The sequence below is a fragment of the Chiloscyllium plagiosum genome, unplaced genomic scaffold, assembly GCF_037043375.1.
Source record: "Chiloscyllium plagiosum isolate Xiang-an unplaced genomic scaffold, Cpla_swu_hap1 HiC_scaffold_17, whole genome shotgun sequence".
Classification (NCBI taxonomy): domain Eukaryota; kingdom Metazoa; phylum Chordata; class Chondrichthyes; order Orectolobiformes; family Hemiscylliidae; genus Chiloscyllium; species Chiloscyllium plagiosum.
The window spans coordinates 63123366-63351474 of record NW_028270155.1 but is presented as its reverse complement, the minus strand read 5'-3'; the positions used below and the strand labels follow the sequence as shown (position 1 = coordinate 63351474).

The following is a 228109-nucleotide window of genomic DNA, read 5'->3' as shown; positions in this document are numbered from 1 at the left end:
GCCACTTAAAGGTCGCCAATGATTCTGACTCTGCCACTCCCACAGGCAGTGCATTCCATGCCCTCACCGCTCTCTGGGTAAAGAACCTACCCCTGATATCCCCCCTATACCTTCCACCCTTCACCTTAAATTTATGTCCCCTTGTAACACTCTGTTGTACCCGGGGAAAAAGTCTCTGACTGTCTACTCTAGCTATTCCGCTGATCATCTTATAAACCTCTATCAAGTCACCCCTCATCCTTCGCCGTTCCAATGAGAAAAGGCCTAGCACTCTCAACCCATCCTCGTACGACCTATTCTCCATGCCAGGCAACATCCTGGTAAATCTTCTCTGCACCCTCTCCAAAGCTTCCACATCTTTCCTAAAGTGAGGCGACCAGAACTGCGCACAGTACTCCAAATGTGGCCTAACCAAGGTCCTGTACAGCTGCAATATCACTTCACGACTCTTGAATTCAATCCCTCTGCTAATGAACGCTAATACACCATAGGCCTTCTTATAAGCTCTATCCACCTGAGTGGCAACTTTCAAAGATCTATGAACATAGACCCCAAGATCCCTCTGCTCCTCCACCTTACTAAGAACCCTACTGTTAACCCTGTATTCCGCATTCTTATTTGTCCTTCCAAAGTGGACAACCTCACGCTTGACAGAGTTGAACTCCATCTGCCACTCCTCAGCCCAGCTCTGCATCATATCTAAGCCTCTTTGCAGCCGACAACAGCCCTCCTCACTATCCACAACTCCACCAATCTTTCGTATCATCTGCAAATTTACTGACCCACCCTTCGACTCCCTCTTCCAAGTCATTAATAAAAATTACAAGCAGCAGAGGACCCAGAACTGATCCCTGCAGAACTCCACTTGTAACTGGGCTCCAGGCTGAATATTTACCATCTACCACCACTCTCTGACTTCGACCGGTTAGCCAGTTTTCTATCCAACTGGCCAAATTTCCCTCTATCCCATGCCTCCTGACTTTCCGCATAAGCCTACCCGGGGAAAAAGTCTCTGACTGTCTACTCTAGCTATTCCGCTGATCATCTTATAAACCTCTATCAAGTCACCCCTCATCCTTCGCCGTTCCATTGAGAAAAGGCCTAGCATCAAATGCCTTACTAAAGTCCACGTACACTACATCCACTGCTCTACCCTCATCCACATGCTTGGTCACCTCCTCAAAGAATTCAATCAGACTTGTAAGTCAAGACCTACCCTTCACAAATCCGTGCTGGCTGTCCCTAATCAAGCAGTGGCTTTCCAGATACTCATAAATCCTATCCCTCAGTACCCTTTCCATTACTTTGCCTACTTTGCTAACTTTGCCAGTAAGATTAACTGGCCTGTAATTCCCGGGATTATCCCTATTCCCTTTATTGAACAGGGGCAGAACATTCGCCACTCTCCAGTCCCCTAGTACCACCCCCGTTGACAGTGAAGACGAAAAGATCATTGCCAATGGCTCTGCAATTTCCTCTCTTGCTTCCCACATAATTCCAGGATATATCCCGTCAGGCCCGGGGGACTTGTCTATCCTGATTTTGATGGAGAGAAAACCTCAGATGGAGTTGTCAGGCTACTGGGACTCAGCTGTGAGTGACCAAGTAAAACAGGGACTGATAGAGGCTGAGGGCAGCTCATCTGTCCTTGTTAGTTCATGGTCTGAGGAGACCAGAGACCCCAATCTTCATTCTCCTCATGTTTTTAATCATTCAGGACCATACATTATGAAAAAGAGTGAATCAAATTACACCACTGCAGAATATTTAGGGCAGGAATCAGACCAGCCGCAATTACTGGGCAAATAGATGAGTAGCGCTGAAAATGTGTTGCTGGAAAAGCCCAGCAGGTCAGGCAGCATCCAAGGAACAGGAGAATCGATGTTTTGGGCATGAGCCCTTCTTCAGGAAAGGCTCCTGAAGAAGGGCTCATGCCTGAAACTTTGATTCTCCTGTTCCTTGGATGCTGCCTGACCTGCTGTGCTTTTCCAGCAACACATTTTCAGCTCTGATCTCCAGCATCTGCAGTCCACACTTTCTCCTCCAAATAGATGAATAATCAATTGAAAACACACATGATTATTCAGACCATAACCGATAGACCTGCTACTGGCAACTTATGGTTTATAGATTTGGGGGAAGATTTGAAGTGGTTCAAGTGATAAATTGGGGATAGGGTCAGAGGTTATTTGTTCAGATTAGGTGTTCAAGTTGGCAATCAGGATGACTGATGTAAATTGGGTTTTGGGCTGGGGTTTGGGGGTGGGGGTTCATGCTGAGGGTTTTTAGTTAAGGAGTGGGGATGGTATATTGGTGAAAGTTTAACCCAGCAAGACCAGCTGCCTCATTGTGACACCAGTTACTGTTAATGCCACTAATGTCAATGCTGTCGACATCACAAGCATTCTGTAAAGGAATGAACAATAGATAAAAAGGTGTGTAATGGAAGAACTGAACTGGGATGGAGCATTTAGTAAGGGGTTTCAGAATGATACTGAACAAACCAATTTCAATGGTATGAACAATATGAAAATAATTACTCAATACAGCACAGAATGGTCAGACATAAGAATGTAACTGTTTAAAAGTTTAAAGTGAGGGTTTTATAATACACTGGTCTCATCTTTCTTGGATTTCTGAGTTTGCATCTTGTCACCAAAAACATATACATTCATTCATTAAACAATATTCAAAAGGAGTATATTAATAATATGAAGACTGATCCCTGTTTCAAACATGGTAAGGCTAGAGAAACCCAAACTGCTCAATCGGAAATGGTATTTCCAGGGAGATATTGTTAATGTCCCTCAGGTACGAATCTGTCAGGATGAACACAGAGTACGGCTTCAACTTAATAACTGACTGTGGATGAAAACTTCCAGTGAGGAAACTTCCATTTTAGAAAACAGGAATTACAATTTATGATGAGTCTACATTTGTTCTCATTGAGACAGGCAGCATGCAAACTACACACTGTCTCCTCACTTCAATAATGTCAGTGTGCAGCCCAGCACTGAATCAGACTGCACAATCAACAGGGGACCGGTAAAGTGTTTGGATCACCCATCGCTCAGCGAGACCTTCACATTTAAAGGTTACTACAGGGCATCCACAAACTTTGCAACAACAAAACTCAGTCAAAGCACCTGAGTGCTGAGTGGCCATTGGATGGCTGTCTGTTTAAATGACCTTGTTGGGTGTTGGCTCATTGTCCACCAGCTCGGAGTGATTAGGAGAGGGCATTGACTGGACCCATGGTCTCCACGTTGGCAGGATATGCACCAAATCAGCCAAAGAGGCTGTTTTCACGTCAGAATCTGCTGTATATTTCCAGCTCACCCATAACATGTCCACACATCTGCCCTGACAGGAATGGGCTGGAGTGGAATTCTACAGCCCCTGTCTCGACCACACCTCAATTAAAATACTCATCAAATAGGCTAAGATAGGTCATGGAAATAACTTGTTGATTCAACAAATGATAAACATCAGGAATAATCTGCATAAGCAGCAAAATGAAAACAAAATCTACAGCCGCTGCCAGCCAGGAGCTAATTGTCCAAAATGGAGGGTGGGCTTTACACACACATTCAATGTTAAAATTGCACTGACCACCTCACAGATGACACCAGAATTACTGACATGTTCCCCTTACACCAATATCTTCTTGGGGATACTGGGGTTAAAGTACAGTGTGTAAAACCAGCAGCTCCATGAGCAGCACTGCATGGTCAAGAGAAAAATGGCCTGACTGATGTTTGTCTGAATTTGGGCAGTGGGCCAGATAGATCCCTCTGACAACATAGTATTCAATGGAGAGGTCAAAATGTAATGGTGAATCCATGTGAGACCTCAGCAACACGGACAGTTAGACTGCATTCACTTCATGTTCACACCACAGCCTCTAGATCTGTGGAAGAAGCATCCACTGCCCTCTGCCCTAAATCACTCACATTGGGGTGTACTCAGGACCCTCATCATTGTGAGACACAAATATCAGTCTAGTCAGCCGTCCACTGAACAAAACTGTGACCCTGCAATTCTAATTCCAATGATACTGCTTTCTCACTGTCTTGGAAAGTTCACACAGTGACTCAGAACTTATGATGGACAGGGGATAGGAATTTCTGTTCTTCAGAACGTCATCCTGATCTGGAACCAAGACCCAGCCTTTGTGCAGACTGGATGACTGTGTGAGTGAGTCATATCGACATCCACAGAGAGTAGAAGGAGTATTACTGTGTTCATACAGTCCTCATTCCAAATCTTACACAGGGCAGTGTAGGAGCTTCTGAAAACACAGGGACGGCAGGTTCCAGAGTTACACCCAAAGTTGTGCACCAATCCCACCCTCACCAATGTGATACCCTCCTGTAGGTCCCACTAACCCTGGCAGGGTCGGTATTGGAAGGAACCGTGAGGGACAGTAACAGACCAGGAAATTCAGGAACAGTTTGTGCAACTATCCATGAAACAGTGCACAGACAGAGGGTCACAAAATACTTCACACAGAATGTTCTCCGCCTTCCATTATAAAACCTCGATTGTATCAATACATTTATGTTCAGAAATTTGCAAAAAACAGAAAAATTTACAATTGCCCTGAGCATTCCTCACACAACATGGATTATCATTCAGGAAGACTCGGGTAATGACAATATATTAAAACAAGCAGGTTTACATTTCACATTCGACTTTGTCAACCTGGACTTAAATAGTAAACATATTCCGATTAAAAGCATAAATAAAGTAATACCAGCTCCTTACCTGTGGCCTGCGGGTCCTGGACATTGAGAAACTGACACACAATGTGGGAATTCTATATGTGCTAGAAATTTGCCTGTGCAGGTACTTTTGCATTGATAACCAGCGTTATTGATTTCCTGGAACAATCGGAGCTGAGCTCTGTGTGCACCAGTCTCGTAAACTTGGAAATATGGATAAATGTGGCATTAACGTACATAGAATCCCTTCTGTGTGGAAACAGGCCCTTCAGCCCAACAGGTCCATACTGGCCTCCAAACAGTATCCCACTCAAATCCATTCCCCTACATTTACCCCAAACTAACACATCCCTGAACGCTATGGGGAATTTAGCATGGCCAACTCACCTAACCTGAACTCCTTTGGATTGTATGAGGAAACCCACACAGGTACGGGGAGAATGGGCAAATACCACACCGAGAGGCACCTGAGGCTGGAATCAAACCTGGGTCCCTGGTGGTATGAGGGAGCAGTGCTAACCACTGAGCCACTGTGCCATCCCTAACATTGAGCTGGACACAGGCCTGCAGGAAATGTTATCCATTGATGGTTCAATAAAAAATAAGGGAATGTTGAGCCAAGTAAGAGGTGAATCCAAATATGTCAAAGGCAGCAGCATCTTCTGATGTTATCGATCACTGAGGGAACTCATGCAGTCAGTTACACTTGGGCCAAGCTTCAATGTTGGGGCAGTCTCAGAGGAGATTCCAGTCAGTGAATGTCCTGTGTGGAGGAGGAGAGCATTGGACACAGAAATAATGAGCAGTTTACCCAAAAACAATGTGGATATAAATCTTCATGAAAAGAATATTTCAACAAACAGCCACCTGATTATCTTTAATTCCCAGGGCACAAAGTATGACTCAGACTGAGAGAGTGGTCACCCTGAGCTACAATCAATGAGACAAGTTTTTTCCATCTGTTTGCTCCATATTGCGAACTGTCCAAGGCAGAGATCGGATGCTTTGCTGCTGCTGACAACAGGAACAGCAACAAGAGAATGTACAACCTGGTACAGTGCATGGGCAACAGCATGGGGAACTGGCAACACTACAACAACAACATGTATTTAGATAGCACCTTTAGCAATGAAACATCCCAAAGAATACTTTGAGGGAGGAGGGAAGGCAGTAATTTGGAGTGAGTGGAGAAATCGATTGTTGGGGAGAAGAGGACACAGATGAGGAAATACAGCTGTGTAAAGTCACTCCAATTCACTGAGCAGCGTCAGGGATGGACTGGAAATAATCCTGAAGATGAGGAAGGAGGAGGCCAAGGATCGAGGGAAATAATGTAATGACCAACATCCATTACTTACATTGGATGGGGTGAGATACCTGTGCCCATCCTCCACCTCCATCAGAAACACAAAGTCTGACTGTTCTGAGTTGTTTGTGTCCCATCCATGAGAAGATTAAACACTGTGAGGTGGGCAGTGGGAAAGTGACTCAGCTGCTCCTCCCTTGACTGGGACTCAGACTCAAATGTGTCAGATTCAGATTGCAACCTGCCCTTGTGTTGGACTAATGGATCCAAAGTCAATAATGGAGAAGGAGCTGGAAATTAACACTGAGCTCGAACATTTCAAAGGCAGGGAGCCCTGTGGATGTTTGTACCTATTAGAAACTAGGGAGGTATTTGTCATGGTTCTCCTCCAACTAAAATTAGCAAGGAGATTGGGAGAGGATGTGAATATTCAATGAGTTCAAGGTAATGTCACCACAGGCTGAGTGGTCCGTTGGAGAGAGTGAGTCAACTGGTCCTAGTTTAACCTGAGGGTCACCCTGCACAGGAGAAGGGAGAGGTTGAGAAGAAGAGCCCTTTATGGGAACCTCAATTCATGCAGGAATTGAACCCACACTGTTGGCATCACTCTGCACTGTAAACCAGCTCTCCAGCCAACTGAACCCCACTGTCAACGTTCAAGGATGTTTCTGGGAACTTTGAAGAGCACAGGTTCAGGTTCGGCGTTCAGTGGAAAGTCTCAGCTGTGTCCTTTCCCCATTTCTCTTCCACTGCTGCCCTCGGGACCAGAGAGTGATACTCCAGTCCAGGGAATACCTGCTGGAAATCTGGCTTCTGGATAAATGTTAGATCCTTCTGGTACACTCTTATTGAATCTCAAGTAGGATAAGCCTGTCATACTACAACAGAAACCATCTGTCACTCTATAAGGAGCTGTTTCTCCAAAGGGTGCTGGATCAGCCCTGAAACAAGAAGGAAAGCCAATAACATTTGAATCCCGGGCTCTACCCTCAGCTGAAACCCGATATACCACATAGAAAAAGCACTTTTGCCAGTCGTGTATGGATATGAGAAGTTCATACATATTTCTCTGGGAGAAAGTTCATCCTGGACATTGATCACCATCCACAGGAGCAGACCGACAAGAATCATCTTCGTAAAATGTCAACAAGACAGAGGTTATTCTTGAGGTTTCAGAGTTATGACTTCACTCAGAAATACAAGCCAGCAAGAGAAATGGTGCTGACAGACTTCCCATCTTGATTGCTGTCACAGGAGAAAGATGAGATACAAGTTCTGGCTGTAAGGATCCATCACCTCCTGAATAGAACACCCTCACAACTGAGTCAGATGAGAGATTTGACAGCAAGGACAAGGAGCTACTGTTGCTGTGTCAGTGACGGCCTGATGGGATACAGTGAACACAGCCAGTAAAACGGCAGGACCCGTCTATCAGACATGATAACGTTCTGGAAGCTGGTCTTACTAGTCAGACCCAGAATCAACATCCCCAACCCAAAGCAGGCAGAGCATCTGCAGAAGGTACGGGAAGGTCACACGAGAATGGAAAGCCATAACCTGAGAACCACCTCAGCTGTCTATTAGAAAGATGTACACAGGCATTATAAATATAGTGTTCAAATCCAGACAGCCAGCCTATGAGAATGAATAGCAGCCAATGGGGACAATTCATGGCTAACAATTGGCTGTGTGTAATAGCAGACCATGTAATAACAAGGCCTAGTGTGTGGGTGTTGGGTTGGGGTTGGGTTTCCTAAGCTGACCATTAATTCACCTTTGTCTGTCTGACTGTCCATCTCTCACTTTAAGCTGTTTCTTCACCTGTCACTTACTCCTCAACCCATCCCCAACCCCATCTCCTCTATAAAAGCCAACTTTCTCCCAGCTACCATCAGTTCTGAAGAACGGCCACTGGACCCGAAACATCAATTCTGATTTCTCTCCACAGATGCTCCCAGACCTGTTGATGTTTTCCAGCATTTTCTGTTTTTGTTTCTGATTTCCAGCATCAGGATTTCTTTTGTTTTTCTTATTGGATCATAATTTTATTTGTTTTAAAATAGTTTAGAAAAGGACAGACCTGATCCAAAAATTAAAGTTCAATATTGGAGTGAGGCCAATTTTGATGGTGTGAGGGAGGAACTTTCAAAGGTTGATTGGGCAAAGGTTCTTCACAGGGAAAGGGATGGTTGGAGATGGGGAGGCCTTCAAACATGAGGGAACAGATGTTCAGAGACAGGATGTTCCTGTTAGTGCATTGTGTAAGGCTGGTGGGTACAGGAAGTACTGGATGAATATAAAAATTGAGGCACTGCTCAGGAAAAAGGAGGAATAAGTCAGGTCTAGACCGGGGGATTTCGTGAATCCCTCGGGAAGCCATAAGGGCAGTGGGAGGATACTTAGAGTGAAATCAGGAAGGGAATGCAGAGAAATTCTACAAATTTATATCCCCAAGTTCCCAAGCTTCCATGTCCTTCTCCGTCGTGTCTGCAAGGCCAAAGAAACAAGCCACCCATCGTAATCCCACTTTACAGCATTTGGTCCATTGCCCTGCAGGTTAAGGATGAGATGCATATCGAAATGGATTAGAAATTAGTTAGGGATCATTGCTTCTGCTCTCCTTTCAGACAATGACTTCCAGACTCCTACCCACTGGATTAAAACACTTTTCCTCATCTCCCCACAGATCATTGTCCCAATCATTTTCAGTCTCTGCCCTCTTGTCACTGATTTCTGCTAAATAGGCCCTTTCTATCAACTGTACCCAAGCTCCTCCATTTTGAACATCTTCGTTGAGACAATATTCCTGAAGAACTTTGCCAATATCTTTCACCCTTATGTCTGGGTTTCTTTTATGGGTCATCCTCTTTCTTCCATTATCCTTTTAATGTATTGATAACCCATCTCCCCATTCACCTTGATTGTGCTTGCCAAGGTCCTTTCTTGCCCTCAGTTTGCTTTCCCTTGTATTCTCTTTGATTTCTCTTTTCACTCTCCTACCCCTCTTAAATTTCTCCAGTGTGAGTTCTCAGCATCAGACATAATTATTTACTTCAGTCAGACACTGGTTAGACGTGATGTGACACACCTTTGGGGAAGGTGGGATTTGCACCCAGATCATTCTGGCCCTGAGGAAGGATACTGCAGCTCTCCCACAACACCCCTCGGTATTGGATAGAAGCTTTCCTTTCTGCCTTATGTTATCCCCATAAGCTCCTTGATATCTTGGGGAGAGTGGGTCTCAAGATTTGGCCATTGCCCCCTGTTTTCTTTATGGGAACATATTTACTCTGAAACCCTCAAATCTCCCACTTGAGTATCTTGCAGCGCACTGACACTGATTTACCTTCGAGAACCTGTTTCCATCACACTTTCGCAAAATCATTGCACAGCTGACCTTCCACCTCCAATTGAGAATTCTTCTAACTCCTGTTCTATCGCTGTCCTTTTCAGTAATTATGTAGTTACTACTCACTGGTGACCCTGCATCACTGCTATTGGCACTTCCATCTCCTGCACATGCTCTGTTCCTCTTTTTGTCTCATTGCAGGACAAATTGGCCAATAACCTGATTGAGAGGCCTGAGCCAGGAAGGGAATGATGGATATCAGGCTCCTCACTCCCTCCAGGGAAAAAATTCTGGAATTATCTGGAGAAGAATTTAATTGCTCATGTGGGAAAAGGGAAGCCTGTATGTCTCACACACTGACCCAGCTTCATTGGGCTGTGCTTCCCTCACATTAACACCAGGGCTAATTGATTCTGAACCACTCCACCCACCCCAGAAGAGGAATATCTGCTCCACCCACTTTTCATCTGGTCTCAGCCATTTTTGCTGCTGTTGTGTAATTGATATTTGAGCTTTTGTGATAAAGTTCCAATTAGATTCCGTTCGGCCTAACCAGTCCACACCAACCCACCGAAAAGTAACCCACCCAGACCCATTTCCCTCTGACTAATGTACCTAACACTATGGGCAATTTAGCATCTTTGACTGTGGGAGGAAATGAGAGCAAACCCACGCAGACACAGGGAGAATGTGCCAACTCCACACAGACCGTCACCCGAGGCTGGAATCGAACCTGGGACCCTGGTGCTTTGAGGCAGCAGTGCTAACCACTGAACCACTGTGTTGCCCCTGTGTTGCTGTCCCTGTGTCCCCTATTACCTTACAGTGTCCCCCTGATTTCTTTGAGCACCTTCAGGTTCCAATTAATGTGCTCAGTTTAGTCCCATGGGCAATGAGTTTTTAAATTCCAATGTCCTTGATGGCTTTGTATGATCATTGCCTGAGAGAGCCAGCCCCCCTCTGATTTCATCCTTCTTCTCTAGAACGTCCCCCTGTCCCATCAGCATTCCCCTAGTGACTCTATGCAATGAAATCCACCCCTAGGCATGAGTAGCTTGCTTTCCCCACGTTACCATGAGCTGTCCCCATATACCCCTGACTGACATTAAGCAAAACACAGGAAGTCATTCAAACCATCCAGATGGTGTGCTGAATGTTGCAAAAATAAAGATTCTACATCTAGGTACACATTCTAGTCACAATTTCTAGCAACGACCTTGCTCATTTTTTGAAAAGAAACATCTGCTCCAGCCACAGCTGGTGTGATCTCTTCTTGTGTTGGAATGGGGGAGTGATCCCTCTTTATGGATCGATTAGATCTTTGGATCCAGGCAAATTCTCTGCCATCATTGGTCTTCTCCCTGCCCACAATGGAGTGAACCCAGTCTGTGTGGTCTGATACTCTGGCAATCATTTTCCTTTCATCCAACCCTTCACCAAGCTCTCCTTTAAATTCTCCTGGTGCTTTTTGTGGGGAATGAATCATTGATTTCATCAGTGGATAAATGTTGATATGATATTCATGTCGAAACAGAATTTAATTAGCAGGTATTTGTGAGGCCAAAAGAAATCAACAATACTCAAAAAATCACTTGAGCTGACAATAATCAGCCTTTATGAGAAATACTGCCACAGATTGGCTGAGACTTGGCAAGAGGAGGGATCTAGATTGTTTCCTGATTCCCTTACAAATTAGTCCAAAAACACATTCATCATTTGCGTCATTCCATAACTGTGTTTCTGTTATACAGAGCTTTTGTTTGGGCTACAATCTGCAGCTCGATACAAGGTGAAGAATGCAGCTTGTGTCGTGTTCACTGTTTCCGATCTGTTCTCACGGTCCTTTGAAATTACTGAATTATAACTTAAGAATTGACTAATCTTTTCCCAGCATGCAATGTTAAATGTTCCCCACAATACCACACTCAAACCCTTCAAAGTATCTAACAGACTCGTTCAAACACTCTGGGTACATTTGCACCAGGTACTGGGTACTTGATGGCTCAGTGGTTAGCACTACAGCCTAACAATGCCAGGGATTCGGGTTTGATTCCACCCTCCGCCAACTGGAGACAGAGGGAGAATGTTTCTCCCTCTGGCTCCATGGGTTTCCTCTCACAGACCAAAGATGTGCAGCTGAGGTGGACTGGCCATGTTAAATTGGCTCAAGGTTGCAGGGATGTGCAGGCTAATTGGAGTAACCATGGGAAATGCAGAGTTGCAGGATTGGATTGTGGGTTTGGGTCTGGGTGGGATGCTCGTCAGCGGGTCAGTGCAGAGCCGATAGGCCAAATGGCCAGATTCCACACTGCAGAGATCCTGTGAGATCTCCTTTGAATTAAATTGGATGGTGCTTTTGTTCAAACTCTGTACTGGTCCTTCATCTCATGGTCCTCAGAGATATTCTGCATCTCTTCAAAGCTGTTCAGCAGCAAGATAGCAAGAGCATCTGTTTAAGTCATGTACACCGTCCAGTTAACATCTGTTCCTTTTAGTGCCACTCTGACTTGGTTTGTTCTCAGCTGTTTAATCTCAGTCCTCTCCGTGTGCTGTTAACATGGTATCTCCATGGTATCAGGACCCTCCACATACACTGTCGCGTACTGCACTCCACTACATATACTCAGTTTGAAAAATTAAATGCCATTTGTGGGTTGATTGCAAACACCACTGAGATCCTTCTAGAAACTTCACTGAGGGCCGGGCCTGGCAGGTGGCATCATCTTTTACTTTGGTTACCAAGAAAACTTCACATTCCAAGACCCTGAAATCATAGAGAAAACCTACATTTCAAAAACCAGCCAAGTATCTGGCAGCCATTTTAATGCACAAATGTTTCTTGTTCAGTAATACTGATAAGTTCCAATTTGATTGATATTGCACTGTATTCCTTTCAAGATACAAAAATGTGAATTGTTCTCAAATGATGGATCTTGTAAAACCAATGAGGACATTGGTGAATTATTCACAAACCCCATCATTCAGGATCTAGCAAAACACTCCGTGGGCCTCCCAAAATTGTTCTACTTGAGATTCAATAATGGTGTCCAAAGAAGGATCTAACATTTTTCCGGAAGCCAGATTTCCAGCGGGTATTCCCTGGACTGGGGAATCACTCTCTGGTCCCGAGGACAGCAGTGGAAGAGAAATGGGGAAAGGACACAGCTGAGACTTTCCACTGAACACCGAACCTGAACCTGTGCTCTTCAAAGTTCCCAGAAACATCCTTGAACGTTGACAGTGGGGCTCAGTTGGCTGGAGAGCTGGTTTACAGTGCAGAGTGATGCCAACAGTGTGGGTTCAATTCCTGCATGAATTGAGGTTCCCATAAAGGGCTCTTCTTCTCAACCTCTCCCTTCCCCTGTGCAGGGTGACCCTCAGGTTAAACCAGGACCAGTTGACTCTCTCCACCAATGGAGAGAGCCTGTGGTGACTTTACATTGAACTCATTGAATATTCTCGTCCTCTCTCACTTTCTCCAAATCCTTGCTAATTTTAGTTGGAGGAGAACCATGACAAATACCTCCCTAGTTTCTAATAGGTACAAACATCCACAGGGCTCCCTGCCTTTGAAATGTTCGAGCTCAGTGTTAATTTCCAGCTCCTTCTCCATTATTTACTTTGGATCCATTAGTCCAACACAAGGGCAGGTTGCAATCTGAATCTGACACATTCGAGTCTGAGTCCCAGTCAAGGGAGGAGCAGCTGAGTCACTTTCCCACTGCCCACTTCACAGTGTTTAATCTTCTCATGGATGGGACACAAACAACTCAGAACAGTCAGACTTTGTGTTTCTGATGGAGGTGGAGGATGGGCACAGGTATCTCACCCCATCCAATGTAAGTAATGGATGTTGGTCATTACATTATTTCCCTCGATCCTTGGCCTCCTCCTTCCTCATCTTCAGGATTATTTCCAGTCCATCCCTCACCCTGCTCAGTGAATTGGAGTGACTTCACACAGCTGTATTTCCTCATCTGTGTCCTCTTCTCCCCAACAATCGATTTCTCCACTCACTCCAAATTACTGCCTTCCCTCCTCCCTCAAAATATCCTGTGATACACTTTGGGATGTTTCATTAGTAAAGGTGCTATCTAAATACATGTTGTTGTTGTAGTGTTGCCAGCTCCCCATGCTGTTGCCCATGCACTGTACCAGGTTGTACATTCTCTTGTTGCTGTTCCTGTTGTCAGCAGCAGCAAAGCATCCGATCTCTGCCTTGGACAGACCAAACAGATGGGAAAAATATTGTCTCATTGATTGTAGCTCAGGGTGACCACTCTCTCAGTCAGAGTCATACTTTGTACCCTCGGAATTAAAGATAATCAGGTGGCTGTTTGTTGAAATATTCTTTTCATGAAGATTTATATCCACATTGTATTTGGGTAAACTGCTCATTATTTCTGTGTCCAATGCTTTCCTCCTCCACACAGGACATTCACTGACTGGAATCTCCTCTGAGACTGCCCCAACATTGAAGCTTGGCCCAAGTGTAACTGACTGCATGAGTTCCCTCAGTGATCGATAACATCAGAAGATGGTGCTGCCTTTGACATATTTGGATTCACCTCTTACTTGGCTCAACATTTCCTCCTTCTTGTTTTGAACCATCAAAGGGTAACATTTCCTAAAGGTCTATCTCCAGACCAATATTTGAATATTAATGCCACATTTTTCCATATTTCCAAGTTTACGAGACGGTGCACACAGAGCTCAGCTCCGATTGTTCCAGGAAATCAATAACGCTGGTTATCAATGCAAAAGTACCTGCACAGGCAAATTTCTAGCACATATAGAATTCCCACATTGTGTGTCAGTTTCTCAATGTCCAGGACCCGCAGGCCACAGGTAAGGAGCTGGTATTACTTTATTTATGCTTTTAATCGGAATATGTTTACTATTTAAGTCCAGGTTCACAAAGTCGAATGTGAAATGTAAACCTGCTTGTTTTAATATATTGTCATTACCCAAGTCTTCCTGAATGATAATACATGTTGTGTTAGGAATGCTCAGGGTAATTGTATATTTTTCTGTTTTTGATAAATTTCTGAACATAAATGTATTGATACAATCGAGGTTTTATAATGGAAGGCGGAGAACATTCTGTGTGAAGTATTTTGTGACCCTCTGTCTGTGCACTGTTTCATGGATAGTTGCACAAACTGTTCCTGAATTTCCTGGTCTGTTACTGTCCCTCACGGTTCCTTCCAATACCGACCCTGCCAGGGTTAGTGGGACCTATAGGAGGGTATCACATTGGTGAGGGTGGGATTGGTGCACAACTTTGGGTGTAACTCTGGAACCTGCCGTCCCTGTGTTTTCAGAAGCTCCTACACTGCCCTGTGTAAGATTTGGAATGAGGACTGTATGAACACAGTAATACTCCTTCTACTCTCTGTGGATGTCGGTATGACTCACTCACACAGTCATCCAGTCTGTACAAAGGCTGGGTCTTGGTTCCAGATCAGGATGACTTTCTGAAGAACAGAAATTTCTATCCCCTGTCCATCAAAAGTTCTGAGTCACTGTGTGAACTTTCCAAGACAGTGAGAAAGCAGTATCATTGGAATTAGAATTGCAGGGTCACAGTTTTGTTCAGTGGACGGCTGACTAGACTGATATTTGTGTCTCACAATGATGAGGGTCCTGAGTACACCCCAATGTGAGTGATTTAGGGCAGAGGGCAGTGGATGCTTCTTCCACAGATCTAGAGGCTGTGGTGTGAACATGAAGTGAATGCAGTCTAACTGTCCGTGTTGCTGAGGTCTCACATGGATTCACCATTACATTTTGACCTCTCCATTGAATACTATGTTGTCAGGGGGATCTATCTGGCCCACTGCCCAAATTCAGACAAACATCAGTCAGGCCATTTTTCTCTTGACCATGCAGTGCTGCTCATGGAGCTGCTGGTTTTACACACTGTACTTTAACCCCAGTATCCCCAAGAAGATGTTGGTGTAAGGGGAACATGTCGATAATTCTGGTGTCATCTGTGAGGTGGTCAGTGCAATTTTAACATTGAATGTGTGTGTAAAGCCCACCCTCCATATTGGACAATTAGCTCCTGGCTGGCAACGGCTGTAGATTTTGTTTTCATTTTGCTGCTTATGCAGGTTATTCCTGATGTTTATCATTTGATGAATCAACAAGTTATTTCCATGACCAATCTTAGCCTATTTGATGAGTATTTTAATTGAGGTGTGGTAGAGACAGGGGCTGTAGAATTCCACTCCAGCCCATTCCTATCAGGGCAGATGTGTGGACATGTTATGGGTGAGCTGGAAATATACAGCAGATTCTGACATGAAAACAGCCTCATTGGCTGATTTGATGCATGTCCTACCAACGTGGAGACCAGTCAATGCCCTCCCCTAATCACTCCGAGCTGGTGGACAATGAGCCAACACCCAACAAGGTCATTTAAACAGACAGCCATCCAATGGCCACTCAGCACTCAGGTGCTTTGACTGAGTTTTGTTGTTGCAAAGTTTGTGGATGCCCTGTAGTAACCTTTAAATGTGAAGGTCTAGCTGAGCGATGGGTGATCCAAACACTTTACGGCCTCCTGTTGATTGTGCAGTCTGATTCAGTGCTGGGCTGCACACTGACATTAGTGAAGTGAGGAGACAGTCTGTAGTTTGCATGCTGCCTGTCTCAATGAGAACAAATGTAGACTCATCATAAATTGTAATTCCTGTTTTCTACAATGGAAGTTTCCTCACTGGAAGTTTTCATCCACAGTCAGTTATTTAGTTGAAGCCGTACTCTGTGTTCTTTCTGACAGATTCGTACCTGAGGGACATTAACAATATCTCCCTGGAAATATCATTTCCAATTGAGCAGTTTGGGTTTCTCTAGCCTTACCATGTTTCAAATATTATTAATATATTCCTTTTGAACATTGTTTAACGAATGAATGTGTTGGCTTTTGGTGACAAGATGCAACTCAGAAATCCAAGGAAGATTTGACTAGTGTAGTATAAAACCCTCGCTTTAAAATTTTAAACAGTTACATTCTTATGTCTGACCATACACCCCTGTGCTGTATTGAGTAGTTATTTTCATATTGTTCAGACCATTGAAATTGGTTTGTTCAGTATCATTCTGAAACCCCTTACTAAATGCTCCATCCCAGTTCAGTTCTTCCATTACACACCTTTTTATCTATTGTTCATTCCTTTACAGAATGCTTGTGATGTCGACAGCATTGACATTAGTGGAATTAACAGTAACTGGTGTCACAATGAGGCAGCTGGTCTTGCTGGGTTAAACTTTCACCAATATACCATCCCCACTCCTTAACTAAAAACCCTCAGCATTAACCCCAACTCCCAAATCCCAGCCCAAAACCCAATTTACATCAGTCATCCTGATTTCCAACCTAAACTCCTAATCTGAACTAATAACCTCTGACCCTATTCCCAATTTCACAATTGACCCACTTACTCCAAATTTTCCCCCAAACCTATATGTTGCCAGTAGCAGGTATGTCGGTCATGGTCTGGATAATCATGTGTGTTTTAAATTGATTATTCATCTATTTGCCCAGTAATTGTGGCTGGTCTGATTCCTGCCCTAAATATTCTGCAGTGGTGTACTTTGATTCTCTCTTTTCCATAACGTTTGGTCCTGAAAGATTAAAAACATGAGGAGAATGAAGATTAGGGTTGTACGATGGCTGCAACATTATTGTGACTCCTTCCCTGCTCATCCAGAACCACCTGGGGAGGGGAAGGAGAGTATTTAAAACAGAGAATGATGGGTGGTATTGGGCAGGGGGATTAGCTTCACATCACCCAAACAAAGAGATGGTGGGCGGAGGGAGAGTGTCATTTGGGTGAATGCTGGATCAAATGTCACATTAACTCCCTGGGTCACAAGCTTTTCCACAGTAATACCCAAGCCAGCTCTGGGATTATGTGAAAACCTGAGGGAATTACAACCCAAATCTATATCTGAAGAATTGATGGAACATGACAATCAATTCAAATTGATTAATTCCAAACATTTCTGTTCACTTTTGAGCTCAAACTACCTGTATTTTTATTTCTGGTCTCTGATCTCCTCAGACCATGAACTAACAAGGACAGATGAGCTGCCCTCAGCCTCTATCAGTCCCTGTTTCACTTGGTCACTCACAGCTGAGTCCCAGCAGCCTGACAACTCCATCTGAGGATTTCTCTCCATCAAAATCTCAATAATTTCCCCCAAAATTCACCGATCACAGTGATTTCAAATGGGAGCTCCATCCTGTCAATTGGTGTCACTGGGTGTTGGGACAATGACAGGTCATCATTTAACTCCATGTAATTTTGCATGTTTTGGATGTAACCATCATTTGTGTGATCCTCACCCTGTGCTCTCATATTCACAATGTTGATTTTCCAGAGGAGGAACCCAGTGGAAGATGCCTCTCAAAACCAGCTCCTTTCACAGACTGATCAACTGTCACTGCCTTCTGTTATGTTTCTTCAGCTTTCACATTGGGAAAGGTAATTCATTTCTCAGCACTTCCTTTGTTTCACTTCTTTTAAATTCCCCAGTTTATTTTCAATGCTGTATGAGGCTGGTGACCCAATGCAATGGATTGTGCATGTACCTCAGTATGAACATTGGTCAGAGCTTTACTGTACAAACACCGTTAATAGAAGGTAAAGTAATAAATTAAGACAATTGCAGTGATAAAGGAATTAGCTGAATGTGGCAGTACGTAATGGTAATGACAAAGATGGGCAATCAACCTTTCACCTCTAACATCAGTTTGTTATACCTGAGACCTTTCAGAGAGTAACACGGTTGACAAAAAGGAAAAACATGAATCTAAAATGGCTGCAGGGGCCACCTGCCCAAAGGTTGGCAAGATTCATGAAACCCATTCGTATGAAACAATCAATCTGTTGTGAAATTACCATTTTATTTGAAGAAATGTAACGAGCAACCATTCAGAGATTTTTACTCCCCATTTAGTACAGTTGTGAGTGTTGCTTTAATATTTTGGGAGATGCAAGAGTTACCAATCAATCAGACTGGTTGAAAAAAACAAAGGATCGTGACTCTAGAATACACACTGAACTGTATTTCAACAGCTGCTTTTCAGCATCAGGACTGAGAGAATGAAAAGTGAATTTGTGTAGCAAGAGCTGGAATTCTCTCTCCCCCTTTCTGTTTCTAACATTATCTCAGAAACAGCACCCAGTGAAAAAGTAAATTCGAGAAACAACTGTTCACCAAGAATTCAAAGATCTACAGACTCTGAATTGTTGAGGATAAAAGTCACTAAACTCTGATTTCAGGTTAAAAGTTAACATCACAAGGAGTCTAAAGGCTCCTTAACTGCATGAACATTATTCCTGTCTATTTTGAACTTTCTACCTCTGTGTATGTGTGTGTTAATTTTAATGATTGGTTCGAGAATTAAGTGAGTCATAAAAGTCCTCTTTTCATTCAAGAAAATTTTGATAATGGACTCCTTCATTTTGTAGTGATTGTTAATTTTGTTTTGATTGAAAGACCATGACTGTTTGCTGAACAAAATAGATAAATGTTTTGGCAGCTGAGTAATAGGAGTGAAAAAACAGGGAGTTGATTCCCTTCACACACCTGGTTATAACAACTTCAAAAGCTGAATAAAAAATTGGAAAAATACATTTATCCTCCTGAATCCTGAAACTTCCTCCAGTCAAAGTCCAATAAGCTCTCCAGCAGCGAAGTCATTCAGTTTGGTGAAAGGCCTCCTCAGTGAGCAGGATGTGACATGAGATTCTGTTCCTGACCTTCTTCCTTGCTGACAGGCTCAGGCTGAGGAAGGGAACAGACACGTCAGGAGGAGGGAATATTGTGAACTCTCTGAACATGCGATCCCCTTTCAGTGCAAAATCTCAGGCAAGCTCATTTCATCAAAGTTACAGATTAAACTCACAGTTTCACTTTGCTGTTCGGTAATATCTATTGCCTTTACATTTCCTGATCCCTTTTCCAAGGTTCTGTTTTGGAAGAGCTATAACTTTCTCCATCTCAGTGTTGGCAAGATCAAAACCTTTGACTGTGGCTTCATTTATCACACAACTTGATAAGTTGGTGGAGGATTGAGGAAACAGGTCAAACGGTTATATATTTTCATGCGTATACAAGGACAGCGAGTCAGATCATGAAATGTAAAATCAACTTTCCTGGGTTACAGCCAACTCCCAGCTTTATACAACATATTACAACATTATTTATGACACAGACACTGTGTGTTCTTCACCCAAGGATGGATGAATGTTGCTGATAATATGGCTCCTGTGTTTCAAGCTGCCTGTGTACATCCGTGATTCCTGTTTGCTTGGGATGATTAAAATTTAATCCCTAACTAACTGAAATTTATTCAACCCCTTCACCTGATCACACATATTTATTAACCTGCTCCTCAATTCACCCTGTCTCCGTGACAACAGGAGGGAAAAGAAATTGTTCCCCAACTCAGTGTCCCATTTACCTCTGATTTGAGGTTCTGAACCCACATCCTCCCTATCACAAAGACTCCCTGTGTACACATCTGTAATGTCCTCATTTCTGCTCTGACCTCATATCATTTGTAGCTGATCCTCTTTCTCAACTCTTTGACAGCTCCATCCTCCTGAATCTCCTCGTCTGCCTCCCCCCTGAGACCTTGTGTTAACCTGCGTTCACCCTGTTGGTGTCTGTTTGAATTTTATATGTCTGGAGGAGACCCCTGTTATGATCGCAGCTGATGTTGTTACTGGATAAGTCAGAGCTCAAACTCAAATCCAGCTTGATAGATCACATCACGTGAAGGGGATCGAATTGGCTGAAGATTGGCATCTGTAATGGTGGGCACACCTGGAGGAGGCCAAGATGGATCATCCACTTGGCAGTTCTGGCTGAAGGTTGCTGTGAATGCTTCAGACGTATGTTTTGAGCTGATGTGCTGGCCTCTTCCATCATTGAGGTTGGGGAGGTTTGTGGAGGCTCCTCTTCCTCCAGTGAGTTAATGGTCCACCATTATTCATGACTGGGTGTGGCTGGACTGCAGAGCTTCAATCAGTTCCATTGGCTGTGGGATTGCTCGGCTCTGTCTATCAGTTGCTGCTTATGTTGTTTGGTATGTAAGTAGTCCTGTATTGTAGCTTCACCAGGTTGACACCTCACCTTCAAGTATGCCAGGTGCTGCTCTTGGCATGACCTCCTGCACTCTCCATTGAACCCAGGTTGATTCCCTGGCTTGATGGTACTGGTTGATTAGATTAGATTAGATTAGATTACTTACAGTGTGGAAACAGGCCCTTCGGCCCAACAAGTCCACACCGACCCGCCAAAGCGTAATTCACCCATACCGCTACATTTACCCCTTTACCTAACACTACGGGCAATTTAGCATGGCCAATTCACCTGACTTGCACATCTTTGGACTGTGGGAGGAAACCGGAGCCCCCGGAGGAAACCCACGCAGACACGGGGAGAACGTGCAAACTCCACACAGTCAGTCGCCTGAGTCGGGAATTGAACCCGGGTCTCTGGCGCTGCGAGGCAGCAGTGCTAACCACTGTGCCACCGTGCCGCCCACTAAGTGGGGGATATGCCAGGCCATCACTTTGCGGATTGTGCTGCAGTGCAATTCTGCTGCTCTTGATGACCCTCAGTGCCTCAAGGATGCTCAGTCTTGAGTTGCTAGATCGGTTCGAACTCTGTCCCATTTAGCACAGTGATAGTGCCACACAGACACGGGAGGTAATTCTCAATGTGAAGGCAGGACTTTGTCTCCACAGGGACTGTGTGCTGCTCACTCTTGTGATACTGTCATGGGCAGATGCATCTGTAGCTCCCAATATTGTGCCCTTGCCCCCCTCAGTGCTTCCTCCAAGTGCTGTCCCAATTCATCAGCCGATGGGTGGATGGTCCATGGTTATTGGCAGGAGGTTTCTTTGCCCAAGTTTAACCTGATGCCATGAGACATCACTGGGAGTTCATAACATTTTAGCCTTTTTATCTGCTCCCCTTTTCGCTATTTGCTGAGCCCCATTCAAAAGTGGTTTGTTCACTCACAAGCATTGGTTAGATTCAAAACATGGAGACGTGGATTGGTGGCATCGGTTGTGAGCTTTTGATGATAAACTTCTCTGTAATTAGTTTCAGTGGTCTGGCAAAACATGACTCCATCTTTATATAATCCTGACCAATAAAAATGTTTTAATATTTTAACCTGCGTTTTATGAATACCAATGAGACCTTACAACGGCATCAAAGTTTTGTTTGCGAACCCTCCAGTGAAGGGCCTTGGAACATTTTATTCCTCTAAAGGTGCTATGAAAATAGAAGTTGTTGTTGTTACTGATGATCAATTCCTGATTATGCAATTGGTGTGGAATTTCCCTCAATTTTCCAGCAAATTCACAGTATTGATTTAATAAGCTTCTGAGAAAATTTCTCAGGTGTTGATTAATGCTTACCTTGTGATTGTATTTGCAGCAATAGTTGGTGCTGAGTTTACAGTTTGTGGATACCTGAACAGTCACATTAATAAATCTCATCACTACATTGGCCCAGACCCGTGTTCATTGAAAGTGTCTGTAAAGAAAACAGGCTTAGAAATAGAAGCTCATCTCATTGGGAATGGTTCATCTTCCTGGACACAAGATCCTGCAGCACCTACACCTGCAGCTTCATCAGAAATCTGCATCACCTGGAAAGGATCCGTTGGCCAACTCTACATAACCCGTGGTGATATTGGAAAGTCGTATCTAACTGCCATGTCCACTGGAGGGAAATGTTGTCAACATTTCACTCTCACCAATAGCAGTTCACACAAGAGTTCACCGTTGCTGAGAGACATTATTTACATAAATCAGTCAGACTTCAGTCCAGTTCACATGGAAAATGCTTCTTATTTGGAATTTACTGGGTCTGAAGGAGCATGTGGTGAGTAGAATAATAACTGACACATTGTGAATCACAGATATGTGACTCTATGACTCTATTTATCACAGATAAAGAATAAAATAGAAACATAGGCCCAGGCTTTCTCTGTTTCTCCCACAACCACAGGACGAGGAAAGTGTGAGTGGGGGGTGTGTGCTGCTCCCTGTCTTCAGAGATATCCCCAGTCAATGGGGAGGGGGAGATGGGAGGCCCGGGCTATATTATGGAGCACCAGATGAACACTAAAAATAAAACTTTTGATTCTATAAATAATGATAATTGTACATCGCAACACAATTAATTTCATGACCTGCTTAATGAAAAGGATCGATGGCTTTAAACCCAGGTTGTGGAATATGCATTTCTTTAAGCTTTAGAGTATATTTCTCACAGGTAAACTACTCCCAGTATTACAGGAATATTAGTTCCTGTCCAGCTAGATTTGGCAATGTCTGTTCTAACCAGATTCAATTGTAATCTGATAAAACTGAAAGGTTTTTGGTGAAGTTTTTAATTAGATGATTAATAATAATCACAGCAGATGTGAAGATTTCAGCAATTTATCAGGACCCACATAAAAAGTTTAATGTTCCCGATGCTCTATCAGGACCACAAGTGATTTACTTTCCCAATCCCAAGCTTCCTTTCTCCTTTCCTTGTATTGTTCCTGTTTCTGATGCAGTACCTTTCACTCGGGAGAAAGATCTGGCTGGACATCATTGAGTTGCCACGTACATGCAGTTTCCCTCTCCCCAGATACTGCAGGCCTGCTGGGTAGTTCCAGCATTTCCTGTTAGTGTTTCACAATTTTAATTGTACTGTTCAGGTTAGAATTCGACACAAAGATGGATATGTGTGTACAGAAAGCCTTTTTAACATCAAGCTGCAATTTGCAAACATATACATAATATCTCAAAGTTTGAAATATTTTCCTGATATTGAGATGATGAGTTTCCCTCTTCTTTCTCACTGTCCCTTTCCTATTAGAATCACCATTGGCTGATTTCATAAATCAGAAAAACAAATTGACTGACCTCACAAGGAAAGGACAATTGAAACTAAATGATGCTCGCTATGCAATGTTACTGGCCAACAGGATCCTGGGGCAATGTGATGGGAACATTTCAGTCGGGTAAGTGCTGACAACTTGAAGTTGAAAACAATGTTTAAAAGTTGATGTGGTGAGGGGACACATTTTAGACGTATTTTATCCAAGGATTAAACAGATCCACTGCCAGGTTTTGGTTCCTTCCTGCTTCAGTAACGTGTCTGCGAGGAGTGTTCGTCTAGTTTGAAGGTTTGTGATAAGTGAATAAAATTTGTTGTGTAAAATGCACTGCTGCTTTTTTCAACTTCAATCTTTTGTCTTACCAGTAAAATTCCTGAAATGCTAAAGTGCATTTTGATGTGTGCTTAGTTCAAACATTTTAATTAAAAATGAGCCTGAACAGTGTATTCTGCCATTTCATACAAACTGACACATTTTGTACTGACTGGATACTGCCAGACTCTCTGGCCTGTGGTGCTTTTTAGCAGCAGAGGGAGAGGCAGGAAGGGACGCCCGCCCCATAGTTAGCATCACACTGAAGCAGTTTGGGAAGGGTGTCCCACAGTCAGCCTCGCACTGAAGCAGTCTGGGCCGCTTCTCGGCCTTTTGGCTCGGAATATGTGTAGTCCCTGAGGACCAGAGGAAGAGATTCTGCTCAAGTGCTGCAGGTTCGGCGCGGCAGACGTGTACTGGCGGGGGAGATACCATGGAGGTCGTGTTGCGAGTCATCAGAGCTAATGGAGATCATCGCTGGACCGTGATAGGATGTTGGAGGTTTATTTGGTTATGCTGACCTGCTCTTGGTGGATCTTCATGCTGGCTTCGGCCTAATGCCAATTCAGGTACTGGCAGCCCAGGCCAGGGCATTCGCAACACAGTCAGGGTGTCTGTGAAGAAGGTGGAGGAGTGCACACTGGTCGATCGGACGGTGTTTATTAAGAAGATTTTGCTGGAGTGCTGTGGGTTCGATGCAGCGGATGTGTACTGCCTGCAGGATTTCCCTGGGGCAAGCTATTTTGACGTGACCTTCAGGAGCATGAAGAATTGCGAGCAGCTCCTGAAGGTCTTCAAGGAGAAGGAAGGGGAACCTCTGTTCTCCATCTTGTCGGTGGTCCCGTTGTGTGTACTTCCTGCGCAGAGGAGTCGGGTTGTTACAATCCATATGTACAACCCCCACGTCCCAGCAGCAGATGTCCTGACCTTCCTGAGAAGAGGGAGAAAGCACCGATGTGGTCGATCCTTTCGGAATCTGGACCAGCAAGCGGCAGATCAGGGTAACCCTGAGGGTCGATGCCAGTGGGAACATCCTCCACCCACCCACGAGCTTTGCCATCGGTGGAAGCAGAGGTTACCTGACATACGCAGGGCAGCCAAAAGTGTGCCGAACCTGCGGGAGGTCAGGCCACATGGCGACGGATTGTAAGGTGACCGTCTGCCGATACTGCAAGCAGGAAGGCCACTCGACCAAGGAATGTAAGGAGGCCAAGAACTGTAATCTGTGCGGAGAGGCGGGCCACATGTACAAGGCCTGCCCAAGACGAGGGGCCGCCACCTACGCACAGATGGCCGGAGGTGGCAACACGAGCCGTGGACCGCATCAGACCAGCAAGGTACCACAAACCAGCACGGGAACGGTGTCTGGAGGCACCCAGAGGAAGGGCAGGCTGTAGCGGAGCAGACGGCAGACAGCGGGGAGGTGCAGCAGCCGATCCAAGCTCCTTCAGGACAGACGGAGGAAATGGAAGAGAAGGGAACAAAGGAGGCAGAGGATTGGATTACTGTGAAAAGCAGGAAGAGGAAACCTCGCCAGGCCCCCAAAGCCACCCAGCAAAGGGGGAAGCGACACCTACACGACGAGGATACAGGCAACTTTTCCGACGGTGAGGATGGGCGCAAGGAGTGTCGTCACCAGAGGAAGAGACAGAGCGCCGCGAGGAAAAAGGAGGGCAGCACCGCCCAAGCAGGAAAAGACCATCCCTCTGAGGGGATGGGTAAAGGCCTCCCCCCACCCGGTGAGAACCATGAGGTACCCACCGGCCCACAGCTCCAGGTAACGTCCTGTGACAGCCCCGCAGTCAGACAGAGAACTGGACGGTGCGGACCCTGGGCCCGACCCGAAGACACCAGAGCGGGGAAATGGCCCCAGCGTGGAGCCGGACAGCTACCTCAGCCCTGGGAAGGTCCAGCAATTTGCCGTCACCACAGGGATGCACACAGCTACCCCAGAGGGGCAAGACCAGCAGCAAATGGACACTGGTAACCTCACAAACTGTTAAAATGGGAATAAAAATTGCCAGTATCAATGTGCATAGCATCAAATCGGCTACGCGATGTGTTTCTACGATGGCCTTCCTGGCCAACGTTAAAGCCGACGTCCTGTTTCTGCAGGAGTGTGGGATACCGCACCTCAGCAGCTATAGGAGATGGTCGAGCTTGTGGGCCCATGGGCTGTCAGTTTGGTCGGGGGGCAACAATAGACGCGCCTCCGGCCTGGGTATCCTGTTGCGGGGAGGCAACTTCACCATCTCCGAGGTTAAGGAGATGGGCGGGCGCCTCCTCGTCACCGACGTCATGTACAGGAATGCTCCCCTGAGACTGATTAATGTGTACGCCCCAGTGGGTAAGAGTGAACGGTTGGCCGTCCTGCAGCAGCTTCCACTGTTACTGGCTACGTCCAGGCCGGTCATTCTGGCCGGAGACTTCAACTGGATCATTGATGCAGATGGACAATCCGGCGGGGGGGGGACAGTAAACTGGACACCACGTCCAGAGCCCTGATGGACACGGTAAAAGATGCCAAGCTGCACGACGTCTTCAGCGCCCCTGTAGATGGAGCGCAGCGTAGATACACCTGGTCACGGGCAGACGGGTCTATCCGCTCAAGAATAGATTACCTGTTTGTGTCTCGAACGCTCTCGGTCAGATCCACTGATGTCAAGCCGGTGTTCTTCTCCGACCACTGCCTCCTGCTGGCCGACTGTCACCTATAGGAAGAGCAGCGGGCTGGTAAGGGAACATGGAAGCTGAATACCAAGCTGTTGACCCCGGGAAACATTGAGGAGCTCAAGAGGGACTATGCAGGTTGGAGAACCGTGAAGCCCCTCTTTGAGTCCCCAGCGGACTGGTGGGAAACAGTAAAAGGGAACATCAAGAGGTTCTTCATCCTCAAAGGTGTTCAGGAGGCGAGAGAGAGGCGGGGAAAACTGTCCCAGCTCCAGGAAAGTATGCAGAACCTGCTCCTGCTGCAGACAATGGGGGTGGATGTCACGGAGGGCCTCGAGGAGGTGAAGGGCCAGCAAGCCTCGCTCTTTACCTCGGAGGCCTCCAAGATAATCGTCCAGTCCAGGGTCCGCTCGGTGGAGCAGGACGAGATGTGCTCATGTTTCTTCTTCCAGAAGGTGCACAAAGAGAGCTCTGTGCTCAGCAGCCTGAAGGAAGAAGATGGCTCGGTAACGTCATCTCAGGCTTGTCATGAGGATTAGTAAATCCTTCTATGCCAGTCTGTATGACGCGAAGCCGACCGACAGCGCGGCCTCCCAGTCGTTCCTGTCCTCTATCACGGAGGTCTTAGACGACAGAACACGGCAGAGGCTGGACCAGCCACTATCTCTGGACGAGCTGACCAAGGCCCTCGAGTCCTTCGAAAAGAATAAAACTCTCGGAAGCAACGACTTACCGGTCGAGCTCTATTCCGCTCTGTGGGACTTGATTGGCCAGGACCTGCTGGAGGTGTATGTCAGTATGCTTCGGGCAGGTACCATGAGTGAATCCATGAGGAAAGGCATCATCACCCTCATCTACAAGGGGAGAGGGAAGAAATCAGAAATTGGAGACCAATCTCACTATTGAATGCAGATTACAAAATTTTGTCAAAGGTTATCGCCAACTGGGTCAGGTCTGTTCTGGGGTCGGTGATTCACCCTGACCAAACCTGTGCTGTACCGGGCAGGAAGATCGCTGAGAGTCTCGTGCTCCTCAGGGATACAATCGCCTACGTGCAGGACAGAGGGTTGGACACCTGCCTGATCAGTCTGGACCAGGAGAAAGCCTTTGACAGGATATCACACACGTATATGAGGGATGTTCTCTCCAAAATGGGCTTTGGGGAGGGAATCTGCAATTGGATCAGACTGCTCTACACCAACATTGTCAGTGGAGTCTCAATCAATTGGTGGGAATCAGATAGCTTCCCAGTCAGATCTGGAGTCAGGCAGGGCTGCCCTCTCTATCCTGCCTTGTTTGTGTGCTGCATAGAGCCATTTGCTGAGTCCATCAGGAAGGATGCGAGCCTGAGAGGGGTGACTATTCCTGGCAGCGGGGGCCTGCAGGTTAAGGCCTCCCTGTACACGGATGACATCGCCGTTTTCTGCTCCACTGTCCTTGCGCAGACTCATGTGCATATGTGACCAGTTCGAACGGGCCTCAGGGGCCAAGGTAAACTGAGGCAAGAGCGAGGCCATGCTCTTTGGGAAGCTGGATTCTGGGTTATCCAAGATGGAGGATGGGAAAAATTTCTGGCTGTAAGAGCTGCTCCTTTTTTTTGAGGTATTTAGGTGTTGGAGGTGATTTCCTCGAATTCCAGGAGCAGCAATTACTGTTTTATACGCTGTTGCATTGTTTTGGAACTTTTGAAAAAAAAGTCAAAACAACAGCAGATTAAAAGGGAGAAGAGCAGACAAAGGAAGCACATGGTGAGGACAGTGCAGGAGAGAGAGAGAGAGAGACTGAGAGAGAGAACCTGCACAGTTACTGCCTTTGCTGTTTGAATTCGTGTGTGGCTGGACATCGGAGTGCATCTGGGAAAATTAACAAACAGTGAAATTCACAACTAATCTTGGAGGAACTATTGGGAAAAGTTCACAACACAGAAGCAGATAAGTTAATTGTTGTTTTAAGTCTGTCCAAGAGAAAGGCTGCAGTAGTGAGTATAGTGGATTCAATCTTGATTATATGTTTTTGGAGATAAGTCTCTTGATTAAACTTATTTTTTTAAGTCATAGCTATTAATTTAACCTTGCGCAGTGTTTGTAGAGGAATAAGATGGTGTTATTTTCTGGGTCTGTAGATTGTGAAGGAGCCTTTGCAGTGATATGTACTTCTTGTCAGATGTGGGAGTTTAAAGCGAGTATAAGGGTTACTGCGGATTATATCTGCCATAAAGGCTGTTGGATGCGAATCTTATCAGATCGAGTGGATCGGATGGAGAGACAGATAGAAGCGATGAGGAATTTGCAACAGCAACAATATGTGATGGACGGCAGTTATAGGAAGGGGGGAAAGTCTCAGATACAGTCACATAGATGGGTTAACTCCAGGAAGGGTGAGAGAGGTCAGCACCTAGGGCAGGAGTCTTTTGTGGATATACCCATTTCAAACAGGTATGCTGTTTTGGAAAATGTAGGGGGTGATGGATTCTCAGGGGAACGTAGCATGAACAGCCAGGTTTCTGGTACTGAGACTGATTCTAATGCAACGAGGGGTACGTTGGCTTCCAAGAGCTCAATTGTGTTAGGGGATTCTGTAGTCAGATGTAGAGACAGACGTTTCTGTGTCCAGCAGAGAAAAAGCAGAATGGTGTGTTGTTTCCCTGGTGCCAGGATCAAGGATGTCTCAGAGAGAGTGCAGACGGGGAGAGGGGCCAGCAGGAGGTCATTGTCCACATTGGAATCAATGACATTGGAAGGGAAAAGGTTGAGACTCTGAAGGGAGATTACAGAGAGTTAGTCAGAAATGTAAAAAGGAGGTCCTCAAGGGTAGTAATATCTGGATTACTCCTGGTGCTACGAGCTAGTGAGGGCAGGAATAGGAGGATAGAGCAGATGAATGCATGGCTGAGGAGCTGGTGTATGGGACAAGGATTCACATTTTTGGATCATTGGAATCTCTTTTGGGGTAGAAGTAACCTGTACAAGAAGGACAGATTGCACCTAAATTGGAAGGGGACTAATATACTGACAGGGAAATTTGCTAGAACTGCTTGGGAGGCTTTAAACTAGTAAGGTGGGGGGGTGGGACCCAGGGAGATAGTGAGGAAAGAGATCGATCTGAGACCGGTACAGCTGAGAACAGAAGTGAGTCAAACAGTCAGGGCAGGCAGGGATAAGGTAGGACTAATAAATTAAACTGCATTTATTTCAATGGGAAGGCAGATGAACTCAGGGCATGGTTAGGAACATGGGACTGGGATATCATAGTAATTACGGAAACATGGCTCAGGGATGGGCAGGACTGGCAGCTTAATATTCCAGGATACAAATGCTACAGGAAGGATAGAAAGGGAGGCAAGAGAGGAGGGGGAGTGGCATTTTTGATAAGGGATAGCATTACAGCTGTGCTGAGGGAGGATATTCCTGGAAATACATCCAGGGAAGTTATTTGGGTGGAGCTGAGAAATTAGAAAGTGATGATCACCTTATTGGGATTGTATTATAGACCCCCCAATAGTCAGAGTGAAACTGAGAAATAAACTTGTAAGGAGATCTCAGCTCTCTGTAAGAATAATAGGGTAGTTATGGTCAGGGATTTTAACTTTCCAAACATCGACTGGGACTGCCATAGTGTTAAAGGTTTAGATGTAGAGGAATTTCTTAAGTGTGTACAAGACAATTTTCTGATTCAGTATGTGGATGTACCTACTAGAGAAGGTGCAAAACTTACCTACTCTTGGTAAATAAGGCAGGGCAAGTGACTGAGGTGTCAGTCGGGGGAGCACTTTGGGGCCAGCGACCATAATTCTGTTTGGTTTAAAATAGTGATGGAAAAGGATAGACCAGATCTAAAAGTTGAAGTCCTAAATTGGAGAAAGGCCAATTTTGCCGGTATTAGGCAAAAACTTTCAAAACTGAGTGGAGGCAGATGTTCGCAGGTAAAGGGACGGCTGGAAAATGGGAAGCCTTCAGAAATGAGATAACAAGAATCCAGAGAAAGTATATTCCTGTCAGGGTGAAAGGGAAGGCTGGTAGGTAGAGGGAATGCTGGATGACTAAAGAAATTGAGGGTTTGGTTAAGAAAAAGAAGGAAGCATAAGTCAGGTATAGACAGGATGGATCGAGTGAATCCTTAGAAGAGTATAAAGGAAGTAGGAGTATACTTAAGAGGGAAATCAGGAGGGCAAAACGGGGACATGAGATAGCTTTGGCAAATAGAATTAGGGAGAATCCAAAAGGTTTTTACAAATATATTAAGGACAAAAGGGTAACTAGGGAGAGAATAGGGCCCCTCAAAGATCAGCAAGGCGGCCTTTGTGTGGAGCCACAGAAAATGGGGGAGATATTAAATAATATTTTGCATCAGTATTTACTGTGGAAAAGGATATAGAAGATAAAGACTTTAGGGAAATAGATGGTGACATCTTGCAAAATGTCCAGATTATAGCTGAGGAAGTGCTGGATGTCTTGAATCGGTTAAAACTGGATAAATCCCCAGGACCTGATCAGATGTACCCGAGAACTCTGTGGGAAGCTAGAGAGGTGATTGCTGGGCCTCTTGCTGAGATATTTGTATCATCGATAGTCACAGGTGCCGGAAGACTGGAGGTTGGCAAACGTGGTGCCACTGTTTAAGAAGTTGTGGTTCTGTTCGCCGAGCTGGGAATTTGTGTTGCAGACGTTTCATCCCCTGTCTAGGTGACATCCTCAATGCTTGGGAGCCTCCTGTGAAGCGCCTCTGTGGTGTTTCCTCCGGCATCTATTGTGGTTTGTACCTGCCGCTTCCGGTTGTCAGTTCCAGCTGTCCGCTGTAGTGGTCGGTATATTGGGTCCAGGTCGATGTGCTTATTGATTGAATCTGTGGATGAGTGCCATGCCTCTAGGAATTCACTGGCTGTTCTCTGTTTGGCTTGTCCTATAATAGTAGTGTTGTCCCAGTTCAACTCATGTTGCTTGTCATCTGAGTGTGTGGCTACTAAGGATAGCTGGTCATGTCATTTCGTGGCTAGTTGGTGTTCATGGATATGGATTGTTAGCTGTCTTCCTGTTTGTCCTATGTAGTGTTTTGTGCAGTCCTTGCATGGGATTTTGTATACTACGTTGGTTTTGCTCATGCTGGGTATCGGGTCCTTTGTCCTGGTGAGTTGTTGTCTGAGAGTGGCTGTTGGTTTGTGTGCTGTTATGAGTCCTAGTGGTCGCAGTAGTCTGGCTGTCAGTTCAGAAGTGTTCTTGATGTATGGTAGTGTGGCTAGTCCTTTGGGTTGCGGCATGTCCTCGTTCTGTTGTCTTTCCCTTAGGCATCTGTTGATGAAATTGCGGGGGTACCCGTTTTTGGCGAATACATTGTAGAGGTGTTCCTCTTCCTCTTTTTGCAGTTCTGGTGTACTGCAATGTGTTGTGGCCCTTTTGAACAGTGTCTTGATGCAACTTCTTTTGTGTGTGTTGGGGTGGTTGCTTTCGTAGTTTAGGACTTGGTTTGTGTGTGTGGCTTTCCTGTGTACCTTAGTGGTGAATTCTCCGTTCGGTGTTCTCTGTACCATCACGTCTAGGAATGGGAGTTGGTTGTCCTTTTCTTCCTCTCTAGTGAATCGGATTCCTGTGAGTGTGGCGTTGATGATCCGGTGTGTGTTCTCTATTTCTGTGTTTTTAATGATTACAAAGGTGTCAACCACATATCTGACCCAGAGTTTGGGTTGAATTTGCGGCAAGACTGTTTGTTCTAACCTTTGCATTACCGCTTTTGCTATGAGCCCAAAGATGGGTGAGGAGGAAGTGAGGTCTGCAGATGCTGGAGATCAGAGCTGGAAATGTGTTGCTGGAAAAGCGCAGCAGGTCAGGCAGCATCCAGGGAATAGGAGAATCGACGTTTCGGGCATAAGCCCTTCTTCAGGAATGGAAAGCCCATGGGTGTGCCGTTGGTTTGTTCATATATTTGGTTGTTGAATGTGAAGTGTGTTGTGAGGCACAGGTCCAGTAGTTTGAGTATGCCGTCTTTGTTGATAGGTTCCCCGTCTTGTTGTCTGTTCTGTATGTCCAGCAGATTGGCTATTGTTTCTCTGGCTAGGGTTTTGTCGATAGAGGTGAACAGTGCCGTTACATCGAATGAGACCATGGTTTCTTCCTTGTCTATGTGTATATTTCTGATGATGTCCAAGAATTCCTGTGGGGATTGTATAAAGTGTCTGGATCCGCTGATCAGGTGTTTCAGTTTTTGCTGTAGTTCTTTAGCCAGTTTGTGTGATGGTGTCCCTGGTAGTGATACTATGGGTTGAGTGGGATGTTTAGTTTGTGCACTTTAGGTTGGCATACAATCTGGGAGTGTTGTTGCTTTCAGGTTTCATTCTCTGTAGGTCAACCCTGGTTACCTGTCCGTTTTTTTGTAGGTTCCTCAGTGTGTTGTTTATCTTATTGGTGATAACAACGAGCACCCGAGCTACAAATCTTCTCCCAAACTTTGAACTGTTTAAGAAGGGCGGTAAAGACAAGCCAGAGAACTATAGACCGGTGAGCCTGACCGTGGTGGCGGGCACGTTGTTGGAGGGAATCCTGAGGGACAGGATGTACATGTATTTGGAAAGGCAAGGACTGATTCGGGATAGTCAACATGGCATTGTGTGTGGGAAATCATGTCTCACAAACTTGATTGAGCTTTTTGAAGAAGTAACAAAGAAGATTGACGAGGGCAGAGTGGTGATCTATGTGGACTTCAATAAGGTGCTCGACAAGGTTCCCCATGGGAGACTGATTAGCAAAGTTAGATCTCATGGAATACAGAGAGAACTCACCATTTGGTACAGAGCTGGTTCAAAGGTCGAAGACAGACAGAGGGTGGTGGGGGAAGGTTGTTTTTCAGATTGCAGGCCTGTGGCCAGGGGAGTGCTACAAGGATCGGTGCTGGGTCCTCTACTTTTTGTCATTTATGTAAATGATTTGGATGTGAGCATAAGAGGTACAGTTAGTAAGTTTGCAGATGACACCAAAATTGGAGGTGTAGTGGACAGCGAAGAGGGTTACCTCCGATTACAACAGGATCTGGACCAGATGGGCCAATGGGCTGAGAAGTGGCAGATGGAGTTTATTTCAGATAAATGAGAGGTGCTGCATTTTGGGAAAGCAAATCTTAGCAAGACCTATACGCTTAATGGTAAGGTCCTAGGGAGTGTTGCTGAACAAAGAGACCTTGGAGTGCAGGTTCATTGCTCCTTAAAAGTGGAATCGCAGGTAGATAGGATAGTGAAGAAGGTGTTTGGTATGCTTTCCTTTATTGGTCAGAGTATTGAGTACAGGAGTTGGGAGGTCATGTTGCGGCTGTACAGGACATTGGTTAGGCCACTGTTGGAATATTGCATGCAATTCTGGTCTCCTTCCTATCAGAAAGATGTTGTGAAACTTTGAAAGGGTTCAGAAAAGATATACAAGGATGTTGCTTGCCAGTGTTGGAGGATTTGAGCTATAGGGAGAGGCTGAACAGGCTGGGGCTGTTTTTCCCTGGAGTGTCGGAGGCTGAGGGGTGACCTTATAGAGGTTTACAAAATTGAGGGGCATGGATAGGATAAATAGACAAAGTCTTTTCCCTGGGATGGGGGAGTCCAGAACTAGAGGGCATAGGTTTAGGGTGAGAGGGGAAAAAGGTATAAAAGAGACCTAAGGGGCAAATTTTCATGCAGAGGGTGGTACGTGTATGGAATGAGCTGCCAGAGGAAGTGGTGGAGGCTGGTACAATTGCAACATTTAAGAGGCATTTGAATGGGTATATGAATAGGAAGGGTTTGGAGGGATATGGGCCGGGTGCTGGCTGGTGGGACTAGATTGGGTTGGGATGTCTGGTCGGCGTGGACGGGTTGGACCGAAGGGTCTGTTTCCATGCTGTACATCTCTATCCTGAAGGTACTGGATATTTGATTGGGGGGTGCTGGGGCGTTCGCCAAGTCTTGGGAGCGTATCAGCAAAGCGAGGCAGAAACTGGACAGATGGAAGCTATGGTCGCTCTCCATCGCAGGAAAAAACTTGGTCATTAGGTATGAGGCACTGTCATTGCTGTTATGCATGGCATAGGTCTGGCCTATTCCCAGAACCTATGCCGCTGCAGTCACCCAGGCCATCTTCCAATTTATATGGAGATCAAAGATGGACCGGGTCCGAAGGGACTTGCTGTATAAAGATCTGGGCAACGGGGAAAAAAATACACCCAATGCCAGCCTAACCCTAATGACCACCTTTGTGTGTGGCTGCATCAAGCTGTGCGTGGATCCCCGGTACACAAACACCAAGTGTCACTACGTGCTGAGGAATTTAGCAGATTATTAAAAACCCAGTCAATCACACTATCCAATGCTTTGGAGGTATAGGACCAGGAAAAATTGAACAGTTGAGGAAGAACTGCCAAAAGACCAAGAGGTGTAGGCTGCCAGTCAGAACTAAGGACCTGTCTAGAGAAGGAGTTTGCACAGAGAAAAACCTCAAACAGACCTGGAGAGCAAATCTACCGAGGAAGATATAAAGAGAAGATTCGACTGCTGGCTGGTTTGAAATTTGAATATTTCAGTAAATCTTAATCAGGGGTTTTATCAGACTTGTATTATAGAAGGGAAAGTGAAAGATGGTTAGAGGAAGGAGTTGTAAATAGTTGTTAATTATTCTGTTATACTTTGAGAAATAAGTTGTTAGTTTGTACTTTAACTAGTTCTTGACCTCTCAAATTTTCACAGATTACTGCACGGATAAATCTTTTCTGTGTTGCTGGTTTAAATTGAGCAGGAGGGTTTGCCCCATGTCGTAACACAAGGGAATAATGCTGTGGTCCAGAGAATAAGAACCTGAAACAATCAATGTTATTGGTTTTACAGACAATCTAAGGGTCTAATTAAAAGCAGAAAGTCATGGGAGTAGATCTCAATGCTGTGGTGTGCCCCTCCTGCTCTGTGGGGAAAGTGGGACCAGAACATGTGCAGGAAGTGGCTCCAGCTGCAGCTACTGGAAGGGAGCCTGGGTTTCAGAGCTGGAGCAGAGACTGGGGACACTGTGGAGCATCTGGGAGGCTGAGGATATTGTGGAGGGAGATGATCACACCGCAGGCTCAGATGTGAGAAAGTGAATGGATGACCACTGAGCAGAGTCACAGAACGATGCAGCAAGTGCAGGAATCCCCTGTGGCTATCCCCCTGTAAAACACATAGACCCACAATGGATCCTGCTGGGGGTAATGGCCTCTCAGAGGAATGTAATGACCCTAAAATCTGTTGCACCATGGTTGGCTCTGCAGGACTGGAGAGGAAGGATGAACAGCCAATGGTTGTAGAGTACATTGATGTCAACAACATAGGTTACAAAAAGAAATGAGGACATAAAAGCAGAATGTAGGGAGTTAGGCAGCAAGTTACAAAGGAAACTCACAAATGTAGTGATCTCAGGATTGATCCCAATACCATTTGCAAGTCAGAGTAGAAATAGCAGGACACATCAGATCAATATGTGGCTGGAGAGATGGTATGAGGGGGAGGGTGTCAGATTACTGGGGCATTGGGGGGAGTTCTGGGGGAAGATGGGACTAGGACAGTCTGGATGGTATACACTTGTGTGGGACTGGTACTGATGTCGTGCTGGGAGTATTTCCCAGTCTGGTTAGGGAGGATTCAAACTGAAATAGCAGGGGGATGGGAACCTATCCAGGGAGACAGAGTGGGAAGCCAGGACAAAAACAAAAGATACAACAGACAAAAGGGAAAAGGAGGTCGGGGAACATTGCTGGTTAAAGAGCAATTTACGCAATAGTTAGGAAGGATATTGACTCCAATGAAATGGAATCTCTTTGAATGGAGCTTAGAAACACCAATGGGACATAAACCAACACTGGAAGTTGTATATAGACCAACAAACTATCGTGGTAATGTAGGCATGAAACAGGAAATCATAGAAACAGATACATGGTAATTCAGGGTAATTTTAATCTGCAGATAGATCGAGCAAATCAAACCAGTACCAATGCTGTAGCGAGAGGAATTCCAGTGCGTTTACGAGATGATTTTCTGGATCAATGTGTTGATGAATGAAATAGCGGATAGGGCATCCTAGACTGAGTATTGTGTAGTGAGAAAGGAATGATTGCAAATGTTGATGTCAAAGGCCCCTTGGGAAAGACTGGCCATAGTATGATACAGTTCCTTATTCAGTTGGAGAGAAACAGTGATTGAAGACAAATGTATATCCGTTACAATCTGAAAAAGGGAAGGTATAATGGGGCACAAAGAGATGGCAGAACATTTACATACATAGTTTAGTCTGATTTTCATAAATAACATTTGAAAAATGTTGAGGGAATCAGAATCTAGTGAGAGGGAGGAACTGAAGGAAAACAATTGGAGAAATTGATGGGATTAAAGACCAATAACTGCCCAGGGCCTGACAATCTCCATCCTGGAGTACTTAAGGAAGTGGCCTGAGAAACAGGTGGTCATCTTTCAGAATTCTCTCGACTCTGGAACAGTCCCAATAGTTTGGAGGGTCATTAATTTAACTCACTATTTTAGAAAAAGAGCAAACAGGGATTTATAGAGTAGCTAGCCTGTCAACAGTAGTTAGGAAAACGCTCAAGTCTTTTTTGAAAGATTTAATAGCAGTGCACTTAGAAAGCAGTGAGATGATTGGACAGTCATTTCATGCTTGGCAAATTCATGGTAAAGTAGACTAATTAAGGAATATCTAGTGGATGTGATTTATTTAGATTCTCAGAAGGCTTTCGATAAGGTCTCACAGAAAAGATTAATGTGAATTAAAGTGTGTGGGTTTGGTGGTAGTGCACTGTCATCGATAGAGAGCTGGTTGGCAGACAGGAAACAAAGAGCAGGAATCAATCCGTCTTTTTCTTAGTGACAGGCAATAAGTAGTGGTGCTTGGGTCCCAGTTATTCACAATATATATTCATGATGTAGATGAGGGGACAAACAGCCAGGATCATACTGAATGGTAGATCAGACTCGAAGGGCCGATTGGCCTACTCCTGCTCCTATTCTGTGAAACCTTGCCATTTTCAATTCAAACTACATTGAACAATAAAACACAAAGACTGTCACCAAATGGTTTTCACTTTGGGGATGAACACTTTGATTGTGTTGCCCTCCCAGGGGCAATTGTGTTCATCATGAATCAGTGTATTCAGTAATGGCACCCATCTGGAATCCAATTACAATTCACTGGCACCTCGATCCTCTTGCAAGAATAAACTTGAAATATTAGAACATAGAACAGTACAGCACAGGAACGGACCCTTCGGCCCACAATGTTGTGCTTAACCCAACGCCAAATTATACTGATCCCTTCTGCCTGCCCATGGTCCATATCCCTCCATTCCTTATATATTCATGTGCTTATCGAAAAGTCCCTTAAACACCACTATCTGCCTCCAACCCCCCCCCCACCCCAGCCCGGCAGCATGTTCCAGACTCCTACCACTCTCTGTGTAAAATACTTACCCCTCACACCTCTTTTGAACTTGCCCCTGCTCACGTTAAATGCATGTCCTCTAGGATTAGACATTTCAACTCTGGGAAAAAGTATTCTGACTGTCAATCCAATCTGTGCATCTCACCATTTTATAGACTTCCATCGAGTCTCCCCTCAGCCTCTGCTGCTCCAGAGAAAACAACCTGAGTATGTCTACTCTCTCCCTCTCGCTCAGACCCTCTAACCCAGACAGCATCCTGGTAAGCCTCTTCTGCACCCTGTCCAAAGCCTCCACATCAGCCACCCTGTAATGTGCTGACCAGAACTGAATGCAGTACTCGAAATGTGGCCAAATCAAATTATTATAAAGGCGCAACTTGACATCCTGAATAAATAAAGGCAAGTATTCCAGATGCCTTCTTTACCACCGTATCTACTTGGGTGGCCACTTTCAGGAAGCTATGGACTTGAACCTGAGACCCTTCAATATATCAATGCTGTTCAGGATCCTGCCATTAACTGTATACTTTTCCTTACCATCTGGTCACCCAAAGTACATCACCTCACTCTTACCCCGATTAAACTCCATTGAACATTTCTCCACTCTTTTATTTAAAAAAAAACTGTGTGATCATTCCCTGTTTATTTATTTTTTATTAACCCCCACACTACCGCCTAACTGCAGTAATGCTTATTTTTTTCCCCAGCACCCATGGTGTGTGTGTGCGCAGGTGTAAGACAGTGAGAGACACAAAGTGTACGAATCTTTATTCAATTTCCACCACCAGGAAGATAGGAAAACACCCGGGTGGCCAGTGACAAGCACTGCCCTTCACATCAAGGGACAGTGCTGTGTGATCAAAACAGTGAAGGGGAGGGTAGGGACTAAATCAAAATAGAGCTGGAGGGAGAAATGATGCACTCCACTCCCTGCGGCACCCACCTCTCCCTGAACAACTCCAGGGTATTGGTGGACACCATGTGCTCCTTCTCCAAGGACACCCGGGCCCTAACGTAACCGCGGAAGAGGGGCAGGCAGTACGCTCGAACGACCCCCTCCACGGCTCACTGCCTGGACCTGTTGATGGCCAGTTTGGCCAGGCCCAGGAGCAGACCCACGAGGAGGTCTTCAGACCTGCCCTCCCTCCTCCGTACCGGGTGCCCGAAGATCAGGAGGGTGGGACTGAAGTGCAGCCAAAAGCAGAGGAGGAGGTTTTTGAGAAAATCAAAAAGGGAGTGCAAACGCCCACACCCAATATACACGTGGTCCACGGACTCCACAGCGCCACAGAACAAGCAGTTGGGCTGGGAGTCCGTGAACCACCGCAATCTGCGGTTGCAGGGGACTGCTGCGTGCAGCACCCTCCACCCCAGATCCCCGAGAGAGAGGGGGAGGACTCCCGCGTAGAGAGCCCTCCACTGGGGATCCCCACCGCCCGGTGGCAAATGGGCACGCCAAGGCGTGTCCGGACGGTGGATGAGGGAGAAGAGGTGGACGGTGTGCAGCAGCAATCTTTACAGGGCCCTCCTTTTTACCCCCTGAAAGGGAACAAAATTAAAATTCCGGAGGCGGCTCAGGTTGTGTGGCACAGGCTCCCGCGGGAAGTACGGGACCTTGGGGCCAATGTGAAATTCCGTCCGGGCTGGGGTGAGCGCGGACGGGATCCCACCGCACACCTGAGCGTCCTCCAACTGGTGCACTACGTCGGGTCCGAGCACCGCTGTTTTAAGATGTCGGATGGCAGTGGCCATGTACTGGACGTCTACCGCTGCCCTGCCTGCTATGTCCTGTGGCAGCGTCCAGCCCAGGCATCCGGCACCCAGCACGTCCCCGACCCTGGTCACCCTCGCCGCCGCGGCCCTCCCCTCCGACAGCCACTCAAACCCGCGAGTACGGAGGTGCGGATTCCTGAGCAACGGCTCCCTGACGACAGCCGCTACTCCAGCCAGAGGGTAGGCGCGACGCGATTCGACCATGTTCCAGACAGTGTTCAGGTCCTGGTAAAAGACAGGCAGCGTCTTGAGGGCGACCTCCAAACCGTCACGGTCGACGAACAGGAGCTGCGTGTCGTAGTTGAGGTTACGCACCTGGTGGAAAAAATACGTCGCCAGGGCACACCACCTAGGAGGAGGCTCGACGTAAAGGTATCGCCGCAAGGTCTGAAGGCGGAACATCGCGACCTGGGTGCGGACGCACACCAGCGACTGACCGCCCTCCTCAATAGGGAGACTCAGAACCTGTGCAGCGACCCAGTGCATCTTTTTGTCCCAGAAAAAGTCGACAAACGTTCTCTGGATGTCAGCGACAAAGCCAGGAGGAGGGACCAAAGTGACCAGCCGGTACCACAGCATGGCGGCCACCAGCTGGTTTATGACCAGCACTCGACTCCTGTAAGATAGCACTCGGATCAGTCCTGTCCAGCGGCCTAGGCGAGCCGAGACTTTGGCCTCCAGCTCCTGCCAGTTGGCCGGCCAGGATTCCTCAGCCAGGCTGAGGTAGACCCCCAGGTAGAGGAGATGGGTGGTACTCCAGCTGAACCCCCGTAACTCCTCCGGCAGAGAGTCCACCCGCCACGAACCGACCAGTAGTCAGGAACATTTGGCCCAGTTGATCCTGGCGGAAGACGCCGCCGAGTACACGGCCTGGCACTTGCGCATCCTCCCCAGGTCAGCCGGGTCAGTGAAAGTGAGGAGCACGTCGTCGGCATAGGCCGAGAGGACCACCCCCGTGCCCGCGCCGCGCAGAACCAGCCCCGACAACCTCCTCCGCAAGAGGCGCAGGAAAGGCTCCACGCACAGGGAATACAGCTGGCCGGACAGGGGGCAGCCTTGACGCACTCCTCTCCCGAAGCGAAGGGGCGCCGTCAGGGACCCGTTAACTTTAACCAGACACTCTGCGGCGGCGTACAAAAGTCAGATCCGGGCGATGAACTGCGTCCCGAACCCGAATGCCCGCAGAGTCCCGAGCAGGTACTCGTGATCGACCCTGTCGAACGCCTTCTCCTGGTCGAGAGACAGGAAGGCGCTCGGCAGACCAGCCCATCGACAGAAATGGATCAGGTCCCGGACCAGGTGGACGTTATCGTGTATCCTCCGGCCCGGGACCGTGTAGGACTGGTCCGGGTGAATCATGTGGGCCAGCAGGGTGCTCCCCAGGGGCCGGAGGAGTCGAGGCAGCAGGAGGCCCTGCTGTAGCCCCTGGGGGTTTGGGTGAGTCGGGCCGCGGTGCGGGACAGTCGAGGGGCACCGTTGGCTCGTCCCCCGGAGAGGGGCAGCGCCGCCAGCGCGCTGCAGGAGAGTCCCTCCCCTCCAAGGGCCAGTGCCTCTTCCCCAGAGAGACCGGGGGGGATTTATGGGCCTTCCCCTCCCCGCCCGCCTCGGTGGTCACGGGGCCCGGGTTCCCACCCCCCAGCCTTTCCAGGAATACAAATGGCTGGGGGAAGACAGGGGGCATGGCCAAGGTGGGGAGGGCCAGCTGTGTCACTTCCTGCCCTGCCCTGGGTTTATCAGGTGAGGGAGGGCGGAGCAGGGGTCTGGTTCCCTCTCCGGGGCCCAGAGACATGGTCGCTGCAGGAGGTGGGCCAGCGGTGGTTCCCCCCAGGTTAGTGCCAGGGCGTGGCTGGGTTGGGCAGGGCTCGGGCTCAGGGGCCCCCGGGCCAGGTGTTAAAGCCCGACGGGTTTCTCCATCGGGGTGGGGAGTGGGTGTGGTGTCAGTGGGGTCAGGGTCAGGTACAGGTTCGGGGGTTTGAGGGTCAGGGTTCCTGCGCCGGGGCGACGCTGGCACGGCCGCAGGGGCATTGTCGTGCCGGGGCAGGGCAGGTCATGGGCTAGGTGTCTGGGAAGGGGATAGGGTGGTCTCCCCGTGGGCAGGCTTAACGCGCCGCGTCTTCTTCTGCGCCTTCTGGCCGGCCGGACGCTCACCCCCCTCCCTGCCAGAGGCTGAAGTGTTGGAAGCCTCCGGCTTCGGTGCCGGAGCTGATGGTGTTGGCTTCGAGGGAGGGGGAGTGGGTGCGGCGGCACCACCATCAGCCGTTGGTGTGGGCTGGGCATCCTTCTGGGTGGGGCAGTTTTTTCTTATGTGCCCCACCTTGTGGCACAGGTGGCACTGCACACTGTCCGCCGTCCAGAAGGCGCGATAGGCCGCGCCCTCATGGAGGACAGTGAATGAGCCCTCGGTGACCTCCTCCCGGGCCAGGCAAATGAACACCTGGCGCCGGAAGGAGTAAATGTGTCGGAGGGCAGGGTCCTTCAGACCGAGCAGGAGCGGCTGGACACCCGACCGGATTTCCCCCAGGGTGTTGAGGTGGGGGAGAAGGAGCTCGCTGGCAATGAAGGGCGGGACATTGGAGATCACGACCCTCTGGGCCGTAACCTCCAGAGGGTCGACGGGCCGATGTGTCCCGCCCACAGCGAGCCCCCTCACCACGGCCAGGTGGACCGCCTGTTCGGTCTTTAGGAAAAATATGGCCTTCCCGTACATGCGGGCCGCAGCGACGATGGCCAGTGGGCCGACCACACTAGCCATGGCCTTGCTGCAGGCCTCGATGGTCATGTTGGGGTGGGGATAGGCCTTGACCCCCAGGCGTTTGGTCAGGTGCCTGAAGGGGGTCGACGTCGCAGCCGGGGTTGGGACAGCCGAGCCCAAGGCAGCGGCTACCCCGGCGTAGGTGCGGCTGGGCTCAGCAACCTTCGGGCTCGCCATACTCTGCTGCCGAATGTTACGCCCCAGGCAGCAGCAACGACTGTGGAGACCGGCCTCGGACAACAGCAGCGGTGGAGGCAGGCCTCAGGCGAGTCTGCGGTAGGCCTTCGGTCGCAGTGTGGGGGCAGACCTGTTGGGGAGAGTCCCCAAGGCAAGTCCCAGGCAGCCCCAAAATTGAGTCCCAGGCAGTAGTGGTGGAGGAGCCCAAGGAGAGTCTCAGGCAGCAGCAGCAGTGGAGGCGAGCCTCAGGCAAGTCCCAGGTAGGCCCTTGGTCGCAGCAGTAGTGAGGCAGACCTGTTTGGAGAGGGTCCCCAAGGCAAGTCCCAGGCAGCCCCAAAATTGAGTCCCAGGCAGCAGCAGCGGAGGTCCTGGGGAGGGGTCCAAGGCGAGTCCCAGGCTGCAGTGGTGGAGGCGGGCCTCAGACAACAGCAGCAGTGGAGATAGGCCTCTGGCAAGTCCTGGGCAGGCCCTTGGTCGCAGTAGTGGGGGCAGACCTGTTGGGGAGAGTCCCCGAGGCAAGTCCCAGGCAGCCCCAAAATTGAGTCCCAGGCAGCAGCAGTGGAGGTGGGCCTCTAGTAACAGCAGCAGTGAGGTCCTGGGAAGGTCCTAAGGCAAGTCCCAGGCAGCAGCAGTGAGGTAGGCCCCAAGCAGCAACAGCTGAGGCAAGTCTGGGCGGGGTCCCAGAGACCAGCAGTGGGAGTGCTGGTCTCCTCCTTCTCCTTCTCCTTCTCTCTTCCTCTCTCTGTAGGGCAGCTGGTCTAGGGATAGTTGCCTTCAAGGAGAGTCCTTGCACATACACTCAAATTAGGCAAACACCCGGGTGGCCAGTGACAAACACTGCCCTTCACATCAAAGGGCAGTGCTGTGTGATCAAACAGTGAAGGGGAGGGCAGGGATTAAATTAAAATAAAGTTGGAGGGGGAAATAATGCACTCCAACAGTCCTGTCTATATTTTTTTTTCTTTTTTAGCACCTTTCGACCACCTATGGGGCAGCCCGCCCCGGTGCCTGCCCGGGGTGACAGCGCCGAGGACGGCAACCCGCCTTCTGGCTCTCGGTCTGCCCCTAGGTAACACGACTGTTTATTTATTTATTTATTTTTTTCCTTTAACCCCCACACTACCACCTAACTGTGGTAGTGCTTATTATTATTTTTTTCCCCCAGCACCCATGGTGTGTGTGTGCAGGTGTGAGACACAGTGGAAGACACAAAGTGCACCAATCTTTATTCAATTTCCACCACCAGGAAGATAGGAAAACACCCGGGTGGCCAGTGACAAACACTGCCCTTCACATCAAAGGGCAGTGCTGTGTGATCAAACAGTGAAGGGGAGGGCAGGGATTAAATTAAAATAAAGTTGGAGGGGGAAATAATGCACTCCAACACTCCTGTCTATATTATTTTATTAAACAAATTACAAACCAGTTTACAAAAAACATTGACAGCTGTACACAAAAGACAGCAATTTTACAAGGGAGAGGAGCAGCAAAGCTAGGCCCCGAACCCTACTGTTCAACCATTTCACAGGGAGAGGAGGACAAACCTCAAATCCCAGTTCCACATATGACAAGACAGTGACAATGACATTTATACATTAGACAATACCGTTACATACAAAAGTGCAGACAATACAGACCCAGCAAGCCCCCGCCCCTCCCACCTTCCGCACTCCTGTCTATATTTTTTTTTTATTTTATTAAACAAGTTACAAAACAGTTTACAAAAAACATTGACAGCTGTACACAAAAGACAGCAGTTTTACAAGGGAGGGGAGCAGCAAAGCTAGGCCCCGAACCCTACCGTTCAACCATTTTACAGGGAGAGGAGGACAAACCTCAAATCCCAGTTCCACGTGTGACAAGACAGTGACAATGACATTTGTACATTAGACAATACCGTTACATACAAAAGTGCAGACAATACAAGCCCAGCAAGCCCCCGCCCCTCCCACCTTCCGCACTCCTGTCTATATTTTTTTGTTTTTTAATTTCTTCCCCCACACTACCACCTAAGTGTGGTAGTGCTTATTTTATCCCCAGCACCCATGGTGTGTGTGTGCAGCTGTGAGACACAGTGAGAGACACAAAGTGCACGAATCTTTATTCAATTCCCACCACCAGGAAGATAGGAAAACACCCGGGTGGCCAGTGACAAGCACTGCCCTTCACATCAAAGGACAGTGCTGTGTGATCAAACAGTGAGGGGGAGGGTAGGGACTAAATCAAAATAGAGTTGGAGGGAGAAATGATGCACTCCACTCCCTGCGGTGCCCACCTCTCCCTGAACAACTCCAGGGTGTTGGTCGACACCGCGTGCGAGACTCTTTTTTTTTAAGAGCCAGCTCTCAGAGTGAACAGCATCTCTGAAGAGACTCTTTTTTTAATTTTGTTCTTTCAGCATCTCTGAAGAGACTCTTTTTTTTTTTCTTTTTTTTTTTCTTTTCCTTTTTCTTATCCCTGTTTATCCTTTTTTTTTCCTTTTTCTTTCCTTTTTCTTTTTTTTTTTTTTCTTCTTTTTGTATTTAACCCCCACACTACCACCTAAGTGCGGTAGTGCTTATTTTTTTTCCCCAGCACCCATGGTGTGTGTGTGCAGGTGTGAGACACAGTGAAAGACACAAAGTGCACCAATCTTTTATTCAATTTCCACCACCAGGAAGATAGGAAAACACCCGGGTGGCCAGTGACAAACACTGCCCTTCACAGCAAGGGACAGTGCTGTGTGATCAAAAACAGTGAAGGGGAGGGTAGGGACTAAATCAAAATAGAGTTGGAGGGAGAAATGATGCACTCCAACACTCCTGTCTATATATGTTCAGCCAGTGTTCTCTAATTGGACCAGGTTAACAGCCCCAATCAGGGAACTCATTTTGAGATCCCCCTGACTGCCCTTGTATCAGTCACTACAGTGTTCAGGAACTGCACCTCACGCTGGGTAAGCCATTGAGCCACTGCCTTCAGGAAGTCTGACAATACTCTTGTCTCCCAGTTTAATCTTACCTCATGGTTCTTCAGATTCATCTGAGAAGGAACTGAGAAGAGACTGATGCCCCCATTGAAGCTGCTATGTTTGATCTGGTGGTGATGTGGTTTCTTTGGGGATTAACAGAAAGGTGGATCAGGCACCTTAGCACCTTAGTTTATTATCATACTGAGCATGGCAGTAAGGGATCAGAGCAGCACACATAGTGATGACATCATGATAAAGGCTGATGGGTTCTGATGCAGAGTCACTGGACTCGGAACATTCATTCTGCTTTCTCCCCACAGATACCAGACCTGCTGAGTTTCACCAGCAATTACTGTTTTTGTTCATGACATAGATTGAACTATAATAAATAAGTTAATATCTGCCCTTATGTGTGAATTCCTGTTTCTTATCCAGTCCAGAGCTAACTGTCTGTGCATTTTCCAGCCTGGAGTCTGATCTACATAAGGTCCTGATGGATATGGATTTTCCAATGGACAGTGAAACCTTTGTACTTCCAAATGTTAAGGCTGCTGTGATCAAAGAGGATACGAAAGGTGCTTTAGCATTTACAGTTACTGCCACTTTCTCATGGGTAAGTGTTTTCACAATGCAGTAATTAATAAGGGTGCAGTAAGGAAATGTGATATTGTCTGACTTGATAATATTTGAGTATTAAATACCCCCCGGAGTAAGGATCTCACAAATATTTAACTGCAACAGTTCAATAGAATCAGATCGTTTCTAACTGGATAATCTGAACAATGACCAAGGGGGAAAGTCTCAGCTTTGTAGTGTTGCTTGTGATGAGACTACATGAGCCCTGTGCCCCCCTGGAGATGGGTGCTGTGGTGCCAGCTGTTTCCAGTATACCCCACATGGTACAGCCTCTTGAGAAGGTGCCCCCTGAGCCCTGTGTGTGTCTGGAACCAGGTGATGAGCTGCTATCCTGGTTTTACACAGCAGCCTCCCTGCCTGATGTAATACTGGATTCCCCAACTTGGACCACCCAGGGCCAAGCAACAAACATGTGCATCACAGAATCTTTATTCAGGAACATAGCCAGTGACATGGACAAATGGGAACTGACCATCCTTGTGCAGTGCCCGAGAGCTTGTCCTGGTGTTCCTGTGCAGCTTTACCCCATTGGTTACTGCATGGTTAATGGAAGGCAGCTGACTTCCAATGGGGGAGACTGCAGGTGACTTTTGCAGGATGTCCTGGGGAAACCCTGGGCCTGGCTTCAGACTGCACCATCTCACAACAGACAGCAGCTGTCTGGACTGACAGGGTAAGGGACAACAGCAAGGGGACTGGTGGAGTGGCCACAGTGAGAGCACAAATGCTGTTACCCTGAGAGAGGGCAACAGGTTGATGCCCCATGGTACCTCTGCCAGTCCCCCAGGCAGCATCCCCAGGTCCCTAGTGATCTGTTGGAGGACGAGCTGCTGGCCTGCTCCAAGACCCTGCAAACCCCTTTGCCCACTGGGATCCACAGTCATGTTCACAGCGGGTCTGAGCCTGCATGGGACCAAGCACGACCTCAGTCTGAACTCACACTGCAGCATTGAGGGGTTTCTTGGCTTCTGTCTGTGCTTCAGCAGAGGCTGAGACAGTGAGCACAGATACTGGATCACTGCCCTGTCAGCTGCTGCAGTCAAGGAGCTGGCTCCCACTGCCACAGGGGAAATGATGGGATCCAAGCTCTGTGCAGTGCCCTCTGTCACATTGGGACTGAGCTTCTCCATGCCCTTTGATAGGCTGTCTGACATGGCCTGCTAATGTACCAAGCATCTCAGTGTGCATTCCCATCAACCTCCTTCTGTAGGCCTCCCATTAATGTCCCCATCTGTGTTCCCTGCAGCAGAACCTGCCCTCCATGGAGTTGGCACACTAGGTACCCATTTCCCCTGGCAGCTCACCTGTGAGATCACGTTACAATGCCCCCTCACCAGTGACCTGGGTTTGAACTTCCGTCTCCTCATGGCTGTGAGGAGGCCCCCAGCCGGCACTTCCTGGGAATCTGAAAGCAGCCAATCAGAACGGGAGGGTTGGGATGTTGGAGGGAGAGGCAGAGGAAAGCACCAGATCCATGGTCCCACAGTCTGCAGCTTTCATTTGATTCCCCATCTCAGGGTGAGAGTGAGGAGGGCATTGAGAGCAGCAGGGGCAGTTACTCACCGTCATCCTTAATATCCCCCATGAAGCCATGGGCTCTGTTCCAGCTGTCCCCATGATTCTCAGCATATTCCCAGAGGTCCCTCTGTGAATGAAATGGTCCTGTCCCCACTGATTCTGTCGGCCCTGTAGCTATTATGGAGAACCTTCTCCTGTAAAATGTGATTGAGTCTGTTGCAGTGTGTCAGGGTGATGACCCACAGCTGAATAGGAGTAGTCGCAGCAAGTGTGTGTGTCTGTCTGTGTGTGTGTCTGTCTGTGTGTGTGTCTGTCTGTGTGTGTGTCTGTCTGTGTGTGTGTCTGTCTGTGTGTGTGTCTGTCTGTGTGTGTGTGTCTGTCTGTGTGTGTGTGTCTGTCTGTCTGTGTGTGTCTGTCTGTCTGTGTGTGTGTGTCTGTCTGTGTGTGTGTGTCTGTGTGTGTGTGTGTCTGTGTGTGTGTGTGTCTATGTCTGTCATGAGCACTGAGTGTCGATGAGTGCTGCCAGTGAGAGAGAAGGGTTTAGAGTATTGAGTGGTTAAGAATATGTTGTACACTTGGTGGGATGTCCCAATGGATGGTGCATGCACTCACCTTTCCCACACACGTGAGACCATACACTATTTAGTGGCAGGGCCAGGCATTGAGGTGCCATCTCCCTTGCAATCTGTCCTGACTCCATTTGGAAGCTCTTACATGAGGGCCTTCAGTCTGCCCACAGCTACAAGGTGCCTCCTCCCTAAATCCATTAAAAAATGGAGCTCTCTCCTTTGCCTGATGTCTCAGTTTCCCTGACCTTCCTATTCCAACATGGAATTTTTGCTCCCAACATGGGCAATATACTTCCAAAACTCAAAATAACTGCTGTAATCTATCTGCCCAGGCACAGCTCCCTCTGCAATACAATTGTTACTCTGTATGTAACTTCACTGGCCTTCAAAGATTTGATAATTTCATTGATTAAATTTTGGGAATGAAATAGATCTGTCAGTCTTAGAGAATCACCTAAAGCACAATGTATCTTTCCCCATTCGGTCCTGCATCACTTGCAGTAAGATAAATCAGCCCATTCTTCTGTTGTCAGAGTGAACTGAAGGCTGTTGCTGACAAGGTGGCAATCTGCTTCCTCTTTACTCCTGGGTTTTTTTGCCACACAGTGAGGTTTGGGTTTGAGACAGACTGGTTGTGGAGAAGACAAGTGAAAGCCTATCGTAGCCTATTCTTCACATTAACACTGGTCATGAGGCTGTATACAAAATATTCAGATACATGGTGACCTTACACCAATATCTGACTTATAGTTACAACAGGAAATGATTAATCTGTTTCCTTCCAGTGTTGATGCCCATGTCTTCCAGAGAGTCACACCTTCCAGTGTTTTTCCCAGTGTATTTATTCCCAGTGATGTGCAGCTCTGTGACACCTCAGCAAGCTTGCTCCAGGGTCCTATTACCCTTACACAACACTGGGTTATGCAGAAAGCACAATGATTGGAGATTTGCTGCAAAGGTCATTTGGACCCCCTCATTTCAGATACTTCTGCCCATTTTCAGGGATGATGTGGAGGTGCCAGTGTTGGACTGGGATGCACAAAGTTAAAAATCACACAACACCAGGGTATAGTCCAACAGGTTTATTTGGAAGGACAAGCTTTCAGAGTCCTACCCCTGACGAAGGATCAGCGCTCCGAAAGCCTGTACTTTCAAATAAACCTGTTGCACTATAACCTGTCAGTTTCAGGGAAGTCTCCCAATTAGTAGCTGTGCCATTGCTCCTAAACAGTCATTCCAAAATCACCTTTTGTCAGATTTTAGCTCAATCGTGTCACTTCCCTTTCAGAGCAACAGCCAACCTTTGAACCCTGGATCATGTGATGTTCTCCTATTGGTTGAACCAGGTGAATAGCCCCAATCAGGGAGTGCATATTCTCTGAGAGCCAGCTGCCTGACCTTGTTCCAATCCCTGCACGTTCCTCAATGGGGATTGGGGGATGATTTGACAGAGAGGCAGAAGATAGTGAGAAGATTGGAGAATGTGGACAGTGTGAAGCTACTGCCATTTCCTGATTGTACAAGTGTCAGGGAACAGGGATTTAAGGGTTTTATAAACGTTGCAGTGGGAGTGTGAGGAAGAATGTTTTTATACTGTGAGTGTTTGTGACGTGGGATTCATTACCTTCGAGATTATTGGGGGTGGAAAGGATCGGTAATTTCAAAAGGAAATTTGATGGGCACATGAGAGCAATAAATTTGTATCCCACAGAATAAATCAAGGGAAATGGGAGTGAGCCGACAAGACTAGACTCTCACAGCTCCCTTTGCACTCCTCAGTTTTCACAACTCTCCCCCCTGTCCCTCCAATGCTGTCACAGTTCCCTCTTCCCACCCACACTCTCACAGCTCTGGGAACACAGTGATTTTTGTCTAAAGTTTGGGAGTCACTGATCCACACACTTTCCCTGTTCCCGATGCTCCAGCTGTTCTCTCCTCCTGGGCACCTTCCGGAAAGGATCCTCAGGGACAAGGGGTGGCCATTGCAGACACAGACACGTGGCCAACCCTCCCATTATAGCAGGGGAAAGGTACACGGCCTGTCACAGTGTGACCCAGCAATGCATGAGCAGGCCCTTGGCCTCTTAAACATGTGATCCCATTGGCTGGTCTGCACTATGTCCCAGAAAGGGCCTCCCATACTGTCCCTGTGCTCTGTGCAACCTCACACTGCAGAGGGGGGAGGCTTTTCATCAGGACCACATCATCAATTGTCACTCCTCATCTGACCAGGAGGATGTAGAGGGGGTAAGGGGGTCTAGGGCCCAGACTCTCCCCACACAGTGACCCAGCTGAGGTAATGACCAAACACTGCCTTCCCTGATGTCCTTGGGAGCTGTCCATTCACCGCCTGAGGCCTGAAGGACCCTGACATGCTGTGGGACTGCCTCACAGCTACTGGAGCTCAGTGTGTCCCCATGGCTACTGGAGGTGCTGGGGTCACTGGCAGAGGGGCTGAGGAGGCTCTGTGTGTACTCAGAGCACACTGAGAGAAGGCCCCGAGACAGAAGGAGCCTCTTCTCCTCCACTGCAAGGGACACCTGCCCCATTGTGTGATGGGGAGATGGAAGAGCCCCTGGGAGAGACTCTCCAGCTATGTTGTTCCTCTCTCACCTGGACACCCTGTGGGTGTGTATCCATCAAGGGACCTGCTGGATGTGGCTCTCCATGAGGGGCACGCACCCATCATACAGGAAGCAAGACACACCCACGGCTGGGACAGGATAGCACCGATGGCCTGAATGGACTCCTCCATTGTCCACCCATGGGGGTGTCAGCCTCTAGCAGCTCCCTCACCTCTTGCTGTGACTGCAGCAGGTTCCATGTTACTGATTGCAGAGGCCCCTCATCAGCCTGGGGCTCAGCATGGGCCTGGCCTCTACCAGACCTCTGTCTGTCAGTGGCTTCAGTCATCACAGCCTCCATCAGCTGCTCAGGAGAAGCAGTGATGTACTCACCAGCTTGTGACATTGTATCAGATAGTGAGCAGATAGCCACTGCCCAGAGAGGGTCTGTGTTGGTGGGTGGGGGGGGGGGGGGGGGGGGGTGTTGGGGAATGATGTGATGCTGCATCCTCTGAAGGACCCTCCTTCTCCGACTGGAATCCAGCTCCCTGGTCTCAGCAGCTGACTGTCCTTCTGGAGCACGGAGTCCTGTCTGAGAAAACACAAACAGTCAGGGGGTAAGGGCTTCAGATCCCCTCCTCCCAGCCCTGCCCTGCCTGTTGTGAATCTGTGTGCCCAGTGGTGACACAGGAGCTCAATGCCCCCTCACTCTCTTTGCTGTTCCACCTCACGGGGGGAATGGACTGGAAATCAAACCCTGCTATTCCCAGAGTCATGACAAAAGTTAATGATTTTTACATCATATTCAAAACTCCCTCATTTACTTGTCTTTTTAGACCCAGATTAACAGAAAACATGGACCAGGTTTTCATACTGCTGTCCAACTCAGACTTTATCGCGATTGACACAACTGAGTGGCTTGCTCGGCCATTTCAGAGGGCAGTTGGAAATCAACCAAGTGATCCTGATGAACAAGATCGCTCTGCTCACAGGATGAAAAGTTCTTTTGAGATGGTGCCAGGCCCTGTCTTTCAGTGAGGGGACACTGAGATTGGCACCTCATTACCCACTCCCACTTACCCATTCAGCATGTCCCTCACCCCCGGGTCCTATCACCATTGGGCCTTTTCCTTGTGTGGGAACAGCACCCGCTCCTAGTGCCAACACCAAGGTGGGCCCCATCATTAAAACCAGAGGGTTCAGGGAGGCTCCAAGTCCATAAACTGCATTTTCTGTCTGATTCCCATTCAAACTTCCTGAAAGATTGATGAACTGTGGAGTGCTGGGATAGTCCAACAGGTTTATTTGGAAGCTCTAACGTTCAGAGGCGCTGCTCCTTCATCAGGTGGTTGTGGAGTATAAGATTGTAAGACACAAGATTAAGAGCAACATTTTGTGATCTGTCTTATGATCCTACAGCACAACCACCTGATGAAGGAGCAGCGCTCTGAAAGTTAGTGCTTCCAAATAAACCTGTTGGACTGTAACTAGGTGTTGTGGGATTTTTAACTTTGTCCACCACAGTCCAACACCAGCTCCTCCAAATCATATCCCTCATTCAGAGTGAAGGTCGAAGTGACAGATCGTCAACTCCCTTAAAACCCACTCTCTGCCTCGTTCAACCTGTCACCATGGAATTATTAAACAACAAGGTTACATTGTCACTGGCTTGTTCAGTAAAAGACACTGGAAACTATTACAAACAATCTTATTATCATTGTGCAGGTGGGCCCTGATGGTCGGATGGAGGTCACTGCTGTTCAGATTTCTTTGTCATTTGCGTCACCTCTATTCGGGAACCCGAGGGCCGTTGTCACTCAGTTGAAGAACGAACCCTCCGTCCAGGTAATGGAAGGAACCCACTCCCTCTGAATCTGTATTGATATGGATTCCAGACTGTCAGTGTTTCTGTTTGTTATTCCCTTTGTGGATGAATCTGGGGATTATTCTCTCTTTATCTGGAACCTGCTGTGTCTCCAGTATTTCTGACATGGCTCCTCCTCACTTCAGCTAAAGGCAGGCTTTAATTCCTGGGCTTCAGGTGAACAAGGTCTTACATTTACAATCATCAGGATATCATCTGAGTATATCTGCATTTTCCCACCCCATCTCCTTCTGTATACCGCGAGAATAAATCTGTTTATTCACCAATCATCGAACTACAGGAGATTAAGGTGACACAGTAACTCAGTGACTAGCTGCCTCACAGCGCCAGGGACCCGGGTTCGATTCCAACTTCAGGCGACTGTCTGTGTGGAGTTTGCACATTCTCCCCGTGTCTGTGTGGGTTTCCTCCGGGTGCTCCAGTTTCCTCCCACAGCTCAAAGATGTGCAGGTTCGGTGAACTGGCCAAGCTAAATTCCCCACAGTGTTCACGTGTATCTAGGTGAGGTGCAGTAGTCGGGGAAAATGTAGAGTAATAGAGTAGGGGATTGGGTCTGGGTGGGATCCTCTTCGGAGGGTCGGTGTGGACTGGTTAGTAAATAGTCTGTTTCCACACTGGAGGGATTCTATGATATTATTGATCCAGACCTGTGGACAGCAGTATGTCCACAATCAGGATGTTATTCAGTGTAAATGGCTGGGACAGGGGCCTCGATATAAATGGGGAGGGTGCAGAGAGCCCAGCAGGGGGTGAAGGACCTGACCAAGTAGACAAACAGGAGGCTTGAAGAGCACAGCAAGCCCGGCAGCATCAGGAGGTGGAGAAGTCAATGCTTCGGGTCTAACCCTTCATCAGGACTGGATGTGGGGATGGGGGCCGGGTGGGGAGCTGCAGATAAAGAGAGGGGAGGGGAGAGATGTGGAGGATTGGAGAACACTGGTAGTGGGTACGACCTGGTTGGTCAATGGGAGGGATGGATCTGGTTGGGAGCTGGAAGGAAGGGTCAGTGGGTGGAATGGAAGGGAGGGGGTGGGGCTGGAAAGGGAGCAGGGGGATCGGTCGGAAGGTTATTGGAGATTCAGGAACTCAATGTTAAGTCCTTTGGGTTGTAGGATGGTTGCCCAGGTCGACCTGACAAGACTGGGGAGGTGGAGCTCCTCATGATCTTCCCTGGAGGGAGACATTTCCATCATTCTGTCCAGCCTCCCGAGTGACAGTCGGCCAGACTGACTGCCTGGTTTACGGCAAGAGCAGAAATGTTGGGGAGATCTCATGAAACCTGTATGAGCAGGAAATGGAATGAAATGAGAAAGTGCTGGAGAAACTCAGCAGGTCTGGCAGCATCTGTGGAGAGAGAAACAGAGTTAATGTTATCCGTCCAATCTGGCTTTTCTGATGAGCTGAGGAGATGTGCTGGGAGTGTGGCTGAATTAGGCCGGGTGTGAATTGTTGTATTTCCCAATGACAGGTTGTGGTGTCGAGATAAAGCCGTGTGTTTACAGTTTGTCAGGTATTACACCAGACTGTGGGGCTTCCTACTTGGTTTACATTTGGATCCCATGAATATTCATGAACATAAAAACCCAGTCCCTCCTTGAAGCCCCAGTCAGCAGTGTGTGAGAATCTGGTGAGCCCGGTTCACGTTTGTTTTCCGGTGATGTACAGAGGCAGGTTTCTGCAATTTGGTCTGAGGGCAGCACTTTCTCTTGGTTACGGCACAAAGGAGAGGGACAGAAAGCTGGCAGCTGGCATGGAGCATTGGGAATGGCCAGGTTGTGGCAGTGAGGGGAGCTGGGGGAATGGGGTCAAGGGGGTGGAGGGATACACAAGGAATTCAGGGGAGGGCAGAGGTGGGATGGCGAGTGGCGATAGACTGGGAACAGTCAGACAGGGTAAGGAAATGAGGGGCCTTGAAGGGGGTGTCAGTCCTGTCCACATTTGGCTCCACCTCAGGCTGTTAGCTGATAAAGTCATTCCCGGACGATGAGTTTATCTGTTCCCACCGAGGCACATCCCACAAGGAGCTGATGATGGTCTGTTCCTCACCTGAACCACGGTGAGAGCAACATGCAGAGGCAGTGAGACTCTGGGTGGACAGGGTGGATCTGACAGGGAGTACCCTCTCTCCTCCAGCTGGGATCAGAACAAGATCAACTCCAGTGAAACCAAATGGGAACCTTCTGGATATACAGAACGCCCAAGGCCCAGGTAACTTTAATTGTGTCCCAATCCCAGCTGATGGTGATACTGGACACATCAGATCTCAGAGTGAAACCTGACCTGATAAACCACAGTAATATGGAACAAAGAACGGTGGGTGCTGGAAATCAGAAACACAACACAAAGTGCTGGAGAAACTCAGCAATTCTGAAGAAGGATCACTGGACTGGAAACATTAACTCTGTTTTTCTCTCTGTCCATGTTGCCAGATCTACTGAGTTTCTCCAGCACTTGCCTGTTTTCTTTCAGATTCCCAGTATCCACAGATCTGTGTTTTATATTGGGCTGAGGCGGGTGTTGGGTACATTCCCTACTGCTGTGTCCCCACAGACATGGCCCGTGGTTGAACTCCAGACAAAGTGGAAGATGTTTTGAGTGACCTCCACTGTCCAGCAGTGGAGTATGGGCCAAAGTGACAGCACATTGAGAAATGAAGAAGCATCTCCCAGCTGGTGACCAGCTCCTTAACTCCAATGGAGAGGGAATGTCACTTCCCCATCCCAGTTTCAGTCACATCACAGTTACCCACACCTTCCAGGTTCTAGCACACGCCTCGGCTCCTCTGAATCACATTCCCAGCACCTTCAGGTAGTCTGCTCGGACAGGGCAAAGGGCAAAGGATTGATTGGCCCAGTTCTGAAAAGGAACAGGAGCCCATTCTTGCTGCAGTTGATCTTGTGTCCTGAAGCCAGTTTGAACTGGTCAGATTCTCATCAATCTGATCACTGACGGTGGATCTGTGCAGAAAGCAGTGATGTTTTCCATGTGCAGGGATGATTTGAACTCAGTGCCTGCGGTACCTGGCATTTTCCCTTTTCCTACACCTGCCTCCTTCCTATTGCACTCAGTAAATGGTTCAATACAGCACACAAACAGGACGGGAGAGAGGACAATCCTGCCTGGCTCCATCTCTGATCGGAAAGCTTTCCAATTCCCACCCATTATTTAAACTGTCCCACTGATTGTGTAGAACAGATGGATCCAATTGTGGAGTCCCTGCATTAACCCCATTTGAAGAGCAAGTTGATTAAGTAGGTGTTGGATATTCTTCCAAAGGCCTTCTCCTGGTCCAAGCTGACAAGACACGTCTCCGAACCCCTCTGGCCTCACTGAGGTGTTTGTCCAGACTCTCCCTCATACTGCTGTCTGAGACCTCCGTGAGAGAGAACAGCAAAGACTGTGAGGTCTTTCTGCGTGTGGGCTTCCCATATTAAACTCCGATGCAGTCAGACTTGCCATCCAGCCACAGCAACAATGAAGGTGAAGCCACTGCCTAGAATGACCAGCCAGGAATTCACCAGCAGCAGTGGGAGCTGCTGGACACCAGCAGGTCACTGGCTGGTTTGAGTTGGATGACATGTTGCTTCACCACAGTCAAGAATTTTTTTACAAGATTACATCTCTTCTATGAAGGTGACTGCCCACAACCTCCATAACTTTATGGGAAGGATAAACTGTTTCCCTAGAGTGGAACACCAAGGCCAGAGAATTGGACATTATTTCCTTCTGACCAGATCGATGGCCCATGGAACCATTGCTGTGACCACTGCCTGTACGCACTGAGCTGCAGTATTCCACATTCCTGTCAATACAGCAAACAGCACTGACCTTGGCGAAGGACATAATGTCAAATCACTTTGCTCAGTGAACATCTGCTGGACACAAAATGGAGGCAATCTTGATACATCATAAAACTCAGTTGGTTCCCAGTGTGATGAAGGTTCAGGAAATGTTATTAATATCATTTGGGAACCTGTGTTCTCAGGCAGGAGATGCATGGATAGCTTTCAGGTTGATTTGTATTTCTAACGTGTGTGTTAAGAATGGAGGAACACAGTTTTAGTTTCACTTTTGATTTTTGTTATTGGTATTGGAATGTTGGACAGTTTGTTCATCATCACTTTACTGTGGGTTTACAGACTGGAATAGATCTTGAGGTGAACAGTTGAGTGCATTAGAAATAAAATTATTGAAAGAGAAACAGCTGTCGTCTACTGAAAGGCCTAAAGTAACACAGAAAGGCAGAATTGTACAGAAAATCAAAGGATACTTGTAGGTTCAGTCACATCAAAGAAGTACTGTCTGTTGAGCTGTCTCCAAAATCTCCTGGAGGTCAGTAAGGTGAAAACAGCACAGACCAATTATACCTGTGTGAGCTGAATGGGGAACTTTAATGTGGAAACACGGTGATCCTCCTGTTAATGTACCTGTCCAAATATCTATTAAAAGTTATAACGGTACCTGCATCTGCCACTTCCTCTAACAGTTCATGCCACATATGAACCAGCCTCTGTGTGAGAACATTTCCCCTCAGCTTCCTTTTAAATCTTTCTCCACTCAGTTTAAAATTATGCGCTCTAGTTTTGAACTCCCTAACTCTTTGGGAAAAGAGTTTGTTACTTACCTTATCCATGCCCCTCATGATTTTATAAACATCCATAATTAATTGGGGGAGGGGAAATTATATCGCTATTAGACAGGAGCTGTGGAGTATAAATTGGGAACATTGTTCTGCGGGAACTGTACAACAGAAATGTGAAGGCTGTTTAAGGAACACTGGTTGTGAGTGTTGGATAACTTTGTCCCACTGAGACAGGCAAAGGAATGGTCAGGTTAAGGAGCCTTGGATGGCAAGAGAAGAGGAGCTTCTTGTCAAGAGGAAGAAGGAAGCTTACTGAAGGTTTTGGAAGCAAGGACCTGGCACAGCTTTAGAGGATTACAGTATAGCTAGGAAAGAACTCAAAAAAAGGACTGAAGAGAGCTAGGAGGGGGCATGAAAAAGCCTTGGGGTAAAGGGTTAGGGAAAACCCAGAGGCGGTCTACACTTACGTGAGAAATAAGAGAATGATCAGCGAGAGGGTAGGCCGATCAGGGATAGTGGAGGGAACTTGTTCAAGAGAGGGGGACCTCGTTGATAATGAGAACATTGTGGACCAGGTTAATAAGCTTGAACAGATTGACATTAAGGAAATGGATGTGCTGGAAATTCTGGAAACATCAAGTTAGATAAGTCCCCAGGGCCAGACCAGAAATATCCGAGGTTACTATAGGAAGTGAGGAATGAGATTACTACACCTCTGGTGATGATCTTTGCATCCTCACTCTCCATGGGAGTAGGACAGGCTGATTGGAGGGAGGAGAATGCTGTTCCTCTGTTCAAGAAAGGGAATAGGGAAATCCCTGGGAATTACAGACCAGTCAGTCTTTTGTCTGTGGTAAGCAAGGTGCTGGAAAGGATTCTGAGAGATAGGATTTATGACCATTTGGAAAGACATTATTTGATTAAACACAGTCAGCATGGCTTTGTGAGGGGCAGGTCATGCCTCACTGGCCTTATTGAGATCTCTGAGGATGTGATGAGACAAGTTGATGAAGGTTGAGCAGTGGATGTGCTGTAAATGGATTTCAGTAAGGCATTTGATAAGGTTCCCCATGGTAGGCTCATTCAGAATGTTAGGAGGTATGGGATATCGGGAATTTTGGCTGTCTGGATACAGAATTGGCTGGCCGAAAGAAGACAGTGAGTGGTCGTGGATGGAAAGTATTCCTCCTGGAGCTCGGTGACCAGTGGTGTCCCACAAGGATCTGCTCTTGGGCGTCTGCCCTTTGTAGTTTTTATAAGTGACTTGGATGAAGAAGTGGAAGGATGGGTTAGTAAGTTTGCCAGTGACACAAAGGTCGGTGATGTCGTGGATGGTGGCGAGGGCTGTTACAGACTACAACGAGACACTGACAGGATGCAGAGCTGGGCTGAGGTGGCAGATGGAGTTAAACCTGGTTAAATAAGAAGTGATTCATTTAGGAAGGTCAAATTTGGATGTTGAATACAGGGTTAAAGCCAAAACAAATGCTATACTGGATGCTGGAATCCAAGGTAGACAGGAGGAGGCTGGAAGTAGAAGACAGCAAGGCAGGCAGCATCAGGAGGTGGAGAAGCTGATGTTTTGGGTGTAACCCTTCTTCAGGACTGGGGCTGGGTGTGGGGGGGGGGAGCTGCAGATAAAACGGGTGGTGGGTGTAAGGTTGTAAAGTAGGGTTCGGTGAAGACAGGTAGAGGGGACGACCTGGTTGGTCAATGGGTGGAATGAATCCAATTGGTGGCAGGGAACACTGGGAGGGAGGGGAAGGGGCTGGGAAGGGAGTTGGGGGATGGAAAGGGAGGTTATTTGAAATTGGAGAACCCAATATTGAGCCATCTGGGCTGTAGGCTGCCCAGGTGGAAGATGGGGTGTTGTTCCTCCAATTTGCAGTGTGTTTCATTGCGGCAATGGAGGATGCCAAGGATGGTCATGTCAGAAAGGGAGTGGGAAGGGGAATTAAATTGGGGGATGAGTGGGAGGTCCGGTCGGCCCTTGCGGACCCAGCTGCGATGTTCGGTGAACCATTCCCTAAGACAACATGGGGAGCACCTGATGCAGTAAACGAGGTTGGAAGAGAGGCAGGTGAACCTCAGTCTCACCTGGAAGGACTGTTTGGGGCCCTGGATGGAGGTGACCGGCTGGTGTACCTGCAGGCTCTGCATCTTTTCCGGTGACCGGGGAAGGTACTTGGTGGCTCGAGGGGGTTGGTGGGGAGAGTGGCACAAACCAAGGATTGTCAAAGGGAATGGTCCTTGCGGAAGGCAGAGAGGGATGGGGACTGGAAGATGGTCTTGGTGGTAGGGTCTAATTGAAGTTGGCGGAAGCATTTAAGGATGGTGCGTTAGATGCGGAGACTATTGCGGTGGTAGGTGAGTACAAGGGGGACCCAGCCTTTATTGCGTTGGGAAGGGCGGGGGTCTGCAGCAGTGGAATGGGGAATGAAGGTGGTGTGGTGGAGAGCTGTCTGGATGACAGAGGGAGGAAAATCATGCTGCTCGAAATAGGTGGACATCTGGGATACTCACGAGTGGAATATTTCCTCGTCTGAGTAGATGCGGCAGAGGTGGAGGAATTGGGAGAATGGGATGGAGTTCTTGCAGGATACTGTGTGGGAGGAGGTGTGGCCCAGGGAGTTATGGGAATCTGTGGGTTTGTCGTAAACATCCGTCTGGTGACTCGCCTGAGATGGAAACGGTGAGGTCAAGAAATGGGAGGGAGGTGTCCGAGATGGACCAAGTGAATTTGAGAGCAGGATGGAAGTTGTGGGCGAAGTCGATGAACTGCTCCAGTTCAGTCTAGGGGCAGGAAGCTGCACTGATGCAGTCTTTAATATAACAGCAGAAGAGTTGGGGTACATTGCCTGTGTAGGTGCTGAAGAGGGATTGTTTGATTTTGCCAACAAAGAGGCAGGCATAGCTGGGGCCCATGTGGGTACCCATGGCCATCCCCTGGATTTGGAGGAAATGGGAGGAGTTAAAGGAAAAGTTATTGAGGGTGAGGACCAGTTTGGCGAGTTGGAGGGGGGTATATGTGGAGGGGGACTGGATGGGTCTGTTGGAGAGGAAGAAGCAAAGGGCCTGGAGGCCATCCTTGTGAGATATTAACATGTATAAGGACTGCACATCGATAGTGAAGAGATAGCACTGGGGGCCAGGGAACTGGAAGTTGCTGAAGAGATGGAGAGCGTGGTTGGTGTCGCGGATGGAGGTGGGAAGTACCCTGAACTGAGGGGCAGAGGATGGAGTCGAGGTAAGACGAGATGAGTTCATTGGGGCAGGAGCATGCCGAGACGATGGGTCGGTCGGGGTAGTTGGGCTTGTGGGCCTTGGAGAGTAGGTCGAACAGGGCAGTGTGGGGCTGGGGGACTATGAGTTTGGAGGCAGTGGAGGGGAGATCACCGGATGCAATGAGGACACAGACAGTGCGAGTCATATTGGCTTTTGGCTTAAAGCCAGGATTGTGGGCAGAGTGGAGGAACGGTGGGATGTTGGGGCCCACAGACATAGATCCCTCAAAGTTGCTGCCAACTTGATCGGGGTGTTAAGAAGGTGGATGGTGTTTTGGTTTTCATTAACAGGGGGATTGTGTTTAAGAGCCAGGAGGTTTTGCTGCAGCTCTATAGGACCCTGGTTCGACCACACTTGGAATGTTGTGTTCGGTTCTGGTCACCTCATTCGAGGAAGGATGTAGATGCTTTAGAGAGGGTGCAGAGGAGATTTACGAGGATGCTGCCTGGATTGGAGGACTTGTATTATGAAGAGAGGTTGAGTGAGCTTGGACTTTTCACACTGGAGAGAGGAAGAGAGAGAGGTAACTTGATAGAGGTGTACAAGGGAATGGGAGACATAGAGTAGTTAGCCAGAGACTTTTCCCCAGGGCAGTAATGTCTGTCACAAGGGATCATAATTTTAAGGTGATAGGAGGTAGGTATCGGGGTGATGTCAGAGGCAGGTTCTTTACTCAGAGAGTGGTGGGTGCGTGGAATGCACTGCCAGTGATGGTAGTAGAGTCAGAGACATTAGGGATGTTTAAGCGACTGCTGGACAAGCACATGGATGGCAGTAAACTGAGGGGTGTGTAGGTTAGATTGATCTTAGATTAAAGTAAATGCTCAGCACAACATCGTGAGCTGAAGGGCCTGTACTATACTGTACTGTTCTGTGTTCTGTGTTCGAAGGTCACTCTTTAACCTCCTATGCTCCAGTGAAAAAGCCTTGTAGCTTATCCAGCCACTCCTTATAACTCAAACCCTCCATTCCTTATACCATCTTTGTGAACCTTTTCTACATCCTCTCCAATTCAACCATATCCTTCCTGTACCATGGCAACCAGAACTGTACACAGTACAGGTACACAATCCTTTATCCAAAATTCAAAACTCCAAAAGCTCCAAAATCCGAAATTGTTTTTCTGGAGTGTGGAGCGCCATTTTGGCGTGTGTACAGGTGACCCACTCGATTCGCGTCACTCAGATGTGACATGGTGGTGTGGCCCAGCACTGGCAGGCATCAATTGTGTCTCAGTGCTTGTACTGTTCACACGTGCATCTGCTGTTAGGTAATACTTTTCTCATTTCACTGTGAAAATGTCATTTATTCCGAATCCGAAAAATTCCTAATTCAGAAAAACAACCGGCCCCAAGGATTTCGGAAAAAGGATTGTGTAACTGTACTCCAAAATTGGCCTCACCAATGTCCTGTACAATCACACCATGACATCCCAACTGTTTTACTCAATGGTCTCAGCAATAAAGGTGCCAAACACCTTCTTTCCCACCCTGTCTACCTGTGACTCCACTTTCAATGAACTATGTACCTGAACCCCAAGGTTTCTCTGTTCTACAACATTCCCTCAGGCCCGACCATTAACTGTGTAGGTCCTGCCCCTGTTTGTTTTACCAAAATGCAATACCTGACATTTATTCAAATTAAACTCCATCTGCCACACCTCAGCCCATTGACCTAATTGATCAAGATCCATTTGTAATCTCAGATAATCGTCATCTCTGTCTCTAACACCACCAATTTTGGTGTCATCTGCAAATTTACTGGCCCTGCCTCTTATATTCTCATCTAAATCATTTACATCAATGACAAATAACAGTGGGCCCAGTGCTGATCCCTGTGGAACACTGCTGGTTACAGACCTCCAGTCTGACATACAACCCTCCACCCACCACTCTCTGTCTCCTACCATGAAGCCAATTTTGTATCCAATTGACAAGTTCACCTTGAATCCCATGAGATCTAATTTTGAGGTGGGGTTGGGACCTAGAGAGATAGTGAGGAAAGACTGCAATCTGAGATTGATACAGTTGAGAACAAAAGAGAGTCAATTAGAGAGGACAGGCAGGAACAAAGCAGAGAACAAGGGAGGACTGATTAATTAAACTACATTTATTTCAATGCAAGAGGCCTAACAGGGAAGGCAGATGAATTCAGGGCATGATTAGGAACATGGGACTGGAATATCATGGCAATTACAGAAATGTGGCTCGGGGATGGACAGGACTGGCAGCCTAATGTTCCAGGATACAAATGCTACAGGAAGACCAGAAAGGGAGGCAAGAGAGGAGGGGGAGTGGTGTTTTTGATAAGGGATAGCATTACAGCTGTACTGAGGGAGGATAATCCCAGAAATACATCCAGGGAAATTATTTAGGCGGAACTGAGAAATAAGAAAGGGATGATCACTTTATTAGGATTGTATTATCGAGCCCCTAACAGTCAGAGGGAAATTGAGAAACAAATCTTTAAGGAGATATCAGTTATCTGTAAGAATAATAGGCTGGTTATGGTAGGGGGTTTTAACTTTCCAAATGTAGACTGGGACTACCATAATGTTAAGGGTTTAGATGGAGAGGAATTTGTTAAGTGTGTAAAAGAAAATTTTCTGATTCAGTATGTAGATGCACCTACTAGAGAAAGTACAAAACTTGACCGATTCTTGAGAAATAAGGCAGGGCAGGTGACTGAGGTGTCAGTGGGGGAGCACTTTGGGGCCAGCGACCATAATTATATTCGTTTTAAAGTTCTAAATTGGAGGAAGGCCAATTTTGACAGTATTGGGCAAGAACTTTCAAAAGCTGCTTGTGTGCGCAGATGTTCTCAGGTAAAGGGACGGCTGGAAAATGGGAAGCCTTCAGAAATGAGATAATGAGAGTCCAGAGAAAGTATATTCCTGTTAGGGTAAAAGAAAAGGCTGGTAAGTATAGGGAATGGTGGATAACTAAAGAAATTTGAGGGTTTGGTTAGGGAAAAGAAGGAAGTTTAAGTAAGGTATAGACAGGATAGATCAAGTGAATCCTTAGAAAAGTATAAAGGCAATAGGAGTAAACTTAAGAGAGAAATCAGGAGCGCAAAAAGGGAACATGAGATAGCTTTGGCAAAGAGTTAAGGAGAATCCAAAGGGTTTTTACAGATACATTAAGCACAAAAGGGTAACGAGTGAGAGAATAGGGCCACTCAAAGATCATCAAGGCGGCCATTGTGTGGAGCCGCAGGAGATGGGGGAGATACTAAACGTGTATTTTGCATCAGTATTTACTGTGGAAAAGGACATGAAAGATATAGAATGTAAGGAAATATATGGAGACATCTTGACAAATGTCCATTTTACAGAGGAGGAAGTGCTGGATGTCTTGAAATGTAGAAAGGTGGACAAATGCCCAAGGCCTGATCAGGTGTACCCTGGAACTCTGTGGGAAGCTAGGGAAGTGATAACTGGGCCGCTTACTGAGATATTTGTGCCATCAATAGCCACAGGTGAGGTGCCAGAAAATTGGAAGTTGGCTAACGTGGTGCCACTGTTTAAGAAGGGTGGTAAGGACAAGCCAGGGAACTATAGATCAGTGAGCCTGACGTCGGTGGTGGACAGGTTGTTGGAGGGGATCCTGAGGAACAGGATGTACATGTATTTGGAAACACAAGGACTGATTAGGGATAGTCAACAAAGCTTTATGTGAGGGAAAACATGTCTCTCAAACTTGACTGAGTTTTTTGAGGAAATAACAAAGAGGATTGATAAGGGCAGAGCAGTAGATGTGATCTGTATGGACTTCAGTAAGGCGTTTGACAAGGTTCCACATGGGAGATTGGTTAGCAAGGTGAGATCTCAGGGAATACAGGGAGAACTCACCATTTGGATACAGAACTGGCTCAAAAGTAGAAGAGAGGGTGGTGGTGGAGGGTTGTTTTTCAGATTGGAGGCTTGTGACCATTGGAGTGCCATAAGGGTCAGTATTGGGTCCACTACTCCTCATCATTTATATAAATGATTTGGATGTGAGCGTAAGAGGTACAGTTAGTAAGTTTGTAGATGACACCAAATTGGACGTTTAGTGGACAGCGAAGAAGGTTACCTCAGATTGCAATGGGATCTTGATCAGATGGGCCAATGGGCTGAGAAGTGGCAGATGGAGTTTAATTTAGATAAATGTGAGGTGCTGCATTTTGGGAAAGCAAATCTTAGCAGGACTTATACACTTTATGGTAAAGTCCCAGGGAGTATTGCTGAACAAATAGACCTTGGAGAGCAGGTTCATAGCTCCTTGAAAGTGGAGTCGCAGGTACATAGGATAGTGAAGAAGGCTTTTGGTATGTTTTCCTTTATTGGTCAGAGGATTGAGTACAGGAGTTGGGAGGTCATGTTGTGGCTGTACAGGACATTGGTTAGGCCACTGTTGGAATGTTACATGCAATTCTGATCTCCTTCCTATCGGAAAGATGTTGTGAAACTTGAAATGGTTCAGAAAATATTTACAAGGATGTTGCCAGAGTTGGAGGATTTGAGCTGTAGGGAGAGGTTGAATAGGCTAGGGCTATTTTCCCTGGAGCGTCATAGGCTGAGGGGTGACCTTATAGAGGTTTATAAAATTACGAGGGGCATGGATAGGAGAAAAGGACAAAGTGTTTTCCCTAAGTTGGGGGAGTCCAGAACTAGAGGGCATAGGTTTAGGGTGAGAGGGGAAAGATATAAAAGAGACCTAAGAGGCAACTTTTTCACTCAGAGTGGTACGTGTATGGAATGAACTGCCAGAGGAAGTGTTGGAGGCTAATACAATTGCAACATTTAAAAGGCATCTGGATGGGTATATGATTAGGAAGGTTTTGGAGGGTTATGGGCCAGCTGCTGGCATGTGAGATTAGATCGGTTTGGGATTTCTGGTCAGCATGGACGGGTTGGACTGAAGGATGGGTTTCCGTGCTGTATATCTCTATGACTCTATGACTCTATGACTCTACTAATTGGTCTGCCATGTGGAACCTGGTCAAAGGCCTCACTAAAAATCCATGGAGTCAATGTCTACCCCTCTGCCATGTTAAATAAGTCACGCAACACCAGGTTATAGCCCAACAGGTTTATTTGGAAGCACTAGCTTTTGGAGTGCTGCTCCTTCATCAGGTGGTTGTGGAGCATAAGATTGTAAGACACAGAATTTATTGCAAAAGTTTACAGTGTGATGTCACGGACATTATATATTGAAAAAGATCTGGATTGTTAAGTCTCTCATTTTAGAATGACTTGTTGGTTTCAGTTTTTCAGATGTAAATTCCAGAACTTTTATATTCTCAAATGAACTTTAACAAAAGTGCCATGCTTGCCCAGATAATGCATTGAAGGTGTGAGGTGCCCTGTGTGAGGCTGTCTGTGCCCAATGTTTTATTTCTTAAAAAGGGATTTACAGAATCGTACAGGGATTCATGCAGTTTTTGAGCAAAATAAAATGTAACTGTGCACATTCCCACTCTCCCACCCTCCTGCACACCCTCTCACAGACTTATATCCCTTTACAGTCACACTCCCACACATACACACACTCTCTCTCACAGCCACTCATACCGCCTCGCGCACACACACTCACACACACATATATGTAAGTTTGTGAGGTAATTTGTACTTGCAGAACAACATTTTAATAAATTACAAAGTAAAATGAAATTCTGCACATTCCCACACTCCCACCTTCACACGCACCCTCTCACAGACTTATACCCTTTTACAGTCACACTCACACACATACAAACACACATACATTTGTGGTGTAATTTGTACCAGCAGAATTACATTTTACTTTGCTCAAATGCTGCATGAATCCATGAAACATTCTGAAAATCCCTTATACTCCACAGCCACCTGATAAGGAGCAGCACTCCAAAAGCTAGTGCTTCCAAATAAACCTGTTGGGCTATAACCTGGTGTTGCATGATTTTATAACTTGGCAGAGGAGTAGACATTATCTACACAGATTAAGCTCCGTCATCACACACCTTTCATCACAAACTGAACAATCCGGCCTGTTCCACTTTAGTACACAGGGGGGTGCCCACTGGACATCCCACTGCACTCAGTAATTTGGATTGGGATATGCTCCACCATTTGCAATTTCCAGTGTTTCAGAAACTCGGGGTATTTTCCTCCAGTTCCTTAAAGTTTTGCCGTTACTTTTTCTGGTGTCACCATTCTTCCATTCTCCAGCCAAAAAGGAGCAGCTCATTCTCATCTGTTTCCGTGTGGAGCCGCCCCTTGGCACTGGGTTGGTGATGGCTCATCTCTTATTTGACTCGTGTTTTGTGGTTAAACTAAGACCATAAGATGGAGGAGCAAAGGGAAGCCATTCAGCCCATCAAGTCTGTTCCACTATTCAATGTGATCATGGCTGGTCTGATAATCCTCAACTCCACTTTCCTGCCTTTTCCCTGATACCCTTGATTCCTGACTGATTAATAATCTGTCTGTCCCAGCCTGTTTGTCTACTCCTTTGCAAATCCCGGCTGATAGCGACATTAACACCTTGACCATCACTTTCACAGATGATTGAGAGCAGACTGATCGAGTGGCAATTAGTTGGGATGGATCTACCCAGCATTTTCTGTCCTTTGTCAGGGCATATCTGTCATTGTCCAAATTGTGGGAAACTTCCTGTATCGTGTGTGATGGACTGCTCTTCCTGGTTCACCATTTCCCCTTCCTGTGCACAGTCATTACAATGGAGGGGCTGTTTGGTTCACCTTACTGGGCCATTTCACATGAGCTAATGTGGAGTCACATATCAGCCAGACTGGGGAATGATGGGAGATTTCCTTCCCTGAACAGCATTAGTGACAACCTGATAATTCCATGGTCACCATTACTGGGATGTGCTTTTGATTCCAAATGTATTTGTTAATTAATTGGATTTAATTTTCACGTCTGCACTGGGATTTAAACCCACATCCTGCATTGACTGAGACCTCTGGATCACTAGTCTAGTATCCTTTCCCTGACACCATCATTCCCACAATCCTCACCACTGTTATCCAAGCAGTAGCTGAAACCACTCAGAAATATATTCCCCAACAATGAAGAAGGGAGAAAGAGAGAAAACAGAAAACTACAAACCTGTTAGCGTTATACCAGGAGGAGCGAAAATACGAGAATCGATTTGCAAGTTTGTGATAACTGAATACTTCGAAAATAACATTAGTTTGGACAGGGTCCACACGGATGTGTGAAAGGGAAATCATGTTTGACAAATCTGTTGGAGATTTTTGAAGCTATTACTTGTAACGTAGATAATGGAGAACAGGAGGATGGGATGTACTTGGATTTTCATAAGGCCCCAAGCAGGAGGTTGGGAAACACACTTCGAGCACCCGGGACTGGGAGAAAGGTCCTGCTGTGGGGATTGGGAATTGGTTACCAGCCAGAAAACAGAGTTGGAATAAATGGGTCACTCTGAAGATGGCAGCCTGTGTCCAGTGAGGTCCCACAAGGATCAGTGTTTGCATCACTGCTGTTCACAATCGAAACCAATGATGTGGATATGAGGACCAAATGTAATGGGCAGCATCGTATCGGGGTCTGAGCAGCGAGTGTTATGGTGAGTTGGGTGACATGTGCAGTGAGGCCCATCTCAACATCAGGAGCAACTCACACCATCTTTTCACAAGCGGCATGGCAAGTTTCTCACTAGGCAGCGGGGAGTTACCAACTGATGCTCAGTATTGATGGTTAAACACCAGGTTCATAACCCAGACCAGCTCATTAACAGTCAGACTGCCATCTCACCAAACTCACCAACAAGCTCGATGGCAGGGAAACTTGATTGGGGACCCAGAGTGAGCACAACGTGAGTATGACGTATTTGAGAGAAGATGGGGGGACTTATACTGGCAGACTGGAGAAGGTCATTGTTTTCTTCCTCTAGTGCTGGGCATTCCACCAAACAGTTCAGACTGCTTTACCCCAGTGACAACCTTAGAGCAGGATGGCATGGGGTGTCAGTGCCAGCCCCTGTGTGGGAGGAGCATGGGGATTGTAGTCAGCACTGGACCCTCTGGGGAAAGGGGGACAAGGAGTGGAGTCAGCACTGTGCCCTGTGGGGGAGGGGCACATGGAGTGGAGTTCGCACTGGGCCCTTTGGGGGAGGGGGACAAGGACTGGAGTCAGCACTGGATCCTGTTGAGGAGGAGGATGTTGTGGAGAGTCAGCACTGGACCCTGTGGGGGAGGGGCACAGGGAGTGGAGCCAACACTGTGGGGGAGGGGCATGGGGAGTGGAGCCAACACTGGGCTCTGTGGGAGAGGAGCACAGGGGGTGGAGCCAACATTGGGCCCTGTGGGGGAGGAGCACAGGGGGTGGAGCCAACATTGGGCCCTGAGGGGGAGGAGCACAGGGGGCGGAGCCAACATTGGGCCCTGTGGGGGAGGGGCACGGGGAGTGGAGCCAACACTGGGCCCTGTGAGGTAGGGGCATGGGGAGTGGAGCCAACACTGGGCCCTGTGGGGGAGAGGCACGGGGAGTGGAGCCAACACTGGGCCCTGTGGGGGAGGGGCACGGGGAGTGGAGCCAACACTGGTCCCTGTACCTTTATCCCAGTGGCCAACATTTGTACTCACTGCTCCGTGCCCCTCCCCCACAGGGTCCAGTGCTGACTCCACTCCCAGTGTCTGTCCCTCACACAGTTCAGAGTGGCACAGTGGCTCAGTGGTTAGCACTGCTGCCTCACAGTTCCAGGGCCCTGGGTTCAATTCCAGCCTCAGGCGACTCTCTGTGTGGAGTTTGCACATTCGTCCTGTGTCTATGTGGGTCCCCTTCGGGTGCTCTGGTTTCCTCCACAGTCCAAAGATATGCAGGTTTGGGGAATTGGCCATGCTAAAGTGTTCAGGGATGTGTTAGTTAGGTGCATTAGTGAGGAGTAAATGGAGACCAGTAGGGTAGGGGAATGGTCTGGCTGGGTTACTCTTCGGAGGGTCAGTGTGGACTTGTTGGGCAAAATGGCCTGTTTCCACACTGTCGAGTTTCTATGATTTGAGGATTTGGAGGCCTACCCCCTGGAGGAAAATGAGCAGGGTTGTTGTCAGAGGTGATTCAGTAATAAGGGGAACAGATAGATGGTCCTGGGGCTGTAAACCAGACTCCAGGATGGTATGTTGCCTCCCGGCTGCTCGGGTGAAGGATGTCTCAGTGTGGCTGCAGGACATTCTGAAGTGAGAGGGTGAACGGCCAGTGGCCGTGGTACGCATTGGTGCTGATGACATGGGTAAGACAAGGGATGATGTCCTAAAAACAGAATACAGGGATTTAGGAAGGAAGTCATAAAGTAGGACCTCAAAAACAGTGATCTCAGGATTACTGCCAATGCTCTGTGCATATCCGAGTAGAAATAGCAGGTTATATCAGACTGGAAAGATGGTACATGGGAGAGGGTTTCAGTTTGCTGGAGCATTGGGCCCTTTTCTGGGGGAGGTATCATAATGACAACCTGGATGTGTAGTACATGGACAGGACTGGAACTCGGGACTATATTGGTGAGTGCAGTCAGGAAGGTTTAAATTAAAAAGCCAAGAGAATGAAACTATAAACGGGCAGATGGATGACACTGAAATACGGATTAAATCAGAAAAGAGAATGGGAGGTTAGAATGATGCTGGGCTCAGATTACAAGGGCTAGAATTGAGCAGGGCCACAGTGAACAGAACTATGGAAGCCTTAAGGCCTTGTGCCTTAATGTACAATCATTCTCAATAAAACAGATAAATTTGTCACACAAATAGATCAGAGTGGATATGATATAGCGGGTATTACAGAGATGTGGCTGCAGGGTGACCAGGAATAGGACCTGAATTACCACAAGTTTTCAGATTTTATAAACGACAGACAAAAAGAAAAGGGACAGTAACACGGCTGATTAAAAGGGAAATTGTGATTGTGAAGAAAGATATTACAATAGGCCTGTGACAGTGCAGATAGAGGCCATTCAACCCATCAAGTCTGCACCAACCTTGTGAAAAGCATCCCACCCTATCCCAGTCAGTTCACATTTGCCACAGCTAACCCACCTAGTCTGCCCATCCCTGGGCACTGTAAGGCAATGTTTTTAGCGTGACCAATCCACCTAACCTGCACATCCTTGGATAGCGCCTGGCATAAACCCACATAGACACTGGGAGAACATTCAAACTCCACACAGACAGTCACCCAAAGGCTAGAATTGAAACTGGGTCCCTGACACTTTGAGGCAGCAGTGCTCCCCACTGTGTCACCGTGCTGCCCGAGAATAGCTCTTGTGAAGTAGAATCTGCATGGGTTTAGAAACACCAGGGGGGCAGGGAATGGTAGTGGGAGTTGGAATATCAACCCCCAAACTGTGGTAGTAATATTGGGCAAGGCATTAAAAAGGAAATTAGAGACACAACTAATACAGGTAATGCTGTAATTATGGGAACAGGAGATTCGACGTTTCGGGCACAGGCCCTTCTTCAAGGGCCTGTGCCCGAAACGTCGAATCTCCTGTTCCCTGGATGCTGCCTGACCTGCTGTGCTGTTCCAGCAATAAAGTTTCAACTTTGATCTCCAGCATCTGCAGACCTCACTTTCTCCTCAATGCTGTAATTATGGGCTATTTCAATTTGCATATAGATTGGGCAAATCAAATCATTAGAAACAGCAGAGAGGAGGAATTCTTGGTGGTGTACGGGTTAGTTTTATGAATCAATACTTTGAGGTAGCAACGAGAGAAAAGGCCATCCCTGACTGGGTTTGTGTAATCGGGAAGGAATAATTGAAAATTTAGTGATTCTGGGTAATCCAAGGTGGAGGACAGGAAAAATATCTGGCTGTAACAGCTGCTCCTTTTTTGAGGTGTTTTGGGTATTAGATGCGATTTCCTCAAATTCCAGGAGCAGCAATTTCTGTTTGAAATGCTGTTGCATTGTTTTGGAACTTTGGAGAAAAGTCAAAACAACAGCACTTTAAAAAGGGAGAAAACCAGAGAAAGGAAGCACATGGTGAGGTCAGTACAGGAGAGAGAGAGAGCGAGAAAGAGAGAGAGAGAGAGAGAGAGAGAAAGAAACCCACATTGCTAACTGACAGAGTTAGCAGTTACTGCCTTTGCTGATGAATCTGTGTATCGTGGACAGTGAGGTGCCTCTGGGAAAATATAAAAAACAGTGAAATTCACAACTGATTTTGGAGGAACCTGTTGGGAGAGGTGACAGTACAGAAACAGAGAAGGGGATGTTTTAAGAGTGGCCTTAAAAGAAGTCTGCAGTAATGTGTAGAGTGGATTCTTTCTTGATTATATGTTTTATTGAGCTATGTCTCTTGATGAAACTTAACATATAAGCCATAAGTATTAACTTAACCTGGAGCAGTGTTTTGTAGAGGAATAAGACAGTGCTATTTTCTGAGTCTGCAGCTTGAAAGAAACAAAAATGGCCCTTAGTGGAGTGATATGCTCCTCTTGTTGGATGTGGGAGTTGAGGGAGAGGTTATGGGTTACTGAGGATCATAGCTGCAATAAAAGCCATTGGTTGTGAATCTTATCAGATCGAATGGATCGGTTGGAGAGGCAGTTAGAGACAATGAGGAACTTACAAGAACGAGAGGATGTGATGAATGGCAGTTATAGGAAGGGGAAAAATCTCAGATACAGTCACAAAGATGGGTTCAGGAAAGGTAACAGGGGTAGGCAGGTAGTGCAGGAGTCTTCTGTGGCTATCCCCATTTCAAACAAGTACGCTGTTTCGGAAAATGTGAGTGTGATGGATTCTCAGGGGAACGTAGCACGAACAGCCAAGTTTCTGGTATTGAGATTGGCTCTAATGTAATGGGAGGTATGTCAGGTTCCAAGCCATCGATTGTCTTAGGGGACTCGCTAGTCCGAGGTACAGACAGACGTTTCTGTGGCCAGCAGCAAATAATCAGAACGGTGCTTTGCTTCCCTGGTTCCAGGATCAAGGATGCCTCAGAGAAGGTGCTGAATGTTCTGCAGGGGGAGAGGGGCCAGCAGGAGGTCATTGTATACATTGGAACCAACGACATAGGAAGGGAAAAGGTTGAGATTCTGAAGGGAGATTACAGAGTTAGGCAGGAATTTAAAAAGAAGGTCCTCGAGAGTAATAATATCTGGATTACTCCCAGTGCTCCATGCGAGTGAGGGCAGGAATAGGAGGTTAGAGCAGATGAATGCATGGCTGAGGGGCTAGTGTATGGGAGAAGGATTCACATTTTTGGATCATTGGAAGCGCTTTTGGGGTAGAGGTGACCTGTACAAGAAGGGCGGATTGCACCTAAATTGGAAGGGGACAAATACACTGGCAGAAAGATTTGCTAGAGCTGCTCGGGAGGATTTAAACTAGTATGTTGAAGGGGTGGGACCCAGGGAGATAGTGAGGAAAGATTTCAATCTGAGACTGGTACAGTTGAGATCAAAGGTGAGTCAAACAGTCAGGGCAGGCAGGAACAAGCAGAGAACAAGGTAGGACTGATAAATTGAACTGCATTTATTTCAATGCAAGAGGCCTAACAGGGAAAGCAGATGAACTCAGGACATGGTTAGGAACATGGGACTGGGATATCACAGCAATTACAGAAACATGGCTCAGGGATGGACAGGACTGGCAGCTTAATTTTCCAGGATACAAATGTAACAGGAAGGATAAAAAGGGAGGCAAGAGAGGAGGGGAAAAGTGGCCTTTTTGATAAGAGATAGCATTACAGCTGTGCTGAGGGAGGATATTCCCAGAAATACATTCAGGGAAGTTATTTGGGTGGAACTGAGAAATAAGAAAGGGATGATCACCTTATTGAGATTGTATTATAAACCCCTTAATAATCAGAGGGAAATTGAGAAACAAATTTGTAAGGAGATCTCAATTATCTGTAAGAATAATAGGGTGGTTATGGGAGGGGATTTTAACTTTCCAAACAGAGATTGGGACTGCCATCGGGTTAAGGGATTAGATGGAGAGGAATTTGTTAATTGTGTACAAGAAAACTTTCTGATTCAGTATGTGGTTGTACCTACTGGAGAAGGTGCAAAACTTGACCTACTCTTGGGAAATAAGACAGGACAGGTGACTGAGGTGTCAGTGGGGGAGCACTTTGGGGCCAGCGAACATAATTCCATTAGTTTTAAGAGTGATGGAAAGAGATAGACCAGATCTAAAAGCTGAAGTTCCAAGTTGGAGGAAGGTGAATTTTGATGGTATTAGGCAAGAACTTTCGAACACTGATTGGGCACAGATGTTCGCAGGTAAAGCGATGGCTGGAAAATGGGAAGCCTTCAGAAATGAGGTAATGAGAGCCCAGAAAATGTATATTCCTGTTAGTGTAAAAGGAAAGGCTGGTAAGCATAGGGAATGCTGGATGACTAAAGAAATTGAGGGTTTGGTTAAGAAAAAGAAGGAAGCATATGTCAGGTACAGACAGGATAGATCGATTGAATCCTTAGAAGAATATAAAGGCAGTAGGAGTAAACTGAAGAGTGAAATCAGGAGCACAAAAAGGGAACATGAGATAGCTTTGGCAAATAAAATTAAGGAGGATCCAAAAGGTTTTTACAGATACATTAAGGACAAAAGGGTAATGAGGGACAGAATAGGGACCCTCAAACATCAGCAAGGCAGCCTTTATGTGGAGCAGCAGGAGATGGGGTGATACCCAATAAGTATTTTGCATCAGTGTTTACTGTGGAAAAGGACGTGGAAGTTATAGAATGTAGGGAAATAGGTGGTGACATTTTGTAAAATGTCCATATTACCGAGGAGGAAGTGCTGAATGTCTTAAAACGCATAAAAGTGGCTAAATCCCAGAACCTGAACAGTTGTACCCTAGAACTCTGTAGGAAGCTAGGGAAGAAATTGCTGGGCCTCTTGCTGAGATATTTGTATCATCAATAGTCACAGGTGAGGTGCTGGAAGACTGGAGGTTGATTAATGCGGTGCCACTGTTTAAGAGAAGTGATAAGGACAAGCCTGGGAACTACAGACCAGTGAGCCTGATGTCGATGGTGGGCAAGTTGTTGGAGGAAATCCTGTGGGGCAGGATGTACATGTATTTGGCAAGGCAAAGACTGATTAGGGGTAGTCAACATGGCTTTGTGCGTGGGAAATCATGGACAGTGAAGAAGGTTACCTCAGATTACAATGCGCTGAAAATGTGTTGCTGGAAAAGCGCAGCAAGTCCGGCAGCATCCAAGGAGCAGGAGAATCGACGGTTTGGGCATGAGCCCTTCTTCAGGAATTCTTCAGATTACAACGGGATCTTGATCAGATGGGCCAATGGGCTGAGAAGTGGCAGATGGAGTTTAATTTAGATAAATGTGAGGTGCTGCATTTTGGGAAAGCAAATCTTAGCAGGACCTATACACTTAATGGTAAGGTCCTAGGGAGTGTTGCTGAACAAAGAGACCTTGGAGTGCAGGTTCATAGCTCCTTGCAAGTGGAGTTGCAGGTAGATAGGATAGTGAAGAAGGTGTTTGGTATGCTTTCCTTTATTGGTCAGAGTATTGAGTACAGGAGTTGGGAGGTCATGTTGCAGCTGTACAGGACATTGGTTTAGCCACTGTTGGAATATTGCATGCAATTCTGATCTCCTTCCTATCGGAAAGATATTGTGAAACTTGAAATGGTTCCGAAAAGATTTACGAGGATGTACAAGGTTGAATAGGTTGGGGCTGTTTTCCCTGGAGTGTCAGAGGCTGAGGGGTGACCTTATAGAGGTTTACAAACTCATGAGGGGCATGGATAGGATAAATGGACAAAGTATTTTCCCTGGGGTTGGGGAGTCCAGGACTAGAGGGCATCGGTTTAGGGTGAGAGGAGAAAGATATAAAACAGACCTAAGGGGCAATTTATTCACACAGAGGGTGATACGTGTATGGAATGAGCTACCAGAGGAAGTGGTGGAGGCTGGTACAATTGCAACATTTAAAAGGCATTTGGATGGGTATATGAATAGGAAGGGTTTGGAGGGATATGGGCCAAGTGCTAGCAGGTGGGATTAGATTGGGTTGGGATATCTGGTTGGCATGGACGAGTTGGACTGAAGGGTCTGTTTCCATGCTCTACATCTCTATGACTCTGTGACTCTAGTTTTATGTAGGCCGTTCAGAAAGAGTGACGACAAGAGGGTAAAATTCTTCATTAAGATGGAGAGGGATATCGTTGTTTCTGAGACTGTGGCCCTGAATTTACATAATAGAGACTATGATGGTCTGAGATACAAGTTGACCATGATAATTTGGGGATTGTTATTTAAAGGGATGATAGTGGTTGGGCAATGACAACATTTACACAAACAACAAAATGTATTAATTCCTGGAATGAAATTAAAACAGGAACCGTGTAATGCCCTGGTTAACAAGGGAAATTAGGGAGAGTATTAAACCTGAGGAAGGCACATCCAAATTGGCCAGAAAAGCAAAGACCAGAGGATTGGAAAGACCTTTGGCCCTTGCAACGGGAGAAATAGAGACCGATTCAGAGGGTCAAAACAGAGTATGGGAGTAATCTTAAAGGAAACATACAAGCTCATAGTAGAAGCTTCAATGAGTATGTTAAGAGAAAAAGGATTAATTAACATGAACATAGGTCCCCTGCAGTCAGGAACAAGAGAACCTATAATAGGAAACAAAGAGGTGGCAGACCAATTAATGACATACTTTAGTTCCGTCTTCACAAAGAAAGAAAACATACAACTTCCCAAAAGATGGGGGACACAAGGACAAATGGAAAGGAGGAATTGAAAGAAAGAAGTCTTCTTAGGGAAATGGTATTGGGGAAGCAGATCGGAGAAAAGGCAGATCAATCCCAGGGCCTGATAACCTTCATCATAGAGAGGTTTAGAATGTGGCCCTGGAAATAACAGATGTGCTCGAGGTTATCTCCCATAATTCTCTCAACTCTGGAACAGTTCCTATGGATTGGAGAGTAGTTAATGTAACTGAGAATCATCAGTTGTTGTCTTTTCCTGAGATGAATTAATGTTCAGAGGTTTTACACAATCTGTGGTCTTCTCCACCTCTGGTATTGTCACCATCAGATATTCAAGTTACTGCTGTGTCCTCAGGTATATCCAGGTCTTTATTTGGCAAAATTGTTTGTGGATCTTCAAACAATGTTGTCTCTGACACATTTGTTCAGGTTGCCAAGTGTTGATCTGCATATGACATCATCTGTCGTCTGTACAGTGCAGAAAACTGGTCCAATCTGTATTATAATGATGGCCGGTATCTACCTCACACCAGTGGCCTTCATGTAGTTGATTTAACACACATTTCCCTAACTGTGTTGGAATGGTGACCCACACTCCCCAGAGAAGATATGCTGCTTGTATGGATAGTTGTAGCTTCTGTGAGACATATGGCTTCAGTTCTGGTGTTGTTCCTGTGACTTTACCACAAAGCACCACATCCGTCACTTTTGATAACAGTGGATCATTTCTGGTGCACTTCTTAACTTCTCTGGCCATTTCCGGAATGTTCTCTGTTTGTACAATGTAGAAGATGTCTGCATAAGGACTATTTGTATTCAACTCATTTGACAAAGGTAATTGAAAGAGCCCATGGACATTCCCTTGTAAGTTGGATTGCTGATACTTAATTGTATGAGTGTGAGCTGACAGCAACAACACCCACCTCTGCATATGGCTCACTGCTCGAGAAGGTATCTCTGTATAAGGCCCAAATATTGTGGTCAGTGGACTGTGGTCTGTGAGTCGGGTAAGTTTCAGGCCACACAGGGATTGATATATTGCCAGAAATGATTCCAAGAGCTTCTCTATCTGTGCAGAGCTCATTTCTGCTTTGTTCAATGATCTTGGTGTAAAATCTATTGGCTCTCTTTCCCGCTGGGTACCACGTGAGAAATGACTGCTCCCACTCCATTCAGTGGGACATCACATGCTAGCTGCAGTGATAACTTTCAGTCAAACTGGGTCAGGCCTCCTGAATTCATAAAGAATCCTTGGCTTGTGTAAAAGCTTTCACATTGATCTTCCCATTTCCAGTTCTTGTTTTGGCAGAATAATTGTGTAACGGCTGGAGGATGGCTGCAAGACTTGGACAAACCTGCCATTGCAGGGGTTGGACCGGATTGGGGGAGTGAGTTGGATCGGGTTGGGTGGGTGGGGTTGGACCGAATTGGGGGAGGGCGAGGTTGGATCGGATTGGGGGCAGCGGGGTTGGACCGGATTGGGGATGTGGAGATGGACCAGATTGGGGGGGGCGGGGTTGGACTGGATTGGGGATGTGGGGATGGACCGTATTTGGGGGGGACGGGCCTGGACCGGATTGGGGAGCGGTGTTGGGGGGCGGGTTGCATGGGGCGGGGGGCAGTGATGGTGTCGGGTCTCGCGTGCCGTGTGCTGCTGCAGTCTCCTGAATCGGGAGCAGACTTTAAAACTCTGAGCCCCAGAGCAAAGGCATTTAATCGATTTTCCGAATAATCGATTTTCCGAACGAAATAGTGCCCACCCATCTCGTTCGGATAATAGAGTTTCCATTATAATTTAGCCAACCCATAAACCACAGTGGTTGGTATATTTTAGGCAGTGACAATAGACAATAGACAATAGGTGCAGGAGTAGGCCATTCAGCCCTTCGAGCCTGCACCGCCATTCAATATAATCATGGCTGATCATTCCTAATCAGTATCCTGTTCCTGCCTTATCTCCATAACCCTTGATTCCACTATCTTTGAGAGCTCTATCCAACTCTTTCTTAAATGAATCCAGAGAGTGGGCCTCCACTGCCCTCTGGGGCAGAGCATTCCACACAGCCACCACTCTCTGGGTGAAGAAGTTTCTCCTGAGCTCTGTCCTAAATGGTCTACCCCGTATTTTTAAGCTGTGTCCTCTGGTTCGGCACTCACCCATCAGTGGAAATATGTTTCCTACTGCCAGAGTGTCCAATCCTTTCATAATCTTATACGTCTCAATCAGATCCCCTCTCAGTCTTCTAAACTCAAGGATATACAAGCCCAGTTGCTCCAGTCTTTCAGTGTAAGGTAATCCTGCCATTCCAGGAATTGACCTTGTGAATCTACGCTGCACTCCCTCAATAGCCAGAATGTCTTTTCTCAAATTTGGAGACCAGAACTGCGCACAGTACTCCAGGTGGGGTCTCACCAGGGCCCTGTACAGCTGCAGAAGAACCTCTTTGCTTCTATACTCAATCCCTCTTGTTATGAAGGCCAACATGCTATTCGCCTTCTTCACTACCTGCTGTACCTGCATGCTTGCCTTCATTGACTGGTGTACAAGAACACCCAGATCTCTCTGTACTGCCCCTTTTGGTGCCTCAATTATGGGACATTTACTTGTGAAGGTGACTTGTGTAGTCCCTGAGCATCAATGACATGCCTTAAATATTCAATGGGAGATTTAAAATATTTACATTTGTCTTGTCTCAGTCTGAGGCCATAATCTTCAAGTCTCTGCAAAGCAGCATCTAAATTATTGAGATGTTCTCTTTCATTTCTCCCCCTGTCTAAAATATTGTCTGGGTAACTCTGATTCCTTCCAATCACTGACAATCTGATCCATGGCACGTTGGAGTAACACAGGTGCAGATGTGATTCCAAATACAGGGCTCTTGTATTGGAATATTCCTTTATGTGTTAGAATTGACAAGTATTTCTGTGACTCAGAGTCTACACTTATCTGGAGATAGGCTCGACTCAGATCAATTTCAGTGAAATGCTGACCCCCAGCTAATCCAGCAAAGAGATCAATGCCATTGCAGAAGGTGTAACACCTGCCCGTTTACTTCCTCCCTCCTCACTATCCAAGGTCCCAGAGACACCTTCCAGGTGAAGCAGCGATTTACCTGCACTTCACTCAATCTGATTTACTGTCTGCGCTGCTCACAATGTGGTCTCCTCTACACTGGGGGTATGAAACACAGACTGGGTTCTCGCTTTGTGGAACATCGATGTGCTGTCGGCAAAAGTGACCCTGAGCTTCCAGTTGCCTGCCACTTCAACACACCACTGCATTCCCATCCTAACATTTCTGTCTCAGGCCTGTTACAGTGAGGCTCAACACAAACTGCAGGAACAGCATCTCATCGTCTGCTTGGGGACCTTACAGCCTTCAGGACTCAGTCTCCAGTTTAATAATTTTACAGCATGAACACCTCCTTCCCTTTCTGTTACTGAGTCCCACACACCCCAGATCCTGTCATGGAATGGGTTGCTTTCAGCACACGAGGAAGAGGAAAACAGCAAACCCACTCTCACCGACTTAAAGTCCCCACTGTCATCTACCTAGCTTCTCTTATTCTTGGCTTACTGTAACCAATCCTGTTGTTGACTCTCTCTCTCTCTCTCTCTCTCTCTCTCTCTCTCTCTCTCTCTCTCTCTCGGCCCTGTCTCCACCCATCCACTAACTCCAAGCGTTCCTCCCCACCCCACCCCTCCACTACCCCTGTCCCCAGCATAAATACCACACTTTCCCACCTGCTGTCAGTTCTGGAGAAGGGTCACAGGACTCGAAAGGCTATCTCTGTTTTTGGTCCACAGATGCTGCTGAGTTTCTCCAGCAACTTTGGTTTTGTTTGTTCCAGCAAATAGATCATTGATTAAATGGAAAGTATACTGCACAGCACACAGTTCTGGGTTAATAATGATCGTAAATTCATCGCAGGTGGGCACCAAATATCTTTCTTTCACACTGGCACAATGGGCATGGCCCAATCACTCACATTTACGGGTCCAAGGGCTCCCATCTTGACCAGCCTCTCCCATTCTGCCCCGACCTTTGCTCTGATTGTATGAGGATAATCCAGCAATGTAACATTCTGCTTGACCCTCATCCCATTCAACAAGAGACCTTTTCCATGCTTCCCAGATCCCCATTGAAAACCTTTTGTGGAGATCAGTCTCAGAATCTAACAAGTAATTCACTTCCGACCAGTTGATTTTGACTTTTTCCAACTACACTCTTCACAATAAAGCTAGAAAATTTCCTTTGACAATGTGTAAGGGCAAATCTTCAGCCTGACCGTACAAGGGAACATTCACATCATTACACTCAACTACACCCATGAGATGAGTCCTTTTCTGCTGCTGGTTCAGCATACAGCTTCTATATCCCAGTGATGTGCTGCTCTCTGACCTGTTTTACAACATCAATGGCAAACGTGGGAGAAGGTATTAGACAAGGAAGGAGATATTCATGGTTTAAAATTATTAAACTTGGGACTGAGTCCTAAAGGCAGTAACGTCTTGAGTCTGCATTAGTGATTGTTTCTCAGCCACCATTTTGCAAACTTTCTCAGCCGCCATTTTACAAGCTCTGATGTTCCACCTTGAAGGGGCAATGGCCCAATGGTATTATCACTGGGCTGTTAACCCAGAGACACCAGGAATATTCTGGGGCCTGAGTTCAAATTTTGTCACAGCAGATGGTGGAATTTAAATTTGATTGAAAATCTATTATTAAGAGTCTAATGATGACCATGCATCATTGTCAACTTTTGGGAAAAAAACCCATCTGGTTTAGGGAAGTAAACTGCCATCCTTACCTGGTCCAGCCAACATCTGACTCCAGACCCAGCAAACAGATGGGTAATAAATGCTGGTCTCGCCAGTCACATACTCATCGTATGAGTGAATATTTAAAAAACAAGCTGAGCTGTTGAGTTTTAAATTTCTTATCGGCTGATTCCACAGGGACTGCTATTCCCAGTGCTTTCTTTAAATCTCAGTTCCTTTCTGTCAGTAATGACTTCTGGATTGTATCAAATCTTAAACTACACACCACTCTGTCTCTGATTGCATCATTTACGTTGTCTCCAAATTCACAACATTCTGCTAATGGCTTTGAAGTTGCTACAAACTGGGAGACAGATTCACCAACTTGCTGGTTATCTTTATGCAATCTGAACCTTTCAGCAATCCCCAATGATTTTGGTGAAAAATGGTTCTGGAGGATTCCTATTATTTCTTTATAAGTTTTGGAACCCGGCTTCTCTGGCTGGCCCAGACTCCTCAGGAAGTTAAAAGCCTCTTCCCATCCCATAATGCTCAAGAACACAAGGATGACTATATCTGCTTCAATTTTGTCAGCTTGAACAAAATATGAAAATCTCTCTGAGTGCGAGTACCAGCTCTCAGTATTTTCACCTCATGGTCCCCTGGAGCTAAATGTTTAACGCTGGTTCACTTGTTCCTGTTTAAAATAAGGTATTCCTGAGGCTGCCTGTTTCTTTTCCAACACTACACCCTGAGCTGTAACCATTTCCCTCAGTGTAGGGTAGTTGTTACTCACAGTGTCCTTTCAGGGTGGGGCCCATGGTGAGCTTCTTCTGCACTGTTCCCCTCTTCCCTCGGGTGAATTTGTTTTATTTCCTGACCGTACCTGCTTCAGTGCAGCGAGAGTGTCTTTTGATGATTTTCCTTCATTTTATCAAAATGCCTCTGAGATCTACAGTGAGGTCCATGATTCTGCTTTTTTTTCCTGATGAGGCAGTTTATCGATCCGGTCGATCCGAAAGCTGTTTTATCCTCGTCGCCAGTTTCCATCTTGTGTGACATTCCCAAGAGGGACCAGGGAGGCCGAAGTGTTAAACTGACCGAATCCACAACAGGTGGGACAAAATGGGTCTTTTTCTTTGTGGGAGGCAGTGTTGGGTACTGCAGGGATTAGTGTTTGGGCCCCAGCGATTCACAATGGACATGAATGATTCCGATGAGGAAACTACGTGCCATATCTCCAAGTTTACAGATGATACAAAGCTGTGTGGGAGGGTGAGCTGTGAGGAGGATGCAGAGAAGCTGCAGTATGTTTTGGACAAGTACATAGCAGACACAGTATAAAGTGGATAAATGTGAGATTGTTCACTTTGGGAGCAAAAACAGACAGGCCGATCATTATCTGAATGGTGATAAATTGGGGGAGGGGGTGGTGCAATGAGACCTGGGTGTCCTTGTACACCAGTCACTGAAAGGAAGCCTGGAGGAGCATCAGGTGGGGAAGAAGGTAAATGGTACACCGGCCTTCGCAGCAAGAGGATTCGAGTACAGGAGCAGGAGGGTCTGAGGTCAGAAGGTCAAAGTCATGGAGTCAGGGAAGGGTCAAATGGACTGAGAAAAGAGCAGCAGAGAGACTGTGGAAGGGAAGACCAAGGGGAGACTTGATAAAGGTATTTAAAACAGTGAAGGGTTTTGATCGAGCAAAGAAATAGAATCTGTTTCCAATAGCTGAAGGATGGTTCACCAGGGAGCACAGATTTAGAAAAAGAGGCAGAGGTGATATGAGGAGAAACAGTTTAATATAATCTGCAGCTCGCCTGTGAAATGTAATGGCTGATAGTGCAGTGGGTGCACATTCAGGATTAAATTTTAAAATGGAATGGAATAAATAATTGAAGGAGAAGGATTGCCAGAAGATGAGTCCGTGCTGTCTGATTCTATAAGGACAGAGCAAAGGAGGGGACCCTCAGTGGATTGCTCTTTGAAACACCAGGTACAGATTCGATGGACCAAATCACCACCTTCTGTGCTTTCAGTCGGGATTCGGGATTTTCAGCCTGAGGTTCCTTCTCCCCAGTTGCAGGGCTCTGTTTCTGGTTGGTGGGGTTCGAGCCTGGGAAAGGGGAAATCGGGTTCACAGCCTGCAGCCCTTCGAAAGCTGGCATAGGGTAAAGCTGTTCTGTAACAGTGTGGAGTAGAGCGAGAGGAACATCTTCCTGGAGAAACTCAGCAGGTCTGGCAGCATCTACGGAGAGAAAGCAGAGTTGAGTCCATTGACCCATTTTCAGAACAGTCCTGAACAAGGGTTACTGGACAAATAGAAATATAGAAACAATAACTCTACTTTCTCTCCACAGGTTTTGCCAGACCTGCTGAGTTTCTCCAGCACTCTCTGTTTTCATTTCAGATCCTCAGCATCCACAGTTCTTTGTTGTCTCCGATGAACATCTTCCTTATCTTGAGGGTCCCTTGTCTCTGAGTTGTACAGGAGCTGGTGCAGATGGAGACCACGTCCTTGAGGGAATCAGAGATACCAGTTGTCTGGTGTTTCACTATATATCCCCCCAAACGAGTCACACTGAATCAGTCACAACTGAAAGCTCTGGATTTTGGGAGAATCGTTATGTTGAACAAGGTGAACAGTGGGAGTGGAGGAACCATTAGTGAGTCTCAATAAGCACCCAAGAATCAAAACCAGGGGGTGACTGGGCTTCACCCTCAGGAACAGGGTTTGTAGCCCACACCCCTTCACTCCCCAACACTGAGTCTCTCTGTATTTCTGTTTCTGTCCCTGTGTAAGGGGTCGCTCTGTCTCTCTGAACTCCCACTGGGGTGGACATCACTGATGTACTTTAATGTGTTAATGACCCATCCCCACAGTCTAGGGCAGGGCGGGCAGAAAGCTTCATGGAGGGTCTGGAGTTATCATTCACACATTTCTGACAGCAAAGGGAGCTTCTGGGATTGCAGCCCCTAAGGTAACATTTGTGACAATGAGGAAGCCTCCTCTGCTCACCCTCACCACAGAAATGAAGATCATTGAAATGTTTCTGTGTGTTCTGTAAATCCTCAGTGAGTAGATGTTTAACCATCCATTCTGTGTGTTGTTACAGGGCCAGGAGAGGGACCCTGTCTCACCCGATGTTACAGTCCAAGTGGGCGATTCAATGATTGATGATCTCACCAGCCCTCTGACAGTTACATTTCAGGACATGCCTTTCCAGGTGAGATAAACCTCCACAATATCATCGAGCTGAGCCTGTGAGCAGCCAGGTCTGACTGGATTGTGCAGCACAGTCTGGACCATCTCCAGTGTTGATGAACAAGTTAAACTGTATGTCCCCGAAATTCTATAGTCCTCCGGCTGTGAATGGAGCCCTGTCTGGGTAGGTTTGGAGGATTCGGAGCTGATCTCCTTGTCTCTTTAATGTCCATCAGAAGCTATGATCATGATGAGGGTGTAGAATGTTATGATGCTGTACAAATGAGGATCGCTGTGCCTTGTGAGATATTTCCCATCGCTTTGTGTCCTGAAATTCCTCTGGAGGGTTTGGAAAGGAGGGTCTGGGACAGGACAGAATGATTGTCCGCCCCATGGATATGGCCCTGGCTCCATCCAAAATCCCATGGTCTGAGGGATTTCTCTGTTACAGGTGGACCCCACACAACATTCCTGGTAAAATATGTTGTTCCCCTCGGGTCAGGTGACCCTGTTTATTCAGGTTTCTGGAGATTATGGAAAAAATCATTAAAAATGGCCACAGTCTGGTTTGGTCACTTACAGTCATAGAAACATAGCAATGTACAGCACAGAAACAGACCTTTCGTCCAACCTATCCATGCTGAACAGATATCCCAACACAATCTAGTCCCACCTGCCAGCACTGTCCCATATCCCTCCAAACCCTTCCTATTCATATACCCATCCAGATGCCTCTTAAATGTTGCAATTGTACCAGCCTCCACCACATCCTCTGGCAGCTCATTCCATACACATCTGCGTGAAAAAGTTGCCCCTTAGGTCTCTATCTTTCCTCTCTTACCTTAAACCTATGTCCTCTTGTTCTGGGCTCCACCACCCCAGTGAAGAGACTTTGTCTATTTATCCTATCCATGACCCGCATGATTTTATAAACCTCTATAAGGTCACCCCTCAGCCTCCGACGCTCCAGGGAAAACAGCCCCATCCTATTCAACCTCTCCCTATCGCGGAAATCCTCCAACCCTGGCAACATCCTTGTAAATCTTTTCTGAATCCTTTCAAGTTTCACAATGTCTTTCTGATAGGATAAAGACCAGAATTGCATGCAATATTCCAAAAGTGGCCTAACCAATGCCCTGTACAGCTGCAACATGACCTCCCAACTCCTGGACTCAACACTCTGACCAATAAAGGAAAGCATACCAAGCACCTTCTTCACTATCCTGTCTCCCCGCGACTCCACTTTCAAGGAGCTAAACTACTCTCCAAGGTCTGTTTGTTCAGCAACACTCTCTAGGACATTACCATTAAGTGTATAACTCCTGCTAAGAATTGCTTTCTCAACATGTAGCATCTCACATTTATCTAAATTATCCATCTGCCAATCCTCAGCCCTTTGGCCCATCTGATCAAGAACCCGTTGTGATCTGACGTAACTTTCTTCGCTGTCCACTACACCTCCAATTTTGGTGTCATCAGCAAATTTACGAACTGTACCTGTTACGCTCACATCGGAATCATTTATATAAATGACGAAAAGTAGTGGACCAGCACCAATCCTTGTGGCACTCCACTGGTCAGAGGCCTCCAGTCTGAAAAACAACCACCACCACCACCCTCTGTCTTCTACCTTTGAGCTAGTTCTGTATCCAAATGGCTAATTGTCCCTGTATTCCATGGGATCTAACCTTGCTAACTAGTCTCCCATGGGGAACCTTGTTGAATGCCTTACTGAAATCCATATAGATCACATCTACTATACTCTGCCCTCATCAATCCTCTTTGTTATTTCCTCAAAAAACTCAATCAAGTTTGTGAGACATGATTTCCCTCGCATAAAGCCTTGTTGACTATCCCTAATCAGTCCTTGTATTTCCAAATACATGTACATCCTGTCCCTCAGGATCCCCTCCAACAACCTGTCCACCACCGACGTCAGGCTCACTGATCTATAGTTCCCTGGCTTGTCCTTACCACCCTTCTTAAACAGTGGCACCACGTTAGCCAACTTCCAGTTTTCTGGCACCTCACCTGTGGCTATTGATGGCACAAATATCTCAGTAAGAGGCCCAGTTATCACTTCCCTAGCTTCCCACAGAGTTCTCGGGTACACCTGATCAGGTCCTGGACATTTATCCACTTTTATATGTTTCAACACATCCAGCACTTCCTCCTCTGTAATATGGACATTTTGCAAGATGTCAGCATCTATGTCCCTACATTCTATATCTTCCATGTCCTTTTCCACAGTAAATACTGATACAAAATAGTATCTGCCCCATTTCCTGTGGCTCCACACAAAGGCCGCCTTGCTGACCTTTGAGGGGCCCTATTCTCTTCCTAGTTTGTCCTTTACGTATCTGTAAAAACCCTTTGGATTCTCCTTAACTCTGTTTGCCAAAGCTATCTCATGTTCCTTATTTGCGCTCCTGATTTCCCTCTTCAGTATACTCCTACTTCCTTTATACTCTTCTTAGGATTCACTCGATCCATCCTGTCTGTACCTGACATATGCTTCCTTCTTGTTCTTAACCAAACCCTCAATTTCTTTAGTCATCCAGCATTCCCTGTACCTACAGCCTTCCCTTTCACCCTGACAGGAATATACTTTCTCTGGATTCTCATTACCTCATTTCTGACAACTTCCCATTTTCCAGCCTTCCTTTACCTGCGAACATCTGCATCCCCCCACCCCATCAGCTTTTGAAAGTTCTTGCTAAATACCATCAAAATTGGCCTTTCTCCAATTTAGAACTTCAATTTTTAGATCTAGTATATCTTTTTCCATCATAATTTTAGAACAAATGGAATTATGCTCACTGGCCCCAAAGTGCTCCCCCACTGACACCTCAGTCACCTGCCCTGCCTTATTTCCCAAGAGTAGGTCATGTTTTGCACCTTTTCTGGTAGGTAAATCCACATACTGAATCAGAAAATTTTCTTTACACACTTAATAAACTCCTCTCCATCTAAACCCTTAACACTGTGGCAGTCCCAGTCTATGTTTGGAAAGTTAAAATCTCCAACCATAACCACCCTATTATTCCTACAGATAACTGAGATCTCCTTATGTATTTGTTTCTCAATTTCCCTCTGACTATTAGGGGGTCTATAATGCAATCCCAAGAAGATGATCATCCCTTTCTTATTTCTCAGTTCCACCCAAATAACTTCCCTGGATGTATTTCCAGGAATATCATCCCTCAGTACAGCTGTAAGCTATCCCTTATCAAAAATGCCACTTGTCCTCCTCTCTTGCCTCCCTTTCTATCCTTCCTCTTGCATTTGTATCCTGGAACATTAAGCTGCCAGTCCTGCCCATCCCTGAGCTATGTTTCTGTAATTCCCTGCCCTGACCTGTTTGACTCGCTTCTGTTCTCAACTGTACCAGTCTCAGATTGATCTCTTTCCTCACTATCACCCCCTCCCCCCACCACCAACCCCCTTTGCCCCCCACACCCTCCCCCCACCACCACATCCCCTCCCACCCAGCCCGCACGCTTATCCCACCATCACCCCCCCCACACCCCTCGTCCCAACCACCACCCCCTCCAACTCCCCCATACACGCCCCCACACCCTGCCCCCACCACCTCCCTCCCTCCCACACACACCCTCCCACACCCTGCCCCCATCACCACCCCCCCACACCACTACCCACCCCCCCCCCCCCCCCCCCCCCCCCCCACCCAACCTTACTAGATTAAATCCCCCGGAGCAGCTCTAGCAAATCTCCCTGCCAGTATATTAGTCCCCTTCCAAATTATGTGCAATCCGTCCTTCTTGTACAGGCCACTTCTACCCCAGAAGAGATTCCCAAGATCCAAAAATGTGAATCCATCTCCCATACAGTGCGGGGTTCCTCCACAATGAGGTTGGAAGCGGTGGGTGGTAGATCCCCTGAGGTGATGAGATTGTGTATGGTCTGGGAGTTGATGGTTTGGTGATGGGGAGGGTGAAGTCATGGTCGAGGGTGCGGTAGGAGGATGTGTCTTCGAGCCTGGCCTCAGCGGTGTAGAGGTCAGTGCCCAAACCACCACTGCACCCTCTTTGTCCACTGATTTGATGGTGAGGTTGGGGTTGGAGCGGAGGGAGTGGAGAGCTGTTCATTGTGAGGGTGGGAGGTTGGAGTGGGTGAGGGGGGGTGAACAGGTTGAGCTAGTTGATGGCCCGGCAGCAGTTTGAAATGAAGAGATCAAGGGTGGGTAACAGGCCAGCATGGGGTGTCGAGGTGGACAGGGTGTGTTGGAGGCGGGAGAAGGGATCCTCGGTGGGTGGGCGGGAGTCTTGGTTGTAAAAGTAGGCCCAGAGGAGGTGGTGGTGGAAGAAACGTTCAAGGTCGCAGCGTGTGTCGAACTCATTAATCTGGGAGTGTAGAGGGATAAAGGTGAGGCCAATATTGAGGACAAAACATTCGTCCTCAGTGAGGGGGAGGTCTGGGGGAATGGTGAAGACACGGTGCGGATGGCAGCTAGGACCTGGAGTGGGGCTGGAATTCAAGGAGGAGGTGGAGACAGTAACTTGAGTGGGCGTGGTTATGGGGACAGTGGCTTGAGTGGGTATTCCTTACTGCGAATCCTCTTGCAAGGATGCCTGCCTTGAAGACGTTTTCCTCCTCTCTCTACAAGAATCTCAGGGAGTCTCCTCTAGCTTATCTCTCCACGCTTCAGGCTCTCTGCCTTTATTCCTGATGAAGGGCTTTTGCCCGAAACGTCGATTTTGCCTGTCCTCGGATGCTGCCTGAATTGCTGTGCTCTTCCAGCACCACTGATCCAGAATGGGTATTCCTTAACCCTGTCCAGGGGTGAGTTTCTCATGATAAGGGACTGGAGTGATCACAGGACTCAGCAGCAACCTCCACAGAGATGGCCAGGCAGTGAGGTCAAATATGGCCCCAGTCAGGGACCATGATCCTCCAGTGCTGCAATGCTGCTGGTGTTACACAGGCCCCTGCTCTGTCAGGAGTTGAGTAACACGGTGGAAGGGCTCTCTCATTGGGAGGGCAGTGGACCATGGGTAATTGATATAACTGACAGCATCAGGGAGCTGCAATGCTCACAGTGGTCCTGGAGTAGTGCAGACACTCTTTCAGAGGGATCACTGTCCAACCTGAGGCTCCTCACAGGATTTTGTATTGTTCTCACCACTGAAGAGAGAGACATTTGTGAGTGCCCCTATTATAAAGTGTCTGCTCGGTCTCTCCCTTGTCCAGCAGCGTTCTCCTCTCCCAATGAGGCTGCTGCCTGGGCACTGCTTCAGACCCTCCCACTGGGCCCTGTACTTCCTGGTAAAGTTAAACATGGTGAATGGGGAGGTGACCAATTAGGAATCTGCTTTGTGTAAAGTCGCTTTGGTGGGAACACTGAGGTCATACCCAGGATCCGGAAAATTTAACCCAACAATTTCCCAGTTGGCATCACATTTCCTCCTCCTTCCCTGCCTTACCCTGTTAGACAGGCGAGAGAGAAATGTCTCAATGTGTTTGTATCGACACAGCTGCTTCAACTGTTTTATTGTTGGTGAAGCTAATGTTCTGGTTTATCATTTCCATTTTAGTCCGATTCTCCACCATGCAGCGCCCGGGACTCTGGTGGGAATGGTAAGTGAAGATTGTTTTAAAATGCTGACATCACTCAATACTGGAATGTGTAAATGGGGGAATGATTCTCATGATTAATAATTCTCCAATACAGGCACCTTCCATCAAAATGCATGTAACACCCTCATGAGCGGACCGGAGAACAGAGTGGATACGATCACTTGCAGATGTGACCGTCTGGGTTTCTTCTTTGTACTAACACTGGAATCGAAGGTATGAATCATGCTCATCTCCCCACTGTAAATAAACTCCAATATAAGGTTCAATTGGCCTGGAAAGTGAGACTGTTGTCACATTCTTACTGCAGTTCAATACAGCTCTGCCCAAGTCTTGAACATGCCTCTGCAAAATATTCTGTAGCTCTCCCACCCCAGTCTCTGTTTATTTTTAATCTGTTTAATAACCTGCAATGTAACAATATTTCAGCCTCTCAATTCAGATGAACCTCCTGCTTGAAATCCCGTTCTGCCTTTGATATCAAGCCCATACATGGATTTTCAATGGGCCTCCCAACTCTGCTGCAGTGTCTGAGCTCCCGCTAGTGCAGACAAACCAGGGAAATCAGTCATTTGTTTTCATTCTCTCCCAGGATGCAGGTGTTGCTGGATGGGCCAACAATAGTTCCCTGTCCCTCATTGCTCTGGAGAAGCTGGTTGTGTGCTGCCTACTTGAACCTCCATAATGCTTATCCCCACAATGCTGACAGGAGGGGAGTTCTGGGAGTTTTACTCAGTGGCTGTGAACTAATGGTGATTTATTACCAGATCAGATGGTGTGTGGCTTGAAGGGTAACTTGTAGCTGGTCCTGTTTTCATTAATCTTCTGGTGCCATCCTTCAAGATGCTGAATGCAGCAGGTTTGAAAGGTGCTTTTCAAGGAGTTTTGGTGAGTTAATCTAATGAATGGTACTTACTGCTCCCACTGTGACCCTGAGCTGCACGTAGGGAGTGTTGAAGGTGGTGGATGTGATGCCAACCAAGTGGTTTCCTTTATCCTGCGACTGCCAAGCTTCTAGAATGTTGTTCCTCATTCAGAATTCTCCCGAGATTAACTTACGGGCAAATGTTTTATTGACATTAATTTTAAGATGGCTAGAATATAATAACATAAATGTGTTGCTGAGTCTGAGTTTTGGGCCCCATTATGAAGGAAGGGTGTTGGAGGAGGTCTCGAGGAGGCTTAAAAGAATGATCCCGAGGATAAAGGGTTTGTCACATGAAGAGTACATGGGAACTCTGGGAACATACTCAATGGCATGTAGACGGATGAGGGGGGATCTGAGTGAAACTTGATACTAAGGGGCATGAATTGAGTGGATATGGAGAAAATGTTTCCACCAATAGGAGATTAGGAACTGGGGGGACAGCCTCAGGGTGAGGGGGCGACCATTTAGATGTGGAGGAATTTCTGCTGCCAGAGGGTGCTGAAGCTGTGGATCTCATTGCCCAAGTGTCTTTAAGATAGAGATGTACAGGTTCTTGATCAGTAAGGGAGTAAGGGTTATGGGGAGCAGGCAGGAGAATGTGGTTGAAGAACAGGCCAGCCATGATTGAATGCTAGAGCTGATTCAATGGGCTGAATGGCCTCATTCTACCCCTGTCTTGTGGCCTCAGCAGGACATTTCTGCTCTCATAATCTTGCCCTCTCTAAGTGAATGCTAACATTGCATTTGCTTTCCTCACTGCCAGATTTGATACGTAATCTCCACTTGTAAGTAAATAGAAGTATGAGCTATGCAATCTATCAAGGCCGATTCCATTTTAAGATCTGAACTGTCCAGTCCCGTCATCAGCTGGAACCATAGCAAGGACAAGTGGAGAGTATCCCATTAGAATGCTGAGGTGTGCCTTGTAGACAGGCTTATGAGTGCAGAGGTGAGTCACTCACAGCAGAATACCGAGCCGCTGACCTGCTCTCACAGCCACAGGACTGATATAGCTGATCAGTCCAGTTTCTGGTCAGGGGTAAGCCCATGTGCTGGCTCAGTCATTATCCTGTATCATATCTACCCCTTCAAAAACTGGGAATAATTTCCACAATTTAACTTTCTTTCCCAATCACTTTGCAATTTAACCTTGTACAAGGGAATAGCTTCATAACACTTTTTACTTGTCAAACCGTCTGGAACACAAACTGTCTCATCAGCCACCATCAATGACTGAAGTGTCCCAGTGTCTCTCAAAAGATGAATTTGTTCCTTTGTTTTGTTGGAGAGGAAAGGGAATACTTCTCACTGAGAGATAAAACCTCTGTAACCTCCTGTAATCTGGCTAAGTTCAATGGAGTTCAAGGAAATATTTCCTCATCTATCCTCAGGTACATTCACTATTCTAGAAGGTTCTAGGAGAACATGCTGCTCTTCTATTGCCCCTGGTTTATGGGTCCATTCCCAGCAATCAGTGCAATGTTGTTCCTGTGTTACATCTTGTTTCAAAGGAAACATAGGCTTTTGGGCTTCACTCCCACTCTCAGCATCTCTCAGTTTGACTTGAGGAGAGTGTCCTTTTGGGTGGAAATTCCTGCTCCCTTGAGTGGCTTGGGAAATGGTAAGAAAATTGGGAAAATACAGAGAGAATGGAAAAATCAGGTCCTCAATGTTGGGAATAACATTTCCAGTTTTCCCAACAGTTCACACAGCAAATTCTGAATCTTGCACATGAGCGGTCACCATTTAATTTCCATGAAGTTGCATCTCATTATCAGCCCCACTCCCGTCACTGTATGCAGCTTCCAGTTCTCCTCCCCGTCCCTGAGAAACTAGATGACATCAATTCAAACTAAACTACATGGATGTCACAGCGGTTACCTGGCAACTGCAGCTTATTGCCTCCTTCTCCATGCCTTTGGACAACTCCATCTTTCCATCATTTCACCACATGCTCCATGGACACTGTCCTCTTCCACCCTTGATCGATGCAAGTGGGCATCACCAAACACCCAGCCTCAGCACATCATCACGGCTGCTTTTAGACAAATCACACACCTCGTCACCCCCTTCAGACTTCACCTTCGAGCTCAGGGATGCTAATGAGCTGCTTGCTTCTGCCAGTTACTTTGCAGACAGGGACACATATGAATCTCATACATCTACAAATGATGTATGTGCTGGCTCAGTCAAGCAGCCTGAACATTGGGATTCTCCCCCAGAGCTGGTTTCTCCCAGGGACAGGGTGCTATAGAGTGCATCCATCTTGCTCTGATCATTTCCTATCACCAGCCGGTAAACATGGGCAACCGAAAAGGTTCCCACTTCATCAACTCCATCAAAAACTGATGACACCTTTACAAAAGCCTCAGACTGAGGCAGAACAGAGACACAACACTGTCCATGTTTCCACCAGGGCCATAATGGAACTGATCGTAGACCTGTTGCCGTTGGTAATACTGTCCAATGAAAGAAGATTGAAAAAAAATTGGTCTTTATTCTCTAGAGTTTCAAAGAATAAGAAATGATTTCACTGAAAAATGCAAAATAGTGAAAGGGATAGACTGGGTTGATGCGGGTGAAACGTTACCCCGAGTGGGGGGGGGGGTCTAGAATCAGGAACAATTGAAAAATAAGGGGGATGCCACTTCGGTGTGACTGAGGAGAATTGTTTTTATTCGGAGGGTTGTGAACCTTTGGAATTCTCAGTCTTCCAAAGAATTCTCCGCAGAAGGCTGTGGAGAATCCAGATTTGAGTATGTTTAGGGGAGAGATTGATACGTTTCTGGTGGTCACTAAAATGGGAATAGGATTAGCAAAGGACTTTTGAAATGTTCAATCAGCTATGATCATACTGAAGGGCAGGGCAGTTTCAGTGGGCTGAATGGCCATCTTTGGGTCCTACATTCCTGTGAGGCTTTGCTGCCTGGACGACTGCTGGCGGGACTTAGAGTCTAACCATAAAGGGTGTGCTACTTCATTGAGGAAGTTTCTGAGGAGGAAGATGAGGATCAGGACATTGACATGGAGAGGTGCCCAAGGAAGCATGATAGAGCTATGCTTCATCAAGCACGAGGAAATAACGGAAACCTGCTTCCAGGATGAATGTGCTGGGTTTTCAACTTCCTTTCATTCTGTAACTCTCGGTGAGGTGTATGGCAAGACACCCCTGGTCAGTATGTGTGGAGCAGACAATTTCTGAACTCCTTGAACTTGTCTGTTAATGAAGAAATGGTTTGTTCTTTATATGATTATCTGCTTGCTCTCTTCAGGTTTTTCCATCTTTCAGTATCTGCACTTTGCAGGTTTTCCTGCTATTTTGGAAAAAGCAGCTGTCAGTGAGATAGGACAGTCCCATCTCATGAGGTTATGGAGTTTTAGACCTACAACAACAGCATGAGATCTGAGTGCTGTGTGATGCAGTCCCTCACGATTTGCAGCAGGTTGGGAGCAATTCGGAGGTACCTCCATTACAGCCTTCCATCATTGGTTAGACTTCAATGTGTCAAACTGCTAAATTGCCCTGAAAGACTTGGGCATCCTGTTGGACAGCACCTAACCAGAGAGAAGCAATGTTTTGTGCAGATTCTCTCAGCAGATCACTGTGCTATGAGGGAGAGGGAAGATGTGAACTCCCCATTGTTTACCTCCCAGCTTTTAATGACAATGCGCTCCCTCCAAAAGCTGAGAGATTGAATAAAACGTTGCCTGCAGAGATATGTGATATCATCACTGAATCTACCCTCTCACTGTCAAGGTTTGTGTAAATGTGGATGATTTGTGCAGGCCAGGCCCTATCAGAATCCCTGAACATTGTTTTTATCCTGAGTGTTGTTAACATTAACCTGCCTTAGCTGTAGTCATCGAGGTCACAGTTCAGGATTCATAATTCTGATGCTATCTGCAGTCGAGGAGTTGGGTGCTTCTGAGAGAATGAGTCAGGCTTGGCCATTACAGCTTCTTTCTCCCTTGGGATATCTGAAAAGGCTGCTCACCTCTCACTAGCTCCAACAGCTGCACAGACTGAAGCTGACATTTTGAGAATGCGAAGGAGCATATTTTTAGAGAAATGCACTGATGTGTCCTCCCTGTCACCCACACACCCTCAGGGCGGTTTTTAATTTCCTTTCCATCTCAGTCTGGTGTCTCAGTGCAGTCCAGCCTTCTGCTGGTGGGATAGGGGGAATGTTCTCTGTAGCTGGTCTAGTTGGCCTGGAAGACTTGGTTGGTCATCCCCAGGGATATTTTATTCTAGAGGGCCCAGGTTGGCTGAGATTGTCTTGCCGGGGTTACAGGCTCATCCCTCTTGGCTTGGAATTCAGTAGGTATTAGCATCAGAGGCAGGGGGGAGATGAAGGGGCCAGACACCACTAGACTGTCCTAAGAAGCTGCAGGAGGTGTCATGTGGGACTCTTCCTCCTGTGGGTGTCTGCTGGCACCATCCTGTCTCCCTGAGGAGAAGAAGGATCTGGAATGAGGTTGAGGTCCCTCATCCCCATTTGGCTTTGCCATTGATGCTGAGAGCCGATAGCTACACTGATGGAGTTCAGGCCTGTGTGTATAAGCAGCAGACACTTGGTGTGCAGGACCTGGGTTTCCAGCGCAGTCACCAGCCTGTCCATGGCGCCAGAGCTAGCGTTGGTGCACTCATCCATCCTTGGATTCACTTTCCTGACTGCTGCAGACAAGCTTGTATACTGTTGCTGGGTGTTTCTCTGCATGTTGCTGATGTCCTTTAATTGCTGAGAACAGCAGGTCATATTCTGCCTGGTGTTGTGCTGGTCTCCAGTTCTCACTTGACCAGTGACCTGGGACATTTCTTCCTCGGCCAACTGTGGGACAGCACAATGATGTGCTCACCAGACTGTGCTCCTGTCTCTAATCTAGAAAGTGTACCCAGTGAGATGAAAGTCTGAGCTGGTACAGGGTGCAGTGAAAGCCTTGCTGGTACATCCTCTGAGCACTCAGTCACATCCTCTTCAGAGGTGGGGTTAGAACTGAGGCACCCCAGTGTGTGTCTCTTCTTTGTGGTGGTTTGCTGGGTCTCACAAGAGCCTGCATAAGAGAAGAAAGGGAACTAATTGTGTGAAAGTACTAAAGGTTGGTGCGTGTTGAGAACGTGTTTGCACTGGCAATAACGAGAAAGCAGCACAGCACGGCCCAATCAAACTGGAGGGGAAGTGGTGGGAAAGTGGAAATGTCACTGGATGAGTAATGCTGAACCCCAGGCTGGTCTTCGGGGGACATGGTTATCAATCACACCATGGCTGTTTGTCAGGTTTGCCAGGGAGATTGGAGGAGCTGAATGTTATTTAATGAAGAAAGCCTGGAGAAAACTACAAAAGAGGGTTTTGGTAGTTCTCTTCCAGGAATCTCAAAATGTTAGTGTGTAAGTTCAGAAGGTAATCGGAAAGGCCAATGGAATGTTGCTCCTTATTTCAAAGGGAATGAAGAGTAAAAATAAGGAAGACTTGTTAAAATGAAACTGGGCACCTGCTGGAGCACACCAAGAAGTCAGTGAACAGTTTGGTCCCCTACTCTAAGGAAAGATGTACTGGCATTGGAGGCAGTCCCGAAATGTTCACTGTGTGGGTCCCAAGGAAAAGGGGGTGCAGGAGCAGAGGGTCTTGGGTGTTTAGGCGCACAGATCATTGAAGGTGGTGGGACAAGTGGAGAAAGCAGTTGAAGGCCACAGTATTCTCACCTGTATTAGTAGGGGCATGGCGTACAAGAACAGGGAGGTGATGTTGAACTGTATAATACATTGGTTAGACCGCAAGTAGAGTATTGTTAGGAGATGTGGGCATATTATTGTAGAAAAGGATGTGAGTGCATTGGAGAGAGTGCGGAAGTAATTTACAAGAATGGGTCCAGGAATGAGGAATGACAGTGATAAGGATAGATTAAAGAAGTTGACACTGTTCTCATTCGAGAGACGATGGCTGAGAGGGGATTTGATAGAGGCTTTTGAAACCGAGTGGGCTGGATGGAGCCCACAGGGAGAAAGTGCTCCTGCTTGTGAAAGGAACAAGGATAAGAGGACAGGGGTTTAAAGAGATGGGCAAACCAAACAGGGGTGATGTGAGAACAAACAAACACAGTTCCACTGAGTGAAGAGTTAGAGTATGGAATGTACTGCCTGGAAATATGGTGCAGGCAGGTTCAATTGGTGTCTTCAACAGGGCATTGGCTGGTTATTTGGATAAAAATCATATGCAAGGTTATGGGGAGGAGGCAGGAGATTGGGATGAGGTAATGATGCTCGTTTGAAGAGGTGTGCAAGCACAATGGGCCAAATGGACTCCTTCTGCATTGTAAGAATTCCGTGATTCTGTACGGAGGGATATCGCTATGACAAGAAGTTGGGGAGGTTTTGTCTGTACTTGAGGTCTCACAGATTGAGAGATGACCTTGTTGAAACATTTTAGGTTATGGGGGTTTGACAGGCGAGATGCTGAGGGTTATTTCTCTTCGTGAGAGAGTTCAGGGGCAGAGGGAATAATCTCAGAGTAAGGTGTGTCCGTTTCAGACAGAGATGATGAGGAATGTCTTTTCTCCGAGGCACTGGTCGTATGAAACTATTTACTGCAGAGGCCTGGAGAGGCTGGGTCATAAAGTGTATTAAAGACTGAGTTAGACAGATTTTTATTCAGTGAAAGAGTTAAGAATTATTGGAGAAAGGTCGGGAAGTGGAAGTGAGGATGATCCCATCACCCTTGAACTTATTGAATCACAGAGCAGATACGATGGGCCAAATGGCCTCCTTCTGCTCCAATGTATTATGATCTTATTAAATTGTGGAACAGGCCCAAAGGCCTGATGGCCTGCTCCTGCTCCATGTCCATCTGTTTATATGTGTCCTTGCCTGCTAGGCCTCAATGTTTAGCAGGTACATCTGGAACCTCCACCAGACTGGGAAGGCTGAATAGGGCCCCAGTGAGAGCTGTATTAAAGCTTCAATTTTAAATGTTTGGATTTCCTTCAGCAGTCCAATACTTGATCTCAGCCTGAGCCCCTGGTTAGCCCCAATTCTACTCCTGTTAATGTGGGATTCCCCTCTAATCAGGGATAGATACAGCAGTTACACAATAGCATCCACTGAAGGGCTTAGACTTGGGAATTCTCACATTTGGAGTCTGCGGACTGACACTTTGTGATAATAATGATTGTGTTTTCGTCACCACTGAAGTATTTAAACATTTAAATGATACTTGGGTACTGATCAAGTACAGGGACATTCTGGAATGTTCCCTGATCTCCTTTGACTTGCTCAAAACCAATTACACTTCTCATTTTTCTGAGTTCTGATGACAGGTAGAGACATGAAAATGTTTAACATTTCCATGTCGGAGATGAATCAATCTGTGAAATACTTATGATGTGGAACTTTAATGTAGGATAATCTGTTGCAATGTTTTTATCATATTTCTTTACAGGACATTTTTGCCTTTTTTCCAAGTGGTGACCCATTTAAAATTACAACACAGAGTAACCTTTCCAATCATGTCAGTGTCACTACCCCAGTGACAGGCAGACCCTGTGAAACACCCCCGGTAAGACAGAATTACCCTTCAGTATCTCAATTCCATTATTTATAAACATCGATTTGATAGAAAAATATCTCACGTATGAATTTCCACTTTAGGAATCATCCACCAGCCTGTCCTCTTCAGCAGGTAAATGAACTTTATAATAAAACCTACTATTCAGTTTTGGGAATTGTGCTACAGTGATGGTTGTATTACTGCAGAACTTGCTGGATGGAAGCACAGTGGGAGAAAGACCACTGTAACAGCAGATTGTGGAAATATCTTGTTTGAATTTTCTTATAAAACACAGCTCCCATTTATCTCTCCACCCTGGAGGCTCTCTGCTTCTATTCCCGATGAAGAACTTTTGCCTGAAATGTCACTTTTCCTGTTCCCTGGATGCTGCCTGACCTGCTGTTCTTTTCCAGCACCACTCTAATCTAAACCACAGTTCCAATGATTTCAGCTTTATGGTGTATCCATTGTTTTACTGCAAATGTAGAGCAACCTGCTGTTAGTTTCAAAAGTCTTCAGAATATCATTAAATATGAGATAATGATGGCAATGGTATTTTATATTCAGGATACTTCCCCTCAGGTGTCCACCAGTCTCAGTAACTTGGTGTACCCTTCCCCCTAACCTGTCTCTCCCAGCGCACACCAGATCCTGTGGATTTTCACTCATGCACTGCTCTGCATCAACCATCATTCCCCTCAGCTTTCACAGCAACCTTCAGCCAGAAGTGCTGAGTGGATGATCCATCTTGGCCTCCTCCAGTGGCCCCAGCATTACAGATACCAATCTTCAGCCAATTCAGTTCACTCCACATAATATCAAGGAATGGCTGGAAATGCTGGATTCTACAAAGGCTCTGGGCCCTGACAACATTCTGGCAATAGTACTGAAGACTTGTGTTCCAGAACTTGCTACATCCCGAGCTAAGCTGTTCCAGTCCAGTTACAAAACTGGGATCTACACAATAATGTGGAAATTTGCCCAGGCATGTCCTGCACATAAAAGGCAGGACAAATCCAATCACCGCCCATCAGTCTATTCTCGATCATCAGGAAAGTGATGGAAGGTGTCCATCAACAGTGCTACCCAGCAGCACCTGCTCAGTAATAACCTGCTCAGTGACGCCCAGTTTAGGTTCCACCAGGCCACTCAGCTCCTGACCTCATTACAGCATTGGCTCAAAAATGGACAAAAGAACTGAATTCCAATGGTGAGGTGAGAGTGACAGTCCTTGACATCAAGGCTGCATTCAACCAAGTGTGGCATCAAGGAGTCCTAGCAAAACTGGAATTAGTGGGCATCAGGGGGCAAAATCTTTAGTATTTAGAGTCATCCCTTAACACATAGGAAGATGCTCATGGTTGTTGGAGGTCAGTCATCTTAGCTCCAGGACATCTCTGCACACGTTCCTCAGAGTAGTGTCCTAGGCCCAAACATCTTCAGCTGCTCCATCAATGATCTTCCCTCCATCACCAAGTCAGAAGTGGGGGTGTTTGCCAATGATTGCTCAATGTTCAGCACCACTCATGACTCCTCAGACACTGAAGCAGCCCAAGTTCAAATGCAACAAGGTCTGGACAATATCCAGGCTTGGACTGACAAGTTGCAAGTCACGCAAATGCGAGGATGTGACCATCACCAAGAAGACACAATCTAACCCCCACCCCTTGACATTCACTCCTTGATGTTCCCATCACTGAATCCTCTGCAAAGCCTGTCCACCACCTGCAAGGCACAAATCAGGAGTGTGATCGAATATTCCCCACTTACCTGGATGGGTGCGGCCCCAAAGATGCTCAACAAGCTTGACACCATCCAGGATAAAGCAGCCCGCTTAATCCCCACTAAATCTAGGAGCATCCACTCCCTCCATCACTGATGCTCAGTAGCAGCAGTGTGAACTATCTACAAGATGCACTGCAGAAATTCACCAAAGATCCTCAGTCAGCACCTTCCAAACCCACAACCAATCCCATCTAGAAGGACAAGGGCAGCACAGACATGGGAACACCACCACCTGCATATTTCCCACCAAGCCACTCACCATCGTGACTTGGAAATATATCACCATTTCTTCACCATCGCTGGGTCAAAATCCTGGAATTCCCTCCCTAATGGCATTGGGGGTCAACCCACAGCAGGTGGACTGGTTCAAGAAGGCAGCTCACCCCCATCTTCTCAAGGGCAGCTGGGGATGGGCAATAAATGCTGGCCAGCCAGCGACGCCCACATCCCACAAATGAATAAATAAATAAAGAGCCCTTTCTTACATTACCCACGGGCTTATGACTAAACACCCTCTCCTCCTTTCAAAGAAACATCTGAACAAAGGTTTCCAATTCCCCAATTCTAGTTGCGAGTTTTGGGGAGTTTCTTATTATTTCCTGTATTACTCCGGATAAAGTTCAAACCATTTTACTTGCTTATATTTTGTCTCCTTCATATTCCGTCATCGTGCAGGTAACAATCCCACTCCCCAGAATTTGGATCCCAACCAAATGTGCCGTGACATGATGCAGCAACTGCTTTCCAGGGAGAAAAACATGAACAACTCTGATTCAGTGAACAAATTCCTAGCGCAATGTGATGGTGTCATTCCTGACAGGTAGGTATCAGTGCTCATAAAATGTGATGTTCATCTGCGGACAGAATCTGTGGGATTGATTGGTCACACTGTGGTTCGCACTGCTGCCTCCCAGCACCAGTTATCTCAGTTCAATTCCAGCCTTGGCTGACTGTCTGGTTGGTGCAGACTCAATGGGCCATGTGGCACTGCAGGAGTTCTGTGATTTTCAACTTGTTGCTCATCAGCTGTCTGTTATAGACACCGTCTAATTTTCACCTCCAATTAATGTACAATTCCAGTTTAAGCCCGGTGATTAAATTAAACATCTATGAGTATGCGTTCATGTGAATGTTGGGTGGGGGTCAGGTGCTTACCCTTTGTCACGTGTTGGGTATTTCTCTCCTTTCCCTATGTTCCTGGTTCAGACCATGGTTCAAGATAATTTCCACCCATCAAGGTCAGGTTCCATGTTGGCAGTGGTTAGCAGGTCTGTTAACATTGCTGATGGAATGGGGGCATTTGCAATGTCACAAGAAGATGGAAGAATTTCTTTACATGTTCACCTTTTTAAAGCTCCCATTTTGTCTGTTTAACGCTCCCTGATTGATCGCACTAACCCATGATTAAAATGGTTAGTGCCTGACACACATGTCCAGTCCCTGGGAATGCTGGCTGCCAGACTCTGAGCACCCCCAGGGCTCACAGTATGAGAAATATATCTTGCTTCATTTCATCATTTACTTAATAATCCACGGTATGTTTTCCTGGATTTATTAAAGCACTTTACAGCATTTCCCCTGGAAAATCCTACATGTGTCATCAACAAGGTCCCTCTGGTTATGAGCTTGTGGGGGTGACCCCTTTACTTTTTATTGTGGAGCCACGTACATGTTGCTCACTGCACAGATGTTGCCAGGCTGAATATTTCCAGCACTTTCTGCTTTTATTAAATTGCGTTTCTGTTGTAGTACAACACTGGAGAGAATACTCGCAGAGATAGAAATTGAAGGAGGAAATCAATCCTTCTCAACGCCAAATTACTTTGCTCACATTCAAAGAATAGAAGCTGAAAAGTTCCAAGGACTTCACTTTCCTCCATCAGATTTGGTGAGTGTTGTGTTTAGCTGGGCATTGTAAGCACTGACTATCATGTGTTGGAAACTAACACCATTTTTAGAGAAAATGTTGGGAGAGGGCTTGAGAATCTCTCAGTGTAGTTATTTTAAACTGAATTTAACCCTTCCTGTGAATTCACATTGATACTGTATTCTAGACTTATTTAATTCCATTCAATGTTTGTGAACTACCTCAGGGTCATACTTAATCCGATCCTGAGCCTCTCCAAAGGTGCTCTTGAATTTGGCATCAGGAGATACATCACAATTGTTCATAGATTTTTATTATTCACTTAGAGTTTGGATTTGAAAAAAATTGTAAATTTATGGATGAAACCAATAAAAATGGAGATTACCACAAATGATCAGAAATCTAATAATTGCAGAATGGGCATAAAGTTTACAAACAAATATCAATACGTATAAACATGTGATACACATTTTGGTTTGAAAGATAAAGACATCATCTCTGACTTGAAAAACAAGAATTTAATTTGAGTCCAGTAACAAAAGGATCTCAGCAGCAGTACACAGATAATTAGGGTGGCATGGTGGTTTGATGGATAGTACTGCTACCTCACAGCGCCATGGGCTTGGATTCGATCCCACCTTTGGGTGGCTGTCAGTGTGGAGTTTGCAGATTCTCCCAGTGTCTATGTGGGTTTCCCTCAGGTGCTCAGGTTTCCTCCCACAGTCCAAAGATATGCAGGTTGTGAGGATTGACCGTGATAGTGTCCTGGGGTGTACAGGCCAGGTGGGTTAGCCATGGGAAATGTCGGTGTTGGGTCTGGGTGAGATGCTCATTGGACGGTCGGTGGGAACTTGATGGGCCAAATGGCCTGCTCCCACAATGTAGGGATTCTATAAAAATGCAGGTTTTTAAGTTCAGAATAAAAGAATCATCGTGCTGAGTTCACATCGAGATGAATAGACTGAAAAGGAAGGAAATTATGTTAAACTTATCTCAAATCTTGGTTAGATCACTCTTGGAGTCCTGTTTACTCCGAGAGAATGTGGAACTCACTACCAGGGTGAGGAATTGTGGTGAACTGCGAGGATGGATTGAAGGGGAGGTGAAGTACTGTACGTCCATGTGGGAGAAGGGAATACAGCAAAGCTTTCCAAAGTGGGTTCGCAAATGCTCTGACAGAATGATGCAGCTTTACATTCTTCCATTTCCTCAATCTGTGGGTGTGGCCTTAATGAGGCATGGCTCCTGCAGCACTGACCTTGGCCAACCTTACACACTGTTTGAAAACCATGAGATTTCCTCAAACCTCTCTGACCCATACCTCTTGTTCTTACAGTCCCACATGCCTCCATTCTTCAACGTTTCCCCCTTCTTTTAAAAGTCTTTGCCCTTCCCCTGCTCTATCGGTCTTCCCCAGCTCCACTGGCCCTCACATCTCCCATTCTCACTGAATGGCCACAACAACTTTTCAGCCTTGTACAGGTGCCCTGGGTGGGAAAGGTTCAGAACCCTGGAACACAGGGTAAGTCTATTAGAGTTAGATATTGAAATCCCCGAATCCCCTTTCGGGAATAAAATCTGCTGTGTTTACCTGGTCTGCACTACATGTGACTCTTGTACAGGGCCGTGGTGAGGCCATACCGAGAATATTGTTGCAGTTTTGGTCTCCTTTTCTGAGGGAGGATACACTTGCCCTCGAGGGAGTGCAGTGAAGGTTTACCAGGCTGATTGCAGGGATGGCGGGACTGACACATGAGGAGAGATTGATGAGTTTAGGATGGTTTTTGCTGGAGTTCAGATGAGTGAGTGGGGAATCTCATAGAAACATAAAATTCTAACAGGACGAGACAGGGTAGATACAGGAGGATGGTCCTGATGGTGGGTGTGTCCAGAACAGGGATCACAGTCTGACGATTCAGGGTAGACCATTAAGGATGGAGATGAGGAGACATTTCTTCACCCAGACAGTGGTGAGCCTGTGGAATTCACTACCACAGGAAGTGGTTGATGACAAAATGTTGAATGTATTCAAGAGGTGATGAGATATAGTACTTGGGGTGAATGGGGTCAAAGGTAATGGGGAGAAAGCAGGATTAGGTATTGAGTTGGACAATCAGCCATGATGGTGATGAAGGGCAGAGCAGACTCAAAGGGCAGAATGGCCTCCTCTTGCTTCTATCTTCATTGTTAGCTGCCCTCTGAAACAGCCTGGCAATCCTCGAAGACACAAAATCATCTGTCCATGACGGTATTGATGAGGGTGACCACTGCAGAGTCCCAAGTACCAATTTGTACCTCACACTGAAATTACCTTTTTTGGTGACAAGGTGAAAGGCAGCAGTGACTGAATAATAAGAGAGACAATGGTACAAGGCAAAAGAAGAATAGGTCCAGTCAAGGATAGTAGTGGGAAGTTGCGTGTGGAGGCTGAAGAGATTGGGGAGACACTGAATGAATACTTTTCGTCAGTATTCACTCAGGAACAGGACATTGTTGCCGATGTGAATACTGAATCACAATTAAGTAGAATGAATGGCTTTGAGGTATGTAGGGAAGAGGTGTTGGAAATTCTGGAAAGGGTGAAAATAGATAAGTCCCCTGGGCCTGATGGCATTTATCCTAGGATTCTCTGGGAAGCAAGGGAGGAGATTGCAGAGCCATTGGCCTTGATTTTTATGTCCTCGTTGTCTACAGGAGTAGTGCCAGAAGACTGGAGGATAGCAAATGTGGTTCCCTTGTTCAAGAAGGGGAGTAGGGATAACCCTAGTAACTATAGGCCGGTGAGTCTCACTTCTGTTGTGGACAAAGTCTTAGAGAGAATTGTACAGGATAGGTTTTATGAACATCTGGATAGGAATAATGTGATCAAGGATAGTCAGCATGGTTTTGTGAAGGGCAGGTCGTGCCTCACAAACCTTATTGAATTCTTTGAGAAGGTGACTAAGGAGGTGGATGATGGGAAAGCGGTAGATGTGGTCTGTATGGATTTTAGTAAGGTGTTTGATAAGGTTCCCCATGGTAGGCTACTTCAAAAAATACGGAGGTATGGCATTGAGGGTGAGTTGGAGGTTTGGATTAGGAATTGGCTGGCTGGAAGAAGACAGAGGGTAGTAGTTGGTGGTAAAGGTTCATCTTGGAATGCAGCTCCTAGCGGTGTTCAGCAAGGATCTGTTTTGGGACCATTACTTTTAGATTAGATTAGATTTCTTACAGTGTGGAAACAGGCCCTTCGGCTAAACAAGTCCACACCGCCCCGCCAAAGCGCAACCCACCCATTCCCCTACATTTACCCCTTACCTAACACTACGGGCAATTTAGCATGGCCAATTCACCTGACCTGCACATCTTTGGACAGTGGGAGGAAACCAGAGCACCCGGAGGAAACCCACGCAGACACGGGGAGAACGTGCAAACTCCACACAGTCAGTCACCTGAGTCGGGAATTGAACCCGGGTCTCTGGCGCTGTGAGGCAGCAGTGCTAACCACTGTGCCACCGTGCCGCTGTTTGTCATTTTTATAAATGACCTGGAGGAGGGGCTAGAAGGTTGGGTGAGCAAGTTTGCAGATGATACGAAAGTTGGAGGAGTTGTTGACAGTGAGGAAGGATGTGGCAGGTTACAGCGGGATATAGATAAGCTGCAGAACTGGGCAGAAAGGTGGCAAATGGAGTTCAATGTAGCTCAGTGTGAGGTGATTCACTTTGGTAAGAGTAACAAAAAGATGGGGTACTGGGCTAATGGTCGGATACTTGGTAGTGTGGATGAGCAGAGGGATCTTGGTGTCCATGTACACAGATCTTTGAAAGTTGCCACCCAGGTAAATAGTGCGGTGAAGAAGGCATATGGCGTACTGGCTTTTATTGGTGGAGGAATTGAGTTCCGGAGTCCTGAGATCATGTTGCAGTTGTATAAGACTCTAGTGCGGCCGCACCTGGAGTATCGTGTGCAGTTTTGGTCGCCATAGTATAGGAAGGATGTGGAGGCACTGGAATGGGTGCAAGGAGGTTTACCAGGATGTTGCCTGGTATGGTAGGAAGATCGTATGAGGAAAGGCTGAGGCACTTGGGGTTGTTTTCATTGGAGAAAAGAAGGTTTAGGGGTGACTTGATAGGGGTGTACAAGATGATTAGGGGTTTAGATAGGGTTGACCATGAGAATCTTTTTCCATGTATGGAGTCAGCTATTATGAGGGGGCATAGCTTTAAATTAAGGGGGGGTAGGTATAGGACAGATGTTAGGGGTAGGTTCTTTACTCAGCGAATCGTGAATTCATGGAATGCCCTGCCAGTAGCAGTGGTGGACTCTCCCTATTTATGGGCATTTAAGTGGCATTCGATAGGCATATGGAGAATAGTGGGCTAGTATAGGTTAGGTGGGCTTGGATCGGTGCAACATCGAGGGCCGAAGGGCCTGTACTGCGCTGTATTCTTCAACGTTCTAAGATGAGAATGGAACAAACAAAGAAACAAAAGATGAGTCTCGACCAGGAGTACAGATGGGAAATGGCAGAATCCTCACCAACAGCTGCTGTGTGAAAAGACAGGGAGAGTCCTTTTGCCTGGCCCCATCACAGATCTTCCCATTCTCCTGCCCGTGTTGCTTAAAACCTGTTGTATCTCTGACTTTGTTTAGAATTCTGACAAAAGGTTTCCAACCTAAAACGTAACTCCACTTCTCTCTCCACAGATGCTGCCTGACCTGTTGTGTATTTCCAGCATTTCCTCTTATTACTTTTGATTTCCAGCATCCAGATTTGTTTGCTTTGTACTGTATCCCAGGTAGATCTCCATCCGAACCTAATGGATTGCTGCAGTTATTGTTACAACTCTCAGCAGGACACTGGCAGACAACTAACAGCTTACTTTAATATGGTCGCTCCTATCAGTGAATAACCCAGAGAGGAAGTGACTGTATTTACAGGGGAAGGGAAGCTGATTCTCATGGAAGAGCCCAGTTACCTCCCAGAATTCCATAAGGCCATAAGAAATGGGAACAGGAGGAGGCTGTTTGGCCCCTCGAGGCTCCTCTGCCATCCAATAGGATACCAGCTGAGCCGACATTCCCCATGGCCACTTTCCACATAATCCCTGACGCCCCCATTGATCCAAGAATCTAACTATCTCCGCCTTCAATATACACAAGGATTCTGTCCCCCAGCTCTCTGTGGCAAGGAGTTCCAAAGATTCTTAACCCTCTGAGAGAAGACATTTCTCCTCATCTCTGTCTTAAATTGGCTCCCCTTTATTCTGAGACTATGCTTGCTGGTCCTCGACTCTCCCATGAGGTGAAATACTCTCTCAGCATTTACACTGTCAAGCCCCTAAAGTGTTTTCTAGTGACCCTTCTCTGAACTGCCTCAGATTACATTGGAATGTAATCTTTCCTTAAATAAGGGACCAAAATACTACAGATGTGGTCTCACTAGCACCTTGTTCAGTTGCAGTGAGACTTCCCTCCTCTTATATTTCAACTCCATTGAAATCAGGGCCAACATTGTATTAGACTTCCTGATTACCTGCTGCACCTGTGAGTGGGCTTGTTGTGTTTTGTGCACAAGTTTCCCCAAGTCCCCTTGTGTTGCAGCTTTCTGCAGGGTTTCTCCATTTAAATGATACTGTTTTGGTTTCCCTTCCAAAATGAACAGCTTTGCATTTTCTCACATTATGCTCCATTTATCAACTTTGTGTCCACTCACTGAACCGATCAGTGTTTCTGTATAAACTGTTGATCTCCCTCTGACAGGCTGCCTTTCCACCTATTTTCCTTCAGCATATTGTTCCTGATATTTCAGAGTACAGACTGTGATAAAGGCTCCCAATATGCTATTATCAGGGATCTTGGACTCTCAAGGTAAATGGATTTTCAGTTCTGTGAAAATTTTCCTGTGAAGCATTGGATCAAAACTACCTTTCCATGAAATGATGTGCTTAAGCTGAACACCCAAGCATGTCACCTGATGGAAAGACTGTTGGACAATGTTTCTTTGTTTCTTTTTCCCCCCGTTGGATGTGGGTGTCACTGACCGGGTCAGCATTTATTGCCCATCCCGAGTTGCCCATGAAAAGGTGGTGGTGAGATGCCTTCTTGAACTGCTGCAGTCCATGTGTTGTAGGTAGACCCACAATGGTATTGGGAGGGAGCTCCAGGATTTTGACCCAGTGATAATGAGGTGATGGTGAAATACTTCCAAGTTAGAAAGGTGAGCCACTTGGAGTGTTAACCAATTTAAGATTCATGACAGACTGAGAGACAGTTGGAGAGAGGGTAGGGAGAGGTTTGAAAGAAAAGAATACATACCAGTAAAAGAGCAGTTTAATTTTGACAGTCCCCAGACCATCAGAGCGAACAAGATGTCATAAGCTGTTTCAGCAGTACAGGTAGACAGAGCAGAAAAAAACCCTTAGCATTTCTTAGTCTGTCAGTGTCTGGGTATCTCAGAAAAGGCAGTAATGGGGAGAAAAGATCACAGGTGAATGTGTAAATGTCACCCTGGTGAGCTTGTCAGTTGAGTAAGAAATTGACCGGAGCGACAGTTCACAGGGGGTTAAGTGTGTGTGAGAGACACTGTCGTGGAAATGGGTTCATGGGTCTTTTTGCTGTTTATGATCGAATACTTCCAAAACGTCTCACTTATATCATGCTGTTGGTTATTCCAGTTTGTATGCTAAACTTCTGCTCTTAGTTAAAAGAATATGAGAAACCTCTTATGAATATGTTCAGTGACTGACCACCATGGCACCCAAACTGGAAAAATAAACTTTACAGTCAATCAAGTCAGGTTTCCCTCTGGAATCTAACTGGTTCAGTATTATCCCCAGCTGGGCTCATGATAAACAATTGATTTACCTTGTTTCATTCAAACAGATTCAGCAGCAAAATATCTCAAGCTTAGCCCGAAAGGTTGAAATTGAATTGCCTCCAACTCTTCTGGACCAGGTTAAGGAACAGCCAAATGTTCTGATCTCGAGAGTCATTTTTGTTATCTATGGAAATACAAACCTTTTCCAGGTAACGTAGTCAGAATCAACATTGAAGTATAATGCAAGTTAATTCATTTGGAAAATAGCAATAGGACAATATTATATCAAGTAATCGCTACATTTATGAAGTTAACACCGTGAAATGTAGTGCTGTGCCTCGGAGTGGGATGCAAGAAAGGACAGCAGGTTTATGCTCATACACGCTGCTTCATACTCTCATGGTCAACATTTTCCAACAAGAGAGAGAGAAATGTCCCAGTGATTGTATTGTACCGTGTCATGTGATGGGGCTGCTATACCGAGTAGCTGGAGTTTTGTGGAAGCAGCAGGAACTGGGTGAGGGTCTGGCCTCACTGGGTTCTGCATGAGCACAAGGTGCAGTATCTGGATGTTGGGTCTGAGTCCCAGTCCCCAGGGACTGCTGGGTGATATGGCTGTGGTGCATTGAGCAGCATGTGGTGAGAGTGGTGTGGTTCGGGGGAAATGTCCTTTTGAAGATACATTCACTGACCTCGACCACCTGTGTAAGCTCACTGACATACTTGTGGCACTGCTTCAGACACAAGACCCACACTTGAAAACAGGAGAGAACACAGCTTCAGCACTCACTCTGTCACTCAAAGGAAAAGCTCCCAAATTACATCAATCATTTAGACTGTGACTTAACTGTATTTTGCCTCTGGTATGGGGGGCTTGTGTTCCTGTACGAACATCGCATTTGACCCTTCAATTTACAAAACTCGTTAAGTATTTTTTAGTTCTGGGCTGTATTGAAGTTATAGCAGGAGAACACTGGGTTTGAGAGCATAAACTGCTCAGAAGGACAGTGATGTCAACCCTAGCTATGCATCTCATTAATTTTGTACATTTCGACTAAGTCTCCCCTCAGCTTCTGCGCTCCGAGTTTTACTCACCTCTCCTTATAGCTTATACCCTCTCATCCAGGCAGCATCCTTGTAAACTCTTCTTTCTGAAGCCTCCAATCCTTCCTTTGGACTGACGACCAGAAATGAACACAAAATCCTACGTGTGGCCTAATCAATGTCTTACATCGCTGTATCATGACCCCCTGACTCTTGAACACAATTCTCCAAACAATTTTCTTAAATAAAGGCACAACATTAGTCCTCTGGCAACTCACCTGTGGTGACAGATGAGTCAAATATTTCTGAATGGGCTCCACAATTTCTTCCGTCACTTCCCACAGCATTCTGGGATACACTTGATCAGGTCCTGGAGATTTATTTAACGGTATGTATTCTCAGACATTCAACACTTCCTCTTCTGCAATGTGAACTGTTTTCAACATATCAATATTTATTTACCCAGAGTTCCCTAGCCACCATCTTTTTTTTCCACAGTAAAAAATTGACACGTAGTATTTATTTTGTATCTCTCCCATCTCCTAACACAGAGAGAACCTCATTGATCTGTAAGGGACCCGATTCTCTCTCGAGCTCCTCTTTTACTGTTCATGTTTTTAGAGAATCCTGAACCTTATCTACCAAGGCTCTCATATCCCCTCCCTGACTTCCTGATCTCCCTCTTCAGAATGCTCCTACCCTCTTTATACTCTTCATAAGAATCATTTGATCCCAGTTGTCTACATCTCACGTGTAATGCTTTTGTATTCTTGACGAGAACCCCAATCCCTTCATCCATCCATTGTTCTCTCAAAAGGTCATGAATCTATGGGATTCTCTATTCCAGAATGCAGTAGACATGGGAAACTGAATACATTTGAGGAGGAGAGAAACAGATGTTTAATTAATACTGGGTTAGAGGGTTATGGGGAGAGGGCAGGGTAGTGGAGTTGAGGCAGAGATTAAATCAGCAATGATCAGTTGAATGGCAAAATCGGTTTGAGGGGCTGTGTTACCTACTCCTGCTCCTAGTTAATAGGTTTACTGTTTATTACTAGTGTTTTGTCTGCTTCCTCTTGTGTGAAAATGGACACAAAGTACTCAGTATATTGATCCATCATTAGCTTGGTGTTTCTTCCAGAATACCAGTCTCCAGCAAATAAAAAAAAACAAAGGAACCAACAGGAACAACACTTTCAGTTTTTGTTTATTTCATCTTTTGCATCACTTTGACTTTTCAAACATTAGTTGTCCTTATATGCTCCATTTTCATTCAGTAATTTTCTACTCTGGACAGTTCATACTCCCCAATTCTCCCAATCTCTCATATCCCGGGAAGTACTCTGTAATTGTAAAAGAATTGGGCAGTGTGGGTTGGAACAGCTTTAACGAGCTGGGAAAATAGCTGACATTGGGAGACCAGGAGTAAATACTGAAATGGAAGTGAAGGTGCTACAAACATCGGAAAATCCATGGATTGCAAAACCATTTCCAGTTTTAACTTGATGTCAGGTAAACTGGAACATCGGCAGTCACAGACAAAGTGTTCCTTTCCAGGGCAGAGATCAGGAGATTACTTCCATCCACACCACATGAACTTTTCTATTTCCAATATTCAGTGCCCCGGATGAACAGCCTCTCATTACAGGAAGAGATTCTGACTTCAAATGTCGGATCATAAACAATGTGTTCAAAGTTGTAAAGAACAAAAGAGGATTCAGTTTTAATCAGCCTTTTGGAATGTTTTTAGATGACTTAGTGTGGAAACAGGCCCTTCGGCCCAACAAGTCCATACCGACCCGCTGAAGCACACCCACCCAGACCCATTCCCCTATATTTACCGCTGCACCTAACACTGTGGGCAATTCAGCATGGCCAATTCACCTGGCCTGCACGTTTTTGGACTGTGAGAGGAAACCGGAGCACCCGGAGGAAACCCACGCAGACACAGGGAGAATGTGCAAACTCCACACAGTCAGTCGCCTGAGGTGGGAATTGAACCTGGGTCTCAGGCGCTGTGAGGCAGCAGTGCTAACCACTGTGCCACCGTGCTGCCCATATGTTGGTGAAGACATTCCGACCAATGAATCCAAACATGTTTCTGCAAAACTAAGCTGCCTCTGTCTTGTTTGGGTGGGCAGTTTCATGCTGGCTGCACACTCATACCATTCACAAATGCTTCTTATTTTGCCTCACTTACTGAAATACCAATAAGGCCAAGTCTCTGCAAAAAGGTTTGTACATACGAATTTATTCAAATTTAATCCTGTTTAAAATACACAGTCCCATCTGTAAAAAGTATCCACAGTCCTTAAGTATACATTACTCTTGCTGTCCTTTGTCTCCAGAGTGACAATAACAGCACTGTGTTAAACAATCTAGTAAGTGGAATCGAAGTGGTCAATGTCACCATTGAAAACCTCACCGACCCAGTGACCATTGTCTTCCAGAACACAACCTTGCCGGTAAGGGAAAACACAAACACTCATTCATTCATCGCTGTGCAACTGAACAAATAAATTATTTAAGTGAATGAGAGCCCTTTATGATGTAAATCAATTCCATTTTAGACTAACTCAAGTGGAAAATGTGTCTTTTGGGATTTCAGAAAAGGTGAGTTAACATTTGATGAAACAAACTTTGTTAGCTCTAGAATTGAGGAGTAATGGCTCACCTCTGATTTTCTAACTTTTCATTGTAGGGAGCACAAGTCATGGCATCTGGAGTGAGTCTGGCTGTACGACAGAAAGTCAGCTTCACTACATCACCTGCAAGTGCACCCACTTGACCTCTTTCGCTGTGTTACTGGTACGAATGATCCAATCAAATACTGTGTTTTATTCTGGATGGATTGCAGTAGGAACAATAAATCTCCAGCATGCTGTGATCAATCTGTCCTCTCATTGTGGTTTGAATACAATTTCATTGTGGAATGAAAGGGAAGCAGAGAGACATAGATCATTGAAAGCACAGATGGGGACCATTCTGTCCATCACGTCTGTGCATACTGAGAGGGATCTATCCAAAATCAATCCCACTTTCCAGTAGCAGCTGTGTAAATTACAACAATTTACATGCATATCCAATTTTCATTTTTGAACATAATTAGGGTTTGACTCCATTACACTTTTCGGTTGCGAGTTCCAGATCCCTATCTTCTCCTCAACTACCCTCTATTCATACACAAATTAATCTAAATTTCTACCCCATGGGTAATGATCTCTCTGCCAAGGGAAACAGGCTTACTCTGCCTCAAGCGCCTATTGCATTGTCCATCTCAATTAAATTTCTCCTCAACCTTCCCTGTTTTAAAAAAGCCTGGTCTCTCCAATCTGTCCTTGTGTTCTTTATTCCTGGTGATATCTTTGTCAATCTCTGTGTACATTTCCTCTGTGATCAAATCCTTCCAGTAACCCTGTAAATGGTGTTGTGTGCAGGACTCCACCAGTGGCTGTCCTAGATTGAGCTGAAGCTCTCTGCTGCTATATTTTACCCCTTGGTTAATCAACAATCCCATTGGCCTTCTTTGCAGCTGATCGACCTAATTTGTAACCTCAGGGAACATGTGCTCCACAGTCTCTCTATTCCTTCACACCGCTCAGTATTCCACCATTTATCGTTTCTTCCCTCACCCATTTGCCCCCTTCCAATTCCCTACTTGCATTTCTCTCCATCGCGTTTTCTCCCAGCTCAGTGGTTATCTCTCTGATGCCTGAAGATTTCTTCCTCACTATCCATTTTTATAACATCTGCAAACTGAATCCTGTCCCAACATCATTGATACCTGCCAAGTAAAGTAAGGGACAGAGCCTTCCACAACCCCACTGAAACAGCCTCCCAATCACAAAAGCAGTGTTGCCCATTGCCCTTTGCTTCCTATCATTGAACAGCTCAGATTCAATTTGTCCCGTGCTCTTGGATCCTGTGGGTTCTTGCTTTTCTGCCCAGTCTCCCATATCATTCTTTCCCCTTAGAGTGGTCCCTCGCTGACCCAGATAACAGGGAGGCAACATATCATCCTGGTGTCTGTGGCTACAGTAATGTATGTTTATTCCCTTAAGTAGTGGTTGCACTTCCACTGTCATCATTCGGAATTTTATCGGTGTTTCCCTAAACAGAGTCACCAAGGTGCTCACAGTTTGGCATTGCCATCACCAGTTCACAAACCCACCTCCAATCAAAGAGAAAGATGCATTGGGACTCCTACCTGGTTCTCTTTAGGCAGTCATTCATTCCCTTTCTGCTCGGGGATTATTAAGCTGCAGCATGTCAGCTCCTGCTCACGATCTGAAGCTCAAGCTGCTCCAGACGGTGATAATTCCTGTGTACGTGATTGTCCTGCACAAGAGAGCTCCTGTGGTACAGTGGGTAGTGTCCCTACCCCTGAGGCAGGAGGCTTGAGTTCAAGTCCTCCCTGCTCCAGAGGAGTGACATCACAATTCTGAACAGGTTCATTAGAAAGTACCTTGTCCAACATGAGAAGCTTCCTGGATTGCTACGTGCTACAGGGTGTGTACTCAACACAACTGAGGTGCCCCACCATGTCCTTTTTCATTGCACAGCGTATGAACTTACCAGAAAGACAGAGGGTTGTGCCTTATTTGAAAAATAGTCCCAGCTGCTTGGGATCTGCTCCTCCCCTTGTGCTGATGTCACACTATTCTTTTATATTCCCACTGCTCCCATTCCGTTACCTCCAGGCTTTCCATTTCAACTTCATTTGTTTCGACCTGATTTCTTGATCACAATGAAGTTATCAGTAACTGAACTGAAACATTTCCCTGTGAATCGCTGATCTGCCTTGCTCTGTGATGCCACTTTGTTATTTGTTTCATGCTGTGTCCTTCAGCTCCCTTTGCTGTTACTCTGCTACCCTGCCATTGAAATCACTGCAATTACTCCTGTGACCCACCTCACTCACCTGACTCTCTCCATCCTTGTGGGATCAGACATTGTCATTGATGAGCCGAGGAAAGAGGCAAGTTGGCAATAGTCAAGGTCGAGGCATTTCAAGCTCAAATGATCCAAGGGCAGGCTGTTTTCTCCCAGAACCCCTTGCCAACCCAGCGCCAAAAATAAAACACACCACAAATGTTGATGTCTGCAAATACATCAGGCAAGAGAGAATCCCAAAGCAAAGTCTAGATGCCCAGTGCACATTTCTCTCACACATAACAGGCCACTGTGAGCTATCATTTTTCCGACAGTCCAACATGTCATGATCATTGATGCAGATGAGATTGGAAATGTGTCATCCATTACACAGCAGACCCAATTGTTGGAGTTGTTTGTCACCTTTGCAGAAATCGTGGTTTCTGAGGGTTCGTTTTGAATTGCTGCATGTCCATTTTGGTTTGACTGTCTCTTTCTCCAGTGTATGAAATGTCCTTAATTTAGGCGGCATTTGATGTAGATTTAACAGAATAGAACAGAGACAATTAATTAAAAAGGACTTCAACAATCCTGGTCTCTAATACTCTGCTGTTTTGTCCAGCTGCTCCATTTTGATTGACAGATATTTCTCTGATCCTTTAGACCTCGGTTTCTTCTGCACATTGAATGGGAGCTGGGTGGGAGCTGGAGTTTTAAGGAACATTCAGAATAGTTGGTTGAGGCTGAACTGCCTCAATTCTGATGTGAAAAGAAAACAGGGTCACCCACTGGCAACAAAGCTGGTTTGACAGACTCTGCAAGATGGCACAATCCACATACATCTCCACCTGCTCACAGCCATGGGACACTGTCTTCTGGGAGCTAAAGGCAGCGTGGATTACAAGGGCACCTGCAACCACTGTGCAGTTGAAGGCTGGTCCAGCCAGTATTGGAAATTTCCCTCTGCACCAGTGAGGCATGTTGTACTGGAGACTGGACTTCTTTAGTCTTGTCCATATTTCATGTTTCCTTTCATTTTCCTTTTTCGTGTTATTCCTTCAACCTCTCCTCTGTCAGCCTTGAGTTAAGGTATGAATTGGTGGAAGTGCCTTTAGAACATTTCTAACGGCTTTCAGGATTTTTGTGATCAGCCCTTAAATATGGTGGACCTGTGGCTAGATCCCTGATGGTGCTTTGATGTAATAACATTTAGAATTTTCTTTCTCAAAGGATTATCACAGTGACGATGCCTCAGATGTTACTTCATCGACACGTTCTGTTGCATTGATCATTGTTGGCACTTTTATCATTTTCATAGTGATTACAGTTCACTGCTATGAGACAATCAGGTAAGAAAATCTGCTCTCAAGGCTGTCATTCTCCTTTTGAAGTGTATTTCTGCTGCAAACCCATTCTGTTTTACATTTACACATTGTTCATTCTGAATTGTTATTTCTTTCAATCAATTACAGGCTACATGCACATACGCTAATACAAACTGATTGGATCAAGGGACTAGTTTCCATGTTTTACTATGATTTTAGTGTATGCTTTGATTATTTGATTTCCTTCACACAATGAACAGTATATTCCCAAACCCAAAGCAATAATCAGCTATTAATAAACCTTTGACGAGGAGAAGGGACAATGTTGAATCAAATGTTGCTGTCTTGAATTGCCAACAACTCCTGAACGTCACTGTGACCATTCCAATGTGATGGTCCATGTTGCAAAACTTGCAATCCCAGCCTGAAATTCTTTGTATTCTTTGATGTGGGCAGATGGAAAACTGCAGGCTGGGTAGGAGTAATTAGAATATGGATTCACAGCGTGTATGAGGGGAAAATCCATACAGGATGTTCGCACCTGCACACTGAAAGAATCTAAAACATTAATCTTTAGGTTTATTTATCAAATTGTTCATTTATTCATGAAAGCTCCTCTCATGGACTTGTCTTCTGAGTCTTAGCTTTTCGTAGGAGCTGATGCTTGACTTTACCCCCCCTCCTGGGAGGGACTTCAATCAGTTCACCCGTGGCCAATAGTACTGACTATTTTGAATTTATGATGATGTGTCAAGTGAAATGTTGCCTTTGTTAAAGTGTTTTTAGTTTGAAATTGTGGAAAATCAGTGGTTGTAGTTTCAAGTTTCATTCTGGAGACTTGAGCACCTGATCGAGGCTGGTACCTCAGTGAAGTGTAAATGAAGTGCTGCAGTGGCAGGGGGGCTGTCTTTCAGATGAAGCATTAAATCAAAGGCCTCGCTGCCCTCTCAGGTGGATGGAAAAGATCCCCTGGGCCTCTACTGAAACACAGCTGGGGAGCTAGACCAAAGTGGGTTAGACTCTTGTACTTGGGTATCTGTGAGGCCCATTACCAACCCCATTGCTGCCTTGAGACAAGGCAGGGTCTGTTAATGTGAAGAGTGCTGCACTTGCTGGAATTCCCAGCTCACCTCTGACACAGCCTCAAACCTGCCACAATGTCCAGGATGTAGCCTGAAGGTGTAGGCCTGTTCCCTCACAATCAGGATTTCAGATTAAACTCAACTCTGGACAAACAATCTAAATTCCTGTCTCTCACAGATTAACCCAACTTGTTCCCTCCCAATTGTTGTTTTTATTGTCAGAAAACTGTATCTTAAAGTCATTATGAGTAAAGGTGTGTCAGTATTTCAAGGTCATGTCAAGGTCAAGCGAATGAAGACAATTGGCTCTGAAATATCCTGTCAGTGGTTTGCTCCTTTTGAATATTTATATTCTCTTTCTTCAACAGCAGGATGATGTGGCCTTCAGGAAAACCTACAGGACGTTCCCGGTTCTAAGCAATTTGAACAGAATGATCCTGGCTTTTCCTCTCGGGCTGAAAATGTGTTGCTGGAAAAGCGCAGCAGGTCAGGCAGCATCCAAGGAACAGGAGAATCGACGTTTCGGGCATAAGCCCTTCCTGAAAAAGTGGGTTGGGAAGGACCATGTTATTAAACAAGACCGTTAATATTTAAATCGCTGCACAGTGAACCTGACAGCTCTGTGCTAACAGACTGTTGAGATATACCAAGATAACATTTATGCCCGAAACGTCGATTCTCCTGTTCCTTGGATGCTGCCTGACCTGCTGCGCTTTTCCAGCAACACATTTTCAGCTCTGATCTCCAGCATCTGCAGTCCTCACTTTCTCCTCGAAGATTTTACCTCTCGAGTGCCATTACATTCTGTGGCTGGAATACTTTTTAAATAGCTGAAGAATTTCCAAAGTTTCTGCTAATGAAGAGACACTAACATAACCTTGTAACTAGAGCTGGTAATTTCTATGTCATACTACATCATGACTGCTTGGAACAAACCTCCAGAATATCTTCTTCCAGTGACAGGTTTGTCTCTGAAGCCAGTCTTCCTTTGTTAAATTGTTTATCGCTGTCAATGGATTCCAATCTCACCTTAATGACTGCTCAGCTTGGAGTGTGGGTGAAGAAAGAGGAGGAAATAAATCATTCCTCGATCTTAGTGTTACACTGCACCAAACTGTTTCGAAAAATGGTGAGAGCTCGTTCTCAGTCTTGAACCAGGTGTGCACATTCCTTCCTATTCACTGTCTCGGTGTTCTGCTTTCAGGATGTATGTCTGTCCAGCTCAAACAGCATTGCTGAAACCCAAGGAGCAAACTGCTGTGATTCTGAAATGGGCAGCTGACAGGCCCCATGGCTTTCCACAATGAGATAAGGACAATGGGAAACATGGATGGTGTATGTCATTCATGATGCAAACCACTGAAACACAATGCTATCCCTGTCTGTCAAACCTTGCTGAGGTATTTTACAAAGCTAGTAATAAAGCACATGGCGAGAAGGCAGAATGTAAAGTTTCGGTGCTCCCCACTTATTGTTCTCTGTCTTTATTTCGGGTCATGATTTGGAGATGCCGGTTTTGGACTGGGGTGTACAAAGTTAAAAATCACACAACACCAGGTTATAGTCCGACAGGTGATTATCACCTGATGAAGGAGCGTCGCTGCAAAAGCTCGTGTGCTTCCAATTAAACCTGTCGGACTAGAACCTGGTGTTGTGTGATTTTTAACTTTATTTCGGGTGAATGTGAAGAATGTTTTGCTTTGCTTACATTCTGCTTCTGGGATAGTTTGGGCCGATTTACAAACCAGCCTCGAGAACCCTAATCCAGATGAACTCCACAACCAAACCCCAAGCCCCAACAGAATTGCTTTGGTGTTGTTATATTTGAATTCAAATGATTTAATTGGTCAGGAGGTGAGTTCCTGAGGTACCAAGTGTTTCCAGGAGATGGGAGCTGTCAGGTTGGTGTCCATGCCAAAGACAGGTGGCAGCCATGTTGGGGATTGCTGCTGCTTTGAAGAGAATAGACTGAAGGGAATAGAGAATACCTGAGATGGCTGGCAGAGTCAATGGGTCTAGACAGTGCTGTGAAAGGGAAATGGAAATTTAATGCTTTCACCGTAGCAAGTGGGTTGGGAAGGAACATGTTATTAAACAAGACCGTTAATATTTAAATCATTGTACAGTGAACCTGACAGCTCTGTGCTAACAGACTGTTGAGATACACCAAGATAACATTTAAATGTCAGTTCTGCAATGGCCAGGTACCTGAGCCAGCTCGTGGTGGCACAAAGGGACCATTAATTATTGCCGAGTGGCATTTCTTTCCCTTCCCCCACTGGCCCCATGCAAATTGCAAACTGTCACAGAGACCCTGGGATCCTGAGACAAACACCACGACTGTGATTGTCATATCTCACTCACATTGAGTCCCAATAATTAGCTCTTTGAAAATCCAGCCCCACTGTGTCTTTACAGTGCAATGGTTGTGATGTTCTGTGGGGTGATAGAACATAGAACAGGACAGCACAGTACAGGCCCTTTGGCCCTCAATGTTGTGCCGACCTTTTATCCTGCTCTAAGATCAACTAACCTCCATCCCCTTCATTTTACTATCATCCCTGTGCCTATTCAAGAGTCACTTAAATGTCCCTAATGTCTCTGACTCTACCACCACCGCTGCAGTGCAGTCCATGCACCCACAACTCTCTGTGTAAAGAACTGACCTCTGACATCTCCCCGAGAACTTCCTCCAATCACACTCATATTATGGCCCTAGTGATCTCCATTTCTGCCCTGGGAAAAAGTCTCTGACTATTCACACTATCTATGTCTCTCATTATCTTGAACACCATTATGAAGTCACCTCTCACCCTTCTTTGCTGCATTAAGAAAAGCCTCAGCTCCTGCAACCTTTCATCATAAGTCCAGTCCAGTCCAGGCAGCATCCTGGTAAATCTCCTCTGCACCTTCTCTAAAGCTTCCACATTCTTCCTATAATGAGGTGACCGGAATTGAAAGCAGTGTGGTCTAACCAGGGCTCTGTAGAGCTGCAGCATAACCTTCTGGCTCTTAAACCCAATGCCCCTATGAATGAAAGCCAACACACCAATTGCATTCTTATCTGCCCTGTCAACCTGGGTGCAAACTTAGAGGGATCCATGGACATGGACCCCAAAATCCCTCTGTTCCTCCACACTGCCAAGAATCCTGCCTTTAAACTTGTATTCTGAATTCAAATGCAGTCTTACAAAATGACTCCCTTCAGACTTTTCCAGGTTGAACTCCATCTGCCAGTTATCAGCCCAGTTCTGCATCCTGTCAATGTCTCGTTGGAATCTACAACAGGCCTCCACACTATCCACCACTGCACTGACCTTGGTGTCATTGGCAAACTTACTAGCTTTAAACTGAGGGGTGATACTTATAGGATGGATGTCAGATGTAGCTTCATTATTCAGAGAGTATTAAGGACGTGGAATGACATGCCTAAAACCGTAGTAGATTTGCCAACTTTAAGGGCATTTAAATGGTCATTGGATGAATATATGGATGAGAATGGAATAGTCAATCCTTTCACCTTTTTGCAGTCGGTGAGAGAGAGGGATGCAACGACCAGTCAGAAATGAAGTGCACACATTTCCCTTTCCATTTTCAGTTGTGGTTTTCAGCCATGGTTATTGCCCATTCCTCACGAAACCACATCCCAATTTGGAGAATACTCCCCTTGAAGACTTCAGCACAGAAGGAGACCATCCAAGCCATCGTGTCCACGCTGACTGTACAACAGCACTGTGATTAGTGCCACTCTTCCACCCTTTTCCTGTACCTTACAAGTTTTATTTTCTCTGCACCTAGTTACCAGTTCTCTCCTGAGAGCCACTGTTGAATCTCTTTGTGCCACACTGTGGTCAAGCTAAGTTTTTGTATAGCTGGATAGGATAAATAGACAAAGTCCTTTCTCTGGGGTGGGGGAGTCCAGAACTAGAGGGCATAGGTTTAGGGTGAGAGGGGAAAATATAAAAGAGACCTAGGGGGCAACTTTTTCACACAGAGGATGGTACGGGTATGGAATGTGCTGCCAGAGGAAGTGGTGGAGGCTGGTACAAATACAACGTTTAAAAGGCATCTGGTTGGGTCCATGAATAGGAAGGGTTTGGAGGGATTTGAGCCAGGTGCTGGCAGGTGGGATGAGATTGGGTTGAGGATTGCACTGAAGGGTGTGTTTCCATGCTGTACATCTCTATGACTCTATGGTGGGGTTCACATCGGTGTCACAGGTCGGCGTAATAGCGAGCGCTGAAGGGCCTCTACTGCGCTGTATTGTTCTATGTTCTAACCCAGCCTTCCACTTCATCATCCAACTCATTTATAAAAGCCACAAAGAGCAGTGGTCCCAGAACAGATCCCTGTGGAACACCACTGGTCACCGAGCTCCAGGCTGAATACTTTCCATCTACTATCACCCTCTGTCTTTTGTTGGCCAGCCAATTCTATATCCAGACAGCCAAATTTCCCTGTATCCCATTCCTCCTTACTTGCTGAACAATTCTACTATGGAGAACCTTATCAAACTCCTTGCTAAAATCAATGTACACCACATCCACTTCTCTCCTTTCAATGTTTTTTGTCACACTCTGAATGAATTCAATAAGGCGTCTGAAGTATGACCTGCCCCTCACAAAGCCATGCTTTCTCTAATCAAACTATTTTTCCAAGTAATCATAAATCCTGTCTCTCAGAATCCTCTCCGATACTTTGCCCACCACTACGCAAGACTGACTGGTCTGTAATTCCCAGGATTATACCTATTCCCTTTCTTCAACAAAGGAATAACACTTGCCACCCTCGAATCAACTGACACTACTCCAATGGACAGTGAGGAGGCAAAGATCATCGCCAAAGGCACAGCAATCTCTTCCCTTGCTTCCTTTAGTAACTGAGGGTATACTTGTCTGGCCCAGGGGATTTATCTATCCTTTTGTTTTTCAACATTTTCAACAAATCAACCTGTTCAAACATATCTGTCTGTTTCACGCTGTCCTCACAAAAGACAAGGTCCCTCTCAGTAGTGAATACTGAAGCAAAGTATTCATTAAGGACCTCCGCTACCGCTTCCAACTCAAAGCACAAGTTCCCTCCACTATCCCTGATTGGTCCTACCCTCACTCTGGGGAGAAAGTGAGGTCTGCAGATGCTGGAGATCAGAGCTGAAAATGTTTTGCTGGAACAGCACAGCAGATCAGGCAGCATCCAGGGTCCAGGAGAATCGACATTTCGGGCATAAGCCCTTCTTCCTGACGAAGGGCTTATGCCCGAAACGTCGATTCTTCTGTTCCCTGGATGCTGCTTGACCTGCTGCGCTGTTCCAGCAACACATTTTCAGCCCTACCCTCACTCTGGCCACTCCCTTGTTCCTCACATAAGTGAAGAATGCCTGAAGGTTTTCTGTAATCCTACCCACTTAACCGTTTTTGATACTCCCTTCTAGCTCACCTTAAGTAAGCTTCCTTCTTCCTCTTGACTAGATATTCCACATCCCTCCTTACCCAAGGTTCCTTCACCCGACCATCCCTTCCTTGCCTCAGTGGGACAACCTATCCAGCACTTGCAGCAAGTGCTCCTTAAATAACCTCCACATTTCTGTCATGCATTTTCCTGAGAACATCTGTTCCCAGTTTAGGTGTCTCAGTACCTGTCTAATAGCACTGTAAGACCCCCTACCCCAATTAAATACTTTCCCATACCATCTGCTCCTATCCCTCTCCATGACTATTGTAAAGGTCAGGGAGTTGTTGATCACTATCACTGAAATGCTCTCCCACCTAGAGATCTGACACCTGGCCTGGTTCATTGCCAAGCACCAAGTCCAATACGGCCTTCCCTCCATTCGGCCGATCTACATATTGAGTTAGAAATCCTCCCTGGACACACCTGTCAAAAAACTGTTCCATCCAAACTATTTGAACTAAGGAAGTTCCAATCAATATTAGGGAAGTTAAGGTCACCCACGACAACAACCTGTTACTTCTGCACCTTTCCAAATTCTGCCTTCCAATCTGCTCCTCCATGTCTCTGTTGCTATTGGGGGGTCTGTAGAAAACTCCCAATAAAGTGACTGCTCCTTTCCTGTTTCTGACTCCCACCCACACTGACTCTGTAAACAAACCCTCATCGATGGCCTCCCTTTCTGCAGCTGTGATACTGTCCCTGATTAGCAATGCCACTTCCCCATCTCTTTTACCTCCCCTTCTATTCCTTTTGAAATATCTGAACCCTGGAACAGCCAATAACCATTCCTGCCCCTGTGATATCTAAGACTCTGTAATGGGCACAACATCAGAGTTCCAATTACTGATCCATGTTCCAAGTTCTTCACCCTTATTCCTGATATTTCTTGCATTAAAAAATAGATACATTTCAACCCAACACACTGACTGCAACTTTGCCCTATCAACTGTCTATCCCCCCTCACAGATTCTCTGTGTGCTGTATCTGGCTGTACACTAGCTACTCCACCCTCAGATCCGTAGCTCCAGTTCCCACCCCTCTGCCAAACTAGTTTAAACCCACCCACCCTCCTGCCCAGTACATTGGTGCCCCTCCAGTTCAGGTGCAACCCATCCTTCTTGTACAGGTCACCTTCCCCAGAAGGTATCCCATTGATCCATATCTCTGAAGTCCTCCCTCCCCCACCAGCCCTGCAGCCACGTGATCATCTACACTCGCTCTCTGTTCCTAGCTTCGCTAGCTCATGGCATTGATCCTGAGATTCCTATTCTGCTCATCCTGCCTTTTTCGCTTCCAAAATAACACCCCATATACTCTTTTCAGGTCCTCATGCCTTTTCCTAGCCATGTCATTGGTACCAATGCATCCCACAACTTCTGTTTTGTCTCCCTCTTCTTTAAGGATCCTGTCAATTTGATCAAAGACATCCCTCACCTTGACACCGGGGAGATAACATACCATCCGGGAGTGTCGTTCACGACCACAGAATCTCCTGTCTGTTCCTCTCACCATTGAATCTCCTCTCACTATCGCTCTCCTATTTCCCCCCTTCCCTTCTGAGCCACAGAGCCAGGCTCAGTGACAGAGACCTGGCCATTGAGGCTTTCCCCTGATCGGTCACTGCTCCCAACAGTATCCAAAACGGTATAGTTATTGATGAGGGGGGTGGCCACAGGGGGGGTCCCTGCACTGTCTGGCTATTCCCTTTCCCTCTCCTGATGGTCACCATTCTAACAGTGTTTGTCATTATATATGATAATTATGTCAAATCTGCTGAGGTGCTTCTGGATTTGCTGAAAGTCATTTTCTATCAAAACAAACATGTCCACAAAGAATTGACATGATTTGTGAAATCATTCGTAAGATTGTTTCATGTTTGTTCGAGAAATTACATTTTCACAATTTAATCATTGGAAGACACACACTATTGGAGTTGAGCGTGATAATTTCTGGACGTTGAGACACTGAAATAATCTGAATACCTGATGTACAAGTTGTCACCGATTATTGCATCCTGGTGAGAATTTGCTTAGACAGAGCCACATACTTTAATTTAATGCTTGTTTAATGTGTTTAATGCTTTATTGCCAATAACAAAATAAAATGAAATAGCTGTTCTCACATTGTTGTGTCTGAATTTTTAAAAATACTCTTGAAAGTGATGATGACCAAACTGGTGCCAAACCAGCATAAGGATACACTAATTAGGAGGAGGTGGCCATTTGGCCCATTGACCCCACTCCGTCATTGAATACAATCCTGGCTGACCTGATTGTGGCCTTGGCTCCACTTTCCTACCTGGAGCCTTTGACAGAGATTTCTTTTTGTCTCCAAATGCAATGCAACCCAACCTTCAATATATTCAACAACCCGGCCTCCACCACGATCCAGGCAGATAAATTCCAAAGATTAAGGATTCTCTGAGAAGGAAAATTCTGTTTCATCTCCATATTAAATTGGAGACCCCTTTTATTGTGATCCCCCTCATTGTGGATTACCCTTCATGGGAAAACAATCCTCTCAGTCCCCCTCAGAACCTTATCAGTTTCAATAAGATCCCCCTCATTCCTCCAAATTCCAATGAGCATATGCCTCCAACCTGTTCAAAGTTTCCTCATAATCTAATCCTTTCACCCCAGGGATCAGCTTGGTGAACATTCTTCAAATTGTTTCCAATGCTATTCTCTCCCTCCTGAAGGAAGGAGACCAAAACTCTACGCAGTTCTCCTGGTGTTGTCTCATCAATGCCCATCAATAATCTGTAGCAGGACATCCATGTTTTTACACTTCTTCAGCGTTTGCTCATTGATTACTCCCTTTACCTGCATGCAAATATTTTATAGTTCTTGTTTTCGGAAACCTTGATTCTCTGGACTAAAGTATTCTGCAGTCTCTGTCCATTTGGGTGGTGCAATGGCTCAGTAGCTACCACTGCTGCTTCACAGCACCAGGGGCCAAGGTTCAATTCCCAGCTCAGGCAGCTGTCTGTGTGGAGTTTGTGCGTTTTCCCTGTGTCTGTGTGGGGTTGCTCCGGTTTCTTCTCACAGTTCAAAGATGTGCAGGTCAGGTGGATTAGCCTTGTTAAAATTGCCAATAGTGTTAGGTGTGTTAGCCAGGGGTATATATGGGGTTGGGGAATGGGTCTGGGAGGTTACTCTTCGGATGGTCGGTGTGGACTTGTTGGGCCGAAGGGCCTGTTTCCATACTGTTGGGAATCTAATCTAATCTTCGTACCAAAGTGACATTTTCCCACATTATTCTCCAGTGCCTTTTCTTTGTACTTTGACTCATCAATATTCATTTGCAGACACCTTGGAGCTGCCTCAACTTGCTTGCCAACCTATCTTTGTAGTGTCAGGAAATCCTGCTACAAGACAGTCAATTTTTTAATGAAAATAATTGACCCAGATCATATATATTTGAGGGCCCAACATTAATTACTTTGGTACTTCACTCGCTCCACCTTTTCAGACTGTAACTAATCTGTTTATCCCAACACCCTGTTGGCGAATCGTGTATTCATGCTAATGTATCACCCCATCACCTTGAGGATTTAATGTGCAGTAAAGTTTTATGGGGCATCTGACTCAATTTTTTTTGGAAATACAAATCTACCACATCTCCTGGTTCCCCTTTGTCCACCTGCTTGTCACATGATCAAAGAAGTTTTGTAACCTTGTCAAAGGTTTCCCACTAATAAAACCAAGCTTGGACTCTGCCTGATTGTATTGTAATCTTCTAAACGCCTTGTGACCACCTTCTTTCCCATCTCTCATTCTCAAGCTTCACCCTGGAATGCTCACTGTAGCTACTCTTACTAATTGTTGAAGTTTTTATTATGTTTTACTATTTCTTGCTAGTTCCCTTGCAATGCCCCAATTTCTTCCTCAAGATGTTTCATCATCCTTTCCCGATCTCCAAAAGTTTTCCAATCTGCTTTGCTTTTCAAATTAAACATACGACAGAATTCATTTCATCTTGGTGTGACCTCAGCAATGGCAAAAACGACGGGACAAAATGGAGAGGCATCAGAATCTCAACACTGATTGTAATTTTTCACTTCAACCTTAAATCGTTCAGCATCTCGCTATTGAGAGGTAACTACCTTATTTTGATGCATTTGCATCTTATTATTATTCCAACTCATCTCATTTATGTGACACTGACAATTCTCCTCCCCTTCTCTGAAAAACAAGACAGCACAAATTTCCAAAGTGTAAACCTGAAGACTACACCTCACTGATTGCTTGTCCCAGCCATCAGCCATCTCTGCCTTCAGCATAGTATCCCTGCATGCTCCATGGTCATCACCCTCCTTGACATTCATCCATAATCAGTCAAGGGATCAGTCTGATTCCAATCCAGGATGTGGAACATGGTTAGGCTAGAGATCCATTTCCTTGCAGTCCATGGACTGGACCAGCATCAATCCCAAAGGCCTAGGGCAGCCAGTCCCCAGGTTACAGGGAGACCAGTCAGGGTGCAGTGGAGACATCAGTCAGGGCTGTGCTAGGTTCAGTCACGGCCGTCCCTCCAAATCAGACCCACGGGGTGGCCCACTGTCAGTCCTCAGCTTAGTCCTTGTTAGAGTTCAGACAAATGAGAGAGGATCTTATAGAGACTTAGAGACTTCAACAGGTATAGACAGGGGAGATGCAGGGAGGATGTACCCGATGGTGTCCAGAATCAGAGGTCACAGTCTGAGGATTCAAGGTAGACCATTTAGGAAGGAGATGAGGAGACATTTTATCACCCAAAGAGTGGTGAGCCTGTGGAATTCATTACCACAGTAAGTAGCTGGTGACAAACCATTGAATGTATTCAGGAAGCAGGTCGAGATAGCACTTGGGGTGAATGGGATCAAAGGTTATGGGGAGAAAGCAGGATTAGGCTATTGAGTTGGATGGTCAGCCATGATCATGATGAAAGGTGAAGCAGGCTCGAAGGGCCGAATGGCCTCCTCCTGCTCCTATCCTCTATGTTTTTGTGTTTTGCTCAATGTCAGTCGGGAGCTAATCGGGGACAGTCATGGTAACGTGGGGAAAGTGAGCTCCTCATGCCTAGGGGTGGATTTCATTGCATAGAGTCACTAGGGGAATGCTGATGGGACAGGGGGACGTTCTAGAGAAGAAGGATGAAATCAGAGGGGGACAGGCTCTCTCAGGCAATGATCATGCAAAGCCATCAAGGACATTGGAATTTAAAAACTCATTGCCCATGGGACTAAAGTGTGCACATTAATTGTAACCTGAAGGTGCTCAAAGGAATCAGGGGGACACTGTAAGGTCATAGGGCACACAGGAGCAGCAACACAAAAGGGAACATGAAGGATGGAGGGAAAATATTCTCACACAGAAGCAGCCTGCAGGTCTCTCACAAGAACATGAAATTGGAACTTTATCACAAAAGCTCAAGTATCAATTACACAACAGCAGCAAATATGGCTGAGACCAGATGAAAAGTGGGTGGAGCAGATATTCCTCTTCTGGGGTGGGTGGAGTGGTTCAGAATCAATTAACCCTGGTGTTAATGTGAGGGAAGCACAGCCCAATGAAGCTGGGTCAGTGTGTGCGACATACAGGCTTCCCTTTTCCCACATGAGCAATTAAATTCTTCTCCAGCTAATTCCAGAATTTTTTCCCTGGAGGGAGTGAGGAGCCTGATATCCATCATTCCCTTCCTGGCTCAGGCCTCTCAATCAGGTTATTGGCTAATTTGTCCTACAATGAGACAAAAAGAGGAACTGAGCATGTGCAGGAGATGGAAGTGCCAATAGCAGTGATGCAGGGTCACCAGTGAGTAGTAACTACATAATTACTGAAAAGGACAGCGATAGAACAGGAGTTAGAAGAATTCTCAATTGGAGGTGGAAGGTCAGCTGTGCAATGATTTTGCGAAAGTGTGATGGAAACAGGTTCTTGAAGGTAAATCAGTGTCAGTGCGCTGCAAGATATTCACGTGGGAGATTCGAGGGTTTTAGAATAAATATGTTCCCATAAAGAAAACAGGGGACAATGGCCAAATCTTGAGACCCACTCTCCCCAAGATATCAAGGAGCTTATGGGGATAACATAAGGCAGAAAGGAAAGCTTCTATCCAATACCGAGGGGTGTTGTGGGAGAGCTGCAGTGTCCTTCCTCAGGGCCAGAATGATCTGGGTGCAAGTCCCACCTGCCCCAAAGGTGTGTCACATCACGTCTAACCAGTGTCTGACTGAAGTAAATAATTATGTCTGATGCTGAGAACTCACACTGGAGAAATTTAAGAGGGGTAGGAGAGTGAAAAGAGAAATCAAAGAGAATACAAGGGAAAGCAAACTGAGGGCAAGAAAGGACCTTGGCAAGCACAATCAAGGTGAATGGGGAGATGGGTTATCAATACATTAAAAGGATAATGGAAGAAAGAGGATGACCCATAAAAGAAACCCAGACATAAGGGTGAAAGATATTGGCAAAGTTCTTCAGGAATATTGTCTCAGTCTTAACAAGAGAGCAGCTGATGCAGACATTGTAGTTGAGGAGGATTGTGAAATGTCAGATGTGATAAACCCAGAGAGAGAGAAGTATGAATGGAATGGGCTGGTCAGCTGGTCAGAAAAGTTCCAAATGGCATTTAACCCAGACCAGTCTGGGACAGTGTGTTTGGTGAGGTCAAGCAAGGGAAAGGAACAGACAACAAATGGGAGAATATTGAGCTACAGAGATGCTGAGAGATCTTGGAGTGGATGACCACAGACCCCTAAAGGGAGCAAGGCAGGTCAACAAGGTGATTAAATAAGTACATGGAAACCTTCTCTTTATTAGTTCGGCCACAGCAGGAATACTGTGCACAGTTCTGACCACACCACAGAAAGGATGATTTTATGAGAAAGGGCACAGTGAAGAGTGAAGGATATTGCCAGGACTGGAAAAGACAGCAATGAGGAGGGACTGGATTGTCGAGACTTGTTCTCCTTTGAAGACAAATATTAAGATGAGGTTTGACGAAGATGTTCAAAATGAAGGAACTTGGGTGCAGTTGATAGAAAGGGCCTATTTAGCAGAAATCAGTGACAAGAGGGCAGAGACTGAAAGTGATTGGGACAATGATCTATGGGGAGATGAGGAAAAGTGTTTTAATCCAGTGGGTAGGAGTCTGGAAGTCATTGTCTGAAAGGAGAGCAGAAGCAATGATCCCTAACTAATTTCTAATGCATTTCGATATGCATCTCATCCTTAACCTGCAGGGCAATGGACCAAATGCTGTAAAGTGGGATTACGATGGGTGGCTTGTTTCTTTGGCCTTGCAGACACGACGGAGAAGGACATGGAAACTTGGGAACTTGGGGATATAAATTTGTAGAATTTCTCTGCATTCCCTTCCTGATTTCACTCGAAGTATCCTCCCACTGCCCTTATGCTTCCCGAGGGATTCACGCAATCCCCCGGTCTATACCTGACATATTCCTCCTTTTTCCTGAGCAGTGCCTCAATTTTTATATTCATCCAGGACTTCCTGTACCCACCAGCCTTACACAATGCACTAACAGGAACATCCTGTCTCTGAACATCTGTTCCCTCATGTTTGAAGGCCTCCCCATCTCCAACCATCCCTTTCCCTGTGAAGAACCTTTGCCCAATCAACCTTTGAAAGTTCCTACCTCACACCATCAAAATTGGCCTTACTCCAATATTGAACTTTAATTTTTGGATCAGGTCTGTCCTTTTCTAAAGTATTTTAAAACTAATAAAATTATGATCCAATGAAAAAAACAAAAGAAATCCTGATGCTGGAAAACAGAAACAAAAACAGAAAATGCTGGAAAACGTCAACAGGTCTGGGAGCATCTGTGGAGAGAAATCAGAATTGATGTTTCGGGTCCAGTGGCCGTTCTTCAGAACTGATGGTAGCTGGGAGAAAGTTGGCTTTTATAGAGAAGATGGGGTTGGGGATGGGTTGAGGAGTAAGTGACAGGTGAAGAAACAACTTAAAGTGAGAGATGGACAGTCAGACAGACAAAGGTGTGTTAATGGTCAGCATAGGAAACCCAACCCCAACCCAACACCCACACACTAGGCCTTGTTATTACATGGTCTGCTATTACACACAGCCAGTTGTTCTCCATGAATTGTCCCCATTGGCTGCTATTCATTCTCATAGGCTGGCTGTCTGGATTTGAACACTATATTTATAATGCCTGTGTACATCTTTCTAATTGACAGCTGAGGTGGTTCTCGGGTTATGTCTTTCCATTCTCGTGTGACCTTCCCGTACCTTCTGCAGATGCTCTGCCTGCTTTGGGTTGGGGATGTTGATTCTGGGTCTGACTAGTAAGACCAGCTTCCAGAACGTTATCATGTCTGATAGACGGGTCCTGCCGTTTTACTGGCTGTGCTCACTGTATCCTATCAGGCCGTCACTGACACAGCAACAGTAGCTCCTTGTCCTTGCTGTCTAATCTCTCATCTGACTCAGTTGTGAGGGTGTTATATTCAGGAGGTGATGGATCCTTACAGCCAGAACTTGTATCTCATCTTTCTCCTGTGGCAGCAATCAAGATGGGGAGTCTGTCAGCACCATTTCTCTTGCTGGCTTGTATTTCTAAGTGGAGTCATAACTCTGAAACCTCAAGAATAACCTCTGTCTTGTTGACATTTTATGAAGATGATTCTTGTCGGTCTGCTCCTGTGGATGGTGATCAATGTCCAGGATGAACTTTCTCCCAGAGAAATATGTATGAACTTCTCATATCCCTACACGACTGCCAAAAGTGCTTTTTCTATGTGGTATATCGGGTTTCAGCTGAGGGTAGAGCCCGGGATACAAATGTTATTGGCTTTCCTTCTTGTTTCAGGGCTGTCCCAGCACCCTTTGGAGAAACAGCTCCTTAGAGAGTGACAGAAGGTTTCTGTTGTAGTATGATAGGCTTATCCTACTTGAGATTCAATAAGAGTGTACCAGAAGGATCTAACATTTATCCAGAAGCCAGATTTCCAGCAGGTATTCCCTGGACTGGGGGATCACTCTCTGGTCCCGAGGACAGCAGTGAAAGAGAAATGGGGAAAGGACACAGCTGAGACTTTCCACTGAACTCTGGACATGAATCTGTGTTCTTCAAAGTTCCCAGAAACATCTTTGAACGTTGACAGTGGGGCTCAGTTGGCTGGAGAGCTGGTTTACAGTGCAGAGTGATGCCAACAGTGAGGGTTCAATTCCTGCATGAATTGAGGTTCCCATAAAGGGCTCTTCTTCTCAACCTCTCCCTCCCCCTGTGCAGGGTGACCCTCAGGTTAAACCAGGACCAGATGACTCTCTCCAATGGTCCACTCAGCCTGTGGTGACATTACCTTGAACTCATTGAATATTCACATCCTCTCCCAAATCCTTGCTAATTTTAGTTGGAGGAGAACCATGACAAATACCTCCCTAGTTTCTAATAGGTACCAACATCCACAGGGCTCCCTGCCTTTGAAATGTTCGAGCTCAGTGTTAATTTCCAGTTCCTTCTCCATTATTGACTTTGGATCCATTAGTCCAACACAAGGGCAGGTTGCAATCTGAATCTGACACATTTGAGTCTGAGTCCCAGTCAAGGGAGGAGCAGCTGAGTCACTTTCCCACTGCCCACCTCACAGTGTTTAATCTTCTCATGGATGGGACACAAACAACTCAGAACAGTCAGACTTTGTGTTTCTGATGGAGGTGGAGGATGGGCACAGGTATCTCACCCCATCCAATGTAAGTAATGGATGTTGGTCATTACATTATTTCCCTCGATCCTTGGCCTCCTCCTTCCTCATCTTCAGGATTATTTCCAGTCCATCCCTGACCCTGCTCAGTGAATTGGAGTGACTTTACACAGCTGTATTTCCTCATCTGTGTCCTCTTCTCCCCAACAATCGATTTCTCCACTCACTCCAAATTACTGCCTTCCCTCCTCCCTCAAAGTATCCTTTGGGATGTTTCATTAGTAAAGGTGCTATATAAATACATGTTGTTGTTGTAGTGTTGCCAGCTCCCCATGCTGTTGCCCGTGCACTGTACCAGGTTGTACATTCTCTTGTTGCTGTTCCTGTTGTCAGCAGCAGCAAAGCATCCGATCTCTGCCTTGGACAGTACGCAATATGGAGCAAACAGATGGAAAAAAACTTGTCTCATTGATTGTAGCTCAGGGTGACCACTCTCTCAGTCAGAGTCATACTTTGTGCCCTGGGAATTAAAGATAATCAGAGGACTGTTTGTTGAAATATTCTTTTCATGAAGATTTATATCCACATTGTTTTTGGGTAAACTGCTCATTATTTCTGTGTCCAATGCTTTCCTCCTCCACACAGGACATTCACTGACTGGAATCTCCTCTGAGACTGCCCCAACATTGAAGCTTGGCCCAAGTGTAACTGACTGCATGAGTTCCCTCAGTGATCGATAACATCAGAAGATGCTGCTGCCTTTGACATATTTGGATTCACCTCTTACTTGGCTCAACATTCCCTTATTTTTTATTGAACCATCAATGGATAACATTTCCTGCAGGCCTGTGTCCAGCTCAATGTTAGGGATGTCACGGTGGCTCAGTGGTTAGCACTGCTCCCTCATACCACCAGGGACCCTGGTTTGATTCCAGCCTCAGGTGCCTCTCGGTGTGGTATTTGCCCATTCTCCCCGTACCTGTGTGGGTTTCCTTATATAATCCAAAGGAGTTCAGGTTAGGTGAGTTGGCCATGCTAAATTCCCCATAGTGTTCAGGGATGTGTTAGTTTGAGGTAAATGTGGTGGAATGGATTTGAGTAGGATACTGTTTGGAGGCCAGTGTGGACCTGTTGGGCTGAAGGGCCTGTTTCCACACAGAAAGGATTCTATGAATGTTAATGCCACATTTTTCCATATTTCCATGTTTACGAGACTGGTGCACACAGAACTCAGCTCCGATTGTTCCAGGAAATCAATAACGCTGGTTATCAATGCAAAAGTACCTGCACAGGCAAATTTCTAGCACATATAGAATTCCTACATTGTGTGTCAGTTTCTCAATGTCCAGGACCCGCAGGCCACAGGTAAGGAGCTGGTATTACTTTATTTATGCTTTTAATCAGAATATGTTTATTATTTAAGTCCAGGTTGACAAAGTCGAATATGAAATGTAAACCTGCTTGTTTTAATATATTGTCATTACCCGAGTCTTCCTGAATGATAATACATGTTGTGTGAGGAATGCTCAGGGCAATTGTAAATTTTTCTGTTTTTAGCAAATTTCTGAACATAAATGTATTGATACAATCGAGGTTTTATAATGGAAGGCGGAGAACATTCTGTGTGAAGTATTTTGTGACCCTCTGTCTGTGCACTGTTTCATGGACAGTTGCACAAACTGTTCCTGAATTTCCTGGTCTGTTATTGTCCCTCACGGTTCCTTCCAATACCGACCCTGCCAGGGTTAGTGGGACCTACAGGAGGGTATCACATTGGTGAGGGTGGGATTGGTGCACAGCTTTGGGTGTAACTCTGGAACCTGCCGTCCCTGTGTTTTCAGAAGCTCCTACACTGCCCTGTGTAAGATTTGGAATGAGGACTGTATGAACACAGTAATACTCCTTCTACTCTCTGTGGATGTCGATATGACTCACTCACACAGTCATCCAGTCTGTACAAAGGCTGGGTCTTGGTTCCAGATCAGGAGGACTTTCTGAAGAACAGAAATTCCTATCCCCTGTCCATCATAAGTTCTGAGTCACTGTGTGAACTTTCCAAGACAGTGAGAAAGCAGTATCATTGGAATTAGAATTGCAGGGTCACAGTTTTGTTTAGTGGACGGCTGACTAGACTGATATTTGTGTCTCACAATGATGAGGGTCCTGAGTACACCCCAATGTGAGTGATTTAGGGCAGAGGGCAGTGGATGCTTCTTCCACAGATCTAGAGGCTGTGGTGTGAACATGAAGTGAATGCAGTCTAACTGTCCGTGTTGCTGAGGTCTCACATGGATTCACCATTACATTTTGACCTCTCCATTGAATACTATGTTGTCAGGGGGATCTATCTGGCCCACTGCCCAAATTCAGACAAATATCAGTCAGGCCATTTTTCTCTTGACCATGCAGTGCTGCTCATGGAGCTGCTGGTTTTACACACTGTACTTTAACCCCAGTATCCCCAAGAAGATATTGGTGTAAGGGGAACATGTCAGTAATTCTGGTGTCATCTGTGAGGTGGTCAGTGCAATTTTAACATTGAATGTGTGTGTAAAGCCCACCCTCCATATTGGACAATTAGCTCCTGGCTGGCAGCGGCTGTAGATTTTGTTTTCATTTTGCTGCTTATGCAGGTTATTCCTGATGTTTATCATTTGTTGAATCAACAAGTTATTTCCATGTCCTACTTAGCTTATTTGATGAGTATTTTAATTGAGGTGTGGTAGAGACAGGGGCTGTAGAATTCCACTCCAGCCCATTCCTGTCAGGGCAGATGTGTGGACATGTTCTGGGTGAGCTGGAAATCTACAGCAGATTCTGATATGAAAACAGCCTCATTGGCTGATTTGGTGCATGTCCTGCCAACGTGGAGACCATGGGTCCAGTCAATGCTCTCTCCTCATCACTCCGAGCTGGTGGACAATGAGCCAACACCCAACAAGGTCATTTAAACAGACAGCCATCCAATGGCCACTCAGTACTCAGGTGCTTTGACTGAGTTTTGTTGTTGCCAAGTTTGTGGATGCCCTGTAGTAACCTTTAAACGTGAAGGTCTAGCTGAACGATGGGTGAACCAAACACTTTACCGGCCCCCTGTTGATTGTGCAGTCTGATTCAGTGCTGGGCTGCACACTGACATTATTGAAGTGAGGAGACAGTGTGTAGTTTGCATGCTGCCTGTCTCAATGAGAACAAATGTAGACTCATCATAAATTGTAATTCCTGTTTCCTACAATGGAAGTTTCCTCACTGGAAGTTTTCATCCACAGTCAGTTATTTAGTTGAAGCCGTACTCTGTGTTCATCCTGACAGATTCGTACCTGAGGGACATTAACAATATCTCCCTGGAAATACCATTTCCGATTGAGCAGTTTGGGTTTCTCTAGCCTTTCCATGTTTGAAACAGGGATCAGTCTTCATATTATTAATATACTCCTTTTGAATATTGTTTAATGAATGAATGTATATGTTTTTGGTGACAAGATGCAAACTCAGAAATCCAAGAAAGATGAGACCAGTGTATTATAAAACCCTCACTTTAAACTTTTAAACAGTTACATTCTTATGTCTGACCATTCTGTGCTGTATTGAGTAATTATTTTCATATTGTTCAGACCATTGAAATTGGTTTGTTCAGTATCATTCTGAAACCCCTTACTAAATGCTCCATCCCAGTTCAGTTCTTCCATTACACACCTTTTTATCTATTGTTCATTCCTTTACAGAATGCTTGTGATGTCGACAGCATTGACATTAGTGGGATTAACAGTAACTGGTGTCACAATGAGGCAGCTGGTCTTGCTGGGTTAAACTTTCACCAATATACCATCCCCACTCCTTAACTAAAAACCCTCAGCATTAACCCCAACTCCCAAACCCCAGCCCAAAACCCAATTTACATCAGTCATCCTGATTTCCAACTTGAACACCTAATCTGAACTAATAACCTCTGACCCTATCCCCAGTTTATCACTTGAACCACTTCAAATCTTCCCCCAAACCTATAAACCATACGTTTCCAGTAGCGGGTCTATTGGTTATGGTCTGAATAACCATGTGTGTTTTCAATTGATTATTCATCTATTTGCCCATTAATTTTGGCTGGTCTGATTCCTGCCCTAAATATCCTGCAGTGGTGTAATTTGATTCACTCTTTTTCATGATGTATGGTCCTGAATGATTCAAAACATGAGGAGAATGAAGATTGGGGTCTCTGGTCTCCTCAGACCATGAACTAACAAGGACAGATGAGCTGCCCTCAGCCTCTATCAGTCCCTGTTTCACTTGGTCACTCACAGCTGAGTCCCAGCAGCCTGACAACTCCATCTGAGGTTTTCTCTCCAACAAAATCTCAATAATTTCCCCCAAAATTCACCGATCACGGTGATTTCAAATGGGAGCTACATCCTGTCAATTGGTGTCACTGGGTGTTGGGACAATGACAGATCATCATTTAACTCCATGTAATTTTGCATGTTTTGGATGTAACCATCATTTGTGTGATCCTCACCCTGTGCTCTCATATTCACAATGTTGATTTTCCAGAGGAGGAACCCAGTGGAAGATGCCTCTCAAAACCAGCTCCTTTCACAGACTGATCAACTGTCACTGCCTTCTGTTATGTTTCTTCAGCTTTCACATTGGGAAAGGTAATTCATTTCTCAGCACTTCCTTTGTTTGACTTCTTTTAAATTTCCCAGTTTATTTTCCATGCTGAATGAGGCTGGTGATCCAATGGGATGGATTATGTATCTCAGTGTGAACATTGGTCCCAGTGTTAATGTGATTTCTGTACATTTCCCATCATTGACTGTTGAAAAGAGAGACAGAAAATTAACACGATACAAACAGAGTTCGTCGAAGGTAAAGTAACAAATAAAGACAATTGTAGAGATAAAGTTATCACACAAATGCTGCTGACAGAACATAGAATAGTCCAGCACAGTTCAGGCCATTCGGCCCTCAATGTTGTCCCAGTCTTTTATCCTCCTCTAAGATCAGACTAACCGATTCACCCTTCCTTGTACGATCTTCCATGTGCCTATCCAAGATTCACTTAAATGTCCCTAATGTATCTGACTCTACTACCACTGCTGGCAGTGCATTCCACATACCCCGCCCCCAACCCACTCTCTGAGTAAAGAACCTACCTCTGATATCTCCCCTAAATCTTCCATCAATTACCTTAAAATTATGCCCCTTCATGATAGACATTCTGCCATGGGAAAAACTCTCTGGCAATCCACTCAATCTATGCCTCTGAACATCTTATACACCTCTATCAAGTCACCTCTCATCCTTCTTCGCTCCAATAAGAAAAACCCTAGCTCCTTTCTTCAGATGTCATGCCCTCCAGTCCAGGTAATGTCCTAGTAAATCTCCTCTGCACCTTCTTGAAAGCTTTCCAATAATGAGGCAACTAGAACTGAACACAACATTTCAGGGCTCTGTAGAGCTGCAGCATAACCTCGCAGCTTGAAAACTCAATCCCCCTGCTCATGAAAGCTAACACTCCATACACCTTCTTAACAACCCTGTCAACCTGGGTGGCAACTTTGAGGGATCTATGGACATGGAACCCAATATCCCTCTGTTCCTCCACACTGCCAAGAATCATGCCTTGAATCCTGTATTCAGCATTCAAATTCAACTTTCCAATGAGAACAGCTTCACACTTTTCCAGGTGGAACGCCATCTGCCACTTATCAGCCCAGTTCTGCATCCTGTCAATGTCCTGTTGCAACCTACAACAGCCCTCTGCACTATCCACAACTCCACCAATCTTTGTGTCATCAACAAACTTACTAATCCATCTTTCCACTTCTTCATCCTACTCATTTATAAACACCACAAAGAGCAGAGGTCCCAGACCTGTACCCAGCAGAACACCACTGTTCACCAAGCTACAAGCGAATACTTTCCATCAACCATCACTCTCTGTCTTCTATGGGCCAGCTAATTCTGTATTCAGACAGACAGTTTCCCTGTATCCCATGCCTCCTTACTTTCTGTATGAGCCTACCATGGGGAATCTTATCAATTGCCTTACTAAAATCCATGTACACCACATCCACTGCTCTACCTTCATCAACATGTTTTGTCATATCGTCAAAGAATTCAATAAAGTTTGTGAGGCATGACCTGCCCCTCACAAACCATGCTGACTATTTCTATTCAAACTATGGTTTTCCAAGTAATCAGAAAATCTGTCTCTCAGAATCTTCTCCAGTACTTGCCCATCAGCATCATAAGACTGCTTGGGGACTGAGTGTAATTCCCAGGATTATCTCTATTTCATTTCTTGAACAAAGGAAAAATGTTTGCCACCCTCCAATCAACTGGCACTATTCCAGTGGACAGTGAGAATGCAATGATCATTGCCAAAGGTGCAGCAATCTCTTCCCTCACTTCCTGTAGTAACCTTGGATATATTCTGCCTGGCCCACGGGATTTATCTATCTTTATGCTTTTCAAAATTTTCAGAACATCCTCCTTCCCAAAATCAAACTGTTTGAGCATATCAGTCTGTTTCACGCTGTCCTCATGAATGTCAAGGTCCCTCGCAGTAGGTAATCCTGAGGGAAAGTATTCATTAAGGACCTCCCCTATTTCCTCCTATTCCAGGCGCAAGTTCCCTTACTATCCCTGATCGGCCCCACCCTCCCTCCTGCCATCCCTTTTACATAATGATAATGACAAAAATGGGTGATCAAATTTTAACCTCTAACATCAGATTGTTGTACCTGAGACCTTTCAGAGAGTAACACGGTTGCCAAAAAGGGAAAACATGGATCTAAAATGGCTGCAGGGGCCACCTGCCCAAAGGTTGAGCAAGATTCATGAGACCCATTTGTATGAAACAATCTATCTACGGTGAAATTACCATTTTATTTGAAGAAATGTAATGAGTAACCATTAAGATATTTTCTCCCCCAAATTAGTACAGTTGTGTGTGTTGCTTTAATATTTTGGGAGATGCAAGAGTTACCAATCAATCAGACAACTTGAAAAAACAAAGTATTGCGACTCTGGAATACACACTGAACTGTATTTCAACAGCTGCTTTTCAGCATCAGGACTGAGAGAATGAAAAGTGAATTTGTGTAGCAAGAGCTGGAATTCTCTCTCCCTCTTTCTGTTTCTAACATTATCTCAGAAACAGCACCCAGTGAAAAAGTAAATTTGAGAAACAACTGTTCACCAAGAATTCAAAGATCTACAGATTCTGAACTGTTGAGGATAAAAGTCACTAAACTCTGATTTCAGGTTAAGAAATAACACCCCAAGGTGTCTAAAGGCCACATAAACATTATTCTCACTGCCTCTACCACTGTCTATTTTGAACTTCCTACCTCTGTGTTTGTGTGCGTCTGTTCATTTTAATCATTGGTTCTTGAATCAAGTGAGTCATAAAAGTCCTCTTTTCATTCAAGAAAGGCTTGAAAATGGGCTCTTGCATTGTGTAGTGAACTTGGTTGAAGTTGAAAGATCATCACTGTATGCTGAACAAAATAAATAAAATGTTTTTGCAGCTGACTAATAGGTGTGAAAAAACAGGGAGCTGGTTCCCTTCACACACTTAGTTACAACAAGTTCAAAAACTGAATATAAAATTGGAAAAATACATTTATCCTCCTGAATCCTGAAACTTCCTCCAGTCAAAGTCCAATAAGCTCTCCAGCAGCGAAGTATTCAGTTTGGTGAAAGGCCTCCTCAGTGAGCAGGATGTGACATGAGATTCTGTTCCTGACCTTCTTCCTTGCTGACAGGCTCAGGCTGAGGAAGGGAACAGACACGGCAGGAGGAGGGAATATTGTGAACTCTCTGAACATGCGATCCCCTTTCAGTGCAAAATCTCAGGCAAGCTCATTTCATCAAAGTTACAGATTAAACTCACAGTGTCACTTTGCTGTTCGGTAATATCTATTGCCTTTTCATTTCCTGATCCCTTTTCCAGGGTTCTGTTTTGGAAGAGCTATAACTTCCTCTATCTCAGTGTTGGCAAGATTAAAGCCTTTGACTGTGGCTTTATTTTATCACACAACTTGATAAGTTGATGGAGGATTGAGGAAATAGGTCAAACAGTTGTATATTTTCATGTGTATACAAGGACAGCGAGTCTGATCATCATAAAATGTAAAATCACCTCTCCTGAGTTACAGCCAAATCCCAGCTTTATACAACATATTACAACATTATTTATGACACAGACACTGTCGATTCTTCACCCAGTTCTTGACTCCATCCTTATATAATTCTGACCAGCAAAATGTTTTAATATTTTAGCCTGTGTTTTACAAATACTATTGAGACCTTACAACGGCATCAACGTTTTGTTTGAGAACACTCTTGTGAAGGGCCTTGGACCATTTTATTCCTCTAAAGGTGCTATGAAAAGAAAAGTTGTTGTTGTTGCTGATTATCAATTCCTGATTATGCAATTAGTGTGGGATTTCCCTCAATTTTCCAGCAAAGTCACAGTATTGATTTAAAAAGCTTCTGAGAAAATTTCTCAGGTGTTGATTAATGCTTACCTTGTGATTGTATTTGCAGCAATAGTTGGTGCTGAGTTTACAGTTTGTGGATACCTGAACAGTCACATTAATACATCTCATCACTACATTGGCCCAGACCCATGTTCATTGAAAGTGTCTGTAAAGGAAACAGGCTTAGAAATAGAAGCTCATCTCATTGGGAATGGTTCATCTTCCTGGACACAAGATCCTGCAGCACCTACACCTGCAGCTTCATCAGAAATCTGCATCACCTGGAAAGGATCCGTTGGCCAACTCTACATAACCCGTGGTGATATTGGAAAGTCGTATCCAACTGCCATGTCCACTGGAGGGAAATTTTGTCAACATTTCACTCTCACCAATAGCAGTTCACACAAGAGTTCACCGTTGCTGAGAGACATTATTTACATAAATCAGTCAGACTTCAGTCCAGTTCACATGGAAAATGCTTCTTATTTGGAATTTACTGGATCTGAAGGAGCATGTGGTGAGTAGAATAATAACTGACACATTGTGAATCACAGATATGTGACTTTATGACTCTATTTCTCACAGATAAAGAATAAAATAGAAACATAGGCCCAGGCTTTCTCTGTTTCTCCTACAACCACAGGAGGAGGAAAGTGTGAGTGCGGGGTGTGTGCTGCTCCCTGTCTTCAGAGATGTCCCCAGTCAATGGGGAGGGGGAGATGGGAGGCCTGGGCTATATTATGGAGCACCAGATCAACACTAAAAACAACACCTTGATTCTGTAAATAATGTTAATTGTACATCGCAACACAATTAATTTCATGGCCTGCTTAATGAAAAGGATCGATGGCTTTAAACCCAGGTTGTGGAATATGCATTTCTTTAAGCTTTAGAGTATATTTCTCACAGGTAAACTACTCCCAGTATTACAGGAATATTAGTTCCTGTCCAGCTAGATTTGGCAATGTCTGTTCTAACCAGATTCAATTGTAATCTAATAAAACTGAAAGGTTTTTGATGAATTAGATGATTAATAATAATCACAGCAGATGTGAAGTTTTCAGCAATTTATCAGGATCCACATTAAGAGTTTAATGTTCCCGATGCTCTATCAGGACCACAAGTGATTTACTTTCCCAATCCCAAGCTTCCTTTCTCCTTTCCTTGTATTGTTCCTGTTTCTGATGCAGTGCCTTTCACTCGGGAGAAAGATCTGGCTGGACCTCATTGAGTTGCCACGTACATTCAGTTTCCCTCTCCCCAGATACTGCAGGCCTGCTGGGTAGTTCCAGCATTTCCTGTTAGTGTTTCACAATTTTAATTGTGCTGTTCAGGATAAAGTTCTAGACTAAGATGGAGATGTGTGTACAGAAAGTCTTTTTAACATTACACTGCAATTTGCAAGCACATGTACATAACATATCAAATTTCGAAATATTTTCCTGATATTGAAATGTTGAGATTCCCTCTTCTTTCTAACGGTATCTTTCCTATTAGAATCACCATTGGCTGATTGCTTATATCAGAAAAACAAATTGACTGACCTCACAAGGAAAGGACAATTGAAAGTAAATGATGCTCGCTGTGCAATGTTACTGACCAACAGAATCCTGGGGCAATGTGATGGGAACATTTCAGTCGGGTAAGTGTGAACAACTTGAAGTTGACAACAATGTTTAAAAGTTGATGTGGTGAAGGGGCACATTTTGGACGTATTTTATCCAAGGATTAAACAGATTCACTGCCAGGTTTCGGTTCCTTCCTGCTTCAGGAAGGTGTCTGTGAGGAGTGTTCGCCTAGTTTGAAGGTTTCTGACAAGTGAATAAAATCTCCTGTGTAATGCAAAGCTGCTATTTTTCACCTTCAATGTTTTGCTTGTCATTAAAACCCCTCAAAGAATGTGAAATATTAAAATGCATTGTGTTGTGTGCTTAGTTCAAATGTTTTATTTCAAGTTCATAGACCCAGTAAAAATGAGCCTGAACACTGTATTCTGCCATTTCGTTCAAACTGACACATTTTGCGCTGACTTGGAGGCTCTGTGGCCTGCATTACTTTTTAGCAGCAGAGGGAGAGGCAGGCAGCGTGCCAGGGTTGGGAGCACTGAGCAGTCAAGGGGCTGGACATGTTGTTGTTGTACAGCACTGGGCTCTGTCAATGTCACACCGAGAGCTTGTGGCAGCAGCTTATGTGGCAACACATTGCATGGGCTTCAAGCAAATGGCTCTGTCTAAAGGTCAAAGGGACCAGTCCTTAGTGGAGTGAAGGGGACTATGTGTCAAGGAACTCATCTAATCCCAGTCCAGGGGCTTGGCCACAGTCTTCCAGAATGTGGGGATCCCTGCAGTCCAGGGACCCGGCCAGGAACAGCCCTGAGGTAAAGTTCAAGCAAGTTTGAAATCACAGGTACATCGGCTGGGGTGTTGTGGGGACACCGGTCTTTGGGCTGTCTCTCATTTGAGGCTGGCCTGCCCAAGTTACTCTGGGGACTCGGACATGGTCCGAGCTGGAGGTTTGGGTATTAATGGTCAGGGGCTTTTCAGGGTCCTTTCCATGGAGTCCTGGGGAAAGCAGGAAGCTCAGGTCTGAGGATGAGGTTCATTGGATTGGGTTGATGAGGAAATGGTGGGAGTGAAAGGAGGAAATTCAAGATGGAAGGCTGGGATTTCCTGGAGCATGGGATGGGACAGAATGCTAAGGGAGGGATGGTTCTCACAAGGTGCTGCCACTTTGGCCACAACATGGAGGAGGTGTAAGGCCAATGAGGGCATCACAATTCACAGAACCATGGACTCTGAGGGTAAAGTGGGAACATTGATGGTTATATAAAGGGGAAGGATAGAAATGGTGGAGGCTGACAGGTCACTGAAGATGCAAGGACAGCAACAGGAAAGGGAGCATGAAGCAAAGGGAAGATCATCATTCATCTCGGGTAAAGACTGCTCATCACTCACAAGGACACTCAACTGAAATCGTCATATATGAGTATTGCATCATTAACATCCCAGTGAAGCAGTCTGGGAAGGATGTCCCACAGTCAGCATCCCAGTGAAGCAGTCTGGGAAGGATGTCCCACAGTCAGCATCACAGTGAAGTAGTCTGGGAAGGGTGTCCCACAGTCAGCATCACGGTGAAGCAGTCTGGGAAGGGTGTCCCACAGTCAGCATCACAGTGAAGCAGTCTGGGAAGGATGTCCCACAGTCAGCATCACGGTGAAGCAGTCTGGGAAGGGTGTCCCACAGTCAGCATCACGGTGAAGCAGTCTGGGAAGGGTGTCCCACAGACAGCATCACAGTGAAGCAGTCTGGGAAGGGTGTCCCACAGACAGCATCACAGTGAAGCAGTCTGGGAAGGGTGTGCCACACTCAGCATCACTGTGAAGCAGTCTGGGAAGGGTGTCCCACAGCCAGCATCACGGTGAAGCACTCTGGGAAGGGTGTGCCACAGTCAGCATCACTATGAAGCACTCTGGGAAGGGTGTCCCACAGTCAGCATCATAGTGAGGCACTCTGGGAAGAATCAAATAGTCATGTGGGGCAAGAAGATTTACTGAGTTAGGTTAGGTGAGCGTTTAATTTATTTTTATCACTTAACGTCTTTATTTTGGGTTTATAGTTTACAAGTGCTGTGGCCCAGAGAAGAAGAACCTGGAAAAAATCAACGTTATTGATTTTATAGACGATCTGAGGGTCTAATTGAGCAGAAAGTCATGGGAGTAGATCTCAATGCCGTGGTGTGCCCCTCCTGCTCTGTGGGGAAAGTGGGACCAGAACATGTGCAGGAAGTGGCTCCAGCTGCAGCTACAGGAAGGGAGCCTGGGTTTCAGAGCTGGAGCAGAGACTGGGGACACTGTGGAGCATCTGGGAGGCTGAGGGTATCGAGGATAACACGTACAGGGAGATGGTCACATCACAGGCTAAGACTCCAAAGTGAGAAAGTGAATAGTTGATCACCTGGAGAGGAGGAACAGTTTGGAGTGGAAGGGTGAACAGCCAATGGTTGTAGACTGCACAGGTATCAAATTCATGGCTTAAAAAAAGGAATGAGGTCCTACAAGCAGAATATTGGGATTCGTTTTCAGACGTTTCATCACCGTACTGGGTAACATCATCAGTGGATGGTATGGGGCTGTCCCTTCCTGCCTAATGCCACTCAGCTTGGGGAAATAATGGCCCGTTGTCTGTGACCAACATTCCCTCGAGTCCATGCATTGTAGAAGATGCTTGCACCTTTCCAATCGTTTTCCCCGTGTTGAACAAATGGATTCTGTGCAGATCCAACCACTTTAAATGAGCATCCACAATGACTGAAAACACGGAGTGTGTGAAAGGACTGGCGTTGTAGACATGTGACTGAGTTCAGGGTTTACCCAGTCATTCCCACAAATGTTGGTGCTGGTGGTAATTTGTATCCTCATTGGCACTCTGGGCACTGCCCCACCAATGCAGCTATGTCATCATCCAATCCTGGCCACCAGATGTAACTTCTCACTAACATCTTCATTATGGAATCCCCTGGATGACCCCGGTGGAGTTCAGCCAGTATCTGTCAATGACCTTTCCTCAGGACAATCACTCTTGCTCTCCATAACAATATGCCACCCTTTATGGTGATCTGGTCTCACTGAGTCCAGAAAGGTCTCAATTCTGGTGATGGTTTCTTTCCTCTCTCACCACCAGCTGTTTTTGTTTTGCCAGGATGGGATGTTTTTGTGGCGACAATCTGATATTTTCAGTGGTGACCAGAAGGGTGTCCAGAAAGTTTAAAACCAGAACAGACTCTTCTTGTGGTGGAATCACTGGCCAGTGGGAGGCGCCTCATGGCATCTGCATTTCCCACTTGGCCTCCCGGACAGGGGTCCAACTTGTCACTGTCTGCCTCAGAATAAGGGCCCACCACTGTATTCATCCTGAAGCTCTGGGCGGCATGGCCCAGTCCTCGTTAAGTAGGCCCTAGCAGGGGATTGTGGTCTGTTCCTATTACAAATGTACACACGGAAAGGCACAGTGGAACTTTCTCACATCAAAGGTGACCGCAAAACCTTCCTTCTCTATCTGGGCGTATCTTCATTCAGCATTAGCCAAAATCCAGGAAGCATGCACTATCGGGCGTTCCTCTCCATTGGCCCTCCAGTGAGCCAACCCTACCCTGATACCCCACAGGGAGGTATCGCACATCAGCACCATATCTCGCTTGGGATTGCAGTGAGCAAATACCTGAGACAATGACAGCTGCTTCTCTACTTCCCTAAAGGCTACATCTGAGCTCCAAGGCCATTCCCAAGGCTGACCCTTTTTCAATAGAAGATGGAAGGATGCCAGAATGGAGGCCAGCTTGTGGATGAAGGTTCTGGAATAATCCACCAACCCAAGGAAAGACTTATGCTCCGGTACAGATGAAGGAGCCTCGGGATCTTTTTTCAATGAATCTCAACCAGTTCTGTCCTATCAAGCTTGGGCCTGGGCCTTTTACTACAGTCAGTGGGAACTAACCCAGCTCCTTCTCAGAAAAGACCGGAACTGAAGTTGTACCCTCAATCTGGAAAGGCTCCCCAGTTATAGGCTCTCAGTCTGGCCGAGGTCTTACACAGACTTAAGGGTTAGAGTCCAGAGGGAATTTTGGTAAAGACTGGTTCCACAATCACTGATACAGCCGCGCTGGTATGGACCTCCATTGGAACTGGGTGACCATTTAACCAGACCTTTATTTTGATTGGTTCTGATTTGGAGATGATGGAGCATTTTAACTGTTCCTAACCAGCTGTCGGTGAACTTTCCAGTGTGTGCACTCTCCTGGATAACGGCCTGTGAGTTCTTATTCAATTCAGGCCAAGTGGGACCCCTTTGCCATCTCGGGTCCACATACTGGCTGTGACTACAATGGTCTGCCAGGCCGGATCAAGAAGAAAACGTTAACTGGTTGTCCGAGGCTTGGCTTTGTTTTGGGGTTTTGCTGGGGGCTGTCCAAGGGTCCCTCTGTTCAGGATATGTCCTGAGTGAGGCTGTGCAATGGCCTTCCCTCATGTGGTGTTCCCAAGCTCAGTCGGCCTGGTGAGGCTGTCCACTTCCGCCAACATTCCCTGTAACTCCAGCTCCACTTGCTGCATTTTCCAACCAGAAAGCCAGTTGTAGTGCCTGTTTGAAGTCCTGTTGGGCTTCAGCTAGTCAGTGCTTTTGCGTGGTCATCTCATAAAGCCCACACACCAAACGGTGTCTCAGCATCTCACTGAGGGTTAAACCAAAATCATATTCCTCTGTCAGTTGTCTTAACCTCATCCAGGCCCTGATACGGATTTCCCTGAAAGGTTCTCACACTGTCAAGTAATACCGATGGTGTCTCAGAATGAGAGCAGGCTTGGGTCTGTAACAAACCTTCACTAAATCCATCAGCTCTTGAAATGTTTTAGTGTCTGGTGCTGCAAGGAAACTCAGGCTCCTAATAACCAAAAAGGTTGTGAGGCCACGCGCTGTCAGGAGAATTACTCATTGCTTGTTATCTGCTCTAATGTCATTTGCTGGAAAAAATACTGCATTTTTCCACATTCTGGGCCCAGTCTTCGACGGCAGGATTGAATGAGTCAAGCTTCCCAAATAGCAGCACGAAACCAGAATTGTTGACCCCATCTCAAAGACACCTGTTGCAAGTGGATCTCTTCAGGAACGTGCTTTTTTCTCATCATTACAGAAATAACTCACTGAAAGCTGATATCCCATCACCAAGTCACCCTTTATTTACACCAGCGTAGTCTATAACACTGACCCAGCGAGCTCAGGGCTGGCTCCTGGAGGGAGCAGAACCCCTGACACTCCAGTTTGTATCTGTCAGCCAAGGCTCCCTGATTGGACCAAGTTAACAGCCCCAATCAGAGAACCCATATTCTCTGAGATCTACCTGACTGACCTTGTATCAGTCACTACAGTGTTCAGTAACTGCACCTCACGCTGGGTAAGCCATTGAGCCACTGCCTTCAGGAAGTCTGACGATGCTCTTGTCTCCCAGTTTAATCTTACCTCATGGTTCTTCAGATTCATCTGAGAAGGACCTGAGAAGAGACTGATGCCCCCAATGAAGCTGCTATGTGTGAGCTGGTGGTGATGTGGTTTCTTTGGGGCTTAACAGAAACGTGGATCAGACACCTTAGCAATTATTACAGTATGTTTATTATCACACTAAGCAGGGCAGTAAGGGATCAGAGCAGCACACATAGTGATGACATCATGATAAAGGCTGATGGGTTCTGATGCAGAGTCACTGGACTCGGAACATTCATTCTCCTTTCTCCCCACAGATACCTGACCTGCTGAGTTTCACCAGCAATTACTGTTTTTGGTTCATGACATAGACTGAACTGAATAAATAAGTTAATATTGACCCTAATGTGTGAATCCCTGTTTCTTATCCAGTCCAGAGCTAACTGTCTGTGCATTTTCCAGCCTGGAGTCTGATCTACGTAAGGTCCTGATGGATATGGATTTTCCAATGGACAGTGAAACCTTTGTACTTCCAAATGTTAAGGCTGCTGTGATCAAAGTGGATGTGAAAGGTGTTTTAGCATTTACAGTTACTGCCACTTTCTCATGGGTAAGTGTTTTCACAATGCAGTAATTAATAAGGGTGCAGTAAGGAAATGTGACATTGTCTGACTTGATAATATTTGAGTATTAAATACCCCCCGGAGTAAGGATCACACAAATATTTTACTGCAACAGTTCAATAGAATCAGATCGTTTCTAACTGGATAATCTGAACAATGACCAAGGGGGAAAGTCCCAGCTTTGTAGTGTTGCTTGTGATGAGACTGCATGAGCCCTGTGCCCTCCTGGAGATGGGTGCTGTGGTGCCAGCTGTTTCCAGTATACCCCACATGGTACAGCCTCTTGAGAAGGTGCTCCCTGAGCCCTGTGTGTGTCTGGAACCAGGTGATGAGCTGCTATCCTGGTTTTACACAGCAGCCTCCCTGCCTGATGTAATACTGAATTCCCCAACTTGGACCACCCAGGGCCAAGCAACAAACATGTGCATCACAGAATCTTTATTCAGGAACATAACCAGTGACATGGACAAATGGGAACTGACCATCCTTGTGCAGTGCCCGAGGGCCTGTCCTGGTTTTCCTGTGCAGCTTTACCCCGTTGGTTACTGCATGGTTAGTGGAAGGCAGCTGACTTCCAATGGGGGAGACTGCAGGTGGCTTTTGCAGGATGTCCTGGGGAAACCCTGGGCCTGGCTTCAGACTGCACCATCTCACAACAGACAGCAGCTGTCTGGACTGACAGGGTAAGGGACAACAGCAAGGGGACTGGTGGAGTGGCCACAGTGAGAGCACAAATGCTGTCACCCTGAGAGAGGGCAGCAGGTTGATGCCCCATGGTACCTCTGCCAGTCCCCCAGGCAGCATCCCCAGATCCCTAGTGATCTGTTGGAGGACGAGCTGCTGGCCTGCCCCAAGACCCTGCAAACCCCTTTGCCCACTGGGATCCACAGTCATGTTCACAGCGGGTCTGAGCCTGCATGGGACCAAGCACGACCTCAGTCTGAACTCACACTGCAGTACTGAGGGGTTTCTTGGCTTCTGTCTGTGCTTCAGCAGAGGCTGAGACAGTGAGCACAGATACTGGATCACTGCCCTGTCAGCTGCTGCAGTCAAGGAGCTGGCTCCCACTGTCACAGGGGAAATGATGGGATCCAAGCTCTGTGCAGTGCCCTCTGACACATTGGGACTGAGCTTCTCCATGCCCTTTGATAGGCTGTCTGACATGGCCTGCTAATGTACCAAGCATCTCGGTGTGCATTCCCATCAACCTCCTTCTGTAGGCTTCCCATTAATGTCTCCATCTGTGTTCCTAGCAGCAGAACGTGCCCTCCATGGAGTTGGCACACTAGGTACCCATTTCCCCTGGCAGCTCACCTGTGAGATCACGTTACAATGCCCCCTCACCAGTGACCTGGGTTTGAACTTCCGTCTCCTCATGGCTGTGAGGAGGGCCCCAGCCGGCACTTCCTGGGAATCTGAAAGCAGCCAATCAGAACGGGAGGGTTGGGATGTTGGAGGGAGAGGCAGAGGAAAGCACCAGATCCATGGTCCCACAGTCTGCAGCTTTCATTTGATTCCCCATCTCAGGGTGAGAGTGAGGAGGGGATTGAGAGCAGCAGGGGCAGTTACTCACCGTCATCCTTAATGTCCCCCATGAAGCCATGGGCTCTGTTCCAGCTGTCCCCATGATTCTCAGCATATTCCCAGAGGTCCCTCTGTGAATGAAATGGTCCTGTCCCCACTGATTCTGTCGGCCCTGTAGCTCTTATGGAGAACCTTGTGATTGAGTCTGTTGCAGTGTGTTGGTCTGTGTGTGTGTGTGTGTCTGTGTGTGTGTATATAAATATGTGTGTGTGTGTCTGTGTGTGTGTGTGCATGTGTGTCTGTGTGTGTACGTGTGTGTCTGTGTGTGCGCGTATGTGCGTGAGTGTGTGTGCGCTTGTGTGTGTCTGTTTGTGTGTCTGTGTGTGTGTGTCTAAGTGTGTGTTTGTGTGTCTGTGTGTGTGCATGTGTGTCTGTGTGTGTGTTTGTCTACCTGTGTGTGTGTTTGTGTGTGTGCACGTGTGTCTGTGTGTGTGTGTGTGCCTCTGTGTGTGTCTGTGTGTTTGTGTGTGTTTTTGTGTCTGTGTGGGTGTGTGTGCATGTGCGTCTGTGTGTGTGTGCGTGTGTGCGCCTGTGTGTGTGTGTCTGTGTGTGTGTGCATGTGTGTCTGTGTGTGTGTGCGTGTGTCTGTGTCTGTGTGTGTGCGTGAGTGTATGTGTCTGTGCGTGCATCTGTGTGTGCGTGTCTGTTTGTGTGTCTGTGTGTGTGCATGTGTGTCTGTGTGTGTGCATGTGTCTGTGTGTGTGTCTGTGTGTGTGTGCCTGTGTGCTTGCCTGTGTGTGTGCGTGTGTGTTTGTGTGTGTGCGTGTCTGAGTGTGTATATGTGTGTGTGTCTGTCTGTGTGTGTGTGCGTGTCCTGTGTCTGTGCGTGTGTGCCTGTGTGTGTGGGTCTGTGTGTGTGTGTGTCTGTGTGTTTGTGTGTGCGAGTGTGTCTGTGTGGGTGTGTGTGTGCGTGTGTGTCTTTGTGTCTGTGTGTGTGTCTGTGTGTGTGCGTGTGTGTGCATGTGTGTCTGTGTGTGCGTGTGTGTGTCTGTGTGTGCGTGTGTGTCTGTGTGTGTGTGCGTGTATGTCTGTGTGTGCGTGTGCGTGTGTCTGTGTGTGTGTGTATGTGTCTGTGTGTCTGTGTGTGTGCATGTGTGTGTGTGCGCGTGTGTCTGTGCGCGTGTGTCTGTGTGTGTCTGTGTGTGTGCGTGTGTGTCTGTGTGTGTGCCTGTGTGTGTGCGTGTGTGTCTGTGTGTGTGTGTGTGCGTGTGTGTGTGCATGTGTGTCTGCGTGTGTGCATGTGCGTCTGTGTGTGTTTGCGCGTGTGTGTGCGTGCTTGTGTGTCTGTGTGTGTGTGTGTGTGCATGTGTGTCTGTGTGTGCATGTGTATCTGTGTGTGTGTGCGCGCGTGTGTGTGTGTGCATGTTTGTCTGTATGCGTGTGTCTGTGTGTCTGTGTGTGTGTGCCTGTGTGTGTGTGTGCATGTGTCTGTGTGTGTGTGTGTGTCTGTGTGTGCATGTGTGTCTGTGTGTGTGTGTGCGTGTGTCTGTTGGTGTGTGTGTGTGTGCGTGTGTGTCTGTGTGTGTGTGCATGTGTGTGTCTGTGTGTGCGTGTGTGTCTGTGTGTGTGCGTGCGTGTCTGTGTGTGCGTGTATCTGTGTGTGTGTGTCTGTGTCTGTGTTCGTGTGCGAGTGTGTGTGCGTGTGTGTCTGTGTGTGTGCAAGTGTGTCTGTGCGCGTGTGTGCGTGTGTATCTGTGTGTGTGTGCGCATGTGTGTGTGCATGCTTGTGTCTGTGTGTGTGCGTGTGTGTCTGTGTGTGTGCATGTGTGTCTGTATGTGTGTGCGCGTGTGTGTCTGTGTGTGTGCGTGTGTGTGTGCGTGTGTGTCTGTGTGTGTGTGTCTGTGTGTGTGCGTGTGTCTGTGTGTCTGTGTTTGTGCCTGTGTGTGCGTGTGTCTGTGTGTGTTTCTGTGTGTGCGTGTGTGTCTGTGTGTGTGTGTGTCTGTGTGTGCGTTTGTGTGTGTCTGTGTGTGCATGAGTGTATGTGTCTGTGTGTGCGTCTGTGTGTGCGTGTCTGTTTGTGTGTCTGTGTGTGTGCGTGTGTGTGTCTAAGTGTGTGCGTGTGTGTGTCTGTGTGTGTGCATGTGTGTCTGTGTGTGTATGCGTGTGTCTGTGTGTGTGTACCTATGTGCTTGCCTGTGTGTCTGTGCGTGTGTGTTTGTCTGTCTGTCTGTCTGTGTGTCTGTGTGTGTGCATGTGTGTTTGTGTGTGTACGTGAGTGTCTGTGTGTGTATATGTGTGTGTGTCTGTCTGTGTGTGTGCGTGTCCTGTGTCTGTGCGTGTGTGCCTGTATGTGTGTCTATGTGTGTGGGTCTGTGTGTGTGTGTGTCTGTGTGTTTGTGTGTGCGAGTGTGTCTGTGTGGGTGTGTGTGTGCGTGTGTGTCTTTGTGTGTGTGCGTGTGTGTGTGTGCATGTGTGTCTGTGTGTGTGTGCGTGTGTGTGTGTGCGCGTGTGTCTGTGTGTGTGCGTGTGTCTTTGTGTGTGTGTCTGTGTGTGTGCGTGTGTGTGTGCGTGTGTGTCTGTGTGTGCGTGTGTGTCTGTGTGTGTGTGTCTGTGTGTCTGCGTGTGTGCATGTGTGTCTGTGTGTGTTTGCGCGTGTGTGTGCGTTCTTGTGTGTCTGTGTGTGTGTGTGCGTGTGTCTTTGTATGTGTGTCTGTGTGTGTGTGCGTGTGCGTGTGCGTGTGTGTGTGCGTGTGTGTCTGTGTGTGTGCGTGTGTGTCTATGTGTGTGCATGTGTGTCTGTGCGCGTGTGTCTGTGTGTGTCTGTGTGTGTGCGTGTGTGTCTGTGTGTGTGCCTGTGTGTGTGCGTGTGTGTCTGTGTGTGTGTGTGTGCGTGTGTGTGTGCATGTGTGTCTGCGTGTGTGCATGTGCGTCTGTGTGTGTTTGCGCGTGTGTGTGCGTGCTTGTGTGTCTGTGTGTGTGTGTGTGTGCGTGTGTGTCTGTATGTGCATGTGTATCTGTGTGTGTGTGCGCGCGTGTGTGTGTGTGCATGTTTGTCTGTATGCGTGTGTCTGTGTGTCTGTGTGTGTGTGCCTGTGTGTGTGTGTGCATGTGTCTGTGTGTGTGTGTGTGTCTGTGTGTGCATGTGTGTCTGTGTGTGTGTGTGCGTGTGTCTGTTGGTGTGTGTGTGTGTGCGTGTGTGTCTGTGTGTGTGTGCATGTGTGTGTCTGTGTGTGCGTGTGTGTCTGTGTGTGTGCGTGCGTGTCTGTGTGTGTGCGTGTATCTGTGTGTGTGTGTGTGTGTCTGTGTTCGTGTGCGAGTGTGTGTGCGTGTGTGTCTGTGTGTGTGCAAGTGTGTCTGTGCGCGTGTGTGCGTGTGTATCTGTGTGTGTGTGCGCATGTGTGTGTGCATGCTTGTGTCTGTGTGTGTGCGTGTGTGTCTGTGTGTGTGCGTGTGTGTCTGTTTGTGTGCATGTGTGTCTGTATGTGTGTGCGCGTGTGTGTCTGTGTGTGTGCGTGTGTGTGTGCGTGTGTGTCTGTGTGTGTGTGTCTGTGTGTGTGCGTGTGTCTGTGTGTCTGTGTTTGTGCCTGTGTGTGCGTGTGTCTGTGTGTGTTTCTGTGTGTGCGTGTGTGTCTGTGTGTGTGTGTGTGTGTGTCTGTGTGTGCGTTTGTGTGTGTCTGTGTGTGCATGAGTGTATGTGTCTGTGTGTGCGTCTGTGTGTGCGTGTCTGTTTGTGTGTCTGTGTGTGTGCGTGTGTGTGTCTAAGTGTGTGCGTGTGTGTGTCTGTGTGTGTGCATGTGTGTCTGTGTGTGTATGCGTGTGTCTGTGTGTGTTTCTGTGTGTGCGTGTGTGTCTGTGTGTGTGCATGTGTGTTTGTGTGTGTACGTGAGTGTCTGTGTGTGTATATGTGTGTGTGTCTGTCTGTGTGTGTGCGTGTCCTGTGTCTGTGCGTGTGTGCCTGTATGTGTGTCTATGTGTGTGGGTCTGTGTGTGTGTGTGTCTGTGTGTTTGTGTGTGCGAGTGTGTCTGTGTGGGTGTGTGTGTGCGTGTGTGTCTTTGTGTGTGTGTGTGTGTGTGTGCATGTGTGTGTGTGTGTGTGTGTGTGTGTGTGTGCGCGTGTGTCTGTGTGTGTGCGTGTGTCTTTGTGTGTGTGTCTGTGTGTGTGCATGTGTGTGTGCGTGTGTGTCTGTGTGTGTGCGTGTGTGTCTGTGTGTGTGTGTCTGTGTGTGTGCGTGTGTGTCTGTGTGTGTGTGCATGTGTCTTTGTGTGTGTGTCTGTGTGTGTGTGTGCGTGTGTGTGTGCGTGTGTGCATGTGTGTCTGTGCGCGTGTGTCTGTGTGTGTGTGTCTGTGTGTGTGCGTGTGTGTCTGTGTGTGTGCGTGTGTGTCTGTGTGTGTGCGTGTGTGTCTGCGTGTGTGCATGTGTGTCTGTGTGTGTTTGCGCGTGTGTGTGCGTTCTTGTGTGTCTGTGTGTGTGTGTGCGTGTGTCTTTGTGTGTGTGTCTGTGTGTGTGTGCGTGTGTGTGTGCGTGTGTGTCTGTGTGTGTGCATGTGTGTCTGTGCGCGTGTGTCTGTGTGTGTCTGTGTGTGTGCGTGTGTGTCTGTGTGTGTGCCTGTGTGTGTGCGTGTGTGTCTGTGTGTGTGTGTGCGTGTGTGTGTGCGTGTGTGTCTGCGTGTGTGCATGTGCGTCTGTGTGTGTTTGCGCGTGTGTGTGCGTGCTTGTGTGTCTGTGTGTGTGTGCGTGTGTGTCTGTGTGTGTATGTGTATCTGTGTGTGTGTGCGCGCGTGTGTGTGTGTGCATGTTTGTCTGTATGCGTGTGTCTGTGTGTCTGTGTGTGTGTGCCTGTGTGTGTGTGTGCATGTGTCTCTGTGTGTGTGTGTGTCTGTGTGTGCATGTGTGTCTGTGTGTGTGTGCGCGTGTGTGTGTGTGTGCATGTTTGTCTGGGTGCGTGTGTCTGTGTGTCTGTCTGTGTGTGCCTGTGTGTGTGTGGGCATGTATCTGTGTGTGTGTGTGTGTGTTTGTGTGTGCATGTATGTCTGTGTGTGTGCATGTGTGTCTGTGTGTGTGTGCGCGCGCGCGTGTGTGTGCATGTGTGTCTGTGTGTGTGTGCGTGTGTGTCTGTGTGTGTATGCGCGTGTGTGTGTGTGCATGTGTGTCTGTGTGTGTGCATGTGTGTGCGTGTGTGTCTGTGTGAGTGCATGTGTGTGTCTGTGTGTGTGTCTGTGTGTGTGCGTGGAAAAACAATTCGAAAGCTAAGGATGAAAGTGAAAAAGGTCTATGTGCTAGTAGAATCAACAGTTAATTTGTTCATCTGTCGAGCAGTGATCTCTCTGATTAGTGATCCGGAAGGTATTAAGAATCAACCATGCAGAACAGGGCTGAAGTCACATCTTAGTTTGAATAAAATGCGAGGTGCTGCCTTTTGGGAAAACACATCTTAGCAGGACTTATACAATTAATAGTAAGGTCCTAGGGAGTGTTGCCGAGCAGAGAGACCTTGGAGTGCAGGTTCATAGCTTCTTGAAAGTAGACTCACCAGTAGACAGGATAGTCAAGAAGGCGTTTGGTATGCTTTCCTTTATTGGTCAGAGTATTGAGTACAGGAGTTGGGAGGTCATGTTACAGCTGTACATGACTTTGGTTAGGCCACTGTTGGATTATTGCTGACCATTGATCCTCATGTGAGGTAAACCTGGTGTACGAACTCTCAAATTTCTGGGACCATATGCATGTCCAGCAGTCTCTTAAATATCCCCAATGACCTGGTTTCCACAACTGCTGCTGGCAACGCATTCCATGCTCTCACAACTCTCTGCGTAAAGAATCCGCCTCTGACATCCCCTCTATACTTTCCGCCCAACAGCTTAAAACTATGACCCCTCTTGTTCACAATTTCTGCCCTGGGAAAACGTTTCTGGCTGTCAACTCTATCTATGCCTCTCATTATCTTGTACAACTCAATTAGGTCCCCTCTCTGCCTCCTTTTTTTCCAGCAAAATAAGTCCGAGCTCAGTCAACCTCTTTTCGTAAGATAAGCCCTCCACTCCAGGCAGCATCCTGGTAAACCTCCTCTGAACTCTCTCCAAACCATCCACATCTTTCCTATAATAGGGCGACCAGAACTGGACACAGTATTCCTAGTGTGGTCTAACCAAAGTTTTATAGAGCTGCAACAAGAGCCCACGGCTCTTAAACTCAATCCCCCTGTTAATGAAAGCCAAAACACCATATGCTTTCTTAACAACCCTGTCCACCTGGGTGGCAATTTTAAGGGATCTATGTACCTGCACGCCAAGATCCCGCTGTTCCTCCACACTGCCAAGAATCCTGTCTTTAATCCTGCCCTCAACTTTCAAGTTCGACCTTCCAAAATACATTACTTTGCATTTATCCAGGTTGAACTCCATCTGCCACCTCTCAGCCCATCTCTGCATCCTGTCAATGTCATGCTGCAGCCTACAACAGTCCTCTATACTGTCAACGACACCTCCAACCTTTGTGTCATCTGCAAACTTGCTAACCCATCCTTTAATCGCCTCATCCAAGTCATTAATAAAAATTACAAAGAGTGGAGGCCCAAGAACAGAGCCCTGTGGAACACCACTCACCACTGACTTCCAGGCAGAATATATTCCTTCCACTACCACTCGCTGTCTTCTGTCAACCAGCCAATTCTGTATCCAGACAGCTAAATTTCCCTGTATCCCCTGACCTTCTGAACGAGCCTAGCATGGGGAACCTTATCAAATGCCTTACTGAAGTCCACATACACAACATCCACCGCTCGCCCCTCATCAACTTGTCTAGTAACATCCTCAAAGAACTCAATAAGATTTGTGAGGCATGACCTGCCCCTCACAAAGCCGTGCTGACTGCCTTTAATCAAGCCATGCTCTTCCAGATGGTCATAAATCCTATCCCTCAGAATCCTTTCTAACACCTTGCAGACGACAGACATGAGACTTACTGGTCTGTAATTTGCGGGGATTTCCCTATTTCCTTTCTTGAAGAGAGGAATTACATTTGCCTCTCTCCAGTCCTCAGGTACGACTCTGGTGGGGAGCGAGGATGCAAAGATCTTCCCAAGTGGCGAAGCAATCACATTTCTCGCTTCCCAATTGCAGCCGAGGACAAATCTGGTCTGGCCCTGGCGACTTTTCAATCTTAATGTCTATCAAACGTTTCAGCACATCAGCTTCCTCAATCTCTATCTGTCCCAGCATGCTTACCTCCTCCTCCATGGTTTCATTCACTACAAGGTCCTTTTCTTTCGTAAAGGCAGAAGCAAAAAACTCATTTAGGGCTTCCCCTGCCTCCTCAGACTCTGTACACAAGTTCCCAATGCTATCCCTGATAGACCCTACTCTTTCTTTGATCATTCTCTTATTCCTCACATACGTGTAAAATGCCTTTGGATTTTCCCTAAACCTTCCTGCCAAGCCTTTTTCGTGCCCCCTCCTGGCTCTCCTCAGACCATTTTTGAGCTCCTTCCTCGCCTGCCTGTAATCCTCTAGGGCTGAGCTTGACCCTCGCTTCCTCCACCTTACGGAAGCTGCCTTCTTTCTTTTGACGAGAAGCTCCTCCGCTCTCCTCATCCAAGGTTCCTTTATCTTACCCCTTCTTGCCGTTCTCATAGGAACACTTAGCCTTGCCATTGCTCCGAAACACAGTCTTTCCAAGATCACCTTTTGTCAGGTTATAGCTCAACCGTGTTACTTCCATTTCAGAGCAACAGCCAACCTTTGAACCCTGGATCATGTGATGTTCTCCTATTGGTTGAACCAGATGAATAGCCCAATCAGGGAGTGCATATTCTCTGAGGGCCTGCTGCCTGACCTTGTTCCAATCCCTGCACTTTCCCCAATTGAGAGCAATAAATTTGTATCCGACAGAGTAAATCAAGGGAAATGGGAGTGAGCCGACAAGACTAGACTCTCACAGCTCCCTTTGCACTCCTCAGTTTTCACAACTCTCCCCCCTGTCCCTCCAATGCTGTCACAGTTCCCTCTTCCCACCCACACTCTCACAGCTCTGGGAACACAGTGATTTTTGTCTAAAGTTTGGGAGTCACTGATCCACACACTTTCCCTGTTCCCGATGCTCCAGCTGTTCTCTCCTCCTGTGCACCTTCCGGAAAGGATCCTCAGGGACAAGGGATGGCCATTGCAGACACAGACACGTGGCCAACCCTCCCATTATAGCAGGGGAAAGGTACACGGCCTGTCACAGTGTGACCCAGCAATGCATGAGCAGGCCCTTGGCCTCTTAAACATGTGATCCCATTGGCTGGTCTGCACTATGTCCCAGAAAGGGCCTCCCATACTGTCCCTGTGCTCTGCGCAACCTCACACTGCAGAGGGGGGAGGCTTTTCATCAGGACCACATCATCAATTGTCACTCCTCATCTGACCAGGAGGATGTAGAGGGGGTAAGGGGGTCTAGGGCCCAGACTCTCCCCACACAGTGACCCAGCTGAGGTAATGACCAAACACTGCCTTCCCTGATGTCCTTGGGAGCTGTCCATTCACTGCCTGAGGCCTGAAGGACCCTGACATGCTGTGGGACTGCCTCACAGCTACAGGAGCTCACTGTGTCCCCATGGCGACTGGAGGTGCTGAGGTCATTGGCAGAGGGGCTGAGGAGGCTCTGTGTGTACTCGGAGCACACTGAGAAAAGGCCCCGAGGCAGAAGGAGCCTCTTCTCCTCCGTTGCAAGGGACACCTGCCCCATTGTGTGATGGGGAGATGGAGGAGCCCCTGGGAGAGACTATCCAGCTATGTTGTTCCTCTCTCACCTGGTCACCCTGTGGGTGTGTATCCATCAAGTGACCTGCTGGATGTGGCTCTCCATGAGGGGCACGCACCCATCGATACAGGAAGCAAAACACACCCACGGCTGGGACAGGATAGCACCGATGGCCTGAATGGACTCCTCCATTGTCCACCCATGGAGGTGTCAGCCCCTGGCAGCTCCCTCACCTCTCGCTGTGACTGCAGCAGGTTCCATGTTACTGACTGCAGAGGCCCCTCATCAGCCTGGGGCTCAGCATGGGCCTGGCCTCTACCAGACCTCTGTCTGTCAGTGGCTTCAGTCATCACAGCCTCCATCAGCTGCTCAGGAGAGGCAGTGATGTACTCACCAGCTTGTGACATTGTATCAGATAGTGAGCAGATAGCCACTGCGCGGAGAGGGTCTGTGTTGGTAGGGGGGGGGGGGGTGTTGGGGAATGATGTGATGCTGCATCTTCTGAAGGATCCTCCTTCTCCGAGTGGAATACAGCTCCCTGGTCTCAGCAGCTGACTGTCCTTCTGGAGCACGGAGTCCTGTCTGAGAAAACACAAACAGTCAGGGGGTAAGGGCTTCAGATCCCCTCCTCCCAGCCCTGCCCTGCCTGTTGTGAATCTCTGTGTGCCCAGTGGTGACACAGGAGCTCAATGCCCCCTCACTCTCTTTACTGTTCCACCTCACGGGGGGAATGGACTGGAAATCAATCCCTGCTATTCCCAGACTCATGACAAAAGTTAATGATTTTTACATCATATTCAAAACTCCCTCATTTACTTGTCTTTTTAGATCCAGGTTAACAGAAAACATGGACCAGGTTTTCATACTAAACTATTTCCTTCAATTTATTCCTGGTACATCGGTGTCACTGGCGAGGTCAGCATTTCTTGCCCGTTGGTAATTCCCTTTGAGAAGGTGGTGGTGAGCTGCCTTCCTGACCCACTGCTGTCCAACTCAGACTTTATCGCGATTGACACAACTGAGTGGCTTGCTCGGCCATTTCAGAGGGCAGTTGGAAATCAACCAAGTGATCCTGATGAACAAGATCGCTCTGCTCACAGGATGAAAAGTTCTTTTGAGATGGTGCCAGGCCCTGTCTTTCAGTGAGGGGACACTGAGATTGGCACCTCATTACCCACTCCCACTTACCCATTCAGCATGTCCCTCACCCCCGGGTCTGATCACCATTGGGCCTTTTCCTTGTGTGGGAACAGCACCCGCTCCTAGTGCCAACACCAAGATGGGCCCCATCATTAAAACCAGAGGGTTCAGGGAGGCTCCAAGTCCATAAACTGCATTTTCTGTCTAATTCCTGAAGGATTGATGAACTGTGGAATGCTGAAATCATCCTGGGTCATAACAGTTGCTACAGAAATGCAAGTCCTTTCTTCATGAATTAAAAATCCCACAACCCTCATGATAGTCCAACAGGTTTATTTGGAAGCTCTAACGTTCAGAGGCGCTGCTCCTTCATCAGGTGGTTGTGGAGTATAAGATTGTAAGACACAAGATTAAGAGCAACATTTTGTGATCTGTCTTATGATCCTACAGCACAACCACCTGATGAAGGAGCAGCGCTCCGAAAGTTAGTGCTTCCAAATAAACCTGTTGGACTGTAACTAGGTGTTGTGGGATTTTTAACTTTGTCCACCACAGTCCAACACCGGCTCCTCCAAATCATATCTCTCATTCAGAGTGAAGGTCGAAGTGACAGATCGTCAACTCCCTTAAAACCCACTCTCTGCCTCGTTCAACCTGTCACCATGGAATTATTAAACAACAAGGTGACATTGTCACTGGCTTGTTCAGTAAAAGACACTGGAAACTATTACAAACAATCTTATTATCATTGTGCAGGTGGGCCCTGATGGTCGGATGGAGGTCACTGCTGTTCAGATTTCTTTGCCATTTGCGTCACCTATATTCGGGAACCCGAGGGCCGTTGTCACTCAGTTGAAGAACGAACCCTCCGTCCAGGTAATGGAAGGAACCCACTCCCTCTGAATCTGTATTGATATGGATTCCAGACTGTCAGTGTTTCTGTTTGTTATTCCCTTTGTGGATGAATCTGGGGATTATTCTCTCTTTATCTGGAACCTGCTGTGTCTCCAGTATTTCTGACATGGCTCCTCCTCACTTCAGCTAAAGGCAGGCTTTAATTCCTGGGCTTCAGGTGAACAAGATCTTACATTTACAATCATCATGATATCACCTGAATATATCCGAGTTTTCCCACCCCATCTCCTATATAACGCGAGAATAAATCTGATTATTCACCAAACATCGAACTACAGGAGATTAAGGTGACACAGTGGCTCAGTGACTAGCTGCCTCACAGCGCTAGGGACCCGGGTTCGATTCCAGCTTCAGGCGACTGTCTGTGTAGAGTTTGCACATTCTCCCCATGTCTGCGTGGGTTTCCTCTGGGTGCTCCGGTTTCCTCCCACAGCTCAAAGATGTGCAGGTTAGGTGAATTGGCCAAGCTAAATTCCCCACAGTGTTCACGTGTATCTAGGTGAGGTGCAGTAGTCTGGGAAAATGTACAGTAATAGGGTAGGGGAATGGGTCTGGGTGGGATCCTCTTTGGAGGGTCGGTGTGAACTGGTTAGTAAATGGCCTGTTTCCACACTGTAGGGATTCTATGATGTTATTGATCCAGACCTGTGGACAGCAGTATGTCCACAATCAGGATGTTATTCAGTGTAAATGGCTGGGACAGGGGCCTTGATATTAATGGGGAAATGGGGAGGGTGCAGAGTGCCCAGCAGGGGGTGAAGGACCTGACCAAGTAGACAAACAGGAGACTGGAAGAACACAGCAAGACCGGCAGCATCAGGAGGTGAAGTCAATGTTTCAGGTCTAACCCTTCATCAGGACTGGATGTGGGTATGGGGGCTGGGTGGGGAGCTGCAGATAAAGAGAGGGGAGGGGAGAGATGTGGAGGATAGGAGAACACTGGTGGTTGGTACGACCTGGTTGGTCAATGGGAGGGATGGATCCGGTTGGGAGCTGGAAGGAAGGGTCAGTGGGTGGAATGGAAGGGAGGAGGTGGGGCTGGAAAGGGAGCAGGGGGATGGGTCAGAAGGTTATTGGAGATTCAGGAACTCAATGTTAAGTCCTTTAGGTTGTAGGATGGTTGCCCAGGTCGACCTGACAAGACTGGGGAGGTGGAGCTCCTCATGATCTTCCCTGGAGGGAGACATTTCCATCATTCTGTCCAGCCTCCCGAGTGACAGTCGGCCAGACTGACTGCCTGGTTTACAGCAAGAGCAGAAATGTCGGGGGGATCTCATGAAACTGCAAGAGCAGGAAATGGAATGAAATGAGAACTTGCTGGTGAAACTCAGCAGGTCTGGCAGTATCTGTGGAGAGAGAAACAGAGTTAATGTTATCTGTCCAATCTGGCTTTTCTGATGAACTGAGGAGATGTGCTGGGAGTGTGGCTGAATTAGGCTGGGTGTGAATTGTTGTATTTCCCAATGACAGGTTGTGGTGTCGAGATAAAGCCGTGTGTTTACAGTTTGTCAGGTATTACACCAGACTGTGGGGCTTCCTACTTGGTTTACATTTGGATCCCATGAATATTCATGAACATAAAAACCCAGTCCCTCCTTGAAGCCCCAGTCAGCAGTGTGTGAGAATCTGGTGAGCCCGGTTCACGTTAGTTTCCCGGTGATGTACAGAGGCAGGTTTCTGCAGTTTGGTCTGAGGGCAGCACTTTCTCTTGGTTACGGCACAAGGGAGAGGGACAGAAAGCTGGCAGCTGGCATGGAGCATTGGGAATGGCCAGGTTGTGGCAGTGAGGGGAGCTGGGGGAATGGGGTCAAGGGGGTGGAGGGATACACAAGGAATTCAGGGGAGGGCAGAAGTGGGATAGGGAGTGGAGATAGACTGGGAACAGTCAGACAGGGTAAGGAAATGAGGGGCCTTGAAGGGGGTGTCAGTCCTGTCCACATTTGGCTCCACCTCAGGCTGTTAGCTGATAAAGTCATTCCCGGACGATGAGTTTATCTGTTCCCACTGAGGCACATCCCACAAGGAGCTGGTGATGGTCTGATCCTCACCTGAACCACGGTGAGAGCAACATGCAGAGGCAGTGAGACTCTGGGTGGACAGGGTGGATCTGACAGGGAGTACCCTCTCTCCTCCAGCTGGGATCAGAACAAGATCAACTCCAGTGAAACCAAATGGGAACCTTCTGGATATACAGAACGCCCAAGGCCCAGGTAACTTTAATTGTGTCCCAATCCCAGCTGATGGTGATACTGGACACATCAGATCTCAGAGTGAAACCTGACCTGATAAACCACAGTAATATGGAACAAAGAACGGTGGGTACTGGAAATCAGAAACACAACACAAAGTGCTGGAGAAACTCAGCAATTCTGAAGAAGGATCACTGGACTGGAAACATTAACTCTGTTTTTCTCTCTGTACATGTTGCCAGATCTACTGAGTTTCTCCAGCACTTGCCTGTTTTCTTTCCGATTCCCAGTATCCACAGATCTGTGTTTTATATTGGGCTGAGGCGGGTGTTGGGTACATTCCCTACGGCTGTGTCCCCACAGACATGGCCCGTGGTTGAACTCCAGACAAAGTGGAAGATGTTTTGAGTGACCTCCACTGTCCAGGAGTGGAGTATGGGCCAAAGTGACAGCACATTGAGAAATGAAGAAGCATCTCCCAGCTGGTGACCAGCTCCTTAACTCCAATGGAGAGGGAATGTCACTTCCCCATCCCAGTTTCAGTCACATCACAGTGACCCACACCTTCCAGGTTCTAGCACACACCTCGGCTCCTCTGAATCACATTCCCAGCACCTTCAGGTAGTCTGCTCGGACAGGGCAAAGGGCAAAGGATTGATTGGCCCAGTTCTGAAAAGGAACAGGAGCTCATTCTTGCTGCAGTTGATCTTGTGTCCTGAAGCCAGTTTGAACTGGTCACAGATTCTCATCAATCTGATCACTGACGGTGGATCTGTGCAGAAAGCAGTGATGTTTCCCATGTGCAGGGATGATTTGAACTCAGTGCCTGCGGTACCTGGCATTTTCCCTTTTCCTACACCTGCCTCCTTCCTATTGTACTCAGTAAATGGTTCAATACAGCACACAAACAGGGCGGGAGAGAGGACAGTCCTGCCTGCCTCCATCTCTGATCGGAAAGCTTTCCCATTCCCACCCATTATTTAAACTGTCCCACTGATGTTTGTGTGGAGCAGATGGATCCAATTGTGGAGTCCCTGCATTAACCCCATTTGAAGAGCAAGTTGATTAAGTAGGTGTTGGATATTCTTCCAAAGGCCTTCTCCTGGTCCAAGCTGACAAGACACGTCTCCGAACCCCTCTGGCCTCACTGAGGTGTTTGTCCAGACTCTCCCTCATACTGCTGTCTGAGACCTCCATGAGAGAGAACAGCAATGACTGTGAGGTCTTTCTGCCTGTGGGCTACCCATCCTAAACTCCGATGCAGTAGGACTTACCATCCAGCCACAGCAACAATGAAGGTGAAGCCACTGCCTAGAATGACCAGCCAGGAATTCACCAGCAGCAGTGGGAGCTGCTGGACACCAGCAGGTCACTGGCTGGTTTGAGTTGGGTGACATGTTGCTTCACCACAGTCAAGAATTTTTTTACAAGATTACATCTCTTATATGAAGGTGACTGCCCACAACCTCCATAATTTTATGGGAAGGATAAGCTGTTTCCCTAGAGTGGAACACCAAGGCCAGAGAATTGGACATTATTTCCTTCTGACCAGATCGATGGCCCATGGAACCATTGCTGTGACCACTGCCTGTATGCACTGAGCTGCAGTATTCCACATTCCTGTCAATACAGCAAACAGCACTGACCTTGGTGAAGGACACAAGGTCAAATCACTTTGCTCAGTGAACATCTGCTGGACACAAAATGGAGGTAATCTTGATATATCATAAAACTCAGTTGGTTCCCAGTGTGATGAAGGTTCAGGAAATGTTATTAATATCATTTGGGAACCTGTGTTCTCAGGCGGGAGATGCATGGATAGCTTTCAGATTGATTTGTATTTCTAAAGTGTGTGTTAAGAATGGAGGAACACAGTTTTAGTTTCACTTTTGATTTTTGTTATTGGTATTGGAATGTTGGACAGTTGTTCATCATCACTTTACTGCGGGTTTACAGACTGGAATAGATCTTGAGGTGAACAGTTGAGTGCATTAGAAATTAGTGCATTTAAAGTTATTGAAAGAGAAACTGCTGTTGTCTACTGACCGGGCTAAAGTAACACAGAAAGGCAGAATTGTACAGAAAATCAAAGGATACTTGTAGGTTCAGTCACATCAAAGAGCTACTGTCTGCTGAGCTGTCTCCAAAATCTCCTGGAGGTCAGTGAGGTGAAAACAGCACAGACCAATTATACCTGTGTGAGCTGAATGAGGAACTTTAATGTGGAAACACGGTGATCCTCCTGTTAATGTACCTGTCCAAATATCTATTAAAAGTTGTAACTGTACCTGCATCTGCCACTTCCTCTAACAGTTCATGCCACATATGAGCCAGCCTCTGTGTGAGAACATTTCCCCTCAGCTTCCTTTAAAATCTTTCTCCACTCAGTATAAAATTATGCGCTCTAGTTTTGAACTCCCTAACTCTTTGGGAAAAGAGTTTGTTACTTACCTTATCCATGCCCCTCATGATTTTATAAACATCCATAATTAATTGGGGGAGGGGAAATTACATTGCTATTAGACAGGAGCTGTGGAGTATAAATTGGGAACATTGTTCTGCGGGAACTGTACAACAGAAATGTGAAGGCTGCTTAAGGAACACTGGTTGTGAGTGTTGGATAACTTTGTCCCACTGAGACAGGCAAAGGATTGGTCAGGTTAAGGAGCCTTGGATGGCAAGAGAAGAGGAGCTTCTTGTGAAGAGGAAGAAGGAAGCTTACTGAAGGTTTTGGAAGCAAGGACCTGGCACAGCTTTAGTGTATTACAGTATAGCTAGGAAAGAACTCAAGAAACGGACTGAGGAGAGCTAGGAGGGGGCATGAAAAAGCCTTGGGGTAAAGGATTAGGGAAAACCAAGAGGCGGTCTACATTTACGTGAGGAATAAGAGAATGATCAGCGAGAGGGTAGGGCTGATCAGGGATAGTGGAGGGAACTTGTTCAAGAGAGGGGGACCTCGGTGTTAATGAGAACATTGTGGACCAGGTTAATAAGCTTGAACAGATTGACATTAAGGAAATGGAAGTGCTGGAAATTCTGGGAAGCATCAAGTTAGATAAGTCCCCAGGGCCAGACCAGATATATCCGAGGTTACTACAGGAAGTGAGGAATGAGATTACTACACCTCTGGTGATGATCTTTGCATCCTCACTCTCCATGGGAGTAGTACAGGCTGATTGGAGGGAGGAGAATGCTGTTCCTCTGTTCACGAAAGGGTAGGGAATAGGGAAATCCCTGGGAATTACAGCCCAGTCAGTCTTACGTCTGTGGCAAGCAAGGTGCTGGAAAGGATTCTGAGAGACAGGATTAATGACCATTTGGAAAGACATTATTTGATTAAACACAGTCAGCATGGCTTTGTGAGGGGCAGGTCATGCCTCACTGGCCTTATTGAGATCTCTGAGGATATGATGAGACAAGTTGATGAAGGTTGAGCAGTGGATGTGCTGTAAATGGATTTCAGGAAGACATTTGATAAGGTTCACCAGGGTAGGCTCATTCAGAATGTTAGGAGGTATGGGATATTGGGAATTTTGGCTGTCTGGATACAGAATTGGCTGGCTGAAAGAAGACAGCGAGTGGTCGTGGATGGAAAGTATTCCTCCTGGAGCTCGGTGACCAGTGGAGTCCCACAAGGATCTGCCCTTGGGCGTCTGCCCTTTGTAGTTTTTATAAGTGACTGGGATGAAGAAGTGGAAGGATGGGTTAGTAAGTTTGCCAGTGACACAAAGGTCGGTGATGTCGTGGATCGTGGCGAGGGCTGTTACAGACTACAACGAGACACTGACAGGATGCAGAGCTGGGCTGAGAAGTGGCAGATGGAGTTAAACCTGGTTAAATAAGAAGTGATTCATTTAGGAAGGTCAAATTTGGATGTTGAATACAGGGTTAAAGCCAAAACAAATGCTATACTGGATGCTGGGATCCAAGGTGGACAGGAGGAGGCTGGAAGTAGAACACAGCAAGGCAGGCAGCATCAGGAGGTGGAGAAGCTGATGTTTTGGGTGTAACCCTTCTTCAGGACTGGGGCTGGGTGTGGGGGGGGAGCTGCAGATAAAACGGGTGGTGGGTGTAAGGTTGTAAAGTAGGGTTAGGTGAAGAGAGGTAGAGGGGACGACCTGGTTGGTCAATGGGTGAAATGAATCCAATTGGTGGCAGGGAGCAGTGGGAGGGAGGGGAAGGGGCTGGGAAGGGAGTTGGGGGATGGAAAGGGAGGTTATTTGAAATTGGAGAACCCAATATTGAGCCATCTGGGCTGTAGGCTGCCCAGGTGGAAGATGGGGTGTTGTTCCTCCAATTTGCAGTGTGTTTCATTGCGGCAATGGAGGATGCCAAGGATGGTCATGTCAGAAAGGGAGTGGGAAGGGGAATTAAATTGGGGGATGAGTGGGAGGTCCGGTCGGTCCCTGTGGACCCAGCTGCGATGTTCGGTGAACCATTCCCTAAGACAACATCGGGAGCACCTGATGCAGTAAATGAGGTTGGAAGAGAGGCAGGTGAACCTCAGTCTCACCTGGAAGGACTGTTTGGGGCCCTGGATGGAGGTGACCGGCTGGTGTACCTGCAGGCTCTGCATCTTTTCCGGTGACTGGGGAAGGTACTTGGTGGCTCGAGGGGGTTGGTGGGGAGAGTGGCGCAAACCAAGGATTGTCGAAGGGAATGGTCCATGCAGAAGGCAGGAAGGGGTGGGGACTGGAAGATGGTCTTGGTGGTGCGGTCTAATTGGAGTTGGAGGAAGCATTTAACGATGATGCGTTAGATGCGGAGACTATTGCGGTGGTAGGTGAGGACAAGGGGGACCCAGCCTTTATTGCGTTGGGAAGGGCGGGGGTTTGGAGCAGGGAACGGGAAATGAAGGTGGTCCAGTGGAGAGCTGTCTGGATGACAGAGGGAGGAAAATCATGCTGCTCGAAATAGGTGGACATCTGGGATATTCACGAGTGGAAAGTTTCCCTTGTCCGAGTAGATGCGGCAGAGGTGGAGGAATTGGGAGAATGGGATGGAGTTCTTGCAGGATACTGTGTGGGAGGAGGTGTGGCCCAGGGAGTTATGGGAATCTGTGGGTTTGTAGTAAACATCCGTCTGGTGACTTGCCGGAGATGGAAACGGTGAGGTCAAGAAATGGGAGGGAGGTGTCCGAGATGGACCAAGTGAATTTGAGAGCGGGATGGAAGTTGCGGGCGAAGTCGATGAACTGCTCCAGTTCAGTCTGGGGGCAGGAAGCTGCACCGATGCAGTCATTGATATAACGGCAGAAGAGTTGGAGGACATTGCCTGTGTAGGTGCTGAAGAGGGACTGTTCGATATAGCCAACAAAGAGCAGGCATAGCTGGGGCCCATGTGGGTACCCATGGCCACCACCTTGATTTGGAGGAAATGGGAGGAGTTAAAGGAAACGTTATTGAGGGTGAGGACCAGTTTGGCAAGGCGGAGGAGGGTGTTGGTGGAGGGGGGTACTGGATGGGTCTGTTGGAGAAAAAGAAGCAATTGGACTGGAGGCCATCCTTGTGAGATATTAACATGTATAAGGACTGCACGTCGATAGTGAAGTGATAGCACTGGGGGCCAGGGAACTGGAAGTTGCTGAAGAGATGGAGAGTGTGGTTGGTGTCGCAGATGGAGGTGGGAAGTGCCTGAACTGAGGGGCAGAGGATGGAGTCGAGGTAAGACGAGATTAGGTCATTGGGGCAGGAGCATGCCGAGACGATGGGTCGGTCGGGGTAGTTGGGCTTGTGGACCTTGGAGAGCAGGTCGAACTGGGCAGTGTGGGGCTGGGGGACTATGAGTTTGGAGGCAGTGGAGGGGAGATCACTGGATGCAATGAGGACACAGACAGTGCGGGTGATATTGGCTTTTGGCTTAAAGCCAGGACTGTGGGCAGAGTGGAGGAACAGTGGGATGTTGGGGCCCACGGACATAGATCCCTCAAAGTTGCTGCCAACTTGATCGGGTTGTTAAGAAGGTGGATGGTGTTTTGGTTTTCATTAACAGGGGGATTGTGTTTAAGAGCCAGGAGGTTTTGCTGCAGCTCTATAGGACCCAGGTTAGACCACACTGGGAATGTAGTGTTCAGTTCTGGTCACCTCATTCGAGGAAGGATGTAGATGCTTTAGAGAGGGTGCAGAGGAGATTTACCAGGATGCTGCCTGGATTGGAAGGCTTGTCTTCTGAAGAGAAGTTGAGTGAGCTTGGGCTTTTCACACTGGAGAGAGGAAGAGAGAGAGGTGACTTGATAGAGGTGTACAAGGGAATGGGAGACATAGATAGAGTAGTTAGCCAGAGACTTTTCCCCAGGGCAGAAATGGCTGTCACAAGGGATCATAAGTTTAAGGTGATTGGAGGAAGGTATTGGGGTGATGTCAGAGACAGGTTCTTTACTCAGAGAGTGGTGGGTGCGTGGAATGCACTGCCAGTGGTGGGAGTAGAGTCAGAGACATTAGAGATGTTTAAGCGACTGCTGGACAAGCACATGGATGGCAGTAAACTGAGGGGTGTGTAGGTTAGATTGATCTCAGATTAAAGTAAATGCTCAGCACAACATCGTGGGCTGAAGGGCCTGTCCTGTGCTGTACAGTTCTGTGTTCTGTGTTCGAAGGTCACTCTTTAACCTCCTGCGCTCCAGTGAAAAAGCCTTGTAGCTTATCCAGCCACTCCTTATAATTCAAACCTTCCATTCCTTATACCATCTTTGTGAACCTTTTCTGCATCCTCTCCAATTCAACCATATCCTTCCTGTACCATGGCAACCAGAACTGTACACAGTACAGGTACACAATCCTTTATCCAAAATTCAAAACTCCAAAAAGCTCCAAAATCCAAAACCTTTACACCGCTGAGGCTAAATGCCAGCTTGCGGACACCTCCTCCTACTGCCCCCTTGACCATGACCCCACCCCCCACCACCAAACCATCATCTCCCAGACCATCCATAACCTCATCACCTCGGGGGATCTCCCACCCACCGCCTCCAACCTCATAGTCCCACAACCCCGCACCGCCCGTTTCTACCTCCTGCCCAAAATACACAAACCTGACTGCCCCGGCCGACCCACTGTCTCAGCCTGCTCCTGCCCCACCAAACTCATCACTATATACCTCGACACGGTCCTGTCCCCCTTAGTCCAAGAACTCCCCACCTTCGTCCGTGACACCACCCACGCCCTGCACCTCCTCCATGATTTTTGCTTCCCCGGTCCCCAATGCCTTATCTTCACCATGGACATCCAGTCCCTGTACACCTCCATCTCCCATCACGAAGGACTCAAAGCCCTCCGCTTCTTCCTTTCCCGCCGTACCAACCAGTACCCTTCCACTGACACCCTCCTTCGACTAATTGAACTGGTCCTCACTCTGAACAACTTCTCTTTCCAATCCTCCCACTTCCTCCAAACCAAAGGAGTAGCCATGGGCACCCGCATGGGCCCCAGCTATGCCTGCCTCTTCGTAGGATATGTGGAACAGTCCATCTTCCGCAACTACACTGGCCCCACCCCCCACCTTTTCCTCCGCTACATCGATGACTGTATTGGTGCAGCCTCGTGCTCCCACGAGGAGGTTGAACAATTCATCCACTTTACCAACACCTTCCACCCCGACCTCAAATTTACCTGGAGCGTCTCAGACTCCTCCCTCCCCTTCCGAGACCTTTCCATTTCTATCTCGGGCGACCGAATCAACACGGACACTTACTATAGACTGACCGACTCGCACAGCTACCTAGACTACACCTCCTCCCACCCTGCCCTCTGTAAAAACGCCATCCCTTATTCCCAATTCCTTTGTCTCCGCCGCATCTGCTCCCAGGAGGACCAGTTCCAATACTATACAACCCAGATGGCCTCCTTCTTCAAAGACCGCAACTTCCCCCCGACGTGATCGACGATGCCCTCCACCGCATCTCCTCCACTTCCCGCTCCTCCACCCTTGAGCCCTGCCCCTTATTATCGCCACCAAGACAGAACCCCACTGGTCCTCACCTACCACCTCACCAACCTCCATATACATCGTATCATCCGTCGTCATTTCCACCACCTCCAAACGGACCCCACCACCAGGGATATATTTCCTTCCCCTCCCCTATCAGCGTTCCGAAAAGACCACTCCCTCCGTGACTCCCTCGTTAGGTCCACACCCCACAGCAACCCAACCTTCACTCCTGACACCTTCCCCTGCAACCGCAGGAGGTGCAAAACTTGCGCCCACACCTCCCCCCTTACTTCCCTCCAAGGCCCCAAGGGATCCATCCATATCCGCCACAAATTCACCTGCACCTCCACACACATCATTTACTGCATCCGCTGCACCCGATGTGGCCTCCTCTATATTGGGGAGACAGGCCGCCTACTTGCGGAACGTTTCAGAGAACACCTCTGGGACACCCGGACCAACCAACCCAACCACCCCGTGGCTCAACACTTCAACTCCACCTCCCCTCCACCAAGGACATGCAGGTCCTTGGACTCCTCCATCGCCAGACCATAGCAACACGACGGCTGGAGGAAGAGCGCCTCATCTTCTGCCTAGGAACTCTCCAACCACAAGGGATGAACTCAGATTTCTCCAGTTTCCTCATTTCCCCTCCCCCCACCTTGTCTCAGTCCCAACCCTCGAACTCAGCACCGCCTTCCTAACCTGCAATCTTCTTCCTGACCTCTCCGCCCCCACCCCACTCCGGCCTATCACCCTCACCTTGACCTCCTTCCACCTATCGCATCTCCTCCACTTCCCGCTCCTCCACCCTTGAGCCCGGCCCCTCCAATCGCCACCAGGACAGAACCCCACTGGTCCTCACCTACAACCTCACCAACCTCCATATACATCGTATCATCCGTCGTCATTTCCGCCACCTCCAAACGGACCCCACCACCAGGGATATATTTCCGTCCCCTCCCCTATCAGCATTCCGAAAAGACCACTCCCTCTGTGACTCCCTCGTTAGGTCTACACCCCACAGCAACCCAACCTTCACTCCCGACACCTTCCCCTGCAACCGCAAGAAATGCAAAACTTGTGCCCACACCTCCCCCCTTACTTCCCTCCAAGGCCCCAAGGGATCCTTCCATATCTGCCACAAATACACCTACACCTCCACACACTCCATTTACTGCATCCGCTGCACCCGATGTGGCCTCCTCTATATTGGGGAGACAGGCCGCCTACTTGCGGAACGTTTCAGAGAACACCTCTGGGACACCCGGACCAACCAACCCAACCACCCCGTGGCTCAACACTTCAACTCCACCTCCCACTCCACCAAGGACATGCAGGTCCTTGGGCTCCTACATCGCCAGACCATAGCAACATGACGGCTGGAGGAAGAGCACCTCATCTTCCGCCTAGGAACTCTCCAACCACAAGGGATGAACTCAGATTTCTCCAGTTTCCTCATTTCCCCTCTCCCCACCTTGTCTCAGTCCCAACCCTCAAACTCAGCACCGCCTTCCTAACCTGCAATCTTCTTCCTGACCTCTCCGCCCCCACCCCACTCCGGCCTATCACCCTCACCTTGACCTCCTTCCACCTATCGCATTTACAACGCCCCTCCCCCAAGTCCCTCCTCCCTACTTTTTATCTTAGCCTGCTGGACACACTTTCCTCATTCCTGAAAATTTACATAAAAGAAACTATGATAGTGTGAGACACAAGCTGACCATGATAATTTGGGGATTGTTATTTAAAGAGATGCTAGTGGTTAGGCAATGACAAACATTAAAACAGACAAACAGCAAAATGTCTTAATTTCTGGAATGAAATTAAAACAGGAACCGTGTAATGCCTTGGTTAACAAGGGAAATTAGGGAGAGTATTAAACCTGAGAAAGGCACATCCAAATTGGCCAGAAAAGCAAAGACCAGAGGATTGGAAAGACCTTTGGCCCTTGCAACGGGAGAAATAGAGACCGATTAAGAGGGACAAAACAGAGTATGGGTGTAATCTTAAAGGAAACATACAAGCTCATAGTAGAAGCTTCAATGAGTACGTTAAGAGAAAAAGGATTAATTAACATGAACATAGGTCCCCTGCAGTCAGGAACAAGAGAACCTATAATAGGAAACAAAGAGATGGCAGACCAATTAATGACATACTTTAGTTCCGTCTTCACAAAGAAAGAAAACATACAACTTCCCAAAAGATGGGGGACACAAGGACAAATGGAAAGGAGGAATTGAAAGGAAGAAGTCTTCTTAGGGAAATGGTATTGGGGAAGCAGATCGGAGAAAAGGCAGATCAATCCCAGAGCCTGATAACCTTCAACACAGAGAGGTTTAGAATGTGGCCCTGGAAATAACAGATGTGCTCGAGGTTATCTCCCATAATCCTCTCAACTCTAGAACAATTCCTAATGTAGTTAATGTAACCGAGGAGAAACATCAGTTGTTGTCTTTTCCTGAGATGAATTAATGTTCAGAAGTTTTACACAATGCATGGTATTCTCCACTAAGGTATTCTCACCTTCAGATATTCAAGTTACTGCTGTATCCTCAGGGATATCCAGGTCTTTATTTAGCAAAATTATTTGTGGATCTCAATCCTTCACCAACACACGTTGACCTTTTTGTAAAACAGAGTTTGGCCTTGTTCCCTCGCTGGAAACCCAGATTCAGTTGTTTCCCATCAACAATGTCCTCTGTAATGGGTGGTTCCAACGAATCAAATGCCATGTGCAACTGATCCTTTCCCAAGGGCGATGCTGGAAGCTTTAGTCATCGAGTGGGTTGTGTTCCGGTATGGGAACAAAACTTGGCTCAGTCTTTTGGATTGTGATTCTTGTTGTTGTTACCCTGAAGGAATGTTTCATTGTCTGAACAAAGTTTTTTTGCCAAATTATTTATGGTTGGGGGATAAAGAGCTGATTGGACATGTTGGATTCCAATCTGCTTCAGATCATCTGTAAACGGTTGTGATATAAACTGTGGACCGTTATTAGGAGCAAATTGTTTCAGTGAAGCAAACCTCTCAACAATCGCCCCCAGTCTTTCAATGGATCCCCCTGAAGAGGATGTCTCCATGATGGCAACTTCAGGCCATTTAGTGTGTGCATCAACCACTGTGAGAAACATTCACCCTTCGAAAGGTCTGGTGTGGTCAATATGGATTCTTTCCTATGACCTTTCCAGCCATTCCCATGGGGGTAAGGCACTAATGGATGTCGGTTGAGGCTCTTGTACGAGCAGCACATATTCCCACCTTCTCCTCAATTTCAGAGTCGAGCCCTGGTCCCAAAATTAGTTTCTGGTTGTCTCCTTTGTTCTGACAATGCCACAGTGGCCTTCATGTAGTTGATTTAACACACATTTCCCTAACTGTGTTGGAATGGTGACCCACATTCCCCAGAGAAGATATTCTGCTTGTATGGATAGTTGTAGCTTCTGTGAGACATATGGCTTCAGTTCTGGTGGTGTTCCTGTGACTTTCCCACAAAGCACCACATCCGTCACTTTTGATAACAGTGGATCATTTCTGGTGTACTTCTTAATGTGTCCTGCCATTTCCAGAATGTTCTCTATTGGTTCAATGTGGAAGATGTCTGCATAAGGACTATTTGTATTCAACTTATTTGACAAAGGTAACTGAAAGAGCCCATGGACATTCCCATGTAGGTTGCATTGCTGATACTTAATTGTATGAGTGTGAGCTGACAGCAACAACACCCACCTCTGCATATGGCTCACTGCTCGAGAAGGTATCTCTGTATGAGGCCCAAATATTGTGGTCAGTGGGCTGTGGTCTATGAGTCGGGTAAGTTCCAGGCCACACAGGGATTGATATATTGCCAGAAATGATTCCAAGAGCTTCTCTATCTGTGCAGAGCTCACTTCTGCTTTGTTCAATGATCTTGGTGTAAAATCTATTGGCTCTCTTTCCCCCCGGGTACCACGTGAGAAATGACTGCTCCCACTCCATTCAGTGGGACATCACATGCTAGCTGCAGTGATAGCTTTCAGTCAAACTGGGTCAGGCCTCCTGAATTCATAAAGAATCCTTGGCTTGTGTAAAAGCTTTCACATTGATCTTCCCATTTCCAGTTCCTGTTTTGGCAGAATAATTGTGTAACGGTTGGAGGATGGCTGCAAGACTTGAATAAACCTGCCATAGTAATTTAGTCAGTCCAAAAACCACAGTGGTTGGTATATTTTAGGCAGTGGTGCCTCAATTATGGGACATTTACTTGTGAAGGTGACTTGTGTAGTCCCTGAGCATCAATAACATGCCTTAAATATTCAATGGGAGATTTAAAATATTTACATTTGTCTTGTCTCAGTCTGAGGCCATAATCTTCAAGTCTCTGCAAAGCAGCATCTAAATTATTGAGATGTTCTCTTTCATTTCTCCCCCTGTCTAAAATATTGTCTGGGTAACTCTGATTCCTTCCAATCACTGACAATCTGACCCATGGCACGTTGGAGTAACACAGGTGCAGGTGTGATTCCAAATACAGGGCTCTTGTATTGGAATATCCCTTTATGTGTTAGAATTGACAAGTATTTCTGTGACTCAGGGTCTACACTTATCTGGAGATAGGCTCGACTCAGATCAATTTTAGTGAAATGCTGACCCCCAGCTAATCCAGCAAAGAGACCAATGCCATTGCAGAAGGTGTAACACCTGCCCGTTTACTTCCTCCCTCCTCACTATCCAAGGTCCCAGAGATACCTTCCAGGTGAAGCAGCGATTTACCTGCACTTCACTCAATCTGATTTACTGTCTGCGCTGCTCACAATGTGGTCTCCTCTACACTGGGGGTATGAAACACAGACTGGGTTCCCGCTTTGTGGAACATCGATGTGCTGTCGGCAAAAGTGACCCTGAGCTTCCAGTTGCCTGCCACTTCAACACACCACTGCATTCCCATCCTAACATTTCTGTCTCAGGCCTGTTACAGTGAGGCTCAACACAAACTGGAGGAACAGCATCTCATCGTCTGCTTGGGGACCTTCCAGCCTTCAGGACTCAGTCTCCAGTTTAATAATTTTACAGCATGAACACCTCCTTCCCTTTCTGTTACTGAGTCCCACACACCCCAGATCCTGTCATGGAATGGGTTGCTTTCAGCACACGAGGAAGAGGAAAACAGCAATCCCACTCTCACCGACTTAAAGTCCCCACTGTCATCTCTCTGGCTTCTCTTATTCTTGGCTTACTGTAATCAATCCTGTTGTTGACTGACATTTTCTCTCTCTCTCTCTCTCTCTCTCGACCCTGTCTCCACCCATCCACTAACTCCAAGCGTTCCTCCCCACCCCACCCCTCCACCACCCCTGTCCCCAGCATAAATACCACACTTTCCCACCTGCTATCAGTTCTGGAGAAAGGTCACAGGACTCGAAACATTAACTCTGTTTTTGGTCCACAGATGCTGCCAGCCCTGCTGAGTTTCTCCAGCAACTTTGGTTTTGTTTGTTCCAGCAAATAGATCATTGATTAAATGGAAAGTATACTGCACAGCACACAGTTCTGGGTTAATAATGATCGTAAATTCATCGCAGGTGGGTACCAAATGTCTTTCTTTCACACTGGCACAATAGGCATGGCCCAATCACTCACATTGATGGGTCCAAGGACTCCCATCTTGACCAGCCTCTCTCATTCTGCCTTGACCTTTGCTCTGATTGTATGAGGCTGATCCATCAATGTAACATTCTGCTTGACCCTCATCCCCTTCAATAAGAGACCTTTTCCATGCTTCCCAGATCCCCATTTAAAACCTTTTGTGGAGATCAGTCTCAGAATCTAACAAGTAATTCACTTCCGTCCAGTTGATTTTGACTTTTTCCAACTACACTCTTCACAATAAAGCTAGAACATTTCCTTTGACAATGTGTAAGGGCAAATCTTCAGCCTGACCGTATAAGGGAACATTCACATTAATACAATCAACTACACCCATGAAATTTGCCCTTTTAATATTCTGGGAGCCTGGGTTCAAATCCTACCACAGCAGATGGTGGAATTTAAATTTGATTAAAAATCTGTACTTCAGCATCTACTGATGACCACGCAAGCATTGTCAATTTTTGGGAAAAACCCATCTGATTCACTAGCATTGTTTAGGGAAGGAAACTACCATCCTTACCTGGTCCAGCCTCGTGTGACTCCAGACACAGCAATGTGGTTAGCCCTTAACTATCCTCTGGGCAATTAGGGATGGGCAATAAATGCTGGTCTCGCCAGTCACATACTCATCGTATGAGTGAATATTTAAAAAACAAGCTGAGCTGTTGAGTTTTAAGTTTCTTATCTGCTGGTTCCACAGGGACTGCTATTCCCAGAGCTTTCTTTAAATCTCAGTTCCTTTCTGTCAGTAATGACTTCTGGATTGTTTCAAATCTTAAACTACACACCAGTCTGTCTCTGATTGCATCATTTAAGTTGTCTCCAAATTCACAACATTCTGCTAATGGTTTTGAAGTTGCTACAAACTGGGAGACAGACTCACCATCTTGCTGGTTATATTTATGCAATCTGAACCTTTCAGCAATCCCCAATGATTTTGGTGAAAAATGGTTCTGGAGGATTCCTATTATTTCTTTATAAGTTTTGGAACCTGGCTTCTCTGGCTGTCCCAGACTCCTCAGGAAGTTAAAAGCCTCTCCTCATCCCATAATACTGAAGAACACAAGGATGACTATATCTGCTTCAATTTTGTCAGCTTGAACAAAATATGAAAATCTCTCTGAGTGCGAGTACCAGCTCTCAGTATTTTCACCTCATGGTCCCCTGGAGCTAAATGTTTAAAGCTGGTTCACTTGTTCCTGTTGAAAAGAAGATTTTCCTGAGGCTGCCTGTTTCTTTTCCAACACTACACCCTGAGCTGTAACCATTTCCCTCGGTGTAGGGTAGTTGTTACTCACAGTGTCCTTTCAGGGTGGGGCCCATGGTGAGCTTCTTCTGCACTGTTCCCCTCTTCCCTCGGGTGAATTTGTTTTATTTCCTGACCGTACTTGCTTCAGTGCAGCGAGAGTGTCTTTTGATGATTTTCCTTCATTTTATCAAAATGCCTCTGAGATCTACAGTGAGGTCCATGATTCTGCTTTTCTTTCCTGATGAGTCAGTTTATCGATCCGGTCGATCTCAAAGCTGTTTTATCCTCGTCGCCAGTTTCCATCTTGTGTGACATTCCCAAGAGGGACCAGGGAGGCTGAAGTGTTAAACTGACTGAATCCACAACAGGTGGGACAAAATGGGTCTTTTTCTTTGTGGCAGGCAGTGTTGGGTACTGCAGGGATTAGTGTTTGGGCCCCAGCTATTCACAATGGACATGAATGATTCCGATGAGGGAACTACGTGCCATATCTCCAAGTTTACAGATGATACAAAGCTGTGTGGGAGGGTGAGCTGTGAGGAGGATGCAGAGAAGCTGCAGTATGTTTTGGACAAGTTAAGTAAATGAGCAAGTACATGACAGACACAGTATATAGTGGGTAAATGTGAGATTGTTCACTTTGGTAGCAAAAACAGACAGGCCGATCATTATCTGAATGGTGATAAATTGGGGGAGGGGGTGGTGCAATGAGACCTGGGTGTCCTTGTACACCAGTCACTGAAAGGAAGCCTGGAGGAGCAGCAGGTGGGGAAGAAGGTAAATGGTACACCGGCCTTCGCAGCAACAGGATTCGAGTACAGGAGCAGGAGGGTCTGAGGTCAGAAGGTCAAAGTCATGGAGTCAGGGAAGTGTCAAATGGACTGAGGAAAGAACAGCACAGAGACTGTGGAAGGGAAGGCCAAGGGGAGACTTGATAAAGGTATTTAAAACAGTGAAGGGTTTTGATCGAGCAAAGAAATAGAATCTGTTTCCAAGGATGGTTCATCAGGGAGCACAGATTTAGAAAAAGGGGCAGAGGTGATATGAGGAGAAACAGTTTAATATAATCTGCAGCTCGCCTGTGAAATGTAATGGCTGATAGTGCAGTGGGTGCACATTCAGGATTAAATTTTAAAATGGAATGGAATAAATAATTGAAGGAGAAGGATTGCCAGAAGATGAGTCCGTGCTGTCTGAGTCTATAAGGACAGAGCAAAGGAGGGGACCCTCAGTGATTGCTCTTTGAAACACCAGGTACAGATTTGATGGACCAAATCACCACCTTCTGTGCTTTCAGTCGGGATTCGGGATTTTCAGCCTGAGGTTCCTTCTCCCCAGTTGCAGGGCTCTGTTTCTGGTTGGTGGGGTTCGAGCCTGGGAAAGGGGAAATCGGGTTCACAGCCTGCAGCCCTTCGAAAGCTGGCATAGGGTAAAGCTGTTCTGTAACAGTGTGGAGTAGAGCGAGAGGAACATCTTCCTGGAGAAACTCAGCAGGTCTGGCAGCATCTACGGAGAGAAAGCAGAGTTGAGTCCATTGACCCATTTTCAGAACAGTCCTGAACAAGGGTTACTGGACAAATAGAAATATAGAAACAATAACTCTACTTTCTCTCCACAGGTTTTGCCAGACCTGCTGAGTTTCTCCAGCACTCTCTGTTTTCATTTCAGATCCTCAGCATCCACAGTTCTTTGTTGTCTCCGATGAACATCTTCCTTATCTTGAGGGTCCCTTGTCTCTGAGTTGTACAGGAGCTGGTGCAGTTGGAGACCACGTCCTTGAGGGAATCAGAGATACCAGTTGTCTGGTGTTTCACTATATATCCCCCCAAACCAGTCACACTGCATCAGTCACAACTGAAAGCTCTGGATTTTGGGAGAATCGTTATGTTGAACAAGGTGAACAGTGGGAGTGGAGGAACCATTAGTGAGTCTCAATAAGCACCCAAGAATCAAAACCAGGGGGTGACTGGGCTTCACCATCAGGAACAGGGTTTGTAGCCCACACCCCTTCACTCCCCAACACTGAGTCTCTCTGTATTTCTGTTTCTGTCCCTGTGTAAGGGGTCGCTCTGTCTCTCTGAACTCCCACTGGGGTGGACATCACTGATGTACTTTAATGTGTTAATGACCCATCCCCACAGTCTAGGGCAGGGCGGGCAGAAAGCTTCATGGAGGGTCTGGAGTTATCATTCACACATTTCTGACAGCAAAGGGAGCTTCTGGGATTGCAGTCCCTAAGGTAACATTTGTTACAATGAGGAAGCCTCTTCTGCTCACCCTCACCACAGAAATGAAGATCATTGAAATGTTTCTGTGTGTTCTATAAATCCTCAGTGAGTAGATGTTTAACCATCCATTCTGTGTGTTGTTACAGGGCCAGGAGAGGAAACCTGTCTCACCCGATGTTACAGTCCAAGTGGGGGATTCAATGATTGATGATCTCACCAGCCCTCTGACAGTAACATTTCAGGACCTGCCTTTCCAGGTGAGATAAACCTCCACAATATCATCGAGCTGAGCCTGTGAGCAGCCAGGTCTGACTGGATTGTGCAGCACAGTCTGGATCATCTCCAGTGTTGATGAACAAGTTAAACTGGATGACCCCGAAATTCTATAGTCCTCAGGCTGTGAATGGAGCCCTGTCTGGGCAGGTTTGGAGGACTCGGAGCTGATCTCCTTGTCTCTTTAATGTCCATCAGAACCTGTGATCATGATGAGGGTGTGGAATATTATGATGCTGTACAAATGAGGATCGCTGTGCCTTGTGAGATATTTCCCATAGCTTTGTGTCCTGAAATTCCTCTGGAGGGTTTAGAAAGGAGGGTCTGGGACAGGACAGAATGATTGTCCACCCCATGGATATGGTTCCATCCAAAATCCCATGGTCTGAGGGATTTCTCTGTTACAGGTGGACCCCCCACAACATGTTGTTCCCCTTGGGTCAGGTGACCCTGTTTATTCAGGTTTCTGGAGATTATGGAAAAAATCATTAAAAATGGCCTCAGTCTGGTTTGGTCACTTACAGTCATAGAAACATAGCAATGTACAGCACAGAAACAGACCTTTCGTCCAACCTATCCATGCCGACCAGATATCCCAACACAATCTAGTCCCACCTGCCAGCACTGTCCCATATCCCTCCAAACCCTTCCTATTCATATACCCATCCAGATGCCTCTTAAATGTTGCAATTGTACCAGCCTCCACCACATCCTCTGGCAGCTCATTCCATACACATCTGCGAGTAAAAGTTGCCCCTTAGGTCTCTATCTTTCCTCTCTTACCCTAAACCTATGTCCTCTAGTTCTGGGCTCCACCACCCCAGTGAAGAGACCTGTCTATTTATCCTATCCATGACCCGCATGATTTTATAAACCTCTATAAGGTCACCCCTCAGCCTCCGACGCTCCAGGGAAAACAGCCCCATCCTATTCAACCTCTCCCTATAGCACAAATCCTCCAACCCTGGCAACATCCTTGTAAATCTTTTCTGAACCCTTTCAAGTTTCACAATGTCTTTCTGATAGGATAAAGACCAGAATTGCATGCAATATTCCAAAAGTGGCCTAACCAATGTCCTGTACAGCCGCAACATGACCTCCCAACTCCTGTACTCAATACTCTGACCAATAAAGGAAAGCATACCAAACACCTTCTTCACTGTCCTATCTCCCCGCGACTCTACTTTCAAGGAGCTAAACTGCTCTCCAAGGTCTGTTTGTTCAGCAACACTCCCTAGGACATTACCATTAAGTGTATAACTCCTGCTAAGATTTGCTTTCTCAACATGTAGCACCTCACATTTATCGAAATTATCCATCTGCCACTCCTCAGCCCTTTGGCCCATCTGATCAAGAACCCGTTGTGATCTGACGTAACTTTCTTCGCTGTCCACTACACCTCCAATTTTGGTGTCATCAGCAAACTTACGAACTGTACCTCTTACGCTCACATCGGAATCATTTATATAAATGACGAAAAGTCGTGGACCAGCACCAATCCTTGTGGCACTCCACTGGTCAGAGGCCTCCAGTCTGAAAAACAACCACCACCACCACCCTCTGTCTTCTACCTTTGAGCCAGTTCTGTATCCAAATGGCTAATTGTCCCTGTATTCCATGAGATCTAACCTTGCTAACTAGTCTTCCATGGGGAACCTTGTCGAATGCCTTACTGAAATCCATATAGATCACATCTACTATACTCTGCCCTCATCAATCCTCTTTGTTATTTCCTCAAAAAACTCAATCATGTTTGTGAGACATGATTTCCCTCGCATAAAGCCTTGTTGATGATCCCTAATCAGTCCTTGTGTTTCCAAATACATGTACATCCTGTTCCTCAGGATACCCTCCAACAACCTGCCCACCACTGACGTCATGTTCACTGATCTATACTTCCCCGGCTTGTCCTTACCACCCTTCTTAAACAGTGGCACCACGTTAGCCAACTTCCAGTTTTCTGGCACCTCTCCTGTGGCTATTGATGGCACAAATATCTCAGTAAGAGGCCCTGTTATCACTTCCCTAGCTTCCCACAGAGTACTCGGGTACACCTGATCAGGTCCTGGGGATTTATCCACTTTTATATGTTTCAATACATCCAGCACTTCCTCCTCTGTAATATGGACATTTTGCAAGATGTCACCATCTCTGTCCCTACATTCTATATCTTCCATGTCCTTTTCCACAGTAAATACTGATACAAACTAGTATCTGCCCCATTTCCTGTGGCTCCACACAAGGGCCGCCTTGCTGACCTTTGAGGGGCCCTATTCTCTCCCTGGTTTGTCCTTTACGTATCTGTAAAAACCCTTTGGATTCTCCTTAACTCTGTTTGCCAAAGCTATCTCATATTCCTTATTTGCCCTCCTGATTTCCCTCTTCAGTAAACTCCTACTTCCTTTATACTCTTTTTAGGATTCAATCGATCTATCCTGTCTGTACCTGACATATGCTTCCTTCTTTTTCTTAACTAAACCCTCAATTTCTTTAGTCATCCAGCATTCCCTATACCTAAAGCCTTCCCTTTCACCCTGACAGGAATATACTTTCTCCGGATTCTCATTACCTCATTTCTGACAACTTCCCATTTTCCAGCCATCCCTTTACCTGCGAACATCTGCACCCCCCCCCCCCCCCCCATCAGCTTTTGAAAGTTCTTGCTAAATACCATCAAAATTGGCCTTTCTCCAATTTAGAACTTCCATTTTTAGATCCCGTATATCTTTTTCCATCATAATTTTAGAACAAATGGAATTATGGTCACTGAACCCAAAGTGCTCCCCCACTGACACCTCAGTCACGTGCCCTGCCTTATTTCCCAAGAGTAGATCATGTTTTGCACCTTTTCTGGTAGGTAAATCCACATACTGAATCAGAAAATTTTCTTGTACACACTTAATAAACTCCTCTCCATCTAAACCCTTAACACTGTGGCAGTCCCAGTCTATATTTGGAAAGTTAAAATCTCCAACCTGAACCACCCTATTATTCCTACAGATAACTGAGATCTCCTTATGTATTTGTTTCTCAATTTCCCTCTGACTATTAGGGGGTCTATAATACAATCCCAAGAAGATGATCATCCCTTTCTTATTTCTCAGTTCCACCCAAATAACTTCCCTGGATGTATTTCCAGGAATATCCTCCCTCAGTACAGCTGTAATGCTATCCCTTATCAAAAGTGCCACTTGCCCTCCTCTCTTGCCTCCCTTTCTATCCTTCCTCTCGCATTTGTATCCTGAAACATTAAGCTGCCAGTCCTGCCCATCCCTGAGCTATGTTTCTGTAATTCCCTGCCCTGACTGTTTGACTCGCTTCTGTTCTCAACTGTACCAGTCTCAGATTGATCACTTTCCTCATTATCACCCCCTCCCCCCACCACTACCCCCCCCTTTGCCCCCCACACTCTCCCCCCACCACCACATCCCCTCCAACCCACCCCACACGCTTATCCCACCACCACCCCCCACAACCTCCCCCTACCATCATCCCCCCACACCCCCCACCCCCTCCCCCCCACCACCACCCCCTCCAACTCCCCCATACACGCCCCCCACACCCTGCCCCCACCACCTCCCCCCCTCCCACACACACCCTCCCACACCCTGCCCCCATCACCGCCCCCCCCCACCACTACCACATTCCCCCCCCCCACCCAACCTTACTGGTTTAAATCCCCCGGAGCAGCTCTAGCAAATCTCCCTGCCAGTATATTAGTCCCCTTCCAATTTAGGTGCAATCTGTCCTTCTTGTACAGGCCACTTCTACCCCAAAAGAGATTCCCAAGATCCAAAAATGTGAATCCATCTCCCATACAGTGCGATGTTCCTCCACAATGAGGTTGGAAGCTGTGGATGGTAGATCCCCTGAGGTGATGAGATTGTGTATGGTCTGGGAGTTGATGGTTTGGTGATGGGGAGGGTGAAGTCATGGTCGAGGGTGCGGTAGGAGGATGTGTCTTTGAGCCTGGCCTCAGCGGTGTAGAGGTCAGTGCCCAAGCCACCACTGCACCCTCTTTGTCCGCTGATTTGATGGTGAGGTTGGGGTTGGAGCGGAGGGAGTGGAGAGCTGTGCATTGTGAGGGTGGGAGGTTGGAGTGGGTGAGGGGGGGTGAGCAGGTTGAGCCGGTTGATGTCCCGGCAGCAGTTTGAAATGAAGAGATCAAGGGCGGGTAACAGGCCAGCATGGGGTGTCGAGGTGGACGGGGTGTGTTGGAGGCGGGAGAAGGGATCCTCGGTGGGTGGGCGGGAGTCTTGGTTGTAAAAGTAGGCCCAGAGGAGGAGGTGGTGGAAGAAACGTTCAAGGTCGCAGCGTGTGCCGAACTCATTAATCTGGGAATGTAGAGGGATAAAGGTGAGGCCAATATTGAGGACAAAACATTCGTCCTCAGTGAGGGGGAGGTCTGGGGGAATGGTGAAGACACGGTGCGGATGGGAGCTAGGACCTGGAGTGGGGCTGGAATTCAAGGTGGGGGTGGAGACAATAACTTGAGTGGGCGTGGTTATGGGGACAGTGACTTGAGTGGGTATTCCTTACTGCGAATCCTCTTGCAAGGATGCCTGCCTTGAAGACGTTTTCCTCCTCTCTCTACAAGAATCTCAGGGAGTCTCCTCTAGCTTATCTCTCCACGCTTCAGGCTCTCTGCTTTTATTCCTGATGAAGGGCTTTTGCCCGAAACGTCGATTTTGCCTGTCCTCGGATGCTGCCTGAATTGCTGTGCTCTTCCAGCACCACTGATCCAGAATGGGTATTCCTGAACCCTGTCCAGGGGTGAGTTTCTGATGATAAGGGACTGGAGCGATCACAGGACTCAGCAGCAACCTCCACAGAGATGGCCAGGCAGTGAGGTCAAATATGGCCCCAGTCAGGGACCATGATCCTCCAGTGCTGCAATGCTGCTGGTGTTACACAGGCCCCTGCTCTGTCAGGAGTTGAGTAACACGGTGGAAGGGCTCTCTCACTGGGAGGGCAGTGGACCATGGGTAACTGATATAACTGACAGCATCAGGGAGCTGCAATGCTCACAGTGGTCCTGGAGTAGTGCAGACACTCTTTCAGAGGGATCACTGTCCAACCTGAGGCTCCTCACAGGACTTTGTATCGTTCTCACCACTGAAGAGATAGACATTTGTGAGTGCCCCTATTTTAAGGTGATGCTCGGTCTCTCCCTTGTCCAGCAGCGTTCTCCTCTCCCAATGAGGCTGCTGCCTGGACACTACTTCAGACCCTCCCACTGGGCCCTGTACTTCCTGGTAAAGTTAAAGATGGTGAATGGGGAGGTGACCAATTAGGAATCTGCTTTGTGTAAAGTTGCTTTGGTGGGAACACTGAGGTCATACCCAGGATCCGGAAAATTTAACCCAACAATTTCCCAGTTGGCATCACATTTCCTCCTCCTTCCCTGCCTTACCCTGTTAGACAGGCGAGAGAGAAATGTCGCAATGTGTTTGTGTCGACACAGCTGCTTCAACTGTGTTATTGTTGGTGAAGCTAATGTTCTGGTTTATCATTTCCATTTTAGTCCGATTCTCCACCATGCAGCGCCCGGGACTCTGGTGGGAATGGTAAGTGAAGATTGTTTTAAAATGCTGACATCACTCAATACTGGAATGTGTAAATGGGGGAATAATTCTCATGATTAATAATTCTCCAACACAGGCACCTTCGATCAATATGAAAACAGGACCATCTGCAAGTTACCCTTCAAGCCACACACCATCTGATCTGGTAATAAATCACTATTAGTTCACAGCCACTGAGTAAAACTCCCAGAACTCCCCTCCTGTCAGCATTGTGGGGATAAGCATTATGGAGGTTCAAGTAGGCAGCACACAACTAGCTTCTCCAGAGCAATGAGGGACAGGGAACTATTGTTGAGGTAAAAACAATGACTGCAGATGCTGGAAACCAGATTCCCTCATGAGCGGACCGGGGAACAGAGTGGATACGATCACTTGCAGATGTGACCGTCTGGGTTTCTTCTTTGTACTAACACTGGAATCGAAGGTATGAATCATGCTCATCTCCACACTGTAAATAAACTCCAATATAAGGTTCAATTGGCCTGGAAAGTGAGACTGTTGTCACATTCTTACTGCAGTTCAATACAGCTCTGCCCAAGTATCGAACATGCCTCTGCAAAATATTCTGTAGCTCTCCCACCCCAGTCTCTATGTTTACTTTTAATCTGTTTAAAAAAACCAGCAATGTAACAATATTTCAGCCTCTCAGTTCAGATGAACCTCCTGCTTGAAATCCCGTTCTGACTTTGATATCAAGCCCATACATGGATTTTCAATGGGCCTCCCAACTCTGCTGCAGTGTCTGAGCTCCAGCTAGTGCAGACAAACCAGGGAAATCAGTCATTTGTTTTCATTCTCTCCCAGGATGCAGGTGTTGCTGGATGGGCCAACAATAGTTCCCTGCAATTCAGGCAGCATCCGAGGACAGGCAAAATCGACGTTTCGGGCAAAAGCCCTTCATCAGGAAGAAAGGTTTTGCCCGAAACGTCGATTTTGCCTGTCCTCGGATGCTGCCTGAATTGCTGTGCTCTTCCAGCACCACTGATCCAGAATCTGGTTTCCAGCATCTGCAGTCATTGTTTTTACCTCAACAATAGTTCCCTGTCCCTCATTGCTCTGGAGAAGCTAGTTGTGTGCTGCCTACTTGAACCTCCATAATGCTTATCCCCACAATGCTGACAGGAGGGGAGTTCTGGGAGTTTTACTCAGTGGCTGTGAACTAATAGTGATTTATTACCAGATCAGATGGTGTGTGGCTTGAAGGGTAACTTGCAGATGGTCCTGTTTTCATTAATCTTCTGGCGCCATCCTTCAAGATGCTGAATGCAGCAGGTTTGAAAGGTGCTTTTCAAGGAGTTTTGGTGAGTTAATCTAATGGATGGTACTTACTGCTCCCACTGTGAGCCTGAGCTGCACGTAGGGAGTGTTGAAGGTGGTGGATGTGATGCCAACCAAGTGGTTTCCTTTATCCTGCGACTGCCAAGCTTCTAGAATGTTGTTCCTCATTCAGAATTCTCCCGAGATTAACATACGGGCAAATGTTTTATTGACATTAATTTTAAGACGGCTCGAATATAATAACAGAAATGTGTTGCTGAGTCTGAGTTTTGGGCCCCATATCGAAGGAAGGGTGTTGGAGGAGGTCTAGAGGAGGCTTAAAAGAATGATCCCGAGGATAAAGGGCTTATCACATGAGGAGCAAATGGGAACTCTGGGAACATACTCAATGGCATGTAGACGGATGGGGGGGATCTGAGTGAAACTTGATACTAAGAGGCCTGGATTGAGTGGATGTGGAGAAACTGTTTCCACCAATAGGAGATTAGGAACTGGGGACAGCCTCAGGGTGAGGGGGTGACCATTTAGATGAGGAGGAATTTCTGCTGCCAGAGGGTGCTGGATCTCATTGTCCAAGTGTCTTTAAGATAGAGATGGACAGGTTCTTGATCAGTAAGGGAGTAAGGGTTATGGGGAGCAGGCAGGAGAATGTGGGTGAGGAACAGGCCAGCCATGATTGAATGCTAGAGCTGATTCAATGGGCTGAATGGCCTCATTCTATCCCTGTCTTGTGGCCTCAGCAGGACATTTCTGCTCTCGTAATCTTGCCCTCTCTAAGTGAATGCTAACATTGCATTTGCTTTCCTCACTGTCAGATTTGATACGTAATCTCCACTTGTAAGTAAATAGAAGTATGATCTATGCAATCTATCAAGGCCGATTCCATTTTAAGATCTGAACTGTCCAGTCCCGTCATCAGCTGGAACCATAGCAAGGACAAGTGGAGAGTATCCCATCAGAATGCTGAGGTGTGCCTTGTAGACAGGCTTACGAGTGCAGAGGTGAGTCACTCACAGCAGAATACCGAGCCGCTGACCTGCTCTCACAGCCACAGGACTGATATAGCTGATCAGTCCCATTTCTGGTCAGGGGTAAGCCCATGTGCTGGCTCAGTCATTATCCTGTATCATATCTACCCCTTCAAAAACTGGGAATAATTTCCACAATTTAACTTTCTTTCCCAATCACTTTGCAATTTAACCTTGCACAAGGGAATAGCTTCATAACACTTTTTACTTGTCAAACCGTCTGGAACACAAACTGTCTCATCAGCCACCATCAATGACTGAAGTGTCCCAGTGTCTCTCAAAAGATGAATTTGTTCCTTTGTTTTGTTGGAGAGGAAAGGGAATACTTCTCACTGAGAGATAAAACCTCTGAAACCTCCCGTAATCTGGCTAAGTTCAATGGAGTTCAAGGAAATATTTCCTTATCTTCCCTGAGGTACATTCTCTATTCTAGAAGGTTCTGGGAGAACATGCTGCTCTTCTATTGCCCCTGGTTTATGGGTCCATTCCCAGCAATCAGTGCAATGTTGTTCCTGTGTTACATCTTGTTTCAAAGGAAACATAGGCTTTTGGGCTTCACTCCCACTCTCAGCATCTCTCAGTTTGACTTGAGGAGAGTGTCCTTTTGGGTGGAAATTCCTGCTCTCTTGCGTGGCATGGGAAATGGTAAGAAAATTGGGAAAATACAGAGAAAATGGAAAAATCAGGTCCTCAATGTTGGGAATAACATTTCCAGTTTTCCCAACAGTTCACACAGCAAATTCTGAATCTTGCACATGAGCGGTCACCATTTTATTTCCATGAAGTTGCATCTCATTATCAGCCCCACTCCTGTCACTGTATGCACCTTCCAGTTCTCCTCCCCGTCCCTGAGAAACTAGATGACACCAATTCAAACTAAACTACATGGATGTCACAGCGGTTACCTGGCAACTGCAGCTTATTGCCTCCTTCTCCATGCCTTTGGACAACTCCATCTTTCCATCATTTCACCACATGCTCCATGGACACTGTCCTCTTCCACCCTTGATCCATGCAAGTGGGCATCACCAAACACCCAGCCTCACACATCATCACGGCCGCTTTTAGACAAATCACACACTGCGTCACCCCCTTCAGACTTCACCTTCGAGCTCAGGGATGCTAATGAGCTGCTTGCTTCTGCCAGTTACTTTGCAGACAGGGACACATATGAATCTCATACATCTACAAATGATGTATGTGCTGGCTCAGTCAAGCAGCCTGAACAGTGGGATTCTCCCCCAGAGCTGGTTTCTCCCAGGCACAGGGTGCTATAGAGTGCACCCATCTTGCTCTGATCATTTCCTATCACCAGCCGGTAAACATCGGCAACCGAAAAGGTTCCCACTTCATCAACTCCATCAAAAACTGATGACACCTTTACAAAAGCCTCAGACTGAGGCAGAACAGAGACACAACACTGTCCATGTTTCCACCAGGGCCATAATGGAACTGATCGTAGACCCGTTGCCGTTGATAATACTGTCCAATGAAAAAAGATTGAAAAATAATTGGTCTTTATTCTCTAGAGTTTCAAAGAATAAGAAATGATTTCACTGAAAAATGCAAAATAGTGAAAGGGATAGACTGGGTTGATGCAGGTGAAACGTTACCCCGAGTGGGGGGGTCTAGAACCAGGAACAATTGAAAAATAAGGGGGATGCCACTTCGGTGTGAATGAGCAGAATTGTTTTTCCTCGGAGGGTTGTGAACCTTTGGAATTCTCAGTCTTCCAAAGAATTCTCTGCAGAAGGCTGTGGAGAATCCAGATTTGAGTATGTTTAAGGGAGAGATTGATACATTTCTGGTGGTCACTAATACGGGGATAGGATGAGTAAAGGACTTTTGAAATGTTCAATCAGCTATGGTCATACTGAAGGGCAGGGCAGTTTCAGTGGGCTGAATGGCCATCTTTGGCTCCTGCATTCCCGTGAGGCTTTGCTGCCTGGACTGCTCCTGTGGGGACTTAGAGTCTAACCAGAAAGTGTGTGCTACTTCATTGAGGAAGGTTCTGAGAAGGAAAATGAGGATCAGGACATTGACATGGAGAGGTGCCCAAGGAAGCATGATAGAGCTATGCTTCATCAAGCACGAGGAAATAACTGAATCCTGCTTCCAGGATGAATGTGCTGGGTTTTCAACTTCCTTTCATTCTGTAACTCTCGGTGAGGTGTATGGCAAGACACCCCTGGTCAGTATGTGTGGAGCAGACAATTTCTGAACTCCTTGAACTTGTCTGTTAATGAAGAAATGGTTTGTTTTTCATATGATTGTCTGCTTGCTCTCTTCAGGTGTTTCCACCTTCCAGTATCTGCACTTTGCAGGTTTTCCTGCTATTTTGGAGAAAGCAGCAGTCAGTGAGGTAGGACAGTCCCATCTCATGAGGTTATGGAGTTTTAGACCTTCAACAACAGCATGAGATCTGAGTGCTGTGTGATGCAGTCCCTCACGATTTGCAGCAGGTTGGGAGCAATTCGGAGGTACCTCCATTACAGCCTTCCATCATTGGTTAGACTTCAATGTGTCAAACTGCTAAATTGCCCTGAAAGACTTGGGCATCCTGTTGGACAGCACCTAACCAGAGAGAAGCAGTGTTTTGTGCAGATTCTCTCAGCAGATCACTGTGCTGTGAGGGAGAGAGAAGATGTGAACGCCCCATTGTGTACCTCCCAGCTTTTAATGACAATGCACTCCCTCCAAAAGCTGAGAGATTGAATAAAACGTTGCCTGCAGAGATATGTGATATCATCACTGAATCTACCCTCTCACTGTCAAGGTTTGTGTAAATGTGGATGATTTGTGCAGGCCAGGCCCTGTCAGAATCCCTGAACATTGTTTTTATCCTGAGTGTTGTTAACATTAACCTGCCTTAGCTGTAGTCATCGAGGTCACAGTTCAGGATCCATAATTCTGATGCTATCTGCAGTCGAGGAGTTGGGTGCTTCTGAGAGAATGAGTAAGGCTTGGCCATTACAGCTTCTTTCTCCGTTGGGATATCTGAAAAGGCTGCTCACCTCTCACTAGCTCCACAGCTGCATAGACAATGAAGCTGACATTTTGAGAATGCAAAGGAGCATATTTTTAGAGAAATGCACTGATGTGTCCTCCCTGTCACCCACACGCCCTCAGGGTGGTTTTTAATTTCCTTTCCGTCTCAGTCTGATGTCTCAGTGCAGTCCAGCCTTCTGCTGCTGGGATAGGGGGAATGTTCTCTGTAGCTGGTCTTGTTGGTCTGGAAGACTTGGTTGGTCACCCCCAGGGATATTTGATTCTAGAGGGCCCAGGTTAGCTGAGATTGTCCTGCCGGGTTACAGGCTCATCCCTCTTGGCTTGGACTTCAGTAGGTATTAGCATCAGAGGCAGGGGGGAGGTGAAGGGGCCAGACACCACTAGACTGTCCTGAGAAGCTGCAGGAGGTGTCATGTGGGACTCCTCCTCCTGTGGGTGTCTGCTGGCACCATCCTGTCTCCCTGAGGGAAAGAAGGATCTGGAATGAGGTTGAGGTCCCTCATCCCCCTTTGGCTTTGCCATTGATGCTGAGAGCCGATAGCTACACTGATGGAGTTCAGGCCTGTGTGTATAAGCAGCAGACACTTGGTGTGCAGGACCTGGGTTTCCAGAGCAGTCACCAGCCTGTCCATGGTGCCAGAGCTAGGGTTGGTGCACTCATCCATCCTTGGATTCACTTTCCTGACTGCTGCAGACAAGCTTGTATACTGTTGCTGGGTGTTTCTCTGCATGTTGCTGATGTCCTTTAATTGCTGAGAACAGCAGGTCATATTCTGCCTGGTGTTGTGCTGGTCTCCAGTTCTCTCCTGACCAGTGACCTGGGACATTTCTTCCTCGGCCAACTGTGGGACAGCACAATGATGTGCTCACCAGACTGTGCTCCTGTCTCTCATCTAGAAAGTGTACCCACCAAGATGAAAGTCTGAGCTGGTACAGGGTGCAGTGAAAGCCTTGCTGGTACATCCTCTGAGCTCTCAGTCGCATCCTCTTCAGAGGTGGGGTTAGAACTGAGGCACCCCAGTGTGTGTCTCTTCTTTGTGGTGGTTTGCTGGGTCTCACAAGAGCCTGCATAAGAGAAGAAAGGGAACTAATTGTGTGAAAGGACTAAAGGTTGGTGCGTGTTGAGAACGTGTTTGCACTGGCAATAACGAGAAAGCAGCACAGCACGGCCCAATCAAACTGGAGGGGAAGTGGTGGGAAAGTGGAAATGTCACTGGATGAGTAATGCTGAACCCCAGGCTGGTCTTCGGGGGACATGGTTATCAATCACACCATGGCTGTTTGTCAGGTTTGCCAGGGAGATTGGAGGAGCTGAAAGTTATTTAATGAAGAAAGCCTGGAGAAAACTACAAAAGAGGGTTTTGGTAGTTCTCTTCCAGGAATCTCAAAATGTTAGTGTGTAAGTTCAGAAGGTAATCGGAAAGGCCAATGGAATGTTGCTCCTTATTTCAAAGGGAATGAAGAGTAAAAATAAGGAAGACTTGTTAAAATGAAACTGGGCACCTGCTGGAGCACACCAAGAAGTCAGTGAACAGTTTGGTCCCCTACTCTAAGGAAAGATGTACTGGCATTGGAGGCAGTCCCGAAATGTTCACTGTGTGGGTCCCAAGGAAAAGGGGGTGCAGGAGCAGAGGGTCTTGGGTGTTTAGGCGCACAGATCATTGAAGGTGGTGGGACAAGTGGAGAAAGCAGTTGAAGCCCACAGTATTCTCACCTGTATTAGTAGGGGCATGGCGTACAAGAACAGGGAGGTGATGTTGAACTGTATAATACATTGGTTAGACCGCAAGTAGAGTATTGTTAGGAGATGTGGGCATATTATTGTAGAAAAGGATGTGAGTGCATTGGAGAGAGTGCGGAAGTAATTTACAAGAATGGGTCCAGGAATGAGGAATGACAGTGATAGGGATAGATTAAAGAAGTTGACACTGTTCTCATTCGAGAGACGATGGCTGAGAGGGGATTTGATAGAGGCTTTTGAAACCGAGTGGGCTGGATGGAGCCCACAGGGAGAAAGTGCTCCTGCTTGTGAAAGGAACAAGGATAAGAGGACAGGGGTTTAAAGAGATGGGCAAACCAAACAGGGGTGATGTGAGAACAAACAAACACATTTCCACTGAGTGAAGAGTTAGAGTATGGAATGTACTGCCTGGAAATATGGTGCAGGCAGGTTCAATTGGTGTCTTCAACAGGGCATTGGCTGGTTATTTGGATAAAAATCATATGCAAGGTTATGGGGAGGAGGCAGGAGATTGGGATGAGGTAATGATGCTCGTTTGAAGAGGTGTGCAAGCACAATGGGCCAAATGGCCTCCTTCTGCATTGTAAGAATTCAGTGATTCTGTACGGAGGGATATCGCTATGACAAGAGGTTGGGGAGGTTTTGTCTGTACTTGAGGTCTCACAGATTGAGAGATGACCTTGTTGAAACATTTTAGGTTATGGGGGTTTGACAGGCGAGATGCTGAGGGTTATTTCTCTTCGTGAGAGAGTTCAGGGGCAGAGGGAATAATCTCAGAGTAAGGTGTGTCCGTTTCAGACAGAGATGATGAGGAATGTCTTTTCTCCGAGGCACTGGTCGTATGAAACTATTTACTACAGAGGCGTGGAGAGGCTGGGCCATAAAGTGTATTAAAGACTGAGTTAGACAGATTTTTATTCAGTGAAAGAGTTAAGAATTATTGGAGAAAGGTCGGGAAGTGGAAGTGAGGATGATCCCATCACCCTTGAACTTATTGAATCACAGAGCAGATACGATGGGCCAAATGGCCTCCTTCTGCTCCAATGTATTATGATCTTATTAAATTGTGGAACAGGCCCAAAGGCCTGATGGCCTGCTCCTACTCCATGTCCATCTGTTTATATGTGTCCCTGCCTGCTAGGCCTCAATGTTTAGCAGGTACATCTGGAACCTCCACCAGACTGGGAAGGCTGAATAGAGCCCCAGTGAGAGGTGTATTAAAGCTTCAATTTTAAATGTTTGGATTTCCTTCAGCAGTCCAATACTTGATCTCAGCCTGAGCCCCTGGTTAGCCCCAATTCTACTCCTGTTAATGTGGGATTCCCCTCTAATCAGAGATAGATACAGCAGTTACACAATAGCATCCACTGAAGGGCTTAGACTTGGGAATTCTCACATTTGGAGTCTGCGGACTGACACTTTGTGATAATAATGATTGTGTTTTCGTCACCACTGAAGTATTTAAACATTTAAATGATACTTGGGTACTGATCAAGTACAGGGACATTCTGGAATGTTCCCTGATCTCCTTTCACTTGCTCAAAACCAATTACACTTCTCATTTTTCTGAGTTCTGATGACAGGTAGAGACATGAAAATGTTTAACATTTCCATGTCGGAGATGAATCAATCTGTGAAATACTTATGATGTGGAACTTTAATGTAGGATAATCTGTTGCAATGTTTTTATCATATTTCTTTACAGGACATTTTTGCCTTTTTTCCAAGTGGTGATCCATTTAAAATTACAACACAGAGTAACCTTTCCAATCATGTCAGTGTCACTACCCCAGTGACAGGCAGACCCTGTGAAACACCCCCGGTAAGACAGAATTACCCTTCAGTATCTCAATTCCATTATTTATAAACATCGATTTGATAGAAAAATATCTCACGTATGAATTTCCACTTTAGGAACCATCCACCAGCCTGTCCTCTTCAGCAGGTAAATGAACTTTATAATAAAACCTACTATTCAGTTTTGGGAATTGTGCTACAGTGATGGTTGTATTACTGCAGAACTTGCTGGATGGAAGCACAGTGGGAGAAAGACCACTGTAACAGCAGATTGTGGAAATATCTTGTTTGAATTTTCTTATAAAACACAGCTCCCATTTATCTCTCCACCCTGGAGGCTCTCTGCTTCTATTCCCGATGAAGAACTTTTGCCTGAAATGTCACTTTTCCTGTTCCCTGGATGCTGCCTGACCTGCTGTTCTTTTCCAGCACCACTCTAATCTAAACCACAGTTCCAATGATTTCAGCTTTATGGTGTATCCATTGTTTTACTGCAAATGTAGAGCAACCTGCTGTTAGTTTCAAAAGTCTTCAGAATAGCATTAAATATGAGATAATGATGGCAATGGTATTTTATATTCAGGATACTTCCCCTCAGGTGTCCACCAATCTCAGTAACTTGGTGTACCCTTCCCCCTAACCTGTCTCTCCAGCGCACACCAGATCCTGTGGATTTTCACTCATGCACTGCTCTGCATCAACCATCATTCCCCTCAGCTTTCACAGCAACCTTCAGCCAGAAGTGCTGAGTGGATGATCCATCTTGGCCTCCTCCAGTGGCCCCAGCGTTACAGATACCAATCTTCAGCCAATTCAGTTCACTCCACATTATATCAAGGAATGGCTGGAAATGCTGAATTCCGCAAAGGCTCTGGGCCCTGACAACATTCTGGCAATAGCACTGAAGACTTGTGTTCCAGAACTTGCTACATCCCGAGCTAAGCTGTTCCAGTCCAGTTACAAAACTGGGATCTGCACAATAATGTGGAAATTTGCCCAGGCATGTCCTGCACATAAAAGGCAGGACAAATCCAATCACCGCTCATCAGTCTATTCTCGATCATCAGGAAAGTGATGGAAGGTGTCCATCAACAGTGCTACCCAGCAGCACCTGCTCAGTAATAACCTGCTCAGTGACGCCCAGTTTAGGTTCCACCAGGCCACTCAGCTCCTGACCTCATTACAGCATTGGCTCAAAAATGGACAAAAGAACTGAATTCCAATGGTGAGGTGAGAGTGACAGTCCTTGACATCAAGGCTGCATTCAACCAAGTGTGGCATCAAGGAGTCCTAGCAAAACTGGAATTAGTGGGCATCAGGGGGCAATATCTTTGGTATTTAGAGTCATCCCTTAACACATAGGAAGATGCTCATGGTTGTTGGAGGTCAGTCATCTTAGCTCCAGGACATCTCTGCACACGTTCCTCAGAGTAGTGTCCTAGGCCCAAACATCTTCAGCTGCTCCATCAATGATCTTCCCTCCATCACCAAGTCAGAAGTGGGGGTGTTTGCCAATGATTGCTCAATGTTCAGCACCACTCATGACTCCTCAGACACTGAAGCAGCCCAAGTTCAAATGCAACAAGATCTGGACAATATCCAGGCTTGGACTGACAAGTTGCAAGTCACGCAAATGCGAGGATGTGACCATCACCAAGAAGACACAATCTAACCCCCACCCCTTGACATTCACTCCTTGATGTTCCCATCACTGAATCCTCTGCAAAGCCTGTCCACCACCTGCAAGGCACAAATCAGGAGTGTGATCGAATATTCCCCACTTACCTGGATGGGTGCGGCCCCAAAGATGCTCAACAAGCTTGACACCATCCAGGATAAAGCAGCCCGCTTACTCCGCACTAAATCTAGGAGCATCCACTCCCTCCATCACTGATGCTCAGTAGCAGCAGTGTGAACTATCTACAAGATGCACTGCAGAAATTCACCAAAGATCCTCAGTCAGCACCTTCCAAACCCACAACCACTCCCATCTAGAAGGACAAGGGCAGCACAGACATGGGAACACCACCACCTGCATATTTCCCACCAAGCCACTCACCATCGTGACTTGGAAATATATCACCATTTCTTCACCATCGCTGGGTCAAAATCCTGGAATTCCCTCCCTAATGGCATTGGGGGTCAACCCACAGCAGGTGGACTGGTTCAAGAAGGCAGCTCACCCCCATCTTCTCAAGGGCAGCTGGGGATGGGCAATAAATGCTGGCCAGCCAGCGACGCCCACATCCCACAAATGAATAAATAAATAAAGAGCCCTTTCTTACATTACCCACGGGCTTATGACTAAACACCCTCTCCTCCTTTCAAAGAAACATCTGAACAAAGGTTTCCAATTCCCCAATTCTAGTTGCGAGTTTTGGGGAGTTTCTTATTATTTCCTGTATTACTCCGGATAAAGTTCAAACCATTTTACTTGCTTATATTTTGTCTCCTTCATTTTCCGTCATCGTGCAGGTAACAATCCCACTCCCCAGAATTTGGATCCCAACCAAATGTGCCGTGACATGATGCAGCAACTGCTTTCCAGGGAGAAAAACATGAACAACTCTGATTCAGTGAACAAATTCCTAGCGCAATGTGATGGTGTCATTCCTGACAGGTAGGTATCAGTGCTCATAAAATGTGATGTTCATCTGTGAACAGAATCTGTGGGATTGATTGGTCACACTGTGGTTAGCACTGCTGCCTCCCAGCACCAGTTATCTCAGTTCAATTCCAGCCTTGGCTGACTGTCTGGTTGGTGCAGACTCAATGGGCCATGTGGCACTGCAGGAGTTCTGTGATTTTCAACTTGTTGCTCATCAGCTGTCTATTTTCGACACCGTCTAATTTTCACCTCCAATTAATGTACAATTCCAGTTTAAGCCCGGTGATTAAATTAAACATCTATGAGTATGCGTTCATGTGAATGTTGGGTGGGGGTCAGGTGCTTACCCTTTGTCACGTGTTGGGTATTTCTCTCCTTTCCCTATGTTCCTGGTTCAGACCCTGGTTCAAGATAATTTCCACCCATCAAGGTCAGGTTCCATGTTGGCAGTGGTTAGCAGGTCTGTTAACATTGCTGATGGAATGGGGGCATTTGCAATGTCACAAGAAGATGGAAGAATTTCTTTACATGTTCACCTTTTTAAAGCTCCCATTTTGTCTGTTTAACGCTCCCTGATTGATCGCACTAACCCGTGATTAAAATGGTTAGTGCCTGACACACATGTCCAGTCCCTGGGAATGCTGGCTGCCAGACTCTGAGCACCCCCAGGGCTCACAGTATGAGAAATATATCTTGCTTCATTTCATCATTTACTTAATAATCCACGGTATGTTTTCCTGGATTTATTAAAGCACTTTACAGCATTTCCCCTGGAAAATCCTACATGTGTCATCAACAAGGTCCCTCTGGTTATGAGCTTGTGGGGGTGACCCCTTTACTTTTTATTGTGGAGCCACGTACATGTTGCTCACTGCACAGATGTTGCCAGGCTGAATATTTCCAGCACTTTCTGCTTTTATTAAATTGCGTTTCTGTTGTAGTACAACACTGGAGAGAATACTCGCAGAGATAGAAATTGAAGGAGGAAATCAATCCTTCTCAACGCCAAATTACTTTGCTCACATTCAAAGAATAGAAGCTGAAAAGTTCCAAGGACTTCACTTTCCTCCATCAGATTTGGTGAGTGTTGTGTTTAGCTGGGCATTGTAAGCAATGACTATCATGTGTTGGAAACTAACACCATTTTTAGAGAAAATGTTGGGAGAGGGCTTGAGAATCTCTCAGTGTAGTTATTTTAAACTGAATTTAACCCTTCCTGTGAATTCACATTGATACTGTATTCTAGACTTATTTTATTCCATTCAATGTTTGTGAACTACCTCAGGGTCATACTTAATCCGATCCTGAGCCTCTCCAAAGGTGCTCTTGAATTTGGCATCAGGAGATACATCACAATTGTTCATAGATTTTTATTATTCACTTAGAGTTTGGATTTGAAAAAAATTGTAAATTTATGGATGAAACCAATAAAAATGGAGATTACCACAAATGATCAGAAATCTAATAATTGCAGAATGGGCATAAAGTTTACAAACAAATATCAATACGTATAAACATGTGATACACATTTTGGTTTGAAAGATAAAGACATCATCTCTTACTTGAAAAACAAGAATTTAATTTGAGTCCAGTAACAAAAGGATCTCAGCAGCAGTACACAGATAATTAGGGTGGCATGGTGGTTTGATGGATAGTACTGCTACCTCACAGCGCCATGGGCTTGGATTCGATCCCACCTTTGGGTGGCTGTCAGTGTAGGGTTTGCAGATTCTCCCCGTGTCTATGTGGGTTTCCCTCAGGTGCTCAGGTTTCCTCCCACAGTCCAAAGATATGCAGGTTGTGAGGATTGACCGTGATAGTGTCCTGGGGTGTACAGGCCAGGTGGGTTAGCCATGGGAAATGTCGGTGTGTGGGTCTGGGTGAGATGCTCATTGGACGGTCGGTGGGAACTTGATGGGCCAAATGGCCTGCTCCCACAATGTAGGGATTCTATAAAAATGCAGGTTTTTAAGTTCAGAATAAAAGAATCATCGTGCTGAGTTCACATCGAGATGAATAGACTGAAAAGGAAGGAAATTATGTTAAACTTATCTCAAATCTTGGTTAGATCACTCTTGGAGTCCTGTTTACTCCGAGAGAATGTGGAACTCACTACCAGGGGGAGGAATTGTGGTGAACTGCGAGGATGGATTGAAGGGGAGGTGAAGTACTGTACGTCCATGTGGGAGAAGGGAATACTGCAAAGCTTTCCAAAGTGGGTTCGCAAATGCTCTGACAGAATGATGCAGCTTTACATTCTTCCATTTCCTCAATCTGTGGGTGTGGCCTTAATGAGGCGTGGCTCCTGCAGCACTGACCTTGGCCAACCTTACACACTGTTTGAAACCCATGAGATTTCCTCAAACCTCTCTGACCCATACCTCTTGTTCTTACAGTCCCACATGCCTCCATTCTTCAACGTTTCCCCCTTCTTTTAAAAGTCTTTGCCCTCCCCCTGCTCTATCGGTCTTCCCCAGCTCCACTGGCCCTCACATCTCCCATTCTCACTGAATGGCCACAACAACTTTTCAGCCTTGTACAGGTGCCCTGGGTGGGAAAGGTTCAGAACCCTGGAACACAGGGTAAGTCTATTAGAGTTAGATATTGAAATCCCCGAATCCCCTTTCGGGAATAAAATCTGCTGTGTTTACCTGGTCTGCACTACATGTGACTCTTGTACAGGGCCGTGGTGAGGCCATACCGAGAATATTGTTGCAGTTTTGGTCTCCTTTTCTGAGGGAGGATACACTTGCCCTCGAGGGAGTGCAGTGAAGGTTTACCAGGCTGATTGCAGGGATGGCGGGACTGACACATGAGGAGAGATTGATGAGTTTAGGATGGTTTTTGCTGGAGTTCAGATGAGTGAGTGGGGAATCTCATAGAAACATAAAATTCTAACAGGACGAGACAGGGTAGATACAGGAGGATGTTCCTGATGGTGGGTGTGTCCAGAACAGGGATCACAGTCTGACGATTCAGGGTAGACCATTAAGGATGGAGATGAGGAGACATTTCTTCACCCAGACAGTGGTGAGCCTGTGGAATTCACTACCACAGGAAGTGGTTGATGACAAAATGTTGAATGTATTCAAGAGGTGATGAGATATAGTACTTGGGGTGAATGGGGTCAAAGGTAATGGGGAGAACGCAGGATTAGGCTATTGAGTTGGACAATCAGCCATGATGGTGATGAAGGGCAGAGCAGACTCAAAGGGCAGAATGGCCTCCTCTTGCTTCTATCTTCATTGTTAGCTGCCCTCTGAAACAGCCTGGCAATCCTCGAAGACACAAAATCATCTGTCCATGACGGTATTGATGAGGGTGACCACTGCAGAGTCCCAAGTACCAATTTGTACCTCACACTGAAATTACCTTTTTTGGTGACAAGGTGAAAGGCAGCAGTGACTGAATAATAAGAGAGACAATGGTACAAGGCAAAAGAAGAATAGGTCCAGTCAAGGATAGTAGTGGGAAGTTGCGTGTGGAGGCTGAAGAGATTGGGGAGACACTGAATGAATACTTTTCGTCAGTATTCACTCAGGAACAGGACATTGTTGCCGATGTGAATACTGAGTCACAATTAAGTAGAATGAATGGCTTTGAGGTATGTAGGGAAGAGGTGTTGGAAATTCTGGAAAGGGTGAAAATAGATAAGTCCCCTGGGCCTGATGGCATTTATCCTAGGATTCTCTGGGAAGCAAGGGAGGAGATTGCAGAGCCATTGGCCTTGATTTTTATGTCCTCGTTGTCTACAGGAGTAGTGCCAGAAGACTGGAGGATAGCAAATGTGGTTCCCTTGTTCAAGAAGGGGAGTAGGGATAACCCTAGTAACTATAGGCCGGTGAGTCTCACTTCTGTTGTGGACAAAGTCTTAGAGAGAATTGTACAGGATAGGTTTTATGAACATCTGGACAGGAATAATGTGATCAAGGATAGTCAGCATGGTTTTGTGAAGGGCAGGTCGTGCCTCACAAACCTTATTGAATTCTTTGAGAAGGTGACTAAGGAGGTGGATGATGGGAAAGCGGTAGATGTGGTCTGTATGGATTTTAGTAAGGCGTTTGATAAGGTTCCCCATGGTAGGCTACTTCAAACAATACGGAGGTATGGCATTGAGGGTGAGTTGGAGGTTTGGATTAGGAATTGGCTGGCTGGAAGAAGACAGAGGGTAGTAGTTGGTGGTAAAGGTTCATCTTGGAATGCAGTTCCTAGCGGTGTTCAGCAAGGATCTGTTTTGGGACCATTACTTTTAGATTAGATTAGATTTCTTACAGTGTGGAAACAGGCCCTTCGGCTAAACAAGTCCACACCGCCCCGCCAAAGCGCAACCCACCCATTCCCCTACATTTACCCCTTACCTAACACTACGGGCAATTTAGCATGGCCAATTCACCTGACCTGCACATCTTTGGACAGTGGGAGGAAACCAGAGCACCCGGAGGAAACCCACGCAGACACGGGGAGAACGTGCAAACTCCACACAGTCAGTCGCCTGAGTCGGGAATTGAACCCGGGTCTCTGGCGCTGTGAGGCAGCAGTGCTAACCACTGTGCCACCGTGCCGCTGTTTGTCATTTTTATAAATGACCTGGAGGAGGGGCTAGAAGGTTGGGTGAGCAAGTTTGCAGATGATACGAAAGTTGGAGGAGTTGTTGACAGTGAGGAAGGACAGTGAGGCAGGTTACAGCGGGATATAGATAAGCTGCAGAACTGGGCAGAAAGGTGGCAAATGGAGTTCAATGTAGCTCAGTGTGAGGTGATTCACTTTGGTAAGAGTAACAAAAAGATGGGGTACTGGGCTAATGGTCGGATACTTGGTAGTGTGGATGAGCAGAGGGATCTTGGTGTCCATGTACACAGATCTTTGAAAGTTGCCACCCAGGTAAATAGTGCGGTGAAGAAGGCATATGGCGTACTGGCTTTTATTGGTGGAGGAATTGAGTTCCGGAGTCCTGAGATCATGTTGCAGTTGTATAAGACTCTAGTGCGGCCGCACCTGGAGTATCGTGTGCAGTTTTGGTCGCCATAGTATAGGAAGGATGTGGAGGCACTGGAATGGGTGCAAGGAGGTTTACCAGGATGTTGCCTGGTATGGTAGGAAGATCGTATGAGGAAAGGCTGAGGCACTTGGGGTTGTTTTCATTGGAGAAAAGAAGGTTTAGGGGTGACTTGATAGGGGTGTACAAGATGATTAGGGGTTTAGATAGGGTTGACCATGAGAATCTTTTTCCATGTATGGAGTCAGCTATTATGAGGGGGCATAGCTTTAAATTAAGGGGGGGTAGGTATAGGACAGATGTTAGGGGTAGGTTCTTTACTCAGCGAATCGTGAATTCATGGAATGCCCTGCCAGTAGCAGTGGTGGACTCTCCCTTTTTATGGGCATTTAAGCGGCATTCGATAGGCATATGGAGAATAGTGGGCTAGTATAGGTTAGGTGGGCTTGGATCGGTGCAACATCGAGGGCCGAAGGGCCTGTACTGCGCTGTATTCTTCAACGTTCTAAGATGAGAATGGAACAAACAAAGAAACAAAAGATGAGTCTCGACCAGGAGTACAGATGGGAAATGGCAGAATCCTCACCAACAGCTGCTGTGTGAAAAGACAGGGAGAGTCCTTTTGCCTGGCCCCATCACAGATCTTCCCATTCTCCTGCCCGTGTTGCTTAAAACCTGTTGTATCTCTGACTTTGTTTAGAATTCTGACAAAAGGTTTCCAACCTAAAATGTAACTCCACTTCTCTCTCCACAGATGCTGCCTGACCTGTTGTGTATTTCCAGCATTTCCTCTTATTACTTTTGATTTCCAGCATCCAGATTTGTTTGCTTTGTACTGTATCCCAGGTAGATCTCCATCCGAACCTAATGGATTGCTGCAGTTATTGTTACAACTCTCAGCAGGACACTGGCAGACAACTAACAGCTTACTTTAATATGGTCGCTCCTATCAGTGAATAACCCAGAGAGGAAGTGACTGTATTTACAGGGGAAGGGAAGCTGATTCTCAAGGAAGAAGCCAGTTACCTCCCAGAATTCCATAAGGCCATAAGAAATGGGAACAGGAGGAGGCTGTTTGGCCCCTCGAGGCTCCTCTGCCATCCAATAGAATACCAGCTGAGCCGACATTCCCCATGGCCACTTTCCACATAATCCCTGACGCCCCCACTGATCCAAGAATCTAACTATCTCCGCCTTCAATATACACAAGGATTCTGTCCCCCAGCTCTCTGTGGCAAGGAGTTCCAAAGATTCTTAACCCTCTGAGAGAAGACATTTCTCCTCATCTCTGTCTTAAATTGGCTCCCCTTTATTCTGAGACTATGCTTGCTGGTCCTAGACTCTCCCATGAGGTGAAATACTCTCTCAGCATTTACACTGTCAAGCCCCGAAAGTGTATTCTACTGACCCTTCTCTGAACTGCCTCAGATTACATTGGAATGTAATCTTTCCTTAAATAAGGGGACCAAAATACTACAGATGTGGTCTCACTAGCACCTTGTTCAGTTGCAGTGAGACTTCCCTCCTCTTATATTTCAACTCCATTGAAATCAGGGCCAACATTGTATTAGACTTCCTGATTACCTGCTGCACCTGTGAGTGGGCTTGTTGTGTTTTGTGCACAAGTTTCCCCAAGTCCCCTTGTGTTGCAGCTTTCTGCAGGGTTTCTCCATTTAAATGATACTGTTTTGGTTTCCCTTCCAAAATGAACAGCTTTGCATTTTCTCACATTATGCTCCATTTACCAACTTTGTGCCCACTCACTGAACCGATCAGTATTTCTGTATAAACTGTTGATCTCCCTCTGACAGGCTGCCTTTCCACCTATTTTCCTTCAGCATATTGTTCCTGATATTTCAGAGTACAGACTGTGATAAAGGCTCCCAATATGCTATTATCAGGGATCTTGGACTCTCAAGGTAAATGGATTTTCAGTTCTGTGAAAAATTTTCTGTGAAGCATTGGATCAAAACTACCTTTCCATGAAATGATGTGCTTAAGCTGAACACCCAAGCATGTCACCTGATGGAAAGACTGTTGGACAATGTTTCTTTGTTTCTTTTTCCCCCCGTTGGATGTGGGTGTCACTGACCGGGTCAGCATTTATTGCCCATCCCGAGTTGCCCATGAAAAGGTGGTGGTGAGATGCCTTCTTGAACTGCTGCAGTCCATGTGTTGTAGGTAGACCCACAATGGTATTGGGAGGGAGCTCCAGGATTTTGACCCAGTGATAATGAGGTAATGGTGAAATACTTCCAAGTTGGAAAGGTGAGCCACTTGGAGTGTTAACCAATTTAAGATTCATGACAGACTGAGAGACAGTTGGAGAGAGGGTAGGGAGAGGTTTGAAAGAAAAGAATACATACCAGTAAAAGAGCAGTTTAATTTTGACAGTCCCCAGACCATCAGAGCGAACAAGATGTCATAAGCTGTTTCAGCAGTACAGGTAGACAGAGCAGAAAAAAACCCTTAGCATTTCTTAGTCTGTCAGTGTCTGGGTATCTCAGAAAAGGCAGTAATGGGGAGAAAAGATCACAGGTGAATGTGTAAATGTCACCCTGGTGAGCTTGTCAGTTGAGTAAGAAATTGACCGGAGCGACAGTTCACAGGGGGTTAAGTGTGTGTGAGAGACACTGTCGTGGAAATGGGTTCATGGGTCTTTTTGCTGTTTATGATCGAATACTTCCAAAACGTCTCACTGATATCATGCTGTTGGTTATTCCAGTTTGTATGCTAAACTTCTGCTCTTAGTTAAAAGAATATGAGAAACCTCTTATGAATATGTTCAGTGACTGACCACCATGGCACCCAAACTGGAAAAATAAACTTTACAGTCAATCAAGTCAGGTTTCCCTCTGGAATCTAACTGGTTCAGTATTATCCCCAGCTGGGCTCATGATAAACAATTGATTTACCTTGTTTCATTCAAACAGATTCAGCAGCAAAATATCTCAAGCTTAGCCCGAAAGGTTGAAATTGAATTGCCTCCAACTCTTCTGGACCAGGTTAAGGAACAGCCAAATGTTCTGATCTCGAGAGTCATTTTTGTTATCTATGGAAATACAAACCTTTTCCAGGTAACGTAGTCAGAATCAACATTGAAGTATAATGCAAGTTAATTCATTTGGAAAATAGCAATAGGACAATATTATATCAAGTAATCGCTACATTTATGAAGTTAACACCGTGAAATGTAGTGCTGTGCCTCGGAGTGGGATGCAAGAAAGGACAGCAGGTTTATGCTCATACACGCTGCTTCATACTCTCATGGTCAACATTTTCCAACAAGAGAGAGAGAAATGTCCCAGTGATTGTATTGTACCGTGTCATGTGATGGGGCTGCTATACCGAGTAGCTGGAGTTTTGTGGAAGCAGCAGGAACTGGGTGAGGGTCTGGCCTCACTGGGTTCTGCATGAGCACAAGGTGCAGTATCTGGATGTTTGGTCTGAGTCCCAGTCCCCAGGGACTGCTGGGTGATATGGCTGTGGTGCATTGAGCAGAGTGTGGTGAGAGTGGTGTGGTTCGGGGGAAATGTCCTTTTGAAGATACATTCACTGACCTCGACCACCAGTGTAAGCTCACTGACATACTTGTGGCACTGCTTCAGACACAAGACCCACACTTGAAAACAGGAGAGAACACAGCTTCAGCACTCACTCTGTCACTCAAAGGAAAAGCTCCCAAATTACATCAATCATTTAGACTGTGACTTAACTGTATTTTGCCTCTGGTATGGGGGGCTTGTGTTCCTGTACGAACATCGCATTTGACCCTTCAATTTACAAAACTCGTTAAGTATTTTTTAGTTCTGGGCTGTATTGAAGTTATAGCAGGAGAACACTGGGTTTGAGACCATAAACTGCTCAGAAGGACAGTGATGTCAACCCTAGCTATGCATCTCATTAATTTTGTACATTTCGACTAAGTCTCCCCTCAGCTTCTGCGCTCCGAGTTTTACTCACCTCTCCTTATAGCTTATACCCTCTCATCCAGGCAGCATCCTTGTAAACTCTTCTTTCTGAAGCCTCCAATCCTTCCTTTGGACTGACGACCAGAAATGAACACAAAATCCTACGTGTGGCCTAATCAATGTCTTACATCGCTGTATCATGACCCCCTGACTCTTGAACACAATTCTCCAAACAATTTTCTTAAATAAAGGCACAACATTAGTCCTCTGGCAACTCACCTGTGGTGACAGATGAGTCAAATATTTCTGAATGGGCTCCACAATTTCTTCCGTCACTTCCCACAGCATTCTGGGATACACTTGATCAGGTCCTGGAGATTTATTTAACGGTATGTATTCTCAGACATTCAACACTTCCTCTTCTGCAATGTGAACTGTTTTCAACATATCAATATTTATTTACCCAGAGTTCCCTAGCCACCATCTTTTTTTTCCACAGTAAAAAATTGACACGTAGTATTTATTTTGTATCTCTCCCATCTCCTAACACAGAGAGAACCTCATTGATCTGTAAGGGACCCGATTCTCTCTCGAGCTCCTCTTTTACTGTTCATGTTTTTAGAGAATCCTGAACCTTATCTACCAAGGCTCTCATATCCCCTCCCTGACTTCCTGATCTCCCTCTTCAGAATGCTCCTACCCTCTTTATACTCTTCATAAGAATCATTTGATCCCAGTTGTCTACATCTCACGTGTAATGCTTTTGTATTCTTGACGAGAACCCCAATCCCTTCATCCATCCATTGTTCTCTCAAAAGGTCATGAATCTATGGGATTCTCTATTCCAGAATGCAGTGGACATGGGAAACTGAATACATTTGAGGAGGAGAGAAACAGATGTTTAATTAATACTGGGTTAGAGGGTTATGGGGAGAGGGCAGGGTAGTGGAGTTGAGGCAGAGATTAAATCAGCAATGATCAGTTGAACGGCAAAATCGGTTTGAGGGGCTGAGTTACCTACTCCTGCTCCTAGTTAATAGGTTTACTGTTTATTACTAGTGTTTTGTCTGCTTCCTCTTGTGTGAAAATGGACACAAAGTACTCAGTATATTGATCCATCATTAGCTTGGTGTTTCTTCCAGAATACCAGTCTCCAGCAAATAAAAAAAAACAAAGGAACCAACAGGAACAATACTTTCAGTTTTTGTTTATTTCATCTTTTGCATCACTTTGACTTTTCAAACATTAGTTGTCCTTATATGCTCCATTTTCATTCAGTAATTTTCTACTCTGGACAGTTCATACTCCCCAATTCTCCCAATCTCTCATATCCCGGGAAGTACTCTGTAATTGTAAAAGAATTGGGCAGTGTGGGTTGGAACAGCTTTAACGAGCTGGGAAAATAGCTGACATTGGGAGACCTGGAGTAAATACTGAAATGGAAGTGAAGGTGCTACAAACATCGGAAAATCCATGGATTGCAAAACCATTTCCAGTTTTAACTTGATGTCAGGTAAACTGGAACATCGGCAGTCACAGACAAAGTGTTCCTTTCCAGGGCAGAGATCAGGAGATTACTTCCATCCACACCACATGAACTTTTCTATTTCCAATATTCAGCGCCCCGGATGAACAGCCTCTCATTACAGGAAGAGATTCTGACTTCAAAGGTCGGATCATAAACAATGTGTTCAAAGTTGTAAAGAACAAAAGAGGATTCAGTTTTAATCAGCCTTTTGGAATGTTTTTAGATGACTTACAGTGTGGAAACAGGCCCTTCGGCCCAACAAGTCCATACCTGCACGTTTTTGGACTGTGAGAGGAAACCGGAGCACCCGGAGGAAACCCACGCAGACACAGGGAGAATGTGCAAACTCCACACAGTCAGTCGCCTGAGGTGGGAATTGAACCTGGGTCTCAGGCGCTGTGAGGCAGCAGTGCTAACCACTGTGCCACCGTGCTGCCCATATGTTGGTGAAGACATTCCGACCAATGAATCCAAACATGTTTCTGCAAAACTAAGCTGCCTCTGTCTTGTTTGGGTGGGCAGTTTCATGCTGGCTGCACACTCATACCGTTCACAAATGCTTCTTATTTTGCCTCACTTACTGAAATACCAATAAGGCCAAGTCTCTGCAAAAAGGTTTGTACATACGAATTTATTCAAATTTAATCCTGTTTAAAATACACAGTCCCATCTGTAAAAAGTATCCACAGTCCTTAAGTATACATTACTCTTGCTGTCCTTTGTCTCCAGAGTGACAATAACAGCACTGTGTTAAACAATCTAGTAAGTGGAATCGAAGTGGTCAATGTCACCATTGAAAACCTCACCGACCCAGTGACCATTGTCTTCCAGAACACAACCTTGCCGGTAAGGGAAAACACAAACACTCATTCATTCATCGCTGTGCAACTGAACAAATAAATTATTTAAGTGAATGAGAGCCCTTTATGATGTAAATCAATTCCATTTTAGACTAACTCAAGTGGAAAATGTGTCTTTTGGGATTTCAGAAAAGGTGAGTTAACATTTGATGAAACAAACTTTGTTAGCTCTAGAATTGAGGAGTAATGGCTCACCTCTGATTTTCTAACTTTTCATTGTAGGGAGCACAAGTCATGGCATCTGGAGTGAGTCTGGCTGTACGACAGAAAGTCAGCTTCACTACATCACCTGCAAGTGCACCCACTTGACCTCTTTCGCTGTGTTACTGGTACGAATGATCCAATCAAATACTGTGTTTTATTCTGGATGGATTGCAGTAGGAACAATAAATCTCCAGCATGCTGTGATCAATCTGTCCTCTCATTGTGGTTTGAATACAATTTCATTGTGGAATGAAAGGGAAGCAGAGAGACATAGATCATTGAAAGCACAGATGGGGACCATTCTGTCCATCACGTCTGTGCATACTGAGAGGGATCTATCCAAAATCAATCCCACTTTCCAGTAGCAGCTGTGTAAATTACAACAATTTACATGCATATCCAATTTTCATTTTTGAACATAATTAGGGTTTGACTCCATTACACTTTTCGGTTGCGAGTTCCAGATCCCTATCTTCTCCTCAACTACCCTCTATTCATACACAAATTAATCTAAATTTCTACCCCATGGGTAATGATCTCTCTGCCAAGGGAAACAGGCTTACTCTGCCTCAAGCGCCTATTGCATTGTCCATCTCAATTAAATTTCTCCTCAACCTTCCCTGTTTTAAAAAAGCCTGGTCTCTCCAATCTGTCCTTGTGTTCTTTATTCCTGGTGATATGTTTGTCAATCTCTGTGTACATTTCCTCTGTGATCAAATCCTTCCAGTAACCCTGTAAATGGTGTTGTGTGCAGGACTCCACCAGTGGCTGACCTAGATTGAGCTGAAGCTCTCTGCTGCTATATTTTACCCCTTGGTTAATCAACAATCCCATTGGCCTTCTTTGCAGCTGATCGACCTAATTTGTAACCTCAGGGAACATGTGCTCCACAGTCTCTCTATTCCTTCACACCGCTCAGTATTCCACCATTTATCGTTTCTTCCCTCACCCATTTGCCCCCTTCCAATTCCCTACTTACATTTCCCTCCATCGCGTTTTCTCCCAGCTCAGTGGTTATCTCTCTGATGCCTGAAGATTTCTTCCTCACTATCCATTTTTATAACATCTGCAAACTGAATCCTGTCCCAACATCATTGATACCTGCCAAGTAAAGTAAGGGACAGAGCCTTCAACAACCCCACTGAAACAGCCTCCCAATCACAAAAGCAGTGTTGCCCATTGCCCTTTGCTTCCTATCATTGAACAGCTCAGATTCAATTTGTCCCGTGCTCTTGGATCCTGTGGGTTCTTGCTTTTCTGCCCAGTCTCCCATATCATTCTTTCCCCTTAGAGTGGTCCCTCGCTGACCCAGATAACAGGGAGGCAACATATCATCCTGGTGTCTGTGGCTACAGTAATGTATGTTTATTCCCTTAAGTAGTGGTTGCACTTCCACTGTCATCATTCGGAATTTTATCGGTGTTTCCCTAAACAGAGTCACCAAGGTGCTCACAGTTTGGCATTGCCATCACCAGTTCACAAACCCACCTCCAATCAAAGAGAAAGATGCATTGGGACTCCTACCTGCTTCTCTTTAGGCAGTCATTCATTCCCTTTCTGCTCGGGGATTATTAAGCTGCAGCATGTCAGCTCCTGCTCACGATCTGAAGCTCAAGCTGCTCCAGACGGTGATAATTCCTGTGTACGTGATTGTCCTGCACAAGAGAGCTCCTGTAGTACAGTGGGTAGTGTCCCCACCCCTGAGGCAGGAGGCTTGAGTTCAAGTCCTCCCTGCTCCAGAGGAGTGACATCACAATTCTGAACAGGTTCATTAGAAAGTACCTTGTCCAACATGAGAAGCTTCCTGGATTGCTACGTGCTACAGGGTGTGTACTCAACACAACTGAGGCGCCCCACCATGTCCTTTTTCATTGCACAGCGTATGAACTTACCAGAAAGACAGAGGGTTGTGCCTTATTTGAAAAATAGTCCCAGCTACTTGGGATCTGCTCCTCCCCTTGTGCTGATATCACACTATTCTTTTATATTCCCACTGCTCCCATTCCCTTCCCTCCAGGCTTTCCATTTCAACTTCATTTGTTTCGACCTGATTTCTTGATCACAATGAAGTTATCAGTAACTGAGCTGAAACATTTCCCTGCGAATCGCTGATCTGCCTTGCTCTGTGATGCCACTTTGTTATTTGTTTCATGCTGTGTCCTTCAGCTCCCTTTGCTGTTACTCTGCTACACTGCCATTGAAATCACTGCAATTACTCCTGTGACCCACCTCACTCACCTGACTCTCTCCATCCTTGTGGGATCAGACATTGTCATTGATGGGCCGAGGAAAGAGGCAAGTTGGCAATAGTCAAGGTCGAGGCATTTCAAGCTCAAATGATCCAAGGGCAGGCTGTTTTCTCCCAGAACCCCTTGCCAACCCAGCGCCAAAAATAAAACACACCACAAATGTTGATGTCTGCAAATACATCAGGCAAGAGAGAATCCCAAAGCAAAGTCTCGATGCCCAGTGCACATTTCTCTCACACATAACAGGCCACTGTGAGCTATCATTTTTCCGACAGTCCAACATGTCATGATCATTGATGCAGATGAGATTGGAAATGTGTCATCCATTACACAGCAGACCCAATTGTTGGAGTTGTTTGTCACCTTTGCAGAAATCGTGGTTTCTGAGGGTTCGTTTTGAATTGCTGCATGTCCATTTTGGTTTGACTGTCTCTTTCTCCAGTGTATGAAATGTCCTTAATTTAGGCGGCATTTGATGTAGATTTAACAGAATAGAACAGAGACAATTAATTAAAAAGGACTTCAACAATCCTGGTCTCTAATACTCTGCTGTTTTGTCCAGCTGCTCCATTTTGATTGACAGATATTTCTCTGATCCTTTAGACCTCGGTTTCTTCTGCACATTGAATGGGAGCTGGGTGGGAGCTGGAGTTTTAAGGAACATTCAGAATAGTTGGTTGAGGCTGAACTGCCTCAATTCTGATGTGAAAAGAAAACAGGGTCACCCACTGGCAACAAAGCTGGTTTGACAGACTCTGCAAGATGGCACAATCCACATACATCTCCACCTGCTCACAGCCATGGGACACTGTCTTCTGGGAGCTAAAGGCAGCGTGGATTACAAGGGCACCTGCAACCACTGTGCAGTTGAAGGTTGGTCCAGCCAGTATTGGAAATTTCCCTCTGCACCAGTGAGGCATGTTGTACTGGAGACTGGACTTCTTTAGTCTTGTCCATATTTCTTGTTTCCTTTCATTTTCCTTTTTCGTGTTATTCCTTCAACCTCTCCTCTTTCAGCCTTGAGTTAAGGTATGAATTGGTGGAAGTGCCTTTAGAACATTTCTAACGGCTTTCAGGATTTTTGTCATCAGCCCTTAAATATGGTGGACCTGTGGCTAGATCCCTGATGGTGCTTTGATGTAATAACATTTAGAATTTTCTTTCTCAAAGGATTATCACAGTGACGTTGCCTCAGATGTTACTTCATCGACACGTTCTGTTGCATTGATTATTGTTGGCACTTTTATCATTTTCATAGTGATTACAGTTCACTGCTATGAGACAATCAGGTAAGAAAATCTGCTCTCAAGGCTGTCATTCTCCTTTTGAAGTGTATTTCTGCTGCAAACCCATTCTGTTTTACATTTACACATTGTTCATTCTGAATTGTTATTTCTTTCAATCAATTACAGGCTACATGCACATACGCTAATACAAACTGATTGGATCAAGTGACTAGTTTCCATGTTTTACTATGATTTTAGTGTATGCTTTGATTATTTGATTTCCTTCACACAATGAACAGTATATTCCCAAACCCAAAGCAATAATCAGCTATTAATAACCCTTTGACGAGGAGAAGGGACAATGTTGAATCAAATGTTGCTGTCTTGAATTGCCAACAACTCCTGAACGTCACAGTGACCATTCCAATGTGATGGTCCATGTTGCAAAACTTGCAATCCCAGCCTGAAATTCTTTGTATTCTTTGATGTGGGCAGATGGAAAACTGCAGGCTGGGTAGGAGTAATTAGAATATGGATTCACAGCGTGTATGAGGGGAAAATCCATACAGGATGTTCGCACCTGCACACTGAAAGAATCTAAAACATTAATCTTTAGGTTTATTTATCAAATTGTTCATTTATTCATGAAAGCTCCTCTCATGGACTTGTCTTCCGAGTCTTAGCTTTTCGTAGGAGCTGATGCTTGACTTTACCCCCCTCCTGGGAGGGACTTCAATCAGTTCACCCGTGGCCAATAGTACTGACTATTTTGAATTTTTGATGATGTGTCAAGTGAAATGTTGCCTTTGTTAAAGTGTTTTTAGTTTGAAATTGTGGCAAATCAACGGTTGTAGTTTCAAGTTTCATTCTGGAGACTTGAGCACCTGATCGAGGCTGGTACCTCAGTGAAGTGTAAATGAAGTGCTGCAGTGGCAGAGGGGCTGTCTTTCAGATGAAGCATTAAATCAAAGGCCTCGCTGCCCTCTCAGGTGGATGGAAAAGATCCCCTGGGCCTCTACTGAAACACAGCTGGGGAGCTAGACCAAAGTGGGTTATACTCTTGTACTTGGGTATCTGTGAGGCCCATTACCAACCCCATTGCTGCCTTGAGACAAGGCAGGGTCTGTTAATGTGAAGAGTGCTGCACTTGCTGGAATTCCCAGCTCACCTCTGACACAGCCTCAAACCTGCCACAATGTCCAGGATGTAGCCTGAAGGTGTAGGCCTGTTCCCTCACAATCAGGATTTCAGATTAAACTCAACTCTGGACAAACAATCATTCTAAATTCCTGTCTCTCACAGATTAACCCAACTTGTTCCCTCCCAATTGTTGTTTTTATTGTCAGAAACTTGTACCTTAAAGTCATTATGAGTAAAGGCGTGTTAGTATTTCAAGGTCATGACAAGGTCAAGCGAATGAAGACAATTGGCTCTGAAATATCCTGTCAGTGGTTTGCTCCTTTTGAATATTTATATTCTCTTTCTTCAACAGCAGGATGATGTGGCCTTCAGGAAAACCTACAGGACGTTCCCGGTTCTAAGCAGTTTGAACAGAATGATCCTGGCTTTTACCTCTCGAGCTGAAAATGTGTTGCTGGAAAAGTGCAGCAGGTCAGGCAGCATCCAAGGAACAGGAGAATCGACGTTTCGGGCATAATCCCATCCTGAAAAAGGGCTTATGCCCGAAACGTCGATTCTCCTGTTCCTTGGATGCTGCCTGACCTGCTGCGCTTTTCCAGCAACACATTCTCAGCTCTGATCTCCAGCATCTGCAGTCCTCACTTTCTCCTCGAAGATTTTACCTCTCGAGTGCCATTACATTCTGTGGCTGGAATACTTTTCAAATAGCTGAAGAATTTCCAAAGTTTCTGCTAATGAAGAGACACAAACATAACCTTGTAACCAGAGCTGGTAATTTCGATGTCATACTACATCATGACTGCTTGGAACAAACCTCCAGAATATCTTCTTCCAGTGACAGGTTTGTCTCTGAAGCCAGTCTTCCTTTGTTAAATTGTTTATCGCTGTCAATGGATTCCAATCTCACCTTAATGACTGCTCAGCTTGGAGTGTGGGTGAAGAAAGAGGAGGAAATAAATCATTCCTCGATCTTAGTGTTACACTGCACCAAACTGTTTAGAAAAATGGTGAGAGCTAGTTCTCAGTCTTGAACCAGGAGTGCACACTCCTTCCTATTCACTGTCTCGGTGTTCTGCTTTCAGGATGTATGTCTGTCCAGCTCAAACAGCATTGCTGAAACCCAAGGAGCAAACTGCTGTGATTCTGAAATGGGCAGCTGACAGGCCCCATGGCTTTCCATGATGAGATAAGGACAATGGGAAACATGGATGGTGTATGTCATTCATGATGCAAACCAGTGAAACACAATGCTATCCCTGTCTGTCAAACCTGGCTGAGGTATTTTACAAAGCTAATAATAAAGCACATGGCGAGAAGGCAGAATGTAAAGTTTCGGTGCTCCCCACTTATTGTTCTCTGTCTTTATTTCGGGTCATGATTTGGAGATGCCGGTTTTGGACTGGGGTGTACAAAGTTAAAAATCACACAACACCAGGTTATAGTCCGACAGGTGATTATCACCTGATGAAGGAGCGTCGCTGCGAAAGCTCGTGTGCTTCCAATTAAACCTGTCGGACTAGAACCTGGTGTTGTGTGATTTTTAACTTTATTTCGGGTGAATGTGAAGAATGTTTTGCTTTGCTTACATTCTGCTTCTGTGATATTTTGGGCCGATTTACAAGCCAGCCTCGAGAACCCTAATCCAGATGAACTCCACATCCAAACCCCAAGCCCCAACAGAATTGCTTTGGTGTTGTTATATTTGAATTCAAATGATTTAATTGGTCAGGAGGTGAGTTCCTGAGGTACCAAGTGTTTCCAGGAGATGGGAGCTGTCAGGTTGGTGTCCATGCCAAAGACAGGTGGCAGCCATGTTGGGGATTGCTGCTGCTTTGAAGAGAATAGACTGAAGGGAATAGAGAATACCTGAGATGGCTGGCAGAGTCAATGGGTCTAGACAGTGCTGTGAAAGAGAAATGAAAGTTTCATGCTTTCACCGCAGCAAGTGGGTTGGGAAGGAACATGTTATTAAACAAGACCGTTAATATTTAAATCATTGTACAGTGAACCTGACAGCTCTGTGCTAACAGACTGTTGAGATACACCAAGATAACATTTAAATGTCAGTTCTGTAATGGCCAGGTACCTGAACCAGCTCTTTGTGGCACAAAGGAACCATTAATTATTGCCGAGTGGCATTTCTTTCCCTTCCCCCACTGGCCCCATGCAAATTGCAAACTGTCACAGAGACCCTGGGATCCTGAGACAAACACCACGACTGTGATTGTCATATCTCGCTCACATTGAGTCCCAATAATTAGCTCTTTGAAAATCCAGCCCCACTGTGTCTTTACAGTGCAATGGTTGTGATGTTTTGTGGGGTGATCGAACATAGAACAGGACAGCACAGTACAGGCCCTTTGGCCCTTGATGTTGTGCCGACATTTTATCCTGCTCTAAGATCAACTAACCTCCATCCCCTTCATTTTACTATCATCCCTGTGCCTTTTCAAGAGTCACTTAAATGTCCCTAATGTCTCTGACTCTACCACCACCGCTGCAGTGCAGTCCATGCACCCACAACTCTCTGTGTAAAGAACTGACCTCTGACATCTCCCCGAGAACTTCCTCCAATCACACTCATATTATGGCCCTAGTGATCTCCATTTCTGCCCTGGGAAAAAGTCTCTGACTATTCACACTATCTATGTCTCTCATTATCTTGAACACCATTATGAAGTCACCTCTCACCCTTCTTTGCTGCATTAAGAAAAGCCTCAGCTCCTGCAACCTTTCATCATAAGTCCAGTCCAGTCCAGGCAGCATCCTGGTAAATCTCCTCTGCACCTTCTCTAAAGCTTCCACATTCTTCCTATAATGAGGTGACCGGAACTGAAAGCAATATTCCAAGTGTGGTCTAACCAGCGCTCTGTAGAGCTGAGCATAACCTTCTGGCTCTTAAACCCAATGCTGAAAGCCAACACACCAATTGCATTCTTATCTGCCCTGTCAAACTGGGTGCAAACTTAGAGGGATCTATGGACATGGACCCCAAAATCCCTCTGTTCCTCCACACTGCCAAGAATCCTGCCTTTAACCTTGTATTCTGAATTCAAATGCAGTCTTACAAAATGACTCCCTTCAGACTTTTCCAGGTTGAACTCCATCTGCCAGTTTTCAGCCCAGTTCTGCATCCTGTCAATGTCTCGTTGGAATCTACAACAGGCCTCCACACTATCCACCACTGCACTGACCTTGGTGTCATTGGCAAACTTACTAGCTTTAAACTGAGGGGTGATAGTTAAAGGATGGATGTCAGATGTAGCTTCATTATTCAGAGATTATTAAGGACGTGGAATGACATGCCTGAAACCGTAGTAGAATTGCCAACTTTCAGGGCATTTAAATGGTCATTGGATAAATATATGGATGAGAATGGAATAGTCAATCCTTTCACCTTTTTACAGTCGGTGAGAGAGAGGGATGCAACGACCAGTCAGAAGTGAAGTGCACACATTTCCCTTTCCATTTTCAGTTGTGGTTTTCAGCCATGATTATCCCAATGATCTATATCTCTGAAGTCCTCCCTCCCCCACCAGCCCTGCAGCCACGTGATCATCTACACTCGCTCTCTGTTCCTAGCTTCACTAGCTCATGGCATTGATCCTGAGATTCCTATTCTGCTCATCCTGCCTTTTAGCTTCCAAAAGAACACCCTATATACTCTTTTCAGGTCCTGATGCCTTTTCCTAGCCATGTCATTGGTACCAATGCATCCCACAACTTCTGTTTTGTCTCCCTCTTCCTTAAGGATTCTGTCAATTTGATCAAAGACATCCCTCACCTTGGCAGCGGGGAGGTAACATACCATCCGAGAGTCTCGTTCACGACCACAGAATCTCCTGTCTGTTCCTCTCACCATTGAATCTCCTCTCACTATCGCTCTCCTATTTACCCCCTTCCCTTCTGAGCCACAGAGCCAGGCTCAGTGACAGAGACCTGGCCACTGAGGCTTTCCCCTGATAGGTCACTGCTCCCAACAGTATCCAAAACGGTATAGTTATTGATGAGGGGGGTGGTCACAGTGGGGGGGGGGGGTCCCTGCACTGTCTGGCTATTCCCTTTCCCTCTCCTGATGGTCACCATTCTAACAGTGTTTGTCATTATATATGATAATCATGTCAAATCTGCTGAGGTGCTTCTGGATTTGCTGAAAGTCATTTTCTATCAAAACAAACATGTCCACAAAGAATTGACATGATTTGTGAAATCATTAGTAAGATTGTTTCTCGTTTGTTCGAGAAATTACATTTTCACAATTTAATCATTGGAAGACACACACTATTGGAGTTGAGCGTGATAATTTCTGGACGTTGAGACACTGAAACAATCTGAATACCTGATGTACAAGTTGTCACCGATTATTGCATCCTGGTGAGAATTTGCTTCGACAGAGCCACATACTTTAATTTAATGCTTGTTTAATGTGTTTAATGCTTAATTGCCAATAACAAAATAAAATGAAATAGCTGTTCTCACATTGTTGTGTCTGAATTTTTAAAAATACTCTTGAAAGTGATGATGACCAAACTGGTGCCAAACCAGCATAAGGATACACTAATTAGGAGGAGGTGGCCATTTGGCCCATTGACCCCACTCCGTCATTGAATACAATCCTGGCTGACCTGATTGTGGCCTTGGCTCCACTTTCCTACCTGGAGCCTTTGACAGAGATTTCTTTTTTGCTCCAAATGCAATGCAACCCAACCTTCAATATATTCAACAACCCGGCCTCCACCACGATCCAGGCAGATAAATTCCAAAGATTAAGGATTCTCTGAGAAGGAAAATTCTTTTTCAGCTCCATATTAAATTGGAGACCCCTTTTATTGTGATCCCCCTCATTGTGGATTACCCTTCATGGGAAAACAATCCTCTCAGTCCCCCTCAGAACCTTATCAGTTTCAATAAGATCCCCCTCATTCCTCCAAATTCCAATGAGCATATGCCTCCAACCTGTTCAAAGTTTCCTCATAATCGAATCCTTTCACCCCAGGGATCAGCTTGGTGAACATTCTTCAAATTGTTTCCAATGCTATTCTCTCCCTCCTGAAGGAAGGAGACCAAAACTATACGTAGTTCTCCTGGTGTTGTCTCATCAACCCCCATCAATAATCTGTAGCAGGACATCCATGTTTTTACACTTCTTCAGCGTTTGCTCCTTGATTACTCCCTTTACCTGCATGCTCATATTTTATAGTTCTTGTTTTCGGAAACTTTGATTCTCTGGACTAATGTATTCTGCAGTCTCTGTCCAATTGGGTGGTGCAATGGCTCAGTAGCTACCACTGCTGCTTCCCAGCACCAGGGTCCAAGGTTCAATTCCCAGCTCAGGCAGCTGTCTGTGTGGAGTTTGTGCGTTTTCCCTGTGTCTGTGTGGGGTTGCTCCGGTTTCTTCTCACAGTTCAAAGATGTGCAGGTCAGGTGGATTAGCCTTGTTAAAATTGCCAATAGTGTTAGGTGTGTTAGCCAGGGGTATATATGGGGTTGGGGAATGGGTCTGGGAGGTTACTCTTCGGAGGGTCGGTGTGGACTTGTTGGGCCGAAGGGCCTGTTTCCATACTGTTGGGAATCTAATCTAATCTTCGTACCAAAGTGACATTTTCCCACATTATTCTCCAGTGCCTTTTCTTTGTACTTTGACTCATCAATATTCATTTGCAGACACCTTAGAGCTGCCTCAACTTGCTTGCCAACCTATCTTTGTAGTGTCAGGAAATCCTGCTACAAGACAGTCAATCTTTTTATCAAAATAATTGATCCAGATCATAAATATTTGAGGGCCCAACATTAATTACTATGGTACTTCACTCGCTCCACCTTTTCAGACTGTAACTAATCTGTTTATCCCAACACCCTGTTGGCTAATGGTGTATTCATGCTAATGTATTACCCCATCACCTTGAGGATTTAATGTGCAGTAAAGTTTTATGGGGCATCTGACTCAATTTTTTTTGGAAATCCAAATCTACCACATCTCCTGGTTCCCCTTTGTCCACCTGCTTGTCACATGATCAAAGAAGTCTTGTAACCTTGTCAAAGGTTTCCCACTAACAAACCCAAGCTTGGACTCTGCCTGATTGTATTGTAATCTTCTAAATGCCTTGTGACCACCTTCTTTCCCATCCCTTATTCTCAAGCTTCACCCTGGAATGCTCACTGTAACTACTCTTACTAATTGTTGAAGTTTTTATTATGTTTTACTATTTCTTGCTAGTTCCCTTGCAATGCCCCAATTTCTTCCTCAAGATGTTTCATCATCCTTTCCTGATCTCCAAAAGTTTTCCAATCTGATTTGCTTTTCAAATTAAACATACGACAGAATTCACTTCATCTTGGTGTGACCTCAGCAATGGCAAAAACGACGGGACAAAATGGAGAGGCATCAGAATCTCAACACTGATTGTAATTTTCACTTCAACCTTAAATCCTTCAGCATCTCGCTATTGAGAGGTAACTACCTTATTTTGATGCATTTGCATCTTATTATTATTCCAACTCATCTCATTTACATGACACTGACAATTCTCGTCCCCTTCTCTGAGAAACGAGACAGCACAAATTTCCAACGTGTAAACCTGAAGACTGCACCTCACTGATTGCTTGTCCCAGCCAACAGCCATCTCTGCCTTCAGCATAGTATCCCTGCATGCTCCATGGCCATCACCCTCCTCGACCCTTCATCCATAATCAGTCAAGGGATCGGTCTGACTCCAATCCAGTATGTGGAACATGGTTAGGCTAGAGATCCATTTCCTTGCAGCCCATGGACTGGACCAGCATCAAACCCAAAGGCCTAGGGCAGCCAGTCCCCAGGTTACAGGGAGACCAGTCAGGGTGTAGTGGAGACATAAGTCGGGGCTGTGCTAGGTTCAGTCACGGCCGTCCCTCCAAATCAGACCCACGGGGTGGCCCACTGTCAGTCCTCAGCTCAGTCCTTGTTAGAGTTCAGACAAATGAGAGAGGATCTCATAGAGACTTAGAAACTTCAACAGGTCTAGACAGGGTAGATGCAGGGAGGATGTACCCGATGGTGTCCAGAACCAGAGGTTACAGTCTGAGGATTCAAGGTAGACCATTTAGGAAGGAGATGAGGAGACATTTTATCACCCAAAGAGTGGTGAGCCTGTGGAATTCATTACCACAGCAAGTAGCTGGTGACAAACCATTGAATGTATTCAGGAAGCAGCTCGAGATAGCACTTGGAGTGAATGGGATCAAAGGTTATGGGAAGAAAGCAGGATTAGGCTATTGAGTTGGATGGTCAGCCATGATCATGATGAAAGGTGAACCAGGCTTGAAGGGCTGAATGGCCTCCTCCTGCTCCTATCCTCTATGTTTTTGTGTTTTGCTCAATGTCAGTCGGGAGCTAATCGGGGACAGTCATGGTAACGTGGGGAAAGTGAGCTCCTCATGCCTAGGGGTGGATTTCATTGCATAGAGTCACTAGGGGAATGCTGAGGGGACAGGGGGAAGTTCTAGAGAAGAAGGATGAAATCAGAGGGGGACTGGCTCTCTCAGGCAATGATCATGCAAAGCCATCAAGTACATTGGAATTTAAAAACTCATTGCCCATGGGACTAAAGTGAGTACATTAATTGTAACCTGAAGGTGCTCAAAGAAATCAGGGGGACACTGTAAGGTCATAGGGCACACAGGGTCAGCAACACAAAAGGGAACATGAAGGATGGAGGGAAAATATTGTCACACAGAAGCAGTCTGCAAGTCACTGACAAGAACATGAAATTGGAACTTTATCACAAAAGCTCAAATATCAATTACACAACAGCAGCAAAAATGGCTGAGACCAGATGAAAAGTGGGTGGAGCAGATATTCCTCTTCTGGGGTGGGTGGAGTGGTTCAGAATCAATTAGCCCTGGTGTTAATGTGAGGGAAGCACAGCCCAATTAAGCTGGGTCAGTGTGTGCGACATACAGGCTTCCCTCTTCCCACATGAGCAATTAAATTCTTCTCCAGCTAATTCCAGATTTTTTTCCCTGGAGGGAGTGAGGAGCCTGATATCCATCACTCCCTTCCTGGCTCAGGCCTCTCAATCAGGTTATTGGCCAATTTGTCCTACAATGAGACAAAAAGAGGAACAGAGCATGTGCAGGAGATGGAAGTGCCAATAGCAGTGATGCAGGGTCACCAGTGAGTAGTAACTACATAATTACTGAAAAGGACAGCGATAGAACAGGAGTTAGAAGAATTCTCAATTGGAGGTGGAAGGTCAGCTGTGCAATGATTTTGCGAAAGTGTGGTGGAAACAGGTTCTTGAAGGTAAATCAGTGTCAGTGCGCTGCAAGATATTCAAGTGGGAGATTTGAGGGTTTTAGAATAAATATGTTCCCATAAAGAAAACAGGGCAATGGCCAAATCTTGAGACCCACTCTCCCCAAGACATCAAGGAGCTTATGGGGATAACATAAGGCAGAAAGGAGAGCTTCTATCCAATACCGAGGGGTGTTGTGGGAGAGCTGCAGTGTCCTTCCTCAGGGCCAGAATGATCTGGGTGCAAGTCCCACCTGCCCCAAAGGTGTGTCACATCACGTCTAACCAGTGTCTGACTGAAGTAAATAATTATGTCTGATGCTGAGAACTCACACTGGAGAAATTTAAGAGGGGTAGGAGAGTGAAAAGAGAAATCAAAGAGAATACAAGGGAAAGCAAAGTGAGGGCAAGAAAGGACCTTGGCAAGCACAATCAAGGTGAATGGGGAGATGGGTTATCAATACATTAAAAGGATAATGGAAGAAAGAGAATGACCCATAAAAGAAACCCAGACATAAGGGTGAAAGATATTGGCAAAGTTCTTCAGGAATATTGTCTCAGTCTTAACAAGAGAGCAGCTGATGCAGACATTGTAGTTGAGGAGGATTGTGAAATGTCAGATGTGATAAACCCAGAGAGAGAGAAGTATGAATGGAATGGGCTGGTCAGCTGGTCAGAAAAGTTCCAAATGGAATTTAACCCAGACCAGTGTGGGACAGTGTGTTTGGTGAGGTCAAGCAAGGGAAAGGAACAGACAACAAATGGGAGAATATTGAGGGACAGAGATGCTGAGAGATCTTGGAGTGGATGACCACAGACCCCTAAAGGGAGCAAGGCAGGTCAACAAGGTGATTAAATAAGTACATGGAAACCTTCTCTTTATTAGTTCGGCCACAGCAGGAATACTGTGCACAGTTCTGACCACATCACAGAAAGGATGATTTTATGAGAAAGGACACAGTGAAGAGTGAAGGATATTGCCAGGACTCGAAAATACAGCAATGAGGAGGGACTGGATTGTCTAGACTTGTTCTCCTTTGAAGACAAATATTAAGATGAGGTTTGATGAAGATGTTCAAAATGGAGGAGCTTGGGTACAGTTGATAGAAAGGGCCTATTTAGCAGAAATCAGTGACAAGAGGGCAGAGACTGAAAGTGATTGGGACAATGATTTGTGGGGAGATGAGGAAAAGTGTTTTAATCCAGTGGGTAGGAGTCTGGAAGTCATTGTCTGAAAGGAGAGCAGAAGCAATGATCCCTAACTAATTTCTAATGCATTTCGATATGCATCTCATCCTTAACCTGCAGGGCAATGGACCAAATGCTGTAAAGTGGGATTACGATGGGTGGCTTGTTTCTTTGGCCTTGCAGACACGACGGAGAAGGACATGGAAGCTTGGGAACTTGGGGATATAAATTTGTAGAATTTCTCTGCATTCCCTTCCTGATTTCACTCTAAGTATACTCCCACTGCACTTATGCTTCCCGAGGGATTCACGCAATCCCCCTGTCTATACCTGACATATTCCTCCTTTTTCCTGAGCAGTGCCTCAATTTTTATATTCATCCAGTACTTCCTGTACCCACCAGCCTTACACAATGCACTAACAGGAACATACTGTCTCTGAACATCTGTTCCCTCATGTTTGAAGGCCTCCCCATCTCCAACCATCCCTTTCCCTGTGAAGAACCTTTGCCCAATCAACCTTTGAAAGTTCCTCCCTAACACCATCAAAATTGGCCTCACTCCAATATTGAACTTTAATTTTTGGATCAGGTCTGTCCTTTTCTAAATTATTTTAAAACTAATAATATTATGATCCAATAAGAAAAACAAAAGAAATCCTGATGCTGGAAATCAGAAACAAAAACAGAAAATGCTGGAAATCGTCAACAGGTCTGGGAGCATCTGTGGAGAGAAATCAGAATTGATGTTTCGGGTCCAGTGGCCGTTCTTCCGAACTGATGGTAGCTGGGAGAAAGTTGGCTTTTTTAGAGAAGATGGGGTTGGGGATGGGTTGAGGAGTAAGTGACAGGTGAAGAAACAACTTAAAGTGAGAGATGGACAGTCAGACAGACAAAGGTGTGTTCATGGTCAGCTTAGGAAACCCAACCCCAACCCAACACCCACACACTAGGCCTTGTTATTACATGGTCTGCTATTACACACAGCCAGTTGTTAGCCATGAATTGTCCCCATTGGCTGCTATTCATTCTCATAGGCTGGCTGTCTGGATTTGAACACTATATTTATAATGCCTGTGTACATCTTTCTAATAGACAGCTGAGGTGGTTCTCGGGTTATGTCTTTCCATTCTCGTGTGACCTTCCCGTACCTTCTGCAGATGCTCTGCCTGCTTTGGGTTGGGGATGTTGATTCTGGGTCTGACTAGTAAGACCAGCTTCCAGAACGTTATCATGTCTGATAGACGGGTCCTGCCATTTTACTGGCTGTGCTCACTGTATCCTATCAGGCCGTCACTGACACAGCAACAGTAGCTCCTTGTCCTTGCTCTCTAATCTCTCATCTGACTCAGTTGTGAGGGTGTTATATTCAGGAGGTGATGGATCCTTACAGCCAGAACTTGTATCTCATCTTTCTCCTGTGGCAGCAATCAAGATGGGGAGTCTGTCAGCACCATTTCTCTTGCTGGCTTGTATTTCTAAGTGGAGTCATAACTCTGAAACCTCAAGAATAACCTCTGTCTTGTTGACATTTTATGAAGATGATTCTTGTCGGTCTGCTCCTGTGGATGGTGATCAATGTCCAGGATGAACTTTCTCCCAGAGAAATATGTATGAACTTCTCATATCCCTACACGACTGCCAAAAGTGCTTTGTCTATGTGGTATATCGGGTTTCAGCTGAGGGTAGAGCCCGGGATACAAATGTTATTGGCTTTCCTTCTTGTTTCAGGGCTGTCCCAGCACCCTTTGGAGAAACAGCTCCTTATAGAGTGACAGATGGTTTCTGTTGCAGTATGACAGGCTTCTCCTACTTGAGATTCAAGAAGAGTGTACCAGAAGGATCTAACATTTATCCAGAAGCCAGATTTCCAGCAGGTATTCCCTGGACTGGGGGATCACTCTCTGGTCCTGTGGACAGCGGGGAAGCGAAATGGGGAAAGGACACATCTGAGACTTTCCACTGAACACCGAACCTGAACCTGTGCTCTTCAAAGTTCCCAGAAACATCCTTGAACGTTGACAGTGGGGCTCAGTTGGCTGGAGAGCTGGTTTACAGTGCAGAGTGATGCCAACAGTGTGGGTTCAATTCCTGCATGAATTGAGGTTCCCATAAAGGGCTCTTCTTCTCAACCTCTCCCTCCCCCTGTGCAGGGTGACCCTCAGGTTAAACCAGGACCAGTTGACTCACTCTCTCCAATGGACCACTCAGCCTGTGGTGACATTACCTTGAACTCATTGAATATTCACATCCTCTCCCAAATCCTTGCTAATTTTAGTTGGAGGAGAACCATGACAAATACCTCCCTAGTTTCTAATATGTCCAAAATTCCATAGGGCTCCCTGCCTTTGAAATGTTCGAGCTCAGTGTTAATTTCCAGCTCCTTCTCCATTATTGACTTTGGATCCATTAGTCCAACACAAGGGCAGGTTGCAATCTGAATCTGACACATTCGAGTCTGAGTCCCAGTCAAGGGAGGAGCAGCAGAGTCACTTTCCCACTGCCCACCTCACAGTGTTTAATCTTCTCATGGATGGGACACAAACAACTCAGAACAGTCAGACTTTGTGTTTCTGATGGAGGTGGAGGATGGGCACAGGTATCTCACCCCACCCAATGTAAGTAATGGATGTTGGTCATTACATTATTTCCCTCGATCCTTGGCCTCCTCCTTCCTCATCTTCAGGATTATTTCCAGTCCATCCCTGACCCTGCTCAGTGAATTGGAGTGACTTTACACAGCTGTATTTCCTCATCTGTGTCCTCTTCTCCCCAACAATCGATTTCTCCACTTACTCCAAATTACTGCCTTCCCTCCTCCCTCAAAGTATCCTTTGGGATGTTTCATTAGTAAAGGTGCTATCTAAATACATGTTGTTGTTGTAGTGTTGCCAGCTCCCCATGCTGTTGCCCATGCACTGTACCAGGTTGTACATTCTCTTGTTACTGTTCCTGTTGTCAGCAGCAGCAAAGCATCCGATCTCTGCCTTGGACAGTACGCAATATGGAGCAAACAGATGGAAAACAACTTGTCTCATTGATTGTAGCTCAGGGTGACCACTCTCTCAGTCAGAGTCATACTTTGTGCCCTGGTAATTAAAGATAACCAGGTGGCTGTTTGTTGAAATATTCTTTTCATGAAGATTTATATCCACATTGTATTTGGGTAAACTGCTCATTATTTCTGCGTCCAATGCTTTCCTCCTCCACACAGGACATTCACTGACTGGAATCTCCTCTGAGACTGCCCCAACATTGAAGCTTGGCCCAAGTGTAACTGACTGCATGAGTTCCCTCAGTGATCGATAACATCAGAAGATGGTGCTCCCTTTGACATATTTGGATTCACCTCTTACTTGGCTCAACATTCCCTTATTTTTTTTTGAACCACCAATGGATAACATTTCCTGCAGGCCTGTGTCCAGCTCAATGTTAGGGATGGCACGGTGGCTCAGTGGTTAGCACTGCTCCCTCATACCACCAGGGACCCAGGTTTGATTCCAGCCTCAGGTGCCTGTCGGTGTAGTATTTGCCCAATCTCCCCGTACCTGTGTGGGTTTCCTCATACAATCCAAAGGAGTTCAGGTTGGGTGAGTTGGCCATGCTAAATTCCCCATAGTGTTCAGGTATGTGTTAGTTTGGGGTAAATGTAGTGGAATGGATTTGAGTGGGATACTGTTTGGAGGCCAGTGTGGACCTGTTGGGCTGAAGGGCCTGTTTCCACACAGAAGGGATTCTATGAATATTAATGCCACATTTTTCCATATTTCCATGTTTACGAGACTGGTGCACACAGAGCTCAGCTCCGATTGTTCCAGGAAATCAATAACGCTGGTTATCAATGCAAAAGTACCTGCACAGGCAAATTTCTAGCACATATAGAATTCCCACATTGTGTGTCAGTTTCTCAATGTCCAGGACCCGCAGGCCACAGGTAAGGAGCTGGTATTACTTTATTTATGCTTTTAATCGGAATATGTTTACTATTTAAGTCCAGGTTGACAAAGTTGAATGTGAAATGTAAACCTGCTTGTTTTAATATATTGTCATTAACCGAGTCTTCCTGAATGATAATACATGTTGTGTGAGGAATGCTCAGGGCAATTGTATATTTTTCTGTTTTTTGCAAATTTCGGAACATAAATGTATTGATACAATCGCGGTTTTATAATGGAAGGCGGAGAACATTCTGTGTGAAGTATTTTGTGACCCTCTGTCTGTGCACTGTTTCATGGACCTTTGCACAAACTGTTCCTGAATTTCCTGGTCTGTTATTGTCCCTCACGGTTCCTTCCAACACCGACCCTGCCAGGGTTAGTGGGACCTACAGGAGGGTATCACATTGGTGAGGGTGGGATTGGTGCACAACTTTGGGTGTAACTCTGGAACCTGCCGTCCCTGTGTTTTCAGAAGCTCCTACACTGCCCTGTGTAAGATTTGGAATGAGGACTGTATGAACACAGTAATACTCCTTCTACTCTCTGTGGATGTCGATATGACTCACTCACACAGTCATCCAGTCTGCACAAAGGCTGGGTCTTGGTTCCAGATCAGGATGACTTTCTGAAGAACAGAAATTCCTATCCCCTGTCCATCATAAGTTCTGAGTCACTATGTGAACTTCCCAAGACAGTGAGAAAGCTGTATCATTGGAATTAGAATTGCAGGGTCACAGTTTTGTTTCGTGGACGGCTGACTAGACTGATATTTGTGTCTCACAATGATGAGGGTCCTGAGTACACCCCAATGTGAGTGATTTAGGGCAGAGGGCAGTGGATGCTTCTTCCACAGATCTAGAGGCTGTGGTGTGAACATGAAGTGAATGCAGTCTAACTGTCCGTGTTGCTGAGGTCTCACATGGATTCACCATTACATTTTGACCTCTCCATTGAATACTATGTTGTCAGGGGGATCTATCTGGCCCACTGCCCAAATTCAGACAAACATCAGTCAGGCCAATTTTCTCTTGACCATGCAGTGCTGCTCATGGAGCTGCTGGTTTTACACACTGTACTTTAACCCCAGTATCCCCAAGAAGATATTGGTGTAAGGGGAACATGTCAGTAATTCTGGTGTCATCAGTGAGGTGGTCAGTGCAATTTTAACATGGAATGTGTGTGTAAAGCCCACCCTCCATATTGGACAATTAGCTCCTGGCTGGCAGCGGCTGTAGATTTTGTTTTCATTTTGCTGCTTATGCAGATTATTCCTGATGTTTATCATTTGTTGAATCAACAAGTTAGTTCCATGACCTACTTAGCTTATTTGATGAGTATTTTAATTGAGGTGTGGTAGAGACAGGGGCTGTAGAATTCCACTCCAGCCCATTCCTGTCAGGGCAGATGTGTGGACATGTTCTGGGTGATCTGGAAATATACAGCAGATTCTGATGTGAAAACAGCCTCTTTGTCTGATTTGGTGCATGTCCTGCCAACGTGGAGACCATGGGTCCAGTCAATGCCCTCTCCTAATCACTCCGAGCTGGTGGACAAGGAGACAACACCCAACAAGGTCATTTAAACAGACAGCCATCCAATGGCCACTCAGCACTCAGGTGCTTTGACTGAGTTTTGTTGTT

General features: G+C 46.3%; 2 protein-coding genes across 2 annotated transcripts; both read left to right on the top strand.

The window, feature by feature from the left end:
- The first annotated feature begins 17789 nt into the window (after positions 1–17789).
- LOC148147383 (uncharacterized) lies at positions 17790–117375 on the top strand. Its single transcript, XM_087995605.1, has 17 exons — positions 17790–17874; positions 21851–22300; positions 23288–23432; positions 45832–45979; positions 52379–52498; positions 83973–84083; positions 89617–89659; positions 89754–89872; positions 98230–98260; positions 100589–100733; positions 101663–101801; positions 108645–108788; positions 111972–112088; positions 112194–112236; positions 112325–112431; positions 115726–115844; positions 117271–117375. The coding sequence occupies exons 1-17, from the start codon at positions 17790–17792 to the stop codon at positions 117317–117319; spliced, it is 2115 nt and encodes a 704-aa protein (XP_087851731.1). The 3' UTR covers positions 117320–117375.
- Positions 117376–136585: 19210 nt separating this feature from the next.
- On the top strand, positions 136586–213540 carry LOC148147382 (uncharacterized). The gene is made up of 18 exons (XM_087995604.1): positions 136586–136670; positions 140575–141024; positions 142005–142149; positions 147941–148088; positions 160263–160382; positions 179788–179898; positions 185439–185481; positions 190097–190167; positions 194261–194377; positions 194470–194500; positions 196828–196972; positions 197902–198040; positions 204890–205033; positions 208125–208241; positions 208347–208389; positions 208478–208584; positions 211879–211997; positions 213427–213540. Exons 1-18 carry the CDS (start codon positions 136586–136588, stop codon positions 213473–213475), a joined length of 2184 nt encoding a protein of 727 aa, XP_087851730.1. The 3' UTR covers positions 213476–213540.
- The last annotated feature ends 14569 nt before the right edge of the window (positions 213541–228109 follow it).

What these genes read in the sequence shown, in the direction of transcription:
- LOC148147383 (XM_087995605.1), top strand. Translation starts at nt 17,790, where the DNA reads ATGCCTCTCAAAACCAGCTCCTTTCACAGACTGATCAACTGTCACTGC. An exon ending in GATGGGAACATTTCAGTCGG is followed by an intron (nt 23,433 to 45,831) that starts GTAAGTGCTGAC and finishes TGCATTTTCCAG; the next exon opens with CCTGGAGTCTGATCTACATA. An exon ending in CACTGCTATGAGACAATCAG is followed by an intron (nt 115,845 to 117,270) that starts GTAAGAAAATCT and finishes TTTCTTCAACAG; the next exon opens with CAGGATGATGTGGCCTTCAG.
- LOC148147382 (XM_087995604.1), top strand. Translation starts at nt 136,586, where the DNA reads ATGCCTCTCAAAACCAGCTCCTTTCACAGACTGATCAACTGTCACTGC. An exon ending in AGAAAGCAGCAGTCAGTGAG is followed by an intron (nt 190,168 to 194,260) that starts GTAGGACAGTCC and finishes ATTTCTTTACAG; the next exon opens with GACATTTTTGCCTTTTTTCC. An exon ending in CTTTTGGGATTTCAGAAAAG is followed by an intron (nt 208,390 to 208,477) that starts GTGAGTTAACAT and finishes TTTTCATTGTAG; the next exon opens with GGAGCACAAGTCATGGCATC.